At 35.1% G+C, this 263,137-nt stretch overlaps 66 protein-coding genes, 2 long non-coding RNA genes and 1 other non-coding gene across 101 annotated transcripts; 37 read left to right on the top strand and 32 right to left on the bottom strand.

Moving 5' to 3' along the window:
- Window positions 1-13: 13 nt before the first annotated feature.
- Window positions 14-1,193, bottom strand: LOC17874767 (NAC domain-containing protein 41). The gene is made up of 3 exons (XM_006281085.2): window positions 1,007-1,193; window positions 624-895; window positions 14-357 (listed from the first exon to the last, which is right to left on the bottom strand). Exons 1-3 carry the CDS (start codon window positions 1,191-1,193, stop codon window positions 232-234), a joined length of 585 nt encoding a protein of 194 aa, XP_006281147.1. The 3' UTR covers window positions 14-231.
- A 2,543-nt stretch (window positions 1,194-3,736) lies between these two features.
- Window positions 3,737-4,709, top strand: LOC17875578 (mitochondrial import inner membrane translocase subunit TIM8). The gene is made up of 2 exons (XM_006281304.2): window positions 3,737-3,876; window positions 4,289-4,709. The coding sequence occupies exons 1-2, from the start codon at window positions 3,829-3,831 to the stop codon at window positions 4,472-4,474; spliced, it is 234 nt and encodes a 77-aa protein (XP_006281366.2). The 5' UTR covers window positions 3,737-3,828; the 3' UTR covers window positions 4,475-4,709.
- A 436-nt stretch (window positions 4,710-5,145) lies between these two features.
- On the bottom strand, window positions 5,146-5,217 carry TRNAQ-UUG. The gene has a single exon. It is a non-coding gene; the product is annotated as a tRNA-Gln (tRNA).
- A 12,980-nt stretch (window positions 5,218-18,197) lies between these two features.
- On the top strand, window positions 18,198-20,337 carry LOC17875595 (bidirectional sugar transporter SWEET13). The gene is made up of 6 exons (XM_006281956.2): window positions 18,198-18,369; window positions 18,487-18,523; window positions 18,613-18,826; window positions 18,961-19,122; window positions 19,317-19,436; window positions 19,885-20,337. Exons 1-6 carry the CDS (start codon window positions 18,324-18,326, stop codon window positions 20,182-20,184), a joined length of 879 nt encoding a protein of 292 aa, XP_006282018.1. The 5' UTR covers window positions 18,198-18,323; the 3' UTR covers window positions 20,185-20,337.
- Window positions 20,338-27,887: 7,550 nt separating this feature from the next.
- On the top strand, window positions 27,888-29,613 carry LOC17876935 (bidirectional sugar transporter SWEET10). The gene is made up of 6 exons (XM_006281686.2): window positions 27,888-28,067; window positions 28,208-28,244; window positions 28,337-28,547; window positions 28,653-28,814; window positions 28,902-29,021; window positions 29,131-29,613. The coding sequence occupies exons 1-6, from the start codon at window positions 28,022-28,024 to the stop codon at window positions 29,425-29,427; spliced, it is 873 nt and encodes a 290-aa protein (XP_006281748.1). The 5' UTR covers window positions 27,888-28,021; the 3' UTR covers window positions 29,428-29,613.
- Window positions 29,614-29,699: 86 nt separating this feature from the next.
- LOC17875674 (protein MICRORCHIDIA 4) lies at window positions 29,700-33,984 on the bottom strand. The gene is made up of 18 exons (XM_023777612.1): window positions 33,750-33,984; window positions 33,570-33,644; window positions 33,456-33,490; window positions 33,284-33,362; window positions 33,102-33,194; window positions 32,937-33,021; window positions 32,722-32,797; window positions 32,356-32,481; window positions 32,114-32,212; window positions 31,915-32,016; window positions 31,532-31,693; window positions 31,329-31,424; window positions 31,171-31,222; window positions 30,977-31,088; window positions 30,806-30,879; window positions 30,294-30,727; window positions 30,121-30,200; window positions 29,700-30,017 (listed from the first exon to the last, which is right to left on the bottom strand). Exons 1-18 carry the CDS (start codon window positions 33,982-33,984, stop codon window positions 29,843-29,845), a joined length of 2,190 nt encoding a protein of 729 aa, XP_023633380.1. The 3' UTR covers window positions 29,700-29,842.
- Window positions 33,878-35,906, bottom strand: LOC111828957 (protein MICRORCHIDIA 4-like). Of its 2 annotated transcripts, none has more exons than XM_023777558.1 (2): window positions 35,810-35,906; window positions 33,878-34,633 (listed from the first exon to the last, which is right to left on the bottom strand). In XM_023777558.1, the coding sequence occupies exons 1-2, from the start codon at window positions 35,810-35,812 to the stop codon at window positions 34,313-34,315; spliced, it is 324 nt and encodes a 107-aa protein (XP_023633326.1). In that variant the 5' UTR covers window positions 35,813-35,906; the 3' UTR covers window positions 33,878-34,312. The 2 variants fall into 2 exon arrangements, with proteins under 2 accessions (XP_023633326.1, XP_023633327.1); XM_023777559.1 differs by having other exon boundaries at window positions 33,878-34,630.
- A 1,196-nt stretch (window positions 35,907-37,102) lies between these two features.
- Window positions 37,103-39,304, top strand: LOC17876693 (11-beta-hydroxysteroid dehydrogenase-like 6). The gene is made up of 6 exons (XM_006282108.2): window positions 37,103-37,398; window positions 37,479-37,671; window positions 38,022-38,107; window positions 38,194-38,325; window positions 38,424-38,588; window positions 38,855-39,304. Exons 1-6 carry the CDS (start codon window positions 37,216-37,218, stop codon window positions 39,122-39,124), a joined length of 1,029 nt encoding a protein of 342 aa, XP_006282170.1. The 5' UTR covers window positions 37,103-37,215; the 3' UTR covers window positions 39,125-39,304.
- A 256-nt stretch (window positions 39,305-39,560) lies between these two features.
- LOC17876483 lies at window positions 39,561-46,149 on the bottom strand. Of its 17 annotated transcripts, none has more exons than XR_002835050.1 (22): window positions 45,940-46,148; window positions 45,320-45,385; window positions 45,144-45,215; window positions 44,957-45,059; window positions 44,770-44,832; window positions 44,121-44,326; window positions 43,935-44,008; window positions 43,727-43,844; window positions 43,539-43,605; window positions 43,215-43,314; window positions 43,032-43,107; window positions 42,823-42,925; window positions 42,639-42,743; window positions 42,431-42,552; window positions 42,287-42,344; window positions 42,116-42,213; window positions 41,940-42,022; window positions 41,633-41,693; window positions 41,410-41,522; window positions 41,238-41,320; window positions 41,046-41,139; window positions 39,561-40,945 (listed from the first exon to the last, which is right to left on the bottom strand). It is a non-coding gene; the product is annotated as an uncharacterized LOC17876483 (long non-coding RNA). The 17 variants fall into 17 exon arrangements; XR_002835049.1 differs by having other exon boundaries at window positions 44,121-44,205; window positions 44,291-44,326; window positions 44,770-45,059; window positions 45,940-46,146; XR_002835056.1 differs by having other exon boundaries at window positions 44,121-44,227; window positions 45,940-46,146.
- A 1,438-nt stretch (window positions 46,150-47,587) lies between these two features.
- Window positions 47,588-48,440, bottom strand: LOC17876281 (auxin-responsive protein SAUR72). The gene has a single exon (XM_006281110.2). The coding sequence runs from the start codon at window positions 48,369-48,371 to the stop codon at window positions 47,817-47,819; it is 555 nt and encodes a 184-aa protein (XP_006281172.1). The 5' UTR covers window positions 48,372-48,440; the 3' UTR covers window positions 47,588-47,816.
- Window positions 48,441-49,888: 1,448 nt separating this feature from the next.
- LOC17876608 (probable UDP-arabinopyranose mutase 4) lies at window positions 49,889-51,811 on the bottom strand. Of its 2 annotated transcripts, none has more exons than XM_023777737.1 (3): window positions 51,419-51,811; window positions 51,089-51,339; window positions 49,889-50,652 (listed from the first exon to the last, which is right to left on the bottom strand). In XM_023777737.1, exons 1-3 carry the CDS (start codon window positions 51,746-51,748, stop codon window positions 50,106-50,108), a joined length of 1,128 nt encoding a protein of 375 aa, XP_023633505.1. In that variant the 5' UTR covers window positions 51,749-51,811; the 3' UTR covers window positions 49,889-50,105. The 2 variants fall into 2 exon arrangements, with proteins under 2 accessions (XP_023633505.1, XP_006281448.1); XM_006281386.2 differs by having other exon boundaries at window positions 49,889-50,643; window positions 51,419-51,810.
- Window positions 51,812-53,938: 2,127 nt separating this feature from the next.
- Window positions 53,939-56,070, top strand: LOC17874596 (heavy metal-associated isoprenylated plant protein 7). The gene is made up of 5 exons (XM_006280830.2): window positions 53,939-54,045; window positions 54,144-54,333; window positions 54,424-54,635; window positions 54,737-54,818; window positions 55,592-56,070. Exons 1-5 carry the CDS (start codon window positions 54,037-54,039, stop codon window positions 55,984-55,986), a joined length of 888 nt encoding a protein of 295 aa, XP_006280892.1. The 5' UTR covers window positions 53,939-54,036; the 3' UTR covers window positions 55,987-56,070.
- Window positions 56,071-58,903: 2,833 nt separating this feature from the next.
- On the top strand, window positions 58,904-60,135 carry LOC17876215 (HVA22-like protein e). Its single transcript, XM_006281278.2, has 5 exons — window positions 58,904-59,032; window positions 59,128-59,154; window positions 59,246-59,368; window positions 59,474-59,606; window positions 59,912-60,135. The coding sequence occupies exons 1-5, from the start codon at window positions 58,986-58,988 to the stop codon at window positions 59,930-59,932; spliced, it is 351 nt and encodes a 116-aa protein (XP_006281340.1). The 5' UTR covers window positions 58,904-58,985; the 3' UTR covers window positions 59,933-60,135.
- Window positions 60,136-61,405: 1,270 nt separating this feature from the next.
- On the bottom strand, window positions 61,406-62,298 carry LOC17877125. The gene has a single exon (XM_006281534.2). It carries the CDS (start codon window positions 62,245-62,247, stop codon window positions 61,675-61,677), a length of 573 nt encoding a protein of 190 aa, XP_006281596.1. The 5' UTR covers window positions 62,248-62,298; the 3' UTR covers window positions 61,406-61,674.
- Window positions 62,299-63,827: 1,529 nt separating this feature from the next.
- LOC17876456 (11-beta-hydroxysteroid dehydrogenase 1B) lies at window positions 63,828-65,574 on the top strand. Its single transcript, XM_006282038.2, has 6 exons — window positions 63,828-64,082; window positions 64,224-64,416; window positions 64,514-64,599; window positions 64,696-64,827; window positions 64,908-65,072; window positions 65,160-65,574. Exons 1-6 carry the CDS (start codon window positions 63,900-63,902, stop codon window positions 65,448-65,450), a joined length of 1,050 nt encoding a protein of 349 aa, XP_006282100.1. The 5' UTR covers window positions 63,828-63,899; the 3' UTR covers window positions 65,451-65,574.
- A 38-nt stretch (window positions 65,575-65,612) lies between these two features.
- LOC111831663 (11-beta-hydroxysteroid dehydrogenase-like 4A) lies at window positions 65,613-66,992 on the bottom strand. Its single transcript, XM_023786712.1, has 6 exons — window positions 66,787-66,992; window positions 66,514-66,706; window positions 66,347-66,432; window positions 66,134-66,265; window positions 65,931-66,059; window positions 65,613-65,851 (listed from the first exon to the last, which is right to left on the bottom strand). The coding sequence occupies exons 1-6, from the start codon at window positions 66,967-66,969 to the stop codon at window positions 65,675-65,677; spliced, it is 900 nt and encodes a 299-aa protein (XP_023642480.1). The 5' UTR covers window positions 66,970-66,992; the 3' UTR covers window positions 65,613-65,674.
- Window positions 66,993-67,298: 306 nt separating this feature from the next.
- LOC17876967 (protein MICRORCHIDIA 4) lies at window positions 67,299-72,231 on the bottom strand. The gene is made up of 20 exons (XM_006279980.2): window positions 71,717-72,231; window positions 71,556-71,630; window positions 71,435-71,469; window positions 71,263-71,341; window positions 71,073-71,165; window positions 70,907-70,991; window positions 70,692-70,767; window positions 70,233-70,361; window positions 70,046-70,144; window positions 69,856-69,957; window positions 69,478-69,639; window positions 69,270-69,365; window positions 69,126-69,177; window positions 68,933-69,044; window positions 68,761-68,834; window positions 68,334-68,683; window positions 68,167-68,246; window positions 67,987-68,071; window positions 67,781-67,903; window positions 67,299-67,699 (listed from the first exon to the last, which is right to left on the bottom strand). The coding sequence occupies exons 1-20, from the start codon at window positions 72,090-72,092 to the stop codon at window positions 67,649-67,651; spliced, it is 2,334 nt and encodes a 777-aa protein (XP_006280042.1). The 5' UTR covers window positions 72,093-72,231; the 3' UTR covers window positions 67,299-67,648.
- Window positions 72,232-75,094: 2,863 nt separating this feature from the next.
- On the bottom strand, window positions 75,095-77,361 carry LOC17876401 (SUMO-activating enzyme subunit 1B-1). Its single transcript, XM_006280763.2, has 10 exons — window positions 77,165-77,361; window positions 76,906-76,957; window positions 76,597-76,792; window positions 76,417-76,496; window positions 76,211-76,327; window positions 76,043-76,093; window positions 75,884-75,950; window positions 75,703-75,806; window positions 75,507-75,611; window positions 75,095-75,408 (listed from the first exon to the last, which is right to left on the bottom strand). Exons 1-10 carry the CDS (start codon window positions 77,245-77,247, stop codon window positions 75,307-75,309), a joined length of 957 nt encoding a protein of 318 aa, XP_006280825.1. The 5' UTR covers window positions 77,248-77,361; the 3' UTR covers window positions 75,095-75,306.
- A 2,600-nt stretch (window positions 77,362-79,961) lies between these two features.
- Window positions 79,962-81,437, top strand: LOC17877109 (squamosa promoter-binding-like protein 13A). The gene is made up of 3 exons (XM_006280607.2): window positions 79,962-80,450; window positions 80,535-80,668; window positions 80,761-81,437. Exons 1-3 carry the CDS (start codon window positions 79,993-79,995, stop codon window positions 81,270-81,272), a joined length of 1,104 nt encoding a protein of 367 aa, XP_006280669.1. The 5' UTR covers window positions 79,962-79,992; the 3' UTR covers window positions 81,273-81,437.
- A 696-nt stretch (window positions 81,438-82,133) lies between these two features.
- Window positions 82,134-82,599, bottom strand: LOC17875580. Its single transcript, XM_006279660.2, has one exon. It carries the CDS (start codon window positions 82,517-82,519, stop codon window positions 82,316-82,318), a length of 204 nt encoding a protein of 67 aa, XP_006279722.1. The 5' UTR covers window positions 82,520-82,599; the 3' UTR covers window positions 82,134-82,315.
- A 924-nt stretch (window positions 82,600-83,523) lies between these two features.
- Window positions 83,524-87,497, top strand: LOC17876678 (CBS domain-containing protein CBSCBSPB5). Of its 2 annotated transcripts, none has more exons than XM_023785439.1 (15): window positions 83,524-83,557; window positions 83,955-84,124; window positions 84,272-84,452; window positions 84,551-84,683; window positions 84,788-84,958; window positions 85,108-85,186; window positions 85,312-85,425; window positions 85,592-85,658; window positions 85,825-85,930; window positions 86,021-86,079; window positions 86,228-86,337; window positions 86,417-86,535; window positions 86,626-86,711; window positions 86,790-86,879; window positions 87,137-87,497. In XM_023785439.1, exons 2-15 carry the CDS (start codon window positions 83,976-83,978, stop codon window positions 87,314-87,316), a joined length of 1,644 nt encoding a protein of 547 aa, XP_023641207.1. In that variant the 5' UTR covers window positions 83,524-83,557; window positions 83,955-83,975; the 3' UTR covers window positions 87,317-87,497. The 2 variants fall into 2 exon arrangements, with proteins under 2 accessions (XP_023641207.1, XP_006282310.1); XM_006282248.2 differs by lacking the exon at window positions 83,524-83,557 and adding an exon at window positions 83,724-83,880.
- Window positions 87,498-87,871: 374 nt separating this feature from the next.
- Window positions 87,872-90,171, top strand: LOC17875978 (protein NUCLEAR FUSION DEFECTIVE 4). The gene is made up of 3 exons (XM_006279548.2): window positions 87,872-88,230; window positions 88,653-89,467; window positions 89,567-90,171. Exons 1-3 carry the CDS (start codon window positions 87,892-87,894, stop codon window positions 90,030-90,032), a joined length of 1,620 nt encoding a protein of 539 aa, XP_006279610.1. The 5' UTR covers window positions 87,872-87,891; the 3' UTR covers window positions 90,033-90,171.
- A 1,574-nt stretch (window positions 90,172-91,745) lies between these two features.
- Window positions 91,746-93,086, top strand: LOC17876068. The gene is made up of 2 exons (XM_023777611.1): window positions 91,746-92,622; window positions 92,713-93,086. The coding sequence occupies exons 1-2, from the start codon at window positions 91,746-91,748 to the stop codon at window positions 93,084-93,086; spliced, it is 1,251 nt and encodes a 416-aa protein (XP_023633379.1).
- Window positions 93,087-94,190: 1,104 nt separating this feature from the next.
- On the top strand, window positions 94,191-96,524 carry LOC17876313. 3 transcript variants are annotated; one of them, XM_023788900.1, is made up of 3 exons: window positions 94,191-94,241; window positions 94,368-94,422; window positions 95,049-96,524. In XM_023788900.1, exon 3 carries the CDS (start codon window positions 95,077-95,079, stop codon window positions 95,830-95,832), a length of 756 nt encoding a protein of 251 aa, XP_023644668.1. In that variant the 5' UTR covers window positions 94,191-94,241; window positions 94,368-94,422; window positions 95,049-95,076; the 3' UTR covers window positions 95,833-96,524. The 3 variants fall into 3 exon arrangements, with proteins under 3 accessions (XP_023644668.1, XP_023644662.1, XP_023644671.1); XM_023788894.1 differs by having other exon boundaries at window positions 94,192-94,241; window positions 94,368-94,441; XM_023788903.1 differs by lacking the exon at window positions 94,191-94,241 and having other exon boundaries at window positions 94,344-94,422.
- A 3,003-nt stretch (window positions 96,525-99,527) lies between these two features.
- LOC17875381 lies at window positions 99,528-102,175 on the top strand. The gene is made up of 4 exons (XM_023788784.1): window positions 99,528-99,600; window positions 100,272-100,906; window positions 100,990-101,810; window positions 101,931-102,175. The coding sequence occupies exons 2-4, from the start codon at window positions 100,300-100,302 to the stop codon at window positions 101,946-101,948; spliced, it is 1,446 nt and encodes a 481-aa protein (XP_023644552.1). The 5' UTR covers window positions 99,528-99,600; window positions 100,272-100,299; the 3' UTR covers window positions 101,949-102,175.
- Window positions 102,176-104,514: 2,339 nt separating this feature from the next.
- LOC17875471 (protein transport protein Sec61 subunit gamma-1) lies at window positions 104,515-105,591 on the top strand. 2 transcript variants are annotated; one of them, XR_002834601.1, is made up of 4 exons: window positions 104,515-104,662; window positions 104,765-104,880; window positions 105,084-105,147; window positions 105,362-105,591. XR_002834601.1 is itself a non-coding variant. In XM_006281360.2 (3 exons), exons 1-2 carry the CDS (start codon window positions 104,569-104,571, stop codon window positions 104,878-104,880), a joined length of 210 nt encoding a protein of 69 aa, XP_006281422.1. In that variant the 5' UTR covers window positions 104,517-104,568; the 3' UTR covers window positions 105,362-105,591. The 2 variants fall into 2 exon arrangements, 1 of the variants encoding a protein (XP_006281422.1); XM_006281360.2 differs by lacking the exon at window positions 105,084-105,147 and having other exon boundaries at window positions 104,517-104,662.
- A 360-nt stretch (window positions 105,592-105,951) lies between these two features.
- On the bottom strand, window positions 105,952-108,681 carry LOC17875974 (uncharacterized protein C227.17c). The gene is made up of 4 exons (XM_006281295.2): window positions 108,438-108,681; window positions 107,298-107,390; window positions 106,729-106,847; window positions 105,952-106,387 (listed from the first exon to the last, which is right to left on the bottom strand). The coding sequence occupies exons 2-4, from the start codon at window positions 107,383-107,385 to the stop codon at window positions 106,265-106,267; spliced, it is 330 nt and encodes a 109-aa protein (XP_006281357.1). The 5' UTR covers window positions 107,386-107,390; window positions 108,438-108,681; the 3' UTR covers window positions 105,952-106,264.
- A 7,788-nt stretch (window positions 108,682-116,469) lies between these two features.
- LOC17876525 (F-box protein At5g50450) lies at window positions 116,470-117,924 on the top strand. Its single transcript, XM_006280740.2, has 3 exons — window positions 116,470-116,705; window positions 116,790-116,952; window positions 117,040-117,924. The coding sequence occupies exons 1-3, from the start codon at window positions 116,554-116,556 to the stop codon at window positions 117,712-117,714; spliced, it is 990 nt and encodes a 329-aa protein (XP_006280802.1). The 5' UTR covers window positions 116,470-116,553; the 3' UTR covers window positions 117,715-117,924.
- Window positions 117,925-118,320: 396 nt separating this feature from the next.
- On the bottom strand, window positions 118,321-121,004 carry LOC17876143. Of its 2 annotated transcripts, XM_023788547.1 has the most exons (5): window positions 120,726-121,004; window positions 120,001-120,623; window positions 118,839-119,140; window positions 118,688-118,757; window positions 118,321-118,558 (listed from the first exon to the last, which is right to left on the bottom strand). In XM_023788547.1, exons 1-2 carry the CDS (start codon window positions 120,911-120,913, stop codon window positions 120,578-120,580), a joined length of 234 nt encoding a protein of 77 aa, XP_023644315.1. In that variant the 5' UTR covers window positions 120,914-121,004; the 3' UTR covers window positions 118,321-118,558; window positions 118,688-118,757; window positions 118,839-119,140; window positions 120,001-120,577. The 2 variants fall into 2 exon arrangements, with proteins under 2 accessions (XP_023644315.1, XP_006282381.1); XM_006282319.2 differs by having other exon boundaries at window positions 118,688-119,140.
- A 1,194-nt stretch (window positions 121,005-122,198) lies between these two features.
- Window positions 122,199-123,702, top strand: LOC17876767 (membrin-12). Of its 2 annotated transcripts, XM_006279635.2 has the most exons (4): window positions 122,199-122,311; window positions 122,605-122,896; window positions 123,005-123,275; window positions 123,385-123,702. In XM_006279635.2, the coding sequence occupies exons 2-4, from the start codon at window positions 122,670-122,672 to the stop codon at window positions 123,544-123,546; spliced, it is 660 nt and encodes a 219-aa protein (XP_006279697.1). In that variant the 5' UTR covers window positions 122,199-122,311; window positions 122,605-122,669; the 3' UTR covers window positions 123,547-123,702. The 2 variants fall into 2 exon arrangements, with proteins under 2 accessions (XP_006279697.1, XP_023642065.1); XM_023786297.1 differs by lacking the exon at window positions 122,199-122,311 and having other exon boundaries at window positions 122,321-122,896.
- A 352-nt stretch (window positions 123,703-124,054) lies between these two features.
- LOC17875442 (probable ubiquitin-conjugating enzyme E2 33) lies at window positions 124,055-127,202 on the top strand. Of its 2 annotated transcripts, XM_006280951.2 has the most exons (10): window positions 124,058-124,258; window positions 125,004-125,096; window positions 125,291-125,345; window positions 125,743-125,781; window positions 125,874-125,937; window positions 126,033-126,094; window positions 126,182-126,221; window positions 126,319-126,346; window positions 126,530-126,621; window positions 126,737-127,202. In XM_006280951.2, exons 2-10 carry the CDS (start codon window positions 125,040-125,042, stop codon window positions 127,020-127,022), a joined length of 723 nt encoding a protein of 240 aa, XP_006281013.1. In that variant the 5' UTR covers window positions 124,058-124,258; window positions 125,004-125,039; the 3' UTR covers window positions 127,023-127,202. The 2 variants fall into 2 exon arrangements, with proteins under 2 accessions (XP_023637252.1, XP_006281013.1); XM_023781484.1 differs by having other exon boundaries at window positions 124,055-124,258; window positions 126,033-126,221.
- A 195-nt stretch (window positions 127,203-127,397) lies between these two features.
- On the top strand, window positions 127,398-130,057 carry LOC17876462 (O-fucosyltransferase 36). The gene is made up of 3 exons (XM_006280185.2): window positions 127,398-128,896; window positions 129,150-129,399; window positions 129,648-130,057. The coding sequence occupies exons 1-3, from the start codon at window positions 127,617-127,619 to the stop codon at window positions 129,822-129,824; spliced, it is 1,707 nt and encodes a 568-aa protein (XP_006280247.1). The 5' UTR covers window positions 127,398-127,616; the 3' UTR covers window positions 129,825-130,057.
- Window positions 130,058-130,496: 439 nt separating this feature from the next.
- LOC17875708 lies at window positions 130,497-132,227 on the top strand. Its single transcript, XM_006280921.2, has 5 exons — window positions 130,497-130,874; window positions 130,968-131,210; window positions 131,340-131,418; window positions 131,705-131,783; window positions 131,872-132,227. Exons 1-5 carry the CDS (start codon window positions 130,569-130,571, stop codon window positions 131,933-131,935), a joined length of 771 nt encoding a protein of 256 aa, XP_006280983.1. The 5' UTR covers window positions 130,497-130,568; the 3' UTR covers window positions 131,936-132,227.
- Window positions 132,228-132,498: 271 nt separating this feature from the next.
- On the top strand, window positions 132,499-135,527 carry LOC17875221 (probable inactive purple acid phosphatase 27). 2 transcript variants are annotated; one of them, XM_023781232.1, is made up of 10 exons: window positions 132,499-132,863; window positions 132,969-133,060; window positions 133,155-133,221; window positions 133,312-133,431; window positions 133,513-133,605; window positions 133,731-133,860; window positions 133,942-134,023; window positions 134,120-134,252; window positions 134,342-134,547; window positions 134,628-135,527. In XM_023781232.1, the coding sequence occupies exons 1-10, from the start codon at window positions 132,684-132,686 to the stop codon at window positions 135,367-135,369; spliced, it is 1,845 nt and encodes a 614-aa protein (XP_023637000.1). In that variant the 5' UTR covers window positions 132,499-132,683; the 3' UTR covers window positions 135,370-135,527. The 2 variants fall into 2 exon arrangements, with proteins under 2 accessions (XP_023637000.1, XP_023637001.1); XM_023781233.1 differs by lacking the exon at window positions 132,499-132,863 and having other exon boundaries at window positions 132,991-133,060; window positions 133,178-133,221.
- Window positions 135,528-135,707: 180 nt separating this feature from the next.
- LOC17874835 (pentatricopeptide repeat-containing protein At5g50390, chloroplastic) lies at window positions 135,708-138,250 on the top strand. Its single transcript, XM_006281644.2, has 2 exons — window positions 135,708-137,663; window positions 137,752-138,250. The coding sequence occupies exons 1-2, from the start codon at window positions 135,868-135,870 to the stop codon at window positions 138,080-138,082; spliced, it is 2,127 nt and encodes a 708-aa protein (XP_006281706.1). The 5' UTR covers window positions 135,708-135,867; the 3' UTR covers window positions 138,083-138,250.
- A 3,716-nt stretch (window positions 138,251-141,966) lies between these two features.
- Window positions 141,967-144,532, top strand: LOC17875552 (exocyst complex component EXO70B1). The gene has a single exon (XM_023779045.1). The coding sequence runs from the start codon at window positions 142,150-142,152 to the stop codon at window positions 144,205-144,207; it is 2,058 nt and encodes a 685-aa protein (XP_023634813.1). The 5' UTR covers window positions 141,967-142,149; the 3' UTR covers window positions 144,208-144,532.
- Window positions 144,533-147,267: 2,735 nt separating this feature from the next.
- Window positions 147,268-150,089, top strand: LOC17875860. The gene has a single exon (XM_006279770.2). The coding sequence runs from the start codon at window positions 147,320-147,322 to the stop codon at window positions 149,447-149,449; it is 2,130 nt and encodes a 709-aa protein (XP_006279832.1). The 5' UTR covers window positions 147,268-147,319; the 3' UTR covers window positions 149,450-150,089.
- Window positions 149,987-153,080, bottom strand: LOC17875827 (cycloeucalenol cycloisomerase). Its single transcript, XM_023779048.1, has 8 exons — window positions 152,964-153,080; window positions 152,741-152,874; window positions 152,409-152,492; window positions 151,676-151,717; window positions 151,386-151,496; window positions 151,081-151,272; window positions 150,778-150,875; window positions 149,987-150,442 (listed from the first exon to the last, which is right to left on the bottom strand). Exons 1-8 carry the CDS (start codon window positions 152,971-152,973, stop codon window positions 150,265-150,267), a joined length of 849 nt encoding a protein of 282 aa, XP_023634816.1. The 5' UTR covers window positions 152,974-153,080; the 3' UTR covers window positions 149,987-150,264.
- A 1,526-nt stretch (window positions 153,081-154,606) lies between these two features.
- On the top strand, window positions 154,607-156,198 carry LOC17877276 (adenylate kinase 3). Its single transcript, XM_006280928.2, has 6 exons — window positions 154,607-154,769; window positions 155,055-155,200; window positions 155,293-155,412; window positions 155,496-155,663; window positions 155,750-155,839; window positions 155,914-156,198. Exons 1-6 carry the CDS (start codon window positions 154,649-154,651, stop codon window positions 156,013-156,015), a joined length of 747 nt encoding a protein of 248 aa, XP_006280990.1. The 5' UTR covers window positions 154,607-154,648; the 3' UTR covers window positions 156,016-156,198.
- Window positions 156,199-157,336: 1,138 nt separating this feature from the next.
- On the bottom strand, window positions 157,337-159,671 carry LOC111829006. Its single transcript, XM_023777610.1, is given in 2 exon segments — window positions 157,337-157,876; window positions 159,578-159,671. Coding segments are annotated over 2 exon segments (582 nt in total). The 3' UTR covers window positions 157,337-157,388.
- On the top strand, window positions 159,580-160,114 carry LOC111831050. Its single transcript, XM_023784562.1, is given in 2 exon segments — window positions 159,580-159,849; window positions 159,851-160,114. Coding segments are annotated over 2 exon segments (291 nt in total). The 5' UTR covers window positions 159,580-159,822.
- Window positions 160,113-161,373, top strand: LOC17875145. Its single transcript, XM_006281408.2, has one exon. The coding sequence runs from the start codon at window positions 160,124-160,126 to the stop codon at window positions 161,036-161,038; it is 915 nt and encodes a 304-aa protein (XP_006281470.1). The 5' UTR covers window positions 160,113-160,123; the 3' UTR covers window positions 161,039-161,373.
- A 686-nt stretch (window positions 161,374-162,059) lies between these two features.
- LOC17875813 (NKAP family protein CG6066) lies at window positions 162,060-165,473 on the top strand. Its single transcript, XM_006280122.2, has 7 exons — window positions 162,060-162,966; window positions 163,408-163,572; window positions 163,760-163,858; window positions 164,107-164,226; window positions 164,319-164,456; window positions 164,555-164,887; window positions 164,999-165,473. Exons 1-7 carry the CDS (start codon window positions 162,181-162,183, stop codon window positions 165,224-165,226), a joined length of 1,869 nt encoding a protein of 622 aa, XP_006280184.1. The 5' UTR covers window positions 162,060-162,180; the 3' UTR covers window positions 165,227-165,473.
- A 1-nt stretch (window position 165,474) lies between these two features.
- LOC17875903 (EMBRYO SURROUNDING FACTOR 1-like protein 11) lies at window positions 165,475-165,970 on the bottom strand. Its single transcript, XM_006279470.2, has 2 exons — window positions 165,854-165,970; window positions 165,475-165,758 (listed from the first exon to the last, which is right to left on the bottom strand). The coding sequence occupies exons 1-2, from the start codon at window positions 165,930-165,932 to the stop codon at window positions 165,553-165,555; spliced, it is 285 nt and encodes a 94-aa protein (XP_006279532.2). The 5' UTR covers window positions 165,933-165,970; the 3' UTR covers window positions 165,475-165,552.
- A 5,239-nt stretch (window positions 165,971-171,209) lies between these two features.
- On the top strand, window positions 171,210-172,342 carry LOC17874971 (NAC domain-containing protein 62). Its single transcript, XM_023777609.1, has 4 exons — window positions 171,210-171,381; window positions 171,524-171,804; window positions 171,946-172,095; window positions 172,244-172,342. The coding sequence occupies exons 1-4, from the start codon at window positions 171,210-171,212 to the stop codon at window positions 172,340-172,342; spliced, it is 702 nt and encodes a 233-aa protein (XP_023633377.1).
- A 2,930-nt stretch (window positions 172,343-175,272) lies between these two features.
- On the top strand, window positions 175,273-179,914 carry LOC17877235 (DNA repair protein RadA). Of its 2 annotated transcripts, none has more exons than XM_023784215.1 (15): window positions 175,273-176,007; window positions 176,107-176,221; window positions 176,295-176,353; window positions 176,487-176,558; window positions 176,928-177,011; window positions 177,294-177,401; window positions 177,625-177,687; window positions 177,777-177,857; window positions 178,062-178,127; window positions 178,365-178,520; window positions 178,781-178,858; window positions 178,989-179,027; window positions 179,212-179,294; window positions 179,394-179,466; window positions 179,550-179,914. In XM_023784215.1, the coding sequence occupies exons 1-15, from the start codon at window positions 175,411-175,413 to the stop codon at window positions 179,715-179,717; spliced, it is 1,842 nt and encodes a 613-aa protein (XP_023639983.1). In that variant the 5' UTR covers window positions 175,273-175,410; the 3' UTR covers window positions 179,718-179,914. The 2 variants fall into 2 exon arrangements, with proteins under 2 accessions (XP_023639983.1, XP_006280177.2); XM_006280115.2 differs by having other exon boundaries at window positions 175,275-175,997; window positions 176,166-176,221.
- Window positions 179,915-181,607: 1,693 nt separating this feature from the next.
- Window positions 181,608-182,160, top strand: LOC17875072. Its single transcript, XM_006281615.2, has one exon. The coding sequence runs from the start codon at window positions 181,675-181,677 to the stop codon at window positions 181,900-181,902; it is 228 nt and encodes a 75-aa protein (XP_006281677.1). The 5' UTR covers window positions 181,608-181,674; the 3' UTR covers window positions 181,903-182,160.
- Window positions 182,161-182,306: 146 nt separating this feature from the next.
- LOC17876564 (LRR receptor-like serine/threonine-protein kinase EFR) lies at window positions 182,307-185,687 on the bottom strand. Its single transcript, XM_023788594.1, has 2 exons — window positions 183,005-185,687; window positions 182,307-182,928 (listed from the first exon to the last, which is right to left on the bottom strand). Exons 1-2 carry the CDS (start codon window positions 185,685-185,687, stop codon window positions 182,555-182,557), a joined length of 3,057 nt encoding a protein of 1,018 aa, XP_023644362.1. The 3' UTR covers window positions 182,307-182,554.
- A 768-nt stretch (window positions 185,688-186,455) lies between these two features.
- Window positions 186,456-190,189, top strand: LOC17875610 (uncharacterized protein slr0889). 2 transcript variants are annotated; one of them, XM_006281880.2, is made up of 12 exons: window positions 186,456-186,680; window positions 186,759-186,887; window positions 187,003-187,197; window positions 187,713-187,760; window positions 187,835-187,963; window positions 188,052-188,176; window positions 188,366-188,476; window positions 188,658-188,766; window positions 188,888-189,006; window positions 189,426-189,579; window positions 189,692-189,839; window positions 189,930-190,189. In XM_006281880.2, exons 1-12 carry the CDS (start codon window positions 186,567-186,569, stop codon window positions 189,986-189,988), a joined length of 1,440 nt encoding a protein of 479 aa, XP_006281942.1. In that variant the 5' UTR covers window positions 186,456-186,566; the 3' UTR covers window positions 189,989-190,189. The 2 variants fall into 2 exon arrangements, with proteins under 2 accessions (XP_006281942.1, XP_023639271.1); XM_023783503.1 differs by having other exon boundaries at window positions 186,756-186,887.
- A 523-nt stretch (window positions 190,190-190,712) lies between these two features.
- LOC17875083 (elongator complex protein 3) lies at window positions 190,713-194,416 on the top strand. Its single transcript, XM_006280188.2, has 9 exons — window positions 190,713-191,221; window positions 191,661-191,730; window positions 191,814-191,986; window positions 192,317-192,491; window positions 192,666-192,832; window positions 192,914-193,133; window positions 193,225-193,329; window positions 193,836-193,988; window positions 194,067-194,416. Exons 1-9 carry the CDS (start codon window positions 190,746-190,748, stop codon window positions 194,220-194,222), a joined length of 1,695 nt encoding a protein of 564 aa, XP_006280250.1. The 5' UTR covers window positions 190,713-190,745; the 3' UTR covers window positions 194,223-194,416.
- Window positions 194,417-194,500: 84 nt separating this feature from the next.
- On the bottom strand, window positions 194,501-196,013 carry LOC111831391. The gene is made up of 3 exons (XM_023785414.1): window positions 195,909-196,013; window positions 195,029-195,718; window positions 194,501-194,918 (listed from the first exon to the last, which is right to left on the bottom strand). The coding sequence occupies exons 1-3, from the start codon at window positions 195,911-195,913 to the stop codon at window positions 194,639-194,641; spliced, it is 975 nt and encodes a 324-aa protein (XP_023641182.1). The 5' UTR covers window positions 195,914-196,013; the 3' UTR covers window positions 194,501-194,638.
- Window positions 196,014-196,230: 217 nt separating this feature from the next.
- LOC17876518 (kelch domain-containing protein 4) lies at window positions 196,231-201,122 on the bottom strand. The gene is made up of 20 exons (XM_006280068.2): window positions 200,991-201,122; window positions 200,708-200,794; window positions 200,533-200,601; window positions 200,320-200,452; window positions 200,191-200,237; window positions 200,022-200,108; window positions 199,534-199,595; window positions 199,225-199,267; window positions 199,058-199,138; window positions 198,793-198,906; window positions 198,495-198,600; window positions 198,356-198,419; window positions 198,110-198,152; window positions 197,772-198,020; window positions 197,521-197,682; window positions 197,297-197,425; window positions 197,023-197,172; window positions 196,834-196,920; window positions 196,642-196,710; window positions 196,231-196,524 (listed from the first exon to the last, which is right to left on the bottom strand). The coding sequence occupies exons 1-20, from the start codon at window positions 201,120-201,122 to the stop codon at window positions 196,426-196,428; spliced, it is 2,013 nt and encodes a 670-aa protein (XP_006280130.1). The 3' UTR covers window positions 196,231-196,425.
- Window positions 201,123-212,225: 11,103 nt separating this feature from the next.
- Window positions 212,226-214,208, top strand: LOC17876396 (adenine/guanine permease AZG2). Its single transcript, XM_006279721.2, has one exon. It carries the CDS (start codon window positions 212,245-212,247, stop codon window positions 213,835-213,837), a length of 1,593 nt encoding a protein of 530 aa, XP_006279783.1. The 5' UTR covers window positions 212,226-212,244; the 3' UTR covers window positions 213,838-214,208.
- Window positions 214,209-214,489: 281 nt separating this feature from the next.
- On the bottom strand, window positions 214,490-216,204 carry LOC17877249. 2 transcript variants are annotated; one of them, XM_006280812.2, is made up of 4 exons: window positions 215,808-216,204; window positions 214,939-215,349; window positions 214,805-214,855; window positions 214,490-214,699 (listed from the first exon to the last, which is right to left on the bottom strand). In XM_006280812.2, the coding sequence occupies exons 1-4, from the start codon at window positions 216,202-216,204 to the stop codon at window positions 214,656-214,658; spliced, it is 903 nt and encodes a 300-aa protein (XP_006280874.1). In that variant the 3' UTR covers window positions 214,490-214,655. The 2 variants fall into 2 exon arrangements, with proteins under 2 accessions (XP_006280874.1, XP_023646027.1); XM_023790259.1 differs by lacking the exon at window positions 214,805-214,855 and having other exon boundaries at window positions 215,808-216,203.
- A 116-nt stretch (window positions 216,205-216,320) lies between these two features.
- On the bottom strand, window positions 216,321-218,933 carry LOC17875025 (pentatricopeptide repeat-containing protein At5g50280, chloroplastic). Its single transcript, XM_006280011.2, has 2 exons — window positions 217,928-218,933; window positions 216,321-217,821 (listed from the first exon to the last, which is right to left on the bottom strand). Exons 1-2 carry the CDS (start codon window positions 218,812-218,814, stop codon window positions 216,513-216,515), a joined length of 2,196 nt encoding a protein of 731 aa, XP_006280073.1. The 5' UTR covers window positions 218,815-218,933; the 3' UTR covers window positions 216,321-216,512.
- A 115-nt stretch (window positions 218,934-219,048) lies between these two features.
- On the bottom strand, window positions 219,049-220,533 carry LOC17877016 (KDEL-tailed cysteine endopeptidase CEP1). The gene is made up of 3 exons (XM_006280624.2): window positions 220,037-220,533; window positions 219,562-219,938; window positions 219,049-219,464 (listed from the first exon to the last, which is right to left on the bottom strand). Exons 1-3 carry the CDS (start codon window positions 220,476-220,478, stop codon window positions 219,198-219,200), a joined length of 1,086 nt encoding a protein of 361 aa, XP_006280686.1. The 5' UTR covers window positions 220,479-220,533; the 3' UTR covers window positions 219,049-219,197.
- A 1,204-nt stretch (window positions 220,534-221,737) lies between these two features.
- LOC17876573 (putative F-box protein At3g17560) lies at window positions 221,738-222,859 on the bottom strand. The gene has a single exon (XM_006281591.2). It carries the CDS (start codon window positions 222,857-222,859, stop codon window positions 221,738-221,740), a length of 1,122 nt encoding a protein of 373 aa, XP_006281653.2.
- A 1,525-nt stretch (window positions 222,860-224,384) lies between these two features.
- LOC17875698 (probable inactive purple acid phosphatase 1) lies at window positions 224,385-227,398 on the top strand. The gene is made up of 12 exons (XM_006279545.2): window positions 224,385-224,489; window positions 224,577-224,769; window positions 224,863-224,954; window positions 225,059-225,125; window positions 225,214-225,336; window positions 225,432-225,524; window positions 225,611-225,740; window positions 225,825-225,906; window positions 226,005-226,137; window positions 226,218-226,423; window positions 226,512-226,947; window positions 227,031-227,398. The coding sequence occupies exons 2-12, from the start codon at window positions 224,593-224,595 to the stop codon at window positions 227,148-227,150; spliced, it is 1,659 nt and encodes a 552-aa protein (XP_006279607.1). The 5' UTR covers window positions 224,385-224,489; window positions 224,577-224,592; the 3' UTR covers window positions 227,151-227,398.
- A 2,629-nt stretch (window positions 227,399-230,027) lies between these two features.
- LOC17875967 (putative F-box protein At3g17560) lies at window positions 230,028-231,359 on the bottom strand. The gene has a single exon (XM_023777608.1). The coding sequence runs from the start codon at window positions 231,357-231,359 to the stop codon at window positions 230,268-230,270; it is 1,092 nt and encodes a 363-aa protein (XP_023633376.1). The 3' UTR covers window positions 230,028-230,267.
- Window positions 231,360-231,885: 526 nt separating this feature from the next.
- On the bottom strand, window positions 231,886-234,116 carry LOC17874793 (pre-mRNA-splicing factor CWC22 homolog). The gene is given in 5 exon segments (XM_006282280.2): window positions 231,886-232,059; window positions 232,062-232,302; window positions 232,469-233,038; window positions 233,168-233,271; window positions 233,384-234,116. Coding segments are annotated over 5 exon segments (1,650 nt in total). The 5' UTR covers window positions 234,054-234,116; the 3' UTR covers window positions 231,886-231,994.
- A 243-nt stretch (window positions 234,117-234,359) lies between these two features.
- LOC17875785 (RNA-binding protein CP31B, chloroplastic) lies at window positions 234,360-235,762 on the top strand. Its single transcript, XM_006280838.2, has 4 exons — window positions 234,360-234,856; window positions 234,990-235,091; window positions 235,186-235,467; window positions 235,554-235,762. Exons 1-4 carry the CDS (start codon window positions 234,428-234,430, stop codon window positions 235,614-235,616), a joined length of 876 nt encoding a protein of 291 aa, XP_006280900.1. The 5' UTR covers window positions 234,360-234,427; the 3' UTR covers window positions 235,617-235,762.
- On the bottom strand, window positions 235,714-237,061 carry LOC17874714 (protein-L-isoaspartate O-methyltransferase 2). Of its 2 annotated transcripts, none has more exons than XM_006281815.2 (4): window positions 236,830-237,061; window positions 236,414-236,684; window positions 236,161-236,325; window positions 235,714-236,066 (listed from the first exon to the last, which is right to left on the bottom strand). In XM_006281815.2, the coding sequence occupies exons 1-4, from the start codon at window positions 236,995-236,997 to the stop codon at window positions 235,816-235,818; spliced, it is 855 nt and encodes a 284-aa protein (XP_006281877.1). In that variant the 5' UTR covers window positions 236,998-237,061; the 3' UTR covers window positions 235,714-235,815. The 2 variants fall into 2 exon arrangements, with proteins under 2 accessions (XP_006281877.1, XP_023641124.1); XM_023785356.1 differs by having other exon boundaries at window positions 236,414-236,681; window positions 236,830-237,060.
- A 400-nt stretch (window positions 237,062-237,461) lies between these two features.
- LOC17876601 (autophagy-related protein 16) lies at window positions 237,462-240,173 on the top strand. The gene is made up of 5 exons (XM_006280264.2): window positions 237,462-237,606; window positions 237,705-237,831; window positions 238,369-238,550; window positions 238,618-238,813; window positions 238,918-240,173. The coding sequence occupies exons 1-5, from the start codon at window positions 237,602-237,604 to the stop codon at window positions 239,938-239,940; spliced, it is 1,533 nt and encodes a 510-aa protein (XP_006280326.1). The 5' UTR covers window positions 237,462-237,601; the 3' UTR covers window positions 239,941-240,173.
- Window positions 240,174-240,849: 676 nt separating this feature from the next.
- LOC17876015 (quinolinate synthase, chloroplastic) lies at window positions 240,850-244,285 on the bottom strand. Its single transcript, XM_023785648.1, has 7 exons — window positions 243,349-244,285; window positions 242,704-242,988; window positions 242,407-242,625; window positions 242,145-242,324; window positions 241,578-242,069; window positions 241,323-241,484; window positions 240,850-241,230 (listed from the first exon to the last, which is right to left on the bottom strand). Exons 1-7 carry the CDS (start codon window positions 244,108-244,110, stop codon window positions 241,168-241,170), a joined length of 2,163 nt encoding a protein of 720 aa, XP_023641416.1. The 5' UTR covers window positions 244,111-244,285; the 3' UTR covers window positions 240,850-241,167.
- Window positions 244,286-246,953: 2,668 nt separating this feature from the next.
- On the bottom strand, window positions 246,954-248,093 carry LOC17877369 (high-affinity nitrate transporter 3.1). The gene is made up of 2 exons (XM_006281037.2): window positions 247,839-248,093; window positions 246,954-247,691 (listed from the first exon to the last, which is right to left on the bottom strand). Exons 1-2 carry the CDS (start codon window positions 247,990-247,992, stop codon window positions 247,210-247,212), a joined length of 636 nt encoding a protein of 211 aa, XP_006281099.1. The 5' UTR covers window positions 247,993-248,093; the 3' UTR covers window positions 246,954-247,209.
- Window positions 248,094-250,873: 2,780 nt separating this feature from the next.
- Window positions 250,874-253,259, bottom strand: LOC17875037 (serine/threonine-protein kinase HT1). Its single transcript, XM_006280676.2, has 6 exons — window positions 252,734-253,259; window positions 252,356-252,488; window positions 252,054-252,249; window positions 251,664-251,788; window positions 251,423-251,581; window positions 250,874-251,339 (listed from the first exon to the last, which is right to left on the bottom strand). The coding sequence occupies exons 1-6, from the start codon at window positions 252,853-252,855 to the stop codon at window positions 251,025-251,027; spliced, it is 1,050 nt and encodes a 349-aa protein (XP_006280738.2). The 5' UTR covers window positions 252,856-253,259; the 3' UTR covers window positions 250,874-251,024.
- A 1,834-nt stretch (window positions 253,260-255,093) lies between these two features.
- On the bottom strand, window positions 255,094-255,729 carry LOC17876116. The gene has a single exon (XM_006279813.2). The coding sequence runs from the start codon at window positions 255,580-255,582 to the stop codon at window positions 255,238-255,240; it is 345 nt and encodes a 114-aa protein (XP_006279875.1). The 5' UTR covers window positions 255,583-255,729; the 3' UTR covers window positions 255,094-255,237.
- A 542-nt stretch (window positions 255,730-256,271) lies between these two features.
- Window positions 256,272-257,517, top strand: LOC111828650. 2 transcript variants are annotated; one of them, XR_002832460.1, is made up of 4 exons: window positions 256,272-256,588; window positions 256,694-256,766; window positions 256,873-256,961; window positions 257,050-257,517. It is a non-coding gene; the product is annotated as an uncharacterized LOC111828650 (long non-coding RNA). The 2 variants fall into 2 exon arrangements; XR_002832459.1 differs by having other exon boundaries at window positions 256,278-256,588; window positions 256,717-256,766; window positions 257,050-257,515.
- Window positions 257,518-258,075: 558 nt separating this feature from the next.
- On the bottom strand, window positions 258,076-262,640 carry LOC17874669 (C2 and GRAM domain-containing protein At5g50170). 2 transcript variants are annotated; one of them, XM_023777264.1, is made up of 11 exons: window positions 262,245-262,323; window positions 262,007-262,078; window positions 261,820-261,920; window positions 260,497-261,720; window positions 260,223-260,405; window positions 259,800-260,083; window positions 259,548-259,664; window positions 259,089-259,351; window positions 258,814-258,988; window positions 258,409-258,681; window positions 258,076-258,316 (listed from the first exon to the last, which is right to left on the bottom strand). In XM_023777264.1, exons 3-11 carry the CDS (start codon window positions 261,857-261,859, stop codon window positions 258,107-258,109), a joined length of 2,769 nt encoding a protein of 922 aa, XP_023633032.1. In that variant the 5' UTR covers window positions 261,860-261,920; window positions 262,007-262,078; window positions 262,245-262,323; the 3' UTR covers window positions 258,076-258,106. The 2 variants fall into 2 exon arrangements, with proteins under 2 accessions (XP_023633032.1, XP_006279567.1); XM_006279505.2 differs by lacking the exons at window positions 261,820-261,920; window positions 262,007-262,078 and having other exon boundaries at window positions 262,245-262,640.
- Between the last annotated feature and the right edge of the window lie 497 nt (window positions 262,641-263,137).

Genomic DNA, 263,137 nt, shown 5'->3' with positions numbered 1-263,137 from the left:
AAGGAGGAGAGAGTGAACGCAACTTGTGGCATGGCATCTTTCACCACAACCTCAATTACATTCCAAAAGGCTTGGAAGACAATAAGACAAATAGAGCATATATATATCCTCATTTTCATCTAGATGTTCCCTAATATTCTAACAATACTATAAGTTAATTAATAACTAACTCAAATGGATTCACCACAAAACCAATACATATAAATATATGGGCATCGATCAACCTGGTCGTCACCGGCTTTGAATAACTTCTTCGCCATCAGACTCATCCGACTCGTGCTCATCCTCCACCATCATCTCTTCCTCATTCTCTTCCTTCACCACCACCTTCACTGCCCTCCATTTCCCTAAATCACCCTGAAACCCAAAAACATTAACCCAAACTAATCAAAAACATTGGTATATATATTAATTAGTTCGAAACTATTGCAAACAAAATATAAATTGCAGAAAAATATTAAAGAAGGATGGTTAAAATGCCACAAATAATATAGGGTGATGTTTGTTATTCTAACTTTGATACATGTTTGTTAAACTGAAATATTAGAGGCAGTATAAATAATTTCCCAAAGATTAAATTCCCATATATAGTGTCCAATACTAATAAGGGATGAGTGGCTCACCCTAGGCAAAAGAGACGATGACCACCTTGTAGCTCGAGAGGAAAGAAGTCTGAACTCGTACATGATCCATGGAGTTATTGTTCCTCGAGGTTTTTTCCCAATATAGAAAGCAAATGTCTTTCTCCTTCCTTCTAAATGACCACATTCACGATCACCAGCTTCCATTACTTCCTCTTCTTCACACTCTTCCCAGTAACCTGATAACGTCTCTCTTCCCTTCCTCTCTCGCTCTTCCTTCTTCACGAAGTAATACACTTCCTTGTTCTTCTCTCCTACGTACAACAAATGAGTACGTACAACATCCATTAGACCACATTGTTCAATACATGTAAATGTGATATGGTATATATATAGTAATTAGAGAATAGAGTTTTGTAGCATACCTAGCAAGTCCCAAGGATCAACATTGCAAGAACGGAGCTCAGGGAGGTCGAAGTCCATCGGACGGTGGAGGACCTTCTTGGCGAGATACTCGAACACAAGATCCTCATCATCGGGATCGAACCGAAACCCAGGAGGGAGTCTCATGCTTCTTCCGTTCATGGCAAATCTCTGTGCAGAAATGTCCATCAGTGCTTCCTTATCAGTATCCTTTTGCATTTGGTTTAGGTTCTTTATATACGTACTATATCATGAGTGTGTCACCTTTAGTTTTAGCAAAAGTGGATTCTACTTTTCCTTTAGATACTTTTTACGTATTATTTTCAAGAGATAAATAGATAATTTTTTGATATAACATCAAATCCAAAGTTTGTTTATTTAAATGCGAGGATATCACCATAATCACAATTGTGCATACCCATGCAGTCAACCTTATATATACGTTGTTAAGATTTCGATTTTAAAAAGTAATTATGTCTTTACTTTTTGGTAAAGGTAAATTATTTCCTTTGTTGTTTTTTTTAAGCAAAGGTAATTTATTCCAAAAGCCTAGATCCACCATATCAAAGAAAATAACCTAGATCTACGTACGTACGTTGTTTTATTATTACCATTTACAATAGATTGTCATGACTCATGAATAACTAAAACGAGCGGCACTATCAATATATACTAACAATTGACTCAGCAGAGGTGAGAGGCCAGAACTGATCTAACATCTGAAAAGCTTTTATCCATACCAAGGTATAAACATATTTATGAAAAGCATTATGTATGCATAAACATATTTATGTATTATGTATGCATAAACATATCTGAAAAGCATTATGTATGCATAAACATATTTATCTGAGATCTATATAAACTTTAAAAAAATATCATTTTCTAACATAAGGAAAAGACACACACAAATGTATGTATGATGTATCATGAATGTAATAAAATGATCATGCGACCCTTTTTTAAGTTGGGATATTGGGAATATGAATGTACGTAGTATTGGTAGACGAAAAGGCTTGGACGTTCAACTTAATAAAGTTTTTTTTTTTCTTATAGATAAAAATAATTTGGCATAATTTTATACGTGTAAAAAGAAAACCTATATGTATACCATCGTCGTGGTCGTGGAATCAGAATTTTCTTTGTCTTTATAACTTCGCATGTGAAATAATAATGTCGGGGACACGATACATTTTTAAAAACCAAGAAGTCTTAAGTTTAAATGCAAAAGCAATGATGAAGAAACAAAAGAAAGTATATTCAGAAAAACAAAAGTGAAAATTGAAAGAGAGTCCAAGTCGATATCCCAACTTAAAAGATTTGAGAGAGGAGAGAGGCTGACTTAACGAGTAAGTTATGAGAGATGTTGGTCTTCTGACTCAATTTTCTACTCTCATGCACTTCTTTATAATTAGTTTCAATTATTTTTCTAGATAAATTATTGTATATATGTTTTGCCTTTTATCTCCTTGGAACAATAAAGCTCCCAAAGCCCACCAAACCAAAGTTGTTCTCATTTTTTGCTTCACCTTTCCAGCATCAGACTTTGAATTTTACAAATAGCATTTTAGGTTTATAGTACTCCTTTTTTTTGTATAATGGTTTTCTTTATATTCACTAGAAATAAAGTAATTACATCATTTGTCTTTCAAAAGATTAGGAAAAGAAAATGAAATGAATAAAGATGATTGTTTCATTGTTAAGGAATTGCGATTAAGTTTAATTGGTTGGAACTTTGGAAGAGAGTATTAAGTTTAGCTTCCTTTTGCTGAATCTTGAATTCTAACTTTCTAATGCATGCGACGGTACATTTGATAGTATTAACAGTTTTAGCTTGTTAACCTACTCGCTCTAACTCTAAAACTGAGTCCAACTTGTTCGTGACCTTGCTAGTTATAGAAAAATCTAGGGTTTAAGTTACAAATTCGTTCATTATAGAGTTATAAGTTATATTGAAATCAAAATTGCATGTATATGGTAAGGAGAAGAGACTATGTCCGTCAATTTTGTCGGATGATTGTGTAGTCTAGTTCTTACAAAACAAATTAAACCATATTTTTTTCAGTTTGGTGCAAAAAAATAAGTTGAGAATTTGGTAAGGTAAAGCTTTCTCGATTGGACTGGCTCACTTTTGAAACTAGTCAAGCTAGCATCTTAAATCTGTTGTGGTTAGGACACATGTTCTAGTCATGTACTTTCGGTTTAGTCCTGTCCTGGATCACTATTTTTTAAACCGAAAATTAAATTAAGTATTTATAATTATTGTTTGTCTAATGTTTTTTAAATCGAGAGAGCTTTATTTTTTTTTTATAGAAAAAAAATTAGTCAATTTAGAATCATATATGTTTTACTCCTCCCACGCAGCAATTTGGATTTGGTACTTTTCTTCACCTCGAAGATGTTGGCTTTCCATTTTCTTTATTTTAATTTTTTTTGTTTTCAGTTTTCCCTTTTTTGCTTTTAAATTTAAATAAATGATTTGGCGACATTGCTTAAGCAACCACATATTCATAATACACTACACATCGATGAAAAGCTTCATTTCTTTTATAACGTAATCTTGTCAGTTGATGTTTGATATATATGACATCTTTAGTGGCCTTTTTATATTTGAGATGAATATGACCAAATTTCAACTAATGGGCTTTTTAATGGGCTTATAGCAAGTAAACGGGCTTAGCGGCGTCTCTTGAACTTCTTATTGTATCCTTTAGGGGTTTATTGAGAAAAGAAAGAGTTTTTAGGGTTTCAGTCGCTGAGAAATTTTTTGATTCCTTTCTTTCATCTTCTTCGTCAAGAAGAGACGCTCTCAAACTCAACCGACATGGATCCTAACCTCGTGAACAACCCTGAACTTCTTCAATTCCTCAACGTATGTCTCCGATTTGTTTTTCATTAATGCTAAATTGTTTCTCCCAATTTAAAGTTTTTGATTCACATGGAATCTTGAGCTCTGTTCTCGTAACATAAATCAGTGTTCTGCTTTAGGACAACGAAATTGTAAGTAGAACCTATCTGTTAGTCCTGTCTGGAATTATTATAAACCATCTCCTTTGAATCTTCGTTAAAGAAGTCAATAGCTTAGGATGGTTTAAAGATCTGATCTTTCTCATGTGTGGGTTTAGTTGGTTTGATTAGAACCAAGTTGAATTTGAATGTAGTGATGTGCAGATATGTGTTTATAAGAATCTGGGTTTATGCAAAAGTAATGTTTTTTCTTCTTCTTGTCTTGGGTTTATGTTTGTTGAAATCTAATAATGTGTGTGTGTGTGTGTCTGTGACAGCAAGAGAAAGAAAGAGCGATGGTGAACGAGATGGTGGCAAAGCTAACAAGTGTGTGCTGGGACAAATGTGTCACTAGTGCACCGGGAAGTAAGTTCAGCTCAAGTGAGAGTACTTGCCTCAGTCACTGCGCGCAACGCTACATGGATATGAGTATGATCATCATGAAACGCTTCCAGTCGCAGTGAGTCCGACAGAAGTTGATTATATCATTACTTGTTCACAAATTTTATTATCCTTTTGTTTCCCCTGGCAAGTGTTAAAAACCTTTTCACTATAGTGGATCTTGCAAGAGTATTCTCGGATATGTGTTTTTAGGAAATCTCTATGGTGGTTGGTTAAGTGATTGAGATTGTTATTTAAGAAGTAAGAAACAATTGTGGTATAGTGTGATGTTAATAAGGAGAGCTGTAGTAGTACTAAGATGTGGTTGCAGCTTGTTAAGTCACTCTGAGATTGTGGTGAAATGTCTTAACACTAATTTGGCGAATGAAGTCGTGAACTAAAGGCCTTAAAGCTAACTCTAAGCAAAGATTTGAGATAACTAAAGAAGTGGAACCAACTTGGTATGTCAATAAATTAACAGAGTAATAAGTAGTTACATCACATGACATCTCTTATTTAGACGAGAACAAAAATTCTCAACCGCGATGATTCTAATAAGAAAGTAGAGAGATGACAAAAGAATGCTTGTTGGTTAAAATTGAATCCTTCTTTGTCTACTTTAGTTTCTAATCAAGTAATTAGATCAATACATTAAATTATAACCTGTCTCTGTAATGCTTCTAAACTGGATCCATGTTAGAAAATTCAGTTGGGGGCATAATCTACCAGAAAATGAGATGTGATGCAAAAATAAAGGTCCTACCGGGAGTCGAACCCAGGTCGCTGGATTCAAAGTCCAGAGTGCTAACCACTACACCATAGAACCTTACATGTTCACATGTACAAAGCATACGTACTTAATAAATTGATAATCTTTCATCCATCTCAAGTAATTGCCAAAAAACAAAAACAAAAAACACTATTCAACAATAAAATCTGCAATATAACGACATTAACAGCGTTAATTTTGAATGTATACTACTACTACATTCAATTCGAAGTTTCGTAAAGACTCTCTCTCTTATCACACTTACATCTTTCAGAGAGAGAGTGGAGATTTCCGGTTAACCGGAATTTTATTCCTAAGTTAACTGGATATTTTGTTTTATATATATTTTCAGATTTAGTCGGATCTATACTTCCTATTAGTCGGTTCTTTTGTTTCAGTTTACTTATGTTCCCGACTAAATTAGGATTTTAGTTTTCTTTTGTTTTTCTTATCTTCTCTTCTACAAGAATTTAGTTTCAAATCCTGCTTGTTTGTGATCGAGCTTATCTCCAACTTGATTCTCCCTCTCAAAGACTAAGTAATTTCTTCGCCGTTATTGCCGATTAGGCTTAAAGAAGACCTTCTACTTAGGTCTAAGGCGGAGCTTTAGCTTTAGAGACTGAATCAAGCTGAAGCCTATTCAAGGTTGTTCAAATACAAACAGCAGATGAATTTGTAGAGAGAAGAGTCAAGAGCATGACTACAAGCTTCATCTCTTTTAAAGACTTTTGAAGTAAAGAGAGTTATTGGCAAAACAAATCGGAGATGTCGAAGAATTGAAGTTTGGAAACACTCAACGAAGATTTAGATTTCTACGGTGCCGATGAAGGAAGCGGCGGTGAGCAATTGATGGTGAACCCATTGATTTTCTCTCTGCTAATGTCATGTGGACCCTTTTGTTTTTAACATCAAACACGTATCTATAACGTGTAATATCATTTTAATAGGGTTCTTTTTATCTCTTTACTCTTGGTCTTAAAAAAGTTTGTAAAATTTACCCATTAATGGGCTTTCGTTTTAATAAAACGAATGGTTGACAAAAAAAAAAAATACTACTACATTCAATTCAAAATTTAACAAATAAAACAAAATAGGGATGAGAATAGTTGAGATATATAGATAGCCAATTGGCAATCTTGATAAAAATTATATTTACTTCTGTTAAAATAATATTACTAATTACATTTTTTATTTATATAGGGACACTTTTTTATGGAGAAGAAGGCGATCTACCGTAATCTAAAGATAAATATAAATGTAAAAATAATTTTAAATATAAATGTAATTATTCCTAAACTAAGATATTCCTGATTACCATTATTTTTTTAAAAGAAAAACTATTGGCTCTAATGAAAATAATTGACAAGTTACATTATCTTATATAAAGATGAACACAAACTAATTTCCTAATATAAGACAACTATAAATGTAAATCATACTCTTACACGTTTTGTACAATGATTTTGCATCAATTTTAGAGTTAACTTTTTTTTAATCAGAAAGTATTTTGGACTTGATAATAAAAATCTTTTGGAATTAATGTGAATAAATTATTTGATCTTAATCATAAAAAATTGATATTTGATCTCCGATGTGTAAGTAACCACATTGGTTTGTTGGAGTCTCATTTTTATCCAAATAAAATTTCCTTTCGCAGAGTAAAATCTTCAACAAAAAAATTGTAACTGAAATTAGTGAACCACACATCACCCTACGATCAAACTATAGAAACAAATTTTACTGATTCGATGGAGACTTTGGTATTTTGTTAAATATTATAGAAAAATCATAATGTATTATCAAGTTGTTTTTATATGAGATTTAACATAAATATATGTAGTAGTTAACATTAGCATATTGCTTACACCACATAATGTAAATATTTCTTATTTAACTTTTAAATACATATTCTTACAAAAACCAATATAGATATGTAGAGTATAACATATTCTTTCTTCGGATTTTATAAATTTCACTTTGTAGAGGAACTTTAATAGTTCATAATACTTAATTTGCAATATTCATGCCTTGCTTCTCAAGATTTTTCTAATAAATTAGATATCTTCTTGTTTTTTCTTTTGAACATTTAGTAATCCCCATTTTGCCAAAAAACATTTCAAAAATGATTTTTATTCATCCCGTTTGCTCGTTTTCTATATATATTTTTCAGTCTAAATATGACATGCTCATCGTATGTACATGAATATGTATATGGATAATTTAATATATTAGTTATTTTAATATTACCTTAACGCAAAGTATTTTTAAATTTTAGTTTTTTTTTTGTTCTTTCAACATATTTAGATGTTTATAAATTTAACATAGACCTTATAGTTATTTTACATTGTATAAATCTAACGACAAAGTACATATCTAAATGTAATTTAGTTTAACATATAATTTTGAAAAAAACAAATACTATCATTTAAGCTTTTTAAGTTAATAGAAATACTAAATAAAATAAAGTCTATGACAGCTAACACTAAGTGAATTTTGATGTCACGATACTTTCAAGTTATTGTGAACCAGAGAAATACAATTCAGTGGACACGAAAAGATCTCTCTGATAGTTGGAAAATATGTAACGCATAGAGTTGAGACTTTCCTCTCCTCCTAGTACATAGACAAATTATTATATTATGATTTGAACGTTTGGAATATTCTTTGAAATGTACGTGTGTGAGCTAAGACTTTGAAGTGAAGTGAGTCAAAAACTTAAGCTCAACCATCAAAACGATCTTAGATACTGAAAAGACAAAGTCTTTCTGAGTAAAGCGTAAAGATTCAAACAGAAGGGTAAAGCACTTTCAACGGACAATGAATTAAGGGGAATTTGTTAATTATGATACACTTAATTAAACAATGCCAACAATAAATTCTTCTTTAGTTTCTTTCTTTTTCTTCATTGGTGTCATTTTTTGTGTGTTTTCTTTTCTTCTTACCAATGCTTTGAACTTTTTTTGTAACATAGTCATGGCTACAAATCATTCGCAGATTCTGTTTAGAAGGCATTTTGACCGTCGAATAAGGCATATTGCCCTTGGTTGGAGTCGAAAACATTCTTTTTCTACTTTATAATAAAAAGAGTCAATCAAATCAATAAGCTTTCAAATTTAGGAATTGATCATTAGCCAGTTTAAGCTAGTACTACTAATAATCATTCAAAATCTTTTGTTTAGAGCCAACCAAAAGATGGAATATACTAACTTACTAAGGAAGATGCAAATGGTTTACGCAAAAAATAAAAATAAAAACTTAGAAACTATAACAAAAATTGGAAATAGTTTTCGAAGATCTCACTTTTGTTTTATTTATAATTCTTAAGTCATTTTCATATACTTTACATTTTAACCTGACGATTTCTATTTCTCTTTTGATAGGTCAAATGTTATTTTATTATCTTTCAAAATAGTAATTTTAATGAACTTATTTTTGTGAAAACAAATAAAATCTACAATATTTTCTTATTTTCGTTAAAGGGGTTAATTATAACATTATTCGACGGGAAAGTAAGAACAGGTGTTCCTGGTCGTTCCTTTGATCGTACCATCTTCATATATATTTTTACTTACTAAAGGATCGCTTAGTGCTTTTGCTTTATCTATTTATTTTGTTTTGCTGCGACCTCACTTTATTTATAAAATGCTTCTCATGAGTTCTGAAGACTCCAAAAAATATCTCAGTGCTGCCACATGATTCATCGACATTAATCCACAAATTCAAAAATTTTTGCTTTGTTGTTACAATCTTTATAACTCATAAATCAACACTTAATTTGATTCTATGTATTTTGCTAGAGCTGAAAAGATACATACGTATATTGGTATTGCGATGAAATAATTTACCAGATTTTTGTCGTCCAATCGTTCATTTTATTGACACGTGCGTACGTCTCAAAATCTTGTCTTATAATTATAAAAACGTATGTATGTACTTTACCAAAGAAAAATAAATTATGCATGTATTTCCCTTTTATAAGGTTTTTTTTTTTTTTTTTGGGTATAGCGGTCTCTTTTAATATTATAGATTTTTGTAATATACAGTAATAGTGCATGCACATAAAAGATCTAAAAACTTAGTTTGATTATCTCTATATATCCTATTATCATCAGTTAATATAATTAGAAAAACCTGGTCTCATTTTAATATAATTAATTTGGAATTTTTTATGATGAATGGTCTCCTGAAAAATCATTTGTGATTTTGTGAAAGAGCATAAAACATAAAACATAACTCATGTTTTCATAAATGTAGAATATTACATGACCAGTTCAACCAGCATTCCAAACAATTGGGGTTTGAAACGAACCGTTAATTTTTTTAATAAACTTTAAGATAATTTTTTTCTTTATAAAAAAGTTGGCTATGACAATGCCTATGTTTCACCATGTCATAATTAATTTAAACAATCTTTTACAAATTCTACTTTCTTAGAATTACATCGAACCATCTTTAGTTTCGTCCATATAAACTCCAATATAATTGCGTTCATGTAATTAACGTTAAAATTGTTAGTTAAAGACACAAATGGTGAAGGAGCAAACAGAAGAGTAAAAAGGTAAATTAGAGTGACGATGATACAGACAAAGATTAGAGAAAAGATGTACAAAAGAAAAAGAAAGTTGACAAAAATGTTGAGCATGCGTATTGGTGACAAGTGGCATGAGCACGAACGGCACAACAGAACCGATGCAATATCTATATGAGTAGAATAGAGTCATGCGATGTTTTAATCTGCACTTACCTAGAGACTGTCTTGGAATGGTAAACGACAGTAAAAGCAAACGATGAGTCATCCTCTCACCTATCAAATTTTACACTGATTCTTTCTATTTTTTCACATTCACTCACACACACACCCAAGAATCTCTGACATTGATTGACGTTTTCCTATCATATATAGAAACGGCGATCACGAGACAACATTGGAACTCCTGTGATCAATTTTAGTCACCTTTGCACAAATTAGTTATATATATACTTTTTACATTCCATGTAAAGTTATTTTTTTTTTTTTACTATATTGTAAAAAAAATGCAAAAAGAGACATGAAAAAGAAGCGGACTTAACTTGAAATGTTCACGAAATTTTCATCTTCTTTCAAAGGACTTTGAGTATTTTTACTTTATTGTGGTATGCTATGATGACCGGGATGAAATGTTTTAAACTTTGTAAACGTGTTTCTCTCAACTGATGTGATAACCTCTTTACAACAACATTGCATGATTTCAAATTCATAAGAAAACGAACGATACGACAACAACCTTTAAGGCTATTGACAAAGTCGATATGCATGTATTAGTAAATGACTTGAAATATTGAACCAAAATGGGAATCATAGATTTATCCAAAAATGAAATTTGCCAAAAATATTCATCTTTCTTTCCACTTTCTTAATTACCAATATCAACAATAATTTTATCACTGGAGATATTCATATGTGTAAATAAATTGATCAAACTATATAGATTTTTCAGATGTCATTGTATTTTCGGTGCTTTGTAGAATTAAGATTTTTGATTGAGATATAAGTTAGTTTCCAAACTCAGTTTTAGACTTAATAATTAAACTTATTTTGAAAAAAAAAATTTAACTTTTCCTCAAATAGTGAATGTTTTAGCAATATTACAAAAAAAACAAGGTGACAAAACCGCTACTCTATGTTATATTGTTTTGCATCATGTGATCCAAAAGAATTATGATAACATTATATCAACTATCAAGAGTGTTTGTTATGAATTGTAAACTTTCTCATTAAGTGTAAAATGAATGTGTATTACAAGTATTTATATGAGTAAGATAGTCTAAGCTAAAGGAAACTTAGCTAATCTTAAATATATGATATGTACTAATTTAACTATACTCCAATATACCCCCCTCAAGTCTCTGAATCGGAATTCGGTGATGGAGAGAAGAGACTTGAAATAGACATCCGTTGGAGAATAGAGTAGAATGGTCCAGGCTGCAACGGCTTGGTCAATATATCAGCATGCTGATTAGAACTCGACACATGGAACAGCTTCATGAATCCATTCTTCACTTGATCCCGAACTGTATGACAGTCAACATCCACATGTTTGGTTCTCTCGTGAAAAACCGGGTTTGTGGCAATGTGAATAGCCGATTTACTGTCACAAAATAGCTTGGGAGATGAGTGAACTTTGACTTTGAGATCTTTCAAAAACTGTGCCATCCACAAGAGTTCACAAGTAGCTAAAGCCATGCTGCGATACTCAGCCTCAGTGCTACTTCTGCTAACTGTTTGCTGCTTCTTTGATTTCCAGTGTATCAAAGATTTTCCCAGATAAACGCAAAATCCAGTAACAGATCTTCTAGTGTCAGGACAATTAGCATAACTCGCATCAGCAAAGGCATTTAGGCATACCTCAGTATTTGCTGCATAAAACAGTCCTTGTCCTGGATTATTCTTCAGATAGCTGAGGATGCGATGAGCAGCTTCCATATGTTTATCACTCGGAGAGGACAGAAACTGACTCAAATTATGCACAGCAAAGGCAATATCTGGCCGTGTTATTGTGAGATAAAGAAGTCGACCAATGAGTTCCCTGTAGGATGTTGGGTTCTCTAATGGTGTGCCTGTGTCTTTGCTGAGATGAATAAGCGGATCCATAGGCATTGAACTCGGTTTGCAAGCCAGCATTCCAGTAGTTTCGAGAATATCCAAAGCATACTTCCTCTGACAAATCGAAATCCCACTAGAATTTCTTGCAATCTCCAGTCCTAGAAAGTATTTTGGTGGCCCCATGTCTTTGATCTTGAATGCATTGTGTAAAGCATTTTTGAGGGCCTGCAACTCAATATCACAATTAGAAGCAATCATGATATCATCAACATACACAAGAAGTGCAATGAATGATGAGCCAGTCTGTTTAACAAACAAGGTATTGTCACTTGGAGACTGTTGAAATCCTGCTTTCAACACCACATTAGAAAAACAGTGATACCACTGGCGAGAAGGTTGCTTTAAACCATATAGACTTTTGCGCAATCGACACACCGGATTTGGAGGCATAGGTGCATTAGAAGCTGGAGTGTAACCCAAAGGCAAACTCATATAAATCTCCTCATCCAATGTACCATGAAGAAAGGCATTGGTGACATCCATTTGAGTTAGTTTCCAACCAAAAATGGATGCTAAGCCTAAAACATATTTCACACTAGCAAGCTTTGCTACTGGTGAAAATGTATCAATATAGTCTATACCTTCCATTTGTGTATAACCTTTGGCAACTAAACGTGCCTTATATCTATCAATTGAGCCATCCGGGTTATATTTGATTGTATAAACCCACTTACAGCCAATGAGATTCTTACCAGGTGGCAATGATTCAATAGTCCATGTCCCTGTTTGTTCAAGAGCTGCAATCTCCACATCCATAGCCTTTGGAAAATGTGGATGAGCCATAGCTTGTTTAAAATTTTGGGGTTCTGTTTCAAGAGAACATGAAAGAACAAAAGCCTGATAGGTGGGATTCAGCTGATGATAAGACAGAACAGAATCAAGAGGATAGGGCAAAGAAGAAGAAGAAGAAGGAATAGAGGAAATAGAATTTTGAATTTGGACAAGATTGCAATGGTAATCAGATAAGTAACCTGGAGCCTTGGCATGTCGTTTTGGCCTAGCATCCGGTTGTACTCCCTCTTCTGTAGCAGTTGTAACAGTCCCTTGTGTAATATTTGTGACATTAGATTGTGATGCAGATGATGCATTAGGTTCACAAACAGAAGAAACAGGTGTAATAGAAACAGGGACAGCCATATCAACAAGATCAAGAGCAATTGGAACAGATACTGGTAAAATCGTTTTGCTAAACAAACCATGATCAGAACAGAATTGTGGTTCAGTTTTTAAAGGGAAAACATTTTCATGAAAAACGATGTTTCTAGAAATTGAAATCACATTTGTATCTATATTCAAAACTTTGTATCCTTTAAAACCTGGTGGATAACCTAGAAATATACACTTATCAGCCCTAGGAGTAAATTTTGTTCTATCTTTAAGCAAAGTTGAAGCATAGCATAAACAACCAAAATTTCTCAATAAAACTGTAATCAGGTTTCTTTTTTATACAATTTTTCATAAGTACTCATCTTGTTTAAAACTAAAGAAGGAGTTCTATTTATCAAGAAGACAGCTGTATAAATGCAATCACTCCAATAAACCAAAGGAATATTAGATTGGAAAAACAAAGCACGAGCAACATTGAGTAAATGCTGATGTTTCCTTTCAACAACATAATTTTGTTGTGGTGTGTATGCACAAGAGAAGTAATGAATCATACCATGATCTTGAACAAGTTTTGTAAATGCTAATTCAGGTGCATTATCACTACGAATTGCTTTAATAACAGCATGAAACTGAGTCTGTATATGCTTTATAAAGGCTGGAAAAACAGTAGAAACATCACTTTTATTCCGTAACATATAAATCCAAGTTACCCTAGTACAATCATCAACTATTGTCAAGAAATACTTATAACCTTCTACATATTCTATCTTAAAAGGACCCCAAATATCTAGATGTAAAAGATCAAATGGTGATTCTGACAAGTGATTATTTGATACAAAAGGTAACCTTTTCTGTTTAGCTAATGGACATATATCACAGTGATGAGAGACATGCTTAGACATAGGTAAAATACCAGTAATATGCTGTAACTTGGCAGGAGATGGATGCCCTAGGCGTTGATGCCATAGTTCTCCATCCACTAGCAAGGATCCACAGAAAGAAGCTTGAAGACTGATAAGTGGAGGACCATGAGTCTCCAAAATATAAAGACCATGTATAAGAGATCCTCTACCAATCGTCAAGGCCTGAGTATGGTCCTGTATAAAGCAATGATCAGAATAGAAATGAGCAGAACTATGATTTTTATGCAGCAGAGAACTGACACTCAAGAGATTAAACTTGAAAGTTGAAACATAGAGCACATTGTATAAAACTAAATGTCTAGAAATATGCACTGTGCCTGTGTGTGTGATAGGTACTCTAGTGCCATTAGGGAGTGAGACTGTTACACCTGTGACAGGAAAGGTTTCACTAAACAGAGCTAAGTCAGAACATACATGACTTGTGGCTCCTGTGTCAATTATCCAACTGCCATTAGGTAGAACAGAATATAGAGAAGAGAGACAATGATGTTGAAAGGTGAAAGAATGATTTTCAAAACGCAAGTTAGAAGATGGAAATTCAATTGAAACAGTACCCGCTGTTGAAGTATTAGCCATGGCTCCATGATCAGTGATGGTAGCTGATGGATATGAACAAGACTGAACTGGAACTTGAAGGTGAGTATGAAGTTGTTGTATTAGCGACTGCACTTGATCATTTGAAAAATGACTCAAGTCAAGACTAGTAGCAGTCAAGGCTGGTGGTGGCATGTAAGGTGCAGTAGAGGTGACTGCATTGGCAACAACACCAGGCCTAGGAAACTGATATGAATTATGTTAAGAATACTGATTCTGCTGAGGATACTGGGACTGAGATGGTCTGGTTCCTTGTGGAGCTTGAATACGAGGTTGATAAGGAACAACAGCAGATTGTGCAGAAGGCCGTGGACCAAGCTTGTGACCTGGAGGATATCCATTAAGCTTGTAACACTTTTGAATAGTATGGCCTGAGCGACCACAGTGAGTACAATATGGACGTTGAATCGGTCTAAAAGCTGCATAAGCTGCATTCTCCACTTGTCCTGAATAATAACCAGACTCAGAAACCTCAGAAGATATAGGAGCATAAGTATTCTCTGGACCAGTGCTTTGGAAAGCCACATTCTCAAGCTTGGAAGATGGTGTGATGGATTTCTGACGTTCATCTTGTGTCACCATATTATACACATCCTCAATTGTAGGAATCGACTTGAGCATCAAAATGTGTCGTCTTGTAGGTTCATAAACTTCATTAAGTCCTATGAGAAACTTAGTAACACGTCCTCGTTGCTGTAACTGTTCCCACAAGTTAGCAGCATTACACTCACATCTACCACATGTACACAATGGCAAATCCACGAAATTCTTATATTCCTCCCAAAGGGTGACTAATTCAGTGTAATAAGCAGTGACATCCATAGAGCCTTGTTGAATAGAGTTCAATCGTTGTTCAATTTGAAACACTCTTGGAGCATCATCCTGCTTGAATCGAGATAACAGACTCTTCCAAATTCCCTCAGCAGTAGACACAAACAATAAACTCTGGCCTATTTTCTTAGAAACTGAATTCATTAACCAAGTAGAAACCATATCGTTACAACGAGACCAAGAACCTGCATCTCGGTGATCATCTGGTGGTTTTGGAATCGTTCCATCGATAAAACCGAGTTTGTTACGCACATTCAAGGCCATACGCATCGATCGGCGCCACGCATGGAAATCTGAGCCAGAAGCAAGACGATCGGAGACGAAAACCATCCCGGAATGATCTGAAGCATGATGGAAGTACGGATTGTCATATTGATCGGAAGATTGACGAACAGTATCTTGATTGGTGGTGGAATTCGCCGAAATCGGAGCAACCGGAGCCATGAGAGATCACGAAATTGGCTGGGTTAAACACGAGATGAAGCAATTGAAGATCAAAGAACCAAATCAAAGAAGAATCGAAGAGAAAAGAAAGAAAAAGAAAATAATCGCGAAGGTATAAGTGGCGATGAAACAGAGAAAGAAGAAGAAAAGGTGAAGTGAATCAAGCATTGAAGAAATCGAGCAGCTCATCGCAATAGATCGAAGCTTAACTCGCCATGGATGCTTGAAGATGAATGAGAAAGATCGAGTGCGGAAGAAAGATCGAGCTCAAGGCTCTGATACCATATCAAGAGTGTTTGTTATGAATTGTAAACTTTCTCATTAAGTGTAAAATGAATGTGTATTACAAGTATTTATATGAGTAAGATAGTCTAAGCTAAAGGAAACTTAGGCTAATCTTAAATATATGATATGTACTAATTTAACTATACTCCAATATCAACTAACGTGTCAACAGATAAAGCAATATGATCACTTAAAATTTCCGACCAATTTTTTACCAACAGTTTTATGAAAAATATTTCAACGATTTAAAACCAATTTTGGAAAGTTTTTTCAGAATGTCACAAATCAATCAAAATATTTGAAGAGGCGAAATTGGTTGAAACGGTCATAAAATTTGGAAGTAAAAATTGTAAGAATTGGTAACTGGTAAAAATAAGTGTGAAAGTTATGTGTTTTAAGAAGTGTTCGCTGTCATAATTCTAGAAAAAGAAATCCACCAAAAATAAATAAACTAAAGATTACTTTTAAATATTATATACATATTAGTATATTACATGTATTTTTACTAGATATATATTGATATTTCCACAAATTTTTTCCTTCTAATTAAATTGCAACAATTAAATAGTGACCAATTTAAATTTAGTAAGCTCATAAAGATATAACATTCCAGTGTGATGTTTAATAAAAATGTAGCTTTACGTTTTCATTTGTCACAAACTAGTCGATAAAGTTTTGTGGAAGGTGGATGAATAGATATATTAATTATAAATTTTTATTATATAGAAAAGAAAAGGTTAGTGAGACAATTTGCTTTGATATGATAATATCATTTGAGTAAATGTAGATAAATTTAGATAAACACGGAAAGTAGCCAAGTGGAACATCGAGAAGTATGATGTTGAATCCTACCTATACCCACACGACAGTCACGTTAAGATAAAACGCAATACAACTCTATTCTTATTTTAATTCTTGATTTTTTATATGGTAGAGAAAAAACATATATAAAGTGAAGAAAGAATACCAATTACTTTTTTGATTTTAATCATTAAAAAAAAAATTATACTTAATTTTATTTAAAGTGACTAGTTAACTATGAGATCGCTTCTGTTTGGATGAAATATGTTTAACCATTACCCACTTACTAATGCAAAATATAGAAAAACTTAGGGGGTATTTTTTGGTCACACAAGTTTGATAAAAATAAGTTAAAGAGATAAACACAATGAGACTATTAAGAGTATTTTAGTAATATATTAGTTACGGACCTAATTTTGGCTGCCAAAATCATGGAGTGTTCATAAGCAACATAAAAATTATGGTACACGTACGTGGCACAGACTCAATGGGAGCAACATAAAATATGGTTCATGTTGACTGGTACGATGAACACAAAAGCAGCGATCACGGTTTAGGATTCTTAATGGTTGTACCTACTCTTGGACCGTCCGATTGCTACTTCGATGTGACTTTTTCTTTCTATATATGCTTTGATACTATAAACCTTCTTTTGTTATGTTGTTACAACATAATTCATATTCTCTACTAAACAATTCATACGGCTAATGATAAAAGTATATATTTTTGTTGCAAGTCGTATAAACAAATCCAACGCACAAGGATCCTTGACTTAGTATCAGTCAAGGACTATAAGTAAAATTAAAAGGTATTAAGAGAATCATTAGGCTTGGTACTCCCTTTTAAGTGTTAATTAGAGAATCAATATACTTTAAAAGGTGATTAAATTGAATGAAAAGGCCTATTATAGTGATATATATTTCTTTATTAATAGTTCACTAGAAAGCTAACAGCCGATCAGGGGCTTATTGGTTACCCCTAAACAATAAGTAACCACTCGTTAAATGGCTTTTACAAAGAAACCTCTATCGACCATTCTTTGAATTTTTCTTTTTGGTTTAAAAGAAAAAATAAATAAATAGTGTTGAAGCTACCTCCATTCGTATGAGTACGATAATAAAATATAAATCTTAAGTTTGGCATATAGAAAAAAAAAGTTTGATACTAATAAAATAGACGCAAAGAGTGCATACCACATGAAAATGTCATACATTTAATTTTCCATTTAAAAGAAAACATCAATAAGAAATATCTGAGACCAATAATGTGACATGTCCTTCTCTCACACCGCTCTGCAAACGATGTCGTCTAAAACGTACTAACATATGCACCCTTTCACATGTGAACCCTCTATATATATCTTCTAACATTGCCATTGTAAATTCATAGCTAAAACTCACAAACTAGAGCTTAGCTTTCAAGTGTTAGAAGAGGCTTCTCAAGAGCTCTTTCTCTCTCTTTCTCTTTGTCTTTCAATACTTCTTTTCTCATTTTATAACTTCTTTCTAAAGTACTTCGACCAAAACAATCAAGAAATGGCTCTAACTCACAATGTATGGGCGTTTGTGTTCGGAATCATGGGTACGTATGCAAATATTAGCATTCACAGAACGATTTAACATTAATAATAGAAAACTCTACCAACACTTTGAATTACGTTTTAACACTCAAAATGTTTATTGCACAATAAATTTGCAGGTAACATCATATCATTCGTCGTGTTCTTGGCCCCAGTGTAAGCATCAACATGTTCTTACAAACTCTCTCTTTTATATTTTTCGATGTTTCGAAATAATCCAAACTTTTTCTGAACATATTATTTAGGCCAACTTTTATACGGATATGCAAGAAGAAGTCCACTGAAGGATTCCAGTCTCTTCCCTATCTTTCCGCGATTTTCAGCGCGATGCTTTGGATTTACTACGCTATGCAAAAAGATGGCTCAGGCTTCCTTCTCATCACCATCAACGCTGTTGGATGCGTCATTGAAACCATCTACATCGTCCTCTTTGTAACCTATGCTAACAAGAAAACAAGAGTATGTGTTGAAACACCATTTTCTACATCTATACCTATATATAATTTTATTTTAGTTTTCACGTTGATCATAATATGCACATATACGTAAATGCTCTAGTGTCCGGTTGCCTAATGCTTGAAACGATGCTGCAGATATCTACTCTGAAAGTTCTTGGCCTCTTGAACTTTTTGGGTTTTGCTGCCATTGTTCTTGTCTGCGAGCTCTTAACCAAAGGTTCGACACGTGCCAAAGTGCTCGGAGGGATTTGCGTTGGATTTTCTGTCAGTGTATTCGCAGCTCCTTTAAGTATCATGGTACGTTTTATGTGTATATTTCTAGACATGCATATATGTAGGAACCTGTATAAATGCGAACGAGCCATGTTTGATGTTTTTTACGTGATTTGACCTATGAAGACTATAATAAATATTCATATTAATATAGGTAATATCTTTGTCTTTCTTTTTGGGAATACTAAAATAGTTACAACTACTAAAATTTGGTGCAGAGATTGGTGGTACGTACAAGAAGTGTGGAGTTTATGCCATTCTCTTTATCGTTGTTTCTTACACTAAGCGCTGTCACGTGGCTCTTCTACGGTCTTGCTATTAAAGACTTCTACGTTGCGGTGAGTTTATAATTCTCAAATATTCTATTCTGTTTCGATCATTTCTAAACATATAGTAAAGGACAGCACAACACTAAATGATTAGATTATTATTGTGGGTGGCTCTTTAATAAAGTAAAAAAAAAAAGAAACAGTAGTTAACCTTTGTCTTTTTTCCTCATTTCAAACTATATATATTTAAATGTCTTTTAGTCTATATATGAATGTCGTGGCAACGAATATATGAACTTGAACCGTACACTACACATTTCGCTTTATTATTATTTGCATTATATAAAAATAATTGGACCCCCACTAAAATGTGCAAAGAAATTGAGAGTACAATAAGATAATATTACTAGAAACAAAAAAAATCTAATTTGTTCTGTTGTGATGTCGGTAAATTCTATTTTGTTATTACTACATGGAATAATAATGTCTTTTACACATATTTTGTTCACTATTGAAGCTTCCAAATGTATTGGGCGCGTTCTTAGGAGCTGTTCAAATGATTCTATACATAGTTTTCAAGTACTACATGACTCCTGTGGCTGAGAAGACAGACAAATCCAAAGCGGTTTCGTCCGATCATTCCATCGACATAGCGAAGCTAACCACCGTTATACCCGGTTCCACGGTTCATGAACCGCCAGCTGTTCATAATGTTCCCGAGACTCAGATTCAAGTGACCGAAGTCAAGAGCCAGAACATGACCGAACCGAATGACCAGACTACTAGCAAGGATGTCCAGAACCAAAACCAAGTTTAAGTAGTGACTCTTTTATTTAGGGACTCATTAATAATGCATTGTTTGAGTTGTGCACTCTTTAGCTAACTTTCCTTCTCTTTCTTTGTTTTTTCCGGATTTTTGTGGTCATCGTCTCTTTTAATTAGTTCTCTCATGTACCACTTCTGTTTTTTCTCATCATTTTATTTCCAGTCTCTGGAAATTGTGCTATTATTATCAATAAATAAGTTAGTTTTCTAAAATATAAACTGTCTCTGCTATTTTCCAACTCATGCTATTTTTGTAACACTTATGTGGTTTTTACTATCAACCTCAATTGTAAAATGGGTAATCCTTAAAAAAATTTGGTGCATGCATGTTGGCCTCTTGAACGGGACAGGCCCACCTCATAGCGACCTTGAAATACCTTTTTTTTATGATCGGTGTGAAAGTGGAACATTAGGAGATAATTTACAAGACTTAATTGGCTAGAAAGCTTAATTAATTATCATTCAATTAATGATTATAACTTCTTAACTTTTTTTTTTGTTTACCAGAAAATTCCATATCGAAATCTCTAGAATAATCACCATGGATCATACAAAATTATAAGTTTTCTTACTACTAACTAAAGACGGTCGGATGGTCAAGTTGTAAGGTGGTACGTAAAGTTTTTCAGAAACAAATAAGAAAAACAGTCTATAACCTAAACCCACATAGAGACTTCACACTTTGAATAGGAGTCACTACTAGCCCATCACAATATAATTAAGTAATGATTGTAATATGCAAACATAGATACGTTAATCAAATCCGAACATAAATATTAAATTTCAGGTTATATTTTCGTAACTATGTAAAGAACAAACAGAATATTTGTAAGGACCTAAAATCAGAATCAAAATTTCAGAATCGTTCTGGTTCCACCTAAGATTTTGTTTCCTTGACTTTGCTACACAAATTTACAAAACAAAAACATTATAAAACTAAACAAGTTTTGTTTGGTTTTAGCGTCATATCATTGAATAAATAAGAGGTTTTATAAGTTAAATTAGGTATAATCATTTTTGGCAGGAAGAGGGAGGCCTTGAATTTATTGATAAGGAAATGTACAATTACACTCCAACACCCCGTGAGCGTGTAGTCCCATTAGCATCCTCTAACACAATCTGATTAAAGTTAAACCAGAGTTCTATAAGCTACAAAGTTGAACTACAAAATGTTATACCATAATAATACAATACTAGAAAGAACAAAAAAAAAACATATTCTTATAAGAGTTTTGTTCAATCAGAGAAAAATTTGCAAACATCAAGTAATTTTCACCTCTTTTACTTTCTAGTCGATGGAAGATTACAAATTATTATTTTTTCTTGTTCTGTTTCCTTACAATACTTTGACATTGTATTGTGTAAAAAAACAGGGATAGATTTGAATTAGCATATATAAGACGAAAAAAACATATACATATCCTTACTGCAGTCCAAAATGAAGAAAAGACACACGTACGTAAGACCATATGAGTTTCACATGGGAACCCAAAAGGGGAGGAGCAAAGTGTCTACCACACACACTAAAAGTCTTTTGTATCTATTTACACTTTCACAACGGTCGTCCTGTCGAGATTCCACGTCCATTGTTGTTTACTTACAATTCTTCGAAACTTACACATAATATTTCTCATGTATTTTACATCTATGCATGCACTATGTTAGCTCAAGTATATGATACATAAATTAGAACCAGTTATTAGTTTGTCAACCGGTTAATTAGAACAAAACTATATATCTATTTTTTGCATATCAAGTACGATTTTGTAACCGGTGCCTCTAGCTATAGTGGTAAAGGACCCTCAGCTGAGGTACCCGCCATCATGAGTTCGAGCTCTGGCCACTGCAGATTTCACATACGGGCTGCATCGTTCCAGTGCTTTAAGGCCGCCTACGTGACTAGTCTAAACGCAAGCGTTGGGATAACTGGGATATAAAAAAAAACGTTTTTGTAGTTATAAAAGAAGAATGATGGAATGTGAATTCACTATATATATATGTATAGCTCAGAATGGCTGATCTAACAACTATAAGAAAATAATAAATCAAAGGTTGAGTGTTTTTATGGTCATGAATGTGAATGCATGCTGGTACGTACTGGGGAGGGAACCAAAACACTCACTATATTCGTAATGGTCCCTGAAGAGACTTAGGGTCCTCGGGTCTGAAACTTCTCGAACCTCTAAAATTGAGTGGTTATCATAAAAACGACACTGAAATATAAATCAATATGATCATATACATCTTAATGCATTATGCATGCATCTTAGGAAATGGATTCCACATATGAGTTTTTGTTGCTAGCTAATAATATTTAAAACATTGTCAGTTCTTTAAGGTTGCAATGTGTCCAACTGAATTAGTCACCTGATGAAAAGTACATAACCTCTTTTTATTATTTTTTCAGCCTAACTATTAATCTTTTATGATTGAAAAAAGCATTCTAGAGAACCACTCTTCTTCTATTTTTTCATAGTTTTTTTTTTTGGTTCAAACACGCCATGTAGATAATAATTCTAGTTGAGTGGTGTAATAAAAAGCGGTTCACAAAAACGATGACAAAAACATATGTCTACATTCATAGCCATAGACTCGACTCGAGAAAACTGATGATCAAGTTCTCTAGGAAACGATGGATGTTGACTTGACTGGTTGAAGACAATGTGATATCGGACAAAACCGACAACAGCAATAGCATCAAATTGCTTGTCTTAACCACCACATGTTTACATTGTTTAGATACCCACAGTGAAATAGCTGAATAAATAACCAAATCGAACAAAGAATTTGGTTGTTTGGTTCAGTTTCGGTTATTGGGCATTAACTGACGCTAATCTTTGAAATTTAATTCATTAACCAAGAACTTCGGTTAGTTCAGTTTGGGACCTTGGGTCTAGGTTAATCAAAGTGTATTTTTTTTTTTTTGTTTAAATAACCAGATTATACCACAATTAGACGGTTAAACAAAAAAACAACCAATTTTTCTTAATAACTAAACCATACCAAAAAATCCGAATTTTGTTTCCAAACAAAAATTTGGTTAGTTTTGGATAAGAAAAAGCAAAACCAAAATTAACCAAAGAACTGAACTAAAACCTAATTCAATTAGTTTCGGCAAAAATCATAAAATTCCAAAAACCCAAAGAACAAAACCGAACTTACCGTTTGAACAGAAGTCCCAGGTACTACTAAAATACATGCAGCCTCAAATTAAGCCCTTTTGTTTTCACAAAGCCCAATTGAAAAATTTATACGTAACTCATTTGACTTTAATAATGTAATTTTTGCTTGACCAGTACGTGACTACCATTTATGTAAATATGTAATTTGTCTCACTAATATTTATCATTGAACTCTCTATTTAGCTTATGTAAGTACGTACATTAGTATTTGGTTGAAGCTTCGACATACGTAAGCTCATATGCGCTAAGTGATTGTTTCACGTACTTAGCGCAAGAGCAAATGTTCCTAACAACTAATCAATGTTAAAAAAGAAGAAGTGAAATTGCTGCAAATCCCTTTATGAATAAGAAACCACACCAAGATATTAAACTTCACTAAAACTGAACCAAAAGAGCATTCATGGAAAAAAGAGAGTCAAGTATATTCCTTAATATGTCCATCGTGCGTAGATGCCAATGATGACCGAATATTCAAGAATTTTTTTTTTCTTTTTTTTTTTGGGTTTTTGGTAAACCACTTTTTAAGAATGCAAAGATCTTATGTGAGGGCGGTACCATTTACTCTGACTAGGAAAAAAAAGAATAAGGGAATCTTTATGTAAACGTAAAATAGAACATTCTCTTACAATAGGAAAATAAAAACAGATCGGCTCTAAGACACTTGATCTGTTCTCTTTTGCAACTTAGATTTGTAAAGATTCTTAGTATCTTTCACTGCCATCAATGTCATACACATCATAAAGGCCACCTCGAATTAAGTGGCAATCGCCAAACTAATACCATTTTACGTCCAACAATTAATATTAAGGTGGTTGACACAAATTTTTTTATATATATTAAGGTGTTCGTAATTTTGTTCTGATTCCTTTAGGCTAATTAACTTTATATTATACCAATTGTTATTTAAATTTAAGTCACCCTTTATTAGTGGTCTAACACTTGCTACTTACATCAGTAATTTTCAAGGTCGGTATATCTAATTAAGAATTTTTTTTTGTAAATGTGTTTAATATATATATGTTGTTGCATTAGCATTGAAGTTCAAAGTGCTTTATCTATACGGCAAGAAAATGCAAAAATATACATATATTCAAAAAAAAAATATATATTTTGACATTATGTTGTTTCACACAGTTTTTTAGAAGTATGTTTAAATTATGCATTGAAAATATATATTAATAGAAAAATCAATTTGTGAAATGAGAAAATATCCTAAAAGGACACTAGCTAGTCATAAACCCTAAGAACATATAAAGATCTAAAGCCAAAAGGTATATGACTACCACGCTAAAATGTTGGTTTCTTTTTAGATAACGACTGTCCAACGTGACTCTCTGTAATATCTTTTTTTCTTATACCCTGGTTGAGCACTTGAGCATATGTATTAGTATTAGGCAAATTAAATACTGTAAGAGAATCGTATAATGGTTCAAATAATAATAATAATAATGGTTCGAAAATTTTGGAGCTAATTGTCACAACTACGAGCTATGCGAAAAGACAAAGAACAATTGTCACAATCAAGTGCTAATAGCTCAACTAGTAAAAATTTTTGGCAAAAATTTAAAAATCATTCATATTACGTTTGAGACGAGACCATATAACATGTACTGGTCTCGGATTTGAAGAGATGTATGAGTTTCGGTTCAAAACTTTAAATTTATTTAAAAAAAAAAAAAACAACAGACATTGGCAAGTGGATTTTATTCCGAGAGAGTATCTAAACCAGTTAGTGCAAACTCATACGTATAAATTTTAGTATAAGTATATTATATATTTATATTCGAGAAAATATATCAATGAAATTTCATCTTATTCGTTTGTAAAGTTGTACATGGTTAAATCAATTTATATGTGGACTCATCCAAAAGTCAACCAAAAAAGCAAACAGAAAAACAAAAGTAAACCACAAGAACAAGGAATAGGATGCTATTAAAATATAAGTGACTTACTAAAGCAAACCGATTAGATGAGTTAATTTTCTTACACTAGTTTAATGAATTTGTACATGGTTCAACTTCTATACACATGAAACGAAAAATAAACCAGCCTAAACATTCTTGGAAAAAAACAAGTGTTGTATTACAAAAGTTTCCCTCAAAAAATTCCCCAAAATGTAATATCTTCTTTGACTCTTGGTAATCAAATCAAGATATGTTCAAACGAGCATCAAAATCGACTTGAACCAACTTCTTAACACTATGACAATTTACTTGATATGTTTAGTATGTTTTGGGGAAGTGATTTTGGTTAACGGTGCACTTATGTGGTCTTCTTTATCTTTGTATATATAGTAGAAATTTGATTATACAGTAGATTGAATTTTGCCGATCCAAAAAGTACGTTTAGTATGTCTATTATATTACAAACATGATTCTTTGCGATGTAATTAGTAGCAGTATAATCAAGAAAATAGGAGATTTTCGACACTATTTTTAAAAAGTGGAATCAATTTTAGGTATTTTTTCACTTTAAAACCATATTGTACCAGATAGAAAAACGTTCAAGTATATATATTCTCTTTATTAATCTTGTTAATAAATGTATGTATTGATTTATATACGTAAAAATCAATTTTTTTTATTTATAAACCCTATCGGCTGATCCGGTCAGCCCCGGTAGAAACGCACCGAATTGTTTCAGAGTGAACTTCTCCCCAAAGGACCACTACACTGTGTATCCCGAGTTTTAAATGCTTTCCGAGTAATGGCAGGGGATAGTCAGGCCGCCTGCATTTCTGACTACCAGGTAAACCAATTGGGCCAAGGTCCAACTGACAGACTTCCCACACAACAATGATTTTTGTTTTCAGGGTGTATCGAACCTGGGTTAGTTCCTTTCAACTTTTCTCCAATTCTCCTTTACCACTGGACCACTGCGGTGCGGGCAAAAAAAAAAAAAAAATTTTAAAATCAATTTTTGGTTATTATCTTTCTTTGATTCCCCGCTAGCTCAATTGTAGGATTGATTCTTAGTCTAAGGATCATTTACTTTGATTGTAGCTGTCACTCTCTTAAACTGGTTTGAAGGTTCACGCAGATCATATAATTAAAACGGTTGACCAAATCAACATACACTACTTCATGTATATCAAACTATACAATATATACAACACATACACACACACACACACAAAAAAAAAATGGTTCACATCACAAAAACTGATAAAGCAAAATAATATCTCTACTCTACACATTATGGATCCACCTATTAGAACTACATTCATTATTGCAGCTTTCATCATTAGTTTCAAAGAAATTTCAAACTTCAATAAAATGTTTGGTGTTGTTTTTTTCTCTGTTGTTTTCTTTTTGTAAATATGTTGGCGGAAAGATTTCAAAAGTGTATTTCCCTAAACGAGTCCTTTCAATTTGGAAAACGAACTACGAGCATGACAATTCGGTTTAGGTAAAAGACCAACTTGCTCTCATTGCACTAGTTAAACCCTAAGCAAAGAGAGTTGCAAACAGTAAACGTCTCAACACCTACTTGGTTGGCGACACGTCAGAAAGGCCAAAACATTGGTCCACTAGAATGTACCAGAATGGTACTTGCAAGATCTTTAAGGTTTTAGTGCTCCTAAGTTGCTGACTTGGATAGATACCCAACCATTTTAGGTTTTAGGGTTTCATTATTTCCCCACAGAGTTTATGAGATAAGATTTAGGTTTAGTTCGCATGCCGACATCAATGTGCGCACAACATCATTCGTATCTCTGTTTTTTTCATTAGATGGATAAAAAAATAGATGGTGTAATTACCCTACTCATCAAAGATATTATATGAAGAGGATACATAAAGTGAAAAACTGAAAACTACAAGTGTGTTTTTTTTTTGGAACTGAGAGGATTCTAATATTCTATTCCGCACATGTTTATATATAGATTATATATTTCATAGCAAATTTACAAGAGACCAAAAAAAAAAAAAAAAAAATTACAAGAGACTTATACCGCTTCATTGGTCATCCAATTCATACACAATTACATTTTTTTTGGTTAGAAATTTATACACGATTCATGCTAAACAGAATATTAATATATGAACCATATTATGCTATATTGACCAATATATTATTCTTGATGAAACGAGTAAAACTAAAAGATATGTAGATCTAAAAGGTCAAAGAAACTGTTTAACATTTTGCATAAAATGAAACGAAGAAACTGTTTAACCATTTGCATAAAATTAAACGAAGACACTAAGTAACATATTGGGTCGTATAGGGACTAAGTACATGAATCATAAAATCATAGATGGGAAAGATTAGGCTTAGGTGAAAAAAAAAAAAAAAGGGGAACCTTCCAAGGCAATGGGGCATGAAGGTATACAACTGTAAAGCACAGATAATGCTCTTTGATTCTTTTTTCCCACTATACAACTCCATTGAGTTCAAACTCATCTTTATCTCTCTCACTCAGAGAAGCATTTTGCAAGTTGATACTCTTTTCTCCATCCCTATATAAACCACCACACTTCTCAATCCGGAATTGCATCATACACTTGAACATATTCTCAGTATGATCCTGTAGAGTTCCGTCTGTTCACTTTCATAGAGGAAGAGAGAGGGAGAGAGTTTCTAATTAGAATTAAGTTTTTCATTTACTTTATTTTTCTAAAGAAGCATTTCACTACTTTGAGAGAGATAATGGCAATTTCACAAGCTGTCTTGGCTACTGTCTTTGGAATCCTAGGTATCCTATTCTCAAATCTTAATACGTTAAATAGTTACTTAGTGTATATCTTTTTCCACGTTTACGTTTACATTCCAAATGCATGCATTTACATGAAGACATGCATCATGAATTCTAACGTAACGAAAACTATATTGTAGGGAATGTCATCTCCTTCTTCGTCTGCCTTGCCCCAATGTAAGTAGTTCTATAAATCTTTTTACACTCTCCTCGTATATAGATAACGTTTTAGCTCAAGCATTTATACGTTTTGTTTTAAAATATAATAGACCGACGTTCATTCGTATATACAAGAGGAAATCGTCTGAAGGGTATCAGTCAGTCCCTTACGTGATTTCGCTGTTCAGTGCGATGCTATGGCTGTACTACGCAATGATCAAGAAAGATGCAGTGATGTTGATCACGATCAACTCCTTTGCCTTTGTCATACAGATCGTCTACATCTCCTTATTCTTCTTCTACGCTCCTAAGAAGGATAAGGTCCTTATTCTATATGAATATAGCTTAATTATTGTATTGTGTTTAGTTTTTACACAAACAAGAATCATAAGTCTTTAATGGAATCGTCTTGTTTCATTATGGCAGATTCTGACGGTGAAGTTCGTTCTCTTTGTGGACGTTTTCGCGTTCGGCCTAATCTTCTTCTCTACGTACTTTCCGATTCATGGCAATAAACGTGTTCAAGTTCTTGGATACATTTGTATGGTCTTTGCTCTATCTGTTTTCGTTGCTCCTCTTGGCATCATTGTAAGTCTCTCTTTCTTATTTATGATATACAATTTTTTTAAAATTTAATTATCGTTATGTATATATAACAAACATTCATTAACGCAGAGGAAAGTGATCAAAACAAAGAGCGCCGAGTTTATGCCTTTTGGTCTCTCCTTCTTCCTCACGTTATCGGCCGTCATGTGGTTCTTCTACGGGCTTCTCCTTAAAGACAAGAACATTGCCGTAAGTTTTTAGTAGTTTCATATTTGTATTTCAAAGTAATTATGTTTGTATTATCGCTAAAACGTAAATGTTTTTGTTGTGAGCTAATAATCTTGACATATTTTTGCAGCTGCCAAATGTTTTGGGTTTCATCTTTGGAGTGCTTCAAATGGTTCTTTTCGTGATCTACAAGAAACCTGGGACGAAAGTTTTGGAGCCGTCAGTGATTAAGCTTCAAGACATATCTGAGCATGTCGTCGACGTTGTGAGGCTAAGCTCGATGGTTTGCAACTCACAGATGAGAACGTTGGTGCCACAAGACAGCGCAGACATGGAAGATACCATTGACATAGAGGAGAAGATGAAAGGAGACATTGAGAAGAATAAGGATAATAACAAAGAAGCATTTCTCATTTCCAAAAATTAAAATAGCTCTTTTACACTATCAAGTGGTCGATGTGTGTTGTTTTATGTCTCAGTTTGCTTGGATGTTAAGTTAGGGTTCAATGTTTAATTTGGGTCTGGTCAGTCTCATCGTGCATCTCTCCCTCTCTCATCTCGATTGTAAGATATGTCTTGTTAAATTAAAATAAATGAATATGTTGTTTGTCTATTATGTATGTGTTTCCTTTTGTAACAAAGAAAATGATATTTTTACCAAAAAGATAAAAAAAAACAAATATAGTCGATACAAAAATATAAAGAAAGAAAAAGCAAACTTATATTAATTTGGGATATTGAATAAACATATAATGTATACATGCAATACCATATCAAATTAAATATCATGTAAGAAAATTTGTAAAAGTTCATTTGGTGATAAAATCATAATGACTACAAAATTATGAGTTATGAGTTGGATTTAGCTCTTTCCCCACCTTTTCTAGATCTGCTCTTAACGACGGGAAGAAGTCATTGGTAAGTGTTGTTAACTCAGCTTCAAGTGTTTTGCGAAACTCTCTCTCACTTTGCAAGTCCATTTGCAGTAAGATGAAAAGTTCTTCTTTTCTAGCGAGCCTGAAAAAAACATAAAACACAGCTTTCATTGTCCAGTGTTAACGCAAACAAAAAATATGAATCTTATAGGCAAATTAATATGGTATGTAAGGTGGTAACAAACCTTTCTTTTAAGGTTTTATTCTCTTCTTCCAATTGACTGAGGGTAAGCGAACTAGACTGAGGCTTGAGTAGTTCAGAACTCTGATAGAAGAAATAGAAAAGGTTATGTCCTCAAATCCTATATATATATTGGAGAAAGTGTCCCATAAGGACATAAAAGAGAGAGGATGTGACCTTCTCAGGAAGCTCAGTGAGCTCAGTGACTGGAATCTCAGTGAGCTCAGTGACAGGAACCTCGGTGAGCTCAGTGACAGGAGCCTCAGTGAGGTCAGTGACAGGAACCTCAGTGAGGTCAGTGACAGGAGCCTCAGTGAGGTCAGTGACAGGAGCCTCAGTGAGGTCAGTGACAGGAGCCTCAGTGAGGTCAGTGACAGGAACCTCAGTGAGGTCAGTGACAGGAGCCTCAGTGAGGTCAGTGACAGGAGCCTCAGTGAGGTCAGTGACAGGAACCTCAGGAAGCTCATTGAGATTTATTTCTGGTAAAGAATCACAATCATAGTCATTATCACTATTGATGACCTCCACATCACAAGCTCCTGGAGGCGTTGCTCGTTTGTTAGATTCGGAAGAGGAGTTTTCAAGCTTAGGATCATGTTCTGGTGACGATTCTACAAAGTGGAACATGTTCCCAGAGATTGCTCAGTACAAGTAAAAATTCCGATGTTAAGTAAAAAAAGATAGTGTACCTCTGTCGTTAGTATCCTTAGCAGAATTTTTGCCTTGCCTCGGAGCATATCCAATTTTCCCACAATTAGCTCTCCTGAGTAAAACCAGAAAGAAAACATCAACCCAAATGGTTCAATGCATCAGCCAAGCTAAGGAAGCATGATTTAAAAAGCACGAGAAGAGAATCAAACCAATAATCCTTCTGCATTTTAAGTAGCTTTGCCTGGAGTCTAGACAAAACTTTTCCGGTCACAAAACCTTGCTTATCATGGGAAGGCTCAATGAAATTAGCGTTCAAGACACCTTATTAGTAGAATAAACTTAACATTAGACTTCTCGTTAATACAGCTAATCAAATATTAGTCCTTCTAGTTAAAAAAAATACCGATGACCCCACGACCATCACTTCCTGCTGCATTCCATACCCTCCAAAATGGCTGAAAAACATATGAGAAGTTATAAAAATGAAAGTGTGAAGTTGATCTTATTTACGCAGCATTTAAGGCATCGAGTGTAAAAAATTTAGCAAAAAGAAACAGAAACCATAATAAGGCGATGTTGGTGGTAAACATTGAAGCCTTGAACATCCAAATGATGTTTTGCATCCTTCACAAATCCAATGGTCACCTCAGCAGACAACTGTGAATATCGCACAGGAGATAATTTTTTTAGTAATCAAAAAGCTGCTTGCATGAATAAAATTACATGAAAAGTTCTAAAATTATGTTAAATTAGGAAAAACATACACTTGAGTTATTAGCGCATTCACCATCCCTATTTTGTGGGTGATAAGTATCTTTTTTTGTAAGCATCATGTCATTTACTATGTCGTGATACTCAATATATTTTCCTCGGAGAATGATACGGAAACCACCAGTAACCTTTTTGTAGAGAATAGATGCGTAACTCTGTGAACATGACAAATGGTGACAAACTTAAAGACAAAAAAGTTCAGCCAACAAATGATGGGATTCATAATCTCTCAAAATCAAGCTTTTGATTTCTATCCACCATGAGAATCCTCAGTTATTATCATTTAAGAACTATCACAGTGATTTTAACAGGGGACTGAACCAAACTAACTTCGAAAATAACCACAACTAAGGAAAGATGGAAAGAATATTTATACCCTGAGTGAGTACTTGTATGTCAGGAAGTGTCTAGAGTTCGGGTTTTTAGAAGCCATATCAATATTTTTCTCATCCCGATTGACCCCTCGAAGCTGGATATCCTGCAACAAACCATACGTCAATTTTATGGATACAGCAGCAATTTTGTGCATCATTGCAAAACGTAATCTATGTATATCCAGCAATAAAAATACATACATGTGGATCAGTGTCAAAATCAAGTTCTAACATTCCTTGGTCATCTTCCCAAAGGTTATATATGATTATCCTTGTGCCATGATTCTTCACTAGATTAAGCTACAATAGTCAGAGCAATAGATTAGTGGGAGCATTCTCACATATTAGTAAATAAGTAGTTACATTTGAGAATCGACTTCCTTGTTTTCCTATGGCCTCTCATTGTAATAAAGGCTCTTATGGAACTAAGGAAAAAGCTTTACCTGACGAAGAAGATCTTCTTCAGTAGCAAATGGCGACCATTGAACCATTGTTTCCACATTTTTCTCCCAATCACTAGCCGAAGACCGCATTGGACACCATTCAAAACCACTTCTTTCATATTCCAGCTTTTATTTAAATCATCATTAGAAGAAGATTAGAAAAGATAAACTGGCTATAAAATCTTAACAAACTTTAGAAAAAAAACATCTGTTACTGATATGAAGCAATTTCGATTGTATGAGTGATATGCTTTCTCTGCATAATATATTTTGCTCACAGCTGAAGCACATGCTAACAACCATTCAAAATTATCAAGTTTATTTCTTTTCCCAACAGTTCCATAGAGTTAAATAAAGTTAGGTTACCATTGGTACAACTATTTCCTCTCTTCCAGTGCTCCTTAGAAACGTATATGATAGAAGGCCAATGCTCTTTGTCAAGCTAAAGAAAAATCAAGCAAATAGGAATATGGTCAGATGTATGTAACTTTAGCTGAGTTTTTCAATCGATACATTATACATATTACCATTAAAAAAACACAGAGCTGAAAGGGGTAATGGTGTGGTAACAAATAACGAACCTCTTTCCATCTTTTCCAAGGCAACGTGAGAAAACAATGACATCAGCTCCGAGTCTCATTGTACTAGACTTGAATCCATTACCATCTGTAAGAAGTATATGAATTAAAGGGTCTTGATCTAAACATGTGACATATATTTATTTCGCAGGAGAAAGAAATGTTTACATTTTCCAATGGTGCCTTCAATTTTGCTCTTGGCAGAATATCCTAGAGACATGCAGTGCCGCATCATTTCAGCATTCATCCCACCTCCATCGTCTGCATTTTCAAACATAAGTATGCTAGGATCAAGAAAGCGATGCATCATCAAAACTTGATACAACAAAACACTAAAATCAACTGTATACCCTCAATTAAGATCATCTTGCGTCCATCTTTCCTGTTCTGGAGCACGTCTACATTAACAAATGTGGCTCCAGTACGAACCTGATATTCAAAAGATGAGAAACAAATACTACCAAACCAGAAATAAAAATGCACACCTTTGAGATATTTCTAAAAATTAGAAACGCATCCCACCTCATCATAGGCATTGTCCAGTAGCTCAGCAAAAGCTGCAAGAGATAACAATGTCAATTTCATAGCATAAAAACATTGTTTAATAGATTGCATCAAACTTCATTCAAAACGTACCTCCAAGGGACCATGTGTGACATGTTGCATTAGTATGCAGATACTTAGGATGTACCCTTACACGATCAAAGCCACCTAAAACCACAAATTCTCTCAAATTCCATCACTAATATTCCCAAACTAAGATTCATTAACCAAGAATCCGAGAAGTACAAACACAATCACAAAGCAAAATTTTACCTGCAGAAACTTCCCAATTACCACCAGACATTCCTTCCCAATCCCCAGCTTTCGAGAATTGCCTACAACATTCCGAAGCAGACGAAGAAGTAGCCCTGGGCGTTCGGATTTTCGGATTGGGATATATAGAATCCGATTTGAATCCGACTGGTTTTCGGATCGGATCGGTTCGGATTTTTTCGGATTCGGATCGGTTTTCAAATTTTATTACAAATCCGAGTTTAAACCGAATCATATTTCGGATCGGTTTCGGATTCGGATTCTACACTATAAATCCGAAACTTACACTCTAAATCCGAACAATCCGACGTAAAAAAGAGGTTTGAGCGTTGAAGTACAAAAACATAGAGATTATATGTATACTATGTGATGTATTAGACCATGTGTATTCGGGTTAGCAGATAACCGATCGGATTTCGGTTCGGATCGGTTTAAATCCGAAATCCGAATCATGTTCAACATAAAATCCGATCGGTTTTTACATAGTAACCGAAACCGATCCAAATCGGATTTTTCGGATCGGTTCGGATCGGTTTTTTCGGATCCGGATTATATGCCCAGGGCTACGAAGAAGGCGTTGCCCCAACGTTACAGGGCGTCGCCGGGTGAGCCAAATCCGATGGCTTTAAGCAATCCGGGAACACAATTGCTCGCTTCTTCGCCGGAGACGCTATCGGATCACTTCTCGCTCTCTTTGTTGCGGAGACATCACTACCGGTTCTTCGGACCACGCTTTCAGCATCAGCAGTTCCGATTTCCCCAAACTCGGATCCTCCTTCGTCGACGCTACTAAGATCGGTAACATCTCGCGGCGGAATGGTTCTGTTACCAGCGGTGGGTTTCGAAGTCGAGAAAGTAGTAGAAGTTGGTACCTGATCCTCCTGCTTCACGAGAAGAAGAAGAATATTTGAATTAAGAAGAAGAATCAGAAGTTTTTGTTAATGGAATCAATTAAGGGGGGGTTATTGGGAGAATGACTTTTAAAGATTTTTAGAGTTTAAGATTCTATTGTTATTGGTGTACGGATTCTTAGATTCTTACTAAAATCTCTTGTTATTTGTGTATGTATTTTGTAATTCTATTTAAAATCCTTTGTTATTCAAAAAGTTGAGTATTTATTGATTTTCCAATTCTATCAAATTCTAGTGTTATTGGTTTAATGATTCCTTACCTATTTAGTCATTAAAAACAACTTTCAAAATACTGCAATTATCATAAGGATTTGTAGAGTCTATCATATGAAGAATCTATTAAACTCTAAAAATCTGGTTAAACATTATTTTAGAATCAACAAATCTTTTTGAGAATCTTAAAATCTCTAAACTTTTGAAATCCACAAACTCTTTTAAAATCAATCTCCCAATAACTCCCCCTAAGTTTTGAATAAAAAAAAAAAAAAACCAAAAAAATATCTCGGATCCAAATATCCGGTTTAAATTTGCATACTATATTATATGTGGCTCACTATTCCTATATGACCTATCCGTATATAACCGGATCTGGTTGTACCCGTATCTAACCGGATATGTGTTGTATCCAACCGAGTCTGTTCTATCTAAATATTTTCCCTATTTTCTTAAACTCAAATAATTAAGATTTAAATTAAGGAAAAACAAAAATATATATCGGATCCAAATATCCGGTTTAAATCTGCATATTATATGGCTAACTATTCGTACATGACCTATTCGTATATGACCGGATCTGGATTTGTATTCGTATATGACCAGATCTGGATTTGTATCCGTATCAGATCGGATCTGTGTTTGTATCCAACCAAATCTGTCACATCTAATAGCTTCTATTCACAAGGGATCAGAGCGGACTCCGGATCGGATCATGAATTTCGGATTATTGCCTAGCTAGCATATCATTATAGCAGATACATATACAACAACATATGATTCTCTAATCTACCAAATATTTAATCTTGTCAATCTAAGAAAATTTTGTACTCTGATTCAGACATTAAATGGTTGAGATCTAACAAATCTAAATCTTTATTTTCCGTTTAATATAAAGTAAATTTGAAAATTTGGCTACTATTTACGAATACGAACCATCGAGTTTATCGAAACCTTGAATCTCACTTTGCTGATGAGAACGACGACTCTTCTGAATAGCTAATTGCAAGATACGTACAGAGATTTTTTCTAGTTCTGCGAAATGTTTTCTCTAGATCCAGAGTTATCTTCAGTTTATATATCAGATAAACTAGCCATAAAATACTTATCTTTTAAGATTTTCATCTTATCTATTCAGATTTCATGTAGATTAGGAGTCGTTCATTTAGTTGATCTTATCATTAACAAATTGTTAGAGAGTGAACGGTTGAGATTTTTACGGTCAAAATTATTCTAAATTAGTGAAAGTAAAAATTATGGACTTTATATTAGGCTTTGACTTAATAGAAAATGAAATCACATTTTTATTTATTTAAAAAGCAAGGCCCATCAAGATCAAAATGAGGGTGTTGGACTATTAAAAAAATTAGAAACATTTTGAGTATCATTAAGAAGATAAATTTAGACTATTGAAAATGTGATTTTTAGGACTTCAAATTTCTTTTTTAAAAGTCTAAACACATCAATATACCCTTTTGACTTTGTGAGTGGTCACACTCTATCTACCAAAATATGCACCATGTTTTAAATATCAATAAATTTCGTCCTCAATTTAGTGTAAGCAGTTCATTAATTCCTTAAATTTTGTTGAAGATTGTGAAAGAATATGAATGATTTTGTTTTAAGAGTAAAGAAATTCTCATCCCTTGAAGTAGACAATAAAACAATGATTGTGTTTTAAAAGGTAAGGAATTCTCATCCTTTGAATGGAATGTCAAAAGAAAAGGATAGCAAAGCATATCTCGTAATCAAAATATTAAATGGACGCCTCCTCCTCACGATTAGGCTAATTGTAATACAAATGGAGCTTGGTCCGCTGAAACGTCCAAGTGTGGAGTTGGATGAGTTCTTAGAAACATTGAAGGTAAGGTGTTGTCGCTAGGTATGAGAGCATTACCGAGGGCTAAATCTTTGCTAGAAGTGAAGTTAAAAGCTTTTAAATTCAACTACGTGAATGTAAATTTTTCAAAATGACTCCCAACAGGCAACAACTAATCTTCTTGATGAAGAAAAAAGCAAAGAGCATATAATCTATATTTAGACTCGATCATCCTTCATCTTATATTCAATAGATTTACAAAATAAAACAAAATTATTGTCATTAGATTTGTAAAAAAAAATAAAGATTAAAATCAAAATGTTGTATTTTTGGATAATAAAATTATAATAAAATCAAATTTAAAGATCTAGAAGGAAAAGTATTATAAATATGTGTAGCTGATGCTGAAACACGTGTTGACGTATCAGCTTGTAGGATTGCCACATTGCCATGAGAGCTTCTAGCACAGAATAAAGAAGAAGAAACAAATAGAAAGAGGCAAGCAAATTAAGGGACTCCATGCATGGATTCAATCAACAAGATCATTAACTTCTTGTTTCCTCTTTTAACCTTGTATGCACTTGTCGTCTTCTACCCAACTTACCAAAGACTCAAATCCGCCTTCTCCATCTGCCGGAATCTTTTCTCGGAGAATGTCGCCGGAAAAGTCGTTGTCATCACCGGAGCAGCTTCTGGCATCGGCGAGGTAATTAGTCAACAAAAAAATAACATAATGGTTGATGAATAGGGTAGTTAAAGTGGGTATGATAGTGTGTGTGTGTATAGGCTTTAGCGTATGAGTATGGGAAGAGAGGAGCGTATTTAGCACTTGTTGACATAAGAGGAGAGCCTCTCTTCCATGTCGCGGCTCTAGCTGAGCTCTATGGCTCCCCTGAGGTCATGCCCTTAGTCGCTGATGTTTCCAAACTACAAGATTGTGAACGTTTTATCCGAGCCACGGTTCTTCATTTTGGCCGATGTAAGTCAATATAAGTAGTACTAGATGTCTAGATGGTTTGTTTGCATTTACAATTTATTATAAGTAGCCACGGTTTTTTTTTTTCGGTTTTGCATGCAACTGAAACACTATGATCTAGGCTCTCTAGTATCTTAATAGTTGCTTTAGGATATTTTGCGTTGACACTTTGCAACTTACATAAAAACACATGAAAAGATATAATTATATATTGCATTTATAAACACAAACATAGATTTGGATCAATCGTATTATCGTAACATATATAGGACGACAATCCAAAAAATAAAGGAGAATAATATTTGCTGATCTTAATTTTTGTTGGGTTTATTTTAATGTTTTCATGTGAGCAGTGGATCATCTAGTGACAAATGCAGGAGTTGCTCCTCTGTATTTGTTTGAGGACATCGATGATCTCTCTAAGGCTACACCGGCTATGGTCAATATACTCAAGACCAAAGATCTTTCTAAGATAATATGTTTTCTACTAACCCTTTGTAACCATTTTTTCCCTTTGTTGCATAGGACATAAACTTCTGGGGATCTGTATATTGCACCTTCTTTGCGTCTCCATACCTAAGGGAGTCTAGAGGAAGGATCGTCGCGGTTGCTTCTGGATGTGGTTACATTGCGTCACCCCGATTGAGCTTTTATTGTGTAACATTTTTGCATTCATTTGCCTCTTATAATTTACTTAAGGACCTCTTAATCTAAAACATTTATTTGGTATCTTAAATTTCTGTCACTGAATTTAGGCAAGTAAAGCCGCTCTGATCGCTTTTTACGAAACACTAAGAACAGAGTTTGGATCAGAGATAAGTGTTACAATAGTAGCACCTGGGGTCGTCGACTCGGAGTTGAGTAGAGGCAAGTTCATGACAAAGGATGGCAAAATCGTTGTTAATAAAGAGCTCAGAGATGTAAGCATTCCTGGTCGAATTTCTAATGTTTTTGAATGGTTAAAATTATGCATGGGCCTAAAAGATTAATAATTATTTCAAGTTATATAAAATGAAAATGAATTGAGAAATTCTAGTTAGATTAATTAACCAAGTTTTGTTTGATTGAGGAGTGAGGACCCAATTATTTATTCACATTTACGGTGTTATTCAAATTCACCACTTCCAGTGACCATGTACTAGTTGCTATGTAAAATTGAGAGATTAATTATATGTGAATTAACTAGGTGCAAGTAAGTGTATTGCCAGTGGAAACAGCAGAGAGGTGTGCGAAGGCGATAATAAAGAGTGTGTGTAGAGGAGATAGGTACTTGTTGGAACCCGGCTGGATCGGTAGTGTAATACTGTGGAAGGTGTTTTGTTCAGAGGTAACAGAGTCGATAGCCCGGTGGTTTCTGATAGCCGGGCCAACATTGCCAATGAGGGACGCTCCTAGCAAGAAGATCCTTGATGTAGCCAATGCCTTTAGATCCTTCTTCTCCATACCCCATTATTAATTTAGTTATATTGATATTTTAGTCTCTTTTTCTTGTGTTCTTTTCTTTTTTTACCAAAACACTATATGACTACGGACTCTCGATGGATCGGCAAAATTGAAATGGCATATGATACATCATGTTTAGTTACACTTAATATTGGTTGTGATTGGTCACTGGATAATTGACCTAAGATTCTAATTCGTCGTATAAATTAACTCTTCAAACGATATTTGTATGACTGTATATTGAATGAAAACCAATTTTCACAATTCAAACACGGTCAAATCATTTTAGCTCGAGCTTTGTTTGACAGAGTTTCTAAACAATCAAGGTTTTTTTTTTTTTTTTTTTTTTCTTTTGAAAAAGAGTCGAAAGAGCTTTACGGTTAGTAAGTAAATAAGTTACAATCCCTGAAAATAATAATAATAATGTGACAGTATGTGTAGTACTCACATGGAGAAATATTGTGTACTAAAATTATCTTCATACATTGCAGAAGAGACACACTAATAATGTCATTTACATGATATAGCCTTGTATATACAGTTCGGGAAATTAAGAAAGGTGAAAAAATGAAATTGCGACAAGATATGTTGCATAGTGAACAAGAAATATTTTTAATAGGAAAAATAACACAAAAAATTCACCGAGTAAGTAACATTTAAAATCGTTAATAAATTTCTATGGATTGTTATTGATAATATATATAGACAGCATTTAACACTCGTAAATTAAAAATAGTTGTCGTTATCCGTGAAACTCTAGTTTTTCGGGTGACTATGAATTTGTTGAGTTTTGTTTATTTTTGTCGATTTTTATGTTGTGTTTAGTGACATGCGAAATTTGAAGTTCGTGGAGTTTTTTTTTCGTTAGGCATGAATTGTGTTTTATCGTCCGAGTGTAGAGTTTTTGTTTATTTTTGTATTATGTTTCATGGCATGTGAAGTTTATGATTTGAGTGTGAAGTTTATGGTTTTGTTGAATTTTGTTTGTTTTTGTCGATGTTTATATTGTGTTCAGTGGCATGTGAAGTTTTCGTCGTGTGTTTCGTTGGGCATGAAGTTTTATGGTTTGAGTGTAGAGTTTTTGTTCATTTTTGTTTTTCGGGTGACTATGAATTTGTCGAGTTTTGTTTATTTTTGTCGATTTTTATGTTGTGTTTAGTGACATGCGAAATTTGAAGTTCGTGGAGTTTTTTTTTCGTTAGGCATGAATTGTGTTTTATCGTCCGAGTGTAGAGTTTTTGTTTATTTTTGTATTGTGTTTCATGGCATGTGAAGTTTATGATTTGAGTGTGAAGTTTATGGTTTTGTTGAATTTTGTTTGTTTTTGTCGATGTTTATATTGTGTTCAGTGGCATGTGAAGTTTTCGTCGTGTGTTTCGTTGGGCATGAAGTTTTATGGTTTGAGTGTAGAGTTTTTGTTCATTTTTGTATTGTGTTTCGTTGTATGTGAAGTTTTTGGTTTGTATGTGAAGTTTTTGGTTTGAGTGTGAAGTTTTTGGTTTGAGTGTGAAGTTTGTTCGGTTTATCTTGTGTTTCGTTGTATGTGAAGTTTTTGGTTTGAGTGTGAAGTTTTTGGTTTGAGTGTGAAGTTTATGGTTAGAGTGTGAAGTTTATGGTTTGAGTGTGAAGTTTATGGTTAGAGTGTGGAGTTTGTTCGGTTTATCTTGTGTTTCGTGCTTGTTATTTACGTTTAGTGTTATTTTGTGTTGAGTGGTAGTCAAGTTTGTTGTTGTTGTTTGTGTTTGGTTTGTCCGTTTGAGTGGGGAGGAGAGTTGGAGGGGTTATACCTGACTCTTCAATTGTCTCGACTAGGCACATATTTGTCTTTACGACCCTGCACATGAATGAAGCAAGAAAAAAATATATATATGAGTGTAGGGAAACAGAAAATTACTTTACTCTTTTATGATAAAGAAACAAGATGAACAGTTTACCTTAGTATGAAGTATTAAGAAAAAGTATGGCTCTCCCAACTCTTTGAAAATGCGATTCTTTACTTCGCATTAAATCCATGCAAATGTTCTAACTCTGAAAACAAAAGGGAATATCTTATCATCAACAAATCTCAATCACACCAAATCTGTTGCCAATAGAGAAAAAAATATAGTGAAAAAACAAAATCTCACTGTTCTGTTTCCTTGCTTCAATAGGAACCACTAGAAGTCGATTTTGAAATCTTGAAACATCTTTTGTCACTAGCCCAACCATTCTGAAAAAACACATCGTTAGTAGTCGAATGACTAAAATTAAAAAAAAGGAACGAAGAGGAGATCAAACAGCCAGATCATGGAGAGGTACCTTGAACAAATTTGGTCTGAATTTTTCAGGCAACTATTGGGTTCTTGTCTACTGACTCTCAAGATCTTGGAGATGCATCTTTCGCTTGATTTTATCACAACTGTTGATTTGTCCTGGAATGATTCATAGAAGTATAACAAATTGAAGTCATTACACACAGACCTAATCACTGATTGAAGATGATGGGGAGGTATAAACTTTAAGTGTGTAACTTTCAACCAACCAAAAAGATTTGTACGTCCTTCTGCTCCCATTTTCTCGTATACTAGAGCTGTGTAAGGAATCTGCATTAACAAAATAAAAAAGACAGTCAATTTGTACACACAACACCAAGCCACAAATCAAAAACATGCAAGGTACATTCTCATGTGCTCTTGTTTTCTCCTAGAAGTAGATCACTCAAGTATTTGGTAAAACAAGCAGTCAGTTTTATATTAAAATGTACCAAATTTTATTGATTGCTTGACATGTATATCTAACTTGGAATTAAAACACTAATAGTAACAGAGAATTATAGAAAAACTTCTGACCTCATACCGATTCTTTTTGGTTTGATATGTTTGTTAGCCTCTTCTATAATTTTATTTACAACTCCAGTTGACTCCACTCGCACCTACAAAAGTAGAAAAGACTAAGTTTCAACTATAAAGCTTATTAAAAATTTCAACATAACTACAAAAGTATTGTTAGGTTTAGAGTAGACAACCTAGAAGATTTCCAAATTGTAAAGCAACTTCCAGTTAGGAGTTTTAAATCCCTTAAAATGACAGGGGTAATCTTACTACTCATACCTTCTCTTTGAAGCTGCAGGAACAAAATATTAATACAGCAAGAAAAATTAGAAATCCAAAAATTACGACAATCCACACCAGTGTACCTCAAATGGGGTTCTCATATTCAACAATAAGTGCAGGCTTAAGAAACCATTTTGATGTCTGCAGACAAAAATAACACAGTTTAATTCATGATTAAATTATGTTTTCTTAACAAACACCAGTTAGACAAAGCAGAAACGGCTTACAGTAAAAATTTGCATTCTTAGCCAACAAACTTGTGAAAAGCACCCAAAAGTTTAATTGTAGCATTCCTGGTGGTAGCTGTGCTAGATTGCATCCCAAGATCTTTACAAGAATCTATCAAATCCTGTAAAAAATAACTTAGATATTATAGTCTTAAAAAGCAGGAAAGTTAGGGGGCCGAAATATATAAGTAGGAAGATATTTCAAAACCTAAAGATTCAAAATGAGAAACCAAAGTCATCAACAGCAGAACCATCAATACCAAGCCTTCACTAAGAACCTTGGAATTCTGTTGCTCTTTGATGTTTTGTAAAGCTACAAACAATAGCCATGAATCATCCTTGTGATTAGATTAACATAAAAGTCAAAGAAAAATTACTGAACCAGTACATACCCTCTCGAAAACAAATCCAGAACCAATTGCTTCGCAGAAAGCAATAGGACACTTCATAGCAGAGGGCCTCGAGTCTTTATATCAGCAACTCGATCACAAGTGTCTGCAAATTAACACAAAAACTCAGGCAAATGAGAAAGAAAAAAAAAGAACAAAGGTCATGATATTGCATTCATCAACTGAAGGTAGCTTTTTTATATGACACTAACCTATAATGCAAAGTATGACCCATTACTTAAGAAACTTTTTGGCATTCGAAGATATGTGAGTGACTTGTTGCAGAACCTGCGTGTCCAAGCAATAAATTCCACGGTTATTTTCACAACAACAATAGTAGAAATAATTCTGAAAATACAATATAAGAAGATTTTTAGATGGGACAACAACCATACATGCACTTTTTTCTCATCCAACCAGGAACTGCACACAACAACCAGACCAAGATTTCCACTAACTTGTCTACTTCTATTTCTTCTTCCAAAGAAAAATTTGCTGCAAGGAAATAAATGTAAAAAAAAATCATCAAACTGAAATAACTTGAGATCAAATAGAGTTTATATGAAATGGGCTTATACAGCTTTGATCTGAAGAAATAAGAGGCAACATGAAACAGAGTTGAACCATTCGGAAATTTTGGAACTCAATTCAACAGGAAGTAAAAGCGAGAAACAGAGAATCAATTATCACATGTGAATTCCATAAAATGGGAATCATACCACAGTATTATGTAGACAAATCCTTTGCCATCTTGCAAACGCTATCAAAGTGCTCCATATTTAGTGGCTGCCAAAAGTTTTCATTTTTATAAGAACGCTGTAAATAAGTAATGTCATGTAAAATAACACTTCTACAGTTCTACTACATCAAATATGGATGCATAAATGGCTTAGAATTTTCCTCTTACCACACACTAATAATCAGAGGGAAAAAATGAATGAAGCACTAAGGTGCTTTGTACCAACAGGGTTTACTTCTCAATATCTCAACTTCTTTCCATATGTAACTTTTTCCTTGAATCGTCCCTGCTTGCAGATTGACAGACATATGAATTTTAGTTTGGATACTATACTAACGACACTTACAAAAGCTTGAGTGGGACAACACATGCATACCTTCATATAAATTTTCTATATGGTACTCCATAAGCCGCTGCTTGAGCAGTATTCATCATATTCCAGTTGATTGACTATGAAACCATAGAGTGGAATTTAAATGTAGAACTAAGAGTGTTAAAGAAAATATTCAGCTTGCACAACACAAAACATATACGGAAAAATTCAAAAAAGGATTTGTAATACCAGGCCATGATGATTTTTTACGTCAAGACCCGCATGCCTTCACACCCCATTTTCCAAAGTATGAACTGATCTGATTCTAGGCACACTTATATGAACTTCGCAGATTACTGACACATACAATATTAAGAGTGAGGTCAATAAAATAGGGGGAAGTGAAAATTACCATTTACCTCTTCATTCATAGGGTTTGCCGTACATAGCTGATCCTTCTCAGGATTTCACAAGTCATCAGAAATTATCAATGTGCAAGGGAAGCAAGTTGACAAGTATACATGTATGTATTGATGCATGGATGTATGTATGAATGCATGAATGAATGTATGAATGTATGAATGCACATGAATGAATGCATGAATGAATGCACATGAATGAATGCACATGAATGAATGCATGAATGAATGCACATGAATGAATGCACATGAATGAATGCATGAATGAATGCACATGAATGAATGCACATGAATGAATGCATGAATGAATGCACATGAATGAATGCATGAATGAATGCACATGAATGCATTCTGCAATTGATTGCAGACAATCCATTATAAATGCTGCTCCAAGAGTAAAATCAAAAGAGACCAAACACAAAAAAAAAAAAGATAAAACGCAAAGACAATCGTACTTTGTGTTTATTAACATTACATACCTAAGAGCTGCTTCCTTTGATTAGCAGTACTTCAAGGTTAGTTTTCTATACTGAAACGGGTAACTATGATGAACCAAAACAACACTAATACATTATTATCATCAACGAACTAAATAATCAGCACACAAAAAAAACACATATTTCAGGAAGACGAAAACTAGAGGATATAATTTGTAGGAGAACTCACCACTGATACGTTCTTCAGCAAGAACTAAATTGACTATATTCATATTCTCCACAATGAGCTTCCCATACAACTCCACGTCAACATAGAAAAACTTTAGATGCTTCTGAAATTTCCAGAAAACACAAAAAATTATGAAAGTTAGAGAGATAATTTTGAGAACCGTATTGAAATGGTGGAGTAAACTAACATTTGAAATCAAATTTACAGTTTAGGCGGATATATGTTTCTTTTTCATCAAGCAATGAAGACCTGAAACGATCTGTCACATCAAAAAAGAAATAATGTAAAGCATAAAGAACAAGAGCAAGATACAAACCGAAGACACATTGACGCAGAACAGAAGAGTTTGAAACAATTTTTTACCTTCAATTACCAGCCACCACCATCACCCACCAGTGAAAATGACGAATCAGAACATTCTTTATCTTCCTGTCAAAACCCAAGCAAGCAAATCACAAAACTATCACCGAGATGGTAGCGATGAAAATTAACAAAACTGATTGATCTCTCGGCTCATAAAAGAAAGAATATTAAACACACCGATTGGGAAAAAAAAAATTAAAGAACAGTCACAGTGATCTAATCAATCGACGGAACCAAAAAAAATTGATAATCAAATCAAGCACAGAGATACACAATTTGTTAAAATATCATCCGATTAAACCCTAAATGTTTGATAATCGAATCAAGCAACAAAGAAAAAAACAATTAGTAAACAGATCAATCGGCGGAACCCAAAATGTTTGATAATCGAATCAAGAGATCAATCGAAGGAACCCTAAATGTTAAAAAATCGAATCAAGCAATAGAGAAATACAATTCCTAAAGAGATCAATCGAAGGAACCCTAAATGTTAAAAAATCGAATCAAACAACAGAGAAACATAATTTGTAAGGATCAATCGAACAAACCATAAATGTTAAAAGTTGAATCAAGCAACAGAGAAAGACAATTCGTAAACGGAGCAATCGAAGATCGATAACCTTAGCCAACGCCATTTCTAGTGTTGGATCGCCGGAAAAAGAAAAAAGCATTGATGCGAGACTTCTAGAGACAAGTTGCGAAAAGAAGAATTTTAGGGTTTCAAAATGAGAGAAAGGGTTATATAAATGGCCCTTCTTCTTCTTCTTCTTCTTCAAATGGCCTTGATTCCGTTATAGCGAGAATTCAAATTTTGAAAAAATGCAAATCCGAAGACAAAAATTAACTGTTTCAAATCCCAGATTTTGTACACGTCATCATTGTGATGTGCAAGCAAAAGACCTAAACCACAATTTAAAAAAAAAAAAAAAAAAATTGAAACAATTATTTTATTCTCGAGCAACGCCGGTTAAAGGTGATTCGTCCGGTTTTATCTTGAATTTTGTTTCGTAGAGAGAACAAATATTTTAGTTAACCGGTATTTCTCAAGTTTAACCGTGGTACTTGGATGTAACGGTCTCTTATAATCGAAGAAAAACATATAGTCTTTACAAAAAAAATGCTTTCTCGTGTTATATAGAACACAAAATAAATTTCTAGAAAATTATTTTTGTTTCTCTCTTTTACTAAATGGACACATTCGGGGGCAAAGCTCTTATTAGAAAACTTGATACAGTAAGATAAGTGAGATAAATGTAACTAAACCATATGCATACTGCTGAACTAAACCATCTTAAAGTTTCAGTTTTCAGACATTTTAAGATTACTTGCATTTGTTTGTTAATTCTTCTGAATCCAGAATTTGAAACTAGGTTTTGTACAACATCAGAAGATTAATAAAACGAAAAAAAAGTCGACAAAAAAAAACGAAAAATAGAGATTATCCGGATATATGCGTCTAAATGTTTATTCTACAAGTAACATCCAAATATATAACACTTTTGTATTTGGGATGGTTGCATGAAAGTATGTAAGTTTTTTTTTTTCTTCAAAAACTTAATTATGAGTCACCCACGTTGCATGATTCACCATAAGTTGGAGAGTATTAATTAAGATAACAAACAATACAATTACATACTTAAATACACACTTGGTATGAACCACACCAATTGATTACATTATTTTCAACTTTCAATATGAGCCACAATTCATTCCTGCCGCCTCTTTGACGGAAAAGATAATAATATGTACTATTTTCAGTCGGATACAAACCAAAATTAAAGTCGTCATACATATAACAATGTAATATCATGATTCCTAATTTGCTACTATAAATTATCATAACTAATTTGGATGCTTACCAATTCACTCATTTGAATAATTCAAGTACTATTAGACGGGGCAATGATGCGTGCCTCTTAGAATCATCTAAGGGAATTAATTACTCTTTTCGTTTTATATGCGTCTTTTCAAAACAAAGGTCGCACATATCATAAATTATAACATTTTATATCTTCTTTATAAAACATAGTTCTTATATAAGTCTCAATTTTTAATTTACGTTTCAACTGAAATTATAAAACAATATAATCTTATATATAATTTAAAAAAAAAAATTTGTAAACTCAAGAAAACAGTTTGTAGATTGGTGGTACCTGAGAGTGTTGATAAATTTAACGCTTTTAGTAATTATCTCTTTCACTAATTAAAAGTCTCACTCATACAAAACATTTAAGTCTCTAAACATGTTTATGTATATTAAAGTACAAATCCGAAATCAAACTATATTAAGATACAAACCATATACATATATCAATAATAACAATGTGTCAAATATGATATAAGCCGACATCAAAATATATGAAAAGTACTTCAAGCTAATTATTTAAGATTAAGGAGAAGTGAGAGTGTTTTCTTTCACATTTCCACTCATACCAAAAAAAAAAAAAAGTATACGGTAATGTTATGAACATGAACTTAGATATATAATGTAGAAGTTTCAAAATCTATTCAACTTGAACAAAGACGGAGATCGAAGAAGCTTGTATGACCCGTTCCGTCTCATGGCCATAAGATCCGCACCACCACCGTATGATCTATACGGACTACATATACCGCAAAGTGGAGAGTTAATGAAACTATCATCATCATAATCATCATCACCATCATCATGATGACCATGATGATCATTAGACTTCATATCCGCCAAAGCCTTGAAGAAGAAGTCAACCTCACAAGGAAGAACAATAGGTCCATCGTGTCTATATCCATACTCAGTCTCTGCGTCTTCTAACAAGTTCTTGAACAAAGGATGGTTCAGAAGTTTCGTCTTCACCACAATTCTCTGTTTCGTCGGACCAACGTAAACCGTGAAAAACCCATGTGAAGGCGACTCTTTCTTCGTCTTTCCTTTTGGTTCTTCGCTCTTAGCATCCTCGAGACGAAAAGAGCCATAACAAGACTTGCTCTTCGTCAACGAGGGCGTCGTCGTTGTAGAGCTCGTATGCCCAAAAGACTTCACTTTTCTCCATGTAGTCATTATCGGATTCTTCATTCCCTATTGAGTAAATTGGTTTTTGATATCTTTTTCTCAACGACAGAATCAAGAAGTGTATATGCGTTACACAAGTGTCTCTTATATATAGAAGATATTGATTAGGAAAGAAGAGATGGGTTTACTTTAAAGACATTGACAAAAATGATGAGGGGAGGCTTAACTTTTGAATATACCCATACTTCACCATATAAGAACTCATGCTCTCATAATTGAGTTTGTTTATAATATTTTTTTCTGATATTCTTTGTTTTTTTTTTTTGGTGAGGTTCTGATATTCTTTGTTATCTCCAATATATATACATTATAATAAACAGTTTTTTTGTTTTGTTTGGGTTTTGACATCACTTTTGTAAACAAATATATCTTTCAAAAACATATTATTGGAAATTTGGTATATTTGTTTTATTCAATTTGGTCAACGGAGATTGTTTAAGTCGCCTTGCAAGACGGATAGAACCTGATTTTTTTCCTTAGCACATACGTATTTCAATTTGTTTATAGAACTGCTGAACACACGTCCTCGATCTGTTCAGTTTAGCATTTTCCATGAAATTATTAAATGGTTTTGAATGATTCTATAAGAATCCGAAGACAATTGTGTTTTTCTTTTTTCTTTTGAATGATTATATATATTAATTTTATATATAGACTTAAATAGATTAGCACATCGTTAATTTTCTTTAAATCTGTAAAATTATGGTCAAAGAATTTACTCTAATTCTTTTAAAAATTTATATTGGCAGGTGACAGTTTTTTTGGAGGTTAATATTCGACCTTTCTTTGTAAATCCAAATTAAAAAAAAAAAATCAATAGACGGAGGAGACATGTTTTCCACATTTTCCTTTTGTTTTAGGTCAACCCTTTTTTATTAAAATAAAAATAGGTACAATGAAACTAACCTATTAATTAGATACAATCAAGTTGGGATATACATACATATCAACCTATAATTAGATAAAACTAAAACTTTAGAAGAAGATTAACGCAACCGGGTTAAGTTTTTCCTTTAAAAGTCTGCTAATCCCTATTAAAGAGAAACCGACCCTTAAGTTTCATTATCATATACTCTACGAGAAGTAACATTCCAAGACTAAGCACTAAAAATACAAACAACTTATAACTTATTATATAGCATAAGACAACAAAAACTACTATTAAAACCATTTACCAAATATTCTTTTTAAAAACTATTATTGTTAAAAGGCTAAAAGAAAACAATAAACCTCACACGTGTACGTTAGGAACATGAAATGCATCTCTTTTTGCCGTCACGAAGTGCATCTCTAAACACCCAAAAAAGTCAATATTGTCATATTCAATTCTTTAATTTTGGTTTTTTTTTACAGATAAGATCAAGAGGAAAAAAACACTTGTTGCGGTAAAAATACCTACCTCATATTACATCTACCTGAGAAAGACACTCCCATAAGCGGCATTATCAATAAGCATAGTTGAGATACAAATTTATTTCTCACCAAACGACAAAAAAAAAAGATATAGACAACGTCAAAAATCAACGAAGTTATCCATGCTTGTTATTAAAAACAAAGTTATTATTATTCTTATTCTTCAAATCACGCTTAATACTTATCAAATTATTATTACACAATCACGCACACGTCCAAAACGGAGAAAAGTAAAAATACAAGATTGTATAGTAAGAAAGACTCACAAGTCACAACATATTTATTCAAGTAGCAACAATGCATCATCACACATTATTATCTTTATCACTTGGCCTTGACGTCTTTGCCATTGTCCTTCTTAACCGGCTTGTCATCGCACGCCTCATTCTTAACCGGCGGGTTAAGCTCCTCCCATGCCTCAAGCCAAGTGACCATTGCATCTGCCAAATTCTCAAAGTAAGGATCCACTTTGGTGAGATTCTCCTTTGTCATCTTCGAAATCTCCATGTAGCATTTAGCCGCGGTGTCAGATTCTTTCGAGAGACGAAGGTTTTGGAAGAAAGGAACCATATCTTCTTGCCAGTGGAGTCCCTTATGCTCTTTCTTCAGGTTCACGAAAGGGTTACTGGCTTTGCTGTGCCACAGATACGGTAAACCGGTCTTGACCCCAAAGCCCAAGTGGTCACACACCACCTTGGCTGCCCAACCAGCCCACATGTCATCGTACCGAGAAATGGGCTGGCCTTCACCCATAAGGCCAAAGTACATAGCAGGTCCAATAAGCTCTCTGTTGAAAGCAAGATTCATGCCACACATTGGGTACAATACTCCTTTTGGGATTGTCATCACTGCATCAACATACCTGCAAAGGCTATTGTTGCGTTTATATGCATAGTGTAAATAACAAAAAAATATCCTCCTAACAGTTTCTTGAATTTTTTTTAAAAAATCCCTGTTAAAAAATACAATTTGCTTTAATATCAACCGTAAAATTAAACCAAACTTAATTAACTTTTAAGAAGTTAAATAAACTTAAGTCGTCCTCTGATAATTAATATACAAAACTAGATTTAATTATATATAAAAATTATTAGCTCTATATTATTTCACCCTATACTAATTTATACCAAACTGAATACAACAAACCCAAAAAAGAGTTATGTTTTGTTTATAAATCGAAATTTTTATTTTAAAAAATAAACCGAAACACCCAACTAATACAAAAAGTCAGAATGTTCAAGACTAATATGTACAATTTTATACAAGTATAAAGCTGGAAAAGGATATTGAAAATTTTATATTATGACCTGGCGTTACGTTCGCGGGGCTTAACGAGTTGGGTTGGAGCATCATAATCAGGGATGTTGAGCCAAAGGCCATGAGATATTGCGGTTTGGACACCTTCCCTTAAACTGAAAGGATACCCTCTGACGAAGTCAGTTCCATCTCTAAAAGGGTCATAGAGAGTGTTGAAGTAGTGTGGTGTCGAAGGTGTTTCAAGGTTCTTTATGTGCTGAGCTATCACATTAATCTCTTTCCCACTTGGATCCTTTGCCACCTTTTAAAAAATGCATGGAGTTGCATGCATTAGTTATAAATGAAAACGTATTATGAAAAGAAATGGTAAAAAGACTTACAAAGCAATCATCATCAATAGTGTAGATATACTTCTTCTTGGACACCATGAAGCCAAAGCAACGACAACCACCATCCTTGTAGGAGATACAACTAGCTCTTGGACCAAGGATCTTGTTGATATCGTTACGGTTGTAGAGCTCGTAGTCATAACCATCAGGAACTCGGATCTTGATCGAAGGGTCTCCATCTTGGACAATGATCAAGTGGTAATGCTGCAAAAATGGTCTCCATTGTTCAAGAAAGTCGAGGCTTCTTATGGTTGGGATCACAATATCAACATCGTCTTTCAAAGGTGCCGCTTCGATTGCTTCGAGGTTGTACCCTGTCATTGTTTGGTACTTAGAAAGTAGATGTGTGTGCGATGAGATGATTCTGTTTAAGGGAATGGTTTGAGATTTATATAATTTTTCTCAGACTCCTTCATTAATTTCATTAAAATAATGAATAGATTCAACAACATTTTTCTTTATAATCGTAGTTGTTTGAATATTGCGATCAGTAGGAATTATATAGGTTAAATCTCGTTATCGAGAATAAAAGAACGTTCATTTCAAATGCTCTAAACTATAGTCTATTTAATATAAATATTCTACCTTTTGTCCTATTGCCTAAAAAACATAGATGTTTCTATACATAACATATTCTATTTTTTTGAGTATACAAGTTAACTAATAACCAAAAATTAAAAGACGTACACTACCTAACTTGATTATCAGTAACCCATACGAAATACATTTCTTTCGATAAACCAACAAAAGAAAAATTTGCCTTTATTGTGCCTTTCCTAGTCAATGAAATGAAAATTAAATAAAGGTATTTAGACACTAATTTGGAATTTCTTAAATAAGTGGAACAATCATAGCTTGAAAAAGAGAGTTGTAGACTTGATGGTTTGATTCGTTGAACGGTTGTTGAATCCCTTTTATGTCATATGTTTGAAATTACTCTTGACACTAGAGAGAATACATCTATCCTCTTGTGTATTGGTTTAGTAAAACATATTAACTTTTAGTTGTGAACACAAGAATAAGAGGGCCTAAGTTATTTTTTTTGTTATGATAAATCCATTGAAAGGTAAACTTTTTCAAACTATAGGTAAACCGAAATTTTTTATGAGATTAGATAATCTATAGTCGTCCTAACTAGTACTCGACATAAGGAAGCCCATTAAATCCATTGGTTTGGTAACTATGATTTAATATATTACCACACAAATATATCATGATGGAATATTTTCTTCAATGTCTAGTACAAAAGAGAGAGGCTATTACATAATTGATAGTACTACTACTACACAATACGTTATTGCAAACAAATCCGCAATGGATTTATAGTACTACAAAATACAATATGGTCTATGGATGAATTTGGCTGCTTGGAAGCCACACAATCTGATTATTACTGATTATGTTAAAAGGAACCAAAACATAACACATGACGAGACTCTCAAGATTAAAGAAAACATCATGCAATTATAACAATAGTTATTTACTAATTTATTGTTATGATGTTTCAGTTCTCGATAAAAAGAATAGTACTAGTACTAATCTATGCATGACCTGTCGTTGGTCTACGTAGGCGGGAGCCCTTTTAGCCGGTTAGCCCCGACACAACGTTAGCGCTCCATAAATATTCGAAATGTCGGCTATGTATTCAAGATTTGTGATAATTTGTACTTTGTGTATTTCAAAACTCTTAATACATGGGTTTTTCAATTAAATTAAAAAGGTTAAATTAGAACTTATAAAATATATATACACATTAAGATTTCTCTAATCATCTCAACGGGAAACTAAAAGGCTTTTATCTGACATCGAAAAGAATATCATTTGTCATGGAGTACAACGTGCATCAGTGCATGCCTTCTTATAAAATTCCAAGTCTTTGTACCAATATTATATTTTCATTTTTTTCCAAATACACCTATTTTTTTGTACTGCCATTTGCAATAATACGTTTTCTTGTTGGGCCAAATAATACATAATTTATTAGCAAGGGAGTTTATTATTTTTGTTTTTGTTTTTGGCAGAAATCAAGAAACCGTTGTCAAAGTAAATAGTTGTAGATTTTGACTAGATCTCTCACAATAAGTCAAGTATTTAGTTCCCCTTTCACGAGATTTTCGTGCTTCAATTATAAGAGGTTTCGAAAATGACACAACAACGTCTAGAAATTTTTGAAACTCTTTCTTCATCACATTTTCTCTATGTGTTACAAAGGTAAAAACCAAACCAAAACTGTTCACAAATTTTCAAATCTCACCATATGTGAAGCAAAAACATTCAAGTCTAGCATTAACAAACAACAAAACATTCAAAGCAATGACAACAACAACAACAAAAATCTATGAATAATTGAATTGAAATGTGACAAAAATAGTATATGTAAATAAGAAATTGGTCGTAAATGCGCTCTGTCTCTGTGGGGTAAAAAGAAAAGAAAACCAAAATAAATAAATAAATAAGTTGTGTGTAATATATAAACAGTTCAAAAGCACCAAATCTGACGGTCCATAGAAAGCAAAAAAAAAAAAAAAAAAAAAAGCTTTAATAACTGTGCCACTAAAAAACTCTCTCAAGTCTGAACTCTCAACTCTCAAACACTGACACTAAATTCAATGGGAGAGGTAAGTGTTTTTTTTTTTTCAAACTTTTTCAAAATTATACATAGACAAACACTATTTGACTTCTCAAATTCACTTCTCCTTATTTTTGCTATTTCCAGGAAGATAAGAAAATGGAGGAGAAGAAAGCTGAAGAGGAGCCACAAGTGAAATCTGAGGATAAGAAACCTGAAGAAGCAAAAAAAGAAGAAGAAGAGAAGAAGAAAGAGCCTCAAGAGATTGTTCTCAAGATCTTTATGCATTGTGAAGGTTGTGCTAAGAAGATCCATAGATGTCTTAAAGGCTTTGAAGGTACCATTACTCATCAAACTCCTTTAGCTTTAAGTACTTAGAAAAATTTTAAGCTTATTTATGGTCTTATTGATAATGTGATATACATAGGAGTGGAGGATGTAACAACTGATTGTAAAACTAGTAAAGTTGTGGTGAAAGGAGAGAAGGCAGATCCATTGAAAGTGTTGCAAAGGTTGCAGAGGAAGAGCCACCGTCAAGTGGAGCTTCTCTCGCCGGTTCCGGAGCCTAAACCAGTTCCAAACGAGCCGGAGAAAAAGGTGGAGGAGGAGAAACCTAAACCTGAGGAGAAAAAAGAAGAGGTATGAATATTTGGGGGATTGATTTGTAATTTAAAGAAAGTTTAGTTGGTTTTGTGTAAATTAACAATAAGGTTTTGTGGGCACTGAGAAAATAAAAACAGGTAGTGACAGTAGTGCTGAGAGTTCACATGCATTGTGAAGCATGTGCCATGGAGATTCAAAAGAGAATCATGAGAATGAAAGGTTTGTATTCTTTTTCTTTTTTCCACTCTTCTTGTTTATTTTTTTATTTTTTTTTAATTTAAGTAGTTATTCTTGAATTGGGTACAACTCCTATTGAATCTGAGTTTTAATTCTGAATTTGTGGGACTACACTTAATTGGGACATCAGGCTTTGGACTCTTCTGTATGTCATAAAATTGATTCCATCTCTTTTTTATTTAATTGAAAGTGTGTGTACTATGTAGGACATAGTTTAATAAACATAGCAATTTGAAAGTGCATGTGTTTAGTGAATCTTTCATTAAAAAAGAAACTCATTCACATTATTATAGTCATACTTAGCTATTGGTAATATCCTATTACTCTTGCTTCTTTTTGTTTAATTTGAGTATTTCAAGATTACATAATTCCGAGTTGGGTTGAATCGAGTCTAACTTAAGTCAACTGCTTTAGTTTTACTTCACCTATTTCCCAAGAATCCCAAAGTTCTAGAAAACTGAGGTTCTTCTTGTCTTTCTTAGTTATACTATATATTATCTTCCACCAATGAGTTGTACAAGTTTTTGTTTTAGGAATTTGTGGTTAATATATGATAGGTAGAAATATATTGGAATGCTTCCAAAATTAATCAAACCTCCAGTGGCCAAAAGTGTACATTGGGACTAGAGACTTGACATTAGTTTACATTTTCATTTTCTTGATTAGTGATGTAGTTCTGTCTATAATATAGTTATTATTTTACATTTTCATATAGAAATTAGTAAATTTCAAAACATGTTTATATATGTAAATAGGAGTGGAGTCTGTGGAACCAGATTTTAAAGCATCACAAGTGAGCGTGAAAGGTGTATTTCCACCGGAAAAGCTAGTTGAGTTCGTATACAAGAAGATCGGGAAGCACGCCGCGGTTGTCAAGCAAGATCCGCCGCCAAAACCGCCGGAGAAAGAGAAAGAAACAAAGGACAAAGACGAGAAGAAGAAGGAAGAGGGACAAACCAAAGAAGGGAAAGAGGCCAAGGAAGACGGTGGTGGCAAAGGCGATGGCGCCGCGGCCGAGGAGGGGAACAAAGTGGTAGACCTGAAGAAGAATGAGTATCAGTACCAACCACCAAGGTATCCCGTGGAGATGTTTGCTTATCCACCACAGATATTCAGTGACGAGAACCCCAACGCTTGTACCATTATGTAATAATATCGTTGGTTTGTAGGATTTATTTATTTTTACTTTTATCTAGCTATATCCGTATTTTTAATTTGAACGTACTCATTTTTTTTTTTTGTTAATTTATCTTTGGTTTCAACTGAATTAATTAAATGATGGTATTTAAAAAAAAAAAAAAATTCCTCCTAGTAGTATTCATAATTATTTTAAAATGAATGAAAAACAAAACACACCAGTTTCTTACAAAATTTACACACACAAAAAAAAAAAAATCAAATTATCACATAACTAAAAGTAAACACGAACCCTTTATAATTGAATCGGACACTCTCCTCTCCAAAGCATCAAACTAGAAACTTTTTTTCAAACAAAATATTTCCTCAACTTAGTTAAAACCTTACAATTCTCCATTTTCTCAGTGAATATGTTATACAACCATTATATTCATTCATGCAACATCTTGTCCTTATCTTTAAAGAAGTTTCAAAGACTTTAATGGAGTGTTTTAGTCAGCGTATCAGTGTTACCTTGTAAGAATCAATCAAGAATTATCTAACATATCATCCTACGGTTTAATTAGGATCATTATCAGACATGTTCCAACAGATGAAGCAGTTTTATTATACAAGTACGTACGTTATAAAAACCGTGGCACTTCTATTTTTTGTTTCCTTTATGGAAATTTTCAGCTTCCACAATTGGGGGATGTTAAGAAATTTAGGAAATTTTACAAAACACATTTATCATACTCTCAAGTATTCTCAACAGATCGAACGTATTTCTTAAATTTTTAGACTTTTCATTTGGCTACCAATTATATATAGAGAATTTTTGAGAAATACCCCTTTTGGTGTACCCCTTTTTAAAAATACCCCTTTTATTTATCCATTTTCAAAAATATCCCTTTTTAAATTAAAAAAAATATAAAGTTTTATATAGTTTATAAGGTACTTCTATATAATAACTACTACTGAGAGATTCGATACAAATATTTTAAAATGTTTTAAATAGTTTTAAATCGTTTTTATAAGTTTTATAAGGTTTTTAAAAGGGTTTATACGGTTTTATAAGGTTTTTATAAGATTTTTATAAGGTTTTTATAATTTATTTTTACACTATTTATGAAAGGTATATAAAGTTTTATACACATATAAAGGTAATTTGTGTATATATTTATAAGCTTACACACATATTTGGATAAATTTCAATATTTTTAGTGGGTTTTTTGATAAAGTTTGAAAAGGAGATATTTTTAAAAAGAGGTATATGAAAAGGGGTAGTTTTGAAATTCTCATATATATATATAAGCACTAGATTGTTATATATACATTAGTTGTCTTGTATATTGAGTAGTACCAGGTAAAGATATGGATTATATTTAATCGAAAAACAATTATTCAACTTAATTAAAATTTATCGCAGGTTTGTTCGTGAGAAACGGAGCATTGTTGTTGTGCTTATTAAAAACGGAGCTCTTTCTTGTAGTTGTGGATATACTTTTCTAAAACTAATTGATTTTATGTATTTTTTCCAAGTATTTACATAATAATTTGGAAAAAACCCCATTAAATATCAAATTTGAAATTTTCTCAGGGAAGAAGAACATCTATCTCCGGTCTTCCACAACAACAAAAAAAACACAGTATGTTAATATTTTATTCATATTAATAGAGTATTATATAATGTATTTAATGTTTGAAAGGAAGCTGAAAAATCACATGAAACTTAAGAACTTGTATGAAATTTTTACAAAAGACATTATTATTGGTCTAATAAAATGCTAGCATGAAATTATTTCCAATTTTCCCAAAAAAAGATAGATATAGAATGACATATGAGAGTTTATTTTTTAAAATATAAAATACATACATAAAAATATTTTACTTCTGGTTTGCTTATGTTTTGCATATTCTTTTGCTCATTTTTATAATTTATTTTTTCATATGAATAACATATGTGAAATATTACGTAAATGCAAAATCTTAACTATGAAATTAGTTGTAAAGTACTTAATTATATGTTACAAGTTTTTAGTTTTATGATGTTAGAATCAATATATCATTAATATATATGATTTTATCAGTACTATCTAGAAAATATATGGAAGATTTGCAAAATATTTATAGAATATTTGCATATTCACACGCGCACACACATATGTATTTATATAATATTTTTAACTATTAATGACTAGTATGGAATTTAAATTTTCATAAAATAAACATCTTAATTTTCGTTTATTTTACTGAGTATGTATAGTATTTTTAAGACATTACCTACAGAGGATTTTTATTTTTATATATCCTTTGTATATGTACAATTATAAATATTTCCGTAAGAAACAACAGTTTATTGTTTATCAGATATAATTGATTTAAAGACAATATGATTTGTTAATTGTTATGTTTATGAGTTGAATCAGTATATATGCGCTTGGTACATTTACACTATGTTTTTTTCTTTATGAGTAATTAAAGGAAAATCAAAAGAATAGGAAAGCATGGAAAATCACAATAAAGAGAATCTAACCGACATCTGGCTTCTATTGGCCGGTGACATGTCGGACACGCTCAAGTTAGAATCCGATACTCTCTGTCTCTTTCAGCCACGTGTCCGGTTTTTTTACTCAGTGATACTAAACCCACCCAAACCGAACCAAAGTAGCTAAACCAGACTAACTAATTCGACCCTTATCAACCGTCATTATTGTTTTAGCATATGCCAAATCCGAAATTATATGTTCTATACTCAAGGAAAGAAAATCAAAATTCATCGGTTTGGTATGTAAGATTATAAAACCAAACTGTCCCGGTTCAAACTTGAACCAAATTGTGCAAAACCGATTTTAGTGAACCAAATTGTACAAACCAGGACAGTTAATAACTTAAATATATATAAGAAGATCTCTCTGGTTGTGTTGTTTCATAAAAACAAAAAGAGCATTTCGAAACTTCTTTTCAAGACTTCTTTCTCCATTTGTTTGATTTGGATTTTTGTTCTTGTTGTTGTTTCTTCTTCTTCTTAAAATGACTAAACTATGGACTTCTCTCTCTGCTCTTCACTCTCTCGCTGGGTACGTATCTTCTATTTCATTTTTCTCTCTTATATATCTTATTTAAGTTTCCTTCAAGTTATGTGATTTTGTTTTATTGGGACGATCATACGCAGACCCGTGGTGATGCTGCTTTATCCATTGTAAGTGTATTATAATTTCACATTGTTTTCTATGCATTTATGTTAAAGATTTTGATCTGATTTGTTTATGTGTTTATGATATTTGGTAAAGATATGCGTCGGTGATTGCAATAGAGAGCCCATCAAAAGTGGATGACGATCAGTGGCTAGCTTATTGGATTCTCTACTCTTTCCTTACTCTTACGGAACTCATCCTTCAATCTCTCCTTGAGTGGTAACAAATTCATATCATATCATATCATACCTAAGTCTTAATTCTTGTTATATTTTTGGATATGACAATGATATTAAAATGGTGATAAATATCTTGAATATATAGGATACCGATATGGTACACGGCGAAGCTAGTGTTCGTGGCATGGTTGGTTCTGCCACAGTTTAGAGGGGCTGCTTTCATTTACAACAGAGTCGTCAGGGAACAGTTCAAGAAGTATGGCATCCTCAAACATAAGGTCATATATATCATTCTCATCATTTTTACCTTTTCCTTTAATTTCTTATGAGCTAAGTTTATTATCTTAATATTCTAGGAAATAACACTAGATTAAAAGTTGTTATAGTGGGATTATTAGTCTTTGTGCGGGCCAAACCTTGTTCCTTAACAGGTTGCCCCGTAGGATGACTGGTTTAGTCCTAAAAGCTTTGGCTGGTTTTGTAATCTCTATGGACTTGTTGGTTTCTTAAGATAGCTAGTGAATATATTAAAGTAAGGTATTAAAGGTCTTTTGAATTTTATATTTTGGTGTTTGGAATACAGGTAGGGCATCAGGCTGAGTGAGTCAAAAAGAGGAAGGGACACAAAGCGACTTCACCGTTTGGTGCCTCCATGTTTCTAACCTTTTATGCTTTTTTTCTTTCTTTCTTTTGTCTTATTTCTCTTTTGGTTTACGGAAAAATGGGTTCAGACTTCAGACGCTGACGATATGATTACTTATGAGCTTATTTTCTGATTGAATGTACGTGAAAAGACCTTTCATCTCACGTTAAAAATGTTATACTAAGAGATTGTGAAAAAAATAAGTTATCGAATTAAAAATTTTATCATACACCGGCCGTAATAAGATACCTAAAAGTAAAAGATCTTAAGGAATTTTAAACCATGCAAATGCAATTTAAAAATGTATTATTCTTAAATTCGTACATACTAGGAATATAATCCACTACCATTTGGTGTAACGCAACTTGATAGCTGATACACTCTCGTATCGTAGGCATCTTGCGTTGTCACTTCTTGAGCTTTCGGGAAAATAATATATACAATTCTGAAATTAACGTAGTTGTTAAAAAAATATTTAAGAATTGCATCAAATTTAAGATATTGAAGATGAAAAATACAACTGAAGTTAAGCAATCTACATGTTGTTATATACTTTTTTTTAATCCTAATTAAAGGTTAGTTCGATCACTGAGAGTCAAGCAAAGAATACATCGAATAAATAAATTTCTTCACTTCTAGGCAGAGAACCATCTTGATTGTGCCAAATGATACTAAAAGTCTTTTTAAATTGGAGCTAAAAGTCATCAAGTATATATAGTATTTCAAGGGTGGAATATTTACCAAAATCGTATAACGGTACACTGCATAATTTTTTTTTTTTTGGGAATCATCATATGTTATATAGTAAATAATCTAGGACATTAAACAAATATAATTAATGTCATATCCATGTTTAATTATACATATATTGCGAAAACATTTATTTTTATTTCTGACTGTTATGTTTGAAAAACAAATCCTGGTGTTCTACTCAGAATGGATATATTCTCAATTGCACCAACACTAACTACTAAAACATGACCAATCATTGGTACTATCATCTCGTAGAACTGAAGTTATTTGACAGATGGGGTGTATAATAACATCACACCCGTGATCGGATGAGGTGTTATTGTCATAAACAAATTACGTTTCCACAATTTCCTTAATATTTTAGTAACTTCATAGAATTCTAATGAGATCAAATAGAATTCTTATACAAAATCTTTAACCACACAAATCTTTGGTATGTCATATTAAATTCTTGTTCTCACGCCTTTAACATTAACACACTAAACTTAAACACGGAGAAATCATAATAATGTCCAAGAAGAGAGAGGAGTGATTACAAAAGTGGTCCTTTGTCCTATACATTTCACAACTAGTCTCATGCAAAATTGGTTCGCATTTAGAACATTGTGAGCAAAAATGGCTACTTCGAGTTCAAACCAATTCGTTCTCAAATTTGCATTTAAAAATAAAAAGTTTCCAAAATTTGATGGAGCACGTACTTGTACCCACACTACAAATAGTACATATGCCTAAAATTATACTAATGTATGTCTCGCAAATCATATCCATTCACAATTTCACATGCAATAATTCCTACGCATACCAATGAATCCTATTGGTACATCGTGAAAATTATAACTTCGTTTACTTATTTGTAACCCTTGTCTGCAAAATTTGCATTTTCTTTTTATAATAATTGGTTTCTTGGTAACAAGAAACGCTTTAACTCCACATTTGGCCATGTATTATTCCTATAGACGGCTACCGCCTATGTGGCTATGTAAAATCCCAATTTCAAGCCTCCTCTGCCTGTTCACACGAGCGATCAGATCATCAGCCCTCTGGTTCAAAGGATCCATATCGCGCAACATACTAACCTTGCATCTCTTACCCTCGTCTTGCCTCGGTCGATCAATATTCTCTTTTGAGTATCTTTGATATCCCATTTCTACCTTCACGTTTCCATGAGACGACGACGAGTCACAAAATTGGCTTCTCACAATGAACTCTTTACGTAACTCGCTAGCTGGAAAAGAAGATCTTGAACTACTCATCCTTGATTCTCCAATGAGGGTGATCACGATGACATTTGTTAGAACGAATAAAACCTTAGGGTTTAAGATGTAGTATGTAATAATTCTAGTGATGATGAACAAGAAACTATTAAAAACTTGAACCCAAAGAGGGCTAAAAACTACAATAAAGAAAAAAATAACTATGATTATAGAAAACCAAAGACGGTCGAGATATCTAAGAAATGGCTTCTTGTAAGTACTTGATCCGTTGTTATATTGGGTCTCTTGCATGGAGATTGCGGTATCCATTAAAACTATAAGTTACCAAGGTTTGGTGAAAAAATGGAAATCTTGAAGAAACTAGCAACAAAGAAAACTTTAGAGTTAAGGATATGAATATGACTGAACTTGAAATAGCTAGACTACTTTGCGATGGTATTTATAGTGCGTGCGTGTGTGCTTGCATGCAGCATGAAGTATGACATAGATTAAGGGTTCTTCATCGTTAAGATTAAATTAATCACATGCTTGAACATCTTATTTATTTAGTTTAGCTCTTCGTAACCATGTGGGCGTGCAAACACTTTTCAATTATTAATTCCCTTTTTTAATTAGCTACTCTTTAAATATTTTGTTGTCTTTCACCAAATCCATTTTCCGAATGGTTAATTAAATTGGATGTATAGAGGACCAATCCTTAAAGCTGCACATTAAAGCATGTTGAGGACCAATTTCTGAAGATGGTATACTTTTTTACGTGCACACGTCGAAAGTAAAAGTGATGTGCTTGTCTTTTGCTCTCAACTATCAAATGTGTAGAAATATATAAATACCAGTGGAACCGAAAGTCTAAAAGTATATGTTAAATAGAAATAAAGACATGACCGGTCCTTCCTTTTAAATTTCTTTCATGTTAGGAAGTTAGTTATTTTCATATATCTATCCCTATATAATAGAATTTACAAAGGCTTTGTGTTTAATTTTTTTTTAGGAACAAGGGTTTTACTTTATGTTCATGTTAATTCATATCAATAACTAAAAACATTAAGGAAAAAAAGAAGATAAACCAAGTCAGAACCTTTTTGTTGGCTATGGTCACGGTATCTCAAAGACTATGTTTTCTTCGACAATCGACCTCTACACTTCATTTTAGGATGGGAACCTTCGAACAAAGGGTTGCATAGTCTTGTAGGGTAAATAATAAACGTAATGAGAAAAAGTTTTGGATGTGCTTCTCATAGTCTTTTGGTTTACAAGCCCAGCCCATGTCCATAAGTTCTTTTAATCATACCCATACAAATTAACTGTGAAATTGATCCCATGTATGTAACAGAAACTAAACCATGTGAATGTAACCTTTGAGGATGGGTAGTTGTCCGGACCACCTAAATTTAAGAATCAATTGTTTATGATCTGAATTTACGGTTTAATTTCTGAAATTTGAAGTCAAATTGGTACCCTAAAATAAAATATGAAAAAAGTCTCGAAATTTTAACAAAAGCATTTTGATATAATTATATTTCTACAGTATTGTGGAAATTAAATCCTCTGATTTGTTAATTAATATTTAGGATTATTATCTTAATGAAAATATTTAATACGTAATAGCAATAATACAAAAGACATATATAACTAACTAATGTAGTACTTTGGAAACGACAATAACATATAAGTGGAAAGAAAAATTGATCTTATCTACCAAAGATATTAAGTGGATAAAGAGAAGAGAAGATGTCGTCGACGTGCATCTTCAACATCTTTTACACAACGTGTCGTCTCGTTGCCATGCAATGTTGCCACACTACAACCTGACCTTTCGTGTCTTGTCTCTCTTCGCTCTCATCACCGTTTTTGTCTAGAATCCAATTTGATTTTTGGATATATATATTTATACAACGTACGTAGATCATGTTCGATAAGGAGCCAATATCATCTTATGTGTGTTGTGTTTTGATCAAAAAATGGAATTGATAAACGATTTCCTCAACCTGACTGCTCCTTTCTTCACTTTCTTTGGTCTCTGCTTCTTCTTGCCTCCTTTTTACTTCTTCAAGTTCTTGCAGTCTATTTTCTCTACCATTTTCTCGGAAAATCTTCATGGGAAAGTTGTTCTCATCACCGGTGCTTCTTCCGGGATAGGCGAGGTTTAGTAACAATGCTTTTATATTTTTATATAGACTTAAAATACAATTTTAATATATGTATTTTAATTTTTTTTGGGTAAAATTTTTGAATATACGTTCATTTAATATGAGTTTTTTTTTTTCCGTATGTTATATTATCAGCGATTGGCATATGAGTATGCATGTAGAGGTGCATGTTTGGCCCTGACCGCTCGAAGGAAGAACCGTCTAGAAGAAGTGGCAGAGATTGCTCGTGAAGTTGGATCTCCCAATGTTATCACCGTTCATGCTGATGTCTCCAAACCTGATGATTGTAGACGAATCGTTGATGACACCATCACCCATTTTGGTAGATGTAAGTCACCAAAACCGCATAGAGCTAGCTAATTAATAAATAGTTTGGTTATACCATTCACAAGTTTTGGTCTGGAACACTTTCTTTGGTCTTGCAGTGGATCATCTTGTAAATAACGCTGGGATAACGCAGATTTCGATGTTTGAGAACGTTGAAGATATAACTAGGACAAAAGCAGTTTTGGTAATTTTATAACTATAATGATTTATATAAGATCAAGAAAAGCAACTCTAAACCATATATTAATAATGTTCCAATGAAACTTTTGTGATTTATTAGGATACTAACTTTTGGGGATCAGTTTATACTACTCGTGCTGCACTTCCATACCTTCGACAAACCAATGGTAAGATCGTGGCTATGTCGTCCTCTGCAGCCTGGCTAACTGCTCCAAGGATGAGTTTTTACAATGTAAGTCTATATATATACACTTTTTTTTCTTAGTAAAGTACGCTCTCTAGGGACTGACGAGTATTTATACATAACATTAGGCAAGCAAAGCAGCTTTGTTGAGCTTCTTTGAGACGATGAGGATTGAGCTTGGCGGTGATGTACACATTACAATTGTCACACCTGGTTATATCGAATCGGAGCTCACACAAGGCAAGTACTTCTCCGGTGAAGGCGAGTTAATAGTCAATCAAGACGTTAGAGATGTAAGTAATTATATCTAACCCCTTAAAGAATGGTTGAATTGTATATTAATTGTTTATGTAATATAATTTTCGTTTGCCGGAAGCTAGGTTCAAATAGGACCATTTCCAGTAGCATCGGCAGCAGGATGTGCTAAGTCGATAGTGAACGGTGTGTGCCGGAAACAAAGATACGTGACAGAGCCATCATGGTTTAAGGTGACATACATTTGGAAAGTGCTATGTCCGGAGTTGATTGAGTGGGGTTGTCGGTTATTGTATATGACCGGAAGTGAAATGTCCGAGGCAAATGCTCTCAACAAGAGGATCATGGATATTCCTGGTGTACGTAGTGCTCTGTACCCCGAATCCATCAGGACGCCGGAAATAAAGTCCGAGTAGATGAGATGTACGATCCTTAAAATGTGTGCATGCAATGAATAATAATAATCAAAACATGTAGGTTTGTTTTTGTGAATGGTACTTTTGACTATGTATATTATAACACTGTATGTGTCTTTAAGAATAAGCAAGTTGCCTAATACCATACGAGTAGAACAAGTCAAGTCTCTAATGTCAGATATTTATTTCACCATGGTGGAATTATATGAAACGAAACAAATTGGTCAATTCTTTTTAGGCTTAGAGATCAAAAGTTCAGGGCATATAGCACAAAGCCAGAAAAGAACACGAATCCACGACGGCTCTGCCACAAAGGTTTTACCTCTGCATATTCCATTAACAACCGCTTTGGCGCATTCAGCTGCTGACTCGATGGCCACAACTTGGGACCAGTCTTGTTTCTGCAGAGATATCAAATTGTGACAAACATGGAGATAAAAGTGGAAACAAACGTTTTGTAATATGATGCTAGTAAAATACCTCAGCCAAAAGGTCCGGATTGGTGTTTCCATTTTCGATTAGACCCGGAAACACGATTGTCACACCAATATGTGGATGAAGCTCGATCCTAAGAGTCTCATAGAAGTTTATCATAGCTGCTTTGCTTGCCTGTTATCAAATGTTAACATTAGTTATGTTACAGTTTAGTTACTTTAGAGGATATAAAATGAAGAAACATTTACAGCATATATGCTCATCCTTGGCACTCCAGACCATCCAGCAGGCGAAGCAACCGCTATGATCTTTCCTTTGGCTTTCTTGAGATGCGGTATAGCGAAATGTGTCGCATAGACCGGTCCCCAAAAGTTCGTATTCTGCAAATAGTAAGATTTAGTAGATTATGTGCAAGTGTAGAAAAAGAATTTGGTATGCATTACATCTAAAAAAAATGATACCACAATGGGAAGAACATCTGAAATTTCTGAATAGTCTTCGAAAAGTTTGGCCTCGACAATTCCCGCATTGTTCACCAAGTGATCCACTGATATGAATTTTGTTTAGATTCTTATGTTGTTTAAGCAAGAAGCAAAATTAGTTATACGAATAATCGCGATTAACTCACGTCTTCCAAAGCGAGCGATGGTTTCTTGAACGAAATGTTTACAGTCTTCAATGACTGAGACATCACTAGGCACCACAGCAACGTCAGGTGAACCAAGCCTCCGGCACCTGTCAGCTACTTCTAGTAGACGATCCTCTCTCCGAGCTACCAATGTCAAGTATGCTCCTCTACTCGCGTACTCATAAGCGAGGTGCTACACCATTAAGTAAACATGCATCTTTAAGGCTTTTCTAGGTAACTTTGTAGAAACGAGGGATAACTAGATTAACTAACCTCACCAATTCCTGAGGAAGATCCGGTGATGATGACGACTTTTCCGCTAACTTTCTCCGACTCTTTGTATCTCCTTATGAAGCTGATGAGCTTGACGAATATTGAAAATGGCATAAACAGTAAAAGAAACCAAACCGTGACAATAGGAAGAAGGATGTTAAGGATCTTGTTGAACAAAGCCATATCCTTGACTTTTCTGATTGAGCTTCGCCTTCGCCAGAGGTGGTTGCTTGCTTGCTTATACAATTTATAAACTATTGAGTCTTCTTCTATTTGAATGTCACTGTCTTCATTAATATTTAACAATCAAGAGTAAAAGAATCTCCAAATCATAAATTGGTATCTTTCTTATGTTCAATGTTTGTCCTCATCCAACTTTATATTTTAATCAAATATTTTTTCACAACTTGTGAATCCAATGTTTTGATTTTACAATTGCAACTATGTTTAAAATCCTCCCTCAGCGACATAATATGTCACTCTGCAATAAAATCAAATAATGTACACTGCAAAAGACGGAAATATATATTCATGTATGAAAATTTGTAAAACTGATTCTAATCATAGTGATTACAAATGCCGATATTAGTTAGTTAAGTTGGATTGAGGAGAGGTTGTGTACAGGGAAGGGTTGAAATACCGCGAACCAAATTCAAATGTTTAAAACATGAAACCAATAACCTCACAATACAACAATACCCTACTTCTCTACTAGCTCTGGTATGGTTAGGCCAGAGACCACACACTACAACTAAATGTAGATGTTAAAGCAAACAAACCTAATCAGTCAATTATGTAAGATGCTCCTTCCTCAATACTATTATCATCAAAGCAGCTCTAACGCCTCCTCTCAACGCTTTATCTACCTCGAGTTTTTTCCATCTAACAAGTTTTGGATTGTGTTTGACGCCTCCTGCAACCACAAAGTTAGGTCATGATTTTTTCTTTGAATCTAAGTGACTATTACAGAGACGTGGTTTGAACAGATGAGAACCTCTAGCTTTTTTCTGAGATCTTCTTCCTCCTTGTCGCGTCTGTCTCTATCCTCTCTGAAAACGAGGATTAATTCCGTTTGCTCTTTCTCCGTTGCTTCTAAATTGTCCTTTAATGTTTGAACCTGAAATGTCAGGAGGAATTCATTGGTAAGTGTTGTAATAGGTTTGTAGGCAGACACAGAATATGTCAGAAAGTAGAAGTTACCTCAGCTTCAAGTGCCTTGCGAAGCTCTTTCTCACGTTGCAGGTCCTTTTGCAGTACCAAGAAAACTTTTTCTTTTTCATCAAGCCTGAGAAACAAAAAAACACAGCTCCAATGTTCACACAAACAAGAAACATGAATCTTATAAGCAAAATAAACATTGTACTTAAGGTGGTAACAAACCTCTTGCTTAACTCTTTATTCTCTTGTTCCAATTGAATGAGGGTACGCGAACCAGACTGAGGCTTAGGTAATTCAGAACTCTGAGAGACGAAGTAGAAAAGGTTATGTTCGCAAATCTTATATACTGGAGAAAATGTACGTAGGGAAAAAAAAGGAGACGCTGGGACCTTCTCAGGAAGCCCAGTGACATTTCTTTCTGGTGAAGAATCACAATCATAGTCATCATCACTATTGATGACCTCCACAGCACGAGCTCCTTGAGGCTTTGCTCGTTTGTCAGTTTTGGAAGAAGAGTTTCCAAGCTTACCCTCTTTCTCTGATGATTTATACCCGATGTCTTTAGAATCTTTCACAGATTCTTTTCCTCCTCCATTCACATTTGATCTTCTGTTGAATTTGGCTGAAGCTGCGGTTGGAGTATTAAAGCTGGGAGCAGTAGTTGAAGTTTTAAGGCTTGGAGCAGTAGTCCTTTTCCTGGATGATACAGATCCTTTAGGATCATATTCTGGTGATGATTCTACAAAGTGGGAAACATTCCAAAAGATTGTTCAGCACAAGTTAAAATTCCGATGTTCTGTAATATAGATATTGTACCTCTGTCTTTAGTATCCTTAACAGACTTTTTGCCTTGCCTCGACGCATATCCAATTTTATGACATTTAGATCTCCTGAGTAAAACCAGAACGAAAACGCCAACCCAAATACTCCAATGAATCAGCCAAGCTAAGGAAGCATGATTTAAAAACCAAGAGAAGAAAAATCAGACCAATAATCCTTCTGCATTTGAAGTAGTTTTGCCTCGAGTCTAGACAAAACTGTTGTGCGCTCAAACCCTTGCTTATCATGGGCAGGCTCCACAAAATTAGCTTCCAAGACACCTTATTAGCAAGATAAATTCACATTAGACTTCTCGTAAATAAAGCTAATCAAAGATTAGTCCTTCCAGTTAAAAACAATACCGATGACCCCACGACCATCACTTCCTGCTGCATTCCATATCCTCCAAAATGGCTGAAAAACAAGTGAGAAGATATTGAACTGAAAGTGTAAAGTTGATCTTATTTTCGTCACATTTTAAGGCATAGAGCAAAAGAAACAGAAACCTTAATAAGGCGATTTTTGTGGTAAACATTGAAGCCTTGAACGTCCACATGATGTTTTGCATCCTTCACAAAGCCAATGGTCACGACAGCAAATAACTGTGAAAGATGTCGCACATGCAGATAAATTTTTCAGTATTCAAAAAACTGTTTGGTATCATAAAAAAATTACAGGACGTATTCTAACTATGTAAAGTTCTGAAATACATACATTTGAGTGCTTGGTGCATCCACCAGCCCCTTCTTTTGGCCGATAAGTAATTTTTTCTGTATACATCATGTCATTTTCTATGTTGTGATAGTCAATATCTTTTCCTCGGAGAATGATACGGAACCCATGTGGAATCTTTCTGTAGAGAATAGATGCATAACTCTGTGAACATGAAAAATGTTGACAAATAAAAACTTTAGAAGAAATGAAAATGCAGCCAACAAATAATGGAATTCATAATCATTAAAAATCAAGGTTTTGACTTCTACCTACTACCAGATTCCTCAGTTTCAATCATTTAAGAATTATCACAGTGACTTTAGCACGAGACTGAACCAAACTAACTTCGAAAATAACCACAACAAAGGAAGTTTATACCCTGAGTGAGTGCTTGTATGTCAGGAAGTGTCTAGAATTTGGGAATTGAGAAGCCATAACAATATTCTTCTCATCCCGATTGACCCCTCGAAGCTGGATATCCTGCAATAAACCATATGTCAATTACATGTATACAGAAGCTTTCATTGCAGGACGTAATCTATGTATATCCAGCAATAAAAACACATACATATTGATCAGTGTCAAAATCAAGTTCTAGCATTTCTTGGTCATCTTCCCAGAGGTTATATATGATTATCCTTGTGCCATGATTCTTCACTAGATTAAACTACAATAGTCAGAGCAATAGATTAGTGGAACATTCTCACACATTAGTAAATAAGTAGAGCATATGGAACTAAGGAAAAAGCTTTTACCTGACGAAGAAGATCTTCTTCGGTAGCAAAAGGCGACCATTGAACCACTGTTTCCACATTTTTATCCCAATCACTAACCGAAGACCTCATTATTGGACACCATTCAGAACCGCTTCTTTCATAGTCAAGCTTTCATTTAAATCATCATCAGAAGAAGATTAGAAAAGATAAACTTTAAAAAGAACATCTGTTATGGATATAAAGCAATTTCGATTGTTTGAGTGATATGCTGAGAAATGTTAGCTTTCTCTGCATAATATATTTTGCTATCTGAAAAAGAAAGCTGAGTAGACATATTTCTGAATGAGAACAGTATTTCACACCAAAGATGCTCTGCAATGAACGGTACATGTAACTTAACTTATGCTCATAATTATATCACATGCTAACAACCATTCAAAATTATCAAGTTGATTTTTCCCCCTAACAGTTCCATACAGTTAAATAAAGGTAGGTTACCATGGGTACAACTATGTCCTCTTTTCCAGTGCTCTTCAGAAACGTATATGATAGAAGGCCAATGCTCTGTGTCAAGCTAAAGCAGCATCAAGTAAATAGAAGTATAGTCAGATGAATATAACTATAGCTGATTTTTCAATCGACACTATATAAATATAACCATTAAAAAACATGATAGTTGAAAGGGGTAAACGGTGTGGTAACAGATAACAAACCTCTTTCCATCTTTTCCAAGGCAACGTGAGAAAACAATGACATCAGCTCCGAGTCTCATTGTACTAGTCTTGAATCCATTACCATCTATAAAAAGTATACGAATTAAAGAGTCTTGATCTAAAACATGTGACATGTATTTATCTTGCAGGAGAAAGAAATGGTTACATTGTCCAATAGTGTCTGCAAGTTTGCTCTTGACAGAATATCCTAGAGACATGCAGTGCCGCATCTTTTCAGGATTCATCCCACCTCCATCGTCTGCATTTTTAAACATAAGGATGCTCCATAAATGAGGATCAAGAAAGCGCTGCATCTTCAAAATTTGATACAACAAAACACTAAATCAACTGTATACCCTCAATTAAGATCATCTTGCTTCCATCTTTCCTGTTCTGAAGCATGTCCACATTAACAAATGTGGCTCCACTACGAACCTGATAATCCAAATATGAGAAACAAATACTATCAAACCAGAAATACAAATGCACACCTTTGCAATATTTCTAAAAATTAGGAAAGCATCCCACCTCATCCAAAGCATTGTCCAAAAGCTCAGCAAAAGCTGCAAGAGATAACATTGTTTAATCACCACTTTCATTGCAAAAAACATTGTTTAATAGATTGCATCGTACTTCATTCAAAACGTACCTCCAAGGGACCATTTGTGACTTGTTGCATTAGAATGCAGGAACTTAGGATGTACTCTTACATGATCAAAGCCACCTATAACCACAAGTTTTCACAAAATCAATCACTAACATTTCCCAAATCCGATAAATATAAACAAAATCACACAAACCAAATTTTACCTGCAGAAATTTCCCAGTCACCACCAGATGTTCCTTCATAATCTCCAGCTTTCCAAAATTGCTTACAACTTCCCCAAGGAGATGAAGAAGGCGCCGCCACAACGTTACATGGAATCACCGTGAGAGCCAAACTCGATTGCGCAAATCCGTCCTCATCATCCGGAATCAAAACCGCTAGCTTCTTCGATGGCCTGGCTACAGAATCATTTCTCGCTCTCTTTGTTCCAGAGACATCACTACCGCTTCTTCGGTCCACGCTTTCAACATCAGCGGCTCCGTCGTGGTTATCCCCTGACTCGGATCCTCCTTCGTCGTCGCTACTAAGTTCCATAACATCTCGCTGCGGAACGATTCTGTTACCACCAGCTCCGCCCATTCTCAAAATTGAAGGTATCTCTGTGAAACCCTAGTAGCGAGGTCTAAGAGATGATCAAAACCCGCGCATCTACCAATAAGAGATGTTTCGATTTTCGAAGAGACTCTGTGGTTTTTCTTAACCGGGAAAATTACAATTAAAATGGGACAAATTTATAAATTACATGTTATAAATAATAACGTAAACACATATAACATTATTATATTATATGTATATGTGTATATATATATATTATATTATTAGAAAAAATACTAATATAACAAAGAGAGAAGAAGAAGAAGAACGAGAGAGTGAAAGAAGTACAGCTTTATTGCTTCTTGTCTTGTGTTTTACAAGTGAACAAAACATCATATATATAGTGTGGTAACTTAGATGCTAAGCTAAACAAAATATAGATAAACATCATCTTTTATCATATAGATAAAGATGAAGGATGTTATCTATTAGTGCTGGATAATCACATTAATGATTATCTATTTTATAACATTACAAATTTAAATCCAAATAGGTAACACAAATACTCAAATACACTATTTACCACACAAAAAATAGTCAAATACACTTGTTGCACAATTTAAGAGATTGAAGAAGTTAAAATATACTATTTAATTAATTTTTACCATTTGAGTTGAAGAGTTTGAAACAATTGTTCAAAATATTCAACCTAAAAAATTGAAAAATTGAACAATAACATAAAAGAAAAATGTTCAACTTGTTCATCCGCGAGTCTTGAATGAGTTAAATGATATTCAACTGCCACAATATATAAAGCTGAAACAGTATAATTTAAGAGTTAATACCAACCAAGGTCACTTTTCAAGAAGTAATATCAAAATAAGTAACTTCTCAGTTTACTCATTTTACACATAAAATATAGTGCTATCTTAGCCTTCAGTTTTTATCAAAATAACTAATTTGCCATCGTTGTTAAACTAACTATCTCTCTCTCTTTCTACTTTTGTTTCTTTTGTACTTTTCCTTATTATTCTTATATCTTTTTTGTTTTTTCTTATTAAACTCTTTATTATCCCGTTTGAATCTTTCCAGATATCGAGAAAGAGAGAAGAATGCTCACTTGAATCTCATAACATACAGTTTTTGATTTTTGGATAGATCGGATTGAACAGAAAGTCGAAGACGAATAATTAGTGCGTAGCTTCGATGATGGAATAGAAGTATTGGTATTCTTGTCTGTAGAAACTAATAACTTCACCTTACCATATATGATGATTTCGACAGGTTTGTAATGGTGTGAGATGGTGATGAAGATTTGATAACAACCATGTCGTTGATGACGACGACGAACGACGTTCCTCACGTAGTGAGAGATTTGTCCATCTACAAGTGAACAACTTGTTCAAGAAAAATGGACGCAACGATGTATCCATCAACTAGTAAATATACCATATGTATAGGGATATGTTCATCTACGAGTGAATAATTAATAAAGGAAAAATGGATCGTGTCTATTATATAGAGTCCATTAAGTAGATGTCCATAAATATAGATGGGTATGTTAGTTAATTATGCATATATGAAAACATGTATGGACATATCCACATGGACATAATAAATTAGACAAGAAAGAGACACAAAAAAAAACTAAAAAAGTATGAGAATGAGATAATGCGACTATGTCGAGATGGTTGATTAGGTTAGAGTTTGACGGCGGAGAAAGAAATTGGCGGTGATGGTAAAAGGGTTTATGGATTTTATTTGATAGAAAATGAAGGAAACTGTAAATTAAAAAGCCGTGTCATATAAGAAGGAAGATGTCCATTGAGCATAGTATATTATCTATAGTCCACTACGCATGGTACATTAAGTAGAGTTCAATAATCATGTATCCATTATTAAACCTGTCAAAGTTGGTAGGTAGTGAAGGAATACCCACATGGACATAGTATGAAAGTGATATAAAAATATGAAGTGAACAAAAACGGATACGAGAACGAATACGAGAAAGGGCAGAATGTTCATGTAGATTTTCTTTACAATACCTCTGTTTCCATCATCCTGTTACGTCTTTCTCTGTCGTTCACTGCTCAGTCTACACCTACCAAAAAAACCATTCAAAAACGAGAAACTCGTACTTAGTACGCTTTCATAACCGTATATATCTAACCGAATAGTGTAAATATTTGTCAATGTCTAACTTGAAAGTTGTAACTGATTCACATCCTCCTTTATTTCGTTAACTTACTTTATTGGACTACTTTGGTCCTATTTTGGACAAAAATAAGTGGAGACTCAGCGCGTGCTTATATTCTTACTTTGATCATATATCGATTCTGAAAAGTTACCTTTTGTGAAATACACTCATAATTTAGTTAAAAAAATCTTCAGTTCCAAATTAATTTTTTGGAATATGGTATATATTAATTATTAAATCTATAACATAATAAAATATCATAATTTCAACACTATATAGTAATTATTAACTCTGTAATAAAATATCGTAATTTTAATGTTATTAATTTTTAGAATTTTTATTATACATAGCATGCTTTTCCGATTAAGGTCTTGAATGGTTATCATGGTCACAGTGGAGAAATCCATCAGCGGATTAGACCCCTCTATTTTTAGGGTGAACCGCTGCGAACCAACTCTATTTGTATGTAAAATTGGTCAGTGGTTGGTCTGCAGTGGTTTTCTTTTAGTTTTTTAGATCTGTATCATTGTGGTATGATGAATGGTGAATAAAAAGTGGTCTATTCCATTTGCGGTTTTGTTTGCTTCAACCGTTGCCACCATTCAAACCCTAAGATGAGGTTCAATAGAAAGTACACATTTTGCTCTGCTTATGTTAAACACATATTATAATTCTTCTCTAAGGGTCTACCTTTTTTTGTATATCTTAAAGAATTTGTTTAAAATTACACATGAAAATTCATACATGTTTCTGTAATTTTGCTTCTTCCTTTTCTGTTGAGAAAAATATTATACAATTTTCTCTAATAAAAGAGAACTTGTTTTAGCATTTGAAGAGGGAAAAAAAAGTAAGTAAGAAAAGGAAGATGATAATATTACTTTTTAGAAGATAGTAGTGGATTTCAGATTGTCTTTTACTCACCGAGCCAAGTTAGTAGATACAATCATACAAAAGACAAAGAGCCAAGTTTTTAAGCCTTAACTTCCAATACAATCTTCAAGAAGGAACTAACTTTCTAAGAAGAGCAGCATCACAGCACCTTTAAAGATTAGATGTTGAGGCTTATTGGGATATGTCCTCGATTACTCCTTTCCCATCCTCTGCATCAAAGTAGAAGAAGTTCTTCAACGGCTCTCCTTTGCCTGATATAACTTTTATCACCTCCTGTAAGTGCAATAAAAGTTTCATTGAAGTCACATATAGCTCTGCAAAATGCTTATCTATATAACCATGAAAGTCCTTAGTGACGAGAGATAAAGAACCTGTCCTAGAATCCCTCCAATGATGGCACAAGCTGGTGGGAATTCTGTGTTACCAGATACAAGTCTCTCCAAGAGGCTATCTGGAATATGATTCTCGCTAACCGACTGTTGCGACATTCATAATACAAAGTTGAGTAACTGCTCTTTGACATTATTATTAGTATTGTGCTTACAATTAAGTGTTAAGAAAACTAACATTTCCCTCGCAGAGTTCCTTTTTGAGTTTCAAGACTCCTGGGAGATCAAACAGCGAACATTCTCCAGGTTTACGCCCTTCAGTTTCCTCAAATCGTTCAATCACTGCAAGAGTAACACGAGAGCCAAATTAGTTACGTAGATGTAACGAAACTTTCAGTGATTATCTGTTGAGGCCAGACCTCTCATAGCAAAGTACAGCTTTGCTGTTCTCCTTGGAATCGGTTTCCATGGTACTGAAACTGCCTCCTGAAGAATAAACCCAGCCAATTAATTAAATTTCTATTACTTCTCATGCAACAGTATGTTCAGGGGAAAGTAAGAAGTCAGTTTTTCTTTACCTCAAAACTCGGAAACGTTAGCTCACATTCCACTGTTTCATCAAGCTTTTTCTATGGTGCAAAACATTGACAGGAAATAGAGATATATTGTAAAGTTAACATATTATTGTCAACAGGAAGGAGGTGCATATACAACCATCAAAACACTAAAACAGGATAAGTAAGTACCTTTGTGTAATTATAGTTCTGTAGGTCGACAAATATTTCGCCACATGACCCTCTACAATCTACTGTATAGAACGCCACACGTTTCTTTAGCTTCCTACATTTCTCATTTACTGCTTTCTACAAAACAAAACACGCTATTTTAAGTAATGACATAGCAACAAAAGACACATACAATTGAAACAACTAAAAAAAGGAGCTATCAGTACCTTAGTAGCACGAGAGCTGTAACCAATAATCACAACATCAAACTTCTCGAAAAAATCAACACCAAGTGTTGACAAATCACCTGAGATTGAGGAAATAGACTCAACGTTATAACAACCATTTATGTCTATTGGAAACTAGAGAGAAATGGAGAAAGGGTCACATATACAATGGTAAGAAACCTTTTTCAATTGAAACATGGACCATAGGGTTAAATTCCTTAAGTGAATCACAGCAAATCTCAGCTACGGTTTTGCCCGCATAAGCATTCTCATCTGGAAGAATCAAGAAGTTTGCGTTGAAGGCTTCCTCTGTCACCAAGCGATCATCCAACAGAGTCACACTACCAACTCCTGCCAACACAATGTTCTTGCAAAACTGTCCACCAAATGTAAACCAAGTAAGTTGCTACTGCACTCCACTGCAGCATAAATCATTTAAGATTCACTACATAAACAGTAAAGATGAGAACTTGCAAAAGTAAGAGCTACCTCAGCAACAGTCCCCTTAATTCCAGATACCAACACATGAGATTTACTCAATCTGCAAACATCCAAACCAAAAGATTTACATATCAACAGAACATATCAAATCAGAGAAACACTTATCCAAGAGAAGCCATAATCAAATTTTGAAAATTTAACTTAAAACCCAGAAAGAGATAAAAAAAAAAAAACAGCGACTCATAGCAGCAATTTAAAAACAGTTTTTGCTTGCAGCCATAGAAGTTTAGATTCAATGTAAAGTTACCTCCTTTGAGCACCAGCTCCCCAAACCCTAATTTGGCGGTCGTAAAGAGCAGTTTCCTGCTCAGTGAGCTCTTCTCCGTCCATTCCCAAAATTCGATTTATCTCTGTAAAGCCTGAGATTTTGTGAAACCCTAACAGCGAGTTCTAAGAGATGATCAAAACTCGCGCATCAACGAAGAAGAGATGTTTCTTCGGAGAGAGGAGAGTCGCTGAGTTTTTGTGGTTTTTGTTAACCGGAAAATTACAATTATATGGTTTGGTCCGGTCTGTTAATTAAAATGGTAACGTCACAAATAATCTTAGACTTATCTCAAATAAACATTATGACTTATCTCTAATGGTATATCCATTTTTAATATATATTACACAATTTTTTTAGAATGTCACATGGAATTCATATTTTTTTTCCTGACAAAGTTGAAACTTTCAATGGTAGTAGTCGATGATATAATTTGGTAATTTTCTGTTGGCAAAGATATGAAACTATGTTCTCTAAGAAATGAGAACTAGTTTGAGCAATTTGAAGAGAGAAAAGAAAAAAAGAAAAAGATATTAAAGAGTGTGACCCGTGATTGTGAACGTAAGTCAAAGAAATAACGCGTATGGGGGGAAAAAGAGAGAAGGAAGAAACATAAGAAGATGTTGTGTAATGCGAAGCACAACATTCACATGCTATGTTTTTTCTTTTGCCGTAATCAACCAAGCATCTTATATAAGTACTTTTCTCCTATTATTACTTTCCAAATTTAATTATCATTTTTTTATGATCGTCGAGCATTACAAAAATAACATATTCGAAACCATAGTTCTTATTTTTCCAAATAATACTTATTTTTTTGAGATTTTTTATGTATATGATTTATTGATCCGGTTAGTTCTAAGAAACACATCTATTAGTATTATATAGATTCATCGCCGACATCTAACTATTGAACTAAAATCATATCTAATTTTTGGAATGTTTTTTGAGTAATGTTTGGAAATAATTAAACCGTCTGCATTTCTAAACTACCAGATTAACAAATTGGGTTGAAACCTAACTGACAGATTTTCTAAAAAAATATTGTTAACAGCCAAAAAAGAAAGATCGAATTTCGGATATGGAAATTTCACTTTTTCACCCATGTTATCCTACAAATTTGCGAAAAGAATTAGTTGATTAACAAGGATATAGTTTTTTTTCAACTGAAATTTCTTCATTTAAACGACGAATTATAATACAAAACCTAAAATAATAAATATATGTATATATTAGAAAAATTAAAAATACATAGGATTATTTAAATGTCCACATTGAAAAAACAAATGTAAACTGAAAAAAAAAAAAAATTAAACACATACCAAAGTGAAACAGAGTAAATAAATTTGACATCTAGGAAACATGTAAAAAAATTATTGGCAAACAAAAAATTTTAAAAGAAAATTAGAGTTTAAAGGAAAGAGTAAAATCTTACAACAAAGAATTAAATGTTAACTTATTGATACTTTACAATTTACAATTATTTCACTGCAATGGAGAGTGTAGTAAGTAATAATATAAGTGTGGATAAGATATGTAGGATTCAAGTTTTTTTCAGTATTTGAAAGTTTTTTCTTCAAACATTTTAAAGTCCAATGAGTGAGTGACTCCAGACTTTGTTCATTCATAATTTAATCGGATGTTCAGAGACTTTCAGACATGGTTGAATGGTAAAAAGACTTTAAAAAACAAAAAAAAAAAGTTAACAAAACAACAAACAACAACAGCTGTCACTTTCCTTCTTCTTTCATCTCTCTCAACACTCACTCAAAGTTAAAAAAGTAAAATATGATATCCAATAAAACCCTACATCAGGTAAGCAAAGAAACAATTAAAATAAGCAAATCATTCCTTAACTTAGTAATAGCAATTAGTAGTATACCAATACTTTTCTCTATCTCTCTCTCTCTTTCTCTTTCTCTGTCTGTCTCTCTTATTGCATTATTGATGCAGCAGCCACACTTGTTGTCTCCACTTTTCTCTTCTCTTTCTTTTTTGTTTTTCTTTTTCACTTTGTCCAATTTTTTAAAACATTTTTTTTTCATCTTTCTCTTTTGGAGAGTTTCTTCTACTGACTACTCACTGGGTAGGTGTATGGATTTGGTAAGCTTCCTCAACTTTTTCTATAAACATGTTTCCATCTTTCTTTAATCTTTCATCCTTTTTTTGATTGCATTTATTTTATATAAATTCTTGTTTGGAATTGAGTTGACAGAAAAAAAAAATGAAGAAGAAGAAGAAATGCTCTTTATGATAAAACTGTATATTTTTTTTTTCTCTTTTTATAGTTTTTGGTTTGTTCCCATTTCGTGGGATCTGTTCTAGTTCTATATCTCTGCACTTCCCATTTCGTTTTCTTCAGTACTATAAGTTTGCCCTTTTTGGGATTTTTTTTTTATATATAAAAAAGAAAATTGTGTTAGAGTTAGAGCTTTCAACTGCAATTTCAGTGTACTCTTTTTATAAATCACATACCTTTGTGTTTGCTTTTTTGCTTAGGGTTCTTCTTCCCCTAAAGCTATTATTATCTGTAATTTCCTTAAATAGTATTTTAAAAAAGGTTCTTGTAAGGTTTCTTCATTCTTGCACCAGCTTCTGTTTCTTTTGTTTTTGTTTTCCCTTCATAAGTGTTCATGGGTTTTGTGTTTTAACAGTTGTTGTTACTGTTTTTTCTTGAATTTAGAGTAACAGTATCGAAAAAGAGAAATCTTGAGATTTGTGTGGGTGTGTGTGTTGTTTTCTTGTTTACAGTGAGTACAGTGAGTGAAGAACCAAGAACAAAAAAAAAAAAAAAAAACAGAATCTTGAAAATGGATTGGAACTTCAAACACAGCTCTGGGTATTTATCTGGATTCGATCAAGAATCTGTACCGGATTTATCACCAATCGATGGTTCGATCTCGTTTGGTGGGTCGTCATCATCATCACAGCCAAAAGGGGATTTTTCATTTGATCTGAAGCTTGGAAGAAACATTGGAAAATCTTCCTCTGTTTTTGGTGATACAGAGCAAGTCATTAGTCTAAGTAAGTGGAAAGAGAGTAGTGTTGTAGCAAAACCTGAGAGTTCGAGAAGCTCTAGTTCGAAGAGGACAAGAGGGAATGGTTTTGGAGCTAACCAGATGCCGATTTGTCTTGTGGATGGATGTGATTCTGATTTTAGTAACTGTAGAGAGTATCATAAGAGACATAAGGTTTGTGATGTTCATTCCAAAACTCCTGTGGTTACAATCAATGGCCATAAGCAGAGGTTTTGTCAACAATGCAGCAGGTATTTGATAGGAAAACTCGCTTAGGTGTTAATGAACATGTTTTTTTTTATGTAATGTCAATGTTAACATATGTGTATAATCAGGTTTCATTCTTTGGAAGAGTTTGATGAAGGGAAGAGAAGTTGTAGGAAACGTCTTGATGGACATAACCGAAGAAGACGGAAGCCTCAGCCTGACCATATTGCTCGTCCTGCGAGCTTCTTTACCGGCTTTCAAGGTTTTTTTGGTTTAAGAAAACTTGTGTTTCTTGGATTCAATAGACCTGTCCTGGTTGATAAAGAAAGAAGCAATTGTTTTATATTTTTTCAGGTAGCAAATTGCTTGAGTTTTCAGGCGGCGGTTCACATGTGTTTCCAACTACATCTGTGTTGAACCCACCGAGCTGGGGAAATAGTCTTGTAAGTGTTGCTGTGGCCGGGAATGGTTCGAGTTACGGGCAGAACAACCAGAGCTATGCTGGTTCTTCTCCCGCAAAGACAGGGATAATGTTCCCAATATCTTCGTCTCCGAACAGCAATAGAAGCACAGGGAAACAATTCCCATTCTTGCAAGAAGAAGAAAGCTCAAGAACTGCATCGTTGTGTGAGAGAATGACGAGTTGCATCCACGACTCTGATTGTGCTCTCTCTCTTCTGTCATCCTCCTCGTCGTCAGTCCCTCATTTGCTTCAGCCACCACTTTCTTTGTCTCAAGAAGCAGTAGAGACAGTTTTTTACGGGTCGGGATTGTTTGAGAATGTGAGTGCAGTCTCTGACGGATCGGTTATATCCGGTAACGAGGCTGTAGCTCTTCCGCAGACGTTCCCGTTTCATTGGGAGTAGTAGGAAAAGAAGTAGGTAGATAGAATATTCACAAACATCTCTCTATGTGTCTTCTCCTCTTCGATCTCCTTCATTTTTCGATGTTCTGTGTCATCATTGTTTTTTTGTTAAATGTTGAATTGTGGGTGTTTAATTGACATTGGATTAGTTGATTTGTAGTTTGTATTGGTCGTGTAGTCTCCAACTAGCAACAAGGTAACAGTTAAGAGTAGATAACTCTTTATGTACACATCTTATTCCAAGTATAGAATCTTAGAGCCAGTCTTTTCCTTTTGGGTTAGTATATGCGACTATGCGTTTTAGAACAATTCAAAGCTATATAAACTTTGCTTTGGTTACATTATGGCAAAGATTTTAATATGAACTCAAGTCATTTGGTTAAGCATTGGTTAAGTTCGACCTAAACAACATTAAACCGAAGATAGATTAAATCAAAGCTGGTGGTACACAATTAGTTATTGTCCGTATTTAGTAGTTTGTTAGTTAATACAGAACAAGAGCATATAAGAGTTTGTATGATGATCTTTTGATGTCCTACTTGGAATTGTAGAGCTCTCGATGAGATTGTAAGCTTAAGGTAGTAGATTGCTAGATTTCGGTCTAGAGGACACATATGATCGATCAAACCGGTTGATCATATTGAAATACTTAAAAAGACAGATATAAATGAAATGGCTGCTGAGATGTTCCCAAAGAGATTCATATTATTAGACGGCCTATACACGTTAGTTGGCCTGTCTTTTTAGGCTAAAATTTTAATAACATTTTGTGAAATATTTATCTACTCTTAGCCTACCAAATTTTGTAATAAAAATGTATAAATCGGTCAACTATCTCCATTTTGTCATTACTTAAAATTAATTTCGAAACAGGTTTATTCTTGATTCTTCTTATAATGCATCAAGTTTTTTTTTATCTTCTTTCATTTTGGTAACATTTGTTATCATCATAACGTACGGCACATAATAATATACGAAAAAGTAAAAAGAAAAACATACATAAGTAATAAAAAAGAAGAAATATTTTGTGATTACGTAGAAGTATTAAGTGCCTGGAATGTGTATGACGACGGTGAAGACAATGACGAGGCCGAAGTAAATGAAGGCATGGACAAGGATTGAGCGTCCGCTCGTTTCCATCTTCCCGAAGTCTACAAAGCAGTTGTTGCCCGGAACCTGAAACAACAGTCCCGGCGTCAGAATCACAAACAACACCGTCGCCACCGCCGCTACAAACCACTCGGACATGTTTCTATTTCTTCTTCTCTATTTATTATCTGAAACGAGAGAGAGTAAAGAGAAGATATATGTAAACGCATATGAGAGGAGAGATAGAGAAGTTATATTACTTGCGTTAGTGGTGGATATTGAAAACCCTTGAGGTTATGCATGGTTGGTGAAATGGCATAAATAATACTTGTGACGTGGTGTTACACGTCGGACGAGTCGTGGTCAAGCTGTGGGTTAATGACTTTGGTTAATGTACCGAGAGATTCGTTAGACCGATGGTTGAGTGGTCTCTCTCATTTTCTAATATTGTTAATCACTTAATCATTTGGGTCTCGTTGACTAAAATAAGTTCGAAACTTCATTTGGGTCAACGACAAGGGGTAATGCTAGCTAGTAGATAGGAACGAGAATTTAATTAATGTATTAACGAATATGATATAAGCACATTTTCATCATACCGGCCCATAGATTATAATGATTTTAAGACAATGAGATACCACGAACAGAAAGATGTGGCTAGCCAGATAAATTACATTCCCTTCGGCCTGCTCAAACACACAAACTTAGAAACACTACAAAGTCTTAAAAAAGCTTGAAGCCATTTCCATGTAACGTTGGGCTTTCTTTGCGTATGTATGATCTATATGGCCACCATGGATGATCAATGACCATGATTAACGAACTCTACACTGAGTGGATTTGAATCTTAGATAGGATGAGGAGATCTACTGGTTTAGAGCAAATGCGATCCCAAAATTAGCATAATAGCGAGATACTACATTGGTCATTCAGATTATTATCCTTTTGTTTCACCACTATAATCAGAAACTATAACTTGTTTTTTTCTTCTTCTAAAAATATGTCTTCTTATAATTTTCATTAATAAAAATTAACAAACAAAATCTCTATAAAAAAAACTGACTCGTTAATATAAAATCTGATCGATCATATATTTATTTATTCCACACCTCTCCTACGACTACGAGTTTTGAGATGAAAGAGAAAACAATTGACAGGCATCGTCGTCTTCGTTCCCGCGTGATAATACTCCTAAGGGTAAAAATGTAATTTTGCTTGTTAACAGATTGGCAAAATGAAGAAAAGTTCCACTCCACCCATGGATTATATTTTTTTCTTCTTTTGTCCTTTCTCCTCAAAAATTTTCTTTGATTGATTCCCAGAAAAAAAAAATAAAAAAAATCCAATTCCTTAGAAATACATTATCATTCATCGATCGTGTCTTTATCCCACAAATACCATTTCTTAAGGCGATTCGATCATTGTATTTGGAAGTGAAGATTCGAAATTGCCATTTTTTTTTGAATTTCTTCTTCTCTGTAAAATAACACAAATTGTTTTCCTAAAAGAAATATTATTTGGTAAGTTCCAATTGTGAATCTTTGCCAAACTCGAAATTGCGAAAAATCTGATGATTGTTTTTTAAGTTTTTCAGAATTTGATCGGAGGAGTAAAAATGGCAAACCAAGGTGGTGGTCCGTCGAGAAAAAGTCTCTCTTTCTCTGGTAATTCATTTCAAGGCAGGAAGAAAGTTTCTGAAAACGATGGTGGTGGTGGTTCTGACCTCTTCCCTCGGAGATCTCTCACATCTTCTCGTTCTTCCATGTAAATCGATTACCCCCAAAACCTCTTTATATGATACGGTTTTATAAATGTTGGATTCATTAGGTGTGCGTCTGTGGAATCTGCTGCATTGAGTGTTGTTTGTTCTTCATTAAAAGTGTATATGTTTTGCATTTTGTTGTTTTTTAGAAGCTTGAGTGGGGAAAGGAGTGGAGAGAGAACTGTAAAGAGACTAAGGTTGTCTAAGGCACTTACCGTACCCGATAGCACAACTTTATTCGAAGCTTGTCGAAGGATGGCTGCACGTCGCGTCGATGCACTATTGCTGACTGATTCTAATGCATTACTCTGTGGGATCCTTACAGATAGGGTAAAATTTTCACACTGCAAAAAACTTATTCTGGTTTTTTTCACTTGTTTGTAATTGGGTTTGAATTGATCTGTTTTTTCTCTATTTTGGTTTTGAAGGACATTGCAACAAAAGTAATTGCTAAACAACTCAGTCTTGAAGACACACCTGCATCTAAAGTTATGACTAAGAACCCTGTTTTTGTTTTGTCTGACACTATTGCTGTCGAAGCACTTCAAAAGATGGTGCAAGGTTTGTGATGCTGAGAGAACACATTTCTTGATTTCTTCTTCTTTTTGAAATTCTTTGTTTTATGTTATTGTTCATGGTTTTGAACTGACTTAGTGGATCTGCAGGCAAATTTAGACATTTGCCGGTTGTAGAGAATGGAGAAGTTATTGCACTTCTTGATATTGCAAAGTGTTTGTATGATGCAATTGCTCGCATGGAAAGATCAGTTGAGAAGGGTAAGGCCATTGCTGCAGCTGTTGAAGGCGTTGAAAAGAACTGGGGAACATCTATAGCTGGTATGTTAAAAAAAACATCGAATTAAGCATCTCCATATGATTCCTTCACAACTCCAGAACAGCTTTCAATTGTCTTCTTGAATGCCTAGATTGTGTTCAAACATAAAACTATAAAAGTATGTCTCTGATGGCATTTTTGTTGGATATAGGACCAAACACTCTTATGGAGACACTTAGAGAACGAATATTCAAGCCTTCACTTTCAACTATAATTCCAGAGAATACAAAGTAGGTAATATCCCCTTTAAAATCTATTATCATATTTCAAATCACTTGGATCTTATTATTCTTATACTTGTTTTATCAAGAGCAATGCCAAGCTAAACGAGTAAACTTGGAATGAACAATTACAGGGTTTTAAAGGTTGGATTGGATGAGACGGTGTTAGGAGTAACCATGAAGATGGTTGAGTATCAGTCTAGCGCAGCCATGGTTATGGTTGAGAAAAAATTAGTAGGGATTCTTACGTAAGTGCCATATGTGGCCTCCTGTCTTTTTTTTTTTTTGGTTCCGTATATGTCTGTAGAATAAGCCTGTTCTGCTACTTTGGTTTTAAAAGTTTGCCTCTACCACATTATCTTAAAAAAATTTCTAGTGGAGCTTTGATCTCCAGTTGTGATTTTTTTTTTATAGCTCAAAGGACATCTTGATGAAGGTGATAGCCCAAAACCTTCCTCAAGAGACAACTACTGTGGAGAAGGTAATGTTTTTCTTCAAGTCAGGTTTTCGTATGTATATATGCTTATGCTCTTTAGATTGGGGTTTGATTCTAATCTGGTAGGATTCATTAACTTCAACTCTTGCTTAGATTGAAATCAATATTACTCATTTCCTGACTTTGTTGTTACTATACAATGATTCTGTAGGTTATGACACAGAACCCCGAATCTGCAACAGTTGATATGGCAATTGTTGAAGCCTTACATATCATGCATAATGGAAAATTTCTGCATCTTCCTGTATTAGATAAAGGTACATAAATGTTCCCAAAACTGGCTTTGAGCAATAAAGTATGAAACATTGTTGTTTGAACTCTTTTCTAATGTTAGTGATTTCATACAGATGGAGATGTTGTCGCTGTGATTGATGTGATCCACATAACTCATGCTGCTGTTACTACGGTAAACTTTGTTTTTCTTTATTATTCTCTTCTAGTTGAGAAGTCGGAAACATGAGAAAAGATCGATAAACAATCCGAGAAAAGAAAGAGCATGATATTTTCTATGCCATTCTTGTTTTGCTATAAGCTCTTACTTCCTTTTTGACAAGGCTGGGAGTACGGCTGGAATAAATAATGAGACAGCAAACTCAATGATGCAAAAGTTTTGGGATTCTGCTATGGCTTTGTCTCCTAACGAAGATGGAGATGAAACGAGGAGGTTTCTACTATATTTCCTTTGAACCATTTAGTTTTTGACGATAGGCTGGTTTCTTAAACTGAATCATATGATTTTCCAGTGAAGAAGGATCGCTGAAATTATCTTCGGAGATAGAAGGAACAAAATCATTCTCATATCCTAACACATTTGCTTTCAAACTCCAAGATAGAAAGGGACGAATGCATAGATTTATGTGTGGTAGGAATACTCATAACTCAAGAATAATAGTACACCTTTTATGCCAATGCTGCAGAGGCAATTAACTTTTTCTTTACTTTCCAATTACAGAAACACAGAGCTTGACAACTCTGATAACAGCAATACTACAAAGGATGGGGGATGACATTGAGCCTCATAACTTGCCTCAGATAATGGTACATATTCAAAAAAAAATTAAGCGGGAAGAGGAAAAAATTTCTACTTATTTGGTTGACATGTTTTGTGCTGTGTAGTACGAAGATGAAGACAATGACAAAGTCGTTCTAGCATCAGATAATGATCTCGGAGCTGCTGTAGAACATGCAAAATCAATAGGCTGGAAGGTAATAAATTGTACATCCAAAGAGCTAGAATCCGAGTTTTGATTTTGGTTTCAGAGCATTAGCATATGAAGTAAATGGTTCTAGCATGGATCAGTTTGGTTTTTCAATAAAACATATCCTTATTTCCAAAGACAGTCTTTGCTTTGGGTTTTATCCTTATTTCGAACCGTCCTGCCAAGGTATAATTTTGTTCAAGAACATGTTTATGTTTCGGTTTGATTAATGTGTATTTGGGTTGGGGATACCGAACGGTGCAGGGTTTAAAATTGCATTTGGACTACACAGAAGAGAAAAGGCACAGGAGGGGTCGAAGCTTAGAGGATATGGACTACGACCAGTCAAGCTCATGGGCAGCCGCTTACAAAACGGTTGCAGCCGGGGCTGCTCTTGCTGCTGGACTTGGAGTTTTGGTGTACTTTAAACGCCACTCACACTAACATATTCATTTTGAGGGAAGTACAAAAGTGAATACTTTTGCAAAACCAATTTTTGTAAACCCTCTTCATTAATTCGTGTTTGTTTGTTTATTTGTTTATTCGTTATTCGACCATACACATGATTTGTATATACATAAGTGAACACTTTATTTTTGTATTTGATTTGGGTGATGTTTGGACATTTAAAAAGTTTAATTTTGTCTTCACAAGTTTGATATGTAAGAGCAATTGGTCACGAGAGAACAACACCGATGTCTCTTACTTATGAGCAATTGAATTTTCCTTAGCATTTCATATCACAATTTAGCAATTGTTCTAACTATTAGCATTTTTTCTTGCAAAAGTTTTTGTTAAATTTTGGTAAAAACACCATATGTTATACATTTGTTTCAGCATACCTCTGATTTTTAAACATTTATTTTTTCTCCTAAAATAATTTCAAAATATTTAATTTTAGTTTTGGACAAAATCAATTATATACTATTTGTCGGACAAGATCTTTGTTTTATACTTTTATTTCATTACTTTTTAAGTTTTTTTAAAAAAGAAAAGGTTTTGAGAGCCATTGACTGACAATGCCTTGGTGGCGTCACAAACTAGAGCACCTAGCCAACGACCGATGGCTAGTCTTCGTCTGTGCCATGTGGATCCAATCCGTCGCCGGCGTCGGTTATTTATTCGGCGGCTCTATGTCTCCGGCAATCAAGACATCTCTTGGTTATAATCAGAAACAGATCGCTCTCCTCGGCGTTGCTAAGAACCTCGGTGACGCTATCGGATTCGTCTCCGGTGCTTTATCTGAGGTCTCACCTACCTGGGTGGTTCTAATCGTCGGTGCAACCCAGAACCTTCTCGGCTACGGTGTTGTTTGGCTCGTCGTCACTGGTCAATTGCCTAATTTGCCTCTCTGGATGGTGAGAGATGAATCAGTTCTTGCATAAACACATTCGATTGAATGGTTTAGTCATAATTTTCCCTTGATTTTGAAATTTGGTATGAGTTCTCTGTTTTTGCTTAAAGATAAAATCATATATATGAAGCTTTTTACTAATGATAGACTCAGGCTTTGGTATCCTTTGTACTATGTACTGTATGTGATTTGATATGCTAAGTAGAGCATATATACATACTATTAGTAGCATGAGGAGATTAAAAGCTTTTATAGGTTAAGTAGTTATGTCACAAGTGTTACGCTTTAACAATCCAGTAAACATTTGCATTAGTAAGTAATTTTTCAACTGGGAACTTGCTTGCTATAGCAAGCACTTGATTTAATTTTCCTGATTCTGGTTTCTTGAACTCTATATAGAAAGTAAAACATTTTTAATTTATGCAGTTGTTTGTTGCTATTTTCGTGGGAACAAATGGAGAAACCTACTACAATACAGCATCGCTTGTGTCATGCATTCATAACTTCCCAGAAAGCCGTGGTCCTGTTGTGGGAATCTTGAAAGGGTTTTCTGGTTTGAGCGGAGCAATCTTGACTCAGGTTTATTTGATGTTCAACCCTTCTCATGATTCTTCGGTTATTCTCATGGTTGCTCTTGGACCACCAGTCGTGGTTCTTGCTCTACTGTTCATTGTTAGACCCGTTGAAAGAAGTTGCAGAACAAACATGCGATCTGATGATTTACGATTCCTGGCTATTTACGGTTTTTGTGTTGTCCTTGCAGTATATTTACTAGGATTATTGGTACTTCAGAGTCTTGTTGATATATCTCAAACAATTATCACAACCTCTGGAGCCATCCTTGTCATTTTCATGGTTGTTCCAGTTCTTGTTCCTTTTTCTTCAGTTTTCATCTCGGGTAATAATGTCACCTTAATGAAGCCCGAAGAAGGAACTTCCAATGTGGATCAGTATGAGGCTAAAACCTTAATTGAGAGAAGTGACATACTGTCGGAAAAGATAAGAGCACCGTGTATAGGAGAAGATTTCACCTTGTTACAAGCTTTGGGACAAGCTGACTTCTGGCTTATTTTTATGTCTCTGGTTCTAGGTGTAGGTTCGGGAATAACAGTTATAGACAATCTTGGTCAGATTTGTTATTCCCTTGGGTACAACAACACCAAAATATTTGTCTCACTGATCAGCATTTCCAATTTTCTCGGCCGTGTTGCTGGTGGCTACTTCTCAGAGCTAGTCATAAGGTACAAAACGTTAAAACCAACACTTCCACATCAAACATATATGTTAAGACACAACTGTGTTACTTACTGACGTTTCATCACTTTCTTCCTCTTGACTAGAAAACTCTCACTTCCAAGAACATTGGCAATGTCTGCGGTTCAGGCGATAATGTCTATAGGGCTCATCTACTATGCAGTAGATTGGCCCGGGAAGATCTACGTAGTGACCATTGTAATAGGAATGGGTTATGGTGCTCATTGGGCGATCGCTCCTGCTTCAGTCTCCGACATTTTTGGCCTGAAGAGCTTCGGTTCTCTCTATAATTTCCAGATTACAGCTTTGCCTATTGGGTCGTTTGTGTTCTCAGGTGTGATTGCTAGTAATATCTATGACTACTATGCCAGAAAGCAAGCCGGAACCACCGCAAAGACTGAGTCGCTAGTCTGCACGGGCTCAGTTTGTTATTCAGTCATGTGCGGTCTCATGTCCATGTTGTGTCTAATGGCTATGGTGTTTAGTTTGAGTGTGGTTTATAGGACGAGGAAGTTTTACTTGAGGCTTCACCACCGAGTCTCAAAGACTTAAAATAGTGTAGTCTGTAAGCAATATTGTCATTTACTTTAGTCTTTAATTTGGTATAGATATATTATATGCAAACTATGAGAAATATGTATGCAATTTCGACTTTCGAGTTCCAGACTCAAAAATCACTAATTAGAGTTCATATTTAAATCAAAATGCAATATTTTAAGATAATTAGCCAAAAGAGGTTAACGTGTTTTGAGTTTGAAACATAACTGGTTCTTAGAACAATTACTTATCCTAACGACCAATTAGGAGCCGAAATGTAAACCAATTTTTGCCACTTGATAATTTGTATAGATAGAAAACAATCTTTTACATTTTAGGAGAAATATATGATATTGTTTTCTCTATTTGAAAAAGATCCACACTCCTTACTTTGACTTTGCCTTAAATAGAAATAGATAAATCAAAAATCTTTTGTTTTTCTTCTTAAAAGATATATAAATATGACTTTGAGAAACTTTTAAAAATAAGTAAATATGACTCTGAACAATATACTTACAAACCAGATTTAAATTTAATTTTTGCCAAATTTTGTTTTGATAGATAGAAAAAGAGAAGAAAATAATTAAATTCAGAGAAACACTAATTATAGTCTCTAGATTTTAAGAATGGAAATAATTTAAAATTGACCTCCAAAAGCTTTGACTAGGTAGATACATTTTGCGAATATAGGAAGGAAAGAAAATAAAAATAATTAGCAGTAATATAATCATGATACATTTTACCATAAAGAAAAAAGTATATGATGATTTGAAGCTTTATTAAATTTATAAATTGAGGTTCTTCATCTAGTAAATCTAACAAAGGAGAAAAAAACAAAATCACCTACAAGTCTAAAGCTTGATTCTTCTTCATCATCTACGTAACGTTCTTTTGTTCTCATTTGCTTATCTACTGTATATGTTTTTTTTTTCTTTCTCTTGTCTTTATATACTGTTACTGTAATATGAATATATATCTTTTCATTGGTGGTTCTGGTCTTTGGATTCTTCAGTTTGATTTTGGTGATCAAACCAAAGGTCTCGTTCTTCTTAACAAGTACATAGAATTTTGTTACTTTGGTTTTGATTTTTCTTGATAAATGGGTTGGTGTGATTTTGTATTTATGTCGTTATCACCTAACTTTGTTTTGGCATTTTACATATGTTCATAAACTTTTTAGTGTTTGCATAGAGTTATTGTTAGATCTCGATTACCTTGATTCAATTTTAGATACATCAGAATATTAGGATTTAGCAAAAAAAATGTTTGAATTCCGAATATGTTTTTAACAGATTTTTCGCGCGAAAACTCTGTTTCGAATTTACTATGTACCGAACTTTAGCGTGTTATATAATCTTGCGGCGGCGAACTTTGGCGCGAAACTTGTTGCAGATTTTCTAAGATTTGACATGTCTTTGTTGAGGTGTAGTTATTCCTCTTATGATTTTAACATCTAAATTTGAAACAGATCTTAGAGGTATATTAATTCGAAGAACAATATCGTTTGATCTTAAATTTCATGATAGATCTTTAACAAATTTTGGCGCGCAAAAAATATCTATGCATTTACACAACTTATTTTTTACATTGATTTAGTTTTAACTGTTATATGGTAAAGATGGTTCGGTATTATTCAAGAATTTGACCTTACATTATTGCAACTTTTGCTTGTTTCATTGACCAATTTCTCTGCTTTGCAGGATCTTGTGAAACTATTTTGATCAAGAAATGATGCAAATGGATGGATCAATAGCAGAAAGCAATAGAGAAGAAGCTAGAAGAGCAAAAGAAATTGCCGTAGAGAAGTACAAAGCGGGAGATCTTTCCGGAGCCAAAGAATATGCTGTCAAGGCCAAAGATCTTGATCCTCAACTTTGTGGCCTTCTCCGTCTCAATGCAGTTCTTGATGTGCGAACCGCTTTCGCGAAGAAAATCAACGGTGAATTAACTGATTGGTATGCTGTTTTAGCGGTTGACCCAACTGCGGATCTTGAAACTATCAAAAGCGGTTTCAAGAAACTAGCTCTTGATATACTTTTTGACCGTGATGAGTCTGTGGGTAGCATTGTTGAAGCACAGGAGATATTGGCTGATGCATGGAAGTTTATTGAAAATGTGAAGAGTTCTTATGACTCTAGCCGCCAAATGAATATATTCGTCCAAGATACCCGCAAGAATGGAGGGAGATGTGATAGACGCGAGATTTCTCCAACTATGATTAAAAGAGCTTTGGCTGAAAAGGCTAGGAATACAATCAAACTGAGTCTTGAGAGGAGTATTTCTGCTTCTCAACACTATAATGTTGGTGTTGCTGATGATGCTGAAGATATAAACCCTCTTGAGTATAATATGGTTCAAGAAAATGATTTCTATAACTTTGACAAGGACCGAGCTGAAGCTTCATTTGGAGAAAATGAAGTATGGGCTGCTTATGGCTATGATGACATGCCCCGGTTTTATGCACTGGTCCATAGTGTTGTCTCTCAAGAACCGTTCAAGCTGCGTATTTCTTGGTTGGATATCACAAATGATGATGAGCCGGCTACAAAGAAGTGGGTTGGTTCAGGGTTTTCAAAGACAAGTGGACGCTTCGCAATCAGGGAGCACATCAACACCGTGGATCCCAAGGTATTCTCACATAGACTGAAGTGGACAAAAGATGCTGAAGGGTTTATTCACATCTATCCAGCAAAAGGTGATGTTTGGGCTATTTATAAGAATTGGTCAACATCTTGGGCAGAAAATGGGTACGATGAAGAAGAATGTAGTGAGTTTGAAATTGTTGAAGTGGTTGAAGACTTTGATGAAGAAATAGGTTTGATGGTTTTGCCGTTAATGAAAGTCCCTGGATTCAAAGCTGTTTTTCGCCGCGACTCAAATCCATTTGCATTTTCAATCAAAGAACTGCTCATGTTCTCACATCAGGTGGTTTATCATAGGCTCACAGGTCAGGAAGGTGAGAATGTTCCTGAAGATTGCTTGGAGCTTGATCCAGCAGCTTTGTCAGGGAAGCTTCTCGGGCTTCTCACTTTGGACGAGCTTCTCACTGATGACGAGATGAGTGAATAGGAGGATTAAGTCAAGGCTGTGAAGGTTGTCACCAGAGTTTGAAATCCTGTTTTTATTTTTATTTCATTTTCATTTGCCTTTTGGTTTTAAGATTTGATTCAAGAAACTTCGTTAAAAGTTGAGTCAATATTGAAATTGTTGAATTTTTTTTTTATGTTTTATTTTGTTTTTGAATGTTGTTTGATGATGCTCCTATCCTAGCATATGCATGTGTATCTTGAAGCATGGTTTTCTTATTGTATGAGACTTTGATCTTATGTTATATATATCTCCCTATATGTCATATATACTACTACGCTAGAAAGTAAGACACTCTCTATCGTATTAATCTAGAATCTATAAGAACAAGACAGTACTCTCTATCGTATTGATCTAGAGTCTATCAGAACAAGATACACCTAATACAACTAACAATCTAACATTGTATATCTATCTTATTTGATCATCATTTTATTTTTTTAAACTAATACAGCATATATCACTGAATAATGTGTGAAATATTAATTAACTTAAAAGAAACAGGCTTCATCATGAGTTTAATGCGCATAGACTGTTTTGTCTGAATAATCTGTTTTAAGACCACATTACATAGTTTTACCCTTTGAAAATCTTTGTGGGTAAACAAGTGTGAAACATGATTGGTTCTAGAAAAATTAACGACCAATTAGGATTCAGATTTTATAACCAAATTTTGCCACTTAATCATTTTTATAGATAGACAATAATCTTTTACATTTTAGGAGAAATATTTTTTTTCTCTATTCAAAAAAGGTACTTTGACCTTAAATAGAGATATATACATAAAAATATCTTTTTCTTTTCTTTAAAGAGATATAAATATGACTCTGTTCAAAAGTTTATTTTATTTCTTTTTTTTAATGAAGAGAGAGAAATATATTACTTACTTTAAATGATTTATTTGGAAAAAAATCCCAATTCAAGATTTTGAGTAAGGAATTAATTAAAAATTGAGGACTAGAAATTTTGACCGGATGCATTAATGAATATGAGAAAAAATAATCGTATATTTTTTGAAGCTTTATAAAATCCATCAACTGAGGTTCTTTCATCTACTAAATCTAACAAAGGAGAGAAAAAAACAAAATCATTAACAAGTCTAAAAGTGTTCTTCTCTTGATTCTTCTCAACATAAAGGTTTGTTTACCTTCATCATCTACGTTACGTTCTTTTGTTCTCATTTGCTTATCTACGCTATATATATGTTTTGTCTTTCTCTTGTCTTTATATATATAATCTGAGTTGATACATCTCTCTTCATAGGTGGTTTTGGTGTTTGGATTCTTCAGTTTGATTGTGGAGATCAAACCAAGCTAAGGTATCGTTCTTCTTAACAGGTATATGATTATTACTTTGGTTTTGATTTTTTTTTGTTCTATTCCCATCTCATAATTCGTTTTGATAAATGGATTGGTGTGATTTAGTTTGTGTTTTTCCTCACTATGTTTATGATTCGATCGTTATCACTTATTCTTGTTTAGGCATATTTATATATCTTCATAAAAATTTTGTGTTCGTAGATGTTTATAGTTGGAACTCATTTACTATAGATTCAATTTTAGAGACATGATCAAGATCTTAAGATCTAGAACAATATGTATTTCAAACCCAAATATGTTTTCATAAGTGTCCTAGCTTCGTCTTATTTTTTAATTCTCTGATTTTGTAACGATATTTGGCTGGCAAACTTGTTGCATATGTTTTTAGATTTGACATGGGATCTTTACTGAGGTGTAATTATTCCTCTTATGATCTAGACATCTATTAATTAGACGAACGATATTGTTGGCTTGTAATTTTATGATTGATCTTGGGAGTGCAACTTAATTTACAAAACTTGATTTTATTGATTTGGAATTTTTATATGCAAAACTTTTCCCTCTTACTGTTTCAACATTGTTCAAGAGATGGAACTTACATTGTTGCAATCTATCGGTTTTGCAGGATCTTGTGACACTATCTTGACCCAGAAATGATGCCGATTGAAAGAACAGTAGAAGAAAGCTTTGAAGAAGAAGCAAGAAAAGCAAAAGAAACGGCTGTAGAGAAGCACAAAGCGGGTGATCTTGTTGGAGCGAAGGAATTTGCTGCCAAAGCAAAAGATCTTGATCCTAAACTTGGTGGTCTTCTCCGTCTCAGTGCAGTTCTTGATGTGCAGATCGCTTTCGCGAAGAAAATCAACGGTGAATTAACTGACTGGTATGCTGTTTTAGCGGTTGACCCAACTGCGGATCATGAAACTATCCTAAACGGTTACAAGAAACTCGTTTTTGACATCATCTACGACGTTGACGACACTGTGGGATATGATGAAGCAAACAAGATATTGGCTGAAGCATGGAACTGCATGTTTAGTGAAAGAAGGAAGAAAGCTTACGACAGGAGCCGCAAGATCAACATATCCCTACAAAATGGTGGGAGACGTGATGAACTCGTGATGTCTCCACCTCTGGTTGAAAAGCCTAAGAGTACAATCAAAGTGAGCCTTGACAGGTGGGCATCAGCTGAAGAAACTAACCCTATTCATTGTGAGATAGTTCCAGCTTCTGATTTCCTTAAGTTCGACAAGGAAAGAGTTGGCGAGAATCAGGTGTGGGCTGCTTATGATGACGACGGGATGCCCCGGTATTACGCAATGATACATAGTATTGTCTCTCGAGAACCGATGACGCTGTGTGTTTCTTGGCTGGATGCTATGAACGGTGATGAACCAGTTACAGTGAAGTGATTGAATGCAGGGTTTTGTATGACAGCTGGACGCTTCTCTATCGGGGAAGGACGTTTCAACACTGAGTATTCTAAAGCGTTCTCTCATAAAATGAAGTTTACAAAAGATGAGGCAGGGTTTGTTCACATCTATCCGAAGAAAGGTGAGGTTTGGGCTACGTATGCAAACTGGTCACCAAATTGGGACGACGATGATGATATGAGTATGTATGAGATTGTTGAAGTGGTTGAAGACTTTGACGAAGAAATAGGTTCGAGGGTTTTGCCGCTGATTAAAGTCCGTGGATACAAAACTGTCTTTCGTCGCGATACAAATCCGTGGGCAATCTCGACTAAAGAGCTGCTTAGGTTCTCACATCAGCTGCTCTATCATGATCTTACAGATGAAGAAGATGAGAATCTTCCTAAAGATTGCTTGGAGCTTGATCCTGGTGCTTTGCCATGGGATCTTCTCGAGGGACTTAGTGGTTAGGTCAAGGTCGTCGTCACTCAAGTTTGAAACCCTGCTTTTTTTTTTTTACTTTAAATTTGATTCAAGAAAATTCTGTTAAGTCAGTATCAGTTTTGTACTGATTCAGTGAACTTATCTTTGCTTTTTTTTATTTTGTTTTTGAATGGTGTTTGGTGCTCCTAGCATATGGTTGTGTACATGTCTTTAAGCAGGGTTTTTTATTTATTAAATAATTGGAATTAATGAGACTTTGATCTTTTGTTTTATTTTGGCATTCTTTCATATAACATATATGTACGTTGTTTTTTCATGCAACCGTAACTTACCATGGTTCTTGCGTTTGTGAATAAATAGTTTAGTACTAAAACATATCTAATATATAAATAGTTTAGTACTAAAACATATCTAATATATAAATAGTTTAGTACTAAAACATATCTAATATATAAATAGTTTAGTCCTAAAACATATCTAATATATAAATAGTTTAGTCCTAAATATCTCTTTTTTTTTGCTAAACAGTACTAAAACATCTCGTGATTGACTGATACAAATACTTTCAATCAGTGTGACAACAATCTCTCACACTTGACATCAAAGTAGACATGTACATTTAATAGTTAAAAAGAGATATAAAATACTTCAGACTCTTGTTGATTGATATTACACCAAAATATTTGTCTCAGAGCTAATTATACGGTACAAAACCCTAAAACCATTTCACTTTCACACCAAACATATATGTCAAGACAAAACTCTGTTTCTTACTGACGTTTCATTACTTTCTTCCTCGAATCCTCTTGACAAGAAAACTCTCACTTCCAAGAACATTGGAAATGTATTTAGGGCTCATCTACTATGCAAATAGACTTGCCCGGGAAGATCTACGTAGTGACAATTGTAATAGAAATGGGTTATGGCGCTCGTTGCGATCGCTCCTGCTTCAGTCTCCGACATTTTTGGCCTGAAGAGCTTCAGTTCTCTCTATAATTTCCGGATTACAGCTTTGCCTCGTTTGTGTTCTCACGTGTGATTGCTAGTAATATCTGTGACTACTATGCCAGTTTGTTATTTTTTATCGGATGTCCCCGAAGGGACAGCCAGTTTGTTATTTACTTGAGGCTTCACCGAGTCTCAAAGACTTAAAAGATAGTGTAAGCAAATTATGGGAAATATTTATACATTTTCTAGCTCCACAATCAAAAATCACTAATTATAGTTCATATATATGGCATATTATAAAATAATTAGCTTAAGAGATTTATGCGTTTTTACTGTTTTGTCTGTATGATAATTGTTTTTAGACCTCTTAAGTGGCTACATTACATTGTTTTACCCCTTGAAAATCTTGGTGGATAACAAGTTTGAAACATACTTTGTTCTTAGAACATATCCTATCGATCAATTAGGAATCAGATTTTAAAATTAACTTTCGCCAATTAAAAAATAGAAGAAACTGTCTTTTAAATTTTAGGAGAAAGAATAAATCTTTCTTGGAGATAAAAATATATACACACACACACATATATATATATATGCTTTGTTAAAACTAAATTGTATCAAGCAAAAAGAGAAATAAACACATATTTTAATATAGAGAAACACTAATTCTAGATTTTGAGAATGGAAATAATTTAAAATTGATCCCCATAAACTTTGACTAGATACATTTAGAGGAAATAAAATCAAATTAAATAGTAGATAATCATGATACATTTTACCATAAAGAAAAAAAAAGCTATATGATGTTTTGAAGCTTTATAAAATCTATAAATTGAGGTTCTTCTTCATCTAGTAAACCTAACGAAGGAGGAAAAACAAAATCACCTACAAGTCTAAAGCTTGATTCTTCTCAACATAGAGGTATATATGTTTTACCTTCATCACCTACGTAACGTTCTTTTGTTCTCATTTGCTTATCTATTGTAGTTTGTCTTTCTCTTGTCTTTATAAACTGTAATATGAATATATATCTCTTGTCATTGATGGTGATCTGGTGTTTGAATTGATCTTCAGTTTGGTTTTGGTGATCAAACCAAAAGGTCTTGTTCTTCTTAACAAGTATATAGAATTGTTACTTTGGTTTTGATTTGATTTTTCTATTCCCATCTCATTCGTTTTGACAAATGGACGTTGGTTTGATTTAGTTTGTGTTAATCCTGACTAAGTTTATGTACTTCGTTCGTTATCACTTTTTCTTGTTTAGGCAATATTTATATATCTTCATAAGTTTATTATTGGAACTCATTTGACTATATTCAATTTTAGAGTTATCAAGATATTAAGATTTTTGCAAGAAAATATGTATTTTAAACCCAAATATGTTTTCATAAGTTTCCCAGCTTCTTATTTTTAACTGATTTTCGCACACAAACTCTATTCCAATTTTACTATGTAACAAACTTTCGCTCGTAAATTCTCCAATTATTGTAACGCACAAACTTGTTACAGATTTTTTAAGATTTGACATGGAGTCTTTATTGAGGTGTAGTTATTCCTCTTATGATTTTAACATATAAATTTGAACAGATCTTGAGGGAAATATATTAATTAGAATAACACTATCGTTGGATCTGAAATTTCATAACAGATCTTTAACAAATTTTGGGTTCAAATAGTTTCAGCTTATTGTTTCAGCTTTGTTCATGAAATGGAATTACATAGTTGCAATTTTTGCTTGTTTTATAGATCAATCTCTTTATATTAATTGGAAGACCTTGTGACACTGTTTTGACTCAGAAATGATGCAAATAGACTATTAATAGGAGAAGGCTTTAGAAAAGAAGCTAGCTAGAAGAGCAAAATAACTATTTGGATTTGGGTTTAGGGTTTGCAACCACTGTTTTGAGAATTTGAATACTTTTTTCGAGTTATGTTTTTTTTGTTTTTAGTAAATGTGATGTATTTTGTTGCTACTTAATGTTGTGTTTAGTCTTGCAGCCTCTTCAGCCCTTAGAGATTTAAGGAGTCTTTATTCAAAGTATATTATATATTTTTTAAGGAAATAAATAACGCCTAAATATGATTTCTTTCTACAAAAATTTATAGAAATAAATTAAAATCCAGGAAAAAATGTTTTGACTGTAGAAAAAGCATGACTATAAATATCATATATAGAAAGAAATATTAATTTTTTATCATAAAGGTCAACATCCATGCATTAACCCCCTACCACAAATTCATTATCCTATAAAATTTGATTTTTAAGGTGTTATTACTTGAACGTCAAAGAAGAAGAAGAGGCAGAAAAAAAGATAAAAAGAAAATCACTCAAAAGTCAGCAGTTGTTCTTCCTCACTCTCAAGTCTCAACATAGAGGTAAACTCTTCAAGACCTTGCATGTCACCTTTAGTCTCTTGCTCTTTTAAAAATCTATATATTTCTTTTCCTACTTTTTCAGTGGTTTAGAAAACCTCCTTTGATATACATAGGTTTCATGTTATTTATTGAAATCAGTTTTGTCAAGATTTTGTTTAGGATACAAGATTTTATAAAATGTTATTTTGCCTATCTCTACGATATATGCTTGTAACAGAAAGAATGAGATCAATCATGGTCAGTATCATGGTAATGCTCTTTAGAAATATTTAGGTTTACAGATGTTTGTTAGATTTTTTTATAACAATTTTGTTTTTAATGAATTTCACCCTCAAACTATATTCTTAATTATGTTTGTTATGGAACAAACTTTCGTTCACAAATTCAGTTTAGATTTTTAATTTTGTGACAAATTTTCGAGGGCAAACTGTTTATTAATTATGTGTAGTTTTTCATAACTGTTTAATGCAGTTTGAATTTTAAATTTTATGATAATGTTTCGAGCGCAAACCATCTATTCATGATTTCGTTTTTTTCATAATTGTTTAAAAGTAATTATTTATGTACAAGTGTGATGTATTCCATATCTAAGAATTCAAATTCTTCAAGCATATATGTATTCGTTATTTCATTGTTTAAGAATTAGAACTTAGAATGTCTATGATTTGTAGGATCTAGTTTTACGAAGAGGCGATACAAATGGACGAATCAAGGAAGGAAAACATCCAAGAAGAAGCAAGAAGAGCGAAAATGATCGCTGTGGAGAAGTATAATGCGGGTGATCTTGTTGGTGCAAAAGAATTTGCAGTCAAGGCAAAAAACCTTGATCCTAAACTTTTTGGTGTATGCCGTCTCAATGCAGTTCTTAATGTGCATATGGCTTTTGAGAAGAAAATCAATGGTGCAGTGGATTGGTACGGTATTTTATCGGCTGACCCAACCGAGGATCTAGGAAAAATCTATAAACATTACACCAAAACAGTTATGGCCATTATCAGAGATCGTGATGACTCTATTCGTTACGTTGAGGAAGCATATAAACTAATGGCTGCCGCATGTAGAAACTTGTTGAGAGAAAAGCTAAAGCAGATTTATGAGAGGAAAGAAGCTCAACCTTCATCGAGAGTTCGGTTTAGAAAAGTTGAACCTCCATCAAGAGCTGCTGGTCATGTAACCCAGTTAATGGGAATGAATAGACCAGAAAACAAACGAAAGGAACCTTTGTCAACAGATATGCCTCATCTTCGGCAGTTAAGAAGAATCAGCGAAAAAGCAGGGATCAGACGTGATCTCGCACTTACTCGAGGTTTGGTTCAAAGTACTTTTGATGATATGTATATGAGTTTTAAAAAATATCTTCCCACTTCTCAATACAAAATATTGGTGCAGCTGCCAAAACAAAAACATATCAAGACTCCAAGAATTGCGATAAAGCCAAAAGAGTAAAGATTGCTGACAAAGAGGACCCTTATGTGGTAGATATGAGTGTCCCAGATCCAGATTTCTATCACTTTGACAAAGATCGAATGAAAAATTCATTTGGAGATAACCAGATGTGGTCTGTTTATGATGATTATGGAATGCCTCGGTTTTATGCACTGGTCCATAAGGTTGTGTCTCGAGAGCCGTTCAAACTGTGTATTTCTTGGATTAACAGCAAGAAAAATGACGAATTGGGTCCAATGAAATGGATTGATTCATATTATTACAAGACGAGTGGAAATTTCTCAATTGGAAGACGCGGCAACTACACCGCTCTCAACTCATTCTCACATAGAGTCGAGTGGCAAAAAGGCGCAAAAGGATTGGTGCACATATATCCAAAAAAAGGAAATGTTTGGGCACTCTATGAAAATTGGTCACCAGCTTGGGACATTTCAACTTCACTGGAAGTTATGAACAAGTTTGAAATGGTTGAAGTACAACAAGATTTTGATGACAAAGTAGGTGTGATGGTTGCACCGCTAGTGAAACTCCCAGGATTCCATACTGTATTTCGTCGCCATTCAACTTGGAGGACATATCCAAGGAATGAACTGTTCAGGTTCTCGCATCAAGTGGCTTCTCATTTACTTACAGGTGAAGAAGATAAGAATATTCCAAAAGGTTGCTTGGAGCTTGATCCCGCAGCTATGCTACCGGAGCTTCTCAAAGTTTTCACCGAAGAGGAGATGAGAGAAGTGGAAGATGCAGTCAATAAACCAAAAGGAGTAAGTTGATGAATTGAAGTACTATAAACTATTAACAATGTTATAATTGATATATATATATATATATATGAAGCAAATAGAAAAGTTGAGATGCATATTAATAAGAAGGTATGTGTGCAGGTTTACAAGGCAGTATAAGTGGAGGATTTGATACCGTAGATCCACTTTTTCAAGAAACCAAGTTTTCGTTTTTAGTTTTTATCTTTTACCTTTTGGTATTCGATTCAAGAAACTTCGATGAAGCCGAGTCCAATATTTTTATATTTTGTTTTGCTTTTGAATGTTGTTGGACGCTTCTAGGAATAATGATTGTATCTTCATGATGGATTTATGATTGGAATGAGACGTTGATTTTATGCTTTAAATGTGATTAAAAGAAGCAAATAGGATATTTTGTGTGTCATTAGTCTCCTACTTACATAGTAAAGGGAGAGAGGTCATTGAAAGAGACTTTGAAAGAACGTTTGATGAACTTGAATTGTTGGATTTTTGAGAAGAAATTTATTTCTTGAATATGAAGATAACAGTTCTCTCACAGCAACAACGCTGAAAAAAATTCTTCTTTGCTTTTCTATAAAACGACAAATATAAACGTTTGGAAATAATTGCTATTGCACAATGACACCGTAAACAAATTCAAACTTTAGGCGCGTTATTTGCTAACGAATAATTTTAGCGATTTATTTATTTATTAAGAAATAATAATATTTGTAAAGAGGTATTTTTTAAATTCTCCCTATTACTTTTACTATTGGTCTAGTTTTTTCCTTTTATATTAGATTTTGGAATTTAAAGAAAAAAAAAACTATTTTTTGGTATTTGGGTTTCAAATATAGGTAACAAGAATAGGATGCATTATTTTGTTTATAAAATGTGTTAAACAATAAAAACAACATAAACATAATCAAATATGTATAATTTTGAAAACATTTATGAAACGTTCAATAATTTATATATAATAATATAAATGAAAAATGCGGTCAATACATTTTTGGTGTTTATTTAGACGGTTTGTTATACATGAAAATTAGATATTTTAAAAAGAATGTTACTCATATGGGTGCCTTAATTACATAACGATTATTTTCCTAAAAAATACTATAAAAATAGAATATGAATTTTTTTTCCCAAAAAGGTGTAAAATCCGAAAAATAAAGAGAAAAATTGAATGGATACACCGCTTTTAAAAAAAATCAGTCACTAATTATTTTGTTATTGATGATGTGTAATTGTTTTCTAAAGTGGTTTTTAACGACTCTTCCATAGATGTATCACGCCTTCATTTTTTCCAGCCTCGCTTTCATTTTTTCTAGTGTCATCTTCATCACCATTCTTTATTGTCATTTTGCGTTCATACCTTTTACGTCCACCGTCGTTTTGAACAATTGTTGTCGCTATCTTAACGATTTCCAAAAGAACATGCCTTTTGTATCACTATACAAGTAGAAAAAATCAAATGTGTAAAAGTAAAACCTTTCCTGAACAAAAAAAAAAAAAGAAAAATTGAAATTTCATTTACATTTCACCATGCAAAATTTTTTTTTAGCAAAATTTTACCTTTCAGTCTTATAGTTTAACAAAAAAAATTTATAGGAATACCTTTTATCTTTTTCTTAGTTTCCCTTTTTTAAATGTATTTCATTGATCCCAAAAAAAAAAAAAAATCTCATCTCCATTTTCTTATGTAAAAAACAAAACTTTTACTTTAGCTTTTAGTAATACCAACTAGTGAGAAACACACATAAGACTATAGTTAGCATAATTTTTATTTTCTATCTTATATAACATATAAAAGTTATAGGAAAACGTATACATGTGATGACAAAAAAAAAAAAAGGGAAAACATTTACATCTAATTCGTTTTCTTCTAATTTTCCCTTTTTCAGTATTTCATTGTTGAAAACAACATAATTCTCATAGTAATTTGCTTTAGTAGAAAACAAAAAGTTTCACTTTACTCTTTTGGCTTTTAATAATACCAACCAGCCACTAACATAAGACTATTATTGGTTATATTAAATAGATTTAAAGAAAAATATTAAATGTGTCAAGATTCATTTTTAACAAAATATTGGCTGCTTCAAAGCACACTGATGTTTACGCTTACGTACAATTGAGAGATATGGCAAAAAGTTAGTTACTGAAAAATGCACATTTTCCTACACAACTTTTCAAAAAAGTTATTTATAAATTTTTTATCAAAAATGCCTTAAAAAGTTTAGATGTAAAACGTTTCTCAAACAATCGTTCAAAACCTATATAAGTTTAGTATATTGGAATTGTTCATTTGATTGTTACGGGTATTTGTGGCTACAAAGAATGCAAGTATTGTTGTTCGTTTAATCGTTGCAAGCGAATACAATATTCTCCGATTAAAATGTTTTGATTACCAATTTGTGATGACAAGAAAAAAAAAAATTACAATTTGATTCAGCGATCAAAAAACGCTGCTGCAATATGTTATATGCTCGATTTGCAAGTTGGAACCATGATCCCAGGCCCAGCTACTAATAAAATTTTCAACGAGCGTTGCCTTGTTACAAGCCCATTAATAATGGATCTAGGCCATGTATTGTTACAAGCCTATTACTATGTTGACGTGGTAAACTTATCCTACGTGTCATCAAAGCTCGGTTTGTGATTGGTCGTTGTGACGTTCTTTCTTCCTTCCCTCTCCAATAAAACAAAAAAAAATAAGAGAGAAATTGTGAGTTTATTTTGAGATCATTCGAAAGCAAAAAAATACATACAGATCGCCATGGACGCCATTGATTCCGTCGTTGATCCTCTCAGAGACTTCGCTAAGGATAGCATTCGTCTCGTTAAACGTTGTCACAAGCCAGATCGCAAAGGTAACAATCCTTCGATTCGATTTGGTGGATCTGTTGTTTTTCGATTTATTCCGATTTGGGGCTAAATTGATAGATCTGTTTTTGTTTTGGTGTGTTTTGTAGAATTCACGAAAGTGGCTGTTCGTACTGCGATTGGGTTTGTAGTGATGGGGTTCGTTGGCTTCTTTGTGAAGCTCATCTTTATTCCGATCAACAACATCATCGTCGGTGCTACTTAGGTAAGAATATTAAAAAAAATCGATTTTTTTTTCTTTTGTGTGTAACTTTTGATGATTTTGTGCATTTGATCATGATCGGTTAAGTCATTGTATATTTGGGAAGCTTGTATGTTAAAAGTGATATAGATTGAAGCATTTCAATTTCAATATATAGTTGTTTGGTTGCAGACTTATATATGAGTCTGATTTTGATATTTATCTAGGAAGCTTTTGTGGTAGTGATATTAGATTCAAGATCTCTGAGTCTGAAGCACTTCAATTGCAAATGTAAGTTTGGTATAATAGATAGAAAACATTCTTGTTTGGTTGCGGACGTATTATTTATTAGTCTAGAATCTGATCATGTAAGAGATTTGTGCTGAGCATAAGATGGTTGAACGATTGGGAAAGATATTTGCTTAGTTCTATTCTACTACATGATGTGCTTGTATTCTCTGGGACTTACTACTGTTCTAAGCCTTTGTTTGGTGTGTTTTTGTAGGAATCAAAGGACACAAGTCAGTTGTATGTTTTTGAGGAAAGAAGATTAGAAATTTTCTTGTGTCAAGGCAGCACATGTCAGTTCTGTGTTTTTGTGTAATTGGATTCCATTTTGTTTCAATGTTCTTTTTTGGTTCTTTTTTGAGTTGGAAACAAAACAAAAATCAGACTTTTCTTGAATGTAGATCAAACTAATTTAGTAAGCCAACTAATTGATGTTCTTTTGCACCCTATGCACGACCTTAGTCTCCCCAAGTTGGGTAAAAGATGTGATAAATTAAATGGGGTTATTGGTTGTTTCGAAAGTCTATCTATGCTCATCAACACAATACACCTATCTTTAGATGAATGCTTTTGGTGAAACTCCCCTAAAATTCATGATGAAGCATGTGGCCACTTCACTTTGGAATCTCATCATCTCATTATAGTCATCCTATAATTTCAATATTGTTCCAACATATCTCTTCTCTCTTTTATTTTGGAAATTTTTGGTTTTTTTACACTTTTTTCAGCCTTTCAAGTTAGCATCTCATAGAGTTAAATCAAAGTCTTAAGATCCAACTATTTGATTGCTACAAGAAAACACTGGTATATCTCTAATATCTCGAACATTATCAATAATAAGCTCCTTATAGATGTAAGATTTTATTTAGCTGTTGTTACCAACCAATGAAATACATCCACAATCCAATAAATGATCTTAAAACATATATCCATCTTTCGAGGTACGCTTCTTTGGAGATCGAGGTATAACTTAAGTTTGCTCAAGTGTTCAAGGTAAGCTATGACAAAAAGCTTTTTCTAGCCGGCAGAATAATTTGCAGACATCTAGGCTCTAGCAGACATCAAGTTTCTTGGAAGTAAAAAATCTCCATCAAGAATGGAACGAATGAAACTGTACCTTCTAACAATTTGGATTCTCCAAATGCCCAAAAGTCTCATTCCAATGACTTGAAGCTTCTTCATGTGTTCGCATAATCCAAATATGTTTTGCCGCATCTGCCATCTCCTTCTCTTCTAGAATTTTCTGCAATTGTCAGGCCTTAAATATCTTGGAACATAACAGACACATACATAAAGTATAAACAGTGGATCTGAACCATGTGTTGTGTAATATTGGACATGTGGTGCAGAAGGACAATGTCCATATTTATCTTTTTCCGCAATACAGAATTGATGCAGAACATAAGAGCTACACCAAGATAAACCCATCTTAAAACAAGTGTGATTCACATAACTCCAAATCATGATTATTTGAGATAAGCTAGTCTATGTGATATCCACTAGATGGTCTAATATCCTCTTGAGTAGACAAAATGTAATGAAGAATGAATTAACTGCATGATAAAAAATAAAAAAAATACAAACCTCGGCTTCAGAAACTCTTTTTGTCTTTAAAGAAAGACAATCAAAGAGATCAGAGAACTTCTTAGTACAATCATCAAGTCTGCCAACCCGGTAATACTGCTGCATTTGGTAAAATGGTGCTGCAAAGAGATTAATCTATGAAACTCGATGTCAAAAGAAGAGAAAATAAGGCATAGCTTACGTGAATGGAGCAAGAGAACATTATAGATGAAGTAAATGCAACACAAACAGCAGAAACATAATGCAGAGAGAGCATACTAGAAAAAATTCCAAAGGGTTTAGTGAGTAAGATGTTCTTTCCTAACCCCTAGCGTATTCAAGAAACAAGTAAGTGATGCCATTTTTTTTAAGACTATGCTATTGTTTTGTACTCAACCAATGTTACTGGTTATGTTCTAGACCTCCCTTCAACAAAACATACATTGAGGAATGGTTTTCAGAGATTCTTTGATGGTTTGAAAAGCTATATCATTGCTAAACTCTGTCCCCAAGGTTCTCTAGTATATAACAGGCAGAACAATATGCAGAATCATAAAAATGCGATCAGGTGAGGGGAAACGAAGACTTACAGTAGCAGAACCAGAGAGCGTCGAAGCATTTGGTGCAGGACACGCGCCGTCGCACAGCTGAAGAGTCTTCTTCGTTCTCGGAGCTCATCGTGCCTGCTAAGTCCGGGAAGAAGAAACGGGTCAGGTGTTGTTGTGTTCGGGTTAAGATTTTAGGGAACAAACGAATGGTTTGTAATTTTTAATTAGACTGATTCGGACCCGCGTTACAGCGCGGAGGAAATAATTACATATATATAATTTTTAACGGATTAGAATATGTAACATTTTAATTTTGTTAGAGTGCAATCGATTACGGTAAATCATATATTTGTATAATAAGTTTAAATAAAATAATAAAGGAAAAAACGAGTAAATAATCATATACTGAGTTTTGATACAATGAAAAACACGGTGAAAATTTAACAGTACGAAATAATAGTTGTCGATAAATTATTCATTTTGACAATTTTTGTAGTAAAAGTAGGAATATACGTAAAAATTATATATGTATTCGGGTTAAGTTGGGTTAAGCTAAATTAGATTTGTAATTTTTGGTTAGGGACCAAACAAAATGGTTTTTGTATTTGTTTTTTTTTTCTGGTCAACTAAAATTGTTTTGTATAATGTATATCGTAAATAAAACTTTTTTTGAGCTAACGTAACGTTTGAGCCATGCCAATTTGCTTATCACATTACATAGTCACATTTTTAGTCCTAATCACGTTGACTGGTAACAATGAACCTTTTGACTAATATTCCTCCCTAATAACTCCCACAAACTCTGGTCTGGTCTCTTTGGTTCTGTTTACGGACTGGGCCTGTCGTGTCAGAATCCATATTTTCACATGTCTATGAATCATCGCACGTTTGGCTTTTTATAGATAGGAACCGGGTTCTCATAGTATTATGATTCTTTAAAGTATGATCCAAAATCAAATCAAGCAACGAAACGAACAGTGAAATGGCAGATCGCCTAGATTATAAGGCTACAACAACATGCGATCCTAAACTCGAATATCAAAAGACAGCGATTATCACAGTGAACATACAGCTATAAGACATGAATCTAAAAACAGAGAACTTATGAGAAGAATCAGAGGCCTAACAGCAGAGAGAAGACGAAGATCGAAAACCTTAAGAGGGAGAGAGAGAGGAGCTCACCTGCAAGTAACTATCAGGGAGAGGAGTCTTGCGGCTACGTGAGTGAGAAATATGAGTCTAGGGTTTTCGCATCCTCCTTGTGATTCTTCTTTTACCATTTTGCCCTTATGCGTTTTGGGCCTTTTCTATTTTATTTTTTTCTGTTTCTTTAGTGATAACTGATAACCAAAGCAAAAATGTGAAATTCTCTTTTTTTCTTTTTTTGAACAACAATGTGAAATTCTCTTTCAAATTATAATTTATTTTTCTTTCGATTTTTCCAATGATAAATTGTATAAATCTTAGTTAAATGTGATGATTAGTTTGACAAAATCTAAAATTAGTGATTTTATTTTTGCGAACATTATAAAAGAACAAAACACCCTAACCGTTATGAGTTAGTTTTGAAAAAAAATATGGATTTGATCATTATATTATAGGAATCACAGCTAAATCATTGGACACAAAAAAAAAAGTTTATTTAAATGCATATTCATGTAATGGAGCTGTTGATTAAATTTCGGTAGTTAGATTTTTCGTAAAATAATATAGTTTACACATTAAATATCGTAAAATCAAAAATAAAATCGTAGAATCATAATGCAGTAACCATTTTTAATTCAAACATATCTATAACAAGTTGGTTTTAGTTAATATTAAAGGATAAATTTATTTTTATTCAACTATTAACGAAGGATTAATGAGAGATGACGGTAGATAAATTTGCTCTAAAACGTTGAATCAAACATACATGCATGTCATCATTAAGTCATTGAAAAAGTTAATTTATTTTAGGTAATTGGGTAAAATTATATAGTTTGGGCGGGATTTGATAGAATATATATTGTATAGATGGAATTGAGCCGAGACTGGAAGTATAAAAAAAATTTAATCGAAACAATATATTACAGGAGGACTAGTACAAGTATAGCCCAAATTATAATTATTCTTATAATCATGTCTAGAGCTCACGAAACTGTGAGTCACGGCCCTAGTGTATGATCTCAACAAGGTATGATCTCATTCATAGATAGGACTCTCAACAACATGTACATTGCGTGTGTTTGGGATCCCCAAACAAACATATATTTTGGGTACAAAATGAAATCACACACAACGAACACACATGAACGGTTTGCCTAGAGGAGGCCAAGCATTTTCCCCCTAACATGCTTCTTTCTTTTTTGCTTTTTTAAATTAAAGTATTTTATTGGTAAATCTTGAACATGCAGCAATTCTCCCTTCAATTCAATTTTTATTTGACTCCTTCTGGTGAAACTCCCCTAAAGTTCATGATGAAGCATGTGGCCACTTCACTTTGGCATCTCATCATGTCATCCTATAATTTTCTCAATTGCTCCAACATCTCTTCTCTCTTTTGTTTTGGAACTTCTTGGTTCTTACACTCTTTTTTTAGCCTTTCAAGTTTAACATCTCATCATAAGTTAAATAAAAAGTCTTAATATCCAATAACTAATAGCTACAAGAAAACTGGTTGGCTTAGCTATTCATGATATATTAGAAATTTGGAAGGAGTCTTATATTCTTGCTAGATGAATTGATAAAATATGCATATACCAAGAAATCATCAAAATATGCATATGATAAAATAAAACGTATTTAATCAAAAGATCATAGTCATTGTTCTTTCGTGCGCCGTTGGACATTTGCTCATGTGTGACTCGTCTTGCCATTTCTTATCGGTGTTTAATGGAAGTGATCAAAAGAAACTTCTCTACCATTTTGACCTCCTCATTATATTCCTTCATATGTAATAATATAATTTAAATATACGATTCCAATTATTGTACCTCGAAACCAATGGTTTTAGAAGTTCATCAAAGTTGTAGTTTGGTCTCCAAGTTAGCGAATTAAGATTAAACGTACGTATCAAGAACCTACCCCACGTCAAAGTTTTATATGGGACCTAAGCATTAAGCAAATCATTCACTATAACTATTTTTAGTTTTGAGTTGCAAACTCAAAAACACATTGAAATCTTGAATATGTTACCGTAGTATTTCCACGCATTGTCGTTAGAATTGTTTATGCAGTTTAGAGAATAGTTATCATTGTTTAATTCGTGTTTAAGTTGTATTTACGTTTCTTAGGTGTACTAAACATAAAAACAAAAAGAAACAAACTACAATAATTATACAAAACATGCGGCCAAAATAATAACAATGTCAAATATGTATGGACATTAATCTTGAAGTACGGTTTGTAATCTTACTATTTAATTACATTATTGTGAGTGCTGATCTACCAAACTCCTGAAAGATTTTATATATATGTGTCATTTCAAGAACTTAAGTTTGCTTGTGTACATGGCGAATGTCTCTTCAAATAGCGTCATGATGATAAACAACAAGTATTTTAATACCTAAAAACACATATACTTTCAAAACTTGGGAGTTAAAATAAACACATGTTGGTCTGTGAACAGACGTACACAATACCAAAGCATCGCCATGACATAATTGTTAATTATGTTATCATTTGAACTCCAAAATAAAGCAAAAAAAATACAATTGTTATGTTATGATCGTCACGTTTTGGTTGAACTGTGTTTGTATTTTTAAATTATTACATTCGTTTCTACTTTAATTATTAATGTTTTTAAATATAATATAGAGTTAATTTGTAATTGTTCGTGTATCAACGTAATGCTTAGATATTTATTATATAGACAGATCGTATTGACGCTTGGTGGTCACTCGGAGACGGGAGAAAACTGTGTGCGGAATCATGTATCCTTTTAAAGAGTGTATAAATGAAATTATATGCATACGACAATGATCACGATTTATTCTAGTTAATTCAAGTTACGTATTGTTTCTAAATCAGAAAGTTTTGAGCTTTTGTTCCATATCACACGAAAATTTAGAAAATACAAAATAATGTCCAATATCGGAATAAGAGATTTACACGTATAAGAGATATATAAAAGGAAAAAAGAATAAAAGAGCATTGCAGATTTTGTTTTATTATAGTTTGTATCTTAATGCAAAACATTATATATCAGCCATCAGATGTGATTAGGAATACTGCACACAAACAATATTATCACATAATAATTTTATATATTTTATCAAACAGAATATTTCTTTTTTGATAAAATTATTTAGCCAAAATTAACATCCTGCTAGTTTGTGTTTTTCGTTAGAACATAATTTCGATGCCTAAGCATATATTTATGCGGATTTAGCATCAAATTTTGATTTTACGGTTTTGGAGAAAATATGTGATTCTACAATTCAACAGCTACAACATTATTCACAATTTTTAGTTTCAGTTTCTGTATTATAAGTCTATAAGCCCTCGTTTCCCTCGAAAATTTGATAACCAGAACCAATCAATCATCCACCATTGATACTAAAATTTAAAGCTTATCTCCACGATCCTTCTTTGTTTTATTATGACATATGATAGTCACTAAGCATGATAATATAGCTCTGAGACAAAACCAACGTGTTAAAAACTTAAAAGACAAGCGGCCGCCTAGACCAAATCACATGGAAAGACTTGGGAGTACTTTAAAGTATATTCTAGTTCTAGGGCTTGGAAGTATGTAGAAGCCGTGAATCGTATATGATCTATATAGGTGTCAACGTATATACGCAGCTTGACGACATCATCCCACCAAATGTTATTTGTTTGGAGCACCTGATTTTTCTACTAAACAAAACTATATATGGTTTAGCACAAGAAACAAGTTACGTTAGTTATTTTTATTTTTTACTAAGAGCATGTGTATTGATCTCATTGGCGTAGGCTATTCGATATCTCAAAAGATCAGGGCAAGATCTCTTTGCTAATTAAGTTCGACTTTCCGATCTTTGTTTGGTCCGCTTTATATGATTTGGAGTAGGCCGCTTGTCTTATTTAACACGTCGGTTTTGTCTCAGCTACATTATCATCATATATGCTTAGTGGTTATCTTATGTAAGCAGAGATGCAATTTGCAAAAACACTATATGTATATCATTCTTATACTGAACGTTAATACATAGGCATAGACATGGCTGCGCTACATATAGTGAACTCAAGTTGGATAAATTAAGGTATAGCTAGATATGTTTCGCTTAATTCACAATGAGATGTAGTATTTTTCCCATTACCAAAATAATTAATCTTTGTTTACCTTGGCTCAGTAAAACATAATTAAATAAATCATTTTCGATTGCCTAGGCAACATAAGGCAACATAAGAAGTAATTACAATGCTACATATTAACCATGAATCCGATAAGCACAAAGTGGAGTATAAAAATTTAAGCGAGTAAAGTATATTTAATGGTACGTAATAATTAAAAATACATAGTGAATTGAAAGAAGAAAACGATATAAAAAGCTGAGAAAATTATAAATAAACATTTTAAGTCATTTAAAAATAATAATAATAATAATACGTATTTGAAGGAGTCTTTCCCCTTTTCATACAGAAGTAGAAACTCTGGAGTGGGCGATACGATGCATGATTAGTCATAATTTCAGAAACATTTTTTTTTTTACCGACTGTTCGGACTTAGTAAAGATGGTGTCTTCTCCTCACGAGTAGCCGGCTTTTTCTGTCTAATTGAAAAAAATCAACATTGACAGAAAAGATTTCTCATCATTCTCTATATCTCTTATTCCTAGAAATCTAAATGTAAAAACGGATTTCTCGGCTCGTAGAGCTCGTTTTAGTCCGCATATATAAGTTTCTACTGCCTATCGAATTGGTTCGCTTGAGCCTTCTCCTGGTTTAGTTGATGACAAAAAAATATATAATAATAATGTATCGTTGATACTCAGCGAACTAAACTGAAGTAGATCCCACATTATTATACTTAATCATGTTCATTGCAATTCTTACAAGCAAACCTTATTTTTTATGTATACTTAATTAATTGATTCTGCTAAACAAAAAAAAAAGTTTAAAGAGTTTGAACAAAAGATGATGATGGCATGCAAATGGTACAGTTGTGGGAACAAAATGCGACACTCATTATCAACCAAACTCGTCGACCCCTCCAAAAATAAATAAAGAGATGAGTAATATTTTTCATCTTTATATTTTATTTCTCAAAGGAACTAAATTATGTTATCTTTATTTATTTTATAGTTTTGGTTATTTTAGTTTTGGGTTTGTCTGGTTTCTGGTGGTGGTGAAAAGGATGAGTGTTCCACCAACTCCAATCTTGATCCTTCAAAATCTTATCCACATGCAATCCATAAAACCTTCTATTTTCATATCAATCAATTTTTTGTTACAATAAATATCTTCAAATAAAATATCTCTTTTTATATATGTTTTTTTACAAATAATATTGTAATCGTTTTCTTGTGTTTATCAATGGACCTACAAAAAGATTTATAAAGTATCTTACTTAGATGATTGGGTAACTTGTATTGCAAAACTCTTTTCTCCACCCTTCTTGTCTCTCAACTTGGACTATGCGTGTTCTTATTGGGGATGCATGCTTTGGTGCATCTAGATAAGGATGATGTTTCCATTTAATACACACCAAACAATACATATCTATAAATTGTGACATTTATCAATTTTAGTAAATGTTGGTAATCCCATACTTACTTAGAAATACTAACATAAACCAACATAATTGGTTTTCTCGCAATCACCCGCAAACATAAACATTTTACAAAATCGTGTGTTGTTTTTATTTGAGAGTCAAAATCAAGTTACATAATCAAGGTTAAGTTTAGCTGATATGCTATATTTAGCATTCTAAACTTGATGTCCTAATCCACTGATTTAACTAAGCAACCGACTATTTTGCACCCTGACTAACTTATATGTATATCCCACCAAAGAGAAACTTTGACTAATCTATTCACACAAGTTGATAAGAAATAATATATACATATATATCAAATATTCTTATATATGAAGAGATAATAACGTTATAAGTGAAAGGTTTATATTGGTTTCTTAGTCTACCACCCATATGTAATGATTAGGGTTCCCTTTTCTACAAGTTCACTCCAAAAAGAAAATATCAAAATGGAAACGTGTTTAGTAACTTTGCTTACAATTAAACGATGGCCAACCAATATATGTGTTCGTATGTGACGGCCACATGATTTTTATTTTGTTGTTGTTTGTGTTCCGTACTAATGTGTCCCTCTTCAACTTTGCTTTTTGATATATTTCTTTCTAAAGCCATGTAAGATTTTGACCAAAGTCAATCACATATATAACATAACACTCTACCTTTAATTTTTTAATAAACCGTTATTAGGGAACATGGTCGCATCCACACGAGATCATTGCATCGGTCGTTTAAGGTTCTTATTAGTGTAGCTTTGCGATTTTGATAGTGTGATAAGATGAACGAATCGTGGTTGCTCGATAAACATACTACGAAACAATACAGTTTATTAGATTTGAATCCGTGAGATATTGGCGAACAATTTTTAAAATAATTATTAGAAAAATGTATAGTGTATATTTTTTTAAATAGTATGTTTTGATTAATATTTACATTCCATAATTTTAGATGAATTGTATTTTTTGTATTTAGTACCGGTTATAATTGACGTAACATCTCTCGTTAACTTGTTTGATATCAAACTAAAATATTTTGCGTATCTTAGTAGACCAATCCGTAAAAATCTATATAATCATATTTATGTAAACTCTAATTTTTTTCAGATCATGATCCGAAAATTTTTAGTTTTTTTGGCAAATTAAAAGTATCCAGAATATTTAAGTTATAGATACTAATTTTTTAATAATTATTCAAAGTATGGTTTTGGTACTAAATTAAAGTATAATTATATTATAAATAAAAACTTCAAATTTTGATATTTATATAAATGATAAAGGTATAGTTATGTAAATCTTTTTTAAAAAGCTACTTTCACAAATGTATGTTCAAATTAATTATAAAGAGATCTGTAATATGTTGTTAGCAGTTGATTAAATATATCTATTGTTAGTAAATTCTTCAAAATGCATCTACCTATCTTAGGAACTAAAACGAGCAAATATTGGTCTGAACTTATTTTTTATGAAGTAAAAAAGATTTTCTACTCGGTGGTGGCTACGACAATTACGAAACAAACATGACTTACATCTAGTTTTAGAAAATGACTAAACATACTATATTATTTATCAATATAGTACTTTTTACAAGATTCATAGTGTTTTATATCTATCAATAAATATCCAAAACAAAAAGTCATGACAAAATAAATATCAAGAATAAATATCCAAAAATAGAGTTGTTTTAATATGGAAAATGAGTTGTCTTCCAAAACAAAGGTTATTTATTCAAAAATAAATTCAAATATATGGTTTGTTTTTAGAAAACAATCTCATCAAAATTCATGTTTATCTCTATCATCTGTTACTTAATATATTTTTTTAATAGTAAATCATATTTAAATTTAATATTAAAGTAATATTTTTTTTAAATTGAGAACAAATTAATTTGTGTACGATATGATAAAATTCATTAATGTTTTATTTAACAATTCAATATACTTTTATCTATTTTTACAAACTTGTTAAATTATCTAATTTTTTTTAAAAAATCGTCATATTTGTTAATTTATTTATTGTAATATATTTTCAATCAATTGTTTAATTTAGTCAATGTACAAAATTTTATCTTAATCACCATGATTACTGGCTATAATATCTCTGTTTTCAAACTAGGCCATGATGGCGAAAATCTATTTGAATATCTTTTAGTTTTGGCTCAATCTCTAATATGCTAACAAGTTATATATAAAAAAAAGTGAATACAATGGTTAATCAATACGAGTGTAATTAGTCAAATCTCATGGAGGTTAAAAGCAACTAAAGACTAAAAAATTAAAATTAAATGCAAAATTGACTAGAATTATGTTAATTTTACACTGTTACCCCTTTAGCCTTTGAGGTCTTTGACCATAATTATTTTCAGATTTGTGATTTTATAAAAAGAGAATAAAGGGAACGAGAAAGAAAGAGCCACGAGGTTCTTTTTTTTTTTGTATATGAAAAAGCCAAAAAACAGTTTCTTAATCACGAGTGTGTGTGTGTGTAAACAAACCTGTGTGCCTATAAAAGCACACACCATCTCCTTCCTCCCCTGCCTCTCTTTTAATTCTCTCTCAAATCTCACAAAAAAAAATCATCTTCTTCAATGGAGACGACGCATCTCAACAAGAAACAGAGGTTAGAGAAGAACCAGAACTGCCATTTCGATGACTTACCTGATGATCTCATCATCTCTATCCTCTGTAACCTCGCTTCCTCCGCTTCTTCTCCTTCCGATTTCCTCACCGTTCTCTCCACGTATGTCTCTTTTACACGTATCCATCTCCATCTCAATCTCCTCCTTCACACTAATTTATTTTTATTTTTTTTGTCGTTGCACAGATGCAAGAGATTGAATCGGTTAGCGCTAAATCCTCTGGTTTTATCAAAAGCCGGTACTCGTACCGTAGCAGTCACGGCGGAGAACTGGTCTGATTCTTCTCAAAGATTTCTCAAACTCTGCTCTAATGCCGGAAGCGCCGACGCTTGTTACGCTCTCGGAATGGTTCGTTTCCCTTAAAAAAAAAACCTCGAAATCTCCGTTTCTTGTGAAAATCTAATTTCGATTTTTTTATTTTTTTAAAATCTTCAGATCCGATTTTACTGTCTTGAAAAGAAGAGAAACGGAGCGGCGCTATTAGCAAAAGCAGCGATTCGATCACACGCGCCGGCGCTTTACGCGTTAGGTGTGATTCAGTTCAACGGAAGCGGCGGTTCAAAATCCGATAAGAATCTAAGAGCAGGCGTCGCTCTCTGCTCTCGTTCCGCTTCCATAGGCTACATCGATGCCCTCCGTGAGCTCGGTCACTGTCTCCAAGACGGTTACGGTTGTCCACGTAACGTCACCGAAGGTCGTCGGTATTTGATCCAAGCAAACGCGCGTGAAGTCGCTTGTACTCTACGCTCTTTCCTCTCAATCAAGGAGGGGGAGATGACCTTTCCGGTTAAAGAGATTCATCCGGTAAACCGGTTTTTGAAAGATTGGTTTGGTCCGGGTGGGGTGAAGTTATCGGAGGGGTTAACGATGTGTTCGCACGACGGTTGCGGGAGGCCGGAGACTCGGGCGAATGAGTTTCGGAGGTGTTCTGTTTGCGGGACGGTGAATTATTGCTCGCGTGGATGTCAAGCGTTGGATTGGAGAGTGAAGCATAAGGTTGATTGTACTCGGTTGACTGATCTGTGGCTTGCACAGGTGGCGGCGGAGATCGGCGAAGAGTTACCACCGGAGTATAATGAAGATGTTGAGAATATTTTTGCGCAGCGGTAACGGTTTCTATTCTAACGCTAAAATGCCAATAGTCTCTCTTTGACCGTTGAGTTTTTTTCTTTTTCCTTTTTTCTTTTTTGGGATTATTAATTGATTATCGTTTTTTTTTAATGTTTTGTTTTTTAATTAATTAGTTTTCGGCTAATGACGTTTCTTAATTCTCTAATACTGACTTGACATGTTACTATTAAAATGATAGTTTTATTTGTATATTTGTGAGAAATGCATTAAGCCGATGAACATAGAAAAATAACCTTCTTATACAATATAAATCCGGAAAAGAAACAAAAACAAAAAACAAAGTTATTTTGTGGTAAAGCATAATAAATTTCATAATTCGTACGTAAGATCCACATAGAGATCCAAACTCCAAAAGATGCTAATTGTTTTTTTTTTTTTTTTTTGATAATTTCATTTACACAAAAAGTAACAATAAGACAAGAGAGTTTCAAGGCTTTTTAAAATGGCACGAGAAAGCAATGAAGGCTAGGCATTTTGCGTATTTGAACCATAACATATTTTAGATTGGCCGAATCGAAAACGAATTCAAAAGGAATGTAAACAAAAAGTAGAATTCGTAAATTAACTTTAAGCATAAGTACCAAGTAGTGTTAATTTGCACCAACCATTAAATCATAAGAAAATTAATGTCTTAAGAGTAGAACACAACAACAAAGGCTAAAACTATCTTCTTGTTCATGTCTTGGTCCATTCTCTTCATCAACTTATTCAATCATCAGGCTGCTGCGGTAATGGCTTCAACAATCTTCCTTTTGTTTGAAATATGCTGCTCCATCCTTTTAGCTTTTTCGGATAATCTCATCTCACTTGGAACCAGATACATCTTAATTGAGAATAACATGAATGTGGAAAAAAAAGATTAACATATATTAGTTTAAGACCAATGAATGAGAAATGTATAATACTACTATATTGATCATATATATACAAGCAAGTGAGAGGATATGCTTACGTTCACTTTATGGTCTTTAGACTCGAGATGGGCACTGAACTCTTCAAAGCTTTGGCAAGCAAATTTGTGTCTGCATGTTTTGCAAACAAACAAGTCTTCACTGCGCTCTAGTATTCTTCTACTATGCAGAGGATCAGGATTAGAGTCTAACCGCAACGGACTTCTCTAACAAGGATTCCAGTGGAAGAGAGCGCTCGAAGGATCTCATGAGGAATAGCTCTGAGGTCGCCAATGGCAGTGATGGTGAGAGGACCAGAGTAGCCTAAACTCATCAACATCATGTCTATTCTCGGACCGATCTGACAAGCATCATAACCATCGGGTATGGGACACCTGTTGATGTCCTAAAACACCTTCGTTGCAGATGACACGTACTCAGGCGCCGCCTTCTTTTTCATCATCCTTTGTTTGTTATGAGCCGACGCGTAGAGGAAATCTCGATCCTTTAATTAGCTGCAGTCGAATAGGATTTTAGTTTTCAGTGCTCTAGAATTTGAATATTAAGATTAAGATTTTAATCTCTCTCTCAAATCTCTTAAAGGTAAACCACACCTTGGCTAATCTTTATATATTGAGCTAATCCTATTTGCATTTAGATATCTCCTAAATACAACTAAACATAATTAATGGTGGGATTCTTAAGGTAAGATTTTGCAAAGAGAATCTTATAAGCTTATTTCAACAAGGATGTTTTAAAATTTTCACACTTATTAAGAAAAAGTAAAGTTTTTATTTATTAATTAATTTATAATTGTTTGTAGGTAGAAAAATAAAATATAAACCATTAACAATATGTCATGTGGAAAAAGGTAAAAAATAAAGTAATCATTTTATTTTTTTAATTTACAAAATCAATTTTTTTGAAACAGAAAAAAATTCCAAAACATCAATCTATTAGAAACGGAGAGAGTAATATGTCGTTTTTTTTTTTCCTTTTTACATTTATGTTTTTATAAAATAATTGGTTATGTGTAGGTTCTTAATTCTTATATAATTTTTTATTTTCCGTTTTATCTTATTTGAGAAATTTTGGTTCTTATTTTTTATTTTATTTTGGGCAAATTTGGAAATCGTTAATTTGTATTATACGTGGAACCATTCGTTATGCTCACAAAAGGATGTCATAATAAGAGGGGAATGGGGATGTCATGATATAGGTGTCACTCACAAGCTCCAATATTGAAGAGTTTGATTATGTGGTTACGTAAATTCTTACTGATCATTTGGTGGGTATGTTGCTGTATATATAAAACGACCTCTTCTTTTACAAGACTTTTAAGTATGAGGATGATGAAGCTAACTGCTTAACAAACCTGATTTTGGATTGCCTGCTTTTGAATATGAAGGAGAGAACCAGTGGATTACTATTCAAATCTTTGATGTTATATGTCCATGTGAAGCCCCATCAGCTAATTGCACTTGCTCTACAATGGTAAATTTGGGAAGAACAAAGACGTATAACGAGAGGTGACAAAGCAAGAACAAGACCAATGCATATAGTTGAAGCCCTTCCTAACTAGATCTACTCTTACAAGCAGGCAACAAGCTAGTTCTGGAAGAGTGCTCAGTCAAGAATTAATAAAAAAAAGAGATACATCAATACATCATATCACAGCTTATATATTCATGTGAACTTAGAAGCAAGTAATTCTAAATGAACTTGAAAGATGGTTTACAAATCTACAAAATCCAATAAACACTCCTTAGAGGTCTAAAAAATGAGCCTTGGACTCAATAGAACACTGTCAAAGTAAGACATAACTTATAGAACAGTAACAGTATCAAACTCTACATTGCAGCATTCACAAACAAGTGTAGGCAATACTATTCTACAACCCAAAAAAAAAGGTAGCACAAGATCTAAGTAAAAAACAAAAATTAGTGATGAATCTATGGTTCTCTTGATGTGATCTGATGTTTCCTACTTGGACCTCTCCTGTTACAAAAATACACAAATCTTGATGTCAAATTACCTCTTAAAATACACAATCTTGTTGTAAAGATTGGAAAATTAGATTGCGTGGGTGTTTTCACTTACTTGTTCTGTATTGGGCTGTAACGACTCCTTGGGATTTTTCGTAAGCTACCTCCAAGAGACTTCTCCTTCATTTCTTTACTTATCTGCAAATCTCTGAGTCCCTCTGTGTGAAACTTGCTACTAAAGAAAGCTAACAAAACAAGAAACAGAGCTACTGAGATCGATCTTGATGGATGGAGTCTCTTCATTTGTTTCTTGAGAAAAACTTTTTGGGTAGAGAGAGATGTGATTAAGTTAAAAAAAGAGAAAGACAAGTTGTAAAGCTTGTTTGCTTTGAAGGATATGTATTGTCTCTATGACTTTTTGAGATCTGATCACGTGAACTAAGTTTATTTTTTCCTTTCTTTCTCCGAATCATTATATCAGATTGTGAGATATTTTATATATATATATATATATATATATATATATCTGAATCAACTAATTTATGGAACATTCACTGATGCTGAGTGTCCTCACTTTCACACAAGCACATGTAGACACGTTTACTTGTGTGTGTATTACCAATATTAGTAAGAAGTAGTACAACTTCATGGAACAGCTGTGTTTTGTCTCTTTGCTTAATTGCTTATTTGCTAAGGTATCATCAACGTTACTTTTTATTTCTCTTTTGGTTTCTACTACCAAAGCTCTTTGCAGAGAGAAAAGACAATCAAAATATATGGGAAAACAAAGTATCATTCATACTGTATATCAGAGTTTAAGATTCAGTAAAGAAATTTTGATCAAATGTAAGATCTACAGTAGTTCTTGATCTAACATTTTGAAGATATACATTTTGGTACAAATTGATTTCTAAAAATATATACAATTTTATAATATTTTTACGTAGAAAAAAACTATTTAAATCGCAAATTTCTTACAATTATATTTTGCATAACCAAAAAATACAAAACAATTACTTGGAGTAAAAATTAATATGCAATATAAATATTTTATATATTCTAAATTTCATGGTCATATTATATGACTCATATACATAAAAAGAATTTAAAAAATTTTAAAGTACTTTTCGGCGCGAAAATTTTAATTAACAGAAAAAATTATCAAAAAAAAATTATATAGAATTTCTTTTTTTTTATTTGTAAAGTAAAAAACTATATATACTTTTTCATATCACTTTTTGAGAGATATACACATTTTTAAAAATCGTATTTAAGCTAAATCTTGGTGGAATATGTAATTAACTTATTAAAAAAAAAGTAAATCTGTATAACCTGGAAAGTGGAAACGCATATATCTTAAATTAAACCCCAAATTGTTAAATATGGACAGTTTGTCAAGTCAAATCTTTGACCATGATGCCCATATCTCCCAAAGGGTCCAATTTAACAATCTTCATAATTAAAGTAAACCGGGATCGACATAAAGTATACAGAACCGACCAAGTCCCCGTTCCGTGTTCCCAATTTGGTTCGGTTTAAGTAAACCAGTCCTTCCTGTTTCGTCTCTATGTTCCCTGCTCCGCGTCGAAACTCGAAACCACAGAGATAAATCTCTCCAGGTGCTGTGATCTATTCCCCTTGGATCTGGGTCTTACCTAGTCACGAATCATTCTGCTTTGATTTACTTCGTTATCCAAACCGGTACGTGGAATGAGTTTCTTTAGCTTTTCATATATTTATCTCAATACGATTCTTTAGAATTTGTTGGTTTCTTCATTCGTTGATGGAATCAAAATGAGTTTTCGAGTGGATGATGTATTTATTATGGGAATTTCTAGGATTTTGATCGAATTTTCTGGTTTGGTGTCGAATGATTTGTCTTGATTTGGAAATTTTGATTGGATGGGTTTAAGCAGATCTTGTTGAAATGTGCTTTTGATTCTAAGTTTTACTTTGATCTTTGCATTACTTGATAAACTGGTTTAAGTTTTCAGAATTTGTAAATTCAGCAAGGAGAAGATTTGTGGTTTGTTGGTTTCTTTGTTGTGGTGGTTGTATAATGGCGTCTGGGACAATGGGAGGGTTGTCTGAGGTGTATAGTAGTGCCAAAAGGATTCTACTGAGGGCTCGCGATGGAATCGAGAAGTTGGAGAGGTTCGAGTCTGATCCTACCGATCTCGCCTCCTCCCTGAAACGAGATATCACTGAGGTTAAATCTCTCTGCTCCAATATGGATAGTCTGTGGCGCTCGGTCCCTGTTAAATCGCAGCGCGATCTTTGGAGAAGGTGAGGAATCCATTCTTGAGTCTAAGTTTACACACATTATATCATAGATCGACAAAATGGCTTAATGATCGCTTGAGCATTTGTGCGTTTCTTTTCTTTTTTTTACAGAAAGAGTGAACAAGTTGGAGAAGAGGCTGAGTATTTGAACCAAAGTTTGGAAAAATATATGTGGAGGAATCAGAGGAAGATGTTGGAAGCTAAGGAGAGAGCGGATTTGTTAGGTAGAGGGAGCGGAGAAGGAGCTCACATTTTGCAAATATTTGATGAGGAAACTCAAGCAATGAACTCTGTCAAGAATTCAAAGAGAATGCTCGAAGAGTCTTATTCGAGTGGAGTTGCTATCCTCTCCAAATATGCTGAACAACGGGATCGTTTGAAGGTACTAACTAACTCTAAACCCCTAATCTTAATAATCTACATTAGATTGGCACAAGTCAATGGGAATACATTTTTTTCTAACATTGGCTTTTCGAATTCTCACTTCTCAGAGTGCACAGCGTAAGGCTTTGGATGTTCTGAACACCGTAGGGCTCTCCAACTCTGTATTGAGGCTAATCGAGAGGCGCAATCGTGTTGACACCTGGATCAAGTACACCGGTATGATCGCAACTGTTGTCATATTGTATCTCTTCATAAGATGGACGCGTTGAACTGTACAAACTTTGGAATACACATATTGTAGTATGTAGAGAGTTACGTACCATTTCCTTTTTGTTTATGGAATACACAACACATTTGCTGCATCAAGCTGAGATTGTCAAGTAGACTTGTATTGGATAAACATGTACCTTCTTTTTCTCCTGAAACTAAACTTGTGTTTACGTTTACATCATCGGTGATCGGTCAGCCTCTATATAAGGATCTAGCCAGATTAAAAGAGAAGAACCAAACCATGAATTTAAAACATTGGAAACTAAGTCAGCGGTTTTGATTTTATTAGCACCATAAAGCTAGTAAAAAATCCAAAACTCCAATTGATATGACCATTTTTGACATTCTCAAATCGAGAAGGATCCAATTAGTAAAAACGAACCGGGATAGGATAATTTATATACATAACCGACTCAATTGGGATTTTTGTTTGGGTTGGTTCGGTTAAAGTAAAATCCAATAGTATCTCTTTTTGCTGTTTCCTCTCTCCTTCTCTCTGTGCCGCGTCGAAAAAAGATATAAGAAACGAATGATTATTATCAACGAGAAACCCCACAGAGAGAGAATCTCATACAGGTGCTGATCATCGATTCCGATTTTTTTTTCCACAAAATTCATCTGTGGATCTGGTCTTTTCGATTCACGAATTACTTCGTTTGTTCGTCGTCCCAAGCCAAGCTTTGATCACATACACACAACTCCATCGAATTGGTACGCACGCGCGGATGAGTTGATTTCTTTTTTTGCTTGTTCTTAAATTTTGCGATTTCTTTCGATTTTTTTGATGGTTTCTTCATTTATCTACTCGATTGAATTGAATCGAAATGATATGGCCGAGTCGAGGTATTATTCTTTGAGATCATTTAGAGATTTTTTTTTTTTCGAATTTTGGGGGATTTGATCGGTTTTTTTTGTTCATATTCGAGTGATTTGTGTTTCTTCTCAAGTTTATTTTCACGATATCATGGGGTTTAGGCTATTATTTTGTTGAAAGATGCTTGTAATTCAAGTTTTACTTGTTCAACAAATATGTAATCTTGAGATGGTAGTATTAACAGCTAAATTATAAGGCATGGGTATGTATAATTATACAATTTAGATTGTTATTTCGTATTGCAACCTTAAATTGTTGGACTTGACTTAAGAGATCAAGTTCTTGATAATCTGGTTCCCGATTTAAGAATATATAATGTTTAATTACGCCACCTGGATTGGAATACAAGTTGACATGTATAATTCATACAAGAAAAAAGGTTATACATTTTTAGATATGTGATTCGATGTTTATTTCCCCCATGTGATATATTTTTGTCCTTGCTTGTTCATGTCATTTTGCCAAATGGATGACTTATGCAGGATGGTACCCTTGACATGGACTTTATGTTACTGTTATTCGTTTCATACTTAAGGTTGGATTATTTTTCTTGAGTTTACAATTCGATGTTTTGATTAACAGGAACTATACTTAATCGGAACTCCCTGAAGCATTTAAATGGCAGAAAAAGCTTGTATAAAGCGACTTCAAAAGGAATACAGAGCACTTTGCAAGGTATAAATTCTCCTTATGCTTTTCCCACCTTAGTTTTTTTTTTGTCGATCCCTATCATTTTCCCATCAGTTTTGAATAAATCTTATCAAATGTGGTTGCTTTGCTTGTGTGTCATGGTTTTTGGTCTGGATAAGTTTATTTTCATGTATGTTACTCCATGAGTAATATTGACTTGTTATGTTCTGGATTGCTAGGAACCCGTCTCGCATGTTGTTGCTCGTCCATCCCCAAATGACATTCTCGAGTGGCGTAAGTCAAAGCTACTTTCACATTTTATTTTTTTCTTCCCCTTTCTGCTTCTGTTTGTTCTGTTGACGGTTTGGCAATAGGAATGCTTACTTTTGGTAAATATATATGCCTGAGATAAGTTTATTTTGTTGGAAATATTGAAAAGATTACAAATTAAGGCGTTGCTATGGTGACTGAGATAGTATCGATATCATAGTTTCATGATTACTAGTAACATGTAAGGTGAAGAAGACATATTTTCTTTATAAAAACGTAATAGGAAACCTCAAGTTTTGTTTCCTTCTTATTCCCTTACTGAGAAAGTTCATGCTATTCTTTTAGCATTTAGGGTATTTCAATCCTCCCAGAAGTACTACTCCACTGTTTATTTAAATGTTAATTGAGTTTTCTTCTACAGATTATGTTTTGGAAGGCAGTGAGGGAACACCATTTGCAGGTTCAAATCTGCTTTGTTAACATACATGTTAATTGTTATCTTCAACATTCCAATGTAGTACACAATTCTGATATTCTTTTTTACTTCGATAGGAGGATTTTACTATGGGAAGATCAAGTTCCCTCCAGAATATCCTTACAAGCCACCTGGAATTACGTGCGTTCTTTATTTCCTTACAATTCCTTTCTAATATTCTCAATCTCCTATGTTTTAGTCTGGCTTTCTAATGAACCTAGATTCTGTGGCTGCAGAATGACAACACCAAATGGTCGATTTGTGACACAAAAGAAAATCTGCTTGTCTATGAGTGACTGTAAGGACGAACTTCTTTTCCATTCTCTGTTAATTAATTTCGGAGAACTTGTCTGTTATCTAATTAGCTTTACCCCGGCATGTACAGTTCATCCAGAAAGCTGGAATCCAATGTGGTCGGTGTCAAGGTATAAGATCTGATGTACATTTTTAAAGTGTTTTCAAGTTATTAATATAAAGAGAGTAATTGATCCTTATCTGATTAATTCGTTTTCCTGAACGCAGCATACTTACAGGACTTCTCTCATTTATGGTAAGCTCTTTGTAGGTCTAGAACTTTTCTTCTTGCATAACCTCTCAGTTTATCCATTGTTGTACAATTAGATCTTTATTGATTTAACTTAGCTATGTCTTTTGTTAGTGTGATAATGCATCCTCCAATTAATTCGTACATTCATTAATTTTCTTTCTGCATTCCAACCTTTGTGGTATACAGATGGATAACAGCCCTACAACAGGAAGTGTAAACACTAGTGTAGCCGAGAAACAACAGTTGGCAAAGTCATCTCTTGCTTTCAATTGTAAAAAGTAAGGGTTACTCACACCAAAAACTGTAACTGTTTGAGTTTAGTCTCAGAAAATTGATTAGAGAACAATAAAGCTTTACATGTCATTCACTCCTTTTTTTCAACTGTTGTGTCAGTGCAACATTCCGGAAACTATTTCCCGATTATGTAGAGAAGTACAGCCAGCAACAAGTAGCTGAAGAGGAAGCAGCCACTCAACAGACAACACCTAAGGATTCTACACAGACGGAAAATTCGAAAGTCGAATCAGAGAAAAGCGTTGGTCTTAGAAAGGAAGGCATTGAAGAAATGGGATTGAAAGAGAAGAGAAGGAACAAGAAAGAAGCATTACCGGGTTGGATAGTATTGTTGCTAGTATCGATTGTTGGTGTTGTAATGGCTTTGCCTTTGCTTCAAATGTGATTAGAGTCAACATAACATGACTACGAGTCAATCTGGTAAAATTTGTTTACCATGGTCTCTCACTCTCAGTACTAATTAGTGTCTTTTTGTTCTCTCTCCTCTCTTATAAAGAAAACAGATACATCCAGTTTGGTATGGGTTTTGAAATATATAAATATAAATGTAGCTTAATTTGAATTACTCTGTAAAGCAGCAGGAGGCCAAGTGTTCGTTCACCATGTAGCCCAGAAGTTTAGAGACGTAGATGATGGTTTCATTGTGTTTCTCCAACCGGTCGGATCGGTTTTTCTATATATTAAACCGGTTTGACCAATCACCTAACCTCCCTTATTAAATCAAATCCGGTATGACTCGTACCTGAGTTATTCTCCTCCACCCACACTGTCACCATCTCACTGACTCGTTAGTTACAGAAGTAATCATAAATCTTCTTCTTCACGCTCCATCATCTCTTTACTTGTTCTTCTTCAATGTAGTTTAATTTCCCCAGAAATTTTCGTTTTGTTCTTTGAATTATACATCGAATTGTGAATGCGGAACTTTCGATTCTAAGAAACTGAGTAGGTTTCGCGAGCTTAATCTCTCTCTTCGGCGATGGAGCGGAACTCGTCAGACGACGAAGAAGACCACCAGCATTTGATTCCTCAAAACGACACTCGACACCGTCACCGGGAAGATCCAATTTCCTCCACTGCCACAACAACCGGCGGGAGTCCGAGATCGGCGTTTCAGATCGAGGACATTGTGCAGCGAGTTCAACACCGTTGGAAGATCTCGCTCAATAAGCGCTACGTAATTGTTGCCGTCTCTCTAATTATCTCAATCGGTCTTCTCTTCATACTCACTGATCCTCGTGAACTGTTCTCGGCGAATCTCTCGAGTTTTAAGCGGGATCCATTGTCGAATCGTGTCAAGGAGTCTGAGCTCCGTGCTCTGTATCTTCTTCGGCAACAACAGCTCGCGCTTCTCTCTCTTTGGAATGGTACGTTGGTGAATCCTTCCCTGAATCAGTCAGCGAATGCTTCTAGTTTGGAATCCTCTGTGTTGTTTGAGGATGTGAAATCTGCTGTTTCGAAGCAGATTTCGTTGAATAAAGAGATCCAAGAGGTGCTTCTGTCACCACACAGGACTGCAAATTACTCCGGCGGCACCGAAGTTGATTCGGTGAATTTAGCATACGATAGATGTAGAAAAGTGGATCAGAACTTGTCAGATCGGAGAACTGTAGAGTGGAAGCCGAGATCTGACAAGTTTCTTTTCGCTATATGTCTCTCAGGTCAAATGAGTAACCATTTGATTTGCTTAGAGAAACATATGTTCTTCGCTGCATTGCTGGATCGAGTTTTGGTGATTCCAAGTCCTAAGTTTGATTACCAGTATGATAGAGTGATAGATATAGAGCGGATTAACACTTGTTTGGGAAGAAATGTTGTTGTTTCTTTTGATCAGTTTAAGGAAAAGGCAAAAAAGAATCATTTCCGCATTGATCGGTTCATATGTTACTTCTCATCACCACAGCTTTGTTATGTGGATGAGGAGCATATTAAGAAGCTGAAAGGTTTGGGGATTTCCATTGATGGGAAGCTTGAGGCTCCTTGGAGTGAAGATATAAAGAAGCCGAGCAAGAGAACTGTGCAAGACGTACAGACAAAGTTCAAGTCTGATGATGATGTGATCGCCATCGGGGATGTCTTCTATGCTGATATGGAGCAGGATTGGGTGATGCAGCCTGGTGGACCTATTAACCACAAGTGCAAGACACTGATCGAACCCAGTAAGCTGATTTTGTTGACCGCACAGAGATTCATCCAGACCTTCTTGGGAAAGAATTTCATCGCACTCCATTTCCGCAGACATGGTTTCCTCAAATTTTGGTATGTCTTTTTCATCTTGCTTTCTAGGATACATTACCCTGGATTTTATAGTATAGCTCGTATTCCATTTATTATGATTATCAAAACAACATTCAGTTGTGAATCGATCCCGTTAGTATATGACGTTCACATCATGTAGGCACTGCACCTTAGTGGAAAGATAGTTGTACTGAGATTGATGTTCTAAAGACTAGACTAGGGACCGGATAAGACTTTTAGTTTTCTGACAATGGAGATATTTTTTTCATGTCAGCAACGCAAAATCTCCAAGTTGCTTCTATCCAATTCCACAAGCGGCAGAGTGCATCGCTCGGATAGTGGAAAGATCCAATGGTGCAGTCATCTATCTTTCAACAGATGCTGCAGAGAGTGAAACAAGTCTGCTTCAGTCACTTGTTGTGGTAGATGGAAAAATTGTGCCTCTTGTAAAACGCCCACCGCGAAATTCAGCTGAAAAATGGGATGCATTGTTATATCGGCATGGTATAGAGGATGACTCCCAGGTAAGAATCTCACTCCTCCGTAAGCCTTATTTCACTTTGTTTATAATTGAAACCAATAAAACTTGTTTGCCTTTCCCTGGCTCTGTGCGGTTTGCATTTGGTTGTTCGTCAACATGAATGTGGATTTATGAATCGTGTAGCAGAATCAAAATCCTAATTGCATTTTTAATTACTTTTAATGTCATGGCCTGATTTATCAAACTAGGTATGGGATAAACTGTGTATAATAATCTTCATGGAATGTGCAGGTGGATGCAATGCTTGATAAAACGATATGCGCCATGTCAAGCGTATTCATTGGAGCATCTGGATCAACTTTCACAGAGGATATCTTAAGGCTAAGGAAAGATTGGGGAACGTCCTCTATGTGTGACGAGTACCTCTGCCGAGGAGAAGAGCCAAACTTTATAGCAGAAGATGAATAAGTAAGCACAATCTTCTTACCATATTGAATTGTTCCCACTGGTTTCTTCTTCTAGTTGAATTGTATAGTGTAATTATAGAAAGAAGAAAATCCAATTTTGGATACTTTTTCAATTCATTTATTTGTGAATCACTTACAAGAGCCTCAGTTTCTTACAACAAATAGTCTGTAGATTTGTTGCACAAAGATTGTCGATTGCTTTACGTGAGATGGTTTCGTTTATCATTGTTTTTAGATTTGGTGTGTGCTTGTTATATCCTACATACACTTCATTATGCTTTATTTTAGTCATTGCAGTTTTAACATAGAAAGTACATTTTTCATTGTTAATGACAGTAAGGGTAAACAAGATTCAATTTGGAATTTTGGGGAAAAAATTATATTTCCTTGATACAATTGTAAAAATATACTGTAAAACACATTTAAAGTAAACCATATACTAATAATCTGTAATAAAATTAGTAACAACTTGTAATAAAATTCAGAAAGAATAAATAAATGACGGTTAAGACAGCTATAACCTTCAATTAATTGCAATTTTTTTATAAAGTCGATTAGTGAAAAAAATCTGGTTTTTGTAGAGCGAAAAGAGGAAATATTGAGTAGAGACAATTCGTACTTTATCTATTTTGTACAACAACAGCAACAAACTTAGAACTAAAAGTACTTTATTTAAAGATAACTATTTTTGCGACCATTGCTGTCTAAACACACACGCACACAACCAAAACAGAAGAAGAAAAAAATGTCGAGTGACGAAACCCTAGAAGATGCAAAGAAGCAACAGTTATTGGAATCGGATGACAAACTCTCGAACGCGAACCAGAGAGCAGAGCCATCTCAGGAATGGGAGACAATGGCTCGAGCTTGGGTGTCAGCTTTCCCCGACGCTAAAGCCGTCGTTAGCGCCGGCGAAGTCGAGACTTGGATCGGCACAAACTTAGATTCCTTACCGGCGGATCTCCGTCACATGCCTCGTTCTGAGCTCGTAGATCGTCTCCTCTCAATCCAACATTACATGAGACCAACACCATCATCAGATCAGAACGAGGTAACGTCACTTTCATTCTTGATCAAGACTATTTATTTTCTTGGGAAATTTTGTTTTCGAATTTGATTTGATTTTGTTAATGATATATAACAGCAAAATGTGGAAACAGATCAACAACATCCAGCTCGATTTCAGAGGACGGATCAGTGGTTACCTGTGTATTCGTGGTTAGAGTCTTTGGATAATGGAGAGTTGGTTAAATCTAAGGATATATCTGAATGGCTTGATGCTAATCCTGAGGTTAAACAAGAGCTTTCTTCTAGGCATTCTCGTTATCATTTGACTCATTATGTCAAGAAATGTCATCTCAAGATTCTTAAAAGGAAGGAGAAGAAGGTTTAGCTACTTTTTTGTTGTTGTTGTTCCAAGTCTATTGCTTTTGGTCACTTTCTTGATTTTGATTTGCATTGTCGAATGAATCCGTTTTAGGTTGATATTAACTTATTTTGTTGGCATTTGGATTAGGGATTAATCCGGCTGAGCAGAGCAACTGCCATGGAAGTTCACAAAGAATTTGGCGAGAAACACCCTTCTTCACTTTCCGGTAATGCTATTTCCTCTTGATATAAGTGCCTTAAGTACCACAATTCAGAACTTTCTGTTGAAAATAATGTTAGCTGGAGTACCATTCCATAGTGTAATTGACATTTAGTGACACTCTTTGTATGCTAGAGATTTAGCTCATTGTGGAACCATGAAGTTAAATAACATTTATGTGTATTTCCATGTTTAAACGAATGTGTCCTAATGTATCCTTTATGATTGTCTACATTTAAATGGACATGGTAGTGCTGTAATGTTGTTCTGAATCTTGTGTGCAAATTGTTTAGCTGACCCAATGAGCAACATTCCGAAAGACAGTGACCTCTACCGCACAAAACAGAAAGAAGCTAAGCGCAGATTTGAGATGTAAGTCTGAATTTTCCAAAAATCACTTATAAAGATATCAGAAACTTATATATTCTTATTAAGCATGTTCCTTGACAAAAATTTCCAGCTTGGTAGAGCTCGAGAAGAGACTGGCACCGCATTTTTCAAAGCCTCGGATAGCAAACAGATGAACAATCAGCCTAGCTTATCTACCAGATGCTGCTGGCCTTTTGGATTACCTTTGTAAGTATATGTTCTCTGCTTTGGTGCTGTTTGTGAAATTGTACGGTCATGTAGCTGTATCCAAATATAGATGGAGTCTAGTGTGGTGGTGTAACTTCAACTTGTAATCTTTTCCAATGTGAACAATAATAGCATATCAAAGAAACCAAATCCAGTGTAGAGAATGAGAGAGCGGGAGAGATACTCTTCATGAGAAGTAATGTTTTTTTCTTCATATATGGAATATTACACACAGCCTAAGAATATTCTGTTTAAAGGAAAGGCAAAAAACATGCCAAACGAAATGAAGAGCAATATGAGAAGGATAAAAATAGAGAGATGCCTTCACTATATTCTACAAAATGAAATTAAATTAAAACAAGTATTGATGTAAAAAAAAAAAAAAGAATGAAACAAAATAATCCAATTGTTCGATAAAGACAAGTGTTACGACATTATGTGCTCACTCTATTACAATTAGGGATTTTAGTTTTACAAGTAAAAAATCAGACAACTTCTCTTTGTTCTGTCTTCTTAAAAAAGAAGACTTTTGTTCTCTGTCTTTTCCTCCCAAACGCCTCGATGGAGGGAGAAAGAAGATAAATAAATAAAATATTTGATCAAAAACCCAGAATCTTGAAAATCGTAGATAATACGATTGCAAAGATTTAATCTTGAACAAAACCAAAGTAAGAGAACGATATAAAGCTCGCAACGATGGTTAGGGATTTATTGGCGCTTCTTTGCTTCATCGTACAGGTGGCTTCGAGCTTGTGCTCAAGTCACGAAAGTGGACGTGGAGATCAAGCTCTGTCTCAAATTGATATTTACAGCATTAATTTTGCTCTGCATCACTCTGCTTCCATTCACGTCTCTCCTCGTGTTCTTGGTTCACAGGTAAACAAACTTAGATATGTTCCTTGGTCTCTTTGCTGTAGACTGTTTAAATCTGTGTGTAATCAAGAAGTCAAGCTCTGAGATTGATGATGGTTGCTGCTACAGGGTGAGGACACTGAATGGGTAAATGTTGATATTTCAAACCCCGAGCCTTCATCAGACGACTGGGTTGGAGTTTTCTCACCAGCAAAATTTGAGTATGTTCACATTCATCAGCCTCTCTTTATGAAATCATATGTTCGATTGTGCTTAATGTGTTAATAACATGTCTCTGTGTTTCTTTTCTTCTAGTTCATCTTCTTGTGCTCCAACAGATGGCAAAGAGATAGCTCCTTTTATTTGCTCAGCTCCAATCAAGGTTCTTATTACATTCTTGACTGTTGATTTCTCTGCTTTGTCAAGGCTACTTCATTTTCAGTTCAGCTCATTTAGTTTCCTAATTTGATAGTACATGTATGCCAAGTCCAGTCCTGACTACATGAAGACCGGGAGCGCGGTTTTGAAGTTCATGCTTATTAACCAGAGAGCTGATTTCTCCTTTGCACTCTTCACCGGGGGCCTCTCAAATGTCTGTTGAGTATAAAAACCTCTCAAGTTTTTGTTCTGTTTCCAAATGGACTTTGATTGATCTGTTTTACTGCTCTTACAGCCAACACTTGTCGCGGTTTCGAATCATGTATCATTTATCAATCCTAAAGCTCCTGTTTATCCTCGTCTTGCTTTAGGGAAGAATTGGGACGAAGTAAGCTTTCTATAGCCTGAGTCAATATTGACATTTCTTGGAAACCCTGTTTCATCAATGCTTTTACAGCATCAAAGACTCTCAAATGGATAAGTGAACTAAAACATACTATGATTTTGAAATAGATGAGCGTAACATGGACGAGCGGGTACAACATAGATGAGGCGGTTCCGTTTGTGGAATGGAGTCGGAAGGGAGCTCAAAGTAGAAGGTCGCCAGCTGGTACCTTGACTTTTACCAGGAACAGCATGTGTGGTATGTTCACTTTGAGAGTATGAACAACAAATCTATGCACTCTTCTCTTTATGTGGATTTTTACTCTGTGGTTTAACGTAGGTGCTCCTGCTCGTACTGTTGGTTGGCGCGATCCGGGTTTCATTCACACTGCTTTCTTGAAAGATCTTTGGCCAAATCTCAGGTATATACACTGTTTAGAAGCATCAGTTTCCTTTCTTGTTTAAACACAGTTCGGATAACTTTTTTATAACTATTTTTGATCATGCACGACCTCAAGGTACACATACAGGATGGGTCATGAGTTGATGAATGGATCAATAATTTGGAGCAAGAATTTCACGTTCAAGTCTTCTCCTTATCCGGGGCAAGAATCGTTACAACAGATCATAATCTTTGGAGACATGGGGAAGGTAATTTGCTAGTTGTTTTCTATACAAAAGCATTGCCTTTTCTGAAACTTTCCTCTCAAGACTTATGTTTTCGTAATACGAAAATTAAGGGAGAGCGGGATGGGTCAAATGAGTACAATAATTATCAGCCTGGTTCCCTCAACACGACTGACCAACTCATCAAAGGCTTGAAGAACATTGACATTGTTTTCCACATTGGAGATATCGCCTATGCGAATGGTTACATTTCGCAGTGGGATCAGTTCACAGCTCAAGTTGAACCTATAGCTTCTACTGTTCCATACATGATCGCCAGGTTAGCCTGCCTGGCCATATCAGTCTTTGCCATAACGGTTTCCGGATTCTTTGTCCTTATAACTTATGTTTACTCTTCAGTGGAAACCACGAGCGGGATTGGCCAGACTCTGGATCCTTTTATAGTGGTAAAGACTCCGGAGGGGAGTGTGGGGTTCCTGCTGAAACCATGTTTGATTTTCCTGCTGAGAACAAAGCTAAGTTCTGGTACTCTGCGGATTATGGAATGTTTCGGTTCTGTGTAGCGGATACTGAACATGATTGGAGAGAAGGGTCAGAGCAATACCGATTCATAGAGCGTTGTCTTGCTTCTGTAGATAGAAAGACTCAGCCTTGGTTGATTTTTATTGCTCATCGTGTCCTCGGTTATTCCACAAATGATTGGTATGGCCAAGAAGGTTCTTTTGAAGAGCCAATGGGAAGAGAGAGCTTACAGAAGCTGTGGCAAAAGTACAAAGTAGACATTGCGTTTTACGGCCATGTCCATAACTATGAGAGAACCTGCCCCATTTACCAGAGCCAATGTGTAGACAATGAGAAAAGTCACTACTCAGGAACCTTCAAAGGAACTATACACGTGGTTGTTGGTGGTGCAGGGAGTCACTTGTCTTCCTTCAGCTCCCTGACACCTAATTGGAGTATCTTCAGAGACTATGACTACGGGTTTGTGAAGTTGACGGCTTTCAATCACTCTTCGCTTCTCTTTGAGTACAAGAAGAGTAGCAATGGAGCTGTGCATGACTCCTTCACCATCGATCGAGAATACAGAGATATCTTGGCTTGTGTTCGTGATAGCTGCGAGCCAACCACATTAGCTTCATGATCTCTTCAACTGCAAAACCTCAGTTGTAGATGAATGATAACAAGGCATTTTCCAATGACTTTTGATCAGTGTAAATTGGATATGTTTGTTCATGTATTGTTTGGAAACATGCAAATAAACTTATAGTAGAAATTAAAGAAGATGAGGTTGTGATGGTTTCTTGCTCATCTCTTGAGTAACATTAGAGAACTACATAAATACAAAGATGCTATTTTAGATCTGGTAAAGTACAAAACGACGTCGTTTCATAACTACCTGCTTCTTTCCTCAAAGTCTTAACAATCACCAACTGCCATCAGCGGAGCTCCCAATGCTATGATGCTCTTCTCTCTATTTTAAAAAAAATCTCTGTTTTTTTTTTCTTCTTCTTCTTCTTCCTCAGACATTGCGTAGCATCAACAAAACAAATCCACGGAGCTGTCTCGGGTGATTCCGATCAGTATGGTCTGGATCCTCTGTTTTCTCCGATTCTCTAATTGACCCCATTGCCTTCCAATTATGGAGATTCCACTCGCGCGTTACCAGAGCATAAGGTTAGACGAAAGACGAGACTCGTATTACAATCCCAAGGTTTTCAATTTCCCGCCAAAGTTTCTCTTTTCTGGATACGATTTCTCGCTCCGGGGAAGAAGATGGAAGAACCCATTTGGGAGGATCACATGTTCTTCTGCAGTTCAAGGTCTGAAACCAAAACCAAAGCTGAAACCAGAGAAGATTAGAGTCGACGTTGAGGAATCGAAAGCTCAGGTTTTGGATGATACCCAGATCAGTAAATCTGGAGTGAGCATTTGTAGTCAGATTGAGAAGTTGGTTTTGTGTAATAGGTTCAGGGAAGCGTTTGAATTGTTCGAGATTTTGGAGATTCGAGGTAGTTTTAATGTTGCTGTTAGTACATATGATGCATTGGTTGAAGCTTGTATTCGTTTGAGATCGATACGGTGTGTTAAAAGGGTTTTTGGGTATATGATGAGCAATGGGTTTGAGCCTGAGCAGTACATGATGAACAGGATCTTGTTGATGCATGTGAAATGTGGGATGATTATAGATGCACGTAGGTTGTTTGATGAAATGCCTGAGAGGAACTTGATTTCTTATAACTCGATTATCTCTGGGTTTGTCAACTTTGGTAACTATGGAGAAGCTTTTGAGCTGTTTAAGATGATGTGGGAGGAGCTTTCTGATTGTGAGACTCATACGTTTGCGGTGATGCTTCGGGCGTCGTCTGGGTTAGGATCTATTTATGTGGGGAAACAGTTGCATGTTTGTGCATTGAAATTAGGAGTTGTTGATAACACCTTTGTTTCGTGTGGATTGATTGATATGTATAGCAAGTGCGGGGAGATTGAAGATGCTCGATTCGTTTTTGAGAGTATGCCTGAGAAATCTACAGTTGCTTGGAATAACATTATTGCAGGTTATGCGCTCCATGGTTACAGCGAGGAAGCTATGTGTTTGTTGTACGAGATGCGAGACTCAGGTGCATCTGTTGATCAGTTCACACTTTCCATAATGATAAGAATTTCTACAAGGCTTGCAAAAATTGAGCTTACTAAGCAGGCACACGCTAGTTTAATTCGAAATGGTTTTGAATCAGAAATTGTCGCGAACACGGCTCTTGTTGACTTCTATAGCAAATGGGGTAGAGTAGATACTGCTAGATATGTTTTTGATAAATTGCCGAGGAAAAATATAATCTCATGGAATGCTTTGATGGGTGGATATGCAAATCATGGTAGAGGAACCGATGCTGTTAAGTTGTTTGAGAAAATGATTGCTGCAAATGTCGCTCCAAATCATGTCACATTTCTTGCAGTTCTATCAGCTTGTTCCTATTCAGGTTTATCTGAACAAGGTTGGGAGATTTTTCTATCGATGAGTGAGGTTCATGGGATCAAACCAAGGGCAATGCACTATACCTGCATGATTGAGCTGTTGGGTAGAGATGGATTATTAGATGAAGCCATTGCTTTCATCAGAAGAGCTCCTTTGACACCAACTGTGAATATGTGGGCAGCACTCTTGAATGCCTGTAGGATGCAGGGAAACTTGGAGCTCGGAAGAGTGGTTGCTGAAAAACTCTACGGAATGGGGCCAGAGAAGCTCGGAAACTACGTTGTGCTGTATAACATGTACAACAGTATGGGAAAAACTGCTGAAGCTGAAGGAGTTTTAGAGACATTGGAGAGCAAAGGATTAAGCATGATGCCGGCTTGTACTTGGGTGGAGGTTGGAGATCAGACTCACAGTTTTCTTTCAGGAGACAAGTGTGATTCTTACGATGAGGCGGTGAAAAGGTAACTTCTATGATAATAGTAGAATCCTTTTTTGTCTTCCCTGTCTTTTATGTCACACACTCATTACCTTAAAAATGTAATGAAACAGGGAAATATACCAAAAAGTTGATGATCTAATGGAAGAAATTTACGAATATGGGTATTTAGCAGAGGAGAGAAATCTACTGCCAGACGTAGATGAGAAGGAAGAAGAACGAGTAGGAAGATACCACAGCGAGAAGCTTGCGATAGCATATGGATTGGTGAATACACCGGAATGGAACCCACTGCAGATTACGCAGAACCATAGGATATGCATAGATTGTCACAAGGTAGTTGAGTACATATCTTTGGTTACAGGAAGAGAGATGGTAGTGAGAGATGCGAGCCGGTTCCATCATTTCAAAGAAGGGAAGTGTTCTTGTGGAGGTTATTGGTGAATCACATAAAGTAGAATTAGACTCTCATTTTTTTTTTTTTTGTTATTTAAGTGTTCTTGTTTCTTTACGCCAAAAAGATATACAACAGGAAAAAATAGTGTGATCATTGTAACGTTCTCTGATTCATTTAGCATTATCAATACAATAAAAGTAGAATGTGTTTCACCACTCGGCTTCTCAATAACTTCTTGCAGTCTAGTCCCATTATAATAAAGCCCTTTGTCCTCTCTCTCACAGTACTGTTGTTGAAATAACAAGCTGCTCCTTAACTAGCTACTACTTCTCCCGCAGAGGCAGAGTTGCACAATGAGAAGTTTACGTGCGTGGTGAATCGTCAGTCCCTGTACTCAAAGATTTTTGGAGAAATATGTATACTCTGGTCGTCATCTCACCATCAATGCTGTTGTCATACTTACAGACATCACTCATGAAGTTCTTGAAGCACTCTCTTCCACTGGAATCAATCTTGAAGCAAATCTGGTTGCTTAACTTGCTACTTAATTTCCCACCAGAGTCATCAAGTGTAATTGAGGAGAAGGATACCTGCACTGAAACAGATGAATCTGCCAGCTGCTCTTTCTTAATATGCAATTATATTAGTGTCCTATATATAAGCTTTTGAAAGTTTTATTCAGCATCTCTATAGCATAACCATGCAGTTGAGGTAATTAGAATCCGATGGGCTTGTTGTTATACCAATGCGTATATTTACCATATTTCTAACTATTTGAAAGTACATCCTCTTATCACAAGTTCCCTTTTCTGATCACTTGTAGTTTTGTTTGCCTAAATATGACCCTATGTTATCTTTTTTTCCACTGGATGTGTATGCAGGCAGAGGTTGGACTTGGACTGGTTCCGTCCTGTGAACCCGATGAAGCAGAAGAAGAAGAAGAAGAAGAAGGCCTTTTAACATAGACATAGCATTTCGTATGGTGAAGAATGGTTATTTATAGTTCTAGCGGCAAATGTTGGGTTACCTACTTGTGCTTGTTTTCAAGGCTAATTGATTTGTATGTTTCAAATTTGGAAACTTTCTATGAGCCTTGAAAATAGATAAGTCTGTTTTTCATCTTTTTTTGTCGGCAAAGTTTCATTATATTGATAGCAAATTAGCAATACAAAGTTACATCGTTTTGGTACATACAATTACTAACACACATTTATAGGATCCATGAGAGACAGTACAAGAAACCCCTTTGCTTCCTTTGCCAAATGAAATAATGTATGATGATGTTAACAATTTCTATGATTCTTTTGTAGCATTGTTATCGAATAAACAGGTAAGAAACAAGTTTTGTTATCATTTTCTGCTTAATAATAATACAAAAGGACCAATGATCATGGAACCGTAAGGAAGAAGAAATATATACTTAGTGTATATAACTCCGTTTCACACTTCAACGAAATGTTTTAACAGATAAAAATATAAATTTGATTTTTTAGTCGGCTGTCCAGCTGTCCTAACTATTTTGTTTTAAAAATATATATATATATATATGACATTTACGATTATATAACAAGTTTTATACAAAGGTTGCATAATGCAATAGCTCATTATAGACTATTAACATACATTTGTTTATGTACAATAATCTTGTGAATTTTGCAAAATGAGTGCATCTAATTGAACTAAGAACTTAGTTAATCAATGTTTTTGGCCAAAATTTGTTTTAAAAAAAATAATAACAAACGAATGTATCCAAATATTGAATAATAATAACAACATGGAGATGTATATATAAAACTAATGTAAATATATATATATATATATACACAAATGACGTGAAAAATAAAATAACATTTGAGGAAATTATAAACTACAAGTAACAATTTTTTCTTTTATAAAAAAAAGATAATGGAATCGTTAAAAAGTGATGAGTGAGATGCTGTAAAAAAAAGAAAAAAAATAAAAATAAAACAAGAGGTAACCATCTGAGAAGAATGGAAAGACCATCTATACTCCAGAGAATCCTTAGGATGAATAAAGACTACTGATAAATAAATTATAGTGGTCTTTTGGTGAGTACATTTTGTACATCTTATTATTATATAAAGTTGGGTTTTCGAAGTTACTCATTAACAAAAACATGACACGTGTTAATTGAATTGATAAGATGCTGATACGTGTCAAATAATTAGTGATAATAGATTATAAAAATTAGTTTATATTTAAATGTTGTTGAATTTTAATTTATGTCTAAAGGTAATATGTCATAGTCCAATCTCATTGGCTAAAACAATGGGTGAATAAAAGAAAACTAAAAAAGTGACATTACTAACTTACAATAAGGATAACAAAGTCAATATAATTCGTAGTATAATGATTTCTAAAATATATACTTTTAAAATTTTTAGTTTTGTATACTTTCATAATTAATAAGGCTTATCTCAACGACACTATAACTCATTTTTTGGATTGACGTTAATTTGTAAAAATTTTACCATCAAATTTTGTAATAATTAATTAAGTTTAACAAATACAATAAATTGCAAAGTAAAAAATATGCAAGAATAATTTTTTTAAAAACTGGAAGTTAGGAAACAACATTTTTAGGATAATGGTATAATCATGTTTAGGGTATAATATCTAAATTAAGTTTTTGAAAAAATTTGGTAATAGTAATATTATGAAAAATGGTGAATAGCTCATAATTTTTTTGGTGATCGATAATTTAACATTACTAGATTTTTATAATGAATGTTTAATAACTATTTTTAAATACGTATGAAACATAAATAATTTTTTCAACAAAAAACAATTTACTAACTTAATTTTTTTTTGAATACTTTGGATATTACATTCTTACAATAAAACTTTAATTTTAATTTTTTTTTGAAAATAAATAACCCTAGACGGGCCCTAATCTATATTAAAAAATATGATATTCAATTAATATTGATTAATATTTTTGTTAATATTATGATTTTACAAATTTTAACACATGGAATATTTTTAATTCATACGTGAAAACATAAATTTTCATCCGTGTTTTTACGCGGGCCCTTATCTAGTTTTTTTTATATATATATATATATGCTAATATTTCTCTAACTTGTGTATTTTCATGTATTTTAAGTTTTTAAAATGTATTTATTTTGTGGAATAACAATATTTTGTAGGTTTATAAAATAATAATTAAAACAAAAACTTAAAAATATTAGTTTATCTTAGATATATGATCTGAAAGTATATAGAGTTATACTCTTATATATTGATAATCTCATCTAGCTTACATATTTATTTTCTGTCACATATTACTTGATTAATTCACAACTAGCAATAAATCAAATCGACAATACATTACCTAGCTCTTGTTTAATCTTTCATCATTTTCCCCAAGGCATAAAATTTCAAAAAATATGGATTTTAAAATTTTCAAACATTTCTTATTATATGTGATTTTGTTGACTAAAGATTTATAAAACTAGTTTTCTGTATGTAAGACTTTATGAAAAATAGAAACAAAACCCACACTTTGCAAAATAACTCAATTGTAATAGTCTAACATAAAACCCCCATAGTGAACAGTCCCAAAAAATCCTAAAACCGAACCGACCCAAATAGTCTAACTCTAAACTTGAAATAGTCTCATCCAAAACCACTCCAAATCACGATTTTTTTTTTTTTTTGTCACTCATCCAAATCACAATTAAAACGAAAAAATGACCTTTCAAGTTTCATCAGAAATGAAATCAACAAAAAAAAAAAAAAAAGAGTACTAAACCGGTCGGTTCCAAAAACATTCTCTAGTAATTCGTATGACCAGAGTAAACCGGTACCAAAAGAACCAAAATAAAAACATTTCGGTCAACGAAAACGTTTTGACTCTTTTAATTAGAAAGACCAAAAACAAAAAAAAATAACCTTTGTCTTCCATATCGCTGTCTTTGTTCCACTCAAACCCTAGGAAAAAAGAGAAGAAAAGTTTTACTCCATTTCTTCAATTCAATCGTCCCACAAGTTTTGATCCCTAAATCTCACAACACGATCCATGTCCTCTTCTTCTTGATTCAATCAATCCCTCCTCTCAATTTTGTTTTCTCCTTTTTCAATTTCTATAATTATGGCCGCAACAACAACCACGGCGGCGAGTATCAACGCCGGAGCCGGAGGCGGTAGTGGTGGTGGTGGAGGTGAAGACCGTGTTCTCGCTACGGCGCAACAGATCATGAAAAGCCTCAACACACCTAAAGAGGTTCGTGAAGATATGTTACTTATCTTCTCCAGCTTTGATAACCGTTTATCGAATATCAAAACTGCGATGACGAACCAGGAGGAGGATCAAAACGACGCTCTTGTGGCGCGTTTAGAAGCTGCGGAATCTGTTATTCATCGTTGGGACGGCGGTAACGATTCTTCTCGTCACTCTTCTTCGTCTTCCGGTAACTATCGTTCCTCTTCGTTTTCTCTTTCGTTCGATGAATCTCCTGAGGAAGCTACGGAGTTTCTCTCAGCTGTTGATGAGGTTATCTCTTTGCTTGAGGATCTTTCTTCGGAGAATAAGCCTGATATGGTGGATAGAGCTGATAGTGCTTTGCAGATGGCTATGTCTCACCTGGAAGATGAATTTAGGCGGATTTTGGTTCGTAACACTGTTCCTTTAGATGCGGAACGGCTCTATGGCTCGATGCGTCGTGTTTCTCTGTCGTTTGCTGATGGTGATGTGGCTGAGGATTTTGAGAATTTTGGATTGGTTGCTGATGGAGATGGTAGTGGGAGTAGGAGGAGGTTGTTTCATGAGAGGGGAGGGAGTATTGGGTGTGATCTTTGGGTTGATTTGATTAATCCGACTGCTGTTGAAGATTTGAAGGAGATTGCAGAACGGATGATTCGTGCTGGTTATGAGAAGGAGTGTGTTCAAGTTTATAGCACGGTGAGGCGTGATGCTTTGGATGAATGTTTGATGATTCTCGGTGTTGAGAAGCTGAGTATAGAAGAAGTTCAGAAGATTGATTGGAAGTCTATGGATGAGAAGATGAAGAAGTGGATTCAAGCTGTGAAGATCACTGTTAGGGTTCTTCTGGCTGGTGAGAAGAAGATATGCGATGAGATCTTTAGCGGTTCGGAGTCGAGTAAAGAGGTCTGCTTTAACGAGACAACTAAAAGTTGTGTGATGCAGTTGTTGAATTTTGGAGAGGCTGTGGCGATTGGTAGAAGATCATCGGAGAAGCTGTTTAGGATTCTGGATATGTATGATGCATTGGCTAATGTGTTGCAGACCTTAGAGGTGATGGTCACTGACTGTTTTGTCTGTAACGAGACCAAGGGGGTCTTGGAAGCATTGGGTGATGCTGCGAGGGGGACTTTTGTTGAGTTTGAGAATAATGTTCAGAATGAGACATCAAAGAGACCGACGACAAATGGTGAGGTTCATCCAATGATACGTTATGTGATGAACTACATGAAATTGATTGTGGATTATGCGGTTACCCTAAATTCGCTTCTGGAGAATGATGAATTAGATCACTTATCTGGGGATGATAGTGCAGAAGAGATGTCTCCTCTTGCGAAACGAGTATTGAGGTTGATTACGTCCTTAGAGTCAAATCTGGAAGAGAAGTCAAAGTTGTATGAAGATGGTGGGCTGCAATATGTGTTCATGATGAACAACATTTACTATATAGTTCAGAAGGTGAAGGATTCTGAGCTTGGTAAACTCTTGGGCGATGATTGGGTTAGAAAGCGAAGAGGGCAGATACGTCAATATGCTACTGGTTACCTCAGGGCTTCCTGGAGCAGGGTGCTATCTGCTTTGAGAGACGAAAATATGGGTGGAAGCTCAAGTGGCAGCCCGAGTTATGGACAAAGAAGCAACAATTCCTCCAAGATGGCATTAAAGGAAAGATTCAGAGGTTTTAATGCCAGTTTTGAAGAGTTATACAGACTTCAAACAGCTTGGAAGGTCCCGGATCCTCAACTTCGTGAAGAACTGAGGATATCTATATCAGAGAAAGTAATTCCGGCTTACCGGGCTTTCTTCGGAAGGAATAAGGGTCAACTAGAAGGTGGTAGGCATGCTGGAAAGTACATAAAATACACACCAGATGACCTGGAGAGTTACTTACCAGACCTATTTGAAGGAACTCAATTGGTTATTCACCACCCAAAAAGGAAAAGTTAAGTTCTTTTGCAGGAAGATGACGAAGACTCTCTTGCTGGAAGGACAGTCTTGTTTGTTTGAAAGATGACAGTGGCCAGGTAATTTATAAGTCAGGGGTTTAAGTTACATATGTGAAAGTCGGACTTACACCCTTTTATAGACTGTGTCAAAATTCTTATGTACATGTCTTAATACTTATCATGTTATGACCATGGGTTTTATATAATGACTATGCTCTTGTTACAAATGGTCTGTGCTATGTTGGTTTGTCACAGTTGGTTTTGAGATTATAGAGCAAACTGTTGTTAGATAGTTGATTGATAATACTACTACTTTCTTGTTGTTACTCGAGTGTCTGTACTTTGCTACTTAGATTTGATAGTAAAGTGTGTTTGTTGCATACAAACGAGATTAGAGAATTTCAGTTATTAATAATGGCGACTATGTGTGGCCTAGTGTGGGAAGTGTAACATGGATGTATTTGTATAAACCAAGTAGATTCGCCGGGTGGGGGCAATGACTTGAATGTTATGTCTATGTATCTCTTGCGGCAAACTCTTTTTAGACTTGAATGTTATGTCGTGTGGGTTTGCACTAGTGGTTGATTGTTGTGTTTCATTGTCATCAATATCATGACCGATTGAAAATTAAGGACCGACGCCATTCTGATTGACCCCTTTTTGCGCGATTTTTACAAATTATTGGAAAACTTTAAAAAGGTTGAGTAGCACTCTTCATGTAGAAGTTGAAGTCATTGATACTATGGTTGAATCCTCTTGTGGCTCTCTGTGTTGTATTTCAACATGGAGCAACTAGCTTCAGAGAAGCGAGGCTTTATCGAACTCTCTGAAATTTTCCCCTCCCAATGTGTAAAGAAGACTTGTGAAATTTGTTATATAGGTGTCATCGTCATTCTCACGAAAAAGGGTCTCTCGTCATTTTCTTAGTTTTGAAATTTTTTGAGAACAAATCTGGCTTATTCTCTCAATGCTTTGTTGTTTTGATTATAGTCTTTAACTCTTGAAGCATTTGGTCTCAACACTTATGGGGCTTCTAGCCTTCTGAAGAAGGTGCTATGGACCGACCAATTTGCCTCTTGAATTGGTTTGGTTATATCTCGGGTATTGATTGTTGATCGACGTGGAATTAAAATCATATGGTACATTGTACACTACACAATAATAGTTCATTATATAAATTTCTGAGTACAATAGAATCTCATGAAAAAGGTACCTTCATTACATAACCACCTTATTAAATCTCGACCTTTTTAACCCTCTAACACTCATCTTATTTCTTCCACTGTATTTTGTTTTTGAGAATTTAATACATCACAACTTATGTACGTAGTATCTATTATATTGTTTAAACATTTATTTTTGGTAGATAATGTTGTTTAAACATTAATTATAGTGTTTATTGCTCCATTTGTGAATTCTAATTAATCTAATTTTCAGATTTTTCACATGTATTAAAAAGAATTCACTAAAAGTTTATTATAGATGCACAGTTTTTTTATAATAATTTTCTATAACTCTCAACCGATAATAGTTAGTTATTTTTCTTGAAAATTTTGAATTCATCATCAACAACTATTAAAAAGTGCCTTGATAACTTAAGAAATTGACCGCTATACAAAAGTGTTGTCGAATCGATAGAGATCAGGAATGACCGACTATGTTGTCGACATGAGTGATCGAGTAGATGTAATCGATGATCGAGTGTGCAACGAGAATCATGATAGAGATCAAATTATGTTGGTGGTTTGTGAAGAATGGCATCGAGAATCGATGGATACCTACTATCGAGTATAATCTACGATGGGCTCGGTGTAAGAGTTCATGTGTTCATATCAACGAGAGATCCTGGGAGAGAGCGATTGTTATTGTGAGGTATTGGGATAGGTCGATGGTTATCGGCATAATAATCAAGATGGTACGTCAGTTATTGAATATCGATAGCATGTATTGATAGACGATGTAGACTAGGGATGTTATCGTCCGGATAGTCTAATTTAAAAATAAAAGTATTAGATAAAAAGTAAAAATAAAAATAGGTAGCAATATTTCCGCGATGTAGCGCGGGTAGTTATCTAGCGAAAACTAATTAAGAAAAAAATCTTTCTTTAAATGAAAAGGATTCACATTTATCACATAAGGATTTATTTTTCTTTGACCTTTTTTTAGTCTTAATATCATTAATTTTTATCACATTTAAAAAAAACCTCAAAAGAGTAACAAAATCCAAAACAATACTCTGACTACCATTTAAATACAATAGTCTTTGTTCAAAGTGATAATAGTATACCTAAATATAAATATTTAGTACAGTCAATAAATGTTAAAAATAATTTGAAGTTGACTAAGTACATTTGTGAATTAAGGTAAATGCATTATTGGTAAATAGTACCAATAAAAACTCATATATATATAGGTATCAACCATTTCATTCTATGGTTTTGAGGTTTTAATATTCCTAAGTAATCTGATCAAAGAAGAAGGGTACGAAACCAAAGCAAATCACTAACGAGTCTGAAGCTGTTCTTACTCATTCTCAATTCAGAGGTATCATTTAATTATCTCCATTATACATTTATACGTACCGTTGCATTTATCATTCTTCGTTTTCGTTTGTTCATATTTTTGCTATAAATTCATATATATCTCTTTGCATGGTTCGGTGTGGACTTTGATTCGTATTAACAAATTGAGTTGGCTATTTGGTTGTGACTTCGATTTTGATTTCGACTTTTCTTGTTTTATACTCTTCTCCATCGTGTTTATCAATTGGTTTACGTGATTCAGTCTCTTTTTTTTTGCTATGTTCTGTGAATTCATTTGAGTTTTTGATGTTTGGTTGGTCGATGCTTTGGTTAGAAGAAAAGAGATTAGCCATGTTTTGTTTGACTGATGGTATAAAGCATTTTCTGAATAGTAACTTTGTTTGATTCATGGTGTTTAGGTTTTGATAGATTTCTTACGTTTTGTTAGATTCCATTTTAGTTTCTTGGGGAAGAAGCTTTCCCACTTTCTACTTTCTACTTTCAGCACTATTCAAGACATATTTGCTCTGTTTCAATTTTTGATCTATCTCTATATTTTGAAGGATCTCGTGGCACTACCTTGAAGAAGAAATGTTGCAAGTGGACAGAAGAATAGCTGAAAACATCCGAGAAGAAGCAAGAAGAGCGAAAGCTATCGCGGTGGAGAAGTATAGAACGGGTGATTTCTATGGAGCCAAAGAATTTGCTGTCAAGGCACAAAAGCTGAACCCTGCACTCTGCGGTCTTCTCCGTCTCAATGCAGTTCTTGATGTGCGCATGGGTTTCGCGCACAAAATCAACAATGAAATTGATTGGTATGCTGTTTTATCGGTCAATCCAACCGCGGATCTTGGAACAATTCTAGAGCGTTACAAGAAACTATCTCTGGACATTATCCTTGATAGTGACGACTCTGTTGGCAGCATTGATGAAGCCAACATGTTACTGGCTGAGTCATGGAGAAATCTGTGCAATGAAGGAAGGAAGCAGCTCTATGACAGGAGACGTCAAGAACAGCTACGACTACAGAACCTGAGAAGAGTCTCGGAGGGGTTTCCTGATTACTTGGGTACTAATTCATTTCCATCAAATGGTGTCAGCTTCTGGACATGTTGCCGTTCTTGTACCATGAAGTATGAGTATCCAAATAGGTGCAAAGATCGCAGTGTTATGTGTATTTATTGTCGCAAGCCGTTTATCGCTTTCCCGTGTCAGACTCCATTGGTAAATCGTGTTGTTCCATGGGGTTCCGCGAATCAGCAGCTCATGAGTGCTAGGGAAAGAGCGAGTCAGGTTTCGAGCTTGACTTATAATCCAATGGTTCTGTCATCAGTGCCGCCTCATCCTGTCTTGACATCTCAAAGAACCTTTGGTCCAGTAAACAGGTTTAGTCAAGAAAGAGTTGAAGTTAAGGTTGAACCAATGGTTGAACAACCTCCATGGAGAGTTTCTGGTCCTGTAAACCCATTAAGGAGAGTTAGTGGAGGAGAAAACAAACGAAGGGGACCTCCGTTAACAAATCCGTATCATGTTCCTCAGTTAAGAAGAATCAGTGAAGACGCAGGGATCAGACGTGATAGATTTGAGCCTACTCCAAGTATGGTTGAAAGTGCTTTGATTGAAACGGGTAAGAGTATTGTCCAACAGGGTCTTGAAAGGTTGCTTTCTGGTTCTCAAGAAAACAATGTTGGGTCTGGTGCTGCAGCAACAAACGTACCTCAAGGCTCGATGAACGCTAATGATGTGGTTAAGGAGGAGGAACCTGATTCATTGGATGTGATTATTCCAGATACTGATTTCTACGACTTTGACAAGGACCGGGTTGAAGCTTCGTTTGGAGAAGAAGACCAGGTATGGGCTGTATATGATGATATCGGGATGCCCCGGTTTTATGCACTGGTTCATGGTGTTGTCTCTCAAGAACCGTTCAAGCTGTGTTTTTCTTGGCTGTATAGCAAGAAAAATGAGGAACTGGGTCCAATGAAGTGGATTGAATCGGGGTTTTACAAGACGAGCGGACACTTCTCAATCGGGAAGGCTAGCAGTTGTGAGTCTTTCGACTCTTTCTCCCATAAAGTCAAGTGGGCAAAAGATGCCAAAGGGTTTGTGCACATCTATCCGAAGAAAGGCGATGTTTGGGCTCTGTATACAAACTGGTCACCATCTTGGAACAGTTCAACTCCTGAAGAAGTTGTGGACAAGTATGAAATTGTTGAAGTGATTCAAGATTTCGATGAAGAAGGAGGTGTGACGGTTGTGCCGCTTGTTAAAGTCCCAGGATTCGTAGCTGTGTTTCGTCGCCATCCAAACCAGAGGACATTCCCAAGGTATGAGCTGTTTAGGTTCTCGCATCAGGTGGCTTCTCATTTTCTTACAAATCAAGATGGTGAGAATGCTCCTGAAGGTTGCTTGGAGCTTGATCCAGCACATTTGTCACCAGAGCTTCTCAAGGTTGTCACTAAGGAGGAGATGAAAGAATTGGAGAATTTGGCTATCAAGAATCCAAAGGAGGAGGCTGACGATGAAGTAGTGCAAACTATGAACAATGTTGGAATTGATGATGAAGCAGAGAAGCTTGGAATGATGATAAAAATGGAGACTGTGGACAAGAAACCGAAGGAGGAAGTTGATGATGTTCCAGAGATTTCGAGCAATGTTGCAGTTGATGATGAAGCAAAGGTGAAGCTTGAAATGGAAAGTGGCAAAGAGAAGAAGGAGTAGAAGATGGTAGAGATCAGATTTCTCAAGAAACCCTGTTTTGTTTCTGTTTTCTTTCTAGACTTTTTTTTCATACAAACTACAGTGAATCTGAGTTAGTATCAGTGTGATGCTAATTCAGTGACTTTTCTCTTTACTTTATGTTTTTATATTTGAAAGTTGTAGACTGCTCCTATACTAGGATCGTTAATTGTTTATTTTGAAACAGGGTTATCTGATTGGAATGAGACTTTGATCTTTAGATTATATATCATTTTAAGACTCTTATCTCCATATCTCTCAAAGTTTTCATGTGATATGCATTGAGTCTTTGGAGATTAAAGATTATGAAAATCGAGAGCAGTCTTGTTCTTTCTCCCATTATTATACTAAGACCGGTCTACTGAAGCAGAGAGAACGTGTACCTGTTTGAAGAATCATGGATGCTTCAGATACGTAAAGAGATTAATGTTCTGATCGTGTTGCAGGTATGTACCAGCATCCCATTTGAGTTACTGACCATAAGGGCACTTCAAGGATGGAACAAACGCTAGGGAGAAGTAAGATATCACTTAAATGATAATTCCGCAACAAAGAAAGTTCCATTCTGTTCTGTAAATGATAATCTTCAAAGATTTCATTGACAAGTTCATAAGGAGAAACAGAAAAATAAAAACAAAGCAGCAGTCATCTGGGAGAAGAAAAACCTCAGAAACATGCCCAAAATCACATTTAACTGTTTCTTGATTCTGTGAAGTGTTCACGGACACTCTTGCGCAGGTTTCTCTTTCAGCCCAATGCTATCTCTGAATTGGTGGAAGCAGCCGATCTTTCAATTTTCAGCTGGAGAACCAAGGTAATCCAGACTCTAGGCATTTTTGTGCTTCTGGTAAGGGAACTATAGGTCCCAAGAAGAGACGCCATAGATCAAGAATGATTGTTACCAACATAGCAGCACCCAAAGCATCAACAGCCACTCGGGATAAATCCCATTCGTTACTTGATTTCTCATCCATCCTGCAAACCCCCACCAATTAATGCATAAGAAAACAGAAAGACATTTAAGTAGTAAGAAATATGACAAAATTAAGGAGACATATGACATATCACAGAGTTGGCACAATGGTTCTAAGAACTTCTCAAGGCACTTGAGAAAGATCTGGAGGGTCATTCTCCATATATAAATGTCTCTATATCCTATTTTTTAATACCCTATATATAACGCAATCAGTTATCGCTTTCCTCAGTTGTGATATGCAACAGTCATGATGGTAAAACGATTCACCGTTTCTACGAGATGTTGATCAGGAAACTCGAAATTCAGAAAACTATGGCTTGAGGCTGTTCTTTACCTGAAGAACATTGGAAAGCTCACAAGGAAGTAAATGGCATAGAACAAACATCCAACTCTGTACATGGCACTTCGGTCCACGAACTCGTAGTAAGGAAACTGCACACGTTGAAAACAAACAAAACATATGAACGGTTTTTGTGAAGTTTTTGTTTCCAAACAAGATTTTAGAATGATTAAGTAGATAAACATAGCCCTTAAGCAGATTACATAAGAAGATTATACTATTGATAAAGCACAAAGTAAGATGCCTTCTGAAACTTTTTATAGGAACTATCATAGAAATGAAGAAATCACAACATACATTTGCAATGGCAATAGTCTCCAAGTATGCAATGAAATAAGAAAGCGCCAGTATCCATCCAGCCTCAAAACACCATTTCAGAGAATCTGGTAAGTCAGCAATGGAATGTCGTAGCCTTCGAAGAGTAATGTTCGATGCAACGTGGTAAAAGAGGAAGCAAACATGTGTTAAGAAGAATGTTGTGTGAGGGACCTGTTCAACACAGAAAAGAAATAACCAAAAACCTGCCATGATCCCATAGAAACAAGAAAAATACTCAACAGAACACAGCTACCGAAGTTATCCACTGAATTTGTTGTGCTTACATTATTCATTTTCCATGATGGAAACGTATACGACGCTCCAAGAACTTTAAAGAAGTAGTGTGTCCAAAAGTAGTTTCCCACATAGCTGAAAATAATTATCCAGAGATTTGCCTGTAGTAGAATTAATTACCAATCAGTACAACTATGGATGAGAATCATGAGAATGAATGCTCTGACCACTAACCTCAATGAAATTAAAATCAAAAAGTATCTCAGACTTTTAAATCCACAAAGAGTTGAAACTAAATCTGGGAAGCAAAAATTCATGGACAGAGGAAGAAAGAGCTTGCCTTAACCCAATAGCGGTCCTTCCAGCATAAACTTCTGTCAGCCTAAAAAAAAAAAATGCATTTTTATTTTGAGTGAAAAGAACAGAGGTATCCTTTCCATTGGACGCAAGTAGATATGTAAGGCCATAGACAAAGAAGTAAAGCACCAACATGTAAAGGTCACAGTGAAAGCAGAATTATCAACAAGTAATAAAGTCAACACATCTTTGATATAGCCAAATAATATATAAAATCACATTACAACAGGTATAGCAGCATTTTGTAGAAGACAGTACAATACACAGTTTCAATATCTTCCATCTACGACTGTTAAAGTAGCAATTACTAATCCAAGTTAGTATGTACTATTAAGATAAGATGGTGACAACGAAAGAATGAACGAATTCAGAGTGTTGAAGTATACGATAGACTTTTGCATTCAATCGGCCATAGATAAACAAGTAAAAAGCACCAACAAAAATGTAGCCCTCAGTAAAAGCAAAGTTCACAAGAAGTAACAAAGTCAACACAGCTTATTATCTCACTGGAACAGGTCTAGCTGCATATTTATTCAAGTAAGTACAATAACACTGTTTCGATATCTTCAACCTTTACTGTTAAAAGTAGCATCAAAACACAAGTCCAAGGTGAAATGCACAATAGAGATGAAGAAACACTAAAACCACTGCATATCCGCGATAACAAGAAAAGATAAACAGAGAATGAATGAATGAGTGTAAAAAAGTAGAGAAACCTTTCCAACGAGTAACATGGGTATGATGAAAGCAGGAACAGCTGAAACCAAGCCCAGAAGCAGATACTCCAACTCCGTAAATGTCTACAAGTTGTTCAAAAGCCACTTCTTTAGCACTCTTCAAGTATATATATATATCTAAAATCCCACTTTGAGAGAACTTCGAAACCAATCAAATCGTCAGATCCCTAAAACACTAAAAACTTACAAATTCTTGATCTAATTTCACTAGAAAGCTGAAGTCAAGTATAGTATAACTGGAGCCAAACAAGCCTAACTCTGCTCATTTGATAAATCGTATAAAATTAGGAAGAGAGAGATAGAGGAGAGACCTCGTAAAGCTTGTAAGGAACAACGATCCCAAGAGAAAGAGTGAGCCAGAAAGGAGTGTAGAAGAGGAAGAAGAGCTCTCCCCATCTCTTACTCGGATTCGGTGCCAGCCACAAACTCGCCGGAGATGAACCTCCTATATATCAATCATCCGCCACAAAAACTAAATCATGGGAAAGGTGACCGGAGATTTGAATCAGAAGAGATCGGAGTGAGCTTATTTACCTGCTGACATGATCGATCGATCCGCCGGAGAATCTGAGAGAAGGTTTGGGTTTGACTTGAGAGAGTGAGAGAGAGAGAGAAGGGGAGGTACGGGCGACCAAATATCCCAGCTGACGTGGCAGCTGCACGCTTTGTGATTTTTGACGAGAAAACTAGATCCGTTCCTTTTACTACTACTATACCGTTAATTTTATGACATCATCATTGCCTTTACGAATCTCTCTTTCATAAAAATAAGCCAATGCATTTTCTTTTTTTCTTAAACACTGTTAAATGAAAAGGTGATGGTTTTAATTTGTAGATTTTTCTTCTCCTTTATTACAGTTTACATCTCATATTCTCATTAATAAAAAAAAAAAAATGATTATATACAGTAAGAAAAGTTGAAAGTGATATCCTCAAAATTTTGAAAGTAAGTTTCTTGCTTTGTAGCTATTTGGGATGTTCTATATGGTAATGGAAATGTTGTGCGTGGTAGCTACTGATTCAGAGGGCTTCGTGGGAAACTCAAGAAAGTTTTTCTAGCCTACAGTGGAGGTTTTAACACTTCTGTCATTGTGCTGATGGCTAAAGTATGTTTTTTGTTTTGTTTCTTGAGGTCTAACATTACTGCTATAGTTTGTCTAGAATGTATTAGTCAAGTAGTAAAGATAAAGATCTAAAACCATGTATATCCGTAGCTAGTTACGATGTGGATTAGCCATTTTAGATGCTTTGAAGGGGTGATTTTTGTTTCATGATGTTTATATAACCGTTAACATGTGTCGGCTTACATGGACTCTTTGCATTTTCCATGTTTTTTGAGAGAATTATGGCTGTGAAGTTGTGTGCTTTACTGCAGATGTTGGTCAGGTACATCACAAACTAGTGTTCCAATTATTTGACTCTTGAAAACATGTTTTTTTGGCTCTTACGTTTGTATTGCAGTACAGTATCTTCTTCACTTGTCCTAAATGTTTAATCTGCAGGGCTTAAAAGAGTTGGAGGGTTTAGAACAAAAGGCCAAGGCCAGTGGTGCTTCTCAGTTGGTTGTTAAGAATCTAACGGAAGAGTTTGTGTAAGATTACATAATCCCTTTGTCTTAGAGCTGGCCTGGCGCCATCTATGAGCGAAAATACTCGCTTGGTACCTCAATGGCGCGTCCTGTCATCGCTGAAGGTAACATTTTTGGATAAATTTCCCCGGGGATGATGGAACCACGTAGTTAAGTCTCCTAGAGGAGATCCATTAGCTTCTTATATTGGTTTTAATGTTTAATCAGGTTCGCTTTGAACTCACCTTTCCTCACTAAACCCGGAACTCAAAGTTGTGGAACCATGGAGAGAATGGGAAATCTAAGGCAGAGAAGATGGTATTGAGTATGCAAAGAAGCATAATGTTTCATGTTCCCGTGACAAAGAAATCCAAATATTTTGTCTTGTTAATGTTTAAATATTTGATTTATGTAATTATGAAATATGTGCAAAGACTCGTTTTCGAAGGTGGGTGTGTCACCAACCCCAGAGGGTTGTTCGAGGGGCAGGGACTTGACTTGTAGTTGTTGGAACAGTGAAGGGTAATATCGTAAATATGTGAGAGACGACATTGGAAGCATCGAATCTAAGCTACACGCACTTCAAAAAGAGAACCCACCAGACCAAATCTAAATTCTCTCTGTAAGAGACGAAACGAACGAACGAGCGAACATGGCGTCGAGCAGTGCGGCTTCTGTAGATATGGAAGACATTCAGACCGTTGATCTCATGTCTGAGCTTCTTCGCCGTATGAAATGTGCTTCTAAGCCTGACAAACGTCTCGTCTTCATCGGTAAAATTGATCTCTTTGTTACCCTCTGAAATTTTCACTCAATTGTGTGATTTCTCTGTGAATTGTGTTGTGAAAGTTTCGATTTTTATCTGTTTTAGTCTTTAAAAATTGTATTTTTGCTGCTATCCCTAAGTCTTTATCTGATGATCATAGTGAAGGGGTTGATGTTTTTTAGCTCAGATTCTTGTTTAACCCTAAGATAGATGTCCTCATAGTTGAACAAAGAATGTGAATTACCGGGTTTCATGTTTGTGCTCTAAGCTTATCTATGGTTTGCATCGGCAGGTCCACCTGGTTCAGGAAAAGGTACACAGTCTCCTGTCATAAAGGATGAGTTTTGCTTGTGCCATTTGTCTACCGGTGACATGCTTCGAGCTGCTGTTGCTGCTAAGTCTCCTCTTGGTGTTAAGGCCAAGGAGGCAATGGACAAGGTAACAGAAAAACACAGACTTGGTTTGTTTTCTATTAAGCTTTCATGTTATTGGTGTTAGTTTTGAATCAGAACTTTTTTTTTTTTCTCCAGGGAGAGCTTGTTTCTGATGACTTAGTTGTTGGTATCATGGATGAAGCAATGAACAAACCCAAATGTCAGAAAGGTTTTATTCTTGATGGGTTCCCTAGGACCGTGACCCAAGCTGAGAAGGTTTCTGATTCGTTTCTGTGCTCGGTTGTTTGTTTTGTATCTGCTCTTGTAAATGTTCTGACCTTGTTTTATAAATCCTGTAGCTTGATGAGATGCTTAATAGAAGGGGAGCTCAGATAGATAAGGTGCTTAATTTTGCGATTGATGATTCTGTTCTGGAAGAAAGAATTACTGGAAGGTGGATTCACCCTTCAAGTGGAAGGAGCTATCATACCAAATTCGCACCTCCCAAAGTTCCCGGAGTCGATGATGTAAGGAAAACCAACTCATTCCCAATATTTGACTAGCAAATCGGAGCTTTGACGATTGATTTATGTATCAACTTGAATGTTTTTAGGTGACTGGAGAGCCATTGATTCAACGTAAAGATGACAATGCGGATGTTCTAAGATCAAGGCTTGATGCATTCCACAAGCAGACACAACCGGTAAGTTTCATAAAGCATTCGAGCTTGAGTGAAGAGTATTGGAGATTTGATCGTTGTTGTTGTGGTTGTTGCAGGTAATAGACTACTACGCTAAGAAAGGTAATCTTGTGAACATACCAGCAGAGAAGGCCCCAGAAGAAGTTACCAAAGTGGTGAAGAAGGTTGTGTCTACATGAAATTAAAAGGAGTTTGAGATCTCTCTTTTCTTCTTTCTTGTCTTAAAAATAACTCTCCTGAGGTTTTTGTTCCCCAACCGGAATGTCTTTTGTCTTAAGAGCAACGTTTGCTGCAGTTTTGTGCAGTGTTTCACTAAGGTTTATTGGCCATGTCAGGTGAATAAAGAGAAAAAATAATCAAAATGACAGAAAAAAATGGTGGAACATTGAAATTTGAAAACATTAGAATCTGATATGGTATGAGTACTAAAATTTTGAAGTTATTCTCCTAAAAACCTAGTAGCACAGAATCTATGATGCTGCCTCACAACTATACATAGTTGCTGTTTTTATTTTTCTAAGGTTCACCAAGTTTTTTTTAAGACAGTTTAGTAATTTTGCTTTCAATTTTAGGCATAATTATGTTGAATTACAATTAAACTAACTTTGAATCTTGTTATATGAACAGATTTGAAACTGTTTAGAGATTCATTTATAATAAATAAACTGTTTAAAGATTCATTTGTGAAACACCACACAAATTAAACCAACTGAAAATTTATAGATTCATTTATAATAAACTGTTTTAGTATGACAGTTCAAATGATATGAAGTGGTATTATAAGGTTTGAGAATCTCAAAGTTATTTTATTTATTTTTAAAGTTTTTTTTAACTTATTTAAAGAAATATAAAATATATTTTGAGGGTAATTGAATAACAAAACCAGATTGCTACTAATTTCACACACAACTTACTTTAATATAAAATTTTATGAAAGTTGTTACAGTTTTGCTAGAATGATTACCAGATTACCAGAATTAGTTTCACAATTATTTTAAATATAAAGCTTGTAATATCACACACAAAAAAAAATCTTATAATTAGATATGAGAAACAAAATTTGAAGGTATTATTATATTAGAAACACTATATTAAGTTTAATGTGATAACCCTCATATCTTAATTTATCTAATCTAATAAAAATAGCTAAATTATTATTATACTTTTTAGTTAATTTTTTTTTTTGTTGTTGTCTATTACATTACCATTAGAGATCTTTCATCTTTCATTTGTCCATTTTATAAATATATATAACATTATATAATAATAAAAAATTGACATGTATTGTGATACTATGAATTAAATTTTACATAACAAGACATACATTTAAAATTGACATGTATTGTGATACTATGAATTGAGTTATGAATTAAACTTTCATGAACGGTTGACCTTAAACCAACCATATAAGTTTTTTTTTCTTTTTTCTTTTTTCTTTTTTGGTAGTGATAAGATTTTTTTCTTATTATACCACTACTACTAACAAGTATGGATACATCAAAAAGTAAATTCCCTTTTGTTAATGAGACTATTCAAAGTTGCACTAAAAGGATTACCATAATGTATTATGAAGAAATAAGATTAGAACTATGACAATGTTATAAAACGCAAACATGATCATCACAGAGTTTACTACACCAGTTTTCAAAAAGTATCTTGTAATGAAGAAATCAAATTCGTACGTTGTGGCAACACTGTTTGTTCTCCTCTTTGTCTCTGTAGGTGTTCTTGAAGCTACGGAGAAGAGCCTCTTGCATCAATCTGGAAACTTTCGTCAGTCGCGAAGATCACTCGAAAGATCGGTTGATCCAAAGCACATCACAGGAATGCTTGTTCCACCGTCGGGTCCAAGCCGGAAAGAATCAGGACCATCCTCGGGTCCTATTCCGGAAGAACCACCGGTTACAAGAAGGCTTGTTCCACCTTCGGGTCCTAGTCACAAACAACCACCGGGTACAAAGAACAATGTACAGTGGTCACCATCACAACGTCTTGTTTTCGAAATGTTACCTAAGAACCTTCAGATTCCTCCACTAGGACCTAGCAAAAAGTCACATTAATAACTTTTCTCGTGTGTATCGTTGATGAAATCTAATGTAACATAAGTTTAAGTTCTAGCTATAATAAAAATTGGCTTATGTTCAATAATATTTGCATCAACCACTAGTAACTTTTTTTTTTCAAAAAACACATTAATTATTTTAATTATTATACCTTTTATTTTAAGAAAATATGGCTTTGATTATCATATTTTTTAGGAATTCTAGATTAACTAGTTACAAAGAAAATTGTATCTTGAAAAAAAAATTGAGTTCTTATTTATCATCATTTTAATTGATATTTTAAAAGTTCTAAACCATTAAATTATAGAACATTTCAATTAGTAATTTTAATTATTATTTAAAATACTTTTCTTTCCTTTAATAAGATGACATGTCTATTCACATGATATTATTATAAGAAAAATATCTCCTTACTCCCCAAGACCTCAACCAATATATTATGATTTTTTTTTTTTGAACAAACTACTCCGAACTATTTATTTATTATGTATGATATATACTAAAAAATAAATTTTCTTGAGATTTAGTTTTGTAAGTTAGTGAAAAAATCTGAAGGTTGGAAAATTAGGTAGATATTTTCTAATTTGTATTAAAACTGTATATTATAATTCCACCAATTATATGCAATCCAAAAGTATCTTCTTCTGGAAATAAATGCAACAATCCACATTCAAAGGAGATTCGTGTCACCATCTTACTCTCCACGTGTCACAATCCCCTCCATCTTACATGCTAATAATAGAAACCAATGCATTTATGTTTTCCAGCCGAAATATAATTACAACAAAAAGAAAAACTAAAACAAATCGTAATGTGTAAATGTCAAACCCTCGACAAAAAAGAAAAATGCAAACCCAAGGAAGAATCTAGGACATGTGGAAAAAATAATATTGTAATGGGTAAATGTCATACTCTTTTATTTAAAGTTTAAACAGTTTTGATTAGAACATTTATATACTCCATGTTAAAAAAAAAAAACAAATAAGATGTTAATATGATTTGCTTAACAAATGTGCTCTCAACCTGCATATAGTGATGAAAATGTTATAGAATTTTAATAAAAGTTTTATAATTTCGTAAAAAAATCATTATTATTTCATTAGTAAAACTGTTTTATAACATTCTTTCCTATGTGAACAAAATATACATCAAACAATCTGGATATGTTTTTCCAATTGATTTTGTGGTTATCAACAAGCAGATTTTATCAGTTTTGCTATATTGGATTCCGATTAATTTAATAAGCCTCACTAATTTGATGCTCGTAGACCGTAATTTGTTATTTTTTTAATTTGGTTCGACCAAATATTTTCGAATATATCATTATATTAGTTTATATTTCTTTTATTAACTCATTTAAACATATGTAGAAAAGGAGAAAAATAAATTTTTACTTGACAATAAAACAATAAAAAGGAAATGTATACAAGATCATACTCTGAATACATAATTTGAATCAATAATCTCATAATAAAAACTAATTATGTTGAACCGAAGATTTCACAACGATTATAACAGCTCCCCTTACACCATCTCGTACATTCACGGCCCTAGTATAGTAGGAAACAAATAAAACTCTTTTATTTAGTTTTGTAACTTAGTGAAATCACGAACTTAGATATTTTCTAATGCGAAATTAATAATAATACCAAAATTTATACAATTCCACCAAAAGTACCTTCTTCTGGAAATAAATGCGACGATCCACATCCAATGATCCAAAGGAGATTCGTGTCACCGCTTAACTCACCACGTGTCACAATCCTCTCCATCTTACATGCTAATAATAGAAACCAAACTTAAATTTTAAAATAACGTACAAAACAAAAAAGGAACAAACGAGATTACGCCATGTGTCCTATCATCTTACTCAAACCAAAACCCTTCGCGTTCAGTTACACGTAACTCCAAAGTCGCAGCCTTATGTGTCTAACTTTAATCGCACCGCACCTTACTGACCACTCCTCACTCTCTCATTGGTCCTTACTCCCTCCCCCTCCCCCCTCGTACTGCGAGTCTTATGTCGGACCCAAATACACCGCCACGTCTCTGCTCTCTCGTCCAATCACGTCGTTGCGCTGTTCATCGTTTGGTCTCGCACGTGGCAAAGGTTTCCCCAAACGTGTCGAACGTAACAGTTTCTTTTCTTTATATACTTGTACCAAACACGCTTCATCTTCTCCAACAAAACACAAAACTTTGTTTTGGTAATTAAACAAAAGTTATGAATTTCCGGGGAGGCTGTTGTATTGCGAGGTACGGTGGTAGTGGTGGTGGTGGTGGTGGATATGATATGTCGAAGGTTGATCGGATTATGCTCCGGTACCGTCCGATTGCACCTAGACCTGATTCCGGTGGATCTCCGTCTTCACCGACGGAGAAAAATGGATCGGTGTTAACGAGCGTTTCGTCTAAGTCACGGAGAGGTAAGAGGAAATATTCAAAGGAGAATAATAACAGTAGCAGTAGCGGTAGCGGATCCGTTAATAGTAACGGTAACAGCAAAAGACGGAGAAAGGAAGAGACGAAGAACGGATCTGGTGGTGTCGGTGGTGGAGAGATCGTGACGCTGCCTCTTCTTCCGGAGACTCCTGAAAAGAAGAAAGAGTCTTCTCCGTCGCGGGGTAAGGCGGCGCCGGAGTTAGGTGCGGCGGCGTTGTGGCTGAGTTTTAACGACGGAGATAACTCTATCAGACGTTACCAGACGGAGTTAATGACGGAGACGGTTGTGTCGTCGTTGCTGACGGTGGAGGGTGTAACGGAGAGATGGGTGGAGGAAGGAGAGTTTGAGTTAGGGTGTACGGACGAGGAGAGGAAGATGAAACTAGAGAGAGACACGTGTCCGTGTTTCATATCGGACGGTTTAGGTAGAGTCGTTTGGACGAACGGGTCGTACAAGGATTTGGTTGTTGGGAAAGATCAGGAGAAGCAGTACTATAGTAAGATGAGTGTGTGGCTTGTGATGAAGGAGAGGCCTTTGGTAACGTACCGGACGTTCACGTGTAGGATGAGATTGCAGTACACGTGTCGTGATAAGGAGGTGAGTTCGATCACTTCGTTCTGTGATGTTTGGAGGATGAGTGACGGTGGCTTTGCGTGGCGGCTTGATGTTGATGCTGCACTGTGCCTTGGACGGTGAGATGATTTGGAAGAGTTTTTGGCCGTTGGATGATAACATGAGGATACTACTTAATATATAGCGACATGCAAGTTTAGAGATCTTTTGGACTTACAACTTTAGGATTGTACATATTAATTTCGCAGTTTTGTAGCTTTTGACACTTTCATCTTTATTTCCTGTTTTGCAGTGTTTGGTTGTTTTCAGTTTTTTTTTTTTTAGTTTATATAAATTCTGAGTTACTCCGGTTAATTGGGTATGTATCTCTTTTTTTATATTGTCTGTCTCCTGCTTTGTATGCTTAATTATCGGACTAGTACTTAGGTTGTGGTGGCATATATATATATGTTTAATCACACAATGCATGATTTAAGATCTTGGCCAACTCTAATAAAAAGTTAACTCAGTCAACACCTATACAAAGATTTTAGATTTTGGCTTAGCTCTAACAAAATCTGTGTATATTTCTTGGTATCCAACCATATACATTCAGCATTCTTAGTAGTTTTCTGGTAGATCGTCCCTTGTGTCTGCTCTGGTTCCGTTAGACAGTGATGGTTTGATACATAAATTTAGTGTATGCCTTTCTGGACAGCGTAATTGGGTTTATACTCTCTTCTAGTAATTGGGTGTATCAAGCAGCTCCTCCCTATCAGTTGTTCCTCGCTCTTTTTGCTTGGTGTTTTGGCAGGCTCAGCAAGCAATAGAATAGTGTCAACGCGAGCTGGAGAGACAAGTGTCAAATCCCTTAAGGGGAATTGTTGGAATTGTTGTGCTACTGCTACACTAACAAACAATTTGATTGCAGGACATAATAGTATCAATGATTGGGCTTTGAATTCAGTTTAGGCCTGGACTAAGCCCAATATAGTCCTAGGCAGTAATATCCCGGATTTAAATCAAGGCTTTGATTATCGTACGATTAAGGTGAAAAAAAGAAAGAAAGAAAGAAATCCGTATAAAAATGATATAATTAATTTGTTTTTTAAAAACGAATTATGTTTTCAAAAAAGAATTTGAAAGCATTCAAGTCAAAATTGAATTAATTGGGGACATAGCATAATGCAATTGATTCCTCGAACAGCTCAACAATTCAAAATGTCGAATCATCCGCTCCTCCCCTTCCTTCTCCAGTAGAGCGGAGCTAGCTCCTTCCTCTCTCAATGGCGACTTCAGCTTTCAATTCCACGATGAAGCGCACGACGACGTCACTAGCCAAATCATCCGAGAGCGGCGACGACTCTTCTCACTCCACACGGAGGTCTGCTCCTTCCAGAAGACACCGGAGCTTGAGCCGTTTCTCTCACCGCATGCCGGATCCGGAAATCGAAGTGACTCCAATGAGAAAAGGGAAGTTCGTGAACACAGTGAGAGGTTCTGGATTCGGTGAAATTAGCCTCGATGATTTAGCTGTCGAGTTTTTCGAATCGTTTTCCGGTGAGAGCGAGATTAGCAGCGGAGAAAGAGGACGATCTGGTTTTAGAAAGTCCGGTAGCGGAAGCGGAGGCGGAGGAGAGGGGACGAATTCGCAAAGGAGGGGACGGTCTGTATCTAGGGTTGTTGGTTCTGGTGGTAACGCTGCTGGTTTACGGAGGTTGGATGCGGACACTGAAAGCTCCAGACGGCGGAGGTCGTTGTCTAGACAGCCGCCAAGTAATCGTGGTGGTTCAGTTAGGGTAGATCCGGTGAGTAACAATTCGACCCGGCGGAGGTCGGTTTCTAGACAACCGCGGGAGAGGAAGGTTAACGGCGACAACGGTGGTAGTGCAATTGGAGGAGATCGGGAAAACGCGAATTCGCGCCGGCGAAGGTCGGTTTCTAGACAACCGAAGGAGAGGAAGGTTAACGGCGACAACGGTGGTAATGCACTTGGGGAGGATCGTGATAGCGCGAATTCGCGGCGGCGACGGTCGCTTTCTGTTGTCCGTCGTCGGATTGAGAATTCTGAGGTATAATAAGACTTTTGTGATTGCTTACTTTGTTGCTTGATGATGATAAAATCTCTTCTTATTATATAGTTTTCTCTGGGCCCTTCTTGTATGATTATGATGTGATGCAATATCTATTACGAACTTTTTACCTTTTTAGTTACAATTGGAACTTTATTAGGAAGATATAATTATCAATCCCATCACGATTTTAGTTGTAATTATGAGATAACTTTGTAGCAACAGAACCATGCTTGACTTGGTTTTAAGGTGGGGTTCTTTCATTTCTTACCCTTTTTGATTTTGATATCTTCAATTGATTTATTTTTATGGGTCCTAGAAACAGTTGCAAAGAGTGGCTTGATTGGTCTAGAATCAGTAGGAGCAGCGTATGAGCAATTTTCATTGTTGTCTGCATTTAGCTTGTTGATATGGATAGTGATTTGTTTGTTACATTTGCAGAGTGATGTAGATCAAGCTCAATATTCAAGCAGTTCAAGGGATGTGAAGAGCTACATGAGTGGAAAGAGTCAAAATAGTGGGTCTAAATCTGCTTCTTCAGATAATAGACAAAGTCTTAGGAGGTCTTCTAGCCAAAATCCAGTCAAATACCACGATGGCTACTCTGTGAGTCTAATTATACTTTGGTTTAACTTTTGAGATTAAGATATTCAACCTTTGTTAAAAAGCGTTTTGCTGCTTAATTAAACTTTTTTTGTGTATGATATATGTATATATCTGGTCTTATTTCATATTCTGAACATATTATATGCTTTTCGTCACTGACGGGGATAAATTTGTTTGGATGGTACAGAGCCATTCTTCTGCAGTCACAGATGATGAAGGAAAGGACTCCAGGTCAAGCAAGCATGGAACTGAGAGGATAATTCGAACAGTATATGCCCAAAATAAGGTTTGTGGGTGTTCACCTAACAATTATAAACTTACTTACATATGATTGTACACTCTCTGCTTGAAACCAGTCCATGGCTGATCTCTCTGGTTGTTGCTTTAAACTGAGAAAACCTGAGTGAATAAGAATTTAGAATGATTTATCATAGAGAAGATGACATTGGACAATATCCTACTACTGTTAATTGATGTGCCTACTTCCCTTGGAAACATGCTTTTCCTATCCTAATGAACAATGTGTTTATACAGGCAACACCTAAGAAAAGAGAATCTTTGGGGAACTCTGACTATGGTTCTCAGCAGAAATCCCATGATGATCACCGTACTATTTCCACATTTAAGAAAGGTTATGCCACAAAATTGCAAGAGGTACAACTTCTTTGCATATGTTTTGGTAGTTTATTCCATTAAGGGATTGGTGATCAAATAAAGACCCCTTCATTTACCCTCTGAATTGGCAGTCTGAGGATCGGAAACGGGATTTACTGGCTGAGATTATGCTGGAGGAGCAGCGTGGTAGAGAGCTCTCTATGAACTTGAAAGAATTACTCACAGAAAATAGTTCTGAAGCTGAGGAAAAGCCGTTGCGGACGCGAAAAGTCAGGATTTCAACTAACCCTCACAACAGCCTATGTTTCCTCTTCAGGTTTGCTCTTTTCATAAAAAGATATAAATCCTCTCTCTTCTTCTTTTACAGAGGAGCAAGGACCGGAGCAGGAGGACGTCCATGTGTTTGACAGATGAAGCAGAGCAATTCATCGACGAATTCATTTCAAACATAGAAGACACAGATTTTTCATCACTGGAGGATGAGAGAAGCGAAAGTAGTTCAAGTTTTGGGATGGTAAAATCACAAAGCTCTCAAAGTGCCACTGTTCTGAAGAGTGTCCCTGTTGAAATGGACGGTGTTATGCTTCCTTGGTTGCAATGGGAAACTCCAGACGACACTTCTGCAGCATTGGCATGCCTTAATAAGTTGCCACACACACCAAACACAAAAAATCTCGTCTGGGAGTCGGATGCAGCTCAGGTAATAATAATTTTTTCCCTAACCGTACACACCAAGTGCCTGTTTGATAGATGACTTGTAGAAAGATTCTGCTTTTTTTTAATATTCTCTGACATGATTATTTGCTGATAGGATGCATCGAGTGGGCAAGGGAGGAGCATTGGTACCATAAGTAGCAGAGGAAGCTGGAGCCCATGTTACTCATCCACAAAGCCTGTGTATCCCATAAGGAGACTAAAGATGGATGTAACAGAGTATCTTACACGACCTAACGTCTCCGATATTCTAAATGAAACGTGGAAGCTAAGGCACAGAATCAGTTCGGGAAGCCTTGTGCTATGTAGCCGCTCATTGACCTAAGTCTCCGTGACCACAAGCAGCTGTAGGCTTTTGTTTTCTTAAACGCCCTTTGACCAAAAAGAGTCAAAGACAATGTCTCTCTGTACAGTTTCTTTAAGACGTTATGGTCTTTCTATGTTCTGGTCTGAGTCGTCCGACTACTTAAGCGTCTTAACGGCAATATATGCATAGATTTTTATTAAAATGCTGAATTGTTTTTTACAATAAACATTTTTTTATTTGAATACGATTTGTCATATAAAGTACAGTTGCTAGAATCACATATTGTTATTAACTTTTATTATGATAAAAAAAAGGAAAGCGAATTAGTAGAATGGTAAGACGATTCATGTTTTTAATGAGAAAGAGGAAGGTGGCGGGTTAAGTTTGAGACACGCAGCCTCGCAACGTTTAAGGCTATGGGAACAATAATGATGGGCACCTCTGCAGCAATGACAAACCAACAACAAGCTAGAGTAGCAACGTCTCCGAAAGCACGGTGAGAAATCATCCATGCTTCTTGCATCAAGATTTCTCTCCTTCACGTTTCCACCTATACGGAAAATAATCAATTTTGTTCAAAAAATTAGTTGTAAAAAAATGTGGATGATTAAACTATATGTATATATACTTAGCGTACGTACGTACATTCATGAAGAGCAAAAAATGAAATGAGGATGATGCAAAAGATAGCTAAATGTGATGATGACATCTTGTTTTCTCTCATAGAAATAAGATTTTTGTTGTTGTTGTTGTTGTTGTTGTTGTTGAAATAAGATTTTGTTGTTGTTTTCTCTTATATTATGTGTAAAATTGATCAGATCTCAATATAAGTAATAATCTCATAAAAGCTGTTAGATTTTTTTGGTTATCAATTAGCTCAAAAGTAGAGTAAATCACTAAATCTAATGTATCCTACTAATAAAGAATACAAAATGACAACGAACTTTGTCATTTTTTTATTAAATGTAAAATGTACATTATATATCTTTAGCATTTACTTAAAAAAAATATTTTAAATTAATTATTAGATAGTTGTATGGAGAGACTTGGATAATTGTTCTTGAAAGTTGAATAGTACATATACTATGCTTGAAAGATGTATATAATATTTGTGTTTTAATGACTTTAGATGTTATTTAATATCTGTTGTTATTCGATCAAGACTTTATTAAATTTTTTAAAAGTTTGGTGTTATTAGTTATTAATTTGTAAAAAGTCATTTAAAATCCTCATAAATATGTGGTTATTGGATTCAAAACCATGCATCTTTACTTTTGCATATACTTTTGCATTGATTTTGAAAGTTGAAAGTTGATTTTCTTACTAGGGTCAGACCCGCGCTGTAGCGTGGAAGAAAATTTTACATATATACAATTTTAACGGATTATAATATGTCATATTTCTTTTCATTACAGTGCAGTCGATTACAATAAATCATATATTTTATGTAATGAGTTTGAATAAAATAGTAGGAAAAAGTGAGTAAATGGTAACATAATGAGTTTTGATACAAAATAAAAAAAATAGAGAAAAATTTAACAACGAGAAAGATTATTTATCGATAAATAATTAAGTTTGACCATTCTTGTAGTAGAAGGAGGAATATACGTAAAAATTAGATAAAATATTTGCATTCACAAAAATTACATAATCACAATATATGTTTAAAACACCAACCCGTTACAGATTGCATTCGTAAAAATATGATTCATTACTCGATCTACCATATAATTGTGATTTTAACAAAATAACCCGTGAATTACATGTGTCTTACATATTTTGATACTTAATATAGTTTATTGGTAAAAATTGATTCGTATTATAATTCGATTTAATCAGTATTTGAATAGTATCTTTTGAAAATAAGACTTTGTATGTACGTCAAAATTTTATTTAGCTATGTTCTTTAAGACCTATAAAATGAACAATTTTGCATATAATTTAAAATCATCTTTATGTAATATTTGGTATTACAAAGTATTTAGTAGTAAAACTTAAGTGGTGTGTATCATGTTCTGACCCGTCGTAAAATTACATCTACTTCTTCAAAAATTATTTCTAATATTTAAAATATTTTACAAAATTATATATTTTAATACTTTAAAGGTTTCAATATTAAAATATTTGGAATTTTTTAAATATTTTAACATTATAATATTTGGAAACTTTTTAAAAGTTTATATGTTTAAATAAAGAAATTTCTTAATCCAAACAAAAAAAAAATTGAACGCCCGGTATATTAATTTTCATGCGCCTTCATAGTTAGAAACATATTGGTCATGTTTATAATGATTTAAAACCATTGTCTAAAATATTAACTGATTTGGTATGTCTAACACTTTTTTCTATCAATTAAGTATGTTTATAATGTTTAATGAAAATATTTAACTAATTCGCTTAGATTTAACCAAAATATTTAACCAATCCGTTTTCGATATCCAGACTTTATTTTAATAAGATTTTGCACTTGTAATCATAACATTTTTAGAATACCTTTATTTAGAATTATGATTTGATATATTGGTTTTCTTTTTTAATTTTTAGAAACATGGCTTTGAGATCGTATCCAACTGGAGCACAAAAAAAGACATAAGAAAATAAAGATGAGATGCTTGTGAAAATCATATGCTAGCTATTACATCCATATAAAAATAACCTAAATTATGAGAATTTGGTGAAAAAAAATATTGAAACATAAGGAAGAAAGACTGTACTTTAGTTTTTTTTTTTAAATGTTGATTTGTTTTCAGTAATTTATATTATTAAGTTAATTATTTTTCCGTTTATTTATTTATATATGTTGTTAAAATTTTAAAAATAAATCTCCCAATTTTAATATCGCTATAAACCTATGGTAAGTCTGGCCACGGCACTGACTTATTTTGTTGCCCATAAAAGGCAATAACCCATATTAAAAAAAAAAAAAAAAAAAAAAAAAAGGAAAAAGCTAAGATTTGGTTTTCAGCGAGAGAGAGTGAGACAAAAACTGTCCTCTTGTCTCTTTGTTTGTTTTTATTTTATTTTTATTATTATTATACTGTTTATAAGATATCTCATCTTTTAGTGGAAACTCAAACAATCTCGAGCCATCCTCAATTAACGGAAATCTTAATTTATGGGTTGACCCTTTCCCGTTCTCTCCACAATTTAACGGTGCATTTAACGGTGCATTTAACGGTGCATTTAACGGTACATTTAACAGTGCATTTAACAGTGCATTTAACGGTGCGCTAAAACCGGGAAGGTGTTTGTTGGAGTGAAACACTATTTATATCGTAGAGTGTTCTGGTTCAATCTAATCTCACTGGTTTACCTAAACCGGCTAATCAAACCACAGTCTAATATATAGGTCTTAAATTAGCAACTACTTACAAGTTTTCTGAATGTCTACTATTTTTCTATGTATATACATGTACAAGAAAATTATATAACTGATACAGGATTTTTGTTTTGTACTGTAGAGTTTTCCATATTATATATATGATTAGAATACTACAATGCGGCTATGAAAATTCAATTTTTCATATATATATATATATATAGGTATATATATAGGCATGTATATATGGTATGAACATGGAACACGACTACAAATGCATAGATGTCTTCTTTAATTTGGTGATCCAATTTAGTTTAGTCACATTTAATTTATCGAACTCCTAACAACATTGGTGATATACTTTAGGAGATCATACAAAAAAGAGTTTATTAATCTTTTTAAACTGAATAAAGTTATTAAAACCTTTTTTACCAAACAATATTTTTGAAAACTATAACAAATTAAAGAGATTCTTTTTTTTTTTTCTTTGCAATTTCGTTGGTAATTAATCATATAATATGCCTGAATAAATAAATAAATGAGTAATAACTTTATAAAGGGAGCGCCGAGGTGTGCTATATAATTATTGGATCTTCTTTTACTTTAAATGTTAGAGATTTTTGACTTTTGATGTTAGAATTTGGCGGATATAGAAAGAGTTTAATAAAAGAATAATAACTTTATATAAGGGGCCAGGGGTTTGATGTCATTGAATATTTACTTTAGTTAAGTCACATTTATAAGTCCGATCCTTACAGCATTATTGATGTACTTTTAATTTGGAGATACATATATAAGAATAGAATCTATACAAATTAAAGAAAGTTATTATAATTTTTTTTAACCAAACGAGATGTATTTCGAAAACTACAACAAAATAAAACAGAAATTTATCTTTGCAATTTCGTTGGCAATTAATCGTCTAATATGTAGAGTTACTATGCAATTGTTTAAATATATATAAAAAAAGAGAATAATACCAAAATCTATATTTGGAGTGCCTGTTGTGGGTCACAGGCTTAGTTTTTAGTACCAAAATCTTTCTAAAATCCACCAAATTCTATATTAATTTTTTTATATAATTTTTTATAAAGAAGAGAGTAACGCTCCATCTTTATGTCTCTTTCCCACACAAGTTTACACTTTTAGTATTACTTAAATCATTTCCACATCTCGTCTTGTTGTCCAAAAACAATATATATATATATATATATATATCATTTCCAAATTTCAGGAATTTATAAAGTTTTTTTTTTAGTTTCCTTACAATTTTTAATCAATGGGTTTGGCTAAATGTAGTAGGTTACTCTTTTCTTCTTATTTTTATTTTTTAAATTACTATATTCTTGAATTAAATAAGTATGTCTATTAAGTATTTATAATTATACAGTTTTGATGGATTATCAATAGTGGATAAGAATAAAAAAAATTAAGTTAAATTATTAAAATCTCACTCTCACGTGAGAAAAAAAAAGGTACTAGAAAATCTAATATTTTTCTTCTTCTCTCACGTGAGAGTGAAATTTTAATAATTTAACTTAATTGTTTTTTTTTAAAATAATATGAATTATTTTAATTTATTTAGTTAGTTGGCATGGCTAGTTTTGATTGGTTAGTTAGAATAGTATGAATGAGATAGGTTCACGATGAACTCAAGAATTGTTCCAAAAAAGAAACTGGTAACTACTGAATTTCCATGGGATACATGCATGCATGGCTCACTCAATATATGGATGTATTTTGTGCCCATGTCAGATAGCTATAACAATATATGTAACTAAACCAAATTGAAGTAGCTAGTTTCACATGTATAAAAATATATCCGATGAAATAACTAACCAAGAATTTTAAATTTAGGGAGGTCAAATAATGACCCTCCTTAATTTGTTACACGTAGGTTCGCCAGACTGAGTACGTACGACTCGTGCATGGTGACAATGAAATGCCCAATTTATAGAGAGGAACGCCACAAAAAGAGTCAAAACTTTACTCTAAAAGCACTCGACTTCGTTCATTATAGAATCAAGTGTATAAAGAGTACGTATAACTATATATTCCAATTCGACACTTTAACATACACTTTAAATATGTAAAAAAATTGATGAATTCAAGTTTATTTCCAAAACTTTAATGAGTCGGGGTCAGTGATCCTATAATAACGTACACTCAACATATCAAGAATGTGGTAATGGGGATTCAAGAGGCAGTAGCTCAATTAAACCACTCAACTTTGGACGCCTCCTCAATCAACGCAAGACAAGCCAAACCTTCGCCAAGTAGTTTATAAAATTACGGGTGAACAGTTGCCTATATGGGATGGCATTCCATGTCAAGTATATTTCAGCTTTAAGGCAACAACATGCACGATTATTACTTTCTGTAAGATTAATAAAGACAAACATAAAAAGTAATTAAAAAATAATGCTACGGACTTGTTAAGTTGATTTCATAAGATAGCTACAGGCTTGTTAAGCTGATTACAAAAGAAAAAAGAAAATCATTTCAGAAATATTAAAAAAAAAAAAAGACAACGTGATTTGAAAAGAAAAAAAATGCCTATACGGACTTGTCAAGCTGATTTTTATCCTTATATAAGTGAGAATGTGGGAACATTTTATACATCAGTTTCTTCTTCTTCATGCATTTATAATTTATACTACCTAAAAACTTGTCAGCATAAGCATGTCTGATCAGCACACCTTTAACCCATTCGATCATGAGCTTATCGCTTACTTGAATAGGAAGATCACTGAAGAGGAAGATAAAGATATAAAGGAAGTTGATCTATGCAAACACGAGCCAGAAGATATAAAAGAAGTTGATCTATGCAAACACGAGCCAGAAGATATACCTGGTAAACTAAACTTACGTACTTGTTCTGTTTTTTTTTATTTTTAACAAATTTATACTAACAATTTCTTTTGAAAACACTAAAAATTCCGTGTTGAGTTAACAGTTGTTTATGTACTAATTATATGGCATGAAAAAATTAAAAGACATGGCGATAAAGAAATCGGATTGTCAGTGGCACATCATTACACCTGTGCATAAGTTAAACGGCAGACTTCAGCTGACAAAGAGGTCCTGCAAGACAGGTAACTGGAAAATAACGGGAAGAACCACTTTTGTAAAGAACGTTAATGATAAAACCATTGGGTACAAGAAATATCTTGTTTTCTATTTGAACGGAGACAAATCCTCATCAACGCGTACGCCAAAAATTAAGTCTGACTGGGTCATGCACGAGTATAGTTCATGTATTCGACACTCAAAAAAGGTACGCACAATACATAAAATCATCAATAGCTAGGGTTTGTTTATTTGGTGAGCTGATTATGATATAATGATTAAAACCATTGAAAAAAGAAGAAGATAAATTTAATCATTAATGGATCTATAAAACTTTATGTACATGCAGGATGCTTTTGTGCTTTGCAAACTTACGAAAAAGAAAAAAGCTCCGGCGACCAGTGAAGTCGGAGAGGAATCTCGGGCTTTAACAGACCCAAAAATCTCTCCTAGTCATGTCGGAGAGTCTTCCTCGGTTCTCATTACTCAAGATGTTCAGGTATGGACAAACAAACAAGCAAAAGAAAATACTATCAAAACTATGCCGGACCTTCTGGCTCTGGATTCTTTGATCGATGGAAAACTATTTCCATCATGCAACATTGAGGATGACTTTTCTTTTTTTTTTTTGTTCTTCTTCTTCTTAGATGGTGGACGAGAACACTTTTGTGGATGATCTTGACGAAGAATTTTGGAATGACTTGGGTGCATTAGCCGAAGAACTTCTACCTGGTTTGGTTGAGTAGCCACAACAGTCAACAATACTTACGCATCAATTGCTTTATTTGGACATTTGTGTTTTGCTCTTCGTTTGACGCTTTTCACCCCTTCTTCTTAGTCTTTTGACTCTCAAATCTAAACTCTTTATTAGTTCACACCACCCTTCGTTTGTGTCAGATACTGTTTTTGTAAGTCGACGTTAATTATAATATATCTTGGCTTCCCCCACAAGAACAGACTTCAAATCCAAAAGCTACGTACTGTGAATGGTTAATTAATTAAAATGATGATTAAAACGTATATACGATTATATATAGAGAAAGGAAATAATATTGATAAATTGTATAAAATGTGGTATGGCTCTTTTATATAAACATAGAGTATATGTATGTACATATAATGTAACTAAATCTTTTAATCTCTCTCGATTAAACTTAGCACATGATCGTGTGCCTATTCGTTAACCTGGAAAGACTATAATAAATTTTTAAAATGTTAGTAGTAAGAACACAAAGTGTACATGGGTCATTGCGGAAAATAGAAGATTTTCTTACCTAGCTTTTATGTCCCTTTTATGTGAACCCAAAGGAAAGTTTGCTTTTCTAATATAATTATTAATTTACGAGTATATATAAAAAAAAATATTATTTTTCCGGCAAAAAAAAACATACTATACTCGAGGGAAAACATAAAAAAGAAAATTCGTCACCACTCTCTTCATGGTTTTTTTTTTTTTTTTTTAATTTATTTCTTCTGTTTTTTTTTTAGTAAGAGATCCACTAGTGGAAACTGGAAACACGTTTTACACAGTCGTATGTACTATGTATCACTTTACCCCTCATTTGTATGTTTAATTTTATAATTTAATTTGATATAAATATAATTGTTTTTTGCTTTTTTTCTTTTCTCTTTGGGATTGGAGTTCCTATTTTCCCGCTAGCTTATGTAAAAGGATTCCACCAAAAAGGAAAAGAAAAAGCTTTATGTATATCTGGTCAAGATTCCTATTCTGGTCTCCGTCGCTTCTCATCTCCTCCCGTCTCCTCCCGTCTCCTCCGTTTTCAACGCTCTCTCTTCTAATCAGAGAAAACCAAGACACCGCGATTGGATTTTCCGATGAGAAATCGAGAAAAGCCGCTTTCATTAAAGTTTCTAGCACCCAACATTCAATATTTTGGTGGCCAATTTATATGACAATTTTAACTCTATTGTGCTGGCTAATAATGGTGTAGGATATTGTGCATATGCTAGAGATCTTTGTTCTTGATTTTTTTCTCGCATCGAAAAAAATAAAAAGGTGAAATTTTATTTATCTATTTCAATCGTAGCATTCCTTAACAAATAAATCCCTGGCGCGTGTTTTGTATTACTTGTACCATTTTCAATTTCTTTTGGATAGAAAGTAAAAAATATTGTACCATTTTCAATTTTTTTTTTTTTTTGATAGAATGTAAAAAATATGTATACTATTAACGAAAAAGGCTAATTCTCAAAATTAGCATTAACCTAAGTTTTTTCTTCCAAACTTAGCACACACTTTCTTATTTTCCAAGACTAGCACCATAATTCAAAATTTCATAAAAGCTATACCTTAAATATAAAAAAAGTCAGTCAATCTAAGCATTACAAAAAAAGTTTTAGAAAATTATTTAAAATATTATAATTGTTTTAATTAGTGCTATTTTTAAAAATTTGTGGAATATGTGCTATAATTGTCCGTAAAACATATTTTCCCCCACTTTCGCAGTAGAATTGGCTTTCTTTCAGTCTCTTCAAGCGTTGTTTCCAACGTTCCCCGTACGTTTTCTTTTCCGCATGTCCAATTTCCGAGCCAACCTTCTTGCTAAAAAAGCACGAACTCGAAACTGCCACGTTTTCCATATTAGCACTTTGGTCCCTAGTGGAGAGTATCTTCCCGACAGTGCCATAGCTAATCTTTTTTATGAAAAAAAACTATTTCAAGGTATTTCTTAAAAAAATAAATAATAATCAAAATATTTATGATGGTTTTTGAAAAAAAAAAATAGAGGGTATGAATGCTCTAATACTCACAACTTACATGAAGAGAGTCATTCATATCAAAGTTCCGAGTTATCTTCATACTCTCCCATATCCCAGCCACCGAAACCTTCTACCCCTAAGCCTAATTTGGAGGAGTTTCTAGCTGCTAATCCTCTCCAAAGTTTCCAGCCCTTAAGCTCATCCTCCATGCAAGCCCCACCAGCCTTTAATGTGTATGAGGGAGTGAAATCGAAAGGAAAATTTGAAATAGGAGAGAACTCTAAACGCAAGAAAGGAAAGCAGATTCAAGTAGAGCCTGCAAGAAATACTCGTCATTGTAGGAAGGATCCAAGAGTGAGGTTCTATTCGGTTGATCATGAACCTACATGAAAGTCTAGTAACAAGTTAACAATCTCAGAGATTATCAGACTCTTTTCTTTGAAATTTTACCTTTTGAGTTAAGTTTTCTCAGTTTGCTTAAACAATAATCTCCACCTTGTAGAATAAGGTAGTGGAGGCGTTGATGCACCTTTTGGTGTCATGGTTCTGGTTATCGTGATGAAGGATAAAAGTCGTGGAAGAAATTCATATAGGCCTTTGGCTGAAAATTTTTGAAGACGATGATATGGTGTGTAAGACTCACTCATAACATAAGCTTATGATGTATGCTTTTAAGTCTACATGCAATGATCTTCATTGGATGGTTGGTCTTATTGCACAAGATATGAGAATTGTCTTACTTCAGTATCATGTAACTTGTAAGGGTAGTTCTACTTTAAAGTTGTTATCTTTTAACGTTTGTTGTAATAAGTACTTTGACTCTCCAAAATGGTTTCTCCATTGATGGAAGCAGCTGTAGTTTGATTAATATATAAAAGATGAATTTTTTGGGAAAAAATAAAAATGCCGAGAAAGCAAGCAAAGCCTTGAGTTAAAACCAGTGGCACTTTGCGTCCGTCAAGTGCTGTGACTGTGAGTAAAGCGGCAAAAACGTGTTTGTGAAATTGGCGGGGTTACGAACCTCTCACTCTCTCTCTCTCTCTCAGCTCAAAACCCTAATAAACCCACAGCACTTAGAGAATTAGTTTCGTTGATGTTGATCGCAGATATGAGATGCTTCAGATGTTTCTACACTCGAGCCCACTCTCTTCTCCTCCGATCTTCTATTCCGGTCACGATTCCTATATCTCCGGTCCGTTTCCGTTTCCGTCTCCGTCGCTTCTCATCCCCTCCCGTCTCCTCCGTTTTCGACTCTCTCTCTTCTAATCAGGACGCGAGTTCGAGTAAAGAAGACCAAGATACCGCAATTGGATTTTCCGATGAGAAATCGAGAAAAGCCGGTTCAAAAGCTCGGGGTTGGGATCCAGGGGAAGTAGTTATGAACAAATCGAAGAAAGGCAAATCGAAAACTGTTTGGGTTTGTGATAGCTGTGGTCATTCTGATGGGCAATGGTGGGGGAGTTGTCGTGCTTGTCACAAAGTTGGGACTATGAAACGTTTTTCTGAAGGTTCTCAGTTAAGTAGTACTAGTGGTGGTGGTGGTGGTAGTAGTAAAGCTACTGGCTTGGGTCCTCACGAGGGTACGAGTTTGTCTTGGTTACCTGAGCAAGCAACGGTGCAGCCGAATAGATTGACTGATGTTATTCGTGGGATTACTCAGCAGCAATGGCGATTTTCTCTGTATGTTCGAGTATGCTTATTTAAAAATGGCTAAGTTTGTTGCTTTTAAGTTACTGTCTACAGTCACTTGTTAGAAGAATCACTTGTTAAAATGGTTTAGCTTACATAGGTTTGTGATGGTTCAGAATTGTTGTTGGCGATATCATTTCTTGCGATGTTTATATTCAGGCCTGGACTTTTTGGGAATGAAGTTTCCAGGGTGCTTGGTGGTGGCCTTGCCCCAGGTTTTATGCTGTCTTCATGATTTTGAATTCGTTCTGTCTTTCGCCGTTGACTCACTCTGGTGGTGTTTTGTAGGTTCCCTGATTTTGATTGGTGGTGACCCTGGTATTGGCAAGAGTACGTTATTATTGCAGGTTAGGAGATGTGATTTATTGTGTTTGAATTAGTTGTCTTTCAATTTCTAGTACTGCAACAACGGTTCGTGCAAGTGTTTTGCAATGCACATAACAACTCCAAAGATTCTCTCCTTGTTTTTTCGAATGAAAGATTGCATCTATAATTGCTGAGGGGAGTGAAATGGCCGAACCAGCACCAGTTTTGTATATCTCTGGTGAAGAGGTTAGTACTAGTCATGTTTTTTTTTTTTTTTTTTTGTCTTTCAGTATCTCCTGCCTGTCTATCCTTGTCTTCCTCACACCGGATTTTTTCCAACTATGCTGCTTAAGATGGTCTGAATGAGCTACATGCTAATATTTAAGATTGAGCAAAGTAATTGTAGCTCGAGTTCTGGCAGCTTTATGCCTTTATCTTGCACAGCTACACTTTATCTGCAAAAAATTGTTTGCTGTTTTTCTTCTTGCATTTTCTCTATAATGGAAGAGATATGGTAATTTTAGTTTGTTCTGAAGGATCTCATCCCACGTACATTATTCTGTTGACTTGATTACACACTCTTAATAAGATCTTCTGATTTTCGCCCAACTGCAGAGTGTCGAGCAAATAGGAAGTCGGGCTGACAGGATGAGAATTCAAACTGAAGACCTCTACCTGTTTTCAAGCTCTGATCTTCAGGTATACTGTTTGATATGAATTAATATTCGTATTATCTTAATCAAACAGAAGTCATATTTTAGCACTTCTCTAAACACCTACGCAATGCACAGCTATTTTGTGTCAAACTGTTAATCTCCAAGCTAATTCTCCTCATCTGTACGTGTTGGACACTAACTCTTTGTTTTAAGAAATTCTCAAGCCTTTGCGTATCATAACTAGATAAAAATTGTTAGTCACGATTTTAAAATGAGGAACATGGTAAATTACCTGAAGAAAATCATTTGTTCTGATTTATTTCAGGACATTCTTAACAAAGCTCATCGGCTATCTCCCCGAGCTCTTATCATTGACTCAATTCAAACAGTTTACCTAAAAGAAGTGACTGGAAGTGCTGGTGGTCTCTCACAGGTTTAAAATTTTTCCTCAATTTGCTAATCACTATGAGCAAGAAGTTGTGCCATAGCTGTTTTTTGTTGCTTCCCAACATATTTTTCATTTATGTATAAGGGAAATTTTTCTGTGTTAGATGAGTACTGGTATCCAGCATTCTCTTTTGCTTTGTATATGCTTTTCCCGTTTCTTTTTTGTCTGCTGAAAAGGCTATTTTCTTGGAAATATCTGATGCTGGCAGGTTAAAGAGTGCACATCAACACTGTTGCGTTTTGCTAAGAAATCTAATGTTCCTGTTTTCTTGGTGAGTAAGAACCATCCGTCCGATTCTTTCCTTTAATATCTGGTGTTTGATCTGGATCAGATCTTTTATTCACGTCACTTTTGTTTTAGGTTGGACATGTTACGAAAGCAGGTGATATTGCAGGACCTCGTGTTTTGGAGCACATAGTAGATGTTGTCTTGTACTTGGAGGTGCTTTTTATTTTCTGTTGTCTTTAGATGTGTTATCATGATACCCCTTCAATAAATGGCCCTCTGTAGTTCTAACTAGATACTTTGGGTTTGTTTTATTAGCCTTGTAACCTCTTTTCTAGAGTATAACAAGTATATGGGCTTAATTTGTATTGAAATATAACAGAAGATGATTAGTTGACATATATTTTCGTTACATTTCAGGGTGAAGAATCATCAACGTACCGCTTGCTTCGATCTGTGAAGAATCGGTTTGGGTCCACTGATGAAGTATGTATACAAATCCTTGACAGTATGCCTTTGCAGTTTAGAAAATCATGATTGTTATTTTGCCCTTATTGCCTCTTTTTTTTTTTTTCCCCGAGAAGTTGCTAGTTCAAGCATCTTATTTCTGTGGATTGTGTTCCCTTTATTCTTTACGTGGTTCGAATTTGCTTGTTATCTGTACGCTTATTTTTATTTCGAGTTGATAATTATTGAATAAGTCATGGCTATCTCCTTTGTCAGCTTGGAGTTTTTGAAATGTCAAACTCCGGACTTGAAGTGGTCTCTAACCCGAGTGGCATATATCTTAGTCAACAGAACCCAGATTCAGATGTTTTAGCTGGATTAGCTGTAGCAGTTGTTATGGATGGATCTCGGAGTTTCCTAATTGAAATTCAGGTAGATAACCAGATTATTCTGCTTCAGAATTCCAAAAAAATGTAAACTAAGTTCTAGCTTGATAAGTGAAACTACGTTTGGAAAATCTTATTACATTTTGCTGTTGTCATTATGATGAGAATCATGGCTTACTGTAGTATGTATGTTCTGAATAGGCGACAATGCTAACCTCTCATCATTAGCTGCTTCATATGCTCTTGTGGACCTTGAAACAAAGCATTGTAGTTCTAGATTAAACATTGGGTTTTGTTATTATGTAGGCATTGTGTTCGCCTGGCTCAACAGTATCAAGGCATGTCAATGGTGTTCAAGCAAGCAGAGCTGACATGATAATTGCAGTGAGTGCTACTACCAACATTGCCTTTTCTTATTGTCCAGTAACAATATACGTTTAGAACATACCTCTCTTCTACTTTCCTTTTTAATAACTGTTAACGTTTTGTTATATTCTAACCTATCATATCACAGGTTCTTATGAAGCAAGCTGGTCTTAGAATTCAGGAAAATGTGAGTTTAGAGATTTCACTGTATTGTGTCAATCTGCAATGTTGTTCGTCATGTGAATCTTGTTCTCTTGAATAGCGTAGTGGCGCTATAATAAATGACAGGAAGCAAGTTAAACTCCTGTCTCAACTATCTATGTATCCTAGTGATTGGAGTACTGAGATAATGATGAATATATGTTCTTCAGGGAATTTTTCTGAACGTCGCAAATGGAATGGCTCTTTCTGAGACTGCTGGCGATCTAGCAATAGCAGCAGCAATCTGTAGCAGGTACATGTTATTTACTTCTTTGGGCTCTTAAAAAGTGTCTTTGCACTATTTAGTTACTTAGCTGCAAATGAATCACTAATCTTCTGTTGCATAATCCAGTTTCTTGGAGTTTCCAATCCCTCACGGTGTAGCATTCATCGGCGAGATTGGTCTAGGGGGCGAGGTCCGCACGGTAAGCAGAATAACATTTGGAAGAATCAGCTAATTGTTATTTAGAATATGGATGAATTTTACAACTGAATGATAATGGCACAGGTACCAAGAATGGAGAAGAGGGTAAGTACAGTGGCAAAGCTAGGTTTTAGCAAATGTGTGGTTCCCAAATCAGTGGAGGAGTCACTGAAGGCGTTGAATCTAAAAGACATTGAGATAATCGGATGCAAGAATCTGAAAGAGTTAATCAATGCTGTATTTAGAGGATAATGTGACTGCATTCAAGGGAGACTGAGATTAAGCATTTGATCAACCATTATCTTTGTCTCTTCGGCAATTCAATTTACGGTTTAGTTCGGTTTGATTTTTTCCTGGTTTTAGTTTTATCAGTTTTACAGAAACTAAAACCAGTTCAAACCATTTGTTGTAATTCGGTTTAGTTTAATGAATTTTGGTCAATGTTATAATTTATAAAAATATGTAGTTACATATGTTTCAATATAAATGCTAGTTTAGGAAAAAAAAATGGTTTTAAGTGAAAAAAAAAAAAAAATGGTTTTAAGTGACGTTCTCACTATTTTATGCAAAAATTTAATACTTTTAATTTTAGTTAACTATTTATATTCTCCATTACATTTTCTTATTGGTTGAATATTTTCCTTACATAATAAAACATATTTTGAATATTAAAAATAGATAATTTATGTAGTTTCTTAATTGGTACGTCCAAATTTTAAACATCACCTAAAATAAAACAAAGGAAGTGAAAATTAATTATATTCGGTTTCAATTAAATCGGTTTTCCTTTTATGAAACCAATTGATTTTATATTTCAATTTACAAATTTATTTTGTTTTTTGTTACATTCATGTTTTGTTTTTGTTTTTGGCAACCATACAATGTGATGGAGCATTTAATAATACGGTCTCCAAGTTTATTATCCATTAGAAGATTCATATGATATTTTCTACATATTCATAGATACAAAACAAAAGACTTATGGAATGGGTTTGATGAGGGGAAGAAGAAGAAGTGCAATGTATAAATCACATATAATAGAGAGAGAAGCGCCGTTTCAGACCAAACATCATAACGTTCCTCACATGTCACATGTGACTTTGTCTTCTCCACCACATGCCCATTCTTCGCTCCCTGCCAAAAACTAATACACTCCCCAAATTTTAATCTTTTCTTCTACTTAACATTTTTTCTTTCAATAATTCAATATTTTTTTTGTATATACCAAATGAACAAATAACAGAAACTTCTATAGGATCATCACTGTTTAAATCATTGGTTTTAAGGCTTTGTTTCATTATATTATCATAAAATTTCATTGGTTGTTTCTGACAAATTGCTCTAAAGTATTTGTGGGAGGTTTAAGCCATGTTACGAATATATTATTACTATATAATCACTTCCACCAATGATTTAGATAAATCCAATTTTTTGGATTCCTATTTAGAGAACCAAATGTGTTGTTGTTGGAACAACGGTCGCAACACCATTGTCCATTATCATAGCCAACTACATAACTTCCTTTTCGAGCTCATACTTTATTTTATTATTTATTTAATCAAGTGTTTGAATTTAATGTAGGTAGATTAAAAGTAGAAATAGATGGATTAACACGAGCTCAATAGTTCAAAAACCAACTCCCAAAAGATGCATTGAATCTCTTTAAAAAAATTGGTTTGGTGTCTATCTGTCTACTAGACTCTAAGCTAGAGTTAGCTCTTCGAACTATTTTGGAAGCTTTAAAACAAACGTCTCGTGCTCTCTATATCCGTGGGATCTTTAAAACCCATAGGCTCCTTTAACAATAAGATCACCATACATATTTTTGCAATTATTTAAAAGTTTAATGCAAATTTTTACGTAACAATGTGGTGGTGTTCTTTCGAGAAGAAATACACTCTGAAATACTTTGGTGTGTTTCTAGTGAATCTGACCGAATTAGCTGATAAGGTTTATCAAATAAAAAAGTTTACGTAACAATTGAAAACTCATCATTTACACGTGCTAAAAGGGGTTTGGTTGTTATAGAACGTACATAGTTCTAAGCTAAAGTTATTGTAATAGGCCATTTAAAAACTAGTCCACATAATAATTCAAAACTCATAAACAAAAACTTGGCTCTATATATATGGAGACAAGAAGTGTGACTCTTGTTGTCCTAAACTAAATTCTCTGAGCTCTTTCACCCTAAAAAATAAAGAAAGAGAGAATGGTGTGCAGAGCAGAAGAAGCAATGAAACAAAGAGAGATGATCAAGAGATGTAAAGAAGATGATCATCAACAGAAGAAGAAGAAGACGCAATCAATCACAAATTGCCACAAAGACAAAAGTTGCAGATTCAAGAGAAGTACTAGTAATCTCGAAAACGATGGAGCTTCTTCGGCCATCTTCCTCCTCGCGTGCATCGCCTGCTCCTCCTTCACCTATCATCTTTAAATATATATCAAACATATCTTAGTTGTAACAGCCTCATCCACAGTTAATTAATTACTCTTAAAACTACGTTTAAACTAGTCTTATATTTGTTAATTCTGTTTATATTTTTGTTCAATATGAAGTTCTTAATCTACATACTTGTCGCAGATAATTTCTTGTACTTTAATTTGTGTTATAGTTTTCGAATGTTTGTATCTGTTTTTGTTTTTTTGTGTGTTATAGTTTTATTGTATAAACTAGTGATGGGAAACATGAGGTTGCGAATAAAATATTACATTTGTTTGTGTTTGTATTTGCATAAATCCCTTTCGCGTTTTTCTTTCTTCTTCCCAAAAACCATTTGTTCCAAAATTTTGAACCTTTTGAGTGTATAAGCTAAAGTACCGTACGTATAAATATCCAATTCGATTCGTTATTCGTTATTCACTAGATTAGTAACTCTTGATATAAAAGACAACCTTCATAATGTAAAATTAGAAAACCGTTGACGAACACCGTCTCTAATCTCCACAAACACCACCGCCACCGTGTCTTAACTTCACAAACACTGCCACTGCCGTCTCGAATCTCCCATAACTGTCACCGTCGTCGCCATATAATACATTTTTATTTATAAGCACACATATTTATAAGTGTTTTAGACCAACCAAAGCTAATGACCTGCACTGAGTGTTGTCTTCTTGGTTTTAAAGAACCTGTTTCTGAGTGAGACTAATACAGCTAAAGCTTCAGCCATCGTCATCCGATTTGTGGGAGATTCTTCACAACACCTTATTCCCACATGAAACACCATCTTTAAACACTCAGCGATGTTGATGTTCTTGTTGTCAACTTCACCTTGGAGAATCGATATGTCAGCTAGATCAAGTACATGTTCGGGCAGCCCCGACTCGACATAGCTACGGAGAGTTACTTCTCCGACAAACATTTGATCTGTTGGACGCTTCCTAGTGAACATCTCCAACACAAGAACTCCGAAACTGTACAAATCTCCTTGTATCGATGGTTTTCCTCCCATTCCATATTCTGTAACAATGATATCGAAATAAATATTAAAAAACAGAGATACAATAATTTCCATATCTTACATTACTTTATTTACCTGGTGCTGCATAGCCGATGGTTCCTCTGACACCCGTGGAGCTCAACACGTTGATGAAGGAGTCCTGGTCGAGGATTCGAGCAAGACCAAAGTCACTGACATGGGCTGTTAGATCATTGTCCAGAAGAACATTGCTTGGTTTCAGATCACAATGAGCTACAGGGTCATGACAATGGGAATGGATATAATCCAAAACTGAAGCCACATCTATGGCAATACTAAGTCTTTCACTTAGCGTCAACGGTCTTGGATGAGTTTCAGAGCTTCCAACTTCGACCTCCGGGTTCAGCCACGTGTCTAAGTTTCCATTCGGCATAAAATCATACACAAGAGCTTTGAATTCATTTCCTTTGAAATCAATACTTGCACAAGCTGTCACTAGTTTCACTAGGTTTCGATGCCTTATACTTTTCAAAGCTTCACATTCCGCTATAAAGCTCTTAGCTGCCCCATGCTTTTGGAGATTCAGAACTTTAACTGCAACAACTTTGGACTCGGGACCAAGCAACCCTTTAAAAACAGAGCTGAAGTTTCCTGAACCAATCAAATTGCTTGATGAGAACTCGCTAGTTGCTCTTCGAAGCTCCTCATAACTTATCCTTTCATAGAATGGAGACTTGGACAGCAAGTTATCATCGTTTCTTGCACCTTCTTTCTTCTTCTTTCTTTTCATAAGCATGTATAGTAGACTCAGAGTAAACAGTGACAACAAAAGAGAAGCTACACCAACACTGACACCGATAACAATTCTCTTTCTATTTGATGAATGTCTTCTCCCCCTTGAAACCACGTTTAGAGGGCATGACCTTAACTTTAGTTCAGCGATGCCTCCACAAAGTTTTCCATTACCAGATACTGAAAAATTTTCAGGAGTCTGAAATACTCCTTCTGTTGGAACTATGCCTTCAAAGTTGTTAACAGAGAGATCTAAATACTCCAAAGAGGAAAACTTCGCTAGGTACTCAGGTATACTGCCGGACAAATTGTTGTTGGATAAGTTAAAGATTTTGAGAGCTCTCAAGTTTCTGAAATCTGGAATGGCTCCATCGAATCTGTTTCCTTGCAGGGAAATTGCTTCCATGGAGAGACAGCTCCCTAACGTCTCCGGGATGTTTCCATGAAATCTATTGTTTCCAGCAGACAGCTCAACAAGGGATTTTAATCTTCCAACATCTTTTGGGAACGGTCCAGTCAACAAGTTTCTTGATATATACAAGAAAACAAGAGACTCCATTAGCATGATTTCTTGAGGTATAATCCCGTTTAACCTATTTGATCCAAGGTAAAGAACCACAAGAAACCGACATTTTCCAAGACTTGGAGGAATGTTCCCTTGGAAACTATTGTTAAACAAATTCAGAATTTCTAACCGAGTGATGTTTCCAAGATTTGATGGTATCTCTCCTGACATTCTATTTTGATTCAATAAAACATTATGCAACCCCAAAAGCTTTCCAAGAGAGGTAGGTATCACTCCTGTCAACAAATTTCTTTCCAGGCCAAGGGATTGTAGGTTTATGAGATTCCCAATGTCATGAGGAATGCCTCCAGAGATGAGGTTTCCTCCAAAGGCCATTACCGTCAACTCGTTAGAAAGATTGGCTACAGAGATAGGCAGTACTCCTCCAAGCCTATTGTAACCAATATCCAAGATTTGCAGCTGAGTGCAATTTACCAAAGCAGTAAGAAAGTTCAGATCATCTCCAACTATGTTGTTTCCAAAAGAATTCTTATTAAGCCCCAACATTTGAATATGTTGTAATGTTCCAAAACTAATGGGGATAGATCCGGTGAAAAGGTTATCTGCGATCTCTAGACGTGTAAGGGAAGAGATATTGGACAATGTTTTTGGAAGATGTCCTGAAAAATAATTCATCCCCAAATACAACTCTTCAAGATTTGGAAGCATATCTCCAAAATCGGGCCTAAGATGACCCGAGAAACGATTGCCAACAATGGATAAAAAACTAAGTGAGGACAGGTTGTATATTTCTGGAGGGAAAACACCTGAGAGATTGTTTTTCGAAAGTTGGAGATATATCATATCGGTCAATCTACCGAAGTTATCAGGAACTCCTCCTTCCATATTATTATATGCAATAGAGAGCTGACGGAGAGAAGTCAGGTTTCCAAAAGATGTGGGAAAAGTCCCTGAAAGATTGTTTTTAGATAGAAGCAAGTTCTTAAGGCTAGATAACGATCCTAGCTCTGAAGGTAAACCATGTATAAGACGGTTTGAGGTTAAATCAAGTGTCACCAATCTAGAGCAGTTAGACAGGTTTGGAATGACTACTCCTTCAAGAGTATTGTAGCTCATGTTCAACTTTTGAAGCCTAAACAACATTCCCAACTCTTTTGGGATAGTACCGGTAAAAGAGTTATCTCCAAGATTAAGTAGTCTGAGAAAAGAAAGATTACCAATAGAGGGGAAGATGATCCCACCAAGTTGCAACCCTCCAAGATCCAAACGAGTAACTCTTTTGTGTTTGCGGCCACATGTAACATGAGCCCACTCGCATACCTGAACAGAGTGATTCCACGAGGCTAATACTAGTCGTTTGTTTTCAGAAACTTGAGACTTCAACGCGAGTAATGCTTGCATATCTTCATGAGCGAAACCCATGTCCACGTTTTTAAGTAAGATGATGAGAGTATTGAAAGCAAGTAGAAGAAACAACCTCATGACTATACTAAAAGGTTCTTGAGAGATAAGTGATGCCATCTCACTTTGAGGCTTTAAGAAGAGATGAGAGCATTGGACATTAATTATTATTTGCCAAGGCTGATGGCCCCGGAGCCCCAGACCACTTCCTGTTCAGCATTAAAGAATTTGAATTTTCTTTTAGTTGATGAGACCCTACAGTATTTTTGAACTTTTATTTCATATCACTAAACGTATACGTACGTTATCAAAGAGAGACGAAAAAGCTCTTTCAAGTTGCAAGTCAATGTTCAAAGTCATGCTTTTGTTAAAGTAATGAGAAATGACTTCGGTCTATATCAATCTTCAATATATATGGTTGTGAATGCGTAGCGTGGGTGTGAAGGGCAATCCAATTACTGTATGTTTATTATTCATTCTCTTTATAGTTATGTTTCTTGAATCTTTCTTTTTGTGTATGAAGAATTGAACTTTGAAAGAAAAAATAAATTCTACTTTGAATTATATATTTGAAATCGGTGAATGTAACATTTCAAGGTTGTTTTTTTTACTAATAGCTAATTGCTATTAGTATACTCGATTAAACCATAAATCCGCGTTTACTGTTCGGTTGTTAGGATGATGATCTGATTTTCAACACTGACCCGACAAAACTTAACGACACTCTTTGAATTTCGTTAACACTTAAACCTTAGGTTTTTGGCCAAAACGGCGTCGTTTGGCTTTTTGTTTCTAGTACTTGGGTTAGTGGATTTATCGGGTTAACCCGGAGGGAAGATCTCGCTTAACTCCGATGCTTGCATTGTTTATCTTTCGCAGCCACGATCTCTGCTTCATCGTTTCTTTCAAAAGCTTTGGTGTTCGAATTGAAAACAATCCTTGGGAAAAATAATTGGAAAAATGCATGGGTTCGATTTCAAAGAGATTCAGGAGAAGATCTCGGAGAGCTTTCGTCCATGGCAACGCTCTTTTCAATTCTGGGTTCGAGCTACCAATATCTACACTGGCTACAAGGTTTCTCCTTTACGGTGTTCTTTGATCTTTTTATTCATTAGCTACAATTTTCTTTATAAAGTTTGAATTTTTAAGCAGGTGTTTCAACTTCGAGTGAGTTTAGTGAAAGATGCAAAGAAGCAAGAGGAAATGTGGGAAAGACAGCATGAGCTAGCTGCTGACAAGATTTACTTCATGTGCTCTGATCTTGGGGGTTTCTTCCTTAAGGTACTTCACATGTTCAAGTGTTTGGCTTCGTTGCATTCATTAATTGTTGTTGTCTTCTGTTCATTTTATAATGTTCACTTTTTGTTTTGTTTTGATGCTTTTGTAAAAATCATAGATTGCTCAACTTTTAGCAAAACCTGACATGGCACCAGCTGCGTGGGTGAAAAAGCTTGTCACTTTGTGTGATCAAGCTCCTGCGACACCGTTTGATGCGATTCAACTTGTTTTGGAGAAGGAGTTAGGTAAAAGCATTGGTGAAATCTTTGAAACGTTTGATGAAAAGCCTCTTGGTTCTGCTTCTATTGCTCAGGTATCACATCTTTTTGGTGAGAACATTATAATTAAGTAAACATTGTTGAGTGGGAATATTTGGGACTCTGTCATTGGTGATGGACCAATTATGAAAATGAAAACACCAATAAAAAATTGTTTGAAGTATGACGCAAGGGGAGTGGAACTTTATTATTCTTATTGCTGAGAACCTTTGAGATTTTATCAGTGATGTTTGAAAAGTCTAAATAAGAGTGTTAGTTTATGTCTCAACACCTTATGGTGGTTTGATGATTTATGCTAGAACCTTGTTCTCTCTTGCCATAGATCTATTAATTCTTGACAAGTAACTGTATCTAACTGTTTATTATTCAGATCTTCTGGGTTAATATTAGGAAAACTCGTTCTCTTTTGGCTCCTGTTGTTATTCCTGAACTGTATTGCTGGATAATCTGGGTTTTGGCATACACTATTAGTGGGAGTCAATGACCCTGCCGTCAGTTGGCTAAACGATAAAATATCATTTGATACGTATACATTTATTTTCTTTATTAGGTTCACAGAGCAAGAGTGAAGGGTAACAAGATGAATGTTGTTGTAAAGGTGAGCATAATCAGTGGACTACTATAAGCGTCCAATTCTTTTAATAAGGTTCTAATTTGATACCACATGTATAGGTTCAACATCCTGGCATCGAAAGATTGATGATGACAGACATAAGAAACTTGCAACTATTCGCCTTATACATGCAGAAAACAGATATCAAATTTGACTTGCATTCCATAACAAAGGAAATGGAGAAACAGGTATTTAGATATCCAGTTCCTTATTAGATAGCTTGTACGACTTCTTTTTCTGCAATTCATTGAAAAAATATGTGTTTTCTTTTTCAAGATTGGTTATGAATTTGACTTCAAAAGGGAGGCCAATGCAATGGAAAGAATTCGATGTTTTCTTTATGAGAACAACAAAAAGTCTCCTGTTTTGGTACCAAGAGTTCTTCGAGATATGGTGACTAAGTTAGTGTTCTTACTTTCGCATATCATATACCTGATTGGTTATCTCGATAATGTTTAAGGCTTTCTCTAAATGGATCCTCCTCTGGCACTTATAGTATACTCACATCTCAATCTAAGATTTTGTTTTTTGTCATTTTGCTTCGGAGGTTTAGCAAGTACTGATCATATGAACAATCATAATTCTCTCAGGAGGGTTCTGGTGATGGAATACATTAATGGAATTCCGATCCTGAGCATCGGTGATGAGATGGCTAAAAGAGGGATAAATCCTCATGGTAAGATTGCAGAGGCAGCAAAGCAGTAAGCTCCTACATCATCTCACAGAGTATGGTGCCTAAGTTCTATGGCCCAAAGTCTTAGTAGCTATTATATTCTAGAAATCTGTGTGTCCTACTCCTTCTTTCTTTTGTTGTTCTTATATTGGCTTGCCAATGGAAGTATACTGATATTACACTGGAATTTATATCTCCTCTTGCCTCAGCAATATACTTAACAGTTTATCCCGTGCATATGGCCAAATGATACTAAAAAGTGGTTTCTTTCATGCGGATCCACATCCTGGAAATATCTTGATTTGTAAAGGTCAAGAGGCAAGTCATATTTTTGCTTGTAGTTATTATTTGGTAGTTTCTCAGTTTGCTTAGTGTTCTCTTTTGGCTGAACTTACATGTCTATATAGTCTTGATTTGTAATCTTGTTTCCCGTCATCAGGTTGCACTGCTGGATTATGGTCAAGTGAAGGAGCTCCCTGACAACTTGAGACTTGGTTATGCGAATTTGGTCATTGCCATGGCTGATAACAATCCTAAACGAGTATCACAGAGCTTTTGGTAATTAAAACTTATCCTGCACTACTGAAGTAACTTTTCGCCTTTGGTTTTTGTTTTGTTCAAACATATTATCAGTTTGGTGGCTCAAAACCTTGTTCTCATTAGCAAATATCTTTTTAGAAAGACATTTCAATAAGAACCAGTGCATTCAAGGTGAAACCATTTGTTACCACAAAAGTTATTTTGTGAGTGATGATTTCTTTTTGTTGAAGCTATGAACATTGTGGGTTCATGCATGCCTCAAAATATGGGTTTCTTTTTCACATTTTGAAATTGGCTACTTTGGTATGTGGGAACTGTTTTGATGCTAGGATATGGGAGATTATTATGATTGGAAGTGATAAGCAAACGTTTTATGTCTAAGATTAGAATAGACACTGTCAACAGTTTATTGAGTTATTGCGGTTGTGGATGTTCAGGGAAATGGGTTTACATACAGTGGCCAAGTGTGAGAATGAGCAGCAAGAACTTCTGCGGTTAGCACAAACACTTTTTGATACAAAGATGCCAGCTGGTCAGACAGTTTTGCAACCTTTCGCAGATGACTCTTCAATTAAAAAGATCGCTGTTGAGGTAAGTAAAGCACCATAGATGTTGTTGACAAAGCAAAAAAGAGTTGTGTGTTCTATCCTTCTACAGGTAATAATAAATACCAAACTAACTTGAAAGTGTTCTTTGGTGGTAGGCATTTCCAGAGGAACTGTTCTCTGTACTCCGCACAGTAGTTTTGTTAAGAGGACTTAGTGTTGGAATGGGTGTTAATTACTCGTGCGCACAACTGTGGAGATCAATGGCCGAAGAGGCTTTACTTGCATCTGGAAGAGTGACAAGAGGTAAGTGGTTATGTCGTCTTGTCACTGCAGTTTTTTTGCATCAAACACATGTGCTGATGGGGTTGGTAATATAACACCTGAGTTTTACAGATGTCAAAGAAAGATCTCGTAGACGGACTTCTCTACGAAGGCTACGCGCAGGAAGTTAGGAAAAATGTAGGAGTATTTCTCATAAATTAGACTCTCCCATGAACAGGATCTGAGTTTTTTTTTTTCACTTCTGTGAGAATTTGAATGATAGGAGAAGTTGGATAAGACTTATATGTAATTTTTTGAAATGCAATTATGATGTAAGCTTTGTAAATCAAGATTCAATCCACAAAAGTTGAATGGTTTATATGTTTTGGCAATCCTACTCCGCAATCTGTTTTAAATCAATCCGGAGAACCATTATCTCTGCAACTAGATGCCATTTTAGATATTGCACAGGCACAGATATTGCCATTATGGCTGCCAAAAACAAAGGATGAGGAAAGTTATAGTGAGAGGGATTCAAGATGGTGCTTAGAACTCCATGTGAGCCGACCACTCTTGTAGTTTTATACTGTCTTCATCGGATTCATGGAGTCACTCTCAAAGATGACTGTCTCAAAACCCCAAGTTATCAATGTACATCATTGCCGCCAAGTCAAGGCTACTGCTTCCGCTTCTAATGGATCTTGGCTCCATACCATACATGTCTTCTTCTTCTTACATGAAGATTAATACGTTGTTTAGCAAAAAAAAAAAAAAAGAAGATTAGTAAAACGTTGAACCAAAAAAAAAAAAAGATTAATTATAACGTCAATAAAATAAAAGAAGCTGATTAGTTGAAAAACGTTGCCGTTTAAATATGTAACTTTAACACAAAACCTGTGTAAATCGCTTGCGCTATTTTCCCGTATTTTTGACTGAGGTTTTGTGACGATGGCGACGGCGGTAGTGATGAACGGAGAGTTGAAAAAGCAACCACGGCCAGGTCGCGGTGGCTTTCAGGGCCGTGGATTGACGGAGGAAGAAGCTCGAGTTCGCGCCATATCGGAGATTGTTAGCTCCATGATTGAGCGTTCACATCGCAACGAGAATGTTGACCTAAACTCCATTAAAACCGCCGCTTGCCGGAAATACGGTTTAGCGCGTGCGCCAAAGCTTGTCGAGATGATTGCGGCGCTTCCGGATTCAGAGAGGGAGACTCTTCTCCCGAAGCTCCGTGCCAAACCGGTTCGAACGGCTTCAGGAATCGCCGTCGTGGCGGTCATGTCGAAGCCCCATAGGTGTCCGCATATAGCCACGACGGGTAATATATGCGTGTATTGTCCCGGTGGACCTGACTCTGACTTCGAGTATAGTACTCAGTCTTATACTGGATACGAGCCCACCAGCATGCGAGCTATTCGAGCTAGGTAAAGAGTTTCTTCTACTTAGTTATCGAATTGGAATCGATATTTGTATTAGAGTTTGTGCTGGATTGATTTAGGAAAGGGTTTAGGGTTTATGTAGTTTTGGTGGACTTTGTATTTGGGATCCAATTAGTGGAGTTTGAACTTAGATTCAGTTGCTGACAACGTGTTGGGGAAAATGTTGTGTGGGTAGCCTAGCCTCATGTGAGAGCTTGGATTTGGGAGCTTTTCTTAGGATAATAGTCTCGTTTCCAGTTCTAAGATTGTAGATGTTTTATTAATTCGGCGAACGTTCTAGATTTGATACAGAATTCTTAAATTGAAATTTTCAACATTCTAAACGGCCATGACTAATTTTATGTAGTTACTTCTGCTGATTGTGTGATGAGGATTTGATTTCATGTTTAAAGGGATTCTTATAGAACCCTGTTTATTGTCATAGGTACAATCCGTATGTTCAGGCAAGGAGCAGGATAGATCAGCTAAAGCGGTTGGGTCACAGTGTAGATAAGGTAAGGGTTTTTCTTATTTTCCTTGTAATATTTCCTTTTTACCAGTCTTCAGCGCAGATAATTACTCCTGATTTGAATGACAGGTTGAGTTCATTTTGATGGGAGGTACCTTTATGTCGCTGCCTGCTGAGTACCGGGATTTCTTCATACGTAATCTTCATGATGCTTTATCAGGACATACTTCTGCCAATGTTGAAGAAGCAGTTGCTTATTCAGAACATAGTGCAACTAAATGCATTGGCATGACAATTGAAACGTGAGTTTTGGGTTGAAGTGTCTTTCTCTGTGAATGCATTGATCGTGTATAATATCTAAAGGATTTAAATTTGAATTTTGATTTTTCTTCTTATATATTTTCTCTTAAAGCTTCCATAGTGTCTATATAATGATTTCATTGTTCTTTTGTGGCACTTAACGGGAATAGTCAAGCTGAGTGGAACTATATCAAAAATCTAATACCATACTTTTGTGAATTAGTTCTTATATTTCCATTGATTATATGTAACGGAAAAGTGACTCTGATCTCAAATTTCTGAATATTCAAATCTTGGAATACATTCCCTAATCTGTTTTACAAATTCATCAGGAGACCAGATTACTGCCTTGGACCTCATCTACGACAGATGCTGACATATGGTTGCACCCGGCTAGAGATAGGTGTCCAGAGCACATATGAAGATGTTGCCCGTGACACAAATAGAGGCCATACTGTTGCTGCGGTGGCTGACTGCTTCTGCTTGGCTAAAGATGCTGGTTTCAAGGTATTACTTATAGATTAGTCTTTGAATAATTTTATTATGCTAGTATCAAATTTCTCCTGGCAGCTTTCACCTCATATGTTTCTGTTCATCAATTTCCTTCAAACCAATGAGCCTTTCTTTATTGGTGATATTGCTATATTTGTGTCCTCATTCTGTTTTTATTTTTGCATGTAGGTGGTTGCACATATGATGCCTGATCTTCCTAATGTTGGAGTTGAGAGAGACATGGAAAGTTTCAAGGAGTTTTTCGAGAGCCCGTCTTTTAGGGCAGATGGGTTAAAAATATATCCCACCCTTGTGATCCGTGGAACTGGTCTTTATGAACTATGGAAAACTGGGAGGTACGATGTTCTTGTGTGTTTAACAAAGAGTGCATGCATGTCACAATGGAAAAGCTTAAATCTTATTGAATTTTTCTGCAGGTACCGGAACTATCCACCTGAGCAGCTTGTGGATATAGTTGCAAGGATCCTCTCCATGGTACCTCCATGGACACGTGTCTATAGAGTTCAACGTGATATTCCTATGCCTCTGGTTACATCAGGGGTTGAAAAAGGAAATCTTCGTGAACTAGCTCTAGCCAGAATGGATGACTTGGGCCTCAAATGCCGTGATGTTCGTACTCGTGAAGCTGGAATTCAGGTCAGGACACCAAATGTTATTTCTTTTTGTGTTATGTTATTATAAATACTGAATTTCATAACGAATATTTGCTTATATGGTTTGTGTATAGGACATCCATCACAAAATTAAGCCAGAACAAGTAGAGCTTGTGCGTCGTGATTACACTGCCAATGAAGGTTGGGAGACATTCCTTTCTTATGAAGATACACGCCAGGTACAAACTTTCATATTCTCTCATCTTCACCTCTCACAGTATAATGCCTAGGATTTTAGTGAAGGAATTATTACCCTATCTGTGTGACTTTTGTTATGAGATGGATATGACTTTTTTATCATACTCCCTGTCACTCATTAGATACATTAAATCATTTTTTTTTTTAAGTGGAAAATTGTCAAGTTTAGGTAGGACGCAGATTGTATCAGTTCTCATGGCCTTTTACGAATTCATAAACTTAGAGGAATAAGCATGTGCCTTATGTGGTGGTGTGTTCAGTGAGTTTGTAGTTTGTATCAAATATGAAAGAAGTTCTTGTGTCATATATAGATTGAGAAAGTGATTAATTTTGTATCCATAATTTCATTGGCATGCAGCCAAGATTTCATAAGAAACTTGAAATGCTTTGTCCTTTCAAGCCTTAAACCTGATTAGCAGCATTAGAATATGTCAAGACTCTGATATTTTCTTAGATTTACCCATCATTATAACTTTTACGGATGCAGGACATTCTTGTTGGGTTGTTACGTTTGCGAAAATGTGGGAAGAACGTAACTTGTCCAGAACTCATGGGAAAGTGTTCTGTTGTCCGTGAGCTTCATGTATATGGAACGGCTGTACCCGTTCATGGCCGAGAGGCTGATAAGTTGCAACATCAGGTACGTGAGATTTAACTTGAGTTTGACACTTAATCAAGGAGTTGTATTCTAATCATCGGTTTTGTGTCGAATTTGCAGGGTTACGGTACCCTTCTAATGGAAGAAGCAGAGAGGATTGCTAGAAGAGAACACAGATCTAACAAAATCGGTGTAATTTCTGGTGTAGGAACCCGGCATTACTACAGAAAGTTGGGTTATGAATTGGAAGGTCCTTATATGGTGAAGCACCTTTGAAATTATGCTTCTTAACAACCAAATTTGCGAACCTTTATGTTAAACTAGTGAGATTGAGAATAATCACTTGATCATTTTGTGTGGTATCATTTTTGCTTTTTAAAAATTTATTGTGAAGTTGAGAAAACGGCTAATTCCTAAAAGTACTATGGCGATCTTATATGAATAATCTAAATGCATACACATTGCTATCTTATGTAGTGAACTAAAATCACCCTTTCGAGTTGTAAGCCTTGTAGTGAATGCACACTATAGACTGTTGCATTGCATGCACGTAATAATTAAAACCCTATTCCTTTGAAAGGCTTAAAGTAATATCACCACTTCCACTTAGTAAGCAAAGTAATAATAACTGAGACAAAGCAAAAGATGTCCACATCATATAAAACATCCAAAAGCTACTTAATAACCAAATTCTATGTAGACTGACTTGGTCCTTCAATGTTGTCCAGAGCCATGGACTCCGATCCTTCATCCAATTCCAATGTGTTCCTATTCTTCGGTCTTATATACTCCACCCCTACATTACCACACTTCCTCGTGTTGTGTCCAATTATACCACATCTGCCACAACGAACAATCCTTCCCTCTCTGCTAACTTTGTGTTTCTTCTCTGAAGACTCATCCACAACCAGTTTTCTTTTAGGATTCTTACTTCTCTCCTCATGAAACTCCACCGAAGAATCAGGGTTCGAACTAACAAAGAAAACGCAAAGCAAGATCGATTCTTTATTGTAAGAGAATCCTAGAAAGGCAGCCATATTGTTAGAGAATTTTAGTGTGAAAGTAATGGTAGAAATACTTACTCCATATTCTCAAACTGATAGTCTTGTTGTGGCCTTGAACGTTGTTCAATATTTTCTTTTTGGATGATCTCCAACGCTGCTGCTTTTGCCTTCCGACATTGGTCACGTGATACAGTCAAATTCCAACGTTGCTGGATATGTTCTTGAATCACTTTTGGTTTGAACTTAGGATTACTCCTAATATCATTTAGAAAAAGCCTAGCAATTACCGCTTGAGTCAGTAGCTTGCTATACCCGTTCCTTTCACAACGATGCTCGTCGTGATACACTTTTATCATCCACTTCCCAACCGGTTCTTCGAAAGAACAATAAATTCTCCAGGGGCAGTCTCTTTTCATCGCACACTTGAGCTCAGATTTATCTTTTCCCCATCTCGAATATTTCACATTCCATCCTCCATTCAACACGTAATCCACCATAGCATCTTTAAACTCTTCCAAAGTGTCAAACACCTGTTTTAGTTTTAGCTCTCCACTACACCTTTCATATTGTTCTGTTTCAATATCAGAACTAACAGGTGTATCATCTTGGTGGTAAACATCGTCATTCTCCTCTTCATCACCAAATCCAGTGACTTTACATTCAACTAGATTCTCTTCATCAAACTCAACAGTTCCATCATCATGAATAACTATCTTTTGAGAAGCGTCTTCACATGATTTATCAGTCACTCCACCATCAATATCGAAACTACATAGTCAAACAAAAACACAGCTCGTTTAGGCATTTAAACGAACACATAGCATGCATATATATATATTGAACCCTAAAAACACTCTGTTCCATACAACTCTCCAGCCCTATAAACGAAACCCTAATCTACATACTTGCATAACTCAATTTCCTCTATTCAAGATCGATCCAAATTCAGAGAATTTACCTCATTTGTTTTCTCGATTCTATGGAATTGTGAGATGTCGTGATTCAACCTTGTCTGAATCGAAAATTTCGTTTCTCTTCTTCCTAATTTCTCAAATCATCATCACAAAGTTCTGAGCTTTTGTTTGTGAATTGTTTTAGTTTGGTTCTTCAACTAATCCAAACGACGTTGTTTTTCAAAATCAAAACGAAGTCGTTTTATTGGTCTACGTTAATAGCTTTATTTTTGTTGTTAGTATTCAAAAGTAGCACTGTGAATGTAGTAGGCTTAAGCCTATTCTAATCTTTTTAATTTGTATATATGTTTTGGCTAAACAGTTTAGTTAATGTAGAATCAACACAAATCGCTTGTTTATGAAGTAACTGTATCATAACGGATCGCCATAGTACATGTAGGAATTTGCAGTTTTCCTCAAAATTTTCACAAATATTACAGACTTACACAGCCTCATTAAGCTAAGTAGATTCAAAACTGATGCTTGACTGTAAATAACAAATACTGCTCATGCTGCAAAACCTCATCTCTTCTTCTTTGCAATGCCTCCCTTTCTAGAGCTACTACTAGCCTCAGGTCCTTCTGCTTCTTCAGCCTTTTGCTCTGCCTCAAGTATAGCCAACTGCAAATGATACCATTCGACCATTATTATCACACACTGCATAGCTCAGGCCAGTTTGTTACACAATATAAAGACGATGAAAAGGAGAGAGACTGATGTCATGTGATAAACTCTCACCTCATCTAGAATGGGTTTGAGTTCCAGATACCGAGATTCCGCGAGATCAAAACCATCCTTCCGCAGCTCCTACAATGTGAATTACATGTGAATTATAATTTATATATTATGGAAATGACTCATGCCAAGGACAGAACAAAGTTGCTACAATATGAGTCATCATTATATGCTCGAGAAAAACAGAGATTATACCTTGCCAGTATGTTGGGTATGCTCATATGCAGCCATTTGCCAGTACATATTTGTGCGCTTATAGAAATCCTTCAAAGTTTCTCCAGGCTTCAAAGACAACAACATGACCATATTAGTTGACCTTCAAACAGAATCTCCTTCTCAGATAACAGAAAAAAAAAAACAAGGAAATGCCAAAGCCAATTATACCACTGGGGTTCTCTGTGAATCTGAGAGGCCTAGATTAGCTCTAATTTGTTCTATTCGAGCTCGTTTCTCTTTTCTTCGGAGGGATTTTCCTTCTCCTTTTATCATGGCAACAACTTCTCCCACTTTCACTGATCCATCAACTTCCATTGCCTAGAGTTAACATAACCAAATTAAGTCAAATATAGCCATAGAGTAGACTCACTCAAGATTCAAAGCCAACAAGACAGAGTGATAAAGTAACTAAGAGAAGAAGAAAGGTAAAACTATATAATACCTCTACTTCTTCATCGTCATCTTCATCATCAGACTCTTCACTGTTTCCTTCATCTTCACTGTCATCTTCATCCTCGTCGTCATCGCCTTCTTCGTCCTCTGAGACTTCCACCCATTCAGTTTCAGTCGCCTGTTTTAAAGACATACCAAGATACTTATTGTCTACACAATATTTTATCAATTGACATCAAAAGACAGAAAAATGGAGTTTGGTGTCAAACAGACCGGAATGATACACTTCCACTCATCAAGTTTGCTAAGATTAAGCGAATACAAATCATCAAGAGTAACTTCTTTATCTTTTATCTCCATCATGCCACCATATATGTATAAGGTATCCTTCCCAACGACCATACAGGAATTAATACGTCCACATGGTTTTACAACCTGCAAGGTAATAATTGCAACGATTCACAAGATGACACCAAAGCTCGTAAACGAAAGTTTTAGTGTCAATGAATTTTGCCAAAACAAACCTCTTCTGAGACCGAAACTTGTGGATCCAGTCTAGCTTTTGCTCGCTGTAGACCCTTACTTTTATCAGACTCAGCATTAGATGAATTTCCATCAACAGTTAAACCTGCTGCCATACGCTGAGATATACCATCCGAGGAGCCTACTTCATCGCTTTGCTCAATCATGGCTGATGATTCGTCTTCTTCTGTTGAATCCATCTCATCATCATTATTAGATGACACAGGTTTAGCCTCTAAATTCTTCTTCCCCTGTAAAAAAAAAGAAAGAAAAATCAGTTGGTTTGTCTGTTACAAGTAAATACAAAAGGGAGCAAATACTATACTAGACGTATTCATACCTTGTCTTTTGAAGATTTTTCTTTTCGTAACTCTATTGGGTACCTGTACTCCACAGAAACAGACAGTGGTTAATACAAGATAAAAAAAAAAAAACTAATAAACTTTTAACATATATTTAAGAACTACGCATATCAAAATAGCTTGAAATCTTATAGCCTTAATGAGTAAAATCTACAAACGACAAGTCCATTTGAAAAGAATCTTCATAGCTTCAGTGCTCATTATAACATCAATTAGATTCTTACCATTGACGATTATCTAACTGGAAGCCATAGAGTTCGTTTAAGAATAAACTCATCATTACATCACCTGCCAAATAAATTACAGAGCATAAAACTTGAGATTCTGATATACAGAAGTGATACAAGGATACCATTTACTGACCTTCCATTTCCATGTCCACAACACCCCCAAACAGCAAAGCACGCTTTTTGTGGACAACAACCGAAAATCCGGCACGAGAGCTAGGAGGCATCCCAATTTTTTTCACCTAAGTACAGAAAATATTATTACATTACAAAGATAAGTTAAATCAACTGATTTGCTTACTAGTCTAATAGATAGATATTGCAAAACGTAAATGAACTAATTGTGGATATAACACTCTTGGTGATACGATTTTTTTTAAATGTAAACAGCATAAGAAGTAACTCCAAAAGAGATGCCATCTAAAATTACATACTTTGTTCCATTCCCAAGTCCGGGGATCAAGAGACCACAAATCTGCATGAACAATTCCTTTCTCAGAGCTCTTCTCAGATGAGACTTCTTTTGAATAACCACCATATAAGAATATCTGCAGCATGAAAGGCTTTCCTATAAATATATGGTTATGCTTGGACCTCTAGAAAATGGGACCATTGATGTCCCTTTCTCAACTTTATTCAGGAAAGAAGCAGACTTTTGATTTGAAGGATATGATATAGACATTTGCATTGTAAACTAACCTCATCTTGATAAACAAAAAACTGAAAGCCGCTTCTAGCTGTAGGCCACATGGCACCAGGCTTAGGTTTTATTTCTTGCCACTATCAAATAGACACCAAAATATATTACTAAAGGCAGAAAAGGCTTCAAAATCGGTTGAAACTTCTCCAGTGGGAAAGTATTTCACCTTGTATTGGTCCAAGTCAAACACATAGAGATCATTGTAATACCTGAAAACGAGAAGTGATTGGCAGAGGTTAACTTACACAGGTGTTAAATTACATCAAACAAAAGGTCCAATCAAAATTGGTCATTTCAATGCTACTAGAAAAGAGTTTATACCATCTATTCTCATTTATTAAATTTGCTTACTTAATTGTAAAAAGGTATCAGGCAACCAAAATAATTAAACATCTAGTGGTAACAAAAAGGAGGGAAAAACTACCAAGTTATTAAGATTCTGATATACTTTTTTAACCAATGAGTAAATTACAACCTTACTTCACGTAGAGTGTCATAGAAGCCACCAAATATTATAATCTTGTGCTTGTATAATACCTGGAGAAAAGTAAGAAGTGGCAGAGCTAGATAAGAACATAACGGGCTGGTTACTAAGGGAGGCAAGACAAGATTGAAAATGAAATCAAAATTCCACTAAGCAGATAGCTCAACAGAGGAGAAGACAAAGGGCTATTTATTCCACAGAAGAAAAATTTGAAAATTAAAAAGAACATAAGAGAAAACCTTCCCAGATTCCTACCCTTGATGTGTAGACTAAAAAGACAAAATGCGAAGAAACAATCTCTATAGTCTTAAATATCTAATACTAGTCTCAGTGCTTGTTAATTCCGATAGCGTATGGCCAAAGTATGCATATTCTTGTTTCAGCTAGAAGGGTTATAGTATATTAAAAGTCGGGTTCTATCTACTTATTTCACCAGCATGTAAGCGATATACATTGGTCAGGATACATCAAAGACTTACCATACGATGACCAGAACGTGGAGTAGGACATCCCTTCAAATTTAACTGCTCCCACTGGTTAGTTTTCACGTCCAGCATCCAAAAGTCCTATAAATTATACTCAAAGTAAGAAGATGAGAAAACAAAATAATAGTAATAGCCTGGCAAAACACATAAGTATACTACTCACCTTGTAGTGGTGGAACCGCTCTTGATTTGGAGATGTAAACTCACCACCTAATCAATATAAAAAGAGCTTACACATATGAACTGAAAGGAATGAAGATGCAAAAAGAATCATTCAGAGTCATTTATCTACCAAATATGTAGAGATAATTCTTCCAAGCAACTGCCTGATGAGAACTGCGAGGAGGTGGACTATTGGGGCTTGAAATTAACTTCCACTCCTGCTTATCGACATCATATCGGTAGAGATCACCGTAAACATATGTCTGCATTCACATGTAAAACAAGTTATTTACAAGATTAGATAAACAACAAAACATTGTGCAACCAAAATTTGAAAGCTAACCTTCTGGCCATTATAAAATTCACCTCCATAGAGTATCAACTCAGTCTCTTTCAAGGGATTTATAGTGAGCTGCATAAATTTTCATCAACCAGCAAGAATTCAGCAAAATTCAAAAAAATTTAGACAAAAAAGTTTCAATCTTTCAAAAATAAAAACAGAGTAAGGAGAGCCTAACCGAGCAGTTTGACCTAGGAGATGGTGCTGGCACATTTTCCTCAACATGGACCTCTTTCTTCTTAGCCTCTTCCTTTTGTATGCTCAACTGGTAAACAACATATACAAAAATGTGACCTTTTTGTTTTGTTGGTTGCAATCTATACTAGTAAAAGACGTATCTTTTAATCAATATATAGTCAATAAAACTATGAACAGAGCAGAACCCAACACACTGATTCTTAAGCTTAAACCAATACACACAAAACCCAATCAGAATATGAAGAAAGAGAGTAAAAAATTACGAGAATGGCGTCGATGTCGTCTTCAGGGGAGAGTTTTTTGCCCTCTCGACGAGCTTTCTTCTCTTCGGCTTTGGCGGTTTTTCTCTCAGTTTTCTCTTTTCCTTTACCAGGCTTCTTCGTCTTCTTCCCCATACTGTGAGCTTAGGAATGGAGGAGGCTGAGAACGAAGAAGAGCGACGATGATTACAAATTACCAATGGAAGTAACCCTTTCTTTTCTTCTCTTCTACTACAGTTCTACTAAAGGAAGACGAAGACGAGAAACATCCTGGGCCAGGCCCATTATTTCATATTGCAGGCCCTTTGTTTACTTTTTTTTTTTTCTTTTTTTTTTCCTTCGTCAACAATAACTATAAAATGAGTTTGCAAAAGCCCATTGGTTAAACTATTATTTACAAACTTGACCATCTGCATGCAAAAGCCCATTGGTGATCTTTACATTCGCATCTCTTAAAATAAGAGATAAAAAACATTAAAAATTATTCTTTATCTATATTAATATATAAAAAAATTTACTTATCTATGTTGATATAGGTTTTACATTACTAATACAAGTGACTCTAAAAACGGTGATACAAATATTTTGCACTGAATGAAATAATTACTTGCATTGACTATTGTAATTATGTTATTATGCAATAGTTGCAAAAAGATTATGTTAATTTTGCATAGGTTAATATAAATAATGTTAGTATTTACATCAGTTGATCTAAATAATGTTAATATTTATATCGGTTATAATAAGTCTTGTTAAGTATTTATACCAGTTATATACTTTTTACGTCACAAATATTACATAATTTTATTAACTAATATGAAAACTATTAAATTTGTTTATTTTAATAGTTGTTTATTGAACTTTTATTTTCTCACACTATGAAAAATACTGATGTTACTATATATATAAGAAAACTATGAAACCTCTTTTTCAGTGGGAGCAACGTGGGACAATGACAAAGTGAGTATGTAGTTACATAATTTTTACAAGTGGTGCTTAATTCTTTTTAGCATCAATTATTATGGATTTAGATGTTAATTCATTTTCTAAAAGATGTAAACTTAATATATTTATATCACTAATGTGAAGTGATGAGTTGCATCAAATCAAAGAGTCATAGATTGGGATTGAAGATACTTACCACGACGAACGATGACATGTTAGACTATGGTCCATTTTTCTAAGTGTCAACGTTACTACAAATTTCTCCAAGTGCCCGAGAAAGAGCAAAACCTTATTTGTGGACATCAATTATTGCAATTGAAATTAAAGTCTTGAATAGTTGTTGATTTTGCAGGTCTAAATTAGAATTTTTGTATCATGTATAAGTAAGTAATTCAAATTAGTACATGTAATGTTTTGATGCAATTGATTTTCTTTTGTTTAGATGTACAACTTATGTACTATGCGCTCACCAAATCCATAGATGTAAATGGTCTTTTAGGTTTTTGATGGATTCGCAATTTATGCGGCTAATCCGTTCATACAAAGTAAACTCTAAATTTATATGGAATATAAATATATAAATTCTGTTGAACTGGTTATCAAGGCGACTCAAGAGTACATGTAAAAGAGAGAATCGATGTGTTTGATTTTCATGTTTTTGGTTAAGATATATATTTGTTCTTTCTAATAAGTTCCTAATTAAAATGTAGTCTATTGTGACATATGTCGTACATATTGAACTTTGGAAATAACTTAATTACTTTAACAACTTCGTCTTTATATTATGCTCAAACAATCATCTAGTTCACCCAATTTTTCATCTATTATAGTCATATATGTACCATAATTCATTTATACTCCCCATATAAATGACACCTGGTTGTCTTAATTTGTCCATAAACTTTGAATAATAATATCCTTTCTGCAAAAAGGATATTGCTTTCGTTAATTTAAGATGTTAATTATGTTTGTCTTTTCCAAATCGCTCTTTCTTAAAAGAGTAACCCACTTTTCAATCTTTTGTAAGAATTAAAATATACACTGCTATTATTTTAACATACGCATGCCAATAGTTTTTATTATATATATCAGCATCTATATATACATGTAATATTTTCATGGAATAATTTATACGATACTCTGAAAAATGAGAATGATTATATTAATTGGAACAATATGCAATTTTCTTATAAATTTATACGGATAATTAATATATTGATGGCTACTTGGCTTTTCATAAAAATAAATTGCTACTTGCAAAAAAAAACAAAAAAAACCCAAACTATTATTATTATTGTTACTTAATTCCTCTCCACCTTATTAATCAACATATAGACAAATATATACAATGATCCGCTAACGTTTTTGATTCGTATCCTTAAATGTAATATGGTATATATCGGTTGAATCTTCTGCATCGATGTCCGTCATAACAAGATTATGAAGGTATTTAAATGGTTTATTAAGATGCTTTTGACAAAATAAACATACGTTTGACGTTCTTTTAATTTTGGTTTTAATTAGACTTGTGCGAGAACATTCTTGTTTTATTTCAAAGAATATTCGTTTTTCGTGTTTGTCATTTAACCTGAAGCTATATAAATATTTCTTTCGGTAATTTCAAATGATAAGTTCTAATTTATAAGTAGTAATCACCTTGTTATCAATTCATAAGAATCTAGATTAACATTTTAAAAAAATTCATAAGATTTGAGTGAGAAAATAGCAAAATCCACAAAAATTCTCGAAAAAAAATCTTTAAAATAGCAGAATTAAAATAAAATACAAATCAAACTTCATTTTGAGTTATTAATATATTTTTTATATAAAGAAAAACTAATCTAGAACATCAAAGAGAAAATTGTCTTCTATGCCATGCACAGTGAAAAATCTTCTGCAGACTGCCATTTCGAGAAGTGTCTTCTCCCGCCTGCCACAAAGGCTTGGTAAAAAGACCAATCTAACCCTGGCCGAATTCGCTGCTCTGCCTCGCTCCTCTTCGATGACAGGACAGAAAGGTGCGTCTTCCCCATGCGACCGTTCACTTGCTATACCCACGAAACTGAATTTTCATTTATCACAAAACATCATTAACTGATGGACAAACAACTAACTTTATCCAAATTCTTCTCCAGGAAAATCTCTTCTCGTTTGGATCCGACTCAAACCGCTGAACCCATGGAAACTGAAGACCCTCCGATTACTTCACCCCCGTCGACGATGTCGATAGCGACCGAGCCGACAGATGTGCCGGACCAGCATCACAAGATCCCCACATCTGCTCACACTGGCTTCGAAGACAGAAACCCCGTCGACGATGTCGATAGCGAAGATGCCATCGCGCCCGAGGAGACAGGGGTGAAGAACCAAAGGCTCCCGGTAGGCCGTCTCGAAGTTGGCAGCCCCGAAACACCCGGCGCGACTTGCGAGGCGGTACATCAGAGCTCGAGCGTCCCCGAACCGACTGCCGACGCCGTACATCCGATCTCTGGCGACTCCGCTGAAACCCTAAAACCCCCGGTTGAAGACGCCGTTAGACACGAGAGACCTAGAATCCCCGTGGACGTTTCCAATTATGCCCGGAGAAGGTATGGTTGTCGTGCAGGACAATTTTTTTTTTTTCTATCAATAATAACTTTTCTATTTTTTTTGGGAAACAAAGTTTTTACTATTAAACACTGGTAATTTTGCAGATCTTCTCTTCGCTCGGCATCACCAAATAAACATCCGCCGGTTGTCCATCTCCAGTCTAAAGGGTAAGTTTTCGCTCGGCACAAGGTCAATCGCATGTCTTTCATATTGCTTGGAACGTTATATGTAGCCCTTACTCTCGCCTGGTCCATCTCTAAATTAGGTTAATCTTGTCCATAGTGGACATGTTCGCGTCCTTCTTCCCTTTTTTTGGCCAACATGTCTGTCTATGGAATAGCCCAATAGCATATGTATCATGGAAGTACCAATTTAATTTCGAAAGGTTTCGGAAATGTCTTCTGTAACCGGATGTTTTATTTTTCGTGATGTATCATAATGGGTCGATAGACATTATTATTTGTCATTCATTGGTCCCGTAGACAATTTACGATGGCCACCCACCAAACAAGTGTGATAGGACACCAGTAGACAAAATTTGTTGTCTTACGAAGTTCACAATATGCTACGGAAGACACTTTGGGTTTAGCTTAAAGTGTGGACAAGCTACAAGCACAACCCCCTACTACATTTAGTGTTTAAAATAATTTTATACCCTCTCATTAAATCTCATGATACCCATCAAACAACCCCTACCTAACATCATCAATGAAGATAATTAACTTTGCATTCCGCTCCCCAACCAACTATCATCTCTTTAAGTGAACAACTATCCAATACAAACACATAACAAAATGAAACACCATATTGATTTCTTTTTTTCTATACCCAAACCTCTTCTTATCAAAATTGTTCTTCACATAGCCCGTGACAGTTTTGAGTTTCTTGGTCCTTTGATTGCTACTAGCAGGTACCTGATGGACATTGTCTTCGACAAAGAGGTTCTGGAGGAAACATCGCTGACAACGTTTTACCAACAGCCCGACCTCACAAACAAACATCACAAATATCGCCATTTCTTTGCCCGTTGCGTGAAGGCATCAAACCCAACAGCTTGTTACTTTGAAAGCTTAAGGACAACTTCAAGAGATGGGCTTATGGCGGAAGGCATCTACCTTTTGAAGAACATCAAACCAGTGTCTTCGGAGATGGCTTTACAGGTGGATTGGGCTCTTTCAATATTATTAATTGCCAGTGGACATTATTATGAAGCTATGGACGTGTATGAGTCGTTCAAGAACAAAGTTGGTTCATACGAGAGAGCAAAGAGCATCGCTGCGTTGTTTCTGCAATTTATTCGGGAGATTGGGCCAGTTCTAATATCGGTACCGTGGTACCGTGGCTCATGGAGGTACAGGAAAACACCGTTTTGCGTGTTTTACGCGAATGGCGAAGCCGACGTAGGTTTCAAATGCACCGACGAGGCTGGATGCATAGAGTGCCTGGCGTACTGGCGATCCATCGACTTTCTCTGCATGTTTTAAGTGTAATCATCTTAATTAAGCAATGTAAGGCGCATCTCGCATAAGCTTCTTACGCAATGTCTTTGTCTAACTGAAAAATGCGGTGTTAAAACAACATGCCAGTCTGGTCTACACATCTGATTACTATCATATTGGTTGTCCACCTATATATTACGCTAATATTGTCCACGGCATGTTTGCGTCATTCTTCTTTTTTTTTGGGCGACATGTCTGTGTAACGAGTAAGCCCCTTCTTCTCATTTTTGCTTTAAATTAATGGACCAGTCTTGGTACGATTGGCTCGTTTGTGTTTTACATGCATCACAACCAATATGATATGATATGAGACATATCATAGCAATTACAGAAAAAAGGAAACAGATAGTTGTCTATCAGGAAAATGGGGACCAAACAACATCCCAGTTTGGTCCACATAACAGATTACTAGATAAGTAATCGTCAGCGTAATGTTTAAGAAAAATGTGGACCAAAACACAGACTATTTTGGTACGCAGACCAAATTACCATGTAAGCAGAATGTGTCAGCACTTGTGGACCAAAACATAGACCATTTTGGTCCACAAGCAATTACTATGTAAGTAATTGTCAGCTGAATACTACACCTTCGAATGTTTCCCTTTACCAAAAAATATTAAATTTCCCCTCTAAACCAAAAAATACTAAAAAACCCCTCTGAACTAGATAACTTGTCTACCACCACAGCTGTGGGCCCGCAGACAAATTTTCTACTTCATATAAGGTTGGAACATGTCTTCCGGTTATGACCAGTCCCGTTACACCTCCCACATCTGATTGGTTTCACCCGCTTCTTAACCTGCACACAGCCAGGGCAAAATAGTTACACATCACGACCCTTGGGCTAACGAATACGTAAATGGGTAAATGGGTTTCAAACTTACCCTACGCTTTTCTCCTTGCGAGGGGATCCTCTTCTTCCGGGGCCTGCCCCCACCTCTTTTTTCTTTTGGCGGGTTCACTGGAACTTCGTGTACAACAGGTGGGATGTCGGTATCCCTCTCATCCGGCACAGGCATTATGAGCGCCTCGTACCTTTTTTGCCACGGTTCAATGAAATATGGATAATCTACAAGACTATATATGTCCACCCCCCGAACACACCTCGCAGCTAATGCATGACAGCACGGCACTTTTAACACATCGAACACGCGACAGCTGCAAGTTTTGTTCTCCAAATCAACCGTGAAAACGCACCCTGCAGCATCGTTTACCTGATACACCCAATCGCTAACTGACAAGACCGCGCATTTAACTGCTTCATCCAAATGGTCTATCAACAAGGCCTCAATTTCTGGTGTACATCTGGTCCTAGCTTTTCCTGCTTTTGTCCTCCGACAATAAAACCACCTCATCAACATTGCCCTTATATATTCCACCATCGAGACAATAGGATAGTCAACCGCCTTTTGCATCACCGCATTCAACGACTCTGATATGTTGCTGGTCATCAAATTGTAACGCATTCCCGGGAAATGCGATAGCGTCCAATGGGCCAGTCCTATTTGAGTAAGATATGCTGCACACGCTGGCTCTCTTGTAACTATTTCAGTCCACCACACCTTGAATTCCCCCACGGTGTATGCTTTTGCTGCCTTGCTAACTATTGCAGCCAGTCCTTCACACCCAAAGTTGTGCTTTACATTGCGGAAAAGATGGACAGAACACGCGCCATGGTGAGCTAGAGGGTACACCCTCCGTAGACCAGAATAGATTGAGGCATGTCTATCGGACACGAAGACTAGGTCCTCCTCATCAGGGACAAACCTTTGCAAATTTCGGAAAAACCAAACCCAACCCGCTTCGTTCTCCCCATCAACAACCCCAAATGCTAGCGGATAGATTTGCATATTTCCATCCTGTCCACTAGCAGCAACCAGGCAAACTTTGTACTTTCCCTTCATGGCGGTCCCATCAATCACTATAACCTTCCTCAAATACTTATAACCAGAGATAGACGCCCCGAAAGCAAAGAACAGATATTTAAAGAGCGTATTCTTTTTCTCTTTGTCCATCGCCGTGTGCATTGCAGTTATCGTCCCCGGATTAGTTGTCTTTAACAGGTGCAGGTATGTTGACAAGAACCTGTAACTAGCCTCTTCGTTACCTCTTGCTGCGGCCATAGCAAGTTCTTTCGCGTTCCACGCCTTGGTGTAAGATATTGTCACATTTAACTCGGATAGTACCATGTCTGGCAACTCGCACGCTCTTGGCCCTGTCCTACCGTTTGCAAATTTCGTTTTCAGCAACTCCGCCAGGATCTTGGCCGTCGCCTTCTCGCCATAATTTGTCCTAGCAGCAACATCATAAGTATGATTCAACTCGACCGTTCTAATTTCCAGATTCTCGGAGCCTTTATGGGTAGTCGCATAAATTCGCCAACCACAGTTCTTGTCCACGCAGTTTGCAATCACTCTCCCTTTGTCAGACTTATTAATCCTATAGTTGAATAACCTCTTCATCGCATACAACGAAAGGGTACCACGCATATCTTCTTTGTTTGCAAAGATACGTCCAACATATAGTCCATCAGAGGACCGCTTCAAATCCATGTTCCTCTCCTCTCGTGGCGCCCCCCTAAGGTTGTCACACTCAGGCGGTGCATCTTCCAACAACAATGGATCATCTTCTCTAATCTCCGCATGGTTACGGAGATCCTCAGAAACAAAACTGCGCATACCCTGCGCAGTATTAGGTACATCAACTTCGTATCCAACATTGCCACTGCCTTCGTCGTTGTCCATCGGAAAACTAGACGCCTCCCCGACCTCCATCTCTTTCTGTGGTAGCCCCGCACTGCCTACCTCGTCCCCTGGATGGAATGACACATCTCGGAATGGATCCCAGCTTGGCGGGTACTCTTTATCAATAAGTTCTTTCCACTCATCAAAATCGTAGTCCTCTGAAGCCTCACAAGTCCCCGTAGGTTGTCCATTCGCTTCATCGTACAATCTCCCCAAAGTGCCCACTTCTTCTTGGTCGTCATCGTTCTCGCCGGATACCAAGTCTGTGCCGTCCACCCAGTTGTCCTTAAAAACATGTCCACCAGAGTTAACACCTCTTTTCCGCTTCATGTTCACCATTCGCTCCATACGTTGTTCGCTTGGTGGTCCGGTTTTGTGTGTCTCTGTAGCCTCAATGGCTGCAAAATACTCTAACATCACCTCGTCTTCCAATGTAGCAATATCGTCACCTGGGATTTTTTGTTTCTCTGTCACCGACACTGTATTGTCCACGTCTTTGGCAGTCAACACGATATTGTCCACACCGTTGGCGGACTTGTCCATGTCCACCGCATCACCTACGCGGTCAGTCGCAGTTGCGTACAAATACAGACCGCCGTACTCTGCATGCTTCACCTTAAACTGCTCAAACGCGGCATCGCTGGTGATCGTAATTGGTGGCATTCTCCCCTGCGTGAAAGCTGCAGTTTCGCCTGGGTACCAGAAGCTCAAATCGAGTTGTTGTCCACCAAGGTCAACACCCAAAACATCTGCCACACGCTCAGTCAACCCGGAAAACTTTGACCCCCACCCGATAGACATGCATTCTCCCATTTGTCCACTGGTAACTTTGAATTTCCAAAATCCTTCGTCTGAATATGTCCATTTGCCCCCGATGACACATACGGTCCTGTCCATGTCTTCCAACCTACACGTCGCTTTTATCACACACATGTGAGTTCTTCTCTCTCACACACAGCAAGAACAACAATAAATGCTCAACAACAATAAATGCTCAACCAACAAACTATAATGGACGATACCTGTCTATCTTTGTTCTCTATTGCCTGCTAACTCTTGCTAAATCTTGTCCGTCGTTGTCTTCTACCCTCTTCACCAAGAACTCGAAATCGCTGCAGTTCAGAAACCGATCCAGAACTACTTGTCCTTCATGCCTAACACAAACACAACCTCTTTAATCTTTTAATCTGTAATCAAATCTTTAATCTTTTACACACAGGATAATACCCCCAACCCATCATTTAATGCCCTCTGCCTCTGCCCCCAAAAACGTCACATCGCCTCCTATTTTCGTATGTTGCCTATGCCTCTGGCGCAACACTCAACCAAGCTTGCCCGAGGGCAAAATCGTCACGAAACCTTCGCTTGTGGCAGGATTTGAAAGAGGTTTCCAATAATGGCAGAAGCCGAAATTCGAGTTTACAAACTGGCACTGCTGACAAAATTCCCAACATCAAACTCCATTTAAATTATATAAAAGAACTCAATATAACTAGAATATAACTATAATGCTATGCTATGGCACAAACTTCCTTACGTTAAATGCAGGCCTATTTGCCACTTTATCTTTTTGGTGCCATAGCAGTTTATTTCTATGAGTTAATATAGAATCAGTACTACAAGAGATCTATGTGTTATTTCTCTTTTGATAAACTTACAGAAGTTAAAATTCGACCGATGGAATCTTCACGAGCAGCGAGGACGAAAAAAAGTTTTTGGGGGACAAAAACCAAAGTGCATGTGGAGTATTGTGGCCTTAATGATTAATCTAGCTAGCTTTTGTGCAATGTATTTAAAAACTTTTTAGTTCCTCAGAAATCAATATTGTATTGGACAAAGTTGTTTCAAATTCTGTATTTCCCATAGGTTTTATCTAATAACAGGTACACATTTATTCAATTATTCCCATTAACATCTATACACACACACACACCATAAACTCAAACTTATGAAAAAAAGTCTTACCAATTATATTACATCAATAAGACATTAATAATCGATTCCAATAGTCAACTATAAGTGCTAATTGTATATATATCCGTTATGGTTTTACTTTCTATTGTATCACAACTTGTCGTATATGAAATAACGAAAACATCTCTACGAGTGTTTATCCAGCTATCTATTAATTATCGTACGAGACAATATCATTGAAAAGTAGGGTTCGATTTCAACTGTGGTAAAAATCTAGTCAGACAAGACAAGAATTTTAAAGCTTGAAAACAGCAATGTTTTGATGAACTTAAGTACAAAATATACACTCTATAAACTAAGACAAATTGTGAACTGGATAATGCAACATTAGGTCGAGTCACAAGGTAGATTAATGGGATGTCCAACTAGGTGAGGTCATGGAGGATAACACTACTAGTTGACTTTCCTAGTTTATGCCTTCATCACAAAAGTTGATGGTGTCACCCCGAGAATGTTTGACGAAATATCCAATTAATACATACTTTCTTTGAGACCATGCATGCAAGATTATGCGTAAATCTTTCATAGAAAGAACAAAAAAACGACTGAAATGAGTACTGAAGGTGATAAAAAGAAGTCATAATTAAGGTTATGATACGTACATAAAGTCTTGTAACATCATATCTTGTGAAAAAAAGGAAGAGTGAGGAATTAGAGGTAGACATGACTTTCGAAAGAGTGATCAATATATATGGTAGGATGCTATAAGATAATTAAAATAACGTGTTACCATATAAGATAACGTGTCATTGGATATAATAACATGCTAACATAAAATGTGTTATTACGAATTAATGATAATATAATGCATGCTTAGATAAGGATAGAATTTATGTAGTAACGAAAATATATAATAATACTTTTCAAATGAAGGCTATTTTTCTTTTTTTTTTGATAAAAATCAAGGCTATTTTACATTGATAATTAATAGATAAAATTACTGACATGTCTCTTTGGCGAGGACATAATATCTACATATAATATATCAAAAGCTAGATTAATAATTCTGACTTTATCTTATAAGAAGATTTATTCTCATTAATTTAGAGTTTGCAAAATATTTTGAAAATCCTATCAATACTAATTAATAAAAGAAATAAAATTGATTTGAATCTTGGTCTTTGGACCGGAGCCAATGCCTAGCTAGTAGACAATGACTTGTTTCGGTCCTTTATATTGTAACTCGAAAAAAGTAACAATTTTCTAATCAAAGTTTCAGTCAAAATAAGCTTAGATATTTAGATATTCTTCCATAGATACAAGAGAGTATCACGTGGTCGTGTTAGCTTTTTGTATTATTTTTGATCATAGTTGTAGAGAAATATATACTTGTTTTATCCGCAATTTGATTATAATGTATTTGAGTTTCTTATTTTTGTCAACTTTGTTGTATATTATAAGTTCGTATTCACATATTTTTGTGTTATTTATATTGTTAGCATATATATATATGTGTGACATCCTCTTCCTGCATTTGCTCCCTATATTCCTCATTATTATTAAGTCATGGGGAGAGAGACGAAGTCATGCAAGTCGTGGAGCGACATGAAGAAACACTTAAACGACACCGTCTCCAAGAGCTTCGCCGGTCGTTTCTTCAAGCTTGAAGCAAGAAAAACAAATTTCACAACCGAACTCCGAGCTGCCACCGCCACATTCCTCACCATGGCTTATATCATTACCGTCAACGCCAATATCTTAGCCGACTCTGGTGCCACTTGCTCCGTACAAGACTGTTCTACCGTGGCCGGTTCGTCACCACCCGGACCAGAGTGCGTCCTTGGTTCTAACCCTGGCTACGAACAATGTATTTCCAGAGTTAAAAAGGACCTCGTTGTGGCAACTTCTTTATCAGCCATGGTTGGTTCGTTAGCAATGGGTTTAGTAGCTAATCTCCCTTTCGGACTTGCTCCTGGTATGGGAGCCAATGCTTACATCGCGTACAACGTAGTAGGCTTTCGTGGCTCCGGTTCAATCTCTTACCATACCGCTATGGCCATCGTGCTTCTTGAAGGATGCGCGTTTCTCGCGGTGTCTGCTCTAGGACTCCGCGGGAAACTAGCTCGTCTCATCCCTCAAACGGTGAGACTAGCATGCGCGGTTGGTATAGGAATGTTCATAGCTTTCGTCGGTTTACAAATGAACCAAGGCATTGGACTCGTTGGACCGGATAAGTCAACTCTAGTTACGTTAACCGCATGTGCGAAGATGGATCCTGTCACGGGAGCTTGTCTTGAAGGGAAAATGAAGAGTCCTACGTTTTGGTTAGCTGTTGTTGGGTTTCTCATAACGAGCTATGGTTTAATGAAGAACGTTAAAGGTAGTATGATTTATGGAATCGTGTTCGTTACGGCTGTTTCTTGGATTAGAGGCACTGAAGTCACAATCTTTCCACACACTCCTCTCGGAGACTCAAACTATAACTACTTCACAAAGATCGTTGACTTTCACAAGATCCAGTCAACGTTAGGAGCTATAAGCTTCACGGAGTTTAGGAACAGCGAGGTTTGGGTTGCGTTCGTAACACTCTTCTACGTTGACCTCCTAGGCACGACCGGAGTACTCTACACGATGGCTGAGATCGGAGGGTTCGTGGAAGACGGGAAGTTCGAAGGAGAGTACGCGGCTTACTTAGTAGACGCCGGCTCCTCCGTGGTGGGATCGGCGTTAGGGGTCACAACGACGGCGACGTTCGTGGAGTCGTCGGCGGGGTTGAAAGAAGGAGGGAAGACGGGTCTAACGGCGGTTATCGTCGGAGTGTACTTCTTGGCGTCGATGTTTTTGACGCCGTTAGTTACTAACGTGCCGAGGTGGGCGGTTGGGCCGTCGTTGGTGATGGTTGGTGTGATGATGATGGGAGTGGTGAAAGATATCAAATGGGGAGAGACTAAAGAAGCCGTTACGGCGTTTGTAACGATCTTGCTTATGCCGTTGACTTATTCCATTGCTAATGGGATTATTGCTGGTATTGGTATGTATCTTGCTCTAAGCATGTACGATGTCGTTTTGGGAGTTGTGAAGTGGCTTAATGGGGTTAGGAAACGGGTTATGAAAGAGCATAACCAAGTTTCATCGGTCGGTACCGTCGAGATCGTTTGATTAACCGACGTCGGTTAACCGGTTTTGAATCGGTTCTAGTGGTGTGAGTGTGATGATCACACCGGAAGTGGTGGAACTTTTCACATGGTCGGTAGTTAGATGACCATGCAAAGACTCGTCATGATTAATGCTCGATCAGTGGGGGGTTTTATTTGTTTTGTTTTTCTAAATTTTTGTGTGTTTTGGTTTAGTTTTTGCTTAGGGAGAGAGTAGTGTATGAAGTAACATTGGATGCATTAGCTGCCATGAAAGTGTATTCGATGATTCATGGCTGCTTGTGCATGCGTTGTTCCTAGGGTTTGTTATGTTTCAACCAAACGCTTTTTTTTTTTCTTGTAACAAAAATATTTCAATCAAAAACGTTTGGCTCCTTTGGTATTCCAAGCATCCCTAACTTGGCAAACAAGACTTCTTTAGCTCACTACTGTCCATGTTGCTATGTTTTTTTTCCATGTAATAAATTGCGTATACTAGTTCAACCCAAGCTATATTACAATTCTTTCAATCATAGTTTGATGTAATCATGTAAAAGAAAATATATATTCTCACCAGTTGCACATATTTAATTCGATAAGATTCATGTTTTTCGTACGAATGATTCTTCAAATAATCTTTTCTGAGTACATTGAGATGTAATTAAACAGCTGGTTGGAAGAAACATTATGATAGTTCTTGAACATGTACCTTAATCAAAGATTATATATCTACTTCTCAAGCTAACATTTTATGAAGGCTAGCTACAAAGTTACATAATATATAGTAATGAGAATAAATGAAAATGTATGGGTAAAATTTGAAGACTCAGTGACTCATTGTCTTCATTGAAAGCCTATGTTCATGGTTATGAAGTAAAGGATCAATGCTACAAAGATTAAAAAAAAAAAGATATAAATTAGCTGAAAATTAAAATTTACAAAAAATTAAAATTGAGTATATATCACACGTAAATGCATTTTGATATACTTACATCCAATAGCTTTTGGTCTAACACTTAAAGATGAACCAGTTGGTGTAATAACTACATAAACAAATAAATAATACGAAACCGAGTGAACCATTTGGTTATAAAAATTGTATAGAAACTGATAATACGATACTAACCTGAATCACAGTTCGTAGTGGAATTATGGTTGTCACACATGCAAACATGTCTAAGTCCTCCACCATCAGTAGATTCATAGCCACAAGTCCCAGAAGTTGCAACACACGCACGACAAAACGCATCACTTCCTTGTAGCTCGTACTTGACACGTATACCATAAGCCCAATCGGATGGTCCTCTAAGCTTCAAGGGTGCGAGATTGTAGGCACTACTGTATCCTTCACACTCCAACTTACTTAGATTGATTGCTTTTACTGACTCGAACCCGACCGCACAACACATGGGTGGTCCTGATCCGGAATGTATACCCGGTTGTCTGTATCCGACCATGTCCCAAGCTGGACATGACATGTATTCTTCGCAGCTCATTCCTGATATGTTGCGGCACGGCACTTTCTTTTCGGGGAAGCCTTAACCAAATAAAACCGGAACCCGAACCCAAATGTGTTCATAATTTGATTGTTTTTAATTACAAAGAAAACATAGTCTAACCAAACTGAATTTTGGTATATCAAAAGCTAAACCAGATTTTATGCTAACAACAAAAAATCAATTATTGATGTATGAAACGTATAATCATATTAATTAACGCAATAATATTTTAGTCATAATTTACGAAATTATTCAAAACAAAACGAATCAAATCGAAATTTCATCAAACCTAACCGATTAGAAATTGTTTTTTTTTTCTTTCTATTGTAAACCATTTTATAAGATTTGTAAGAAATCAAAATCTAATGTTTAAGTTGTTTTTGTGGAGAATCTAAAATTCTAAAAGTTGTCTACCCTAAGTTGAAATTTAAATGAATTAAAATTTAATATCTTAGTTGTTTTTTTGTGAAGTTTTTGTTGCAAGTAACTTACTAACCTTGAAATATAGGAGATTTAGGAGAGCATCCGATCAACATAAAGACATTATCAGAGGTAGGATTGAAATAAGGAGCTCTCCAATCCTCAGCTTCAAAGCCATTGCCTTTGCCTCCGAGCACGATGGTTTGGCAGGTCGACATGTGAGGATCATGCAGAGTTATGGACTGATATGCGTAGTCGATGTCCAAAACTCTATAAGAACCTGAACTTATGTGAAACATCAACACATCGTTCATACAAAACAAGAGATCTCTATACCCTGGATGCCCACATCCATTTCGGATTCCAAACGGATAATCAATGGTTATGTTTCCACAGTATGATCGGCATGCATCCACAATGCAAAGTTCCATGAGTGCCAGAGAGGATAGAATCAAGATGATCAAGATTTTCATTTTTGTTTATTTTGGGTTGTTTATAAGAGTGATGTGTGTGATCTTTGATGCAGAGAGTAAAGAGTTATATCTGAAGATTGCTTGCAGCTTAAGAGATTCTTTGCTTGTCGGAACAATAAAGCTAAACTCCTGCACTTTTTAATACACATGACCATAGTATGTCCTAGGAACAAAATAAAATAAGAATGCTAATAAATAAGACTAAGTACAATGAACAGAGGAACATATATTGAATACAACTAGATTCGTATAGCTTGAGCATTCTCACTATGTACCAGTAGAGCATTTATATAGCTTTTGAGCTACTTTCAAGATCGGTGACCATTGGGAGAAGTAGTTCGATTCTTCTTGTATTTCCAGAACTCGTCCTTCTTCCCTTTCGTCCTAGCTTTAACCCGACCGAATTTACTATTAATTATACCAAGTATGGCAGTCTTATCCTTTCTGTTCTTCGTCTTTGCTTTGTCTTCCAGAATCGCTCTAAGTTTCTCATAGGACCTCGGGTCTGGTACTTGGCCGCTTTTAACCATCATCTTGTGGTAAAAGAATGCCCTTTTGAAGTCTCGAACACGAACAAACGCATAGATCATGGTTGAGTATGTGATTGAATCAGGTTTTAAGTTGAGAGCAGCCATTTCCTTCAACAGCTGAGGCAATTTCGCATCTTGTCCTCCCCGTGCGTACGCATTCATCAGCATATTGTAAGTCATAACACTAGGCTGCAAACCCATTTTACCAAACTCACAAACCACATCCCTTGCTTCGATGTACTTTCCTTGCTTGGCAAACCCATCAACAAGAGTGTTATATGTTACCCGTGTCCCTTTTACTTTTTCTCTCAGCATTAGTTTCCAAATTTCCAGCAGCTTTGCAGTGTCACCAGATCGTCTAAATGCATCGAGAAGTGATGTGTATGTTTCAACAGACGGTTTAATCCCCTCTTTACACATATCTTCAAAGGAACCATAAGCTTTTTCGTGCCACCCGCTGACCGAGTAAGCATGAATAAGAGCTGTGTAAGAATGCGACGAAGGTTTCAAACCAAATTTCTTCATCCGCAGGAAAGCATCAGCAGCCATATCACTCATCTTCTTCGTCCTCCCATACGCACTAATCAAACATGTGTACGATTTCACATTTGGCTCTAATCCTAATTCCTCCATCTCCCGCAGAAGTGTCTCTACAATATCAGGCTGCATCCTTCTAGCATAAGCATCCATGAGAATGTTGTAAGTTGCAGCTGTAGGCTTCAAGCCTTTATCTTTCATTTCAGCAAAAAGACCTTCCACTTCTTCTATGTGGTTGGATTTGTTGTAAGCATCCATCAGCGTATTATACACAATCGTATTAGAACGAATTCCTTTCTTCTCCATCTCCGTTTGGATCACAAGAGCTTCTTCTTTAAGCCCTTCGTCACAAAATGATTTAACAAGGCCACCAAAAACATCCTGACTCCACTTCACACCTTTCTCGCTCATCTTCTCGAATATCTCCCAAACTTCTTTTGCACTTCGTCCTGCTTTCCTCATGGTTGTGATCATTATAGCACATGTAACATTGTCTGGATACACATTGATCTTATCCATAGCTTCATACACTTCCCAAGCATCATCATACCTATCAAAAGATCACCAACTACACAATTTGACTAAAGCTTGAACAAAGACTACAACTTTACATTCTCCTAAGCTAAATCATGAAACAAAGAGGAAAAAGCACATACCTTTGAGAAGCTGATAGCCCAGAAATGGCGGCGTTATAGAGACGAACATCTCTAAATTCTTCTTTGTCTGGTAAATTACGAAGCAGAAGCAGAATAGTATCAGCCATCCCTTGTCTACCGAGCAATGTAAACAACACAGAGCAAGCACGAGGGGAAGCAAGGGAAGGTTCTTGCAAACTCATCCATTCATAGAAATACAAACAACTCTTGACAAAACCAGATTCACCCATCATCACTAATGCCTCTACACACTCTGTATCACTAACCCTTCCTTCAAAACCTGATAACATCTCTCCCAGAGTTTGATTCTCTTTCAAATTCTTAGCAAGTTCCAAGATTTCCCCAGCGACGCCATTTTCAAACGGATTAAGCACACCAGGTGTTTGTTGATTTGCCACAGAGACTGATTCCTCGGACTCAGACTCGATCTCAGCTCCAGAGTCAGCGAAGTCCGAAGCCAAGTGCCAGGAAGTTCGACGATTCTTCTGGAGAGAGAATCTGGATTCTCGAGCTGGGTCTTCGGTTGATTCTGATGATAAAGTTCGTGACTTGAAGAATTTAAGAATTGGGTCTGTAAAATCACCTCCTTCGTCTTCTTCTTCTTCTTCTTCTTCTTCTTCTTCTTCTTCTTCTTCAACATCTTCGTCTTCTCCGCTAATATCTGTTGAATTGTCTGGTTGTTGTACACTCTCTGGTAAAGGGTCATCGAAGCAGGAGAGGAAAATGGAAGAAGATGACGACGAAGGGGAAGTAGCAGAGAGAGAAAGAGGTTTTCGATAAATTGAAGAGCGAATAAGAAGATAAGGTTCAGGGTAGTGAACTCGGTGAAGTAAAGGAAAAGAAGAATAAAACGATTGGGTCGCTAGAGAAGAAGACGCCATTGACATAGCTTAGCTTCAACCCCTTCAAGGTTCAAGCCAAAGTTTTAATATTTCGCTTGTAAAACTAAATAAAGGTTTCAACTTTTCAATTTCACCCTTGTTTACTCCTCTGCTCTTACATAAACTAACCCTGTTTGTGTTTCAAGCTTGGTAACGTATCTTTCTCATTAATCACCGACTTACTTGGTTTCTGCCAAAAAGCCTTAGCTTTTGTGTGTTCGTTCTTTTGGTTTTAGAAGCTAACGTAACAAACCAATTAATCATTGATGAATTCAAAAGCTTCTTATCAATTTCATACATAATATGCTATAGATTAAAGAAATATAAAAAAAAAGCAAATAATGATCAAACTTATTGTTTTTCTTTATAACATAAAGATTAAGGAGTATTTAGAGTTCATCTTTAAGCGAGTCCGAGGAGAGTCCAGAAGGATTAGTGTTGGAGTTCTTGAGAGGGTAAGAAGCTTCCATTGCAATGCCACAGAGTCCTTCTTTATCACTTACCCCTCTTTGCATTCTTATGTATCCTTTCTCTCCCCATTCCTCTCCCCATGAGTTCTTCACAATCCAATACTTTGTTCCTTCTATTGTTGTTCCATAGCCTACGACCGCAACTCCATGGTTTAGCTCTGTTCCACATTTCCCTGTAAACACTCCCTAGTGACACCGTTGCATGTGTTCAGAGTTCAGACCAAGAAAGTTTAATAAGTTTTGAACTGGATTAACTAGTTTATGTGTTGTGAGAGCTCCTTACCTCAGAGTAGAATTGAAAGTCTGAGCCTCCAGCATCAATGGCAACAGAGACAGGCTGATTAGCAACAGCTTTCATTAGATCATCCTCGCTGTTCTTAGGAACATCTTCGTGTCCATCGATTGAAACTACCGGAGCATTTTCTTTCTTTGTGTCACAAGTTTCATCTGAAGCTTGGTAAGGGTAGACTAGCTCGCTTGTGAGTCCTCCTTTCTCCTTGATGAACTCAAAAGCAAAGTCCATTAGACCTCCATTGCACCCTTGGTTCTGGTTTGTATCGCAGTCCACAAGCTCTTGCTCTGATAGTGATGTTAGCTTTTGAGTTCTTATTTGGTTGATCCCTTCCACAGCCACAACTGTTGAAAACGCCCAACAACTCCCTGTAATAACCACAAGCCTCATGTTATATATGTTGGTACTAATTTTACATTTTGCTTTGAGATTGAAAAGTATAAATGAAAAGAAGAATTAATTTTACCGCATTGGCCTTGGTTTTTGACAGGAGTGACGGCTCCATTCTTTCTCCAGTCAACGGAGGTTGGGAGAGTATTTACATTTGCATACATGAAGCTCTTTGTGGCTTGTCTTTCGCCTTGAAACATCCTATGATGTTTGATGTTTGAACCAGCGTATGTTCTCCTAAATTCCTCACTAGTCATGTCACCAAACTTGTTGAGCCTCAGCTTGTAAGATGTGTCCTTCTTGTTAGTCTCGTGGATGTGCTTCACGTTGTGCTTGAATACGTTAAACCTCTTAGCCTTCTCTTCAAGACTCCTAGCAACCGTGTGGTGACTCCTCCACCGTTCGTATAACTCCCACAAGCTATCTTCTGATTCAACATCTTTGTCATGGAAATCTAAACCTTTTGTGGTTTCAAGAATCATAAGCATGCAAAGCGCAAGAACAATGAATCGCTTCATCTTTAGTCTCTCTGGTACTTTTTGGTATGTTCTTTTGATTTAGAATGAGTTTGTGGATGGTAAAGACTAAAGAGAACATGTTTATATAGGGAATGTAAATCTTGGTGTGGGAGATTATTGTGACCAGTGACGACGAAATGTAATGAAAAAAAATACCAGAAAGGGGTTAGAGGGATTACTTGTGGGATTCAACAAAGTTTTGAGGTTAATGATGACAAAGGATACAACAATTAATTAATGGAGATGTAAAGATCAAATGTATAATTGAATTTTTATGTTGATTTAGTTGTGCAAGCAAAGCTCTTTTCATTTTATTTTTTCTTGGTTATGGTAACAATAATTGATGAATTTGGGAAAGATTAGGCGGTGAGATGACTCAATTACAAGTGTATACGAACCAAATATATACTAATAATTTGATCAAAGCACAACTTGTACGCAACCATTTAACTTTGATAGGAACTATATGATTGATGTAACCTAACCATGATTATGTAATTTTACAAATATGATAATTTGGAAAAGCCGTGTGTGAGTGTGACTAACTTATACGTAAGTGAGTAATAAAATAAAAATTCACAATAAGAGAACTGAATTGTTTGGTATGTGATATATATATATTTTTTTTCAATCTCTTTCACTATTTCGAAACTCAACATTTCTCGTGTTCCTTCTTTATAGTAAAACTTATGTTTTGTAATTTTCCTTTTTAACATCCTTTATTACACTAACAAGGCTTTGAAGTTTGAACTCAAACTAACAAAAGTTACTGCCTAACTTGTGTCATTCAACTAAAAGACATTACAATATCTGTTGTCCACAGACTTTTAAAGAGATTAAAGGAGAGATAAAGCAAGTATTACCATCAAAAAGTACATAACTAAGATTACGAGAAAAGTAAACAAAAAAAAGAAACGCTGACACACACACACACAGCAAACACGCACATCACATCACATGCACCAACCAAGAGGATGATGCAGTGTCGTGATTTACGTTTGCTTCTAACGTTTGTTTTTCCTTTATCGAGTAAAGTAAATGGAACGACGAAACTGTAATTGAACATCAGTGAATACGGTTCAAATATAAAAATCCTTAGCAAAAATATGAACCATGCATGTGTCACTATGCCATGAACCATAGGAATAGTATAAAAATTCTCCAACCATTTATTTCTATAACATTTAAATTTTCTTGAATTTTCAAGAACAAACGTCCAAATTCTCTAAAAAACCAAGTTATAACGTTGCTGGATTAATTTAAACTAGTCTTGGAACATAACCAAACATGGTTGGGTTAGAATAGATACCTCTACTATCAATGAAACCAAAACCTCGAGATACTTTGTATTTATCTTCTCCAACAATGTATACTTTGTTGAATATCCTATTCTCTTGATCTTTCTCACAACACACTGCGATTTTCTTCTCCTCGTCAATGAAAAAACTCATGTGACACGAAAACATATGAGGATGAGGTCTAAAATCCACTGTTAAGAACTTGTTCCACGACACATATGTGGTCTCGATCTCACTGCTTATCCATATTTCCATCTTTTGTGTCGCTTCTTTCTGGTATAACAACGAAATATGTTCTTCTCTAACAACCGATAGAGCCATTGTATCGTCACAACATGCTTTGTTTTCAATTGGGACGTACAAAGATTGTAATCTTTCCGTTGAAAAATCGAAACTTAGTAGAGAGTACATACTCCTTTCTGTTTGCTTAAACAGCCAATAAACATCTCCCTTCAATGACACGCCACGAGATTGTAAGCCGCCTTTAGGACTTACGGCATTGAGTTTTCTCCATGAATTAGAGGTAAAGTCATAGATTTCAGATTCTTGGTGGTGTGTATCCCCAAACCTCAAGATTTTGTAACCACGGCACAACTCTTTGTCTTTGTATCCGAGAGCACACACATCGTCTCTACGGCAATGATCCTGCCGTTTGATCCATCTAGTTTGGCCCGAAAACATGTTCCAAACCACAAACATGTTTCTTTTGGTACTAGCACATAGCAATATGCCATCACAGTGAAAGGCTTGACCTAGATCGACTTCTGAATCAAGATAAGGATCAATTAGGTTAAGTCCACGTTTAAACAAGGGAGCAGCATTCAAGTTAATTTCATTGATATAGGAGCACATTGAATAAACCCCAAATTTCACCACCACGAGAACATGATACTGCCTTGTAGATCTAGCATAAGCAATTTGCTTTTTGATGAATCTCGGATCTTTGACTAGATCTTTCAACTGTTTGTATTTTGACCGTAGTCGTTTGAGAGAGATCATCGGAAACCTTGACAACCTCTCCTCTATCAGATCCTGTGGAAGATTGAAGATCTTCATCATCGTTTCTCTTGTGAGTTCTGACATCGATCTTACAGAGGAGAAAGCTTTGAGAGTAAGTTAGGTCTTAATTAGGGTTTTAAGTAGCCTTCATACGTGTTCCCTCAATATTATTTATAAGGAAAAAACTTAAAACAAAAACAGAGAATGTGAGCCTCTTTAAATAGAGATGGGATGAGTTAAGCAAACGAAATAAGGAAATTTAGAGAAAGCAAACTAATGGAAAAGTTACTTAGAACATAAGAAACTAACAAAGCTGAAACTTGTCCCACAAGCGAAGCTTCTAGTTCTCAACGAGTAGGTTGTTAATGTGATTTTAGCTAAAGAAAAATTGATGATTACAATCTCTTTATATTTTTCAAAATAATTTGGAATTGTATTTTTCAATTTTTAAATTATTCAATTAGTTTTAAATATTATTAATATGTTTAACAATATTTTATTATTATAAATATTAGAGCCTAAAAATTCAACCAATACTTGCCTATTTTTGTGTGGTTCTTACAAAACACTATTACATTATTAATATATCAAAAATACACTAAGATGCATGTTTGGGGTTATGCCTTTGCGGATGCTCCAAGAGCTACAATGTGTTTAATTCTTGTTAAATAACAATTCTTGTTAAATAACAGCTAAAGAATTGGAAGAAAGATCAATCATTTACACTAAAAAATTACCACATGAAACGTAGATTAGACCGGTTTTTAAAAAACATTGGTCTAAGCTAGGCTCATGTAATGAGCTTAGATGATATGTAAGAACAGAACCAAGTTGTAGATCACCAAAACAAGATGTGAAGATTTTAACCAAACCGAACCAAAAGTACATAATCATTAAACCGGAATTGAAAATAGAAAGACTGGTTTTATCATTTCATACCGAATTTATCGTGATACAGAATTCGAATATACACGTAACTTACTTAACACAACAAATCGAAGTTTCCAAAGCGATATGCTTGTTGAATTTTGATCTGTGGTTGAATTAGTTTGGACTTTGGATTGGGTTTCAATTGTTGTAAGTGAATAAGCCCACTGGCCCAATTATGATTTTCTTTACGCAAATCGGGCCCAATTTGATGAAAGATGAATTGATTCGTTTAGTAGTAACTCGCAAGAACACACTAGTGAATACTGAATACTGATGATGATTCGGATTCCAATTTCCAATTACCACCAAACCAAAAGTGTCTAAGATTCATCGTCATTCTTTGCTTGTTATGCGACTTCCATGGCTTCGTCGTCATACCCATTCGTCTTTCACCTAATCCCATCTCAAACTTGTGCACAGGAAAATTAAATTCGTGGAATCTGGAAAATGGGTTTCTATAAAAAAATCGTAGCTCAAATGTCCTCATCCTAGTCAACATTATAGGAATACGACTTTTGGAACCGTGTGTTTCTAAATTCAGGAAAACTCAAAACAACTAGGCATCAAAGTAGTGTTACTGTTCGTTCAATGTCCTAATATGCTTTATGAATTATGACTGTGTCTGTAAAACGAATAATACGTTTGAATCTTACAACCTTGAAAACGATGCTTAACCAAAAAACCCATTTTCCAACTCTAAATACACATTTTAGTTTCTCATTTCCTCACTCATCTTTTCATCACTTTCATCTGTTGATTCCTTCTTGTTGACTTGTGGGTACTGGTAATGTTCGAATCCAGTTTCTACAACATAGTTGTGTTCTGTTTTTGATCGTCAACAAATTTATCTTCTGGTTTTTTTTTGTTTCAGGCTCTTCTTGTGAGACATGGCTAAGCTAAAACTTGTTACTATCTTGATGACTATTGTGTTAGCTCTTGGAACAATTCAAGAAGGGAAACCTCATGGAGACCAACCTTTAGCATCAATTGCCATTCATAAGACATTATTTGATCTGAATGAAGAAGCTTATGTCAAAGCCTCTCCAACACTTCTTGGATCTGATGTAAAGATTTCTCCTTTTTATGTTATATATATCAGAAACGTATGCAAACTCTTCATTTGTCACCTTTGATCTAACTCCAGTGCTTATTTTCAGGGTAAACATAGTGAGTGGGTACTTGTCGAATATAGTTCTCCACACCCATCAGATGATGATTGGATCGGTGTCTTTTCTCCTGCAGCTTTCAAGTATATATAACACACCTTCTTTGTTAAAAAGCTATTTTAAAATCTCAAGGTTTAGTTTTTTGATATGATAAAAGCTTTGCATTACACCTTTTTTGTTTCTACAGTGCTTCGATTTGTCCTGCAGAAATAGAATACGTTGATCCACCTCTACTGTGTTCTGCTCCTATCAAGGTATTTTCCTCATCATGGTTTACAATACTAAGTTATGTGGTTTTCTTCTCTGCAATTGGTTTTAAAGCTTTCTCCTATTTCTTTACAGTTTCAGTATGCTAATTATGGAAACCCAGACTACATAAATACAGGCAATGCTTCCTTGAAGCTACAACTCATCAACCAGAGAGCAGACTTTTCCTTCGGACTCTTCTCTGGCGGTTTGCTGAATGTAACGCTCATTCACCCACAAGTTCTTTCGATTTACAAGGTTTTTAACTTCATCTTTTAACCAATCATTGGTTTTGTTTTCTCCCTGTCTGCTAGCCAAAGCTTGTGGCAGTCTCAAACAAAGTAGTCTTTGAGAACCCAAAGGCACCAGCTTACCCGCGATTGGCGCTAGGCAAAGCATGGGATGAAGTAAGATTCAGAAAACCCTTTTGGTTATTCTTTCTGTAGTAATGCCACAAAGAGTAAATATGGGTTTTGCAAACTTGTGTTAACAGATGACGGTGACCTGGACAAGTGGTTATGGAATCGACTTTGCAGAACCGTTTGTCGAGTGGGGCATTACAAAAGGAGAGCTTAAACGGTCACCTGCTGGGACTTTGACATTCGGGCGAAACAGCATGTGTGGTAAGTAGATCCGTCATTACCTCAAAACCCATACTTACACCCACACACACATTAGTAACATTGCCGCTGGTTCTGATTTAACAGGGGCTCCTGCAAGAACAGTGGGATGGCGTGATCCCGGATACATACACACAGCCTTTCTCAAAGAGTTGTGGCCGAATTCAAGGTATATGTGTTTTTCTGTTCTGAAATGACGAATCACAGTCACAAGGTAACCTGGTATGCATATATCAGTCACTAATCTTTTGTTTGAATAATATATAGGTATACATATAGAATCGGACATAAATTTCTCAGTGGTACATTCATCTGGAGTAAAGAGTATCAATTTCAGTCTCCTCCTTTTCCAGGACAAGATTCTCTCCAACGAGTTGTAATCTTCGGCGACATGGGAAAGGTTTGATATTTAGTCCAAATAACATTGGCCCAGCTTCTTGTTTATCAGATTATTCATAGCTTTCATGTGCCTTGTTGCAGGCTGAAGTTGATGGCTCAAATGAGTACAAAGATTTTCAACACGCTTCTCTCAACACCACAAAGCAGCTTATTCGACTTCTAAATGGTACTGATGTAGTTTTCCACATTGGAGATATCAGTTATGCAAATGGATACCTTTCCCAGTGGGATCAGTTCACAGCACCAATTGAGCCAATTGCTTCCACTGTTCCATACATGATTGCAAGGTCTGCGTTTTTTTCTTTTTCCTTTAATTTGATAAAATTGCAACCTTTCTGGTTCGTTGAAAGTGACTGCTGGTAATCCATTGTGCAGCGGAAACCATGACCGTGTCTGGCCCAACTCCGGATCTTTCTATCAAGGTCTAGATTCTGGAGGAGAATGTGGTGTACCAGCACAGACAATGTTCTACGTTCCTGCTCAAAACAGAGCCAAGTTTTGGTACTCGAGTGACTATGGAATGTTCAGGTTTTGCGTGGCCAACACAGAACTAGACTGGAGAGAAGGGACAGAGCAATACAACTTCATCGAGAACTGCTTAGCATCAGTTGACAGACAAAAGCAGCCGTGGCTGATATTCTTAGCTCATCGCGTGCTCGGTTATTCCTCTGCGGATCAATATGGTATTGAAGGTTCTTTCGGGGAACCAATGGGGAGAGACAGCCTTCAGAAGCTCTGGCAAAAATACAAGGTTGACATAGCTATCTATGGCCACGCCCATCTCTACGAGAGGACATGCCCTATTTACCAGGTTAGAAAGAAAATTATTACATTCAGCATATCAAAGAATGTTTTCTTGCAAAAAGATTTGAGTTTTCAGTTACCCTTTTGTAGAGCAAATGCATGTCTTCTGAGAAGACACAGTACGAGGGTCCATTGAATGGGACAATCCACGTTGTTGCTGGTGGTGGAGGAGCCGGTCTGAATAACTTCTCTTGCGTGAAACCGAAGTAGAGTGTTTTCAGAGATATGGATTTCGGGTTCGTGACACTTACTGCGATTAATCACTCCTACCTACAGTTCGACTACAAGAGGAGTAGTGACGGACTAGTCCATGACACATTCAGAATGTCAAGGGACTAACTTCTCTGAACATGGAATAATTTGTGTTTTAGTACGTTTTGGACAAAAGTTAATTTGCTATATAGTACGTTTACTATTTATAATTGGTAAAATAATACATTTTTACTATTTGAAAATTATTTATAAATCTCTTAAATCTGATAACTATGATATTTATCCAAATATATTTGGTTTTTATAAAATTCCAGTTACATAAAAAAATATATTTTTATCTCTATAATTTGATATGCATTTTATTTTAATAATTTTAAATATTTTTAAAACAAATATTGATACATCCACCTATTCTCATGTACAGTTGTGTGTCGCTGTACGAAAATTCTTCTGTATATTTTCGTACAGCGATCTATATATATGCATAATTATATGTGTACATATATTTTTCTGATTTATATATGTATATTTGTTTATGTGTAAAAATGTTTCTTTGTAGTTGTTTGTCTCTGCACAAATATTTTATGTATAATAATATGTTTCTGTATAGTTGTTTGTCTACACATATATCTGAATATTAAAACTGGGATATATTACTATTTATGAATAGTAAATGTACTATATCACAAATTAAGTTTTGAAAACATACTAAAACGCAAATTTTCCCAAGTTAATAATATACTTTAACGAAATAAAAGTTTTAGTTGAATTACAGTCATTTTGTGTTTTTTACAATCTAAATAAATTGGTTTTTCAGCAAAAGAAATCTGACTTTAGGAAAGATTGATGCTAATGAGTGAACCCTTGTAATTATTTTTGGAACCATTTAAAAATCTTTTAAAAACCCCTATAAACTTCTGAACCTATGTAAAGACCCTTGTAAATCGTTTTAATATTATTTAAAGACTATTGTAAATTGTTTTAAAACCATTCAAAAAGCCTTGTAAATCTTTTAAAATTATTTGTAAATCCTAGTAAATCTTTTTAAAAACCTTATAAATCTTTTAAAATTATTTTTAAAAACCCTTTTAAAACCTTGTAAATTTTTTAATTTCCAAGAACAGTGTCTCTGAGAAAAAATATTTTGGTGGGAATAGTTCAATTTTTTATTTTGTTGATTTAATTAACTTTCAATTAGGGATAAAATGGTCATTTAAAATTAAGAGAGAGCGAAAATGAAAATGTTTAAAAAGAATGTATTTTTGCAAAAAAAATATCATGAAAAGGGCATTACTAAGAATTTCTCAAAAAAAAACTTGGTTGGCAAAAATAAAAATGTTTAGACTTTAAAATGGTTTTAAAGCTTTAAAAGTCATCACCAATCAGCCCCTAAGGACACAAATGCTTTGTAGTTTTTAAATTTTGATTTTGGCTTTTGATTTATGGTTTTAATTTTTCAGGTTTTGAATATCCCACCTAAAACTGTTTTCAATAACAGTGGATTTTAAGGTAGATTTTAAAATGATTAGTTTAATAACACTGGATTTCATGAGACTTTTTCAAACTCATAATTGAATAACACATAATTTGTAAACTTTTTACAATAACTTAAAATTCCAATACATCCCCCCCCCCCAAGTTAATAATATACTTTAACGAAATAAAAGTTTTAGTTGAATTACAGTCATTTTGTGTTTTTTACAATCTAAATAAATTGGTTTTTCAGCAAAAGAAATCTGACTTTAGGAAAGATTGATGCTAATGAGTGAACCCTTGTAATTATTTTTGGAACCATTTAAAAATCTTTTAAAAACCCCTATAAACTTCTGAACCTATGTAAAGACCCTTGTAAATCGTTTTAATATTATTTAAAGACTATTGTAAATTGTTTTAAAACCATTCAAAAAGCCTTGTAAATCTTTTAAAATTATTTGTAAATCCTAGTAAATCTTTTTAAAAACCTTATAAATCTTTTAAAATTATTTTTAAAAACCCTTTTAAAACCTTGTAAATTTTTTAATTTACAAGAACAGTGTCTCTGAGAAAAAATATTTTGGTGGGAATAGTTCAATTTTTTATTTTGTTGATTTAATTAACTTTCAATTAGGGATAAAATGGTCATTTAAAATTAAGAGAGAGCGAAAATGAAAATGTTTAAAAAGAATGTATTTTTGCAAAAAAAATATCATGAAAAGGGCATTACTAAGAATTTCTCAAAAAAAAACTTGGTTGGCAAAAATAAAAATGTTTAGACTTTAAAATGGTTTTAAAGCTTTAAAAGTCATCACCAATCAGCCCCTAAGGACACAAATGCTTTGTAGTTTTTAAATTTTGATTTTGGCTTTTGATTTATGGTTTTAATTTTTCAGGTTTTGAATATCCCACCTAAAACTGTTTTCAATAACAGTGGATTTTAAGGTGGATTTTAAAATGATTAGTTTAATAACACTGGATTTCATGAGACTTTTTCAAACTCATAATTGAATAACACATAATTTGTAAACTTTTTACAATAACTTAAAATTCCAATACATCCCCCCCCCCCTCCCCCGCCTACCATCACATAAACTAGACTATAAAACTCCATGAAAAATAGCTTCATCGCACCATCAAAAATATATACCAAAGAAAAAGAAAAAAACTTCACCAGGGAAACGCGAAAACAACATCTACTTAGAGAATGAAGACTGTTTCATTTAAGCTTTTGCTATTAGTTTTCCTACTTGTGGCTATCATCCGTAAGTAAAAACAATAAACAAAAATCTTGCTATTCAACATTATTGTACTTTTTTTTAACGAAATTCACATTGATACCAAATAAAAAACATTATTGTACTTTTTCTTAATTATTTTTATTTATATATGCAGAAAATGGAGTTAGCATTCAAAATGATGCAAGTTCTATGATGAAATGTTCAAAGCAAGGGTATTTGCAAATTGGCGTTATAAAAAAAAAACTCGAGTTTGTATCATGCATATGATGAATGCTTATTAATTATAATAATAATAAAAAACATATTATTATAATAAAAAAATTGCATGCGTTTTAAGAAGACAAAGTACAATGGTCCATTAAACAGGACAATTTATATATTTTCAATAACATGGCTAGATTTAAACTAGTCTTGGAACATAACCAAACATAGTTGGGGAACAATAGATGCTTCTACTATCATTGAATTCAAAACCGGGAGATACTTTGTATTCATCTTCTCCAACAATGTATACTTTGTTGAGTATCCTATTCTCTTGTTCTTTCTCACAACACACTGCGACTTTCTTCTCCTCGTCAATGAAAAAACTCATGTGACACGAAAACATATGAGGATGAGGTGTAAAATCCACTGTCAAGAACTTGTTCCACGACACATATGTGGTCTCGATCTCACTGCTTATCCATATTTCCATCTTTTGTGTCGATCCTCTCTGATGTAACAAAGAAAGATGTTTTTCTCTAACAACCGATAGAGCCATTGTAGCATGTATACATACTCTCATTTCAAATGGGACGTACAGATATTGTAATGTTTCCGTCGAAAAATCGAAGCTAAGTAGAGAGTATTTATTCCTTTTTGTCCGCTTAAACAGCCAATAAACATCTCCCTTCAACGACACGCCACGAGATTGTAAGTTGCCTTTAGGACTTACATCGAGATTTCTCCATGACTTAGTGGTAAACTCATAGATTTCGAATTCTTGATTTTGTCTATCCCAAAACCTCAAGATTTTGTAGCCACTGCACAACTCTTTGTCTTTGTATCCGACAGCATACACATCGTCTCTATGGCAATGATCCTGTGGTTTGATCCATCTAGTTTGTCCCGAAAACATGTTCCAAACCACAAACATGTTTCTTTTGGTACTAGCGCATAGCAACATGCCATCACAGTGAAAGGCTTGACCTAGATCGACTTCTGAATTAAGACAAGGATCGATTAGGTTAAGTCCACGTTTAAACAAGGGAGGAGCAGTCATGTTAATCTCGTTGATATAGGAGCACATTGAATAAACTTTGAATTTCACCACCACGAGAACATGATACTGCCTATTAGATCTAGCATAAGCAATTTGCTTTTTGATGAATCTCGGATCTTTGAGTAGATCTTTCAACTGTTTGCATTCAGACCGTAGTCGTTTGAGAGAGATCATCGGAACCATTGACAATATCTCCTCTATTAGCTCCTGTGGAAGATCGAAGATTATCATTTTTTTTCTCTTGTGAGTTCTGACATCGATCTTACAAAGGTGAAAGCTTTTGGAGTAAGTTAGGTCTTAATTAGGGCTTCAATTAACTTTCATATGTGTTCTCTATCTTACAGAGGAGAAAGCTTTGAGAGTAAGTTAGGTATTGATTAGGGTTTTAAGTAACCTTCATACGTGTTCCCTCAATATTATTTATTAGGAAAAGCTTAAAACAAAACAGAGAAAGTGAGCCTCTTTAAATAGAGATGGAACAAGCAAACAAAATAAGGAAATTTGGAGAAAGCAAAACTAATGGAAAAGTTACTTAAAACATAAAGAAACAAACAAAGCTGAAACTTGTACCACAAGCGAAGCTTCTAGTTCTCAAGTAGTAGGTTGTTGTTGTTCTGCTAACTAAAGAAAATTTGATGTTTAGCATCTTCTTAATTTGTTTCGTATCATCAAGGGCTAAAATGTGTTTAATTCTTGTTAAATAAGAGCTAAAAAAAATTGGAAGAAAGATTAATCATTTACACTAAAAATACCACAAGATATGTAATGAGCTTATTATCACTGATATGCAAGAACATAAACAGGTTGTAGATCACCAAAACAAGATGTGAAGATTTCAAGAATTTTGGTGAAACAAAACAGTCGTCTCAAGATCTTCTTGGCTTCCTCATCTCTCTGTCGCTTTCATCCGAAGTAGAAGAAGATGATGAGAGTCAGACTCGGAACCAGGACTGTCGTATCCTTATTCTGACTCCGCAGCTTGCTTCTGCTCCCTGAGATACTCTCTGAGACTCTCTGTGATGCCTCCAAGACCAATGGATGTAAAGAAGCTGATTGCAAAACTCGTGTTCTTTGGACTATCTTTAAGGAAGATAGAAGATTCAAGTAATTCCTGCAATAGTGGATCCTGAAGCCTCTCATTGAGTTCCTCAATCCCCAAGTCGTCTGACAGTTTCTGCAATCAACGAAATCGTAACCAAATCAGCACAACAGTCTTAAAAAGAAACTCTTATTAGCATTATGCAGTAACATAAGGATTACTATTAATCATATGAAAACAGGATTACGTGAGATGGACAGTTCTGAAATAGAAATTTTTATGTTGAGGATTCTCTAGTTACCTGGAAAATGATCTTAACAAAGATACGAGATGAGGGAGTTGTGTTCTCTTCAGTTAACCTAATGTAAGCAAGCACATGCCACGAGAGAGCATTTGTGCTAAGTAAATGAGCAAAAAACGTAGCCACGTTATGCAACTTGTTTGTCTCAAGAAGATGACTCATGGAGTAGTTCTGAACAAAGCATTTCTCAAAATTGTCTTGATGGATCTTGTTGCTCATACATAAACGCTGACCCAACAAACCGTAGTAAGGCAGATAAGTTTTCTCCTTAAAGCAACATTCCAAGAGCACTGTGCATAGTTCTATTTCTTGTCCTGGTTCAAGCTTAATGTTACCTGCTTCCTCAAAACCATTGTTGTACATGATGCTCAGGTAAATTTTCCTCCTAAGATTAACAAGATTAGTCTCTGTCTCATCTCTTATTCTCATTTCTTCATCATCTTCTTCCTTGTCAATGAAGTGGAAAACATCAAGACCAGTTTCAGGATCAATTTCTTGATCAAGAGAGACATCGTGTGAAATTTGTTCTTCCACGAGATATAGCTCAGGAAGAAACACCTGATGTCGTCCCTGAGAGGGTAAACAAACCATTCACACAAATTGTTACTATTTCCTAGCAAAAAAAACCATATACTATAATCTCTATCTCACAACATATAATTATCATCAGATTCAAACAAGTTTAATGTCTCTACATACCTGAAATTTAGCTTTCCTAATAGCAAAGAGCCTTTCAATCAAGTACTGAACTCTCTTGTCTATCACTCTCTCATACAGTATACCACGAAACCGCTCAAAAATCCCTGCATTATGAACATTTGTAATATCTTAGAAACACAGATATAGAACATATAAAAAACTGTTAGAACTGTGAAAGTGAAAAGCTGAGTTGAGAAAGGATTAAAATAAGATTACCATGCATTCCTTCTGGTGTAAGGTATTGCAGCATGGCGCCACACTCTGTCACAAACCCAACAGATACCTCGACTTTGTCATCAGTTGGGTCTTCAAGAAGTAGAGTGAGTAACTCAAGTGCAATGATCCCATCAGAGACTTGTTGGTTCACTAGATGAGCTATGAATTTAACAGAAGCAAGAAGTTGAGGCCTGTCGTTACGCTTATATGCTCTCTTTAGCTGAAGAACGACTCTTTTCAATAGAAGAAACGAAACTTGAGGGAACTTGGAGTTGACAACAGCGACTAGAGCTGCATATACGTTAGTAAGTCCAGGAGATGCCATCTGAGACTTGATACAGCAACGGCAGAAAAGTCCCCTTCCTCTGATGAGATCTTCAGCAAAGAGTTCAGGGATTATGTTCTTGATGTTGCTTGCGTCAACCTTGTTCACGAGGCTATCGATACTTTTACGGAGAGCATCCCATGTAAGACGTTGGTACTCTATGCTGCTCTTGTCTTTCACATCATTCATCATGCGTCCTTGCTTGAAAGCGATGTCATCTCGCCTGGCTAATTCTTCATGAGAATTAATCTTATCTCCACCACTAGTCTCAAGGTCCCGTCGCGAGATTTTACGGTCTTCATCATCAGAAACCCTAACCCTAAGACCAACGTGTTCTGTCTCCATTCTCGATCGCCTAACTGAGATCAAGTAAGAACCTTTCTCGATAACCAGAGAATTTAAACCCTAGCCGATCTGAAATCTGTAGCAAGAAACTGATGAGGTTGTCGCTGGGATCTGATTCGGCGAGCAAAAACTGAAAAGGAAGAGAAGATAAAACTTGCTCGAGACGGCACTTTGTGTATTTGTTAAGATAAAGGCTCAAACATTAATGGGCTTATCTACAAAATGAAAAGCCCATCTTGTTTATGAAGCATGAAGTCCAAACACCGACCCAAAAATTATAATCTTCTCACTTTTGTCAATTGCAAACCTCTCTCTTTCTCTCACTCACTCTTGTTCCTCCTCTTCACCTGTAATCTCTTCTCCAAAATCAGAAAATGACTTCTTCAGTACTAACCTCAAGCTCCAAGCTTTTAGCTATGGCGAATTCTTCCTCTTCGACCGTTTTCTGTATTCCTTCTATCTTCACCATCTCTTCCTCCAAACCTCACCGCTCCAATTTTACCTTCTCTTCACGACCCATTAATCTCCCACTCCCTCTCAAATCCAAAACTCTCAATACCTTATCTCCTGTTGTTGCTTTTGTTTCCCAAACTTCGGATTTGGGAGAGGAAGAAGAAGGTGAGGATGGAAGCATCGGAGGTACTTCCGTCACTGTAGATGAAAGTTTCGGGCCTGAAGACGGTGGTGGATTTCAGGAGCCACCGGAAGAGGCTAAATTGTTCGTCGGAAACTTGCCTTATGATATTGATAGCCAAGCTTTGGCTATGCTCTTTGAACAAGCTGGTACTGTTGAGATTTCAGAGGTAAATTCTCTAATTTGTGCTTTTCAACGTTGAATCCAAATGTGGAATAGGGTTTTAGATTCTTAGTTTGATTTGTAAATGTAAAGGAATGATTTTGTTTGATGGGTTTGTTTTGAAATCTTGATTTTTGCAGGTTATATACAATAGGGACACTGATCAAAGTCGTGGATTTGGGTTTGTAACAATGAGTACAGTTGAAGAAGCAGAGAAAGCTGTTGAGAAGTTCAATCGTTATGTAAGGATTTAATCATCTTTGCTTGTTTTATTAATCTTGTTGACAATTTGGATTGTAATGAAAGATGTTGAAGTTGATTGGTATACAATTATAGGAAGTGAATGGGAGGCTTTTGACAGTAAACATAGCAGCTCCTCGAGGATCAAGACCGGAACGACAACCTCGTGTATATGATGCTGCGTTTAGGATCTATGTTGGGAATCTACCGTGGGATGTGGATAATGGTCGTTTAGAAGAAGTGTTTAGCGTACACGGAAAAGTAGTTGATGCTCGAGTGGTTTGCGACAGGGAGACAGGTCGTTCGCGTGGGTTCGGGTTTGTTACAATGTCTAACGAGGCTGAAGTTAGTGAGGCCATTGCTGCTCTTGATGGACAGGTATAAGGAAAGACTCCATGAGTTTCTTTGGTTATCTTCTTGTGACCTATGAGTTTCAGTTATCTAAGTGCTCTTTGTGTTTGCAGAATTTGGAAGGCAGAGCAATTAAAGTGAATGTGGCTGAGGAACGAACAAGGCGTGGATTTTGAAAGTTCAGTGAGTCCTAATATTGTGATATATGATTGTAAATGTTCTCACTTGCAATCCGATGTAGCTATTATGCGAAATCAACCTAAGAGTTCAAGCTTTTGTAAACATATTTTCTTTATTACCCATCAAAACATTTTACAAGACATTACACAACCTTATATGTACACTAAGACGTGGGAAATAGAGTTTGTTTCTTTGTTAAAATCCTCCTAACTGTTCGTCACGGCTAGTGAGGGGCACATATCTAACTGAAGTTTCTGTATGTGCCTTGATGGAACCATCCTCGCTTTTGTCAATTACCTTGAGCTCTTGAAAATAGGTTCCTAGTGGAATCACCATTCGCCCACCGGGTTTTAGCTGATCCAAAAGGGGCTGCGGGATTTCTGATGCCGCTGCTCCTACGTGTATGGCATCATAAGGTGCAAACTCTTGCCAACCTTTTCTTCCATCTGCCATAAGATACAAAATGAGTCAAAAGATGATTTTGCACATAAGGGAAGTTCCCCCATTAGAATGTTCAGAAGTTGGAAAGCTAATACCTACCACCAACATGTAGGGAGAGATATCCTTTCTTAAGCAAAGAAGCAGCTACACTCTTTTCTATATTCTTGATAGACATATCAACCAATTCAGGGATATGATCCACACCAACAACGCGTCCCTCAGCTCCAACCATCAGCGCGAAACAGCCAGTCAAGTACCCGGTTCCTTCAAGCATAAGGTGATTGTTATCCCAAATTCCCCAAAACTCAAAGAACTAGACTTTATAATAGCAATAACATCAAGTAAAGGTAACCTGAACCAACATCCAAAGCACGCATCCCAGGCTGGAGCTTATCTTCCAAGAGCTGCAAGCAAGTGGCATGCATATGGGGAGCAGAAATGGTAGCATTATAACCAATAGGTACAGGAGTATCAACATAAGCTGAAGATCCAGCTGGTACAAAGAGACCTCTATCCAAATCTTCCATAACTTGAGCTACTCTCTTAGATGATATCACACCGTACCGCTTCAAATTTTCCACCATTGCTTTCTTGCCACTAGAGCCAGCTCCACTCTGAAACTGCTATCACCCACCCACAACATTAAAATAGTCCATAAACCCAAATTGAATCAAATTCTTTAGTGTCAAGATTAATACAAAACAAATACAAAGTAACCACTGTGACAACAATTTCTAGCTGAAGTGTTGGCAATAAAGTGAAACATACCATACTAAAGAAGGAAGTGAGGAGACGACCGGAGAAACGAGAGAGATTGAGATTTAGAAATTGAGATGGTGAAGATGAACCGTAGCGGTGAAGTCTACGTGGCGCACAATAGAGATGACCATATGCTTTTAATGTTATTGTTGGGCATATTAAAACCTGAGCTCTCATTTTCTTTGTTAAAATCTGTTTTTTTTTTTTTTTCTAGATTCTAGTTTCTTCTCTCATGATCTGTTAGTGTGTTCGTCGTGTTCATACTCCAGAGTTGGAGTCGTATGTTGCCACGTAGCCTCATGACGTGATCTACTCTTTTCATGAAACATTGTAAATGGGCTTCCTATAGGCCCAATAAGCTGATATGATATTTGATGTTGCTTGCCGGCTACTACTATAACAAAACTTCACGTAAATTGGTAATGTCATTAACATATTAAAGATTAAATTAATCTATAGTTTGCTAATTTATAAATCATCGAAATTACGAAAAATCATGATTTAAAATAATTCTATTTTCTTTTTAGTATTGAATATTGATCATAATATTAATATCATTGAGATCTTAAAGTTTAATCAATCATTAATTACAAAATCTGATCTGATTCGATTTTTCAATAAACTAATTTTGTTGGGGAAAATCCAAAAAAATCACATTTGCAGTTTTGTATTGTTCTAATTTTGGGGAATCGTAAAGCGGCGGTGGAACTTAAAGTCGCCACCGTTTCCGATCAAAATCAACCTCTACTCAAACCCTAATTTCTAACTCCGATCGAGAGAGATGTTGTAAGTCTTTGATTTTGATCTTTTTTTTTTTGTGCAGTATGGTTTATTTGCGGTTGTTTGAAATTTTTTATTCCGATGATCGTCGGAACTTTTTTCAGGTCACAGGAGGAAAAAGCTATGGAAGCAATTAAAGACGCTTTGAGAGCTTTGCGGAAGCGTCATCTTCTTGAAGAAGGAGCTCATGCTCCTGCGATTTCTGCTCTCTCTAGGCCTATTCTCTCTCAGGTAACCTTGTTCGCTCCTTTCTTAATTGCTTCAGATTTCGCCATTTTCATCTTTATACCTTTTTCCCGAGTTATACCAATTGCTACTTTGCTAGTAAACAATGAAACATTTGAGGTTCTTTCAAATATTATTTGCAAGAAATGTTTATGTAGTTGGAAGAATAAAGGGTCTTTTTTGGATTTCTTAACCAAAACTGTAGCTCTCTTTATGTTTGTTTAGTGCATTTTGTGAGTTTGGCTAGACCTCTGCTTGTGGATCTCCTGCAATGGATGAAATTTTGATCCATTTCTGCGTTCTTTAATCTGCTTATTGTGTTTGGTTATGTTGTTGTACTCTTTGTGTCACTGAGTAGTATAAAAGTATATGTAGTTTAGTTTAAATTTCATGCTTGCTTCAAATGAATAGTATGCCTCGAAGTTTGTATTGGATCCTTTTGTTTTGGTTCAGCTTCGCCGTAGATTTGGTCTTATCTATCAACTTTTACAGACTGGAGTATTTGAAAGATGTCGTGAATTAGTTTTGTCTATTTGCATGCAGGGGTCAGAATGGAAGGAGAAAACAGAAAAACTGGAAACAGAGTTACAGCAATGTTATAAAGCTCAATCCCGACTGTCTGAACAACTTGTGATAGAAGTAGCTGAGTCAAGAACATCAAAGGCTTTTTTACAAGAGAAGGAGTTGTTAATTATTGACTTGCAGAAGGATTTAACCCAAACAAGGTCAGAATGGTTATGCAGTGAGTGTGAATTAAGTTGTGCGATTCTTAAAACTAGAGTTTTGCTGTAGGGAGGAGTGTACACGATTACAAGAAGAGTTAGACGACAAGACCAAGACTGTGGATGTACTTATTACTGAAAACCAGGAAATCCGGTCTCAGCTGGAGGAGATGACAAATAGAGCGCAAAAAGCAGAATCTGAGAATAAAATGTTAATAGATCGGTGGATGCTACAGAAAATGCAGGATGCAGAGCGTCTTAATGAGGTATATAGGGGCTTTCTTTTCTTGAGAGTTCCTAATGGCAGAGTTTATTAGTCCTCTATTTTCATTTCGGTTAGGTTGGCCTTAATTTGTTGATCTTTACTTAGGCAAATGATCTCTATGAAGAAATGCTAGCTAAGCTGAAGGCAAATGGTTTGGAAAGTCTTGCTCGGCAGCAAGTTGATGGCATTGTCCGCCGCAATGAAGATGGAACCGATCACTTTGTTGAGTCAACTATTCCGTCAACATGTGGGCACCGCATCCATGCTCATGAAGGTGGCTGTGGTTCAATAATCTTTGAATACAACTCTGGTACTCTGTTTACTGGTGGGCAAGACCGAGCAGTAAAAATGTGGGACACCAATAGCGGGACGTTAATCAAAAGCTTATACGGTTCCCTTGGGAATATACTTGATCTTGCCGTAACCCACGACAATAAATCCGTGATCGCAGCAAGCAGCTCAAACAATTTGTTTGTGTGGGATGTAAGCTCGGGTAGGGTACGCCATACACTCACAGGCCACACCGATAAGGTTTGTGCTGTTGATGTGAGCAAATTCTCTAGCCGACATGTTGTCAGTGCAGCATATGACCGTACCATAAAACTATGGGATTTGCATAAAGGTTACTGCACTAACACCGTACTCTTTGCCAGTAACTGCAATGCAATCTGCCTCAGCATAGATGGGCTTACGGTATTCTCAGGCCACATGGATGGGAATCTTAGGTTATGGGATATTCAAACTGGAAAACTTCTGTCTGAAGTAGCAGGACATTCTTCTGCTGTGACCTCGGTATCATTGTCCCGTAATGGAAATAGGATCTTAACAAGCGGGAGAGACAACGTCCATAATGTATTCGATACCCGGACTTTGGAAATATGTGGGACTCTGCGAGCATCAGGAAACAGATTGGCATCGAATTGGAGCCGGTCATGTATAAGTCCAGATGATGATTATGTGGCTGCGGGATCTGCGGACGGGACGGTTCATGTATGGTCACTATCTAATGGCAATATAGTGAGCGTTCTCAAGGAGCAAACATCTCCTATACTGTGTTGTTCTTGGAGTGGGATAGGGAAACCATTGGCATCGGCTGATAAAAACGGGTACGTTTGCACATGGACATGATGATGAAACAGTTGGATCACACTGGTTTTGTTAGCTCAAATGCGTCGTATGTTTCCAAAAGGATGGGCGTGCGTGTATTCTTGTATCTTGTGGTGAATTCTTTCCCTCAAAAGAACTTTCATTTGATGAAATGTTTCCTGCCGTACATAATTGTTTTCTAAGGTTCATTTCAGTGTAGTGCTCAATTTTTTCAAATATATATTTAATAAAACCTTACGGGAGCTAGCTTAGAAGAACACCGGCGATCATGTCGAGAATACGATGCGTTCAAGTGGTATTATGTAGATTCTTAAAAAGTTATCAAAACAATAAACAGTATTGAAACTTTTGTCAGACAGAATATCTTGGTTAACACTACATGTCGAAGATTCAAAATTAATCGTCCTGCATTCGATTATAAACAGCCATAGAGACTTCATCGACTCAGCCTCCGTGTGATACTTAAGACTTCATGGTCAGACTTCATTCACTCATCTTCCACCACCATTCAAACAATGTCTCTAAGCCTCTCAGTTCTTTCTCTTCTCCCCTACTTACCCTCAAAACACTGACAAAGAATCAGTGGCAACACTTAGCGGCCACTATAGCTATCAATACATCTGTGGCTTGATTTTTTTTGTTGGTCAAGCATATGTAGAATGACAATGAAAGTATATATACCACACCATAATATAGTGTTTGTATAGTAAGAAGAGCTTTTGGTTTCAAATTTACCCTCTTTGGCTTTTGAATGTATTTTTGACATGTGAGACTTTGGATACCCAATCAGTTTTGCAAAAGCTTCCACACAAATGTTATCAAAAGCCCAAAATATGATGGAAGATGTTTAATTTAAGGTGTCTTCTTTTGGAACTTCATCTCCAATGTCCACATATTGTCTTTTGTTTGTTTGTTTGTTTCGGACACAGATTCTTTATACTTTGTTCCTTTACTCAAGGTTTACAACACAGATGATAGAAGACGTTTCAAGTTTGTTACAATGCCGCATTTTAAGCACAATGCAAAGATCCCCCAAGAATAATAATACATCAATAAGGCTCCTAAGCCTCTCTAATATATCCACATCCTTCTTCTGCTTCTGTTTATATCACTGTATAACAAATGTAATGTATTCCTTGTAATCATTATTGCAGGAAGAACTTTTAACCTTCATGTTCCACCAAAACGTTAAACCTATAACTTGCTGATAACTAATACACTCCCGATTTGTTCATAAAGGCAACTTGGTCATCTCTGGCCCTCCCAACTTAATACCTGATGAACAAGCTTCTCTGGTAGCTCCTTATTCGCCTGCAAAACCATGATATACATTCAGAATTTTATATCACATTACTAAAAAATTTATAAGAGATGAAACATAGTTTAAAGTTTTTTTAACTCACTTGGAAGTGCCTCATGTGAAGTATTGGCTCACACCCGACATCTGCAATGAGTTTTCCTTGAGGAGTTTGTTTTTTAAATCGCTCCGCTATGAATCCGCCGAATATGTTTTCCACATCAGGTAGATTGTGGCAAACTTTCATGAGCGAGCTAAGTGAATTCATCTGCATTATCACACAAGCTATTTTATTTGATGGAGCAAAGAGATTCATCTAGCAATCCATACCGAACAAATTGATGACAAAGCAAGAACTGACCTTCATATATGGACATGATGCACATCCGCCATGAATAGAGCAGCCTTCACCGCCTGCTACTCCCGGCACAACCGGTAATGCCACATCACCAACTTTAGTGGAGTTTGAACTATCTGAAGAAGTTTTTGTCATCGAGTCTGATGATACAGGAAATACTACTTCAACCTTCAGTTTCGAATTGGCAGAAGATCCTAGCAAACTCCTGATCACCGCGACAATAGCTGTTACCATTCCTGACTCTGTTCCAAGAACAAATTGCAGGTGGTCATCCACATTACGGTCCACTGCTTCCTCAACCTTCAGCTTGATGAAGTCTAGTATGTTTTGTGTGGATCCAACAACACCCATCTCTCTTTTCTTTGCTTCCATTGCTAGTGAAAACATTTCACCTGGAACCTCGAGGTGCGCAGTAAGAAAGGCGTCACAGTACATGTACTTTAATCTCTCCACTACCTCATGACCGAAAAGATGATGTACAATACATGTTCCTTCCTGAAACACAATCATTTAAGCAAAAATTCTCTTGACACTTGAGTACTGCCACAAACAACTAAAGCCAAAAGTTACCTGGAAATAGTGAAGACGCGGCAGCAATGATTTAATGGAACTTAAGTTGTGTTTAGGGTGAATATTGGTGATTTCTTCATCAGTCATCAATGTCATCTGCTGGAATAGCTTTACAATATTCGCTCCCATGTAAGAATCAGGACCGTACCAAACATTTAACTCTGGCATTTGAGCAAACGCCTATTGAGATGAGACACAGAAAGAGTTTAGAACATCAAGAGAAAGCAAAAGAAAAAAAGTTGAAAGAAAGCAAGAAATAAACCTGCAGAATTGTCTGTACAACATTAGATGAAGTGCAAGTAATGGTAGGTACAAGCTCATGCGCAAAAGCTTTTGTCTCCAGAGATGTGTTGATATAAACAACATGCAATGAAGGTGGGGAAAGAGAAGCAGCTTCAAGATAATTCAAGTAAGCAGGAGCAGAAGCAGCATCAGCCAGTGAACAACCAATGGTCTCATCAGACATCCTGTACACGCCAACCTAAAAAACCCGCAAAAAATATGTAAGGACTCACAATCACAAAAGAGCAAAATATAAGAGATAAAGAGACTCTCTAACCTCTTCAAACCCAGCTTGATCTAGGATAGCACGGACATTCTCCGACATGAAATCAACACCAAGAACTGTTACAAACTGACATCCAGCTTTAGCCATTGCGACAGCTGAATCTGCCATGACAAGAGAATCAGATATAGAGATATGTGGCCAGTGCTTTTGAGCAGCAGTCAAAACCCCTTGTACTTCTGGATCCATATAGAAATGAGCAACCACTCCTATCTTCTTTTCTTTCAACACATTGACAAGTTCTTGAACCCTTGACTCCTCTGGAAACAAATATTTCGCCTGCAAGTAAAAACAGTAGCCAAACAACAAATCTTAACAGCGACGCCTGGAACATCTACATTTCTGCATAACTCAGCTAGATATACATCCGCACAAGAGTGACACAGAGTATAATCTTGCAAAAGAGGTCAAGAATACGAGAAATAATATTGGATTGTACCACCGTAACATCTACATTGCTTCAACACTGAGCTAGATACGTTAGGCCATCTTACTTATTCTTTGTAAATCATATATATAACTGATTTAGCTAATAAATACGAGCTAGACTCTCTTAAGTCACTAACAAAGAAAGCTCATCTGTTCATACTTTTAATTCTTCAATTGCAAAATGAGAATAAAACAGAGAAAGATTCTCACCTGAGCTTCAGCGAAGCTTCCTTTAGCTTCAATGCCATTAGCCGTTAACACAAGTGAAGGGAATGGCTCAAAGGTGGGAGCTGTACCTTCCCTCTCCGCCACTAATCGTCGAGTCTTCTTCTGCATACTCACAAGAACATTGTGCCACGTGTTCACCCTCGATCTCTCTCCACTCAACAATCCAACATTAAGCTCAGCCAAATCCTCAGTCTTCATCTCCATCACTTCTTCAGGGGAAGCCTCATCAAGAACTTGAATCAGACACGAACACATACCTTTGGACACATCTGAATCACTATCCGCCCAGAACCTCATCTTCCCATCTTGACCTAACTCAGCCTCTAGCCAAACACGAGCCGTGCAGCCCATGACTCGGTTTGATTCAGTCCGGGATGTCTCAGCCATCGGAGGGATAAGACTCGCGTAATGAAGAACCCATTTGAGCCTATCAATTGGCACTGTCAAGGATTTGAATTCCTTTACTAACCTCTGGAGCCTATGAGGCACAAGCTCTGTGGTCTGTGACGAAGAGGCAATAGCAGAGACTGAGAAAGGTGACGCCTTTACGTCTTTCGAGAATGATTGAAGACATTTTAAGGATCTAAGCAGTGGAGTAACGGTGTGAATCCTCCTCTGAGACCCAAAATTCAGATGGGTTGTTCTGAAATTTGGAAAAGGCTTAGAGTTCCGAGAAAGGAGGGAAGAAGAAGAAGAAGAAGAAGAAGAAGAAGATGTATGTGCTACGGGGAGAGCTAACGCCATTGAAAGACCCAAAAGCTTGAATCTTTCGACGATGATGAAGATGAGAATTGAGAAGTAGGAGAGGAGAATCAGGAGATGGTGGGGAATGTGATGCTCAATGCGCAAAATGCAAGTGCCCCACTTTGATTGAAAAAAGCTTATATTATGCAAATGATACAATGCAACATTTTCATTTCTAACAAGAAACAACAGTATTATTATTATTTTGGCTATTGGGATTTGCAAAGTCCTATATTCTAGTAGTAATTTTCTACTTTTTCTATTGGTCATATAGAATAATATTGAAAAAATCGAATCTTTTCTAAGTAATATATTAGCCTGATCGGGAAATCATAGTTGACGGTGGCACTTGCACACAACAGAAGAACTATTTTCCATTTTTACATGTTGCAGTTTTGGTTTCTTGTTAATAATGTTTTTTTTTTTTTTTTTCTTGTTAATAATGTTACCAAATAAAGAACGACATGTACGAGTACGAAGAGTATGTAAAACAAGTTAAGAAATGTTTTAACAATGAACTACACTTAGATAATCTTACCCTTTTTGGAGAAACCAACATTATGTTTTTTTTTTTTTTTTGTTTTTTTTTTTTGAATCAAAGAAACCAAAATTATGTTGGCAACATGAGTTTTTGGATGGGTAATAAGAATAAGGAAGACGTGTTCAACTTGTTTACCCTATAAAAAAATAAAAAAAATAAAAAAAGACTAAAGAAAAAGTAGAGGTCTTCATTCTTCAACTTGTGTTAATCAATTGGTTTGTTTGTATATGAATTTTATAGAACGGTCCAATGACTGTCGACATAGGTGGAGAATGGCGTTTAATACTTATGGGCTTGGGCCGTTTAACGATTCATAACTCATACTTATTTGAACATGTGGTTTTGTGGTGAATATACACTAATGTGTAGTTTCCAACCCTATACCAAATGAACTCCATGTGTTTCAAAGTAGGATTGTACATAAAGTGGATTTATATATATACATAACAAAAATCTATAGTCATTGCTACAATCTAAATAAGTGATATCAGTTTATATATTTTTAAGAAACTATGAAGAGAAAGTGAACTTTTGTTATGTAATGGTAGCTTATGAATTGATGAGATATGTTGGCAGCTACAAGATGCTTGGTTATTCAGGCTGTTATTCAATTTGACCTCATGCTTATCATGTTAGATTCTTCTCAATGGCTTTGCTTTTCATGTAGAATCGTAAAGTATAAGTCATCCAAGTAGCTACCAGAATATATGACACCTCACTATGTTTCATGTAATATCTAATATAAAAGATGTTTCAATATATAGTTCATTAGCATCAATATTGTCATGTACTATATAGCCCCTACGATAGTCCAAATAGCAATATGATAACAATAGGTTAATAGTTATATATTTCAATTTTACAATAGTTACATTAACTACATTACATAGTACTTAGAAATATGAGCGCATCAATTAGATTTCTTGTCAAGATATCTAAATTTATAGGATTTGATAAATTAAAATATTAAATACTTTTATAACTGTTTTGAAAAACCAAAAAGTTAAGTGAAAAATACATACCAAACTAAAATATTTATCTAAATTCTATAACACATGCTATATTTTAGTGGCATATTCATATTTGCCTTTAAAATGGCATTTTTAGGAAGATTTTTCTTTTGTTTTTTAAATGTAAATTATCTCTTTCGTTAAACTAATCTCAACAAGGATGGTCATGTTGCCACATATTCTAAATCGTACATTCTTCTTTTCTTTTGACAAGAAAAATAACTCTCTTCTTTTATTTGTTTCATTCATATCTTGATACTTATAAGATAAGGTTGCCAAATACAATTTTGCAATAGCTTCTTTTTTATTTGTTCAAAACTCAAAAGATAGCATAATGACTAAGAAAAGATATAGTGATGGTGTTTGTTGGTATTTGACCATTAAAAAAGAAAAAGGTACTACCTCCGTACATAGAACTTAACCATGTGAACGTGGCTTCTTTGGCTCCATGTCTCTTGGGAAATGATTCCACCACAGGTTTGCAAAAGTCAATGTATCGTTGCTGATAATACTAATAATATTAACACTATAGTTATTTGATTATTTCGGCTATATGGAATTTTCTAATAACCAGCACAGCTTATATTGATAAGGCCTATTGATTATGACGTGACCAATTTGGTTTCCCCAACAAGTGGCTCAATTTGGTGGACGATGAGTACGGTGGACAACAACAACTCTAGTTTTATCAATCAGACAGCGTAACAATGACTTTTGCATGAACGAAAATATTAAACTTTTTGGACGATAGCTATATATTTTACATTTTCGCCTCAGTGTACGTATACATTTTTGTGCGTTAATATATATATATATATATATTACTAATCATATTATCTGACGTCAGTACATCTATCACTATTTTATTACTCTGTGTCGACATATTTGACATTTTGAGTAAACCCCAAACTAGATCTTAATGAGATGATCAGGATCGCTGTCAGCAGTTCATCATGCTTATCACTTTCAAATTTTAATAAGCATTTCATATTTTCAGGTCTAGAGATTGAGAAACATAAATTTGTTTCTTACATCCTTTTTGCAATTTTGTAAAATATGAAAAATATTACAAAAATATAATTTTGATTTCAGAAGTCATAATAGTATATATTTTGCTTTTGCTAAATGGCAAAAAGAAGTCATATAATATATTGTTATTTTGTTATACTACATTCTTCTTTTGGCAACTTTTATGATACTACCATTTTTTTGTGAAAACAAACAAAGTGTGTAAGAGTATATATCACAAAGTGTGAAAGATTCAAATTCCATTTTTTTTTAAACAAACAAAGTGTGTAAGAATATATATCAAAAAGTATATAAAAATATAGAAATCACACAACGCATCACCACCGTAGGATTAGTTTTGCTCCGTATGAATGGCTTAATGGTACAAAACGCATAAATACAAAAATAAAATAAAAAGAGCACATAGGGAAGAAGAAGAAGAAGTAAGCAACATGACAAAAACAATTGGTAAACAAGAAAGTTCAAAGTCAACGCTTTTTTTTAGGGGGTACAACGTCACAAACACGCAAAGTAAACAGCTCATTTGCTTTGCTCGATCTTGGCCTTCCTCTTCTCGTTGACAAAGAAGACGAGCAAAGCCACGACGGAGAAGACACTGAAGCAGACGGATGCAATGTCTAGGGACTTGTGGCGACCACTGATAGCCTGAACGCTGAAAAGACCGGTTTTCTTGGCTGCGTCCGTGCTCTGTCCAAAGGCAACTTCATGGTCGTTTGCATCAACCGCGTAGGCACGAACGAAGTAGGTTCCGGTGGGGATGTCACGCTCAAGGGTCCAGTCAATAGATTGAGTGGTTTTGTCATAAGGCCTGGCCACGATCTTGTGTGGGCAGGTCTTGTCTTTGAAGAGCTCGTCATGAGTCTTGCGCCATGGTCGGTCAACTTGGCTGGTCGGAGCGTAGCATAGCTTTACTTTAATGGTTTTAAATTCAGCCTCCTTTTTTGACCCTGTCGAGCTTAGCTTCCATGTAATGCTTATTTTGTCGATTCCAGCATCCAAAACTAAAAATATCCAATATATATTGATCAGCCTTGATGTATAAATTAATGTCAGATTATATCATACATATTCACGTATTTCTAAGTAATTTACAAGTAACGTTTTCAACACTTATGATGAATGTTTTAAAAGAGAATTATTATACTTACCGACACCTTCTCCTTCTCGGCTAGGTTTAGTGGTGACTTCAAGTGAACCTTTCTCAAGATCGGAGAAGAGCCTTTCTTTTTTTTCCGCACCTAGGCTAGATTGGATCAGTGTACATATGAGAAGTGAAGCAAAGAGGATCTTGTGGATCGCCATGGATATACTTGAATCTGAATATCAAGAAACTAAGGCTTAAGAGGAGAAGAGGAATATGCCCCTTTGTGTGTTTGCTGACTTTGAGGTTTGATAAGAAAGGTGGGGTGCACATTTATGTCTTTATATAGTGATTTATGGTAATATCGTCCTTGGATCAAATATCTTGGAAGGGTTAGCATAAACAATTAATAAGGACAAAGTCAACGGTTTGGTCTGAGATTACCCTTTGGAAGACTTGGGAAGATTGTGTTCCCTCTCTGGCACAAGTGCCTGTGTTGTCTCCGTCCAGCTGAGACGGCTCCTAAACATGCCAAAGGATGAGATATGACTATATGAGCTTTTGTTTTTTTATTATTTATCAATCAACTGAATAATTCAGTTTCAGATTCCAAACAAATTATAATATTCCATGACACTTCGCCTATAAGATACTCTACATATTCTAATCATATCCGCTTTTTCTATGAATCCTCTTGAGAAGATATACTAATCGGTTATAGAGAATAAATCTTTTCTAGAAAGAATGAATTGAATGAGCACGATCACATTTTGGTTTAATGCAAATTTTTGTTTGTGACTAATAGTTTTTACACGGTGTAAATTACACCTATAGGTGTGTGTGTATATATCTGAAATATAGTTGTTTAGAACTTACACGTTACCAAGCTCGACCATTATATATATATGTGGATACCGTGTGGCTAAAACTACATGTTAAAAGATCAACAAATTATAATATATTGGATACAAACTCCATGAAAAGAAGTCCAACGTCCGTATATGGTAATGAAAGCCTCTTGAAGCTGCAATACTATTGTATGTCTAAGTTGCCAAATACAAATTGTTTTTTTTTTGTCTAACTTCTTCACGTCCTGAAAAAATCCAAGTTTGTCTTGAGTAAGAGCCATTTTAGATACAAAAAAGTCAACTTTAGTGATCTATTACTCTGACGTTACTATGTTTTCTTCATCCTTAAAATCCCAAAATTCACACACAAAGCCTAATTCAGTTATCAAAAACTCCGACCATCAAACCTGCCGACCATGCTCATCGACTTGCCTCATTGTTGCTTTAGCCCAATAATCAGTAACAAAATAAAAATCTGTACTCAAAGATACTTCCATTACTCATTTGTTTTTTTTTTTTCTAATTGAAATTTAAAAATATTAGCATTTTTCAGTTGTTTTACCACAAACTAAATCAGGCGTTGATCATGTATTTTTTGTTCGATTTTTTTGGCATTTACCAAGTTTGATTTACATTGGCTTATATGAATTGAACTAATAATAGTTAATGAATTAGAATAGGTGAGCGAAACAACCAACGTGAAGGGCAATGGTTTTTCTATACTATTTTTGAGGAGCTTTTTAAAGCAAACGACTACTACTACTATTAGATTAGATATGAGTATGACTATATTTTTTTATTAGAAAATAAAATGTTTTATTTTAATCAAGCCCTTCGGAGTAAAAAAACCCTCAAACAAAAATCTCAACAATTTAATTTCAAATATATATTTTTCCCAAAATCTTATAATAATTTCACAAAAACATGTTTAATAGCCAATTAAATTTTTCCGGTAATTTCTAATACACTATGTAATTAGAAACCTTTTTTTTTTTTGTTTTTTTTTGGTAAAAGTAATTAAAGAAAAGATGAGAAGACCATTTATATGACTTACGCTTTCTCCTCACTCTGTCTATCGTGACTCTCTATCTTCCAGTGTTTAAGTCCTTTTCTTGTGAAGCCTCCAGAAAATGGCGTTTTCTAAGTTACTCTTGTTTCTTTTACTCGTTCTTCTTCTCTGTTATTATCTTACAGTGATTACGAAGAAGCTTCTTCCTCAGGTAACGGTTCATTGGATTTCATATGAAGTTATGTGTGTTTAGGGTTTAATAGATTAACCAAAGAGAGTCTTTTCAGCTTCCGTTCTCTATTTCTAAGAATCACTTTCGTAAAGGTGACAAGACTTTACAAATACTATAAGCTACAAAGTCTTTAACATATGCTTTTGTTTAATTCTTTATTTAGTCTGAGACTGAGAATCCAGTGAAGGAAGTAGAAGGAAACACTTATGAACTTCAGAAACAGGTAGGTTTTGTAGTTTAGAGTTGTGTATCTCCTTTTTTGCTTAGTTGACTATACTGTTATAAAAGAGAAGCTCTTTGTGTTTTTTTTTTCTTATTAACTTTTGACTTCACAGAAATGGATTCCAAGCATCAAAGATGCCTATGTGACATTAACCATTTATCTCAAACCAAACATTCGATATTTAACCGATAAGTCCATCGAGGTGTTCCATACGTGTAAGCAGGCTTTGACTCCACATCTCATCCAAGCATTCAACATTTCATACAACTATCTTGAGGTTAATATGTTTCCATCTTTATTCATCCGTCTGCTTCTCTTTTGACATTACATAAAACATATAGTGAACATTGTCTTGTTTTTCTAGGTGAGCCGAGTTAAGAACCTAGGGAAACCACATCTGGAGAAAGTACAAGTTGCTTTGGAGGCATACATCGAAAACGCAAGACATGGCCTCGAGAAGTGGGTTAACTCGACAAGGATCTTTGGGAAGACGGAATAAGGAAAAGTTTCGCAGGGAGCACTCAGCAGCAATTTTCATTTTGTTACGACTTACAACTCATGGCATGTGTCTACTATGATTTTTAATCAAACATTAATCATATTAACATGATCGTTAACTTAATTATATCATTTAACTTAAAAAAATATATATTACTTAGATTCCTCGAGTCTTGGTTGATAAGAGAAAAGATGGAAAAATATAAAAGGGCACATTTAACACAAGTACAAACTTTCTTATTCCTGAGCCTCTTTAAGATACTTTTTTCTTTACTTCTACTTAAAAAACTCATTACAATTACATAACTATTTATTTATATAAAATGAACTTTTTTGCTAAATTCATATAGAGTTTATCTGTGATGGGGAAGACGTTATTACATCAACAATTTTGAGTGATGTCTACCAAATCTTTGGTCCTAAAACCACTCTGTGATAGAAGGTTAATAACATTGATTGAAGCAGAAGAACAATCCTTTTCGTTTGTCTTCACTTTTGGCCTTTGGAGTTTCCCCACATTCATCAAGCTTAGCCATCAAAGAGCTAGTTCCAGGAGAATCCGGTGGCAATAGTGTGTTCTTTGAAGCAAGAATCCGTTGTGGAATCGCGGATATAGGAGATCCAACCTTGGAGAGATAGTTAAGTAGTAACTCAATGATATGTGTGAAGTTGGGCCGAGCATTCGGATCCTCATTCCAACATGATGTTACAATGTCGCCTAACTCCTCTGGTAAGCTCTCCGCACTTGGCCTCACATTCTGTAAAGATATATGTCAAATAAAAGGAGGAGAGTACTGTAAAACCAAATCCAAAAGAAGCAAAACAAGACAGTGTTACTCACTTTGAAGGCTGCTGCATATGCTGCTTGGAGATTCGACATTCCCTCAAAAGGCAATTTGTTGTGTAACAGCTCCCAGAGAACGATTGCAAAGCTATAAGCATCGACTTTATGGTTGTAATGCTTCTTCTCTCCCAATCGAAGTGTTACCGTGCTGTACAACTGTAATATCCCATCAAGATTTCATTTAAGCAACTGAAAGAGAAGCACGAGAAACTAACAAATGTTTTCAATAGTAAAGCACCTCAGGTGCCATCCATCGGTATGTTCCTGTCTCAGCTGTCATCATCTCAGTTAGTGACTCTTCTCTTGCTAATCCAAAGTCTGCTAGCTTTACTGTTTTGTGGTCTGCAGTTAAAAGCAAGTTCTCTGCAAGGGAAGACAAAAGATCCTTTAACATCATTCTTGCAAAAGTAAGGTCTACAACACTTCATACTAAATCTAATCATAACCAGCAGAATATAAAAAGAAACTTGAAGCGTGTGTGGTGTCAGACAATAAAATAAGAAAGAAAGATTCTTTGTGATTGAGATCTGAGCATGTGGTTTCCATAAAACAAGTTGTTTTGCAAATACTTTAAGCAGATCATTAAATGACATACATAGGTTTAAAGAGAAAAGAATGGTATTTTTACCAGGTTTGAGATCACGGTGAATGATCCCATGGGAATGCAAGCATTCCATGCCACGAGCAATATCAAGCGCAAAACCGATGGCCACACGGGTCTCCAAACATGCGGGTCTCAAGTTTAACAGATATTTACGCAGTGTACCGCCTTGAAGAAGTTCCGTAACTATCACCATTACAGGCTCCTTGCAAGCACCAATGAACTGTTTCAAAGACAAAACCCAATGAAATGACTCATCTATAAACCTTCAAGCCATTACTGATAAAACTTTGAGCCAAAATCAGCCATAGATCTCAAAAAAGCAGAACCTTGACCAAATTCTTGTGTTGAACTCGTGAGAGCATTTCTACTTCTCTTAGGAATCTTGAATCCCTCTTTGCAATCTCTTCTGGTGTTTCTCCTCTGTGAACTATCTTTATAGCAACTGTCTGATTCTTGTATCTGTAACAGATCCATTAAAAACCCCAACTTTTGAATACCCAATTGAGCAAAATTCAATAATCTAACTAGGCAAATCTAGATAGATGAGTCCACCAAACAAGCATTTTCTTCAGACCCATATAGAACAAGCACTAAACTTCACTTACCCACAAATCAAAATCCAAACTTTCCCAATAATCTCATCAGCTAAGAGTGAAAGTTAAATCAAAATCAAGAAAGTGAGAAAGAAGAAGAAAGGAGCTTACTTTCCCTCATAGACTTTGGCATGAGCACCTTCTCCAATCTTTGGTCCAACAAAGAGAAGCTGAGGATCAATTTGCCATTTGGGTTCCATTCTGTATCCAGTTAAAGAATCCATTGCAAGCATTTACCACAATCACACAGATTACTTCATCCAACCTTGAATCAGGACACAAAGCAACCACATTTTTTCCTGATCTCTCTCTCTCTCTCTAATCTGATATACCAAAAAGACTTGTCCTTTCTTTTGTGGTTTACCACTTTCTTGATTTGTATCTCTGAAGATTTGAGAGCTCACACGGCAAAGAAGAGAAGAGATAAGTAAAGATAGCTAACATGGCCTTTGATGAGGCAAAAGCAAGTATCCTCACATGTCCGTAAATTAAGCACAAGTCTTAGAGAGAGAAGAAGGCGACACCAGGCAAGCTCTCCCCCAACTAATATATAAGTGTTTATATAAATATAGATTATATATTAAATAGAAAATAAATTGAGAGAACTCTCAATGGATAAGAGAAGAATCTTTACAAAAACAAAGATAGAAGCAGAGCAAGGAAGAAGAAGAATCAGTGGTTATGTGTGAGTAGGAAGAACAACACTGGATCGCTTTGGTTTTTGGGTTTTGTAATAAGAAACTTGAGGGATTCACTTGATGAGTTTTGGAGGTTTGTTTAATTTATCTTTGATGGTGGCAGAGTAGCGCATAACCATTGTCTTGATGTGGAAAGAGAGACAAAGAGAGTTTGGTGTGGTGAGTAAAAAAAAAAACTAAAAGATCAGAAGATTAATTGATTGATTTTGGTTCAAGTTAAAAGACATTTGTATGTAAAGTTTAATATTCAAAAATCGTGTTTGTTATTTTGTTAATTTAATGGATCGGTAGTGACTGACTTGACTTATTTCAATTTCATCTATAAAAATTAATATGTGAATTAAAACCAAATGTACTTTACCAAAACAAATTCAACTCATAATCTATTCTTAAAGTAAACTCTAAACCTATAGAAAATAACAATTTTAATTTCAATCAAATATTAAACAGAATAAAATTTGCTAAGTGTCTCCTTTTTTGGGGGGTTAAATTTATAGCAGAGTCCGTAAAACATCAATTACTTTTGTAAAATATTGACATAAAACATTTGACATCTCTAGTGAACTTTTGGTTTGGAGATGATGCTAAATGCTTAACATTTGCATGAAAATATTCTTTAGTTTTTAATATTGTAATTCACATAATTTCTCGGTAAAATATTTTAGTTAATTTTTTTAATTGGATTTAAGCGTAATTCACGAGATTCATTTAGAAAATAATATATTAATCATATAAAAATACCACTAAGTAAATACTTGTTTTTGTGCAATTTCTTCGCAAACATCAAGAGCAATTCAAACATGTAAAAACTAACATTAAATTCATTATGGTTCTCGAGAGTATTACTAATATTTTGTATGGTATTAAGTCTATTATGGTTATATTATAGTTGATCTCTAACATAATTTTAGAATATGTTTGTAAGTAAAAAAATTTGAATTATAAATTTGAGTAGATCCAAAGACTCTTGCTGAAATAGAGTATCTCGACCAAGCTATTTTTGCGCATTTCCTTCCTTTTTTGTAGACAACGGCTTTTGTCACTCAAGGTAACGTTTCCTTTTATATGTTGTGAAATGTGTTTCTTCCTTCTTAGATCTTAGAAGCCAACCAATTTATCTAAAGGCATATACTGTATGTCATGTCTTTCCTTATGTTGGTGTGGTAGATCTATTCAAAAATGGCTGACTAAATAGTAAAAGTATCGTAACACATCGTCTGTAGAATCTGTTTAAATGAGTGACATGTCGTAGTAAATTGTATTTGACATCATCGAAATGAAATGTTTCGACAACTTTTTAGAAAGCTATAAATAAGGATTATTTTTTTCTTTTGTTTTGTTTCTACTAACGAAAGGGTTTTTTGCTTAGCAAAAAAAAACATAAAGATTTTTGTTAGTTTAGGCATACTTTTGTTTAACTTTTTTCTCCTATTCCTTTTTTTTTTGGTTTTTGAGCGCCAATTTTATTTTGTAGTTGAAGAAGAGAAAAGAAATGTAAAAATTCATAGTTTAAAAAGTTTATAGTTGTAGGAAAATAAAAAAATAGTTTAAATATACTTTAATTAAGACCAAAAACTGAGATCATTTGGGGTTTTAATAAATCGCTAATGATTTTATTTCCTTAAACTATTTACAAGATCGGATTTGAGATTAAATAAATCTCTTTTTTAAAAATATTGATAAAGAAACATTTTCTTAAAGTAAAATTCAGAAGGGTTTAAATTGTTTTGTAACGTATCATTTTATAACTATATAGAATTTTAATACATTTAAAGCACACAAAAATTTAATTTGATTCCGTATAAATAAATACAAAAGGGAAAACCATTCACAAAAAGACATATATTTTGTTTGTTTATATACAAAAAAAAACTCTCTAACAAGGAACAACCAACCAATTAACCAACCATCAAGAGACTAACCGCGAGGATCTGCCTCTCTAAACAGAACCCTGAACAAGCACATCGCCACATCCGCGGTGATTGTCTTCCCTCTCCGTGCCAGAACGCGTCGCCGCGTACCCGAGAAAGCCAACAGAACAAGCACAGTTATCCAAGCGACCATGGTGGCTCTTGCGGCCGCGACCAACATAAGAAGCGACAAGGCTGCAGCTATAAAGAAGGCGGTAAATAGAAGGAGTTGGTAAGAGAGTGGATTAGTGGCTGAATATTCCGCGGTCGAGATTGTGTAGAATGAAGAGACGAAGAAGATGAGACATGAGAGAGTAACGGTGGTTGTTGCTCTACTTTTGCAAAGATCCATAGCTTGTTGAATGAACGTGAAGTCAAAAAGTGGTTGTTTTGAGATTATATTATACTAACAACAATGGTTTAGATGGAATTAATAGAGGAGATTTGATTAATTTAATTTTGAGTGGTGTTTTCATTGGAATGCATGTGAAGGCACATGGGGGAGGTTGAGTTGTGTAATGAGAATGATTCATGAAGGTGGTTTGAAGTAGGAGACACATAAAGGCATTGGGTGTCTCTATTTTGGTATTAAAATATAGTAAGAATTATAAAAACAAAAGATGGGTGAAGACAATGAACAGACACAAGCATGGGAATGGTGCAAGTAAAAAAGGATTCTTCATCTCGGGGCAAATACTGAGGAGCAGTGTATGCTATGTAATGTATGTTCGGCTGCTCTCATCAGTTTTGGGGTGTGTTTGCTGTTGCTGGTGCATCAACTCGAGGTCTATAGATTCGTTATAAGATAATGTTAAAAACGAGACCTCGCAAAACTCAAATTTATGACAAATTCAATTGAAAAATAGAAGAAAAGATAGTTCAATAGTATATGGATAGAAACGTGATTTCAGAAATTTTATAAAGAAATGTAAAATAACATTAGAGAAAATTATATCCTATGCCCTCTACAGTAGCCAAATTTGTAAGCATTGCCACTTTGTCCAATGTCTTCTCCCACCTGCCATAAGGACCAAACAAAAAGACAATTTTATCCTCATTGTATTAATTCTTGTGCAGAGTAAAAAGTTGAGTTGGGTTATTTTTCCTGCGACAGTTTCAGAGTTCTCTTTCCCAGATTTGACTGTTCACATTCTGCAGACATACAATTTTTTCTAATGGACAACCTACGCATACTAAACAATTTTTTTCGTTCACAAATTCTCCCACCATGTTTTACTTTCGATCTAATTCAATATTTTGATATGGAAGGCGGTGAACACGGAGATGATCATTCCAGATCCGGCGGAGATCCTCTCAGCCCGATATCCAAACAAAATTTGTTCTCAGAACTCCTCAATGTAAGTTTCAATGGACCAGATCTACTACACCTAACATGTCCATCAACAGTGTTGTCCATATAGTTTACTACTTATCTTTTTGTGTTTGTCATTCACCAATTTAAGAAAGCTTATGCAATCCTTGCCAGAGTACCACAACGTTGCCTCCAAATACCACAATTGTCCATTACTTCTCAATGTAAGTTTTAATAGACGAGATCTACTGCACTTAATATGGCCATCAACACAATTGTTCATATCTTCTTCTAACTCATCTTTTTGTGTTTGTCCTTCACCGGTTTAAGAAAGCCTAGACAAACGTTGTCGGAGTACAATTCTTACTGACCACATGTCAGAGGACACGCATAGGAGTTGTCTCTTGGAATCTGTCAAAGTGAGTTTTCGATGGACCAGATCTACTTTATATATTTTGTCCATCATATATTATTTACTCATCCGTTATTTTTTACATCATTTTATAGATTGTCTATCGACTATACACACATCGATAGGCAAGTGGACATCTCTACATATTCTTGATTATCTTGTCTTGTCCACCGTAATTAAGCTGCTAAAATCGGAAATCGCTGCTCCTTCTTCACCACCCACACCTTCCACAAAACTTCTCCTATACTTGTCCTCCATTAATACTATTTCAGATCTGATTTTGCAATTTTTTATTTTTTGTTTTGCTTCTAAACACCCACTAAAGCATTTGTCCCCTAGATATTAGCATATATTGTAGCATTTAATGCCATTGTTACTAGCCCCAAAAACATCCCATCACATTCCAACTTTCGAACACAATTGGCAATTGAGTTGTGAGTTGGTGAGGGCATAGTTGTCTTTTCGTGCTATATTAAAAATCCTATTTTGGCATTCAATAAAATACTTTTAAAACATTGGCAGATTGACAAGTTTGAGTTTAGAAAAGGGTATAGAATATAATATTCCCATAACATTATTACATTTACATTTTAAAATATAGTTTTTTATTCTATTGCTAAATACCCCTACATTATTTTAGCATAACAAATAACACTCAATATATGTATTTATATTTTACTTATCTTTCAAAAATACTATTCAATAATTGTAAAATAACATGTTACATCAATGCATATCATCATCAGAACAATAATAGAATGTTATACAATTTGTTAAACATAGATTTTCATTTTATTCTTAAAATGTGTATATACAATCTTTTCTGTATAAATATAACATAAGATTCTATTTGCTATTATACAATTCCATAAACTCACTTTTGTTAATACAGTAAATGTCAAACTCTTGATAGATTCTATGTATACCACAAATTGGATCTAATTGTGTAGCTAAGCACTAATCTTGGGGATATCGTTTAGGACATGAAATGGTTTAAGGTTTGTATAAGTCAATCTACACTACACACCTTCATGTTCAATTCCCTACTATGTTGGTAAGTGAATCACGTGATTGGATCAAGTCAAGTCGAGATTCAAAATTTTGACTTAAAGAGAAAGAGATGTAAAGAAACAAGTATAGTTTTTTTATTAGTCAGAGAAGTGTCAAAGATGAATTTGCTACAGACTCTTTCTGGAACAAATCAAATATGACATTTAATCGAGTCCTAAATTTCTCCATTATACTTTTGCTAATCCTCTGTTCGAACTTTATAGTTTTGAGCCACCTGATCTTCAGATACACATCGCATTTACTTGTTTTACAATCAACTCCTGCTTTTTTCACCTCATACCTTAGATGAACCTACATGATCATCATCATAATTATCATCATCATAATTACCAAATTGAATTTTTGGCCTGTATATAAAAAATCAGTGGAAGAAGAAGGCTTACGCGAAAATGGTCTCCGAATGGAACATCATGGAGAGCCACAATCTCATTCAAGATCCAACCTTCATCACTTGGAGCTAGAGATTTCTGTTGTGCGCATGTGACTCCGCCTCCAAACACAGACACATAGTGATTATATTTGTAAGAAAGCCGTCTTTCGTAGACCCCCGGGTTCTTAGATTCCCAAGTTGTACTTGCGTAATTCAAACATCCAGATTTCTCCATGATCTTACGCTCCAGTTCTCCGCCACCAAAGATCTTCATTACCAATTCCACCTGTAACAGAAAATATTTTGAGATCAAGTTCCCAGAAGACCATCTTCAAACCGATCCTCACTTAACACTGCAGAATCGCATAGCCTCTCTTAAATGGAAGTAGCATAGAAAGGAGTTAAAGATGATGTATACATCGCAAGGTAGATCACGCGTGTACACTTTTGACATCTTTAATGCATCCGAATCTGAAACAACTGCAACATCTTCAGGCAAAAGGAAGGGATCTGACACATCTTGTTCTTCTTCTGCTATTTGTGCTCTGTGATCTACACTTAACGTTCTCGTTTTCCACAAAGCCATGATTGTCCTGCCATATTCAAGAATAATTCAAAATTCAATAGCTAGTAAACTAATCGTTTTGGGTTTGGTCAGCTTAATAATCATGTAAACGAAATTCCTTAACGGACCTGCTAGTCGCATCAAATGACACAAAAGACTGAAAATAGAACCAAAGTCTTCCTTCATCATCCAGAGATTTAGCCCCATGTTTTGCATCAAGACCTCGGTTCTTTTTTAGAATAATGAGTAGCAAAGGGCTTCCTAAGGAAGCAAAAGTTGGGGGAAGCACTTGGATGTCATCAATATCTTCCCAGAGGAAGTAAAATTTTGTCTTGTGTCCAAATACATTTGAGTAGAACGCCACAATTCTAGCAGACAGATAGAGCTTTCCCTGTTAACATTAGCAGCAAGCATATATTAGATTCTAACATCAGTTCCATTCTATTCTAGTGTCTATTTTCTGTATTCCTGCTCAACTATACTGCCTAATCTATGGGTACATCCACCATGCTGTCGAAGATATTTCTTATGTATCGAGTGGAAAATAGTTCAAGAATTAACCAGATGAAAAGAAAAAAGACGCAAACCTGCACAGGAAGTTTTCTCTTCAAGTAACAAGTATATTCTTTGAGAAGAAATTCTTCATGGGGCAAACCAAACAGTTTCTGGAAAGCACAGTTCTTCTGTGGTGACCGAATGTTTAACTGTCACGATATACAACAAGAGAGCAGATATCAGAGTTGGACATGAAAGTAATGAAGGATTTTTCAAGCAACCACACCAAGTCGCAAAGACTGGCCAACTAATGGTACTTCATCACAGTAGATGCACATGTTTACCTTCTTGCCTACTTCCTTTTCCACCTTACTCAAGTAATCTTTCATTGTTTCAACCCCGTTCTTGTTTTCCAAAAAAATTCTCAACTGTAACTTCGACTGAGACGCTTGAGCATGATGACCAACTAAAGGAACACACAAGTCCGCAAGTTCATCGGCTGTATGTTTAAAGAAATTGATCTCTGCATGACCAAGAGAGGCACCCTGATCAAATGGACCATCAAAATCAAATACCTCCACATCTAATACTGATGGTGGTTCCTCCATTGCATCAAACTCGATTACCTCTGCAATCACCACACCATGTATTATTAAGTGGCATTGTGGCGATATATTAGAAAACAAGGTAAAACTGAAATATAGAAAAATGATACGCAGGATTTTCACTGACGATGAAAATATAAATAATAGCAAAAGTTTGATTACCATTCCACTGAGGATCCTGGGCTTGAAGTTTGACAGAGCTTGTTCTTGTTTTCCCATTGCAAGTGAAAATAACATAGGGATCAAAGAGCTCTGTTGCTTCCACTGAAGCCAAATTTGTGCCTTTGATTAAAGCTATTGTCAGAATCCATCCTTTGCCATTTGATTTGACTCCATGATCTCTTCCTGAGATCAGGAACAAGAACTCAACGTCAAATGGGCTGCACAAACAATACAAGTTTGAAGGTATTTTCTAAAGAGAAACTATCATCCTCACCTCGATGCAATCTAGCTTGTATAAAATGCACAGTCATCATATACACACGCTCCAGAAGAAGAACTAGCATTCCACTACTGAATAGCTCTCCAAAACTATCAGGTAAATCAAGCCCATAGAATTCAAGACCTTGGATTTTGCTGGGCTCACAGTGCAGAATATGCACTACAACATATATAGACAAAAGAACAGCACAGATGACAGAAGAACTCCAGAAGTATAGAAAAGCTGATTTCAAATCAGTCTTTTGTTCTGACTGCACTGTTGCTATAACCTGGTCTTTGTCCAATACAACAGCAGGATCTAGAGTTTTGTAAGTCTTAGCCAGGAGATCAGAAAATTGTTCAAAGCTCTCTCTCAGCCCTTGCTTAGCACCTCCTTCGATCATACCTTTCATTATAGTACTTTGATTGAATTGAATTCCCCATGATATGATCAGTCGAGAAGATTCCCCACCAGCAGTTGGCTCTGTTTCAGGTAGTATCTTGTAAAGCAACTCTACTTTAAAAGTACTTCCATAGGGAACATCTGGAGTACTTACACTAACAAAAACAGCAAATTCTTTCCCATTTGCTTTCCGATAAATTTGATTCTCCGTTGCTTTAACCGCTTTGACCATTTTTGTTGCAGCCCTCATGTATGTAACAACCCGAGTTAGATGAGGAGTATCTTCTTGCATCATTGTCCAAGGCCCTTCCTGTACATCTGATAACCCTTGAAGTTCAGCTACCTCTTTCCTAAATTCCGAACTTGGTGCGAAAAGAAATTTGTTAAGATTGCAGGGCGAGACTAAATATTTCTGATCAACAAGAACTCCCCCTGTAAGATTCTCAGGCATTTCTTCCTTTTCACTGTCACTAGACTGCATCAGGTCAAGACCTTCCTCAAAGCTAGTACACGTAGCAGAGCAAGAAGATTTGTCTGTGGCATCCTCATAATTCGAGGTTATGCCTTGCCCTCCTGATGAGTCGTCATGGAGTCTTTTAGAAATTTCCTCTTTCTTATGAAAAAGCTTGTCAATCTGGTTGACAAAATTCTTCATTATGTGCTTCCCATCATGGTGGTGTTTACGCTTTTTCCCATCTTTGGAGGAACTCAGATCTTTAGGAGATCCTTCGAGTTCTTTGACACCTTCCAACATGATATCCTGCTTATCATTTTGGACTTTTTCACCAGAGTTACTTTCCCACTTCCCTTGCAAAGACAAACTGAGAAGAATTTTCCCTGCAAGACAAAGGTACAATTCATATCCATAGATAAACCACGATCTCCATATACACACACAGATACAAAGCTCAACGCCAACAAGGGAATATATCAAACTCAAAGATTTCGATGATTCTTGTATCTTAATCTGGCTCATCTGCCTTAGATAGCAGATAAAGTTTCTTCTTCATAAACTAGGCAGTCCAGACTTCTAAATACTATCACAAAACAAAAATCATAAAAACAGATTATGAGATTAACAGTTCTTCAAAATGTGACACAAATCTCAATACCAAACAATTACCTCACACATTCTCATATATGATCTCAAGGTATTTCACTAATAACAAGCCACTGCACTAAGTAAAGACTTCACCTAACACCAGAAAACACCATTTCATATGAATCAAAGCTTAATTCATGATCAACAAAGTAAGCACAAATCTTCTCATCCTAAACGTTCATACTCTACTGGTTCCACAAGTGACTACAGAACCAAAATCAAATACGAAACAAAGTCGAAAAAAATCGAAGAAACTAACCACATTCAATGTTAACAAGCTTGCCATCACTAGGCTTCTCAATCACAAACCAAGTAGGCAAGAGAGTTTGATTCTCTTCAGCAGCAACGGAACGAAGAGGAATCCTAACTTTACCAATCAATCCGGTCGAAACATTAGAGTAACGATCCAGCTCGTGGTGAAGAATCGAAACAACGACGTCGTCGCCTTCGTCGACGACATCGGTACTGATCCTGAAAACGAATTCCTCATTCCAGATCGGTGAAGAAGTGTCTCTCGCGACTCTCGTCTTAGACTTGTGTTTCCCAACGTGAAGCTTCGCGAACGTCTCTTTCGCCGGCAAATCTTTCGCTTGTAGTATGTAGACGTAGAGCCTCATCGATTAGAGAAAGCGAAACTTTGAAGCGAGAGAGCGAGAGAGATGATGGTGGAATCAGAGAAATGTGGATTTGTTAGAATTCGAAAACTGAAGAGGAAGGGAGAAGTTAAAACCCATAAAGGGAAGAAACAGAGAGAAAACGTGGGAGAGGAAGAGAGTGACACGGAAAGTGATGATTGGGATGATGGGTCGGTTTACACACATTCGGCTAATTTTGTTGGTTTTGTGATTTTTTTTTTCTTTTTCCTCTTTTTTTCCATATTAAATTTTACTTTTTAATTTAGAGTCCGAATTGTAACAGCGAAAATAGACAGTGCGGATTAGACACTAATCCGATATTGATTTGAATCAAAATTGATAAGGTGATAAAAATATATGTTTGAATGGTGAAAAAATTGTAACGATTAGTTTGAGAAAAAAACGACTAATTTTGGCGTTTAAAATGGTGTTTAGTGTGTAACTTTGCTTTTTGTTGTGTGTGTGTTTGTTTGAATGCTGGGCAAAGCCGTTTCACAGCTTTGGTAGAGTGGAACAC

This window comes from Capsella rubella, unplaced genomic scaffold (assembly GCF_000375325.1).
Source record: "Capsella rubella cultivar Monte Gargano unplaced genomic scaffold, Caprub1_0 scaffold_8, whole genome shotgun sequence".
Classification (NCBI taxonomy): Eukaryota; Viridiplantae; Streptophyta; class Magnoliopsida; order Brassicales; family Brassicaceae; genus Capsella; species Capsella rubella.
This window is presented reverse-complemented; position numbering and strand designations above follow the sequence as displayed.

Bases quoted from the DNA above. Each gene is read 5' to 3' on its own strand.
- LOC17874971 (XM_023777609.1), top strand. From the start codon at position 171,210: ATGTCTGATCAGCACACCTTTAACCCATTCGATCATGAGCTTATCGCT. The intron at 171,382-171,523 runs GTAAACTAAACT...AAAAATTAAAAG, and splicing joins CGAGCCAGAAGATATACCTG to ACATGGCGATAAAGAAATCG. The intron at 171,805-171,945 runs GTACGCACAATA...ATGTACATGCAG, and splicing joins GTATTCGACACTCAAAAAAG to GATGCTTTTGTGCTTTGCAA.
- LOC17874767 (XM_006281085.2), bottom strand. From the start codon at position 1,193: ATGGACATTTCTGCACAGAGATTTGCCATGAACGGAAGAAGCATGAGA. The intron at 896-1,006 runs GTATGCTACAAA...TGTTGTACGTAG, and splicing joins TGATCCTTGGGACTTGCTAG to GAGAGAAGAACAAGGAAGTG. The intron at 358-623 runs GTGAGCCACTCA...TTTGGGTTTCAG, and splicing joins CATCGTCTCTTTTGCCTAGG to GGTGATTTAGGGAAATGGAG.
- LOC17876456 (XM_006282038.2), top strand. From the start codon at position 63,900: ATGGAATTGATAAACGATTTCCTCAACCTGACTGCTCCTTTCTTCACT. The intron at 64,600-64,695 runs GTAATTTTATAA...GTGATTTATTAG, and splicing joins CTAGGACAAAAGCAGTTTTG to GATACTAACTTTTGGGGATC. The intron at 64,828-64,907 runs GTAAGTCTATAT...ACATAACATTAG, and splicing joins CAAGGATGAGTTTTTACAAT to GCAAGCAAAGCAGCTTTGTT.
- LOC17875903 (XM_006279470.2), bottom strand. From the start codon at position 165,932: ATGAGAGAAAACAAGATGTCATCATCACATTTAGCTATCTTTTGCATC. The intron at 165,759-165,853 runs GTACGTACGTAC...TTTTCCGTATAG, and splicing joins ATTTTTTGCTCTTCATGAAT to GTGGAAACGTGAAGGAGAGA.
- LOC17875145 (XM_006281408.2), top strand. From the start codon at position 160,124: ATGAATTTCCGGGGAGGCTGTTGTATTGCGAGGTACGGTGGTAGTGGT.
- LOC17876281 (XM_006281110.2), bottom strand. From the start codon at position 48,371: ATGAAGAATCCGATAATGACTACATGGAGAAAAGTGAAGTCTTTTGGG.
- LOC17876068 (XM_023777611.1), top strand. From the start codon at position 91,746: ATGATGCAAATGGATGGATCAATAGCAGAAAGCAATAGAGAAGAAGCT. The intron at 92,623-92,712 runs ACATCAACACCG...ATCCAGCAAAAG, and splicing joins ACGCTTCGCAATCAGGGAGC to GTGATGTTTGGGCTATTTAT.
- LOC17876462 (XM_006280185.2), top strand. From the start codon at position 127,617: ATGGAGCGGAACTCGTCAGACGACGAAGAAGACCACCAGCATTTGATT. The intron at 128,897-129,149 runs GTATGTCTTTTT...TTTTCATGTCAG, and splicing joins CATGGTTTCCTCAAATTTTG to CAACGCAAAATCTCCAAGTT. The intron at 129,400-129,647 runs GTAAGAATCTCA...TGGAATGTGCAG, and splicing joins GTATAGAGGATGACTCCCAG to GTGGATGCAATGCTTGATAA.
- LOC17875698 (XM_006279545.2), top strand. From the start codon at position 224,593: ATGGCTAAGCTAAAACTTGTTACTATCTTGATGACTATTGTGTTAGCT. The intron at 224,770-224,862 runs GTAAAGATTTCT...GCTTATTTTCAG, and splicing joins CAACACTTCTTGGATCTGAT to GGTAAACATAGTGAGTGGGT. The intron at 225,525-225,610 runs GTAAGATTCAGA...TTGTGTTAACAG, and splicing joins TAGGCAAAGCATGGGATGAA to ATGACGGTGACCTGGACAAG.
- LOC17875025 (XM_006280011.2), bottom strand. From the start codon at position 218,814: ATGTCAATGGCGTCTTCTTCTCTAGCGACCCAATCGTTTTATTCTTCT. The intron at 217,822-217,927 runs GTATGTGCTTTT...ATCTTTTGATAG, and splicing joins GGGCTATCAGCTTCTCAAAG to GTATGATGATGCTTGGGAAG.
- LOC17874596 (XM_006280830.2), top strand. The intron at 54,334-54,423 runs GTACCATTACTC...TGATATACATAG, and splicing joins ATGTCTTAAAGGCTTTGAAG to GAGTGGAGGATGTAACAACT. The intron at 54,819-55,591 runs GTTTGTATTCTT...ATATGTAAATAG, and splicing joins GAGAATCATGAGAATGAAAG to GAGTGGAGTCTGTGGAACCA.
- LOC17875674 (XM_023777612.1), bottom strand. From the start codon at position 33,984: ATGATTCGGTTTAAACTCGGATTTGTAATAAAATTTGAAAACCGATCC. The intron at 33,645-33,749 runs GTAAAATTTTGC...TTGTGGTTTTAG, and splicing joins TAATTGGGAAGTTTCTGCAG to GTGGCTTTGATCGTGTAAGG. The intron at 32,798-32,936 runs GTTCGTTATTTG...ATTTTTCTTTAG, and splicing joins CTTGGAAAAGATGGAAAGAG to CTTGACAAAGAGCATTGGCC.
- LOC17876401 (XM_006280763.2), bottom strand. From the start codon at position 77,247: ATGGACGGAGAAGAGCTCACTGAGCAGGAAACTGCTCTTTACGACCGC. The intron at 76,328-76,416 runs GTACTGATAGCT...TTTGTTTTGTAG, and splicing joins ACAGCTCTCGTGCTACTAAG to AAAGCAGTAAATGAGAAATG. The intron at 75,807-75,883 runs GTCTGGCCTCAA...TTACTCTTGCAG, and splicing joins GCTGTACTTTGCTATGAGAG to TGATTGAACGATTTGAGGAA.
- LOC17875967 (XM_023777608.1), bottom strand. From the start codon at position 231,359: ATGATAATCTTCGATCTTCCACAGGAGCTAATAGAGGAGATATTGTCA.
- LOC17875221 (XM_023781232.1), top strand. From the start codon at position 132,684: ATGGTTAGGGATTTATTGGCGCTTCTTTGCTTCATCGTACAGGTGGCT. The intron at 133,222-133,311 runs GTTCTTATTACA...CTAATTTGATAG, and splicing joins TTTGCTCAGCTCCAATCAAG to TACATGTATGCCAAGTCCAG. The intron at 133,606-133,730 runs GTAAGCTTTCTA...ATTTTGAAATAG, and splicing joins TAGGGAAGAATTGGGACGAA to ATGAGCGTAACATGGACGAG.
- LOC17875381 (XM_023788784.1), top strand. From the start codon at position 100,300: ATGGACGAATCAAGGAAGGAAAACATCCAAGAAGAAGCAAGAAGAGCG. The intron at 100,907-100,989 runs GTTTGGTTCAAA...ATATTGGTGCAG, and splicing joins TGATCTCGCACTTACTCGAG to CTGCCAAAACAAAAACATAT.
- LOC17875827 (XM_023779048.1), bottom strand. The intron at 150,876-151,080 runs GTATGTTGTGAT...CAACGTGTGCAG, and splicing joins AGACTATTGCCATTGCAAAT to TTTCCTTACTACGAGTTCGT. The intron at 150,443-150,777 runs GTAAAGAACAGC...GGGGGTTTGCAG, and splicing joins AGCTTTCCAATGTTCTTCAG to GATGGATGAGAAATCAAGTA.
- LOC17875580 (XM_006279660.2), bottom strand. From the start codon at position 82,519: ATGTCCGAGTGGTTTGTAGCGGCGGTGGCGACGGTGTTGTTTGTGATT.
- LOC17876396 (XM_006279721.2), top strand. From the start codon at position 212,245: ATGGGGAGAGAGACGAAGTCATGCAAGTCGTGGAGCGACATGAAGAAA.
- LOC17874835 (XM_006281644.2), top strand. From the start codon at position 135,868: ATGGAGATTCCACTCGCGCGTTACCAGAGCATAAGGTTAGACGAAAGA. The intron at 137,664-137,751 runs GTAACTTCTATG...GTAATGAAACAG, and splicing joins TACGATGAGGCGGTGAAAAG to GGAAATATACCAAAAAGTTG.
- LOC17876525 (XM_006280740.2), top strand. From the start codon at position 116,554: ATGGAGACGACGCATCTCAACAAGAAACAGAGGTTAGAGAAGAACCAG. The intron at 116,706-116,789 runs GTATGTCTCTTT...GTCGTTGCACAG, and splicing joins TTCCTCACCGTTCTCTCCAC to ATGCAAGAGATTGAATCGGT. The intron at 116,953-117,039 runs GTTCGTTTCCCT...TAAAATCTTCAG, and splicing joins CTTGTTACGCTCTCGGAATG to ATCCGATTTTACTGTCTTGA.
- LOC17875083 (XM_006280188.2), top strand. From the start codon at position 190,746: ATGGCGACGGCGGTAGTGATGAACGGAGAGTTGAAAAAGCAACCACGG. The intron at 191,222-191,660 runs GTAAAGAGTTTC...TTATTGTCATAG, and splicing joins ATGCGAGCTATTCGAGCTAG to GTACAATCCGTATGTTCAGG. The intron at 193,330-193,835 runs GTACAAACTTTC...TTACGGATGCAG, and splicing joins CTTATGAAGATACACGCCAG to GACATTCTTGTTGGGTTGTT.
- LOC17876313 (XM_023788900.1), top strand. From the start codon at position 95,077: ATGATGCCGATTGAAAGAACAGTAGAAGAAAGCTTTGAAGAAGAAGCA.
- LOC17877369 (XM_006281037.2), bottom strand. From the start codon at position 247,992: ATGGCGATCCACAAGATCCTCTTTGCTTCACTTCTCATATGTACACTG. The intron at 247,692-247,838 runs GTAAGTATAATA...GGATATTTTTAG, and splicing joins CCGAGAAGGAGAAGGTGTCG to TTTTGGATGCTGGAATCGAC.
- LOC17875471 (XM_006281360.2), top strand. From the start codon at position 104,569: ATGGACGCCATTGATTCCGTCGTTGATCCTCTCAGAGACTTCGCTAAG. The intron at 104,663-104,764 runs GTAACAATCCTT...TGTGTTTTGTAG, and splicing joins TCACAAGCCAGATCGCAAAG to AATTCACGAAAGTGGCTGTT.
- LOC17876678 (XM_023785439.1), top strand. From the start codon at position 83,976: ATGGCAAACCAAGGTGGTGGTCCGTCGAGAAAAAGTCTCTCTTTCTCT. The intron at 85,187-85,311 runs GTAGGTAATATC...GAACAATTACAG, and splicing joins ATAATTCCAGAGAATACAAA to GGTTTTAAAGGTTGGATTGG. The intron at 86,536-86,625 runs GTAGGAATACTC...TTCCAATTACAG, and splicing joins AATGCATAGATTTATGTGTG to AAACACAGAGCTTGACAACT.
- LOC17875978 (XM_006279548.2), top strand. From the start codon at position 87,892: ATGCCTTGGTGGCGTCACAAACTAGAGCACCTAGCCAACGACCGATGG. The intron at 88,231-88,652 runs GTGAGAGATGAA...TAATTTATGCAG, and splicing joins CTAATTTGCCTCTCTGGATG to TTGTTTGTTGCTATTTTCGT. The intron at 89,468-89,566 runs GTACAAAACGTT...CCTCTTGACTAG, and splicing joins TTCTCAGAGCTAGTCATAAG to AAAACTCTCACTTCCAAGAA.
- LOC17875813 (XM_006280122.2), top strand. From the start codon at position 162,181: ATGGCGACTTCAGCTTTCAATTCCACGATGAAGCGCACGACGACGTCA. The intron at 163,573-163,759 runs GTGAGTCTAATT...TGGATGGTACAG, and splicing joins AATACCACGATGGCTACTCT to AGCCATTCTTCTGCAGTCAC. The intron at 163,859-164,106 runs GTTTGTGGGTGT...GTGTTTATACAG, and splicing joins CAGTATATGCCCAAAATAAG to GCAACACCTAAGAAAAGAGA.
- LOC17875708 (XM_006280921.2), top strand. From the start codon at position 130,569: ATGTCGAGTGACGAAACCCTAGAAGATGCAAAGAAGCAACAGTTATTG. The intron at 131,211-131,339 runs GTTTAGCTACTT...CATTTGGATTAG, and splicing joins TTAAAAGGAAGGAGAAGAAG to GGATTAATCCGGCTGAGCAG. The intron at 131,419-131,704 runs GTAATGCTATTT...CAAATTGTTTAG, and splicing joins ACACCCTTCTTCACTTTCCG to CTGACCCAATGAGCAACATT.
- LOC17876767 (XM_006279635.2), top strand. From the start codon at position 122,670: ATGGCGTCTGGGACAATGGGAGGGTTGTCTGAGGTGTATAGTAGTGCC. The intron at 122,897-123,004 runs GTGAGGAATCCA...TTTTTTTTACAG, and splicing joins CAGCGCGATCTTTGGAGAAG to AAAGAGTGAACAAGTTGGAG. The intron at 123,276-123,384 runs GTACTAACTAAC...CTCACTTCTCAG, and splicing joins AACAACGGGATCGTTTGAAG to AGTGCACAGCGTAAGGCTTT.
- LOC17875578 (XM_006281304.2), top strand. From the start codon at position 3,829: ATGGATCCTAACCTCGTGAACAACCCTGAACTTCTTCAATTCCTCAAC. The intron at 3,877-4,288 runs GTATGTCTCCGA...TGTCTGTGACAG, and splicing joins AACTTCTTCAATTCCTCAAC to CAAGAGAAAGAAAGAGCGAT.
- LOC17876935 (XM_006281686.2), top strand. From the start codon at position 28,022: ATGGCAATTTCACAAGCTGTCTTGGCTACTGTCTTTGGAATCCTAG. The intron at 28,245-28,336 runs GTAAGTAGTTCT...AAAATATAATAG, and splicing joins TTCGTCTGCCTTGCCCCAAT to ACCGACGTTCATTCGTATAT. The intron at 28,815-28,901 runs GTAAGTCTCTCT...TCATTAACGCAG, and splicing joins TTGCTCCTCTTGGCATCATT to AGGAAAGTGATCAAAACAAA.
- LOC17875974 (XM_006281295.2), bottom strand. From the start codon at position 107,385: ATGAGCTCCGAGAACGAAGAAGACTCTTCAGCTGTGCGACGGCGCGTG. The intron at 106,848-107,297 runs GTAAGTCTTCGT...ATCTCTTTGCAG, and splicing joins CGCTCTCTGGTTCTGCTACT to CACCATTTTACCAAATGCAG. The intron at 106,388-106,728 runs GTTTGTATTTTT...TGACAATTGCAG, and splicing joins AAAGAGTTTCTGAAGCCGAG to AAAATTCTAGAAGAGAAGGA.
- LOC17875037 (XM_006280676.2), bottom strand. From the start codon at position 252,855: ATGCTTGCAATGGATTCTTTAACTGGATACAGAATGGAACCCAAATGG. The intron at 252,489-252,733 runs GTAAGCTCCTTT...GATCTGTTACAG, and splicing joins GCCAAAGTCTATGAGGGAAA to ATACAAGAATCAGACAGTTG. The intron at 251,340-251,422 runs GTGAGTAACACT...ATATCTTTACAG, and splicing joins CATATGCAGCAGCCTTCAAA to AATGTGAGGCCAAGTGCGGA.
- LOC17875552 (XM_023779045.1), top strand. From the start codon at position 142,150: ATGGCCGCAACAACAACCACGGCGGCGAGTATCAACGCCGGAGCCGGA.
- LOC17875785 (XM_006280838.2), top strand. From the start codon at position 234,428: ATGACTTCTTCAGTACTAACCTCAAGCTCCAAGCTTTTAGCTATGGCG. The intron at 234,857-234,989 runs GTAAATTCTCTA...TGATTTTTGCAG, and splicing joins GTACTGTTGAGATTTCAGAG to GTTATATACAATAGGGACAC. The intron at 235,092-235,185 runs GTAAGGATTTAA...ATACAATTATAG, and splicing joins TTGAGAAGTTCAATCGTTAT to GAAGTGAATGGGAGGCTTTT.
- LOC17876608 (XM_023777737.1), bottom strand. From the start codon at position 51,748: ATGACAGGGTACAACCTCGAAGCAATCGAAGCGGCACCTTTGAAAGAC. The intron at 51,340-51,418 runs GTAAGTCTTTTT...ATTTTTTAAAAG, and splicing joins CTATTGATGATGATTGCTTT to GTGGCAAAGGATCCAAGTGG. The intron at 50,653-51,088 runs GTCATAATATAA...ACGCAACAATAG, and splicing joins CCCCGCGAACGTAACGCCAG to CCTTTGCAGGTATGTTGATG.
- LOC17876967 (XM_006279980.2), bottom strand. From the start codon at position 72,092: ATGGGCGGAGCTGGTGGTAACAGAATCGTTCCGCAGCGAGATGTTATG. The intron at 70,362-70,691 runs GTAACCTACCTT...TTTAAATGAAAG, and splicing joins AGGACATAGTTGTACCCATG to CTTGACTATGAAAGAAGCGG. The intron at 67,904-67,986 runs GTAACTTCTACT...CTGACATTTCAG, and splicing joins GCAAGGCACTTGAAGCTGAG to GTTCAAACATTAAAGGACAA.
- LOC17877125 (XM_006281534.2), bottom strand. From the start codon at position 62,247: ATGGATACCGCAATCTCCATGCAAGAGACCCAATATAACAACGGATCA.
- LOC17876215 (XM_006281278.2), top strand. From the start codon at position 58,986: ATGACTAAACTATGGACTTCTCTCTCTGCTCTTCACTCTCTCGCTGG. The intron at 59,369-59,473 runs GTAACAAATTCA...TTGAATATATAG, and splicing joins CTTCAATCTCTCCTTGAGTG to GATACCGATATGGTACACGG. The intron at 59,607-59,911 runs GTCATATATATC...TTTGGAATACAG, and splicing joins ATGGCATCCTCAAACATAAG to GTAGGGCATCAGGCTGAGTG.
- LOC17876143 (XM_006282319.2), bottom strand. From the start codon at position 120,913: ATGAAGAGACTCCATCCATCAAGATCGATCTCAGTAGCTCTGTTTCTT. The intron at 120,624-120,725 runs GTAAGTGAAAAC...TTTTTGTAACAG, and splicing joins TACAGCCCAATACAGAACAA to GAGAGGTCCAAGTAGGAAAC.
- LOC17876116 (XM_006279813.2), bottom strand. From the start codon at position 255,582: ATGGATCTTTGCAAAAGTAGAGCAACAACCACCGTTACTCTCTCATGT.
- LOC17876601 (XM_006280264.2), top strand. The intron at 238,551-238,617 runs GTCAGAATGGTT...GTTTTGCTGTAG, and splicing joins AAGGATTTAACCCAAACAAG to GGAGGAGTGTACACGATTAC. The intron at 238,814-238,917 runs GTATATAGGGGC...ATCTTTACTTAG, and splicing joins ATGCAGAGCGTCTTAATGAG to GCAAATGATCTCTATGAAGA.
- LOC17876564 (XM_023788594.1), bottom strand. From the start codon at position 185,687: ATGAGGTTGTTTCTTCTACTTGCTTTCAATACTCTCATCATCTTACTT. The intron at 182,929-183,004 runs GTAAATAAAGTA...TCATTGTTACAG, and splicing joins CATCGGCTATGCAGCACCAG to AATATGGAATGGGAGGAAAA.
- LOC17876573 (XM_006281591.2), bottom strand. From the start codon at position 222,859: ATGTCAGAACTCACAAGAGAAACGATGATGAAGATCTTCAATCTTCCA.
- LOC17877016 (XM_006280624.2), bottom strand. From the start codon at position 220,478: ATGAAGCGATTCATTGTTCTTGCGCTTTGCATGCTTATGATTCTTGAA. The intron at 219,939-220,036 runs GTAAAATTAATT...TGGTTATTACAG, and splicing joins CAAAAACCAAGGCCAATGCG to GGAGTTGTTGGGCGTTTTCA. The intron at 219,465-219,561 runs GTAAGGAGCTCT...CGGTGTCACTAG, and splicing joins ACTTTCAATTCTACTCTGAG to GGAGTGTTTACAGGGAAATG.
- LOC17876518 (XM_006280068.2), bottom strand. From the start codon at position 201,122: ATGGGGAAGAAGACGAAGAAGCCTGGTAAAGGAAAAGAGAAAACTGAG. The intron at 197,426-197,520 runs GTCTGTTTGACA...TCTTTAAAACAG, and splicing joins AGTGGAAGTGTATCATTCCG to GCGACTGAAACTGAATGGGT. The intron at 196,921-197,022 runs GTATAATTGGCT...TTGTCTTTGAAG, and splicing joins ATTCACAGAGAACCCCAGTG to CCTGGAGAAACTTTGAAGGA.
- LOC17877235 (XM_023784215.1), top strand. From the start codon at position 175,411: ATGTTGATCGCAGATATGAGATGCTTCAGATGTTTCTACACTCGAGCC. The intron at 179,028-179,211 runs GTGAGTTTAGAG...TATGTTCTTCAG, and splicing joins GTCTTAGAATTCAGGAAAAT to GGAATTTTTCTGAACGTCGC. The intron at 179,295-179,393 runs GTACATGTTATT...TGCATAATCCAG, and splicing joins GCAGCAGCAATCTGTAGCAG to TTTCTTGGAGTTTCCAATCC.
- LOC111831391 (XM_023785414.1), bottom strand. The intron at 194,919-195,028 runs GTAAGTATTTCT...TTTCTTTGTTAG, and splicing joins TATCAGTTTGAGAATATGGA to TTCGAACCCTGATTCTTCGG.
- LOC17874669 (XM_006279505.2), bottom strand. From the start codon at position 262,602: ATGAGGCTCTACGTCTACATACTACAAGCGAAAGATTTGCCGGCGAAA. The intron at 261,721-262,244 runs GTTAGTTTCTTC...TTTGTCTTGCAG, and splicing joins GCTTGTTAACATTGAATGTG to GGAAAATTCTTCTCAGTTTG. The intron at 259,352-259,547 runs GTTTGCGTCTTT...TAATGTTAACAG, and splicing joins AGAGAAAACTTCCTGTGCAG to GGAAAGCTCTATCTGTCTGC.
- LOC17875595 (XM_006281956.2), top strand. From the start codon at position 18,324: ATGGCTCTAACTCACAATGTATGGGCGTTTGTGTTCGGAATCATGG. The intron at 18,827-18,960 runs GTATGTGTTGAA...ACGATGCTGCAG, and splicing joins ATGCTAACAAGAAAACAAGA to ATATCTACTCTGAAAGTTCT. The intron at 19,123-19,316 runs GTACGTTTTATG...AATTTGGTGCAG, and splicing joins CAGCTCCTTTAAGTATCATG to AGATTGGTGGTACGTACAAG.
- LOC17876015 (XM_023785648.1), bottom strand. From the start codon at position 244,110: ATGGCGTTAGCTCTCCCCGTAGCACATACATCTTCTTCTTCTTCTTCT. The intron at 242,626-242,703 runs GTTAGAGAGTCT...CGGGTTTTTTAG, and splicing joins ATCAAGCTGGGTTTGAAGAG to GTTGGCGTGTACAGGATGTC. The intron at 241,231-241,322 runs GTGAGTTAAAAA...ATGGTTTTGCAG, and splicing joins TTCACATGAGGCACTTCCAA to GCGAATAAGGAGCTACCAGA.
- LOC17875860 (XM_006279770.2), top strand. From the start codon at position 147,320: ATGTTGCAAGTGGACAGAAGAATAGCTGAAAACATCCGAGAAGAAGCA.
- LOC17874714 (XM_006281815.2), bottom strand. From the start codon at position 236,997: ATGAGAGCTCAGGTTTTAATATGCCCAACAATAACATTAAAAGCATAT. The intron at 236,685-236,829 runs GTATGTTTCACT...GGTGGGTGATAG, and splicing joins TCACTTCCTTCTTTAGTATG to CAGTTTCAGAGTGGAGCTGG. The intron at 236,326-236,413 runs GTTACCTTTACT...TTATGCTTGAAG, and splicing joins TGCTTTGGATGTTGGTTCAG to GAACCGGGTACTTGACTGGC.
- LOC17877109 (XM_006280607.2), top strand. From the start codon at position 79,993: ATGGATTGGAACTTCAAACACAGCTCTGGGTATTTATCTGGATTCGAT. The intron at 80,451-80,534 runs GTATTTGATAGG...GTGTATAATCAG, and splicing joins TTTTGTCAACAATGCAGCAG to GTTTCATTCTTTGGAAGAGT. The intron at 80,669-80,760 runs GTTTTTTTGGTT...ATATTTTTTCAG, and splicing joins CTTCTTTACCGGCTTTCAAG to GTAGCAAATTGCTTGAGTTT.
- LOC17875442 (XM_023781484.1), top strand. From the start codon at position 125,040: ATGGCAGAAAAAGCTTGTATAAAGCGACTTCAAAAGGAATACAGAGCA. The intron at 125,782-125,873 runs GTTCAAATCTGC...TTACTTCGATAG, and splicing joins TGAGGGAACACCATTTGCAG to GAGGATTTTACTATGGGAAG. The intron at 126,222-126,318 runs GTATAAGATCTG...TCCTGAACGCAG, and splicing joins CCAATGTGGTCGGTGTCAAG to CATACTTACAGGACTTCTCT.
- LOC17876693 (XM_006282108.2), top strand. From the start codon at position 37,216: ATGGATTCAATCAACAAGATCATTAACTTCTTGTTTCCTCTTTTAACC. The intron at 37,399-37,478 runs GTAATTAGTCAA...GTGTGTGTATAG, and splicing joins CAGCTTCTGGCATCGGCGAG to GCTTTAGCGTATGAGTATGG. The intron at 38,589-38,854 runs GTAAGCATTCCT...TGAATTAACTAG, and splicing joins TTAATAAAGAGCTCAGAGAT to GTGCAAGTAAGTGTATTGCC.
- LOC111831663 (XM_023786712.1), bottom strand. From the start codon at position 66,969: ATGGCTTTGTTCAACAAGATCCTTAACATCCTTCTTCCTATTGTCACG. The intron at 66,707-66,786 runs GTTAGTTAATCT...TTAATGGTGTAG, and splicing joins CTTCCTCAGGAATTGGTGAG to CACCTCGCTTATGAGTACGC. The intron at 66,266-66,346 runs GTATCATTTTTT...TACTATTTGCAG, and splicing joins CAGATGTTCTTCCCATTGTG to AATACGAACTTTTGGGGACC.
- LOC17877276 (XM_006280928.2), top strand. From the start codon at position 154,649: ATGGCGTCGAGCAGTGCGGCTTCTGTAGATATGGAAGACATTCAGACC. The intron at 155,201-155,292 runs GTAACAGAAAAA...TTTTTTCTCCAG, and splicing joins CCAAGGAGGCAATGGACAAG to GGAGAGCTTGTTTCTGATGA. The intron at 155,840-155,913 runs GTAAGTTTCATA...TGGTTGTTGCAG, and splicing joins TCCACAAGCAGACACAACCG to GTAATAGACTACTACGCTAA.
- LOC17875072 (XM_006281615.2), top strand. From the start codon at position 181,675: ATGGTGTGCAGAGCAGAAGAAGCAATGAAACAAAGAGAGATGATCAAG.
- LOC17875610 (XM_023783503.1), top strand. From the start codon at position 186,567: ATGCATGGGTTCGATTTCAAAGAGATTCAGGAGAAGATCTCGGAGAGC. The intron at 187,964-188,051 runs GTATTTAGATAT...TTCTTTTTCAAG, and splicing joins CAAAGGAAATGGAGAAACAG to ATTGGTTATGAATTTGACTT. The intron at 188,477-188,657 runs GTAAGCTCCTAC...CTCTTGCCTCAG, and splicing joins ATTGCAGAGGCAGCAAAGCA to CAATATACTTAACAGTTTAT.
- LOC17877249 (XM_006280812.2), bottom strand. From the start codon at position 216,204: ATGAAAATCTTGATCATCTTGATTCTATCCTCTCTGGCACTCATGGAA. The intron at 215,350-215,807 runs GTTAGTAAGTTA...TATTTGGTTAAG, and splicing joins TAAATCTCCTATATTTCAAG to GCTTCCCCGAAAAGAAAGTG. The intron at 214,856-214,938 runs GTTAGTATCGTA...TTGTTTATGTAG, and splicing joins CACTACGAACTGTGATTCAG to TTATTACACCAACTGGTTCA.